The sequence below is a fragment of the Magallana gigas genome, chromosome 3, assembly GCF_963853765.1.
Source record: "Magallana gigas chromosome 3, xbMagGiga1.1, whole genome shotgun sequence".
Lineage (NCBI taxonomy): Eukaryota > Metazoa > Mollusca > Bivalvia > Ostreida > Ostreidae > Magallana > Magallana gigas.
In genome coordinates, this window is record NC_088855.1 from 7,008,515 (window position 1) to 7,287,500 (window position 278,986).

General features: G+C 34.0%; 18 protein-coding genes and 2 long non-coding RNA genes across 38 annotated transcripts; 9 read left to right on the plus strand and 11 right to left on the minus strand.

The window, feature by feature from the left end:
* Positions 1–7,377: 7,377 nt before the first annotated feature.
* LOC105319319 (Y+L amino acid transporter 2) lies at positions 7,378–20,276 on the minus strand. The gene is made up of 10 exons (XM_011416820.4): positions 19,548–20,276; positions 18,733–18,858; positions 14,375–14,474; positions 14,102–14,146; positions 13,838–13,961; positions 11,661–11,764; positions 10,546–10,642; positions 8,980–9,129; positions 8,682–8,859; positions 7,378–8,408 (listed from the first exon to the last, which is right to left on the minus strand). The coding sequence occupies exons 1-10, from the start codon at positions 20,026–20,028 to the stop codon at positions 8,344–8,346; spliced, it is 1,470 nt and encodes a 489-aa protein (XP_011415122.3). The 5' UTR covers positions 20,029–20,276; the 3' UTR covers positions 7,378–8,343.
* Positions 20,277–23,026: 2,750 nt separating this feature from the next.
* LOC105319318 (large neutral amino acids transporter small subunit 1) lies at positions 23,027–33,643 on the plus strand. Its single transcript, XM_011416819.4, has 12 exons — positions 23,027–23,239; positions 26,463–26,621; positions 26,966–27,101; positions 27,677–27,802; positions 28,356–28,455; positions 28,591–28,635; positions 28,802–28,925; positions 29,465–29,568; positions 29,731–29,827; positions 30,030–30,179; positions 30,389–30,566; positions 30,866–33,643. Exons 1-12 carry the CDS (start codon positions 23,078–23,080, stop codon positions 30,922–30,924), a joined length of 1,440 nt encoding a protein of 479 aa, XP_011415121.3. The 5' UTR covers positions 23,027–23,077; the 3' UTR covers positions 30,925–33,643.
* Positions 33,644–34,041: 398 nt separating this feature from the next.
* Positions 34,042–69,679, minus strand: LOC105319316 (uncharacterized). 3 transcript variants are annotated; one of them, XM_034483396.2, is made up of 7 exons: positions 69,650–69,679; positions 60,521–60,605; positions 58,795–58,861; positions 58,373–58,516; positions 36,248–36,423; positions 36,079–36,142; positions 34,042–34,210 (listed from the first exon to the last, which is right to left on the minus strand). In XM_034483396.2, exons 2-7 carry the CDS (start codon positions 60,572–60,574, stop codon positions 34,182–34,184), a joined length of 534 nt encoding a protein of 177 aa, XP_034339287.1. In that variant the 5' UTR covers positions 60,575–60,605; positions 69,650–69,679; the 3' UTR covers positions 34,042–34,181. The 3 variants fall into 3 exon arrangements, with proteins under 3 accessions (XP_034339287.1, XP_065934381.1, XP_034339285.1); XM_066078309.1 differs by lacking the exon at positions 69,650–69,679 and adding an exon at positions 62,437–62,497; XM_034483394.2 differs by lacking the exon at positions 69,650–69,679 and adding an exon at positions 62,310–62,489.
* Positions 38,134–50,015, minus strand: LOC136273262 (uncharacterized). Its single transcript, XM_066077655.1, has 6 exons — positions 50,009–50,015; positions 48,061–48,955; positions 46,248–46,388; positions 43,688–45,504; positions 41,420–41,518; positions 38,134–39,779 (listed from the first exon to the last, which is right to left on the minus strand). Exons 1-6 carry the CDS (start codon positions 50,013–50,015, stop codon positions 39,517–39,519), a joined length of 3,222 nt encoding a protein of 1,073 aa, XP_065933727.1. The 3' UTR covers positions 38,134–39,516.
* LOC105342441 (uncharacterized) lies at positions 50,050–54,201 on the minus strand. The gene is made up of 3 exons (XR_010711748.1): positions 53,766–54,201; positions 52,150–52,345; positions 50,050–51,300 (listed from the first exon to the last, which is right to left on the minus strand). It is a non-coding gene; the product is annotated as an uncharacterized lncRNA (long non-coding RNA).
* LOC105319317 (endosome-associated-trafficking regulator 1) lies at positions 63,649–68,616 on the plus strand. Its single transcript, XM_034483393.2, has 7 exons — positions 63,649–63,806; positions 65,049–65,665; positions 65,789–65,862; positions 66,040–66,151; positions 66,771–66,812; positions 67,431–67,567; positions 67,924–68,616. The coding sequence occupies exons 1-7, from the start codon at positions 63,674–63,676 to the stop codon at positions 68,051–68,053; spliced, it is 1,245 nt and encodes a 414-aa protein (XP_034339284.2). The 5' UTR covers positions 63,649–63,673; the 3' UTR covers positions 68,054–68,616.
* A 1,832-nt stretch (positions 69,680–71,511) lies between the features above and the next one.
* Positions 71,512–75,576, minus strand: LOC105319314 (orexin receptor type 2). The gene is given in 4 exon segments (XM_011416810.4): positions 71,512–72,698; positions 72,701–72,856; positions 73,351–73,489; positions 75,214–75,576. Coding segments are annotated over 3 exon segments (1,212 nt in total). The 5' UTR covers positions 73,370–73,489; positions 75,214–75,576; the 3' UTR covers positions 71,512–71,661.
* A 302-nt stretch (positions 75,577–75,878) lies between these two features.
* On the minus strand, positions 75,879–80,047 carry LOC105319313 (synaptosomal-associated protein 29). Its single transcript, XM_011416809.4, has 3 exons — positions 79,721–80,047; positions 77,717–78,083; positions 75,879–77,175 (listed from the first exon to the last, which is right to left on the minus strand). Exons 1-3 carry the CDS (start codon positions 79,901–79,903, stop codon positions 77,009–77,011), a joined length of 717 nt encoding a protein of 238 aa, XP_011415111.3. The 5' UTR covers positions 79,904–80,047; the 3' UTR covers positions 75,879–77,008.
* A 186-nt stretch (positions 80,048–80,233) lies between these two features.
* LOC105319312 (NADH dehydrogenase [ubiquinone] iron-sulfur protein 3, mitochondrial) lies at positions 80,234–85,766 on the plus strand. Its single transcript, XM_011416807.4, has 6 exons — positions 80,234–80,390; positions 83,523–83,603; positions 84,077–84,327; positions 84,704–84,829; positions 85,036–85,155; positions 85,522–85,766. Exons 1-6 carry the CDS (start codon positions 80,333–80,335, stop codon positions 85,693–85,695), a joined length of 810 nt encoding a protein of 269 aa, XP_011415109.3. The 5' UTR covers positions 80,234–80,332; the 3' UTR covers positions 85,696–85,766.
* Positions 85,767–86,874: 1,108 nt separating this feature from the next.
* On the minus strand, positions 86,875–109,279 carry LOC105319311 (protein unc-13 homolog D). Of its 5 annotated transcripts, none has more exons than XM_066078284.1 (27): positions 108,736–109,279; positions 102,826–102,933; positions 100,519–100,642; positions 100,165–100,390; positions 99,724–99,831; positions 98,640–98,721; positions 98,439–98,552; positions 98,232–98,321; positions 98,038–98,138; positions 97,625–97,784; positions 97,399–97,520; positions 97,218–97,308; positions 96,684–96,893; positions 96,252–96,412; positions 95,979–96,105; positions 95,821–95,889; positions 95,653–95,727; positions 95,012–95,116; positions 94,530–94,811; positions 94,115–94,255; positions 93,753–93,785; positions 93,456–93,620; positions 93,205–93,292; positions 92,914–93,076; positions 92,578–92,794; positions 92,291–92,323; positions 86,875–87,207 (listed from the first exon to the last, which is right to left on the minus strand). In XM_066078284.1, the coding sequence occupies exons 1-27, from the start codon at positions 108,793–108,795 to the stop codon at positions 87,094–87,096; spliced, it is 3,369 nt and encodes a 1,122-aa protein (XP_065934356.1). In that variant the 5' UTR covers positions 108,796–109,279; the 3' UTR covers positions 86,875–87,093. The 5 variants fall into 5 exon arrangements, with proteins under 5 accessions (XP_065934356.1, XP_065934353.1, XP_065934355.1 ...); XM_066078281.1 differs by lacking the exon at positions 108,736–109,279 and adding an exon at positions 106,362–107,399; XM_066078283.1 differs by lacking the exon at positions 108,736–109,279 and adding an exon at positions 103,115–104,402.
* LOC136273583 (uncharacterized) lies at positions 93,746–98,192 on the plus strand. Its single transcript, XR_010711753.1, has 3 exons — positions 93,746–93,989; positions 94,084–97,865; positions 98,023–98,192. It is a non-coding gene; the product is annotated as an uncharacterized lncRNA (long non-coding RNA).
* Positions 109,280–114,827: 5,548 nt separating the features above from the next.
* LOC105319309 (vacuolar protein sorting-associated protein 33A) lies at positions 114,828–131,906 on the minus strand. 2 transcript variants are annotated; one of them, XM_034483391.2, is made up of 17 exons: positions 131,748–131,906; positions 130,958–131,023; positions 130,055–130,182; positions 128,427–128,511; positions 128,191–128,295; positions 127,711–127,827; positions 125,983–126,157; positions 123,932–124,119; positions 123,620–123,710; positions 122,099–122,173; positions 121,466–121,545; positions 121,150–121,236; positions 120,244–120,375; positions 118,542–118,710; positions 118,038–118,160; positions 116,737–116,850; positions 114,828–115,139 (listed from the first exon to the last, which is right to left on the minus strand). In XM_034483391.2, exons 1-16 carry the CDS (start codon positions 131,853–131,855, stop codon positions 116,768–116,770), a joined length of 1,812 nt encoding a protein of 603 aa, XP_034339282.2. In that variant the 5' UTR covers positions 131,856–131,906; the 3' UTR covers positions 114,828–115,139; positions 116,737–116,767. The 2 variants fall into 2 exon arrangements, with proteins under 2 accessions (XP_034339282.2, XP_034339281.2); XM_034483390.2 differs by lacking the exon at positions 116,737–116,850 and having other exon boundaries at positions 131,748–131,905.
* Positions 131,907–132,033: 127 nt separating this feature from the next.
* LOC105319307 (small G protein signaling modulator 1) lies at positions 132,034–185,487 on the plus strand. 4 transcript variants are annotated; one of them, XM_066078287.1, is made up of 24 exons: positions 132,034–132,172; positions 132,277–132,320; positions 139,991–140,066; positions 141,810–141,975; positions 144,770–144,907; positions 169,754–169,821; positions 170,026–170,177; positions 170,291–170,443; positions 170,757–170,887; positions 171,726–171,793; positions 172,260–172,418; positions 173,443–173,601; positions 173,864–174,041; positions 175,366–175,430; positions 175,707–175,852; positions 179,012–179,080; positions 179,805–180,552; positions 180,641–180,720; positions 181,037–181,161; positions 181,475–181,557; positions 181,916–182,025; positions 182,361–182,457; positions 182,804–182,971; positions 183,123–185,487. In XM_066078287.1, exons 1-24 carry the CDS (start codon positions 132,160–132,162, stop codon positions 183,209–183,211), a joined length of 3,285 nt encoding a protein of 1,094 aa, XP_065934359.1. In that variant the 5' UTR covers positions 132,034–132,159; the 3' UTR covers positions 183,212–185,487. The 4 variants fall into 4 exon arrangements, with proteins under 4 accessions (XP_065934359.1, XP_065934361.1, XP_065934358.1 ...); XM_066078289.1 differs by having other exon boundaries at positions 170,309–170,443; positions 172,260–172,424; XM_066078286.1 differs by having other exon boundaries at positions 132,035–132,172; positions 172,260–172,424.
* LOC136273578 (uncharacterized) lies at positions 147,415–150,593 on the plus strand. The gene is made up of 4 exons (XM_066078305.1): positions 147,415–147,850; positions 148,551–148,786; positions 149,161–149,345; positions 149,509–150,593. The coding sequence occupies exons 1-4, from the start codon at positions 147,571–147,573 to the stop codon at positions 150,248–150,250; spliced, it is 1,443 nt and encodes a 480-aa protein (XP_065934377.1). The 5' UTR covers positions 147,415–147,570; the 3' UTR covers positions 150,251–150,593.
* On the minus strand, positions 151,671–165,100 carry LOC117689682 (uncharacterized). Its single transcript, XM_066078300.1, has 19 exons — positions 164,812–165,100; positions 163,953–164,084; positions 163,340–163,423; positions 160,393–160,544; positions 160,239–160,283; positions 160,070–160,141; positions 159,911–159,982; positions 159,743–159,814; positions 159,574–159,645; positions 158,582–158,632; positions 157,871–157,960; positions 157,213–157,278; positions 156,981–157,018; positions 154,710–154,820; positions 154,372–154,593; positions 153,880–154,135; positions 153,515–153,669; positions 152,863–153,101; positions 151,671–152,685 (listed from the first exon to the last, which is right to left on the minus strand). Exons 1-19 carry the CDS (start codon positions 164,972–164,974, stop codon positions 152,435–152,437), a joined length of 2,343 nt encoding a protein of 780 aa, XP_065934372.1. The 5' UTR covers positions 164,975–165,100; the 3' UTR covers positions 151,671–152,434.
* A 2,931-nt stretch (positions 185,488–188,418) lies between the features above and the next one.
* LOC105319306 (uncharacterized) lies at positions 188,419–195,773 on the minus strand. Of its 4 annotated transcripts, none has more exons than XM_011416790.4 (4): positions 195,614–195,773; positions 191,095–191,195; positions 189,398–190,049; positions 188,419–189,190 (listed from the first exon to the last, which is right to left on the minus strand). In XM_011416790.4, exons 2-4 carry the CDS (start codon positions 191,174–191,176, stop codon positions 188,950–188,952), a joined length of 975 nt encoding a protein of 324 aa, XP_011415092.3. In that variant the 5' UTR covers positions 191,177–191,195; positions 195,614–195,773; the 3' UTR covers positions 188,419–188,949. The 4 variants fall into 4 exon arrangements, with proteins under 4 accessions (XP_011415092.3, XP_011415090.3, XP_011415093.3 ...); XM_011416788.4 differs by lacking the exon at positions 195,614–195,773 and adding an exon at positions 194,613–194,661; XM_011416791.4 differs by lacking the exon at positions 195,614–195,773 and adding an exon at positions 192,366–192,519.
* Positions 195,774–196,267: 494 nt separating this feature from the next.
* Positions 196,268–226,000, minus strand: LOC105319304 (G protein-coupled receptor kinase 3). Of its 4 annotated transcripts, none has more exons than XM_011416787.4 (19): positions 225,654–226,000; positions 225,419–225,495; positions 223,234–223,307; positions 213,937–214,038; positions 213,060–213,146; positions 212,533–212,594; positions 210,951–211,002; positions 208,764–208,855; positions 206,762–206,861; positions 205,785–205,997; positions 204,060–204,154; positions 203,040–203,147; positions 202,689–202,755; positions 201,594–201,694; positions 200,837–200,999; positions 200,304–200,466; positions 199,963–200,114; positions 199,185–199,301; positions 196,268–198,926 (listed from the first exon to the last, which is right to left on the minus strand). In XM_011416787.4, the coding sequence occupies exons 1-19, from the start codon at positions 225,764–225,766 to the stop codon at positions 198,747–198,749; spliced, it is 2,118 nt and encodes a 705-aa protein (XP_011415089.1). In that variant the 5' UTR covers positions 225,767–226,000; the 3' UTR covers positions 196,268–198,746. The 4 variants fall into 4 exon arrangements, with proteins under 4 accessions (XP_011415089.1, XP_011415087.1, XP_011415088.1 ...); XM_011416785.4 differs by having other exon boundaries at positions 202,674–202,755; XM_011416786.4 differs by having other exon boundaries at positions 213,060–213,158.
* Positions 226,001–230,457: 4,457 nt separating this feature from the next.
* LOC105319302 (uncharacterized) lies at positions 230,458–242,452 on the plus strand. 3 transcript variants are annotated; one of them, XM_066078304.1, is made up of 13 exons: positions 230,458–230,595; positions 231,425–231,683; positions 232,177–232,233; positions 232,693–232,775; positions 233,224–233,375; positions 233,716–233,838; positions 234,289–234,448; positions 235,295–235,639; positions 236,211–236,317; positions 236,761–236,879; positions 237,312–237,385; positions 237,589–237,753; positions 238,690–242,452. In XM_066078304.1, exons 2-13 carry the CDS (start codon positions 231,450–231,452, stop codon positions 238,865–238,867), a joined length of 1,797 nt encoding a protein of 598 aa, XP_065934376.1. In that variant the 5' UTR covers positions 230,458–230,595; positions 231,425–231,449; the 3' UTR covers positions 238,868–242,452. The 3 variants fall into 3 exon arrangements, with proteins under 3 accessions (XP_065934376.1, XP_011415085.4, XP_034339283.2); XM_011416783.4 differs by having other exon boundaries at positions 230,507–230,659; XM_034483392.2 differs by having other exon boundaries at positions 230,539–230,675.
* Positions 242,453–253,307: 10,855 nt separating this feature from the next.
* LOC105319301 (monocarboxylate transporter 6) lies at positions 253,308–261,569 on the plus strand. Its single transcript, XM_011416782.4, has 7 exons — positions 253,308–253,461; positions 256,305–256,495; positions 257,335–257,478; positions 260,198–260,554; positions 260,649–260,790; positions 260,875–261,131; positions 261,267–261,569. Exons 1-7 carry the CDS (start codon positions 253,424–253,426, stop codon positions 261,437–261,439), a joined length of 1,302 nt encoding a protein of 433 aa, XP_011415084.3. The 5' UTR covers positions 253,308–253,423; the 3' UTR covers positions 261,440–261,569.
* A 7,381-nt stretch (positions 261,570–268,950) lies between these two features.
* LOC136273579 (monocarboxylate transporter 2-like) lies at positions 268,951–277,127 on the plus strand. Its single transcript, XM_066078306.1, has 6 exons — positions 268,951–269,229; positions 269,685–269,828; positions 269,932–270,291; positions 270,376–270,517; positions 272,154–272,410; positions 276,691–277,127. The coding sequence occupies exons 1-6, from the start codon at positions 269,115–269,117 to the stop codon at positions 276,864–276,866; spliced, it is 1,194 nt and encodes a 397-aa protein (XP_065934378.1). The 5' UTR covers positions 268,951–269,114; the 3' UTR covers positions 276,867–277,127.
* Positions 277,128–278,986: the final 1,859 nt, after the last annotated feature.

The window sequence follows — 278,986 nt, forward strand, 5'->3', positions numbered from 1 at the left end:
TGTCTAGAAAAGTAAAAACAATTTTTAAACATCTTTTTTTTTAAAGCACAAATTAAATCAATTCAATGGTTTATTGACATCGCCATGTTGGCATACAGTCAAAATGAAATCAAATGACATACACAAGAATATTATAACATAAAGACTATAGCGTGCAAGACAATTTTGTACAATACTTCTTGTTATACTTTCATGTTAAATACTGAAATCTGATTGGTTAAGACGCAGTTAATAATATTTACTATTACCCTCAGCGTTAGCAACGCACTTGGCAACGGGTAACATTAAAAAATGTTACATGCGCGAAAATTATGCGCGTACGGTTCGCTGTAGAATTCACGCTATTCCTATATAAAAGCAGTAAAATTTTCTTAACAATTTTAAAAAAGACATTCAGTATAACAAAATAAATAGTGCCTGTTTGGGAGGATAACAGTTGAAATTGACTACCTCCGAAAACCATTGTCAACCTCCGCTTCGCGTCGGTTGACAATGGTTTTCTCGGGGTGTCAATTTCAACTGTTACCCTCCCAAACAGGCACTATTTATATAATAGTCCCTGGAACTGTTTCCTCTACATTAAACATTTATCTAAGTAGATACATTATTTAAAGATTAAAAAGAAATATTGCCCGCGCTTATTATGAGTCGAATTTAACACTCTCTTTCAGTCGAGAGGGAGTGTTTAACTATCAATGAAGTTACACGTTTTTTGTTTAAAAAAAAAAAAAATAAGTCTAGCCTCCATTTCTAACAAAAATATCAAATAATAAGTTGATTGAAAACTCCTCTCATACAGAAAAGTATTTTAGGGCGAGGAGTAAACTCATTTAGCATTTTATTAAATGCTGTGTTGCCTTGTTTGAAATCTATGGTGGCATATCTCTGCCCCTTGTGTGCAAGTTATTTTTCTATCAAATATGTCGACATGCAAGATAAATATGTTGACATGCAAGATAATTATGTCGACATGCAACATAACTATGTTGACATGCAAGAAAATTGCAATTAGATGAGAATTATACAAAATCTCAAAAAATCTCAAATATCGCCCACCTGTGACATCCAAGATGCTAGATGCCACCTTTTAATGTCAACATGCAACTTATTTATATCGACATGCAACTTATTTATGTCGACATGCAACTTAGTTATGTTAACATGCAACTTACTTATGTTGACATGCGAGATAAATATGTTGACATGCAACTTAGTTATGTTTACATGCAAGATAAATAACTTATAAGTTGTATGTCAACATAACTTAGTTGCATGTCGACATAAATATGTTGCATGTCAACATATTTATCTTGCATGTTAACATAACTAAGTTGCATGTTGACAAAAATAAGTTGCATGTCGACATAAAGAAGTTGCATGTTAACATAAAGAAGTTGCATTTTAACATAAATAAGTTGCATGTTGACATCAATAGGTAGCGTATCTAGCATTTTGGATGTCACATGTTGGCGATATTTGAGTTTTTTTATAACTCTTATTTGATTGCAGTTTTCTTGCATGTCAACATAGTTATGTTGCATGTTGACATAACTATCTTGCATGTCAACATATTTATCTTGCATGTCGACATAATTATATAGTAGAAAAATAACTTGCACACAAGGGGCAGAGATATGCCACCATAGAAATCATATACTAGTATACATCTACCTGTATATCTGTCAAGTTAACAAAATGAAAGTATGCTATTGATTTGTATCATTAAATCTATATTATATAAACCAAACCGATATCTTAATTGAAATTGTTTATCTTCATTACACCAAGTGGGAATATCTAAAGAATTATACGCCCCTTCTCTTTCGGTATTTGTTGATTCCAGAAAAAAAAAATCCACAAGAATTTATGCGGAGCAAACAGGGTCAAGGCTGATATCAATCTGATTAAAATCAGATCTTTGATCCGCTGCGACAAATTCTGATGTAAGCGACTATCAGAATTTCGGAGCGTTACAAAGATCTGATTTTAATCAGATTGGGCTGATATACAGGTCCCTGCTGTAGAGGTTTGCAAATCGAAGTTACAGCTCTTGGGGTGTGCATTACGCTGTCAAAGAATGACAAATTTCAGTGGAGGTGCTTATAGCGCATCCGAAAAAATATATCGTAGTCACTAACAAATCTTTACAAGTTGATCAATATTTGAAAAGAAGAGTTGTGAAAGCATTGACTCGAGAAATGAGCTCATTTGCTCTCGTAAAGCAATTACACTGTCTATAAATTGACGATTTTATTTATCTTTAATCCTTTTCCAACTAAGAAATCTTCTTATGATTTTTTGGGTACGTAATAAAATTTTTTTAAGAGAGTGGGGGTGGGGTGGGGGCGGGGGAAATGGGCTATTTCACGTTTATTATTCTAAAGGTGGATATTTTGAAAAATCATTCTATTGAGAAAAAAAAAACAATACATGTAATGTGATTTCATATTTGACGGGCTCCATACAGAAGAAACCCTTGACGACAGCCCTGTAATATTGAAATATTCCTGAAAACAACTTAAAAGCGGCATGCAATGTACAGAATGTACACTGAGATGTGAACTATGTACAAACTGCTCACTCGTGAACGAAATGTACAATAAAGTAAATTGATTTAATATCATATCTGCGATCCACAATAAAGATTTGTTAATCTAATAAGTGTTTTTGGTATGCCATACGAAGTTTGGGATTTATTTTATATTGTCCCAGAGATGTGAACACCCAATCAATATCAGCATAACAACGAAAAGAAATAATTAATCAGGCACGTAGCATCGTTTTTGAAAGGGGGCAGTCCCATCCAATAAAATCTTGACAAGTTCTAAAAATCATCAAAAACCTAATCCGTGGGTTGGGGCCAGTGTTTTAGTATTCCTTCAGCTTGAATTTTTTTCAATTACAATGTTTATTCCCTTTTTTTCACTTGCTCCTCAAAAATGGGGGGGGGGGGTATGAACTGATCATTCAATTTTTTATACGTAAATTTAAGAAAAAGGTCTGCTGCGAGAAAAAGAGGGGGACCCCCCCCCCCCCCGGATACTGCGTTCCTGCCAATGTAGCAGCATCTGGCTCACATAGCTGGAAATTATTTCAATGGGGTAACTTGTTTTTGCACCCTTAGTGATTTGGAAAAATATGATCCTCCTCCAAAATGTAATAATAAATGTAACCACTTTGTATTTACTTCTATTAAATTAAATTTTTATGGAAGTGATTTAAGCTTAGATGCTCCAGTTTCGATTTTGTTGCTCTTTCAAATTCCATAGCTGTCGTTTGAAGTCAATATTCATACATTTTCCGTTTACATCACAACACACCATCACAATACAGACTGTCTTTATTCATTTCAATATAACAGCAAATAAATACAATAATACAGATTGCAACTTCCAAGAATAAACCTCAACAAACATTCGGTCATTGACAAAAGAATTGAATATAAAATGGCATAATGCAGTAAAAATAAGACCATTGGTAATGATTTTGTATAGAATCTGACAAGATTTAGTTCAAAATCACCTTTTAATTAAAGCTTAAACACTAATTTAAAAGCAAGAATAATATTATGCTATGCTATTTGTACAATGCATTCAGATCTATTTTAAGACTTGGAAAAAGAAACACAAAAGTCGTAGATATAAAAACTAAATGACTACAATACTATAAAACTAGTAAAAGTCCTAAATCATTAACAGAATTTGTACACCCTTCCCCAGGTTTTTAGACCTTTCTACAATCTACCTGTAGTATAAATTCAGTTTTCTCTTGCTCCCTGAAACTTGGTTTAAACAAAACCTGGGGTTTGAAATATACAGTATACATGGATGTCCAACTTGCAATTTTGACACCTAACCTATCCATCTGCTAATAGGACTACTAAGTAACATCTGAACGGTCATTTATTCTACAAGACGCTTTTGAATTTTGAATGAGGGTAATGTATGTAGTACTACATGTATAACATCTGAGAGATAGACACTCATCTATAAATTAATCATGGTGTTAATTATCAGTATGCAAAATTTCAATCACACTTAATAATAAAATAATGCATGCCATAAACATTCATGAGCAAGGTCATGAATGTACTGGAAAAGATTTAAATTGATCATTCACCAAAAAAATATAAAAATATATATATTATATGCATACCATACTTGATCTAGAGTATAAGTATGATACTCTAACCCCCACCCCCCCCCCCCCCCCCCAAAAAAAATATGCTTCTATGCTTCCGCCATGATTTTGTAGTCATGTTAAGTCATGTATATTCAGACATGGCAGTGCAGCTTAGTGATTTAGTGATATGTACAACTGCATCAAGAAATGTTGTATACATGAAATCCCATCATCAAAACTTTACAATATCGTATATTGATCTCATAACTAGAAAAATAAGACTGTTACAACCTCTTAAAGATTGTCACACTATTAGAGTTCAAAATCTGCAATATTGTAAGTTATTCCATTGTGTCAAATTTCCATAATTTCTTGTAAATTTAAAGTAAATGCCCATATAGACATATCTCACACCAACAATATGAAGAATAGCACACAGTCAGATGCATTACTTCAAAACTAGCAGTACTGAACAGTTCACAGAAACTACATAGCAAAATTAAGACCATAGGAATATTTTCAAAATCTACAGCTTAAGAAAAGTTCAGATATTGGACCTGAAAAATGGCTGATGGCATCAAACTGTGAGTAAATAAGATAGGTAACTAGAGTAAAGTAAATGTATACAGAGTACAAGACAAAATTGATTTCCTGACAGTGAAGAACTTCATATCAACTACACTACAGTTCCAAAATATCAATCATCAATAAACATAGATCAACAATCAATCAATCAACGATCAATACACAATCAACCCCCAATACACAGTCATAAACAACTATAATGACCAGATATTGAATTACTACAGGAAGTAATTTCTTGGAAATTAATTTGCACACACTCCCAATCCTAACTGATTACTGGCAGTGAAATACAGTGCTAATTTGAAAGCGGGATTTGAGCAATATCAAATAGGAATATTCATATCCTAATCGTAATATCATTTTGTGACCAGTGATGGCATAATCATTCTGCATGATGACTATTGTTATGTTAATTTTGAATGAGGACAAACAGTGGACAGATGTCAAATCATAATTTCTGACATTTCACGAATCCAATCATTCTATATTATGCACAATGTCACTTTAACAAATATCCCATTCAAGCCAATATTTACTCAATTAAAAGATACACAGGCAATTATGCAAATTTCACCAAAAATTTCTAACATGACATGAACACACAAAAACCTCACTTGCAAATCTTTCTAATTGAAACAATGTTTCAAAATAGATTTCATATCAATTTCACATGAACATTCATCTGTATTTCAACTTAGTCTTTATATAGGTACATGCAAGTTCTTTCCAAGTAAATGTTGAATGTCATTGAAAGCATATTGAAGAATGAAAACTTTACGGAGTGAAAAATAAATTAATACACATACATGTATTGTTCATAAGATTTCAAAACTGTTTCCAACCTTTCATAATAATAGATCAGATCAGAAAATGATAATGCGTATACAATGTAACTGTTTCAAACAAGATATCTGTGAGCCATTGTTCACTAGTGATACCCCCGCTCTGATGTGAATATGCAAAATAAGCAAAGTCGACATTTAACAGAAAGCTGGCATCCGATTGGTACAGAAATATATCCAACAATATGGCATGCCTAAACAAATAGTGTGTTAAAATTTCAAGCATCTGAGATAAACAGCTGCTGAGAAATCTTAGAGGAAAATTTGTTTGAAAATTTTGGCTAAAATAAACAAAGTACTCATTTAACAGGAAGATGACGTCCAATTGGTACAAAAATATATCCCACGATATGGCATGCCTTAACAAACACTGTGTAAAAATTTCAAGCATCTCCGATAAATAGCTGCTGAGAAATCTTTGACGAAAATTTGTTTGAAAATTTTGGCAAAAAATAAACAAAGTCATTATTTAACAGGATGTTGACGTCCAATAGATACAAAAATATATCCCACGATATGGCTTGCCAAAACAAATAGTGTGTTAAAATTTCAAGCATCTGCGAAAAATAGCTGCTGAGAAATCTTTGAAAAAAATTTGTTTGAAAATTTTGGCTAAAAATAAACAAAGTCGTCATTTAACAGGAAGTTGACACCCGATTGGTACAGAAATATATCCCACGATATGGCATGCCTATACAAATATTGTGTAAAAATTTCAAGCATCTGCGATAAATAGTTGCTGAGAAATCTTTGACGAAAATTTGTTTGAAAATTTTGGTTAAAAAATAAGCAAAGTCGTCATTTAACAGGAAGTTGACATCCGGTTGATACAAAAATATATCCCACAATATGGCATGCCTAAACAAATAGTGTGTTAAAATTTCAAGCATCTGCGATAAATAGCTGCTGAGAAATCTTTGACGGAAATTTGTTTGAAAATTTTGGCAAAAAATAAACGAAGTCGTCATTTAACAGGAAGTTGACGTTTGATTGGTACAAAAATACATCCCACGATATAGCATGCCTATACAAATACTGTGTAAAAATTTCAAGCATCTGCGATAAACAGTTGCTGAGAAATCTTTGAAAAAAATTTGTTTGAAAATTTTGGCTAAAAATAAACAAAGTCGTCATTTAACAGGAAGTTGACACCCGATTGGTACAGAAATATATCCCACGATATGGCATGCCTATACAAATATTGTGTAAAAATTTCAAGCATCTGCGATAAATAGTTGCCGAGAAATCTTTGACGAAAATTTGTTTGAAAATTTTGGTTAAAAAATAAGCAAAGTCGTCATTTAACAGGAAGTTGACGTCCGGTTGATACAAAAATATATCCCACAATATGGCATGCCTAAACAAATAGTGTGTTAAAATTTCAAGCATCTGCGATAAATAGCTGCTGAGAAATCTTTGACGGAAATTTGTTTGAAAATTTTGGCAAAAAATAAACGAAGTCGTCATTTAACAGGAAGTTGACGTTTGATTGGTACAAAAATACATCCCACGATATAGCATGCCTATACAAATACTGTGTAAAAATTTCAAGCATCTGCGATAAACAGTTGCTGAGAAATCTTTGAAAAAAATTTGTTTGAAAATTTTGGCTAAAAATAAACAAAGTCGTCATTTAACAGGAAGTTGACACCCGATTGGTACAGAAATATATCCCACGATATGGCATGCCTATACAAATATTGTGTAAAAATTTCAAGCATCTGCGATAAATAGTTGCCGAGAAATCTTTGACGAAAATTTGTTTGAAAATTTTGGTTAAAAAATAAGCAAAGTCGTCATTTAACAGGAAGTTGACGTCCGGTTGATACAAAAATATATCCCACAATATGGCATGCCTAAACAAATAGTGTGTTAAAATTTCAAGCATCTGCGATAAATAGCTGCTGAGAATTCTTTGACGGAAATTTGTTTGAAAATTTTGGCAAAAAATAAACGAAGTCGTCATTTAACAGGAAGTTGACGTTTGATTGGTACAAAAATACATCCCACGATATAGCATGCCTATACAAATACTGTGTAAAAATTTCAAGCATCTGCGATAAACAGTTGCTGAGAAATCTTTGACGAAAATTTGTTTGAAAATATTGGTTAAAAAATAAGCAAAGTCGTCATTTAACAGGAAGTTGATGTCTGATTCGTACAAAAATATATCCCACGATATGGCATGCCTTAACAAACACTGTGTTAAAATTTCAAGCATCTGCGATAAATAGTTGCTGAGATAAATGCGACAGAAATTTTTGTTACGGACGGACAGACAGACGGACAGACAGACGGACGGACGGACAGACAGACACACAAGGGTAAAACAGTATACCCCCTCTCCTTCGGAGCGGGGGTATAATTAACAAAATATAAACATCAATATTGCTTGCAACCTTTAACATGGACATCTGCAAATTGGTTGATAAGATTCTGAAGGAACAGTCATGATTTTGATATAAACATTGACGTTCTAATTATTCTGTATCCTGAAAATAGGGAACACTCCATACAAAATAAAATGGGTGCATCCACATGGAATGTTGCTGCAGGTATTGAACACATACTACTTGTGAACATTAGTATGCAACAGTTAAAACATAGTTGTATATTGTCATTGTATATCAGGTAAACTTAATATCCACACTGTGGAAAGGCAGTAAACGAGTTTAAATTAAAGCAACAATTAACAGATGCATAGAAACAATAAGGCTTTCGAGACAGCTGGCTTGTTGGGAGTCCCCTGTTTGGGAATCCCCTCCTCTTCTATTGCTGGATCCTCTTCCCTTGTTCAATCTTCCTTCATCTCCTCGCGGACCGTCAATAGCACCTTCTGAGACAGCACCGTGAAGGAGTCTGTAAGGAAACGAACAACTTATATTTACAGATATCTACAGATAGAGATACATGTAACAAACAATAAATTGTAATCTTCCCATTTCCATCATCCTAGCACTATCCAGTGAATATAGATAGCATATAAGCCTTGCTGCAGTCCATCATCCTTTATGCAGCCTTACATTACAAGAAGTAGACAATGAAATATGTCTATTCACTGTACAAGTGCAGCCATCATTTGTCTTCTCTTTACATAGGAAAGAAAGAAGTCCTGATGGACTGAAGACTTGCCTACGAGGCCAGTGAAGGCCCGGGGTTTGTTTCTCCACGCAACCCCCAGCAGGTAGACTGGGACCCCAGACAAGATCATGATGATGCCCCATAACACCTCGTTAGCATCAATTGTCAGAGGCATCAACAGCAGGAATACACAGATGAAGATGAAGAAAATGGGCAGTAGTATAGCCACCTGTTAAAACAAAACAAAAAATGAAAACACTTGTAGCCGTTATTACACAATTGCACAACATTTTTTTTTCTAGACATTCATACAATCTGTCAACTAATGTGCTATCGTTTTTATAAATACCTTGATGGGTCGTTCCCGTTTAGGAAATTTATATCGCATGTAGATGAGGCCGGCAATACTGATTGTGACAAACAAGGTCTCCACGAACGCTGCGTAGTTAATGAGGACCTGGACATCTCGACTACACAACATGACCAAGGACATCAGACACTGCAACAAGCAACCACAACCAGATAAATATATAAGTTAATGGTTTTATCTCCCTTTATCACAACTGGTACATAATTTACATATTTCTCTCGTTTTATCAGTTTATTATGTTTTACAAGACTGTTACATGTATTAGGAGATATTAGGTTTTTACTTACTATCTACAGAAATGCCTTTCACAATTTTAACAACTTGATACATATCAATTTTGAATACTGTCAATATCAAATAAACTAAATAGGTGATTTTAAAGTCCCAGACAAAAATTTTGGTATTTATATTTAGGCATTAAAAATAATTTAAAGAAAAAGAATTTTTAACTAATGTCAATTTTATACTCATTGTTAGAGAATTAAAGTCAGCAATAATTATCATCAATGCATTATTTCACTTTCAAGTTGTACTGCGAAACAATAATGTTTACCATAATATTTTGCACAGCATAAGAACACTAAATTGTCATTATGTAGATACATCTGTATATATGTATCTCCCTTAAGTTTGATGAATAGACAAAGTACATATCTCAAAATTTGATTTAAAATGGAGAATTAATAGTGTACAAACATTGTTATTAGATTGATCTGTCTCTGTGTCTGGAAATAGTCTCATGTGCATAAACCAACACATTTTAACCAGCCTGTGACAAATTCACCGTTACAGTGTACTGGTGTTTATTACTGTACATGGCACAAGGTAATGGAGTGAATGATCTACACATGGATCAGATAAAAATCAACAGGTTGTGGGCACACCTCAGCAGACACAAGAATAATACTGAGAAATCAAAGTTTACAAAGTTCAACTCCCAAAAGTATTAAGCAATTGAAGGATTTGTGCATCAAGGTAAAATGTAAAATGTATTCAGATGAATGTCCAGCAATGACAAATGTTTACTTAAAATCTGAATGAAATTGGTGTACTGTTTGGTCGCTATAAAGTTTTAATAGGTGTAAGTTAATGTCATTGGTTAACACATCTAAATGTAAAAATCATATTGATTCAATGCACTAAATGACATCTTGCTAAACGGACATACTGCTATAGAAGTAGAAGCAAATGAATGTAAATAATTTACGAAGAGAAAATATCAGATGAACATAATAAAAGGTCAGATTCTTGATGCATAAATAGAAGATTTTTAGAATCTAGAAATATAATTTTGTTCCTGAGCAACAAAATAAAAATGTAAAGCAATACAACAGCCATTTTTCCCTGGTACCTGTACATGTATGTTCTAATACACGCATCTGTTAATTCTACAATCAACATGTAAATACCTAAAACTATACCAATCATACTCTAATATTGTTCCTTGTGTACTAACAAGTAAAACATGTATGTACATAAATGTTTCATACAACAGTGACTTGCAGACAGGTGAATGAAACAAACACAAAAAATAAAACTACTCACCCCAAACAACAGGGATGGAAGAGGCGTGAAGAGATTAATGTTCAGGGTGGCTAGGAAATCGGGAAGATGTCCTTGTCTGGCCCCAACAAAGTACAATCTACAATGTCAAAGTACACTTATAAGTAATGTAAGATTACCCTCATTCAATTAAATTTAAAAAATCTTTCACTTACATTACATGCAATCTATGCTGCAATGATGTAGGAGTTTAGTAACGACTTTGAAATTATCCATGTTGATATTCAATTGAAATAAAACTCTATCTTAGATCAATATTTATACAGTTATAAGGCAACTGTGTTAGCATGTTAACCAATGTGTCCTACTTGTGAAGGTCAATACACTTTAAGTCAAGGATTTATTCACCTATCAGGACCCCCAATAAGGTTAAAGTTCTGAGATGACAGCCATAAAAGGATAACCCCTGGTCAAATCCACTTTACCTTGAAAAGCCAAAAAACTCTTATATCTTTTCGACTGGACATAAGATCCCAATTCAAATCTGCATATTGAAACTAAACCCAGATATATTCTTTGGCTTATTGAGTAGCCTTAGAAAGTGTATTTATGTAAACTAGAAAGATCTACAGTTTTCTATAAGATGCCACATGTCAGATAAAGAAATTAAACTCCACATGACACTTAATTTAATATTTGACAAGGCTCTCACCTGAATCATCTATCCATGCAAATAAGGCAAGTCATATATACATGTAGTGAAAAAATTAATTACCAGTAAACCTTTCAGTAACAAGTAACCATATAGAACATTTTGATACCAAATTCTGGATTTTGGGAGGGTTGATAATTAGAAAAAGGGGGGGGGGGGTTGGAGTTCTTCTTCAAATCTAATCCTTAGTGTTTTTCTGAATCTCTATAAATTCTGTAAGTTATGAAATAAAAAAAAACAGGATTTTGCATCTCTATGAATCGCTATAAATGCTCTAGGTTATGAAATACAAAAACAGGACTTTACGTAATCAAGAGATAGCAGAGTTCCTCTGGTGACAAGTGAATAGGAGACATGTTTTGATAATAAATGAGGTCTTCTTGGCCGAGAAAACAGCAGACTGTTTGCTGTTTGATACAAGAACACCAGAAAGAATCACGGTTACCTAGAAGATGTAAATATGGCCCCATTTACACTGCCGAATGTTGAGCATGCCACAAAAACAGGCATAATCCACGCCATCACTCCCAGAGTTCTGCCAGCGAAGGTCTGAAAAAAACAAAGCCAAGGAGATTGTCAGCAACAAGGCTTCTGGTATTCCATTAAGGTGGTATGGGACACCTTAATATATTAATGTGGATGAAAGTGCATCATGTTAATTAATTTAATATAATCATGATTCTAAGAATTTTCAAACCGTATTTAACAATAAACAGCATTTTAAAAATTCTTAGAAAGTTAAAAACTGTAAAAGGTCCAGATGAGTTCAAAATTATGACTAAAATATTCAAATTGTACAATATTTAACAATAAAAAACATTTTTAAAAAATTCATAGAAATTAAAAACTGTAAAATCTGTGGATGGTTTTTATATTATGACTTGCAAGATCAGTAGCTGACGCTTCAATTTTCTGCACTATGCTGTTTAGCATTATAAATGTATAAGATTATACATGTAGTTGATTTTCTTGTTCAATTTAAAAGAAATTTTGATTGGATGGAGGTGTCTCATACCTCCTTAAATTGACACATTCAAACAAAGAGAATAAATATCATTAATTATATTATAGGGATAACATATAACCTTCAAGGAGATATCAGAGCGAGCCTATCTACGTACATGCACCATATTTCTACACTACATGCGTACATAACAATGGCAGTAACATTTATTGCAATTCTCTTCTTTCATTCCGACTGCCACTGTCAAGTTCAATTAAAGTCTACCATAGAATCAAGTGAACAGATAGACTGATGCATGGTAAAGTTTCAAGGTAAAGTTCTGATCATAGCCCATATTAAGTTTAGGATATATAAAATATGACTGTATGTATCAAAATGACATGTGTTCACAATCATTCAACACTTGACATGTTCTCTGCAGGGGAAGGGGGGGGGGGGGGGGGGGGAGGGGTGTCCATTTCTGTTTGTCTTCATTAACACCAGGTTCCTCCTCTCAGTGCACTGTCCTATCCCACTGATCGACCCCTGCTGGGAGACGGGGACTCAATGAATGGAGCTACCAGTAAACCTAATTCATCCACAAACACATGTCAAACCCCAGTAACATCTGGACACATGCCAGGATAGACCTGCCGGATTCTGTTTATGGCTTATAATTATATTTTACGTTGGAATGGTATTTAGTACATACATAAATAGAACACTACATACAGATTAATTAAACAGTGTTATTTGGCATCATGTGGGTCCTATTCAGTGTATGCATTTTAAAAATTATCCAACCAATTCTAGGATGGACCCATTGCAGGATCTTACACTGGCCGAATTCCTCAACCTAATAAACCTACATGAGCACTACATTTATTGTAATCAGCCAATTCCACTGATAAAAGTATTGAAAAAAAATTATTATATATAAACTTTTTAATTCCTATTCATTGTTCCTCAAGTCCTTATGAACTTGTATTCTATGTAGGGCTCACTATCAGCCAGTTATCAATTCAAGGTCATCCTTGCAACAGGCATCTCTGAGTGATGCATACATGTAGTACCAGGTAAGGGTTTTTGTCTTTTACCTTGTACTTGTTCTGAGTTGGTTCTATTTAGATATGAAATGTGCATCTGTCCAAGGCAAGTGTGGTAATTTTTTCAAGGCCTTGAACTGCTGTGTGTATCATGGCCCTCACCTGAGGTCATTGACCTAGGTCAAGGTCACATGCAAATCATTATCAATTCTACACTTAATTCACAAGAAGTTTTACTCCTTCTTTGACATTCTATTCTAGATTTAAAATCAACTAAACCTTTGAAGCACAGTGCAAACTTCAAATGTTGAGAAACCTTTTTGAACCTAATACATTGTACTTGCAAAATTAATATTAAACATACATATACTTAGTCAGATCTCTCATCATTTTTTTTCAGGAATTTATTTGAGAAATGTAATGAGTTTTTCTACATTGGGAAAATATTGTCAATTTTGGGACAATGAGACTACCAGCATTTTCAATTGGAAATGTACAACCCCACTGTTTAAGTCCTGGTATAAAAGCCAAGTTATTAGAGAAGTCATATTGTGTATTGGGTCTAATCTTATCTATCTGAGAATGGGGTTCAGAGAATTCTGCCACAGACTTTAAGTCTTTTGTCTCACTTACCACAGCAGTAGCTTTAGAGGCCAACATCTCAGCCGGAGTAAGGACAGCAAAATACGCTATATTAGCCAGCACATATATAACTGTCACTAATGGTATAGATATACCAATGGCTCGAGGTAGATTCCTGCAAAATGATTGACAGGTAATTGAACAAGGGATAACACTTGTTTCACTGTGATCAGTTATAACACAATTCAGTATTATTAAAAATATATTAAGATAAAATTTTTAAGAGGATTACAATGAGGAATGTGAAGAACATACTTGTATGGATTTTTCAATTCTTCTGTCACAAAATTTAAATAATTCCTGTGAAATAAAAAATAAACATGATGAATAAATGCTGTCCAATTCTCACTGCGTAATTCATAACCACTCATATCTCAATGTATATTATACATGTTAACATGGTTTCACGGAGATTTATTACAAGAATTTGGACATAACTGTAAACATAAAAACTTTGACTCCAAAATGTCATAAACAAATCTTCGAAAAGTGGAAGAAGGCGTATTTAGATGAGAGAATAAGTATTACCATCCTGCATAGGAGAAAAGCCCAGAGTAAAAGGACAGGGCTATCTTTCCTAAAGATGTTTCTGAGTTCTCAAATGGCTCCTCAAAACTCTCCCTATCACCTGTAGAGAATACATGGCATTGGTTTGGTAATCAAAAAACATCAGGTGTTTGTGTATATAATATTTGAAGTATTAAACAATGTACCAGTTGATATAATTACTGGTACAGAAAAAAAAGATTAACTTAATAAATGCTATACAGAGTGAAACAACTAAAAAAAAACCATTTCAACAGTGACAATTTAATGACGACTACATCAGTTTACATAAATTTACCGATATTACCCACTAAAAACAAAAGTTTGGAGAAGAAAAGGTGAATGTTCTATTTGGTCTATGGAATCACACACATAAAAAAAACCAACCCAGACACATTCTAAAATGGGGTTGTTAGTGGCATTTTAAGGGAATTTGCAGTCAATTATACAAGGATAACTGGCCCAATTTTCAGCAAACACAAACACCTGTGTGAGATTTGACATCAGAAGGTAAATTAGATAAATATGGCAAGTCCACCCCCTGAGCTATAGTGGAGGGCCTCTTTCATCAAAGCACCTCCAGTCAACACGTGACTTGAAGGAGGCTGGTGTCACTTAATACCCTGTTTCCTCCCCCAAACAAAGCTGTTTACTTTGTGTAACAACCAGTGGGTGAAGGATCAATGCAGATTAAACAGGTAGCAGTTTTTGTCCGGCAAATAAAAAATGTTGATTCGTATCTTTACAACTAAATGGTCAATGCGCAGTATCAATAAAGAGGTATTTTCTTTAAAAAGAAGGTGAAAACCATGGGTTTTTTAATTGGTTTTTAAAGGGTCCACTGTTAATAATTTCACAAGCAGACTTATGGCATGTTACACACCCACCAATAAGAAAAATTTATTTTGTATCAATTATCTCAAACAGTAAATTATGTTGGTTTTGGAAAATATGTTAGCCTTGAACATTCACTTAAACAATGAAACAGTAAACCAGGAATTCTTAAAAATAGGAAAGAGATTTAATGCAATATAGTTCACAATTTGACAACAAAACTGCAAAAATAGCTGGAATAAAATGGACAAGTTCTGTACTTCTCTTGTTTTTCTGCAAGGTCCATTAAGGTACCTCACTACACCCAGACTTATACTTTTTAAGACACTACGTCAGAAGATGGCGATTTAAATGTTTTATTAAACTGTTTATATCGTTCCATTCCGTTGTATATCGGCGAAGTTCAGTGGTTAAAGTATTGGGCTTCTGGACCGCAGATCATGAGTTTGAATCTGCCTGGAGCTTTTGTTCATGTTTACTGAATGAAATTTTCAAAAATGTAATTTTTCACCCAAAATTGCACGTTTTGCTTATTTGACTTAAATACTTCTTATCCATTATGATGTCTATCATAATCAATTAAGTTTCTGCTAATTTGAGAAAATATTTCAGAAGTAGTGAGCCACCTTAAATTTCTTCCATTTCTCTGATCATGGAAGAAGGAGGCATCTGATTAAATTATTTACTTTTTTTTAAAATTTGTTTTGTGCTTTACAGTGTTTGATGTTATATTGTTAATGATGCAGACAGAAACAGCTGGTGTGTTACTTGTGGCTATTGCTTCTGTTTTTTTTATCAATATTCACAGCCATCACACATAATTGTAACTTGTTCCCACACCTTGTCAACCCACAGCATTGTGATCTCAACTCAGTGCTTCAAATTATAGTTTTGCTGAGTTTAGTTGATATATAAATCCAAAAAGGGAAGTCAGTCTTTAAAACAGTAAAACTTAAATCAGATGTATTAGATATAAACAGCTTCATTGCCAAAAATATAATACCTGTAGAAAATATGATACCTGTAGAAAATCCCCATGTTTTAATGAATTGATTTTTTTTTCACCTATAAATTAAGGTAAAAACAGGTGCCTGGTGACATTTGAAGTGTCCATTTTAATATCATAAGTATCGTTAATCAAATACAGTTTTCCTCCTTTTACGGTAATATATCAAACATATTTATACCATCATACTTGAAAATGTTAATTTGATATCTAAATAGTTCATTAACATTATTAATCTAAATTTTAAGGAGATGATATACATGAATGTGATGTAACACAGCAAGAATAAATGAAATCACCAATTATTCTTGTACACTTAAATCAAAGGGATGATACAAAAATTATGCAATAATTGACTATAAGTTATTATTCTAAAGAAGTTAAATTAAGTACATTACTGCAACGTAGACCATACTTTCCTTAACTATTTTTCTTTTAGATAAGAACAAAAGTTAAAATAGAATATCAGGCTAACCTATAAGGTATACTGTAAAACGAGAAAATTTGGCGCATACGTATTTTAGCGCAAACGCAAGTGCCAGTACATTTAATAACGCAATTATATTTTAGCGCATGTATCTTTTCTTTAAAAAAGAATACAAAAAATACTGTTGTTTGATAAACGATCACGCCCAAAATTTAGTTCTGTGTTCACTCAAGCATGTGAACACAACGACTTTGATTTCTATCTCGCATGCACGGTAAACTGTCGTTGAGAACAATACACTTACTTTTGTGTAAATCGTCAGTATATAGATATGAAAATTTCATTTATTGGCGATGATGTGTAATTTTTGTTGGTAAACAAATTTGAGTTATCGGACTTTGCATTAAACGTGTCGACTTGGATAACACTAGAAGAGTCCCGAAACTAAAAGTGAAATCGAATGCTACATTTACCATGAGTTTCGATGACCATGAGAGAATCTTTTTCACGGTAATTTTACATTTAAAAAACACAAAATAGGTATCGTCTTGTTATCTTTATATCCACTAATCAGAGATCAAAGAAATTATGATCAATCATATATTGTCAGCGTTAACAACCGCCACGCTTAATTACATTTTCACCTCAAGGCGCTAAATAGAAGTGGCATGGGGAGAAGCCCAATCCTCAAGGTGCTAATGAGAGATATTAAAACGTAATTAAAACTGAATTAATTAATCCATGTTTAGGCACTTATAGCCGATAACCCATACCGTTTACCTGTGTAATTGTTTAAACAAACAGAACCGACAGCATCTGACATTTAAATGAACACTTCTATATAGCCTCAAAAATGGACTGACGTTATTGTTTTGCAACTTGAAGAAATTCAATATATATGGTAAATTGTTGGCGCACTATTAATTTTAGCGCTCAGAGGCAGTTGCGCCAAAGGCGCTAAAATTTGTAGTGCGCCATATTTTCTCGGTTTACAGTATTTGTTGGACATTGCTGCTCAGCTCACTTTGAAATAATTTCTGAATGATCATATGCTAAATCATTGCTCAATTATTAAATTGATAACCAATTTCAGTGGGTTTACATTATGTTTGAAAAATTAAACTAAACTTGACAAGTTGATGTACTTACCGGTACTTAAATTTGTCATTGACATGGAAAAACCCTTCTTAACATTATTCCTGGAAGCAAAGGCTTTACGTATTATCACTAGCATTCTTAATCATTCTAGATTTTTTTTAAGGCAATTGTAAATAAGTTTATATTTTAAATTCTTTAGATTCGGATTTGTTTTTACATTAACTGATTTGTTTTTACTGGTATATCTAATTTATAAAGTTGTTTTTGTTTTCTGTTTTTTTTTTTTGGTTTTTTTTTTGGGGGGGGGGGGGGGGGGGGTTGTTTTGTTGGTTTTTTTTGGGGGGGGGGGAGTACATTATGTTTACAATACATTTTTAAAGGTTTAAACACTGGTAATGAAAATTTTATATTTAAAACTCCAAATTAATTACTATTAGCATCTAAAAAATAAGTTATCATTTCTTATATACTAAGTATTGAAAACAAGACAGTCTTGAGCTCTTCAGAGAATTCGTAAAATGATCTCACAGGTTGTTGAACTTTTAGATAACAGACTGGTTAAGTTTATTTCCCAACAGATGACCTTAATCAAGAATAACATGTCCTTATTCCTGGATATCGGTGCAAGCTTACCAAAAAAAGATAGACTATTCCAATGATGATAGTGACTACCAACGCTAGGATATTGGTGCTAGCTTACCAATGAAGAGGTAAATTATTATAGTGATGGTAGTCTCTACCAATGCTAGGATATTGGTGCTGGCTTACCCATGAAGAGGTAGACTATTCAAATGATGATAGTGACTACTAATGCTAGGATATTGGTGCTGGCTTACCAATAAAGAGGTAGACTGTTCCAGTGATGTAAGTGACTACTAATGCTAGGATATTGGTGCTATCTTATCAATGAAGAGGTAGACTATTCCAATGATGATTATAGTGACTACCAATGCTAGGATATTGGTGCTATCTTACCAATGAAGAGGTAGACTATTCCAGTGATAATGATGACCACTAATGCTAGAACTTTTGTGATGGTGAACACATCTTGGACCCGGGCTGCCATTTTTACATTCCACGCATTCACAAATGTCAGGAGAGCTGAAAATAGTACATCAAAATGAAAGAATAAGTATAAACCAAATCTCCATGTTCAAGATTTTAACACATTTATTTAATTTATTTTGTATAACCCCTTTAGATTAATAATTTTAAATATCTATTGAAGTTCATTTCTGTTGATGCAACAAACAAAATTTGTCAAAATATTTCTGAATAACTGAAAATTGTTCATGGTTAGATCCGATATCATAATAACTTAACAAATTCATTGTAAATTACTGAAAATGAATCCCCAGTGCCACTGCATCAACATTCATTTTAATGCATAAAATTTTATTTTTGCATTGTTAAATTAGGTTCAAAATGTGTGCTATAATGTTGCTGATTTATTTAACTAAAGAAACAGTATATATTAGGCAGTCACTTAAATGACAACTTTACTTGTATTCATGCATAAAATATATATATAGTTACATGTATTTACAATCATATTACAATATTCATTTCTTGTAAATACTTATAAATATGATGTAAAGAGTGTATTCTACTTATCAAATTTATCTATTTATTCATAAATATGCAGGTTACTAATGATATTAACCATATTAACACAAACAGTCAGCGAGTGCTATGTATTGCATCATCACAAAACCGGCGTGTAAAATGTTGCATCATCTCCGCTACACGGAACGATCGCCGGCTAAAAATGTTTATTTACGTGTACTTACTGATACAAACAGCTGCTAGAAGAGTGACCGCCTCCCCCGGGGCTTCACAATCGGGGAACAGTGGTTCTAACACATAATACGCAAAAGTCTGGGCAGTAATTGCATTTCCAGTGGGAATGATAATCATGATAGCTACCCATAGGTAGAGAAAAGCCGGGAAATGACCAAACGACTCCATAATGTAAGCATAGTCCGCACCCGATTTTAGAATCATTGTCCCCAGCTCGGCATAGCACATGGCCCCCACGAGAGAAATGACCCCACAGAGCACCCACACGATGAGGGAAAGTCCTACACTTCCTGACTCCGTCAAAACGCCTTTCGGAGATATGAAGATCCCGCTCCCAACTATAACCCCCACAATAATGGCTACCCCATTGTGAAGCTGAAGTTCTCTCTTCAGTTTGACTGTGGTATCTTCTTCTATCACAACCTCCTTGTCGTCCGGATGAACTTTTACGGTACCGTTATTTCCCGACATGTTTTGTTTATAGATCGCAGAGTGCACCACGTGGAATTGAACAGAATCAGAAAGATGAATCAAAATGTGTCTTCTTAGGCAAAATTTCAAAGACACAGTGATTGAAATGTTCGAATAATCTCTTACACGTGCTAGGACTAGTGAAAACCGATGTAACACTCACGAACTTTCACTCAACATGTCTCTCCCGGGGTTGTTGTCATATTTGACTACGACGATGAACATGCTTCCGTTTTTGTTTTGTCGGAAAATCACGTGATCTGAATTGAAAAATTCATTGGTTGATTCATTGGCGGGTAAATTGTAATGAGACCCAAAGTGAGGAGGTACTTAAAACGCGCGGGATAGTTACACCAGGTTACATAGATCAATGTCGAGCTGACCAGGGATGGATATACTGTTATATCTCTTTAAAATGGTTTACAACTGAATAACAATCAAACAATAAAGAAGAGAAAAGTTTATATATGATATCACGGTAGGATACGATTGATTCATTTTAAGCAGTAAAATAAAATCTATCAAACCTTTAGATATCAAGATATTGATCTGGTATTTGATTTCTTCTTTATATACGGATATTTCGTTCTGAAATGTTGAATTTTTATCCATTTATTTATTTTTGTCTGCCCTCCCCCACCCCCACGATGATGAGCACTATACGTATCTTGACATTTGATCGTATGAATCTCCAGATCCAGATTTAGAACACTCACTTTATTTAAGAGTTGGGATCAAACTTGTTACATATTCATAAATCATCGTAAGTCCCCTTCTCTGGCAAGCCAGGTAAGGATCGAAATATTTGTTATGTACATGTATTTTAATTAGAATATTTTTCCGGTCAAGTGACTGTCAGTTTCTCTTTGTTCAAAACTGATTGAACAGTTTTTTAAACCAAAGTACATGTATAAGTGAATGTTAAATGTACGTATACAGTTGTCTTTATTCAGGGAAAAAATGTCAAGTATTTTTTTAAATAATTGAAAAACTACAACATGCGTGGTGCCTACACTGACGTAAAAATTAAAACCACTGACCTGAATAAGGAATGGATATGACACTCATTGTTTATTGATAATAAACCTTTTAACCAAGTGTTGATGAATGCGTAAATTGTGAGAAGTTTTGTGAGATATTTAGCACTATTAATCGAAATACTAGTCTGACTAAACAAGTATCACATTGACACTATTACGGTTGTCCTTTGATAATTCGAGAAGCGTGTAGGAGTTACTTTCCTTATCGTGAACAAATTAAGGCTCCTTCTTTTTTTTTACTGTTACCCAAACATTTTAAAAGGTGTTACATTTGCATCAGTATAATTACATGTATTGTCATAATAAACTGTAAATGATGGGTACTTTCTGATGGGAAAAAAACCTACAAGTACATGATGCATATTGATTATATTTTTAGAAAAGGTAAAATGGTCGCCCTACCTTTTCATTTTGATATAACTTAATTTTTTATTGAAGCGGTAAGTTAATATAAGTATTGATGGTTCGTCAACTGTGCGTGTGTATGATTGTATGATTGATATTTCAAACATCAGTGTGCATAAAATGCTATATTTTTAATTAATCTGTTTTTATTATGATCTGTTGATCTATATACCACCTTCTTTTTATTCAGAGATTGTCGTCACAATATAATTGCACTGATGAAAGCAAACTTATAATCCCTCGCAACCCACAAACTCTTTAGTCGTCAAGATCATGGCGTCAGGAAATCCGGAAATCGTTGTGAATCTGGTGAAGATTAAAACTTTCCTTTTGAATTATCTATCTTTGCCGAGAAAATGATGCAACATCATAACAGTGGTGCATGCATGTGTGAATACACACCCGGCAACTCTTAACGACACTTACTGATTGGTTGGTTTTAGACTCAGATAGAGGCTGGTTAATTGTATACGATATTAAAAAAAAAATAAACACCTTTCAAGTTTTTTTATGGTCGGATGAAGCAAAAAGTGAGCTAGCTAGCTATTATCATTAAATGAAATTATTTCAGACAAGAAGCTTTAGAATTAATACCATCTGTGATATTTCACTGCGGGTCAGTGTTGACACTGCCAAATATATACTCGCAGCATGGGCAGATTTATCTTGTCTTATTTATGTATGAATTTTATGTCTATGACACCAGAATAAATTTATCATAAACAGATTACTTTACATAAGACCAGATGTGTGACAGTCTCGGCGGGACAAGAAAATTAACAGAATTTGAAGCATGGAATGTTTCAAAGAACATGCACAGTTTTTAAGTTTATATGCTAATATGTACATACAATATATATTATACATACATATGAAGTTTATATACATTAATTTACTTGTAAATGCATGCATGCTGGTCATCAGGTTATAACAGCAAAGTTTGATTGGGCAGGGGGGGGGGGGGGGGTTGAAAGAGAATATTGTTACTGAGGTCGGATTGAGTCCCTCTCAAAATTGATATTTGATTTGATAGTAAAATCTGAGTCACAAAAATTGGAGACCCTTGCGAAAAATGAGGAGGAATAGATCGAATTCTCATAAATAAATATAACGTTTTGATGATTAAATCAATAACGAATACATGTAGGCCTATATGAGTATATTTCTTTTGCATCAATAGGCCTAGATTTATGAATTAATTTTTAGCAAATCTATTAATTTTTTTTATATCATTACTTGTTCGATGTGGTTAATCAGTGGTATTTCCTTTAAAAATTAATAGGCCATTTGAGAATGATGCAACTCTCATTGGATGATGCAACCTTTACCAAATGACTTTTATGGGGGAGTTCTAACAAATGCCGTCCCTATTCAAGTTTAAAATAGCACTTTTTGATGAATGTTATGATAATTTTCAAGATATAATTAAAGTCGGTCATTCAATTTACACAGAATAACAGTTATTCGTGAAATATCTATTATCTTTGTAAATCGTTCAAACGCAAGCAACCCTTTTCTTGAAATGGTATAGTCCATGTTATTTACTTCCGGTGGTAAGGAGAAAGCCTGCTCACTCGTACACATTGTATACTGTGAGAGGAGCGATGGCGAAGGAGGAGACGTCGTCGAACGAGAGGGATTCCGATGATGGAATTCAACTGAAGCGAAGAATCACCCTTTTCAATGGAGTTGCCATTATTGTGGGGTCGATTGTTGGTTCGGGAATCTTTGTGACTCCGAAAGGTGTTTTGGAGAGTTCTGGCTCAGTAAGTTAACTCATCCTCAGCAAAAACACGTGTGCAAAATCATCGAACATTATAAAACCATAATCTCAATGTGATTTTCAAGTGCTTTGTGTCTTGAATATTTAGAGTAAAGGAACTGTCATGTTTGACTATTTTTTCTTTCTGTTCTAGGTAAATATATGCAATCCATATGGTTTAAAGTAATAAGTAAATCAATTAACTAAATAAAACGCATGTCACTAAAACCCATGCCTAAATGCTTATTTTAGAGGCAGAGGACACCATGCTCATGTGACAGTTTTGTAGGTTTATTTTTAAATGAAAATTTGACAGTACATATATTATGTTGCGCGTATGTGGCCTTGGAAGTAAAATTAAATACCAATGGATGCCAGGTTTTAAGCATTTAAATTACTGGTCAGTATCCTACCCTAATGTTTGTGTTTCATCACCTTCGATGTTGTGACAGCTTTGTTGTATTCATGGTATGAAGACTACACAATGAAACTCACTCATGGGTTTAGAATTCATCATTGTTCGATCATAATGCTATATTTCAGATAAGCCTTTTTATAATCTTGTGCTTCCTGCACTTAGCTTTATAATGTGGAATAATAAAAGCCCAGGGGGAAAGGGCTGTATTTATCCAGCGACCTATGGTGAGCATGTAGTGAGGGGACAGTCCCATTATATCTGTCACAGGCCGCTGGGGGTAGTGATTATGTCAGAGATACAGAAAGGCACAGTGAAGTCTTTATCAACCTCAAAGCAGCTCTTTATATAGAATTTTTAATCTTAATTTTTTCCCCAGCTAAAACCAGTTATTTATTAATCAAGTGTGTCTCTTAGTATCAGATTGTAAGAAGTGTAGCATGTTGGTGATTTTTGATCATCGCTGATACCTTTGATGAATGCCTTTCTATACCCTTATTGACTTTCTTTTGATCTTTTATTATCAATGCATTGAATTTACTGATTTCGGCTTTATTGAATCATCAGTTCTAATGTGGCTATCTAAATCTGCATGACTATACAATTAAAATAATCAGTAAACACATATTGCTTCAGACATGTGAGAAAACAGTATAGATCAGGGATTAAAGATGAAAAGCTGGATTAAGTATACCATTGTTCTGGGGTATTAGGGCAAGGGAATGGAAAATTGTTTGGGTAGCGAAATACACAAAAATTTCTTTGAAAATGCCAGTAAAATATTTTGAAAAATGATATCATATGTTTTGCTGCAGACAGACAAATATAAATGTGGGACTTTAATTAATTGAATTCTGTCTCAAAGACACCTTAATTTTTTAAAGTGCAGAGATTTGCATATTGACTGCATTATCTATGTAAGGAGTGTAGTTAGGAGGCTTCCATTTTGTGGTGACTGTCTACCTCCCATCTCATTAATCTTGTCAGTTTCCTAAACTGGCCACTTACCTCTTGAGCTGATGGCCTTGTTATTCATGCATTCGTTCATTCCAAAATGTATATGGCATTGATTTGGGCTTACTTCGTTGTCATTTGCATGTTTACATAGCCTTGATGTAAATGCAGCCCCTTTGTACAATATAATGATCTAGACAAACAAGATGTAGGGAATTACATTCCTGAGAGGAATAAGGCTCAGCTTGGAAAATAGGAATTTCTAATTGATTGGGATCAGAAAGGAAATCACAGAATGATATCTGAACAAATTTGACCCCATCAAAGCCTGTTTATCAGTGATGTTTTTGATTTCCCTTTTGTGGTGGTCAGTGATTACTTTTTACCTTCCATGTTATCAAAGTTGACTAGGTTAAATTGAATTGAAAATAGGCCAATAAATGCTGCTTCCATTGACCAGGGCTTTGTTCATGAAAAAAACCCCACACAGTTGAATTAATTCTAAACTGTGTGGCATATGTTGCAGTATATAAGTGAATAATGCTCTGTATGAAATGTCTGAACATGCTGAAACATTGTCCACAGAAACATAGCTAGGCTGAGGTATATTACCTGTGGCTGTGCACATTGTTGTAAGATTACCTTCTTAGCCATGATCTTTTGACACACAAATTGTGTTTCCATGTTTTCTGCAAGTTTTAATGCCTTTTATAATCAGTCCTGTTTTCTTAAGTTAATTTGGAAAAGATAACACATCTGCCAAGATTTTTGATAATATCGCAAGCTTATCATGACTTAATCATTTTCTGCATGGTAATGAATGCTAAATTATATATTGTTAATTAGCTGACATCAGGAGCTCATATTTTTACAGAAGTATTTTATGATGACAGGTCTACCATTTTAAGAAACTTAATATGAACAAATGAAAGGATGAATATACTTCTTATTAATTAATTTTATTGCCATAAAATAAGGACCTATTTAAATAGCATAATATGAGAAAAAAGTCTAAGAGTTAATTATTATTGGAAGTCTAGAACATTTCAGGATTATGCATGGACATATCCTAATTTTAAAAAAAGGTCACAAATTGAAATGAAATTAAACTACCGGTATTTCTGAGTTTAGATGTGGGAATCTGTTATGTTTAGAACACCTCTCCCTTACATACAACACATTGCTCTGACACGGTATTGTTACGCTGTAGATTGTTATTTTATCCTCCCTCTCGGTGTCACTCATGTTTAACACAGCTCAGTGGCTGAATGGAATGTAGCTCGGGGAAAATTAACCATGGAATATGACGTGATACATTGCATGTATGCTGTAGTAGTTAAATTACCTTTTCTGGTGGTCATTTTCTCAACAGATGATCAATAATCAATCAATTGAATAGCCAATCAATCAGTCAATCAATCAATCAATCAGTCAGTCAGTCAGTCAGTCAATCAATCAGTCAGTCAGTCAGTCAGTCAGTCAGTCAGTCAATTTATTGACTTGACCATAATGTAAGTACAGTACATAATACATACTGTATAGTTATACATTGTTTTAAAGCCAGTATCTCAACAGACTTATAACAATCAAATCAATTAGTTTACTGACAAGACCATTCATTGTAGTACGTATTTAGTAGGAAAATGAAAGAGACATATCCTAAAATTTGAATTTGACTTTATCTGCGAGCAAATAGTCATTCATACAATTTTGAATAAGATGGTCCAAATATTTTCAATTTGTGGACCACAAGTGTAAAATTCTTGCTATATCCCTGTGTGTTTGTGGGTGGTCTCTGGGTGTGGTTTCCTGTCATTAGTCTGAGCTCTTGTTAATGTTTTATGTCTTTGATTTGTAGGTGGGAATGTCCCTTGTGGTGTGGACGGGCTGTGGTTTTCTGTCGCTAGTGGGGGCTCTGTGTTATGCAGAACTGGGAACAACCATCACTCGCTCTGGAGGGGACTATGCTTACATTCTGGAGGCATTTGGGCCATGTCTGGCTTTTCTTCAACTGTGGGTAAGATCTTTGATTAAAATTCAGATAATATAAGCTCATTATCATTCGGGCTATGAGCATTCTAGAATTTTCGGTACTAGTATTTAGATTTTATCTAAAGTGCCATTTTCTTTGTGTAAACATAAAAATACAACTCAATTGCAGTAATACTTTATATGCAAATTTTTAGATGCAAATTTTAAAATTTATGTTTTCAGTGACAAATACTATAATTTATGAGTTATGCATTCATGGTGTATGTCCAACTATGAATAAAAGATTTAAAAAGATGAATTACTGTGTACATTAAGTTTTAGGAGTAGATGTTAATGAGTTTGTGGTGACATGTCAAGTGTCCCTTGTAGGGTAACTTGATTATCATCCGACCTACTGCTCAGGCTGTAGTTGCCTTCACCTTCGCTAACTACGTCCTTCAGCCCTTCTTTCCTGATTGTGAGTCACCGATTTTGGCCAAGAAGCTGTTTGCTGCCCTTTGTATAAGTAAGCGTTTACTTTTGCTCTGAATGTGGACATTAGAGACAAAAGCCTGCTTGTTTTACAGGGGTTCTAGTCACTTCTGTTTGTACTGAGTGCAATAGAGGATGTACTGGATCACTGGCATTCTTAACATGTAGTATAATAGCAAGCCTGTATAGGAATAATATGCAAGCTATGCATTGTTATGATAAGAGTTTTCTAGACATGCATTTTAAACTTCTATTCAAAGAATTAAAAGACAAAGAATTCAGGGACAAAAGTATCCAGTGTGTGCTAAACTAATGTTCAACTTAGTTTTGCTAAATACTGGAACATGTATATAGTCAGGCTTTTCTGTTGCTAGGCAATTTGACATTTCAGTCACATTGCTAGACAGTCTATTGCTAGGTATATTGGCCTTTCTAGCTATTTAAAATAAGTATTTTGAACTTTTCTGTTGCTAGGTATTTTGATCTTTGTGAACTTTTCTGTTGCTAGGTATTTTGACATTTGTGAACTTTTCTGTTGCTAGGTATTTTGACATTTGTGAATCTTTTTGTTGCAAGGTATATTGAACTTTATGACCTTTCTGTTGCTAGGTATATTGACCTTTGTGAACCTGGTTAGTGTGAGAGCTGCCACTAGAATCCAAGATGTGTTCACTGTGGCCAAGATCCTGGCCCTGATCATCATCACCATCACCGGCTTCGTTCTCATTGGACAAGGTGAGTGTTACATTGACGTAGTTCCTTCATTTTAAGATCAAACGTTGTTGCTGTACCTACAGGATTTTTTCCACTTCAGTTTGCACTTTAGAAGGAAATGGTGGGTAAGATAAGCTGTGATGTCACTAGAGGCGCGATAAAGAGTACTATGTTTACATAGAGAAACTTGGGCTCTCAGACTCTTTACTTACTAAGACACCCAATTCAGTCTTTATTAAAGTCTTTTAAATGATGCTGCTTTGTTTGCTATGAGCCAAAAATGTGATTTCTTTTAGGAATTAGACATTATTTTTGGGTTGTTTTAATTTGAAAGATTTATTCATATCCAACACAGTATTAAAATCACCATTGAAATCATGTTGGTCCTCTTTTAAATCATTTTGTTGAGGAGGAACAACAAACTTTTATACTTTTTTTGGCTTCATCATTTATTATTCATTACAATATTATGTTAAAATTCTCAAAGGAAGAAAAATAAACATGAGAAATTAGATCTTTTAAATACTGATTTTAAATTAGATTTGATATTTTTTATAAATAAATTTCATTACAGGGGAAATAGAATATTTTCAAAATTCTTTTGAAAACACGAGTACAGATGTTGGACAGATTTCTCTGGCCTTCTATTCTGGATTGTTTGCCTATGCAGGCTGGTGAGTACAGTTTTTTCTTGTGAAAGATATCAGAATAAATTATATGATGATGATTGTAGAAGCGACGTGTTTTTTTCTTTTTAGATGGATATTATCCAATGACTCTTTACATTATGTATTCTAATTTTTTGACAGGAATTTCTTGAACTTTGTGACAGAAGAGATGATTGATCCCTTTAAGTAAGTTTGTGCCAGCTTTATAACATTTATCACTTCATTGTAAAGGTTTCCAATATGCCACAACCTCTTTGTTCATGGTTTAATATGTTTTAAAGAGACATACTCAAAATCTTAGATCCACACATACATGTGATGTCCCTGGCTGATATTGTGTCTTTTTCTTTAGGAACCTGCCACGCGCTATCTACATCTCCATTCCCATTGTGACCGTAGTGTATGTGTTTGCCAATGTGGCCTATATGACCATCATATCTCCAGCTGAAATGCTCGCCTCTGATGCTGTTGCAGTGGTAAGATCATTTATCTGTTGATTAAGAAACTCCAATTTTGCTACTGCACACTAATTAGTATTATTCAGAGCAATCAAAAAACCAAATTTAAAGCATTTACTGTTCATCAAAAGTAATTAAGTAATTCATGTAAATTTGAAAAAGAAATTTATGGCCAAATTCTCACAACGTAAACACTTTTAAAATGAGTATACTGTTCGGACTATTGAGCAAGTACTGTGTTCTGTATACAGGGAAATATTCGCCCCCGTTTTATTTTTGCCCCTTTCGCCCTCGTTGTCAGAGGGCGAATTTAAGACTGGGTGAATTCTACGTTGCAAGTTATATCTCTGTTAACACAACTGCATCTGGGCGAAAAAGCTTGCAAGTGTAATAGGGCGAAAATTACATGGGGCAAAAATAACCCTGTATACAGTGTTTTCTTGTACCACAGAGTGTGGGGATGTACCACAGAGTGTGGTGATGCATTACATCCCCAAGTTGTTTTTTTGGTCATGTTTGCAGTGTTGTTAACAAAGAGTTCCATTTGATTTGTGCAGACTTTCGGAGACAAGGTGTTTGGAGTGATGAACTGGATCGTGCCAGTGTTCGTGTCCCTGTCTACCTTTGGGGGTGTCAATGGACTACTGTTCACCTCTGGGAGGTATGTACAAGCTATAAAGGGTCATCTAAATTATGAATGACATGAATGCTAGTGTGTTAATTATGACTAAAGTCAGTACTTCTTTGTTTGATTCTTGACATTTACTTTTATTTAGATCTTTGACAAATGCACATTAAAGATGATAACTGTTGAATTTTTCAGATTGTTTTTTGTTGGAGCTAGAGAGGGGCACCTGCCAGAGTTTTTCTCCATGATTCACACCAAGAAATACACGCCCCTCCCCGCCATGTTGTTCACTGTAAGTTTTCAGGGGTATACACAAAATTGATTTTCCCATATATTTTTGACCATTTAGAAAAAGAGAGACTAACTGGGAGAACACAATTTATGCTATTGCTTATATACTGAAAGTTTATTGAAAAGTAAGATGGGTTTTCCTGAAAGTGTTTTATCACAGGACCAGTGTACCAGATAAATGACAGATTTCATCGTGTTTTTAGGGAGGAATGTCACTGGTGTACTTGATATCCGATGATATTTTCATTCTCATCAACTACATGAGCTTTGTGCAGTGGTGGTCTGTAGGGATGTCCATTCTGGCACTCATCTACTTAAGAATCACGCGCCCGGAAATGCCGAGACCTATTACCGTAAGTCTTTTGATTTTGGAGGTTTTTAAAGAATTTAGGACTGTCATATCTATGTCCGTTTGCGTGCCGTAGGGTTTTAACTTTTAAGGGTTTTTTTTTTTAAGGAAAAAAGTATGAAGCCTACAGTAAAATAAACGTTGATAGATTAATGAAATACTGCAGTATTTTGAAGAAATGCCTGTATTATGATTTATTTGTGAATTTTTCAGTTCCCCCTCATCATTCCTATCTTCTTCCTGCTTTGTGTTCTATTCCTATTGATCCTGCCTCTGACCGTTGAACCAGAGTCGACGGGGATGGCACTAGTCATGATCCTGGTTGGAGTACCAGTTTATCTGATCTTCGTCAAGTGGAAAAATAAACCCAAGTCCTGGAATAACTTCTTTGGTGAGTTTTAGAAAAGAAAGTTTGGTCAGGGAAATCTTTTTAGATTATGATTATTTGATATTTTTAGATTTGAACACAAATATTTTATATTAATTGGAATCTTGGGTTCTACTGTATCATATTATCTAATGGGATTGATGCTGTAACAATGAGAAACATTTTATAAACTTACTTTGACTTACTACAATATTGAATTTAATCTTAAACAATAGCTTACATTGAGTAATTTCAGTTATAAAAGGTAACTTCTTTTGCATTTGTGAACTTTATTGTTTGACATTTGCATATTTTTTTTACAGCAAAGTTGACAGTTCTAGGACAGAAAACATGCAATGTTGTCGGAGAAAAAGATTCATGATTCTGTAAATCGAGAAGAAATTTAGCGTTGTGTTCGGTATGCCTGTCTGTGTGTGTGAATCGACTTGTGACTGCAGCCATCGTTTTCCTTGTTATTTATTGATGTGAAAACCTCTACGATGACTCACATCAGATATTGTGCTTTTCATGCATTTACAATTGTTCACTTAACAGTTTTTGCAAGCTGTGTCCACCCACTGAACTGTAGTTTTGAAGAGTATACTGAAAGTATACAAGAATTTATAGGTATATAAGGTCTGCATTTTGTCCAAGATCTCAGACAAATTTAATGACACAAACACTTTTGCCATCAGTATTTTACATATTTGCTGGTACAGATTGTTTATATTTTTTCTGCTTTATGTGCTTTTGCTATAGAACTTTTTTTATTATTGAACTGCTGTGAAGGGAATACTCACTTAATGTCATTTTTTGGTTTGGATTTTATCATATCGTCCCTATTTACATGTATTGATAATACTGTTCATTAGTCGTTGGGGGATCTGAATTCAGACTTACCAATCACTTAAAGACATTCTTCCACTATATTGATTTGATTCCTGGTAGATCAGATATTACGTAAGGCTAAGACTACCTCTTTCAAAGTCATACAAAATTTACAATGTACCGGTACTTGTAAATTTTATGGTTTCAGATTTTTGTTATCAGTTTTCATTTGTCTATGCTTCATCAAGTACTGGGTAGTCATTATTATTTTCAACTTCTTCTCAGAAACTACTTGGCCTACAATTATATTGAACCAAAAAAAAAAAAACGTGAGGGATTTAAAAATTGATTTGTGAATTCCTTCCCAGGTAGTCAATTTTTTTTTTAACTTTTTCTCAGAAACTACTAAGCTGACATGTCTATGAAACCAAAAAAAAAAAACCATGAGGGAATTAAAAATTGATTTTTGAATTCCTATCTTCATCTCCCCGGCTGACACCTTTCCTTCCCTATCATGAATTTTTAAAAAAATTGAATATTCATATATATTTTTTATTTAATGATTTGTATTAATTTGCATTATGACTAATTAAAAAATAATTGGTTAGTGGAAAGCTGTCATAACAAAACCCAGACCCCCCTCAACTCCTCTGCCAACTCTCCCCTTCTACCCATAAAATGTACTTTAATCTGCTTACATTTCTAAACTTACACATTTTCTTTTATCCATTTTGAAAATGCACAAAACTGGGCTTCTTTGGTTTTTATAACACCCGTACCCCAATATTCAATGTCTTGAATGCTTTTAGATTTGCCTTCTTATGCATATATTTCACAGTATGACATTGCTATTATTTAATGCCTGTCTATGGATCTGACTCAGGTGATCCTAAGGGCCTATGGGCCTCTTGTAAAGGTTGTGTAAGTATTATATAGAACATCAGATTTCTTCCTTTCAAATGTATTAATAATGTTTATTATAAGATATATATTTACAAATTACCAGTAGTCATTATTGTAAAACCCACAGTAAGTCTCTACAGGGCATTAGATACCAGTAAAGATATTAAATTTAAAAAAAGAAAAGAAACAACCATCATAGGCAGCAGAGGGACTGAGATTAGGTTGGATCTCTAGTGTAGCACAGATACAGGGCATTTTGTAGGCTAGGAATAACTGTGTCTGTGTGTCTGTTCTACTCCACTAACAGTCCGCTATCAGCTGCCGAGAGGTTAACTTGGCATAGAGGTTATAGAAGACTTGATTGTGTGGCTAGTACTTTCCTTACTGCCAGTCCCAAATGGACCAATCAAATTCTCAGTAACATTTACTGTTGGATGTACATTTATTGTCCAAGCAATTTTCATATATGTATGACTTTTAATTCCATTTCAAGTATTTTTAATTTAGAGATTTTTATATTATATATTTTATCTTGTAAAAATAAACCACATATGATATACATGTACTGTAGTAGCATATACCATGTATACTTCTGTCTGAACAATGTGTTTATCAAAGACATGATATTGTGTGTTACTGTGTAACAAACTTGTCTTCCAGGTTGTTGAACACACAAATTTCGCCGACGAACAATATGTCCTGAACAACTTCACACAGTCTCTTGTTCAATTCTTTGGTTCTGGCCATGCAGGGCAGCTTATTACAAGTGTTCAAATTACCTGATTTCAAATCATTTGACAAATAAATTTTTTTTGGAAAGATTTTTTAAAGTATTTTTCTTGCTTTTTCCTGGTATGGATTTGAAGATTGTATGCTTTATGTGTATTGCTTTATAACGCAATTTTAAATTGCAGCATCTATGATACGGATGTTTGTCCGTCTGTCTGTCTGTCTGACTGTGGTTTGTTGAGCTGTTGAGACCTGCTGTTGTTATTTTTGTTGTAATGACTGTTTAAGCTTATAGTGTTGGGTAATGGATTCTTCATAAAAAGTCAGTCTGTATTAATTATGTAAATATCTAGGTTTTTTTACAGTTATCAATTCTGGATATACATGTAGATATGAATTAAGTTTTGTAAGATAAAATTTTGATAGAGAAAGATAAAAATACATTTAGAATATGTACATTTGAACTGCGTTAACCTGTAAATTGTGTACTGAATTATACACTGTATTCCTATATATGTCACAGTGAAGGTTTTGTGTTATCCATTGTGTCAGGGTAATTTATTTTCTAACAAAGACATGTGACCACAGTGAACGCTTATAAACTGTGCCTCATGGAATCTCAATAAAATACAACTATTTCAGCTCTGTGTATGTTTTGTTAATGACAAACCTTTCTCAACGATCAAGTCTACTGAAGATGCAATGTGTATTGGGTGGTAAATAATGATCTGGTGGGTTTTACAACTGTTTTGACTTTCAATTGAATTGTCGATGTCAATATCAAGAGACTCCTCATCCCAATGTACAATTAAATGCGATATTTAACATAAATAGTATACTAGTATTTGACTACCTTCGTAATAGTCCGAAATATATGACGTTTTCTAGGTACGTCAAATATCAAATTCATTGTCAAACTGAAAACGTCATATTTTGGACTACCTTTGATACAGGGAAATGACAGGATTGTACCAGTATATGTCCAGAGCCATGTTTGACAATTCCATGTCAGCATTACAATCATATATAGATCTTTACCGTCAATAAAAATTGTTTTTTATTTGCTCACAGCTGTTAATTTGTACAACATACATATACAGATAAATAAATATACAATGAGTGCGATTGAAATATAAAGATATACAAATATAAGCATAGCCTAGGATATGTGTTCCCCACTTAGCGGAAATTCAGGATGGCCTTGAACTCTGGAAGGTAAAGAAAATACAGTGATATGTATTTTTATTATACTTTCATGTTAAATACTAAAATCTGATTGGTTAAGATACAGTTGATAATCCGTTCCATTACCCTCAGCGTTAGCAACACACTTAGCAACGGGTAACACAACGAATTGTTATATGCGCGTAAATTATGCGCGTACGGTTCGCCGTAGAATTCACGTCATTTCTAAATAAAAGCAGTAAAAAAATTACATCTTCGCTAGCCAAGGGTTTTCGGTCCACTTTGCTCCCCATAAACCCTTGGCGGATTTCATTACGAAAACTCGGTGATGTGGTGGCGCTATCTAGCGAGCAATTTGAGTTGCGCCCCTTGCTTATTTACATTTTAATCGAATTAAACAACAGGTTATATACACTCTACGGCATTAATACAACTTGAAAACATGTTGACTACCAAATATCGGAACATAATTAACGAATTAAGTTATAAACTAGGGAAAGCACGGAATGTTTTATTCATAGTGTTTTGTAAGGACCTGTACCAGGAATGAAAAAGTCGACGATTTACCGGTATATGAAAGCTTTCATGCCATAACACCAGGAATCGTTGTCGTGAATATTGCGGACCAAAGAAATTAAATAAAACAGAGCTCACTGAACCTTTAAAAGCAATAACCATTAATACAACTTGAAAACATGTTGACTACCAAATATCGGAACATAAATACGAATTAAGTTATAAACTAGGGAAAGCACGGAATGTTTTATTCATAGTGTTTTGTAAGGACCTGTACCAGGAATGAAAAAGTCGACGATTTATATGAAAGCTTTCATGCCATAACACCAGGAATCGTTGTCGTGAATATTGCGGACCAAAGAAATTAAATAAAACAGAGCTCACTGAACCTTTAAAAGCAATAACCATAAGCAGGAACGTATATACTAACGGGATAGGCAACTTCTACATTCGCCATGTTTACTTCCCATGCTATCACGCGAGCCTTGACAAGTTTGTAGAACTATGGTCAATCCCAGTAAAATATATAGGTTTTGAAAACGATCTGGTTAGATCATCGTTGGGGAGGCACTGTACTCGAGAACTTGTGTCTCAATTTGTTAAAAGCACCGAATGTTTTACCAAAGATCACACATGTGTTTTCTTTTAAAGTTTATATTTACAAGCACTGCGATTGGATCAGCTACTCGCAGCTGCAGCCAATCAAAAAACAGATCTTGTCACCGAGTTCCGCCAAGGGTTTATGGGGAGCAAAGTGGACCGAAAACCCTTGGCTAGCGAAGATGAAAAATTATAAAATAAAGACATTCAGTATAATAAAATAAATAGTGCCTGTTTGGAAGGATAACAGTTGAAATTGACACCCCTCGAAAACCATTGTCAACCTCCGCTTCGCGTCGGTTGACAATGGTTTTCTCGGGGTGTCAATATCAATTGTTACCCTCCCAAACATGCACTATTTATATAATGTTAGATTAATGAAAGTAATGTTATAACTTCGTCGGATTTTATAACATGCCAAACCACAATTTCCTAGACCGTTTTGGCAAAAATGGGGCTAAGATCGTATACTAGTAATAGATAATAAATGAATATAAAATTTTGCTAACATTTTTGCATAGGTAGAAAAATATATTCGCGTCGTTCACGAGTACGTTTAGATCGCGATTATTTGTAGTCGCGAACATCTGAGTGTCAATATAATTTATGAGTACGTCGCCCTTTGTTTATTAAGCCATATAATGTATTCATGAACGATAGAAACAAGTTATGAAGGAACAATCGCAAGCACGTAGATTCTAATTGCTGTGCACGAAACGATCCGACATCGGAGATCAGCAAAAAAGATCTAAAAAAGTCTTTAGAAAAGTCTTACCTTTGTAGTCAACCCGCCCATCTCCGTTTAGATCTGCCTCACGAATCATCGCCTGCGCTTCTTCCTGTACGATAGAGAGAAGAAACAGTTTTCATTCGTCAAATATCTCTCTCTCTCTCATTCTCTCTCTCTCTCTCTCTCTCTCTCTCTCTCTCTCTCTCTCTCTCACCTTTGTTACGGGTTCCCCGAGTCTGGAGAGAATGGTGAATAACTCGTCAGGGGAGATAAACCCGTCCTTGTTCCCGTCAAACACCTGGAACACCTCGTGAAGCTCCTTCTCCGGATCTATCGACATCTTGCGGGCAAAGATTTCAAGAAACTCATCAAAGTCGATGGCTCCACTCTCTATAGGTACAATGTAATTTAAAAGTACAATACATTTTTATCTTTCCAAATCATACTTGAAAGTTTCCCAATGGTCAATAACCACCCCCCCCCCCCCATACACACACACACACACACATACGTGTATCAACCCCTTTTTGGGGACCTTGTCAAAATATCTCAAATTGGGGACCAAGAGATTTCACAGCATAGTTGACATTGTTCAACTCATTTTATTCTGTTTGTATCCTGATTTGAGTAGATAAAGTGAATCGTTGTGTTTAAACGAAATATCAATGGATTTTGAAAACGGGGACCCGGAAGTGCCAATCTGAGGACTTGAGTGTAAAGTATGGGGACCCTGCTCCTTATAATCAAACAAAACTGAGGACCTTATCTAGATAAGACTAAATTCTTAAAAAAAATAATGGAAACGTTCATTGCAGAAAAAACTTTCACTACCAACGTTAGCGTTTTATGTATTTTTTCTGCAATGGCGCCATCTTAATATCCCACATGGATCCCCATTTTCTGAGGATTCATACAATGATATATGATTAATTGATAATTGATCATTTCAACATTCAACAAATGAGATTTAAAACGTTTGAAAAATGTTATGTGATTAAAATCTTAAATCGCGAGGAATACTTGTACCGACAACATAAAATCCTAATCCTCACATAACTACGTGTATAGTTTGGGAACTTAGGCATGATAAATTTATTTATTTATTTTTTAAATATATTTAACTGAGAGCCAATAACACACACAGTACACCTTTTGATATTGACATATGAATCCAATTTAAATTAAACTGATGACAAAACACACACGGTACAACTTTGGGGAATTACACATGAATAAAGTATACACTAAACTGAGGACCTAATACACACGGTACAACTTTGGGGACTTACACATGAATAAAGTATACACTAAACTGAGGACCTAATACACACGGTACAACTTTGGGGACTTACACATGAATAAAGTATACACTAAACTGAGGACCTAATACACACAGTACAACTCTGGGGACTTACACATGAATAAAGTATACACACTAGACTGAGGACCTTATACACACGGTACAACTTTGGGGACTTACGCATGAATATAGTATACACACTAGACTGAGGACCTAATACACACGGTACAACTTTGGGGACTTACACATGAATATAGTATACACTAAATTGAGGACCCAATACACACGGTACAACTTTGGGGACTTACACATGAATAAAGTAAACACTAAACTGAGGACCCAATACACACGGTACACGTTTGGGGACTTGCACATGAATATAGAATACACAAAGTAAACATTGCAGACTTTAACAAATATTAAGCTTTATATTGAAATTATCAAATATAGACGATTAAAGTCACAATTTACTGAACTTTCAAACGTTTCCAGGGCAATTTTGCACCTTTTTTTCGCCGATCCTACATTCACCACTAAATTATAATTTATAAACTTTTGTTCAGAGTATGAGCTAAAGGCTATTCAAGGTATAAGCTGAAAGTTGCATTATTCTTCTTCCGTAGTTATTATAACAAAAATAAGTATTTTTATGTCATTCAAATCAAAATTTTAATTGTACGCAGCATGATCACAATACCACGTTTTTGCAGCACAATAAATTTCTGAACATTACAGCTCCTGTGAGCCTCGTATTAACATATTTACATTTTGATATAATAAATAAATTTCTTACTGCTCTACAACAAATTAACACTAATATAAGTAATCAAAATTTATTGGCAAATATTTTCATACAATTGATAAAATTGCAATTAAAGTTGCAATTATAGTTATCATTTATCATACACTTTCAATCCATTCATGTCAGTTTAAAACTCCACTTAAACATAGGATTTAATGCTGTAAGAAGTTTAAAAAACATCTCCATCCAAATTAATTAACAAATTCTATGTAAAACAATATACTATTTGATCATACACAAATCATTGATAAAATTGTCGTACTTAACAGTTAATTAACATTCTCTGCATATTGATTACAATACTTAAAATCAGCCAATTATTTATTTCCAAATCTCCAAATCATCCCAAACAATCAAATACCTCGTATGTATAGTGCATGTGCATACTAGCTGTAAACGATGCATCATTCATATCATTGTCAACTCTCAACATCCACAATGAAGTAATTCATTTCAACAGTATGAAATATGTCAATATCTACTTCTCCAACATTTCATCAGTGCAATTTGTAAATTTACAAATTCAAATTATTCAGAGTTTTCTAATGCTGTCAGTTCACTCCAAAACCGAATTGTAAAACACTATATATATATACATGCACATACAACATATTCTCTACATTTTGATTAAAATAACCAATTCTTATATCTATCATTAAAACATTTCAACAAATCTACAATTCTTGTGAATACAGTACACATTCTGTTGTTCATACAACTATCATCAATGCACATCAACAGTACAATTAATTTTTATATAGCAAATCTAGCTCATTAATATAATTTGCAGTATGCAAAGTTACTAAATATTTTCTTAATTTCTAGTACATTATATATTTGTCAAAATCTATTTCCAAACATCAAATCAAATCAATTACCAATTATTGTATAATTCATACAAATACTAACTGTAACCATAGTCATTCATACAACCAACAATGAAGGTAGATATACCAGTACACAATTTGCTCATTAAAACTACATGTCCAGTCACTGTAATATTTATTCCAATCCCTCTGTATTTCAATGTCAATGCTAAAATTAATCAAGGTCTATACCCAAAATATCTGAAAAAATTTTTTTTGTCATTTCAAGTTAATGTCAACTAAAAACACAAAACCATATTAGTTTTACAGTTGTATTAATCAATTCCAGCTAAAGTTATCATGGCCCTTATTCCTTAGTTATTTTACAAAGGTGAATGCTCATCACAGCAGCAAACATGACAACAGTATGTATTGGTAAAGCTATACATGGAGTATTTTCTACAAATTCGCTAATCCTCACACTTCTGTGCTTTATACAATATATGAAAATTGATGTCCACAAGCTATAATGAACTTGTAATTACTTCATTAACAAAGCAAATAAAGACAAAAAATCAGCATTTTCTTTGTTTTTTTATAAGGTTGTACACTTGATCTTTCACATTTCTCCAAGTTCTTTTGGAAAGGATTTTATCCTTTTTTAAAACATTCTCGATATCGTTCTTGCCAGGAACTTTGGACATTGCAATAAAATGGGAAAAATGCTTGTTGACTGAATTCATTTCAGATGGATTCCATGGTTTTTTCTGTGTTTTGTGACGTTTGCCTGCAGAATTTTCATCGGTAGATCTGCCATCAGAGGGTGCTTTCCTTTTCCCTAAAATTACGAGTTTTACAATATAAATTGGTTGATGATATGGTTGGAATGTGAAAAATGCAAATAACTAAGAAGACATACAGTACCGCAACATTTTTTTTCACAAGATAAATGATAGAATTTACGCACGATAGGACAGGCTTAATGCATGATAGAACAGGATACATGCATGATACAATAGGATTTATACACCATAGGAAAGGATATACTATGCATGTTCATAATTAACGAATAATCACGATATATGATCTTCACGATTTACCCGAAAATGGCATAATTTGATAAAGAAAATGTAGGAAATAAGAAATATTATGCAGAATTTCATTTTATTAAAAAAGTCAAATTATTACGAGCTGCGTCGTTAGAATAAATTCATTGGAAAAATAAACTAAAATGATGTATGAATTATCTTTATCAATAATCAAAATACAATGCGTGTTCTTTAATAATATATAATCTATCTAAATATTATCATTTTTTTTATTGAATTAAATAAACAAATTAGATGACATGCAAGTTAATGTTTACACAGTAATTCAAAACACTCTCTGCGTACGATTTAATATGTCAGACATACAGTTACATATGTTATCTTGTTCCAAAGAATTTTCGATTGTACACATTATCCTATCATCTCCAAATGTTACTTATGTCTTCTTTTTAAAAATATCTTTCGACTTAAGAACTTCAATACATATAGCTTAATATTGTTAATTTGATGGAATGTTTGATAAAGATTTGCATTATTTGTTCCAATATTATTGTTAACGGAGCGATGAACGACTTATAACTTTAAAATAAAATAGCTTGCTTACGAAAAGGCAGGATACAGCTAACACGATAGGATAAATGGAGAAACTGATAAAATATAACGATAAACCTGATAAGATTACTGTACGTTAGGATAGGAATAATGCACGATAGAACAGTTTACACGCGCGATACAATAGTATTCATACATTGATAAAGGATTGTAAAATAAATAACTTTGCAGGTGCCATAATTTCATATCTCATTCTGGCTAAATATTTTTAGAGAAGTAAAAAGGAATTTGTCATCTGCATCTATCATACATGTATATGTAATATGAAAGATACTAAGTATATAAAAACTTTCTGTATAAATTACATGGTCTTGACATGTACTTGATTTTTGACTGAAAATTCTTCACATTATGAGCAGACAGAAAATATGGTAATGCCAGTGATGAAGTTTATCAACTATATTCATGAGTCGTATTTAAGCTTTGTTTTTGTCTTGTTTTAAGAAAACAAATTAACTAAGAAAATTGTTTTTTTTTTGTAAATCAGAATTTGAAATCTTTCCACTCAATTAGAAACATATTTTCTAACAAATATATTCTTGGGAAAAATGTCAGTATGATAATTAAAATACATCTGTTGGGAACTGTTTTGTTATGGATGGGGGAGATGTAAGAAGTTTTTCAAAGATGCATATTGTTCAGGAAACATTTAGTTTAAAAGTATGACCCTGTGTGGACTGAAGCTTGACTGTTAATGTACCCAACATTTAATCTTGAGAACTGCTCTTTTTTTTTTCATGCATCTAGTTTAAAGTAGAATATACCAGAAAAGGAGAATATACCAATAATAAATGTGTACTGAAATAAGGGTACAGACCTTCAGCGCTTTTATTATGAAGACTGTCTTTATCAGTCTGGTAATCCATTTCTCCATCACTCTCATCAGCACAGGACCCGTCAATTTCCTTTACCTCCTCTGGAAAAAATAATCAAAAAACGATAAGAGTAAGTTATGAACATTAATTCTTATACCATATATACAAGAAATTAGAATTCTTACCTTCATTAACTAATAAGAGGCCTACAGGCCTTGACAGTCACCTGAGTACCATATCATTTAGATTAACCTGGCTGAGGGTCTCGTTTTTGCATTTAAGCTTCATTTTGGAGTCTAAACCCTAATCCAAATTTTAATTTTGGTTAAAGGTCATATGAAACGATTTTTAACACTATGATTTTCTTTCATGAATATAAAGCTTGGTATAAACAAATGTTAAAATACATGATGCAAGATTTTTTTGCCTTTGCATTACTGAGAAATAACCGTGAAAATTGAGCACCTGAAAAAATTCTTGCCCGCTTATCGTTTTTAATTTTGTGGATTTATGACGTCACAAAGACCCACCGATGTAAACAATGCATTAAAACTGGTGTAATTTTACAGTAGTTTATCGATTAAATTTTAGTAATTTTTGCATATATGAACGTGTCTTTCTTTTCAAATGAGATCATTTGATTTCGTAGTAGCCTACAGATGACTTAGTTTTAATTGGTCGTTAATGAATAAATCTAATATCAGCTTCTCACAAAAGTAAAATCATGATGAAGATCCCGTTCTGGAGTGGAAATTTAACGAAAGAAATGCTCAAACATTTACAGCTGATTAATGAATTATCCTTATCCTTTTGAAATAGAAACATCATTTTCTTCTTCGGTACGTATAATGATTGAGCTACATTTAAAGGGAATTAAAGCATTTAAATTGATTTGATTTATTTTGTCACATAGAAAAGTATATAAGGCAGGCCAATGAAAATGTTTGAGGCATTGTGTACATAGTTTGTATTTAAGAGCTGCTATAAAATGCCGCAAAATTATTCTTAAATTTTATTTCGAAATAATATAAATTTCTGACTTATTGATATATATACATGTAGCAATATCTTTAGAAAATACTTTGTGTACACGTGTATTAACGTTTATTAAATTAGATCGCGGAAATATGGCATTTAAGGATTTAGAAATGTATCGGTAAAATAAATCGGTTGTTTGATAAAAATAGTTGTGAACGAATGTGAAGATAATCAACAGATTTTATTAAGAACAAGCATCAATAATGATAAAAAAAAAAAAAAAACGAAAGAAAACATTGCGGAAGAAAGTGAGATAAAAGGGATCTGTGAGTAAACACCGCACATACACGTTTTAAAATCAAAACACCGCACATTCAAGTACACGTTTCAAAAACAAAACATTTGAAGAAATTTCTCTTAGACTAAAAATAATTAAATGGTAACATATTTGTGAATTATTATTATTATAGCGTACACGCTATTACATGTAAATAAAAACGCACACGATTTCATTTCTTGAGAGAAAAAATACTGACGTGGTTGATTATTGTATAATTATACAAGTTTTTATATAAAATAGTATTTTTTTTCTTTTAAAATGCTGCAAAATGACATGGATATTTGTATTCACAACATAGCTTTATAAGGCGATTGGGTCTTACTGACGTCATAAGCAAGGGAGGTAAGCCGCGTAAGTCAATGTTCCTTTTCCCGATTAAGTAATTTTGATCGACTGTGGCGCTCACATTTTGCATAAAATATCCAAAAAACAATGTCAGTTTTATTAAATAGGCACTTATGAACTCATTCCCGTATATAACTCAATATGGTCAGGATATCGTTTCATATGACCTTTAAAAGAAACTTGCAGACTTTAACGGTAAACTTTTATAACATTCAGTTTCGCTAATAATGCACACGTGCAGTTAATTCTTAAATTATGGCAGCAATATGTTACATGTACCCATGTGAATTAATTGACCTAAAAAAAAGTCATTCACTATACGGCCAAATTTATCCCCCCCCCCCCCCCCCCCCCCCGAAAAAGCCCCAACCCCTGCCCCACTCCCAGTGAATTTCACAATTTTACAGTACAACAGTCCACAATAAACATACTATACTAAACCAAATCTAAAATCAAATGTTATCAAAAGTCTATAGATCAAACTTGCACAGGAGGAATAAATAATCACCATTGAAATATAACAAATGAGTTCATTTTAATAATCTATTCACAACACTGAATCCTTCCCTGTCTATATGCCTATCATCATTTAAAGAAAACAACTCACCCTGATTATTAAAGAGCATCTCTGTGACATTTTTCCCCTCGTTAATTAGCATCAACATCTTGGAGATCTTTGTTTTTTGAATGATATCCAATGGTTGCCGATAAATTTCTCTGTGGACTCTTATGTCATGGCCAAGGAATTTGGCTAACTGATCCTGACCGTTTTCACTAAGCTCATGGATTTGTGCCATTGTGGCAATGTGTTTTCTGAGGTTTGTATGGGTTATAATGTTTCCATAGCGCAATTCTATTTTCCCACATATTTCATTCAATACGTCACTTGCCTTTAGTGTTCGTGTGGAGGGTGATGGTCTAGCAAATAAATATTTTCCACATACATTTGCATCACTTCTTTTCTGCATTAAGAGATCAATGCATTTAATCATCTCTGGAGTAAGTAATATTGCAACTTTTCTTTCCTGTTTGCCTTTGAGTTCAATTCGAGTCAAAGAACGACAAAGCTCAATTTCCACGTCTGACAAACTTGATTTAAGTTCGTCATCGTAGGGAACACTGTTTTGTGCTTCAATAGCTTGCTTGTAATTGTCTACAGTAATACGCTGCACATCGCCTCCACGCTTCCTGTTAAAGAGAGTTATGTGACATAGCGTCATCTTTGCCAGCTCAATGTAGAAAGCTGAATCATTCGACAATTTCATCAAAAGTTCTTTGATTTTTTCTTTTAGGTAGGAATTAAGCTTGTACACATCCTCGCATAGAGGTAACATTTTTGGCGCATTATACTTTTTCTCACTCAAAGTTTGTCGCGCGCGGGAAGAGATGAGATCGTTCCAATCAGACTCGTACAACTGAATAAAGGCTGATCCATTCTCTTGTTTTGTTATATCTGACTCAATAATTCCATCTGATCTATAAATCCTTGCACATCGTTGAAGACTATACCCTATTTTCAGTGCAAGTGAAGGAGTTGCATACATATGTGTATCTTCACTAAATCCAGCAAGGGACTTCACACATGACACAACATTGTTAAATTTCTCAGGACTAAAACAATCCTCAATCTTCTGGATACCCCATTCAGGTGTCTTTTTGGCTTCTCCAATTAGTCTGCCTAGTTCTCTCATTCTGCAGCTGATGTGGTTAGATGTATGTTCCTGGATGTCCTTATTTTCATACAGGCGCTTTCCAAATTTCAGTATGAGTGGATCGCGATATATATACATATAAATGTCATCTTGAGACATGGATAATAAAACATCTTTGTAAAATCCTCCATTAATATGTTCTGGAATAGGTAGTAAAAAACGACCTTCTTTCACTCCTTGATTTTTTTTATCAGTCTGCTTACTAACACATGTCTTAAAATGATCACTCAATGAAGTTTTGGAGTACAAACCCTTGCAACCACTACGTGGTATAAATTCACTATGTGCTCTGGTCTTCTGCTCTCTATACTTCGGTATTAATGTTCCAGTTCCATTTTTCAGAACGTTGAAGTTGTGATCCCAGTCTCCTTCATTTCTTATTGTTTTCCAAATTTCTTTTCTTTCGGCACTGTTTTTGGGTAAGGAAAGAGCCTTAGCTACAATAACTTCATTTTTGTGCATTGTTTCCAAGTGTCTAGCCAGTTTTGGGTACAATTTTCCACAAAATTTGCATGCATGTTTTTTGTCCCATTTCTGCTTTCCTTTCTCTGTGTTGGTTTTCTGTACAGTGATAGTTTCCAAAGGGATAAATATTGGCACAACAATACTTCTCTCAGAATCATTACTGTCACTGACATAATCGGGAGGATTGGATGAATCTTTCAAATGTAGCAAGGAATGAACTGCATTGTCATCTGTATCACTAGAACCCCTATGAAAAGGAATTGTATTAATTCAATCTGACAAATAGCAAAACTCATGTTTCTATAAAGTTCACTACTGATGTACTTAAATTTAGCAAATTCATTAAAATATAAGAAATACTAGACATGATCTCATTGCGAGCAACAAATAGGTTTTCTGTTTGATTATGAAGTAATGACAGGGTTCAACTAATATGTTGACATTATTTCATTTCTAAAATTTAATAAATCCACCTTAATTGGGCAAAATCATAACAAATACAATAACTTTATTAAAATCCAAAAATCTTAAGAAGGGCTTAACTAAAAGCCCGAATGATTTTATGCATTACTTAACAAAAACTGGAAATTAAAAGGCTTAATATAAAACAATTCATTTTACTAGGTACAAATTAACAATTCTTCTGAATCAGATTTGGTACGAGTTACTATATTAATTTTCTCAGACTAATTTTTGGCCCAACACTGCAGAATTAAGATTTCCAAAAAAGGTCATTTTTAAGAGGCAATATCTCTGCAATGTGTTGGAATCACTTCCAGTGACATTCAGAAGTGACGGACAACCTGCCCATAATCAAATTTGGTAAGTTTAAAACATATTTTGATGAAGAAAAAAAATCCAAATTTTTAATTTAAAATTTTTTTAAAACAGTTTTCCAAAAATGCCATTTTAGCAGACCAGAAGTGACGGATGATCAGGGTATTAGCTGAAAATAAGGAATCTACAGTATATTCTTGTTTTTGTACATACCTAGTTTCAAAAGGGATAGATATTGGAACATCAATACTTTTCTCAGAATCATTACTGTCACTGACATAATCGGAAGGATTGGATGAATCTTTTAAATGTAGCAAGGAACAAACTGCATTGTCATCTGTATCACTAGAACCCCTATAAAAAGGAATTGCATTAATTCCATCTGACAAATAGCAAAACTCTGTTTCTAAAAAGTTAAGTACTGGTGTACCGTATTTTCCCGACGATAAGTCGGTATTTTTTTCTCTGAAGCAGAGCACTCGACTTATCGTCTTGATCGACTTGTCAAAGGCTTGAGGTCAGAAAATTGTGAAAATAGTATTAAAAACCTTGGTTTTAATCATCTTGAGCAGGCTGTGTTATAGAAAATTACGCTGTTGAATTCAATGTTCATCTTTAATTATTATCATTTTCACTCATCTGTTAACACTAGAGTACATATTAATAACAGTTATTGAACAATGGTGCATTGTCTTTAATCAATTAAAAGTTTTACCGTTCCGTTTTTATAAACACATTGTCACATGATTCCATATATCACTATAGTGGGAAGATAATATTGCGCAGTAAAATTGAAACCAAACTTGGATGGAAAAAAATATTGCAGTAGGTCCGGGGAGTGTTTCAAAGTTTTATTATTTTATTAGTAAAGAGTTGTTAGTGGAAAGTATAAATAAGAAATATTTTATGGTCAAAATCAATTTTAAAATACGTAATCGGCAATTATCAACTCTACTGTTTATACGGTAGACTGATCCCGGTTGTGTTAATAATCTTGCTAAGGCTGACATCTATAGGCCTACGGCAATTTCACTCCCTGTGTACATAAAGAGTACCGTTATAAGAGTGATTATAGTTCATTAATTAATTATTGTCCAATTCTTTATAAAAAATTTAGGAAACGTATGTATGTCGTATATAGTCATTATCAAGTCGTACAAATGATCGATCTATTCTAACAGTGTCTCTGTAAAACAATAGCGTGTAACTGTATTACTGGATACAAAGTAAACAAGTTTCATCAAATCATAGTAATTGCTAAGCTTTCTGCACTTGAAATCCCCCTTTGAAGTCCGACACGAGACAGGTGCATGCCTCTGACACCGGAAATTGTTAAACAAACATTGACCATGCGCGGAGTCAACAGGTGGCTGGTTACGTAATGGCGAATACACTGGCGATGGTCATAGTGGATAATTATTTTAATGCATGGGAATAAAATATTTCTGTCAAAGTATGTTTAGTTTTGCATAACACGCGATATCGGGAATTGTTTACAATGCAAGCGACTTTGTAGATGTTGTCGGTATTTGAAAATATGATGCATAAGTATAAAGAGTAATTGTCTAAATGTTAATCATTAATAATAATTGGTAGCAATATCGGGGACATAGTGGTATTATACACTGATAATGTTACTGCAGTTTTATACACCATTTTGAAGCGATAAGTTCGACGTGTCGTGTGAATCGACGTATCGCAGGATTTTGTTAAAATTTTGGCTAAAAATGAGCAATTCGACGAGTCGTCCACATCGACAATTCGTCAGGAAAATACGGTACTTTAACCAATAAATTTATAAATATAAATAATATTGAATTTGCTAGAGGTATGTTAATTTTTATAGTGATTACTAAACAACAAATTAAGACTGATGAACCCAATTCTGTATAAAATTCAAATCATTAATTATACTCTTATTTTTATACAATCCTTTATAGACTTTACAGAACCTATTCTTGTAAATAATGATCAGGTAGAAAAAAAAAGAATCTGCAAAATTCCATTTTTTAAAGTGTCTACTTACTGATCAGTATCTTCTGAAGGTGAATAATCAGAATCATTGGAATCCGAAAAAGAAAACTCATCATCATCACCAACAAAATCATGGTGTATAAAGCTGTCAAGTTTCTCTGGAAAATCTGTGGCATTCCCAGGTACACGGCTGTCAAGTTCCTCTGGAGGATCAGTGGCATTCCCGGGTACACAGCTGTCAGGTTTCTCTGGAGAATCCGTGGCATTCCAAGGTTCACTGCTGTCAGGTTTCTCTGGAAAATCCTTTGCATTCCCAGGTACACAGCTGTCAAGTTTCTCTGGAGAATCTGTGGCATTCACAGGTACATTGCTGTTAAGTTTCTCTGGAGAATATATGGCATTCCAAGGTACACTGCTGTCAGGTTTCTCTGAAGAATCCGTGGCATTCCAAGGTACACTGCTGTCAACTTTTTCTGGAGAATCTTTGGCATTCCCAGGTACACTGCTGTCAAGTTTCTCTGGAGGATCTTTGGCATTCCCAGGTACACTGCTGTCAAGTTTCTCTGGAGGATCAGTGTCATTCTCAGGTACACTGCTGTCAAGTTTCTCTGGAGAATATGTGGCATTCTCAGGTACACTGCTGTCAGGTTTCTCTGGAGAATCTTTGGCATTCCCAGGAACACTGCTGTCAGGTTTCTCTGGAGAATCTGTGGCATTCTCAGGTACACTGCTGTCAAGTTTCTCTGGAGAATATGTGGCATTCTCAGGTACACTGCTGTCAAGTTTCTCTGGAGAATATGTGGCATTCCCGGGTACACTGCTGTCAGGTTTCTCTGAAGAATCTGTAGCACTTCCAGGTACACAGCTGTCAGGTTTTTCTAGAGAATCTGTGGCATTCCTAGGTACACTGCTGTTAAGTTTTTCTGGTGATTCCGTAGCATTCCGAACTAAAAAAAAAAAAAATATGTATGTCACTTTTGGACAAAAATAAAATTAATTAAGGTTGTCTAACCAATCACGATAAACAGTTTTATAAAAAAGAATGCAACATAATTATAAGATGAGGGCTTTATTTATTTAACTGGCATGGTAAGAAAAAATCAAATTTAATAGCTACATTTTTGTAATTTAAATATGTAAATTAATAAAGAGGACTTATCTAAAATTGACAGGGGTCTTTTTGAGTATCCGAATATCTAAAATCGACAGGGGTCTTTTTGAGTAACCGATTGCAAAGTTGTATAGTGAAAATTTATTTTGAAGCTGACAAAATATATTTTATTAATATTTCTATTTAAATTTTCACTTAACCAATTGGTCAATGAAGTTCCTAGTTTCACTTGCTTCTAATAAGATTTTACGTGCCCCAAGCAATCGAATAGTTGTGAATATACCGGTAAATCCCTGAAGTCTTTATTCTTCATTACTTTTTCCATTTTTTTCAATGTTACACAATTTATTGTAAATGGACATGTATGTATGACTTCTAATAGCAGCTGTATGCTTGCAATACAACAAAGTGGACAACTGAATCTTTTTTACATGTCTTAATGGTAACTGATTAAACTGACAAAACTTAAAATGAACTGGAGGGATTTATATCAAGGGTGATAATTGGTAACTAGTTAATTACCTGGTACATAACACAGCTTATTCAAGTGCAAGTCCCCATAGCTGTACCGTGTGTATCAGGTCCTCAGTTTAGTGTATACTATATTTATGTGTAAGTCCCCAAAGTTGTACCGTGTGTATTAGGTCCTCAGTTAAGTGTATATTATATTTATGTGTAAGTCCCAAAGTTGTACCGTGTGTATTAGGTCCTCAGTTTAGTGTATACTATATTTATGTGTAAGTCCCCAAAGTTGTACCATGTGTATTAGGTCCTCAGTTTAGTGTATACTATATTTATGTGCCAATCCTCAAGTTTTACCGTGTGTATTAAGTCCTCAGTTTAGTGTATTCTATATTCATTGTGCAAGTCCCCAAAGTTGTAATGTTACTCAACATGATGGAAACAATTCAAAATTGAGATATTGGTTAATCAGATGAAATAAATAAACTCATGCAAATATAATCAAAAGAAAAAAAAAACTCTTCACAATGCTTAAAAACTTTAAATTCAGCAGGATTTAGACTGCTACTGCATATATAGCTTTCAAATTGTCATATACAGTCTAGACTGCCATAGCAACTCTCTGTCTTATGCGACCATATCAAGACCCACATAACATATTTTTCATTGATAAATTATGTCTTGAAACAAGTTATATCTTATTCTATACCAATATCAAAGACAACAAAAATGCTAAACTGGCTAATCTTATAATTGCATGGTTAATCTGATAATTTTTCTCGGGCAAATTGACTATAAAATTAAGTGGAACCCTCGGTATCTAGATTCTCATCTTGATTTGGATTAAATAATGGGGCGGGTGGGTGGATTTATTTTATATTATCTTTTAAAAACTATTATTTTCACCATTCATGTCCTAGAAATTACAACTGCTCTATTCCTGAAATATTTAAATTGTTAATGCTAATATGAGTATACAAACCCATTTGTAATCTTTTAATTTCAACTTAACTGCACATGCAGAAAGACATTTGTATCTTTATTATAAAAACATGACTGGAATCGAACGTTTATCCATGTTAAGCAGCCATTGCAATGTTTGTATGTGCCGAGCTTGATATTTTTCCCCTGAAATACACTGGAGCGGGTCATTTTCAGAGAGGTGGGCGGGGATGAGAATCTAAAAAGTAATTTTATGTGGCCTAATGGCCATGAATTTTAAAATACAGCTAATAATTAAATCCTACTTTTAAGATAAAAGATACCGTACATAATATTTTATCTATTTGAAACAATGTACTAAGTTAATAATGATTAATGTTGGATTGTCACATAAGACAGTCTAGATTGTATATAGATTGACTTTACTCCAAAGGACAAGTACTGTGAAATCATTAGAATTTGTGGTGGCTAAATATTTGTAGTATTTGTGTGTAGCACTCCCCCACAAATTTACACTCTTGACGAAAACACATTTTGAAAGAGTACCTGGGTAAGTCATCATACTAAAACTGAAAACCGATGCATCTATGAAATTTCATCCCCACAAATGAGCAATAACCCATAGTTCATGAAAATTGGCCCTCACAAATTCAAATAATACCACAGTAGTCTAATGATAACGAGTTACAACCTGTAACAAAACAAATAACAGAATATAATGCACAAAAAATGAAAAACGTTTTAAGGATGTGTATTACATGCACCTCTTTTGGACATCTACAGAAAAAAAATATATGTTGTCATTGGACAGCAAAAAAAGAAGGCCACATGCTATATCTGGTAGTTTTTAGGGCTGGGACGATACTGTACTGAGCCTATTCTGTACATATCACGATACATGAGGTGCAATACGATACATATCACGATACATTGCAATTAAATGAAAACATGAATAAAATTTATTCAACCTGCCGATGTATTACCGCATGTCCAAAGTTATTTTGTTATATTCATAATGAGCGTTGCACAATTTACAAATTACTTTAGTCTCGTGTACACTAGTTTTTCCTAAACAAGTACTCCAAAAGTTTTCCACACTCCATATTTAGCTTCCTAACAGTTTTGACAACTTTACGAGATTTTCCGCCATCTTTGTACTTTCATATTAGGCGCGCGGACTAAAAATAGCCGATATATGAAACTCGGATATTTTTGAAAAATTAAAAAAAGTTCGGTAAGGTATCGTTGTATTAATGGTAAATGTATCGATCCAAATATCGTCAAAATAAATACCGCGATGCACCGGTGCATCGGTGGATCGTCCCATCCCTAGTAGTTTTTGCCTGACTTTATGACGTCAGGCATATCAAAGGTTTAAAAGTTGCCTTCTCAGAAACAGTGCAGACAGTAAGAGCAAGCAATATCAAGATTTTCAAAAAAAGATTGACAGACAGACTAACAGGGGTAACAACAATAACATTCTTTACAAAGTGTGGGTATAATTATGATTACTTAAAGTGTAAAATACATACAAATTTAAACATCAACATGTGAAAATCTTTCATTAAATCACTTTCATTAAATCACAAAAACTTCCACAATCAACATATGCAATGTAGTAATTACCTTTCCTCTCCAAGGATAGATGTTGCCTGGGCCATAGTCATATACCAGTTCTGTATTAGAGGATAATGGCCTTAGAGAGAAAAAACAAATGACTGGCTTTTCATCAATCTCCATCACTTTTGGTCTACAATTTGGATGGATATGATCATCATTTAACAGACGTCCAAATGATCCATCTTCTTTTGAAGCATCAACCCTTGATGAAAATAAAATAAGCAACATAAATTTGAACCTTGCATAACTGGTATTGTCACAGTGAAAGATATGAAGACAAAATATCTAAAATTGCAAATCACTTCATAAGTTCTACATATATATGTGTATGTAATAAAATATAAAAACAAGGCTTTATATACGTAAAAGGGTATACTGAAACATTTTTAGAGCTAGATAATCACAGTTCACTAGGGCTGTGTATTGGTAAAGATTTTCTGATACATTACGATACTCGCTAGTCTTATTGAAAGCAACGGAGGTTGATGCAAACTATCCATGTAAACACTGAGGAGATCCAAAAAAATACAATAAACCAAGTGGTTTCTCACACAGCCCTCAGATTTTTGCTCTCTCTGGATTTATCATACGTTTTCAGAACATCTCAGTGATTATATGGAGAATTTACGTCACTCAAAAGTAACCTTCCTATTGCTTTCGACAAGTTTGGCAAGTATCTAGTACATTTTGGAACGATGTGTTTATTATGCGACAGACAGATGTAGTTAGACGATAGGGATAATTCATTTGATCATTTTCCCACCTAGATCTCATCAGAAATCGTTGGAGATATTAATATAGAACTTGTTTAAAAACATATGTTGAAGTAGTGATGTTCTAATCATTGATTATAATCTAAAATTAGTAGATTATTACCGCATTCTAAGTGCTCGATTATAAAAAGTTTCATTACAATTAATTGGTTGGGTTTTTATTTCCCTCTCGACAAGCGCATATCATATAGCAGAATATTTGAGACCCGAACTATCAATACACCAAAAAGGAGCTGCGGTTTAAAAATGGCTGATATGTCAGACGTGCGCTATCACTACCCGTGAAATAAAGCACAATCTCTTGTTTGGACATTTTTTTGTTTCAAGAAATTGAGTGTTGAACCATCTAGCTACTTAAGAACATCTTTTGAATACAGCATTTTTATGGCAAGAAATATTAAATAAATTGAAATATCAAAGGCCTATTAACAAGTCAGTTAATTGTATCTTGTTTCTTTACATTTTTTTAACACTTAACTAAGAAATATGACAAATTTTGATTATTATCGATAATAAGTTAGTTGCAGAGAGTCGATTATTGATTATGAAAATCTCACCGATTCCTATCACTAGCTTGAAGTGAGGACCTCATATAAATCCAAGACGGCGGGTGTCGTCCTTTTACTTTTCTAATTTACATTGAATATACTTTTTAACATGATTGAGACTGGGGTTTTCAGTGAATTTATCTATTGCAATACATACACCTTAGATTACCAATTTTAATCAATTTTTCCTTCAACAAATATCTAGAAACTCATTCTCCAACAACCAAGCCCTTGTATTCTTAACATAAACAATTAAACATGGTGAACATGATGTACAAATTAAGCAGCAAAAATTTCTTACCAAAAAGGCTTTCCTTTGAATGTAAATTCAAAAATATATGTGTCATCTACATCTGGTTCTTTCTCTAATAACTCTCCTTCATACGGTAATAGGAATTCATTTTGTCCAAATTCTTTCTTTGTAAATACACCTCTTCCTGAAAATAAATAAAGAACTTCCATTAGGGGTTGAAATTTACAAGATATACTTGCTGTATGCAAATTAAAAAATGAAATTGTGCGCTAAAAGAGACATGTGGTTGCCAACTTTTGCGAGTTACAAAATAATGGTCTAGCTTTTTCGGATTTTGAGGTTTATGATTATCCATTCAGATTTTAATTCAGAAGCTTACACTCAAGAAACTGTAGATGTAGAAACATTAGTTAGGGTGTTTTGAATTATCCCAGAATTAACCCTGTTAAACACAATCAGTTTTTTTCTTCTATCTTTATCCTAAAACAAGTCTCAATACAAACCCTAAAATCATTGAATTTCACAATTACAAACAAGTTCAAACTATACTCAGAAATACTAAATAGAATTCAAATGTTGGAATATTGACAGACTGTTTCCATGTACAAATTGTTAGGTTAAGAAATTATTTATACCTTCACAAATTAACAGAATCATGATATCACTGCATTTTAACAGCCCCTTAGGCATCTGACAAACACTGCATTTTAACAGCCCCTTAGGCATCTGACAAACATTTTATTATTTTATGTAGTAAAATGATCAATTTTAAAATTATATACAAGAATGGGTTCCTCAAATTATACAAAAAAAAAGATTTTATTCCAATGCAACCTAGTTCAAAATCACTTTATTGTATCTAATTGTTAATGATATAAACAATTTTTAGGATTGGTCTAATGTAGGGAAAACATTTTTTCCTTAAATTTAAATTATTTTGCAGAATATTTTTGTTGTACTTAATCATTAGGGCCTATATATTTTTACAAAGTTCCCAAGATAATTTCATTGTTTCCTGACTTTTTTCTAAACATTTTTAGGGTTTCTAGACCCTTGAGATCAACATGGGACCTATCAATATGTAAACCATCAAATTGAATTAAAATATTTTATCCTGCAACTACTTCTTGCATTGACAAAATAAAGGTAACCCAATAAACCAAAGCTATATTCGGTAAATGCCCCAATATAGCCTCATGCATTTAACTAACGTTCAAATACACTATGACATCATTTTTCTTGCTTGGTTTACGCCATGGTGTCATGGTTTCAACTGCAGATAGGCAGCAAAATCTGACGAATTAAGCTTATTTGAGATGCAAAATGTGATATTATGTTACAGGATAAACAAAATACATGATAACGTCTTAAAATATGGGCGATATTTGGGCTCGGTCCAAAAACATGAAGAACGCCTGGCAAGCTTTCTTTCCCTTGCCCAAATTCCATAGATTACTAATTAAATGGAGGAATTAATATCCGCGTAAAATCGCAAGAAGCCCCCTCCGCAGAATTTATACCGAGCGCAGCGAGAGGCGGGGGCCCCGCCTCGCGAAGCGAGGATTAATGGTAACACGTATATATGAAAAAATCAGTGAAAAATGAAAGTTGAATCAGGGGTACTAAGGCCAAAAAAAATTTCTTCCAGCTCTGGGCGCCGCCATCTTGGCAGCCATTGTGTTTTTAAAAAGTTAGTTCGATCATTGATTGAATGGTACTTATCGATGTTTATTGCCCCATAACTCGATTAAATAAGCCCAGTGCTTCAATAGAAGGTAATTTGAATTAAAAGAAATTAAAAAGGATACCAGAAAAGTTCCAATAGTGCTTCAATCAAGAAACACGACTTGTTCTATGTATGTCTTATCAAATTATCAGATGGAAAATTAAAACATTAAACGTCAAGAAACGGATCTTTTAGATTCTGAATAAAGTATTAAATTTTATTACATTGGCATTCATATGAATTAAATTGATGAACAATGAAAGAAGAAATTTAAAAAAATTCGGAATCACGTAACTCTCTTCGGCTATTTCCGAAGACAAAACTCGAACGTTTTACGTCTGAAATATGACGTCATAATGTAGACTGAGCACGCGACGTTTAAGTTTAACTTTGACGAATGATTTGAGTAGGCAACCATGCTGGCGGATCCTACTTTGTGCGTTTTAAATAGATTTTATTATACAAAAATCAAACTGCACTGTGTTAAATCTGCGCTCGGTCCAACGGTCACACCGTTTACATATTAGTCTCGTCATTATTTTCTGAGAGTTGAGAACCATAAAAAATATATATTTATTCGTGCAATTTGATTCAAACCAGCGGGATTGCATGGTCATGATCCATCACTTCTAGTGTTGTCAAATTGGTTGGAAATGATAATTGATTAATCGTTCAATCAGTTGTCTCTTACAAACTGATGATCGGCAAATAATTGAATCCATTACAAATTGTGTTCAATTCATTTAAATGAAACACTAAATAAAAGCTAATAAATAGGATGTATGCTGTATTGTTATCAATGAAAGTGTTACATATCTTATGAGATTAAAAAAACTAGTTTGCAACGGTTTTTATTTCACTAAATATTTAATTATTTTATTTATCTCAATAGGAACTCAAAAATATTGTTAACAATGAGATTTTTAAATACAATTGAAGGTCAAAGGTGATCAGTGCATGCTTTTAACATTAGATTTGTTATCTCTGTCTAAAGATATCCTTGATTCACATTTTGCTTATTTACTTGATATTTGTTAAAACCTCTTGGTTCAAAACTAATGACATTCATTCAACAGTATGAAAAATTTCCAAGTTTTCTCCTTTGAAACACCCCCACTAGCTTATCAGGTTTCAACACACAGCTAAAAAATATGATGTCTATGGGGATTTTGTACTGCAAAGTGACCCGCATGATAATGTTGAAAATTCTGTGAGGTATTTAAAGTGACTTCCGAATGGATGTCAACATTCCCCATTTGGCCCTATAATTATCTTGTTTACCATAACTGACCTTCTTTATATTTCATGCAAGAAGTAACTGGGAGGCCATTATACAATTGCCCCAAAACTTTTAGAAGTTTGAATGCAAAGTCTATGAAAGAAACACAAATTGATGAGTACCCGTAATCTTTACATTGCATTGTTTACAGACACAGTTCAAAGTTGAAAACTATCACTGCTCTAAAAAGTGATTTTGTTTACATGCTGAAAAAAATACACATATATGAAAATTGTATGTCAAAATAACTAAACCAAGCTATTCTGAATAGCTTTATTATCTACATAAGTTTTAAAAGCTATACTGGCGTGCGACCAATTCTCGCCAAGTACCATTTCTCGCCAGTACATTGCGACATCATTTTTCATATACCGGTATTATTTTTTGTTTTGATAAAATGACTTCACAATGTACTTGCGAGAAAAAGTACTCAGCGACAACTGTTCGCACGCCAGTATAGCTAAATCAGGAGATTGTGTTGGAGCTGTATAAGCCATAAGAAATAAGTTTTGTTCCTGTGAATTTTTCTGAGTGACAAATGATATTGTTTCAATTAAATTATCTTGACTATTTTCCCTTTCATCTATTTTAATTGCACCTTTATCACAGGTATGTGTATTTCTATTAAAAACTGTCCAAATGTACTGCATCAATATATTTGGACAAACTATAGATAGATGTGGTATGTTCACAATTTTTATACGTTTTAAATAAATTTCTAAGGCCTATTCCCCCCCCTGGAAAATTAAAATTTCTTAAATTTACACAGTAAGATGACCAAATGTATGCCTTGGAACCCTCCGCCCCAACCCCAGGGAAAACTAGGCCTAGCATACAACCGAGAAAAAATCCTGGATCGCACTTGAGCGTTATGCACAAAGATATTTCTTTCATGATTTGCAAGGGGATTTTAAAAAGTATACATTGTGCATTTCTCGGAAAGTTCACTATACAACCCGTCTTAATAAGATTTTCATTTTTAATGTTAAGCAAATCGTTATGGAAGAAAATCACCGAGTGCGAGTACCCCCCCCCCCCCCTTCCACAGCACATCGTATTTCAAGTTTACATCACAAATGTCATCGAAACATGTAATCAACATACCTTTATTCGGAGTTTCTTTAATATAAAAGGCATTCCGGTCAATGATTCTTTGACCATGTTGACCTGGCCTTCCCCGTTCCCTCCGACTTTACTTTTCCCCCGCTTCAACAAAATGGCATTTCCGTTTTCTATACACACGCGCATGCGCATTTCGAACATGTGTATCGTCAGAGGTGCGTAAGTGAAGATGGCAACTACAATCCGCACGGTATCTGTGTAATCACATGTCTGATGAAAACCCGAAAATGGGACTAGATACTTTTCGATATTTTTTAGGTTTAGAACATGCTATTTTTTTTATTTAAGCAATAAAAAAATATGGGGACTTAAATCAAGTCCCCAGACTATTTGAGGTCCCCATTTTACGACTTGCGTATCTGAGGCAGGCCCCCAGTTTGGCAGAACCACACACACACAAACACTAGCATACAGTAGATGACAAGATACTAAAACTGAATTCAGGTCACCGTTTTATCGTAAAATGCGTTGTTCATTTTTCATTGCCCCTCGAGAAAAAAATGGAGAGAAATGGGCGTTGTTACTTACTGTCTGCGTCCACCGAGCGGACGAAAGACTGGAGTTCTCTGAGGGTCGGGCGTTTCCCCATCTGAAACAGGACCCTGCCCAGCTCGTCCGCCGATATCATGCCGTCCCCATTCTTGTCGAACATGGTAAACGCATCAAAGAGCTCTATATATAGTAACAGCAGAAAAACACTCACTAGTTACCGATTTAGTTTGAATTTTGTAAAGTGTCGATTCTGATGTCTTTCTGTTAAATTTTAATATTTTTTAGAAAATTATTTGGCTTTCATTCGAAGTTATAAATACATGTATTGCCTGTATTCTTTCACTGGTGAAACATATTTTGAATTCCTTAAAACTTGCACTGTGGTTGTTGCTATCGTCAAAATGACATTTGATTATTTTTTTTTCGCAAGTTCACATTTTGTTTCAGTATACCGGTACCTTGAACTTTTTCTTTACTAAGCTGGTGTTTGGTAGCTTTCCTCTTGGCGATTTCTCCATACAGGACCTATAAAAAGACAAACAATAATGAACCATGAATGCTCAAAGATTTAACATGCTTAGCTGACCAAAATATTCTTGCTGTGAATTAAAATCAACTTTAGATCAACGGGATATATTTACATCTGCCGAGTATGATTCCGTCTATTTCTTACGGAAACTTATAGTTAATTCATAAGTGGTAGAAACTGACAGGACTGAAATCTACACGCCCCATTTATTGATCAGTCGAAACCTACAGTGACCTAGGAAAAATCACGGACTGCACGAAATAATCATGAGTATTTCAGACTCAAGTTCCCAAAGGATACGATTTAGCTGTTTCTTTTAGCTAACATATTACTAATATACATTAAACAGTAATTTAGTGAATTTTACTTACTGTTTACAATTATTTCATTAATTTGTTGAAAGAAAGATGTAAATATAAACAATAAAATGCTTTCTTTGATGATTTATGCGGGTTATAAAGGTAGCGATCATTGCAGAAATGATTTTTTGATATTACATGTATCTGTAATCGAGGATGGTGGGCGTTTTCTTTATGCTGCTGTCGTTTTTTTTCACGAGAATTGACACAAGGTCCTCACAGGAAATTACAGCATAAACGACGCGATTTTCGGTGGTTCGGTGAATTGGTTTCTGACAATGGTTGTTATTTTGAGCAAATCTTCGCCCTTTCAAATGATGCGCATGTTTATATTTAGAGTCTTTGATCGAGAAATCAGTTTAACAAACAGAGACAGTAATGCACAAGGAAACGTGCATCCTTGATCAGTGAAGTTACATGCATGATTTCTCAAATAGGAGAGGGCCTTCTAATTTGGCTGGGGCTAGTGAACACGTTTTTCGAGTCCTGCAATCAACATTAATTTAAAATAACATACTTCACTACTGTTACACCAAAGGAAATGTCAAGCGTGGTCAAATTAGATTGCGAATGAGAATTGACCCACTAGTTTCCACCTGCACAGAAAACTTACTACATGTATTTTTGCCTGCAGTGTTGGTTTTGCCTGCTGGCGTTTCCCGCAGATATTAGCTATTGTTAAAAAGAAGTGTGATTTTTTTTTTTCAAAGCTAGTGCAGATGGTTCTCGGGTTGGGAATGGGAGGGTCTGATCGGGGTTTGTAACCCATTTTCTGATTTTGTTGTGCAGGTATAATTTTATGGAACAGAGTAGATTTCTTGTCTATCTCATCATGTAATAATTATACACATTAGTAACAATTTTTTAAAGGTTACCCTCCTGCTGATCTGATAAAATACACCCTTTAAAGATGACAAATGAATACGTCGATCAAAATGTGCAAATAGCCATGACATCATTCCTGCACAAACAAAAAACCCTTTTTAAGTGTGTGTGTGTGAGTGGGGGGGGGGGGGGGGGGGGGTTAAAGTAACCTTTGGTACCTTAGTGCGAAATATCTGACGTTTTCATGAGATAGTTCGTGCTAAAGATGACTGTGAGTGTGATTAACACTTTTCGTAAAATCATAACCAATCTGACCGACAGAATAGAAAATCACGAAAACCGTGTTGACTTAGCATTAATGTACAAGAGCATGTTAAATAACATGAAATTTGATTTCGCGCGAGAGTCTTCAAAACGAATCTCGTGAAATACGAGGTATCTCCCGTAAATAACTTTATTCCATGAACTTACCGGCGCCCGTCTTGGCCTGGGCTCCAGCGTCTTCCCGCACGCTCCTCTCTCCATTATCACTCACTTCATCGCAAATATACTGAACCTGAAACAAAGACCTGAATTAGAAATCTATTTTAATGTATCAGTCATTTAAAGATACCCCCTCTATCACCTCAAATGGAATTTAAGTTAACTGAATGTGATTTTCCGAATCGTTGTCTAAAAGTTAAATAAAGAATGTTCATAGATCACATGTTGGTTAGAATTAGCATCACGTGCAAAGATATCAATGTACGTTCGTATTGTAGAAATATCAACGTGCATTATTAGCGTGCATTTAGAGACATCAATATGCACGATGAAATTAAAGTCATCTGTGCATGCATTATCGTAAAGATATCGGGATGAATTCACGGTATCGATGACTTTAGCGATTTCAATATTTTCAGTGACTATTCATATATTGATATCAAACCTGTCAATGTTGTATAGCTGTACAAACATTTACAAGATTAAAGAGATGTTAAAATATGCATTAAAAATAAAAGGAATGGCGTATTTCCTGATGCATGCATCTAAGTATACAATACATTAACCATTTAAAGACGCCCGTTTTGCCGAGGTGTATTTAACGGTTCGGCAATCTGCAGAATTATGATTGAGTTGTAGAGGTGAATGCTAACAGTATAAAGATGTCTGCCAACATAATGGAGATGTTAAGACGTTCGATGATATCCGCATTCCATACTGCACAATGTGTACAGATTGACGGGGAACAGAATGAAAGATGGAAGTAGATAATCTCCGTTTACACGTGCTACACAGAATGTATAAGAGATTGTACATTGGGGTCCATAATAATTCTATCAATGGTTTTACAAAACCTACAATTTGACAACATTTTACAAAAGAATACATTTTTATGTGTATTGTGTATAGCACGACATTCAGTACAGTGTAACTGAGATGGCCATGAACCTTAATAAAGCGAATAAAAAATCGTGAATTAAATCATGGTTCCCTATGAGAACATTCATCAGATATAGATAAGGATCCTGGAAAAAAGTAAGATTCACGCAATCTTGAAAGTTCCTCCCCAGCTATACTCCTGTTGATTTGGTAGCGCTAAGTGTCTTATCTGCAATGTGTCATGCAGGGTTGCGTAAGGAGATTATCGCATCGTAACACGATGCACGTGCATTTCCTCCCCTCGTCAATTGATTCTCAGTGCGTTCAGCCTTGTTGGGGTTTGTTAGAACTTGTAATAAGCTTTTGCTGAAGGATAATTCTTTATGTTGGTGATTACAATGTGTTCTTAGTTTCCTCTTTGTGAAGAACCAAGTTCCTTCCTTTTGGCTTAATGAATACAGACATCAAAAAGAGGAACGTCTAATTTGCTATCATTCCTAAAACAAGGAGTGTTTATGCAGAACAAAAACCACCACAAATGAAAAAGGCTAAACACATTCCTAAACTAATGAAGAACAACAAAAACTGGTCAGCCGATCGTTCGCTGATTTCCCTTGAAGCTGTACAGTTGGAATTAATACATATGAATGCATTTAACTTCAGTCAAATTCCAGAGTTCCTATAGGTGGGTTTGTAAATAAAAGTATTCACCGTGCACCCATAGAAAAACAGCAATCAAAGTACGTCACAAACTGAAGCATTAGTTCTAGTTATTAGTCTTTATTTCTCGCGTCTGTAACCCATGTACTCCAAAGTTCAAAATCGTCATGCAAATGGGTCATTTTTTTGCTACATGACCTAGATAAGTATTTTAAAGTAAAACCCGAAAAGTACTCACAAATAAGCATCCTATAGATCCATTGGTATATTTATACGTGGATTCTCAACAACATACGCAATCTTATGGTATATCACGAGTCAGGGACCTATCACAGATTAAATTGGGGTTGGGATAAAATTCAGACCTTGCGTTCCCTTTGAGACTTCCCTGTGCCAGTTTCAGCAATGTCATTATCTGATGCTGGGGCAAGAGTTTGTTTACCTTCATCTGAACATATACAGGGTGTTGCAAAATTTAGATGCGGAACTGTCTGTAAAAAAGATTGGCCTTTTGAAGAATTTTTAATATTTTTTAATTTTGAACAGTTTTATTTATTTATTTATTTTTTGCCTTGCTAATTTGTTTTGTTTTTGTTTTTTTGTTTATGGTTTTTTTTTTGGTGTTTTTTTTTCTTATATAAAGCGTCAAATGATTGTAATGATATCTTTTCTTTCTTTTTTAAACATGATTATGAACATTTTTTAAACACGTAAAGAAACACAATTTAGATGCGTGTATGGCATGCCAAAACAGGGATGTATGTACCATAGATCGTTTGTTGATGTGAGTTGGGGAGAGGGGAGGAGCTATAGAATTATCCGTGACAAGCCAAAAAAAAACCATGTTTTTGCTAAGAATCCTTTTCCTAACTTCTGTTGTGAGATTTATTTTTGTCAATTTTTTTATAATTTTTACCCTCCACCCCCCCCCCCCCCCCCCGATGCTCCGTGCCTGCAAATTGACTAACTGAAATAGCATAAACGTTTAATATGATTGTAAACGATCTGTTGGACTTAAATCAACTATAGTTTTCGCTATATATAGTTTACGAATGCACTTGCGATGCATGGTTATTGCTGGTGTAAGTGGGTGTGTGTGTGTGTGGGGGGGGGGGAACAACCATTGTCAGAAACCAACTCAAAAAACAAAAATACCGAATTAAAACACTTTAAAAATTTTATTGATTGATTGATTCAGTCATTCATTATGATATGATAATTGTCTATATTTACTAAATCGTGTGGCGGTGGGGTGGAGCTAAACCCCTGGCTCCCAGTTCCGACGCCAATCGTAGTTTTACGATTTGCATTTATCAGATAAAATGTCTTTTACTTTCGTTATTTATAGATTTTGTTCCGCGTAGACTTTGTTTTAATTCGAAGCCTTGCTGATTAAAAATGTCTGATAACTATAATTTACTGACCATAAACTATCATTAAAATTCGATAATTATCAACTCATCAAATATTAACAGTTGTTTTTTTGAACCGTTGTTTACAAATAACATTTTTTTAGATAAATTATACATTTCGAATTCGAAAATGTAATTAAAAAAATAGAACAAATCCGTCGGGATCGACTTACAGAAAATTATTATCCCAATGGCAGAAGGCGGAGAAGAGGAAAACAATCCTTTTTCATTTAAAAAGTTTGTGAAATCTAAAGATAGAAATGTTGAAAAGGGAGAAGAAGAGAATACAGCACCGAATAAGGAAACTGTAACACAAACGAAAGGTATGAAATTACTAAAGAATTCTTGTAAACAAGATGGATGATTAGAGCACAACAGTGGATAATGTGTTGACAATACGTTCAGCTGGTGTTGGATTAGACAATTATACGGTCATGATATTCCTTTTCCCTCTGTGTTGACATCAATTCTCTACAAATGCTCATAACATATAAAATTAGTACTTCTGTTTTGACATAACCTTGAAATGGTTCTTAGTTTAACCGTTTAGTGCTTCTCCATACAGCAACTTAACTCACCACACTGTCTTAGGGGCTACCAATTGAATAAACTTAAATCAGTGTAGCTTAAGACATTTTATACACTGATATAATATTTTAGGGTTACTACGGTATTGCTCTTTTACAATGCAAATTAATACTGAGTGCAGCCAGAGGCGGGTAAAGCCATTTCCGAAAACACAACTTTTACATTTTCCATAAGAAACAAGACGTCATAATGTAGACTGAGCTCCCAAATTTAGTTTAACTTTGGGTTATGGAATGAGTAGGGAGGTGGATCCAACTGCCTGAGTTTCAAACCATAAAAATCTGCGCTCAGCCAAATGGTTACACCATTTGCATATTTACATATTTTTATGAAATATGATGTAAGAACAATCTATTCATATAGGTACATCATTTACTTTTCTACCAACTTTAACATCAATTTGCCATGAAAAAGAGCAGTGACACAATTATATTCAAAGGGTTGATTGTTTAAATCTATCTTCTACTCTCCTTTCTTTCTTCAGACATCAGGGCTTTCACAGCAGATATTCATAAAAAAAACTGCATGGTCCCTCTCAATTTGGAAAGTAAAGTTTTACTAACTGGTATATTATCAATGAAAATAGATTTTCTTTAAGCATCATGATATTACTTATTTCCTGTTTAAAACCCAAGTTTTACAGCACAAATTGTGTTGACAAACAATTTCTATTTCATCAATTTTAATATACCGGTATGTAGTTCTACAATATTATCTCTAATATTACATGTATTGCATTTGGGAATTTGTTAGTGATAGAATTGGGATGATCTGTTGTCTTTTTTTTCATTGAAAATGGGTCTGATACATGTACATGTATTAGGTTCTTGTTTGAGAGGAGTGGCAGTCCTGGACATAAACCTTTGTGCATTTCCAAATGTGTTTGTAACTGCCTTTGATTCATACATAGACAGAATATAGAGTTTTGTACACGTCATGTCAAATTAGAAAATCTTACATTTCTCATTTATTCATAGATACTTCAAGTAACACAAAGAAAAAGAAGAAACCCGATGAAAATCCTTTTTCATTTAAAAAATTCTTAGAATCATCAGGATCTGGTTCCAATTCTAGAGACAGAAATAACAAAATTCACCACTCTCAGCGTAACTCACAGAATACTCCAGACTTTGCCACTGATCTCCCGGATTTTGTCCAAGATCATTTCCAGGAGAGTCCTGTTGAGCCGTCACTCCCAACCAGTTTAGATCTTCCCCTCCCAGATCTTGGATTTCCCAAGGAATCAATTCCAAGAAGACATACTAATTCATTCAATGAACCGTTTTCGGCTGCTGGTAATGAGATTAGAAATTTTTCCACCGATAGCCTTAGGGCTAAAGGCGTTTTCACTCCTAACAATAGTGAAAGTGACTTAGTTTCTGGGATAGGGGAGGTAACTCAAAATAAGAGTGAGGAACAAGACTTTATGCCAAATCGCCCTCATGTTCCTACAAGACTCCCAGATTTTATTACTGATGGAATATTAAGAAACACGGATAGTCTCCCGGATAATGAGATTAGCTTGCCAAAGCCAGAGGGTTATTTACCCAATGGTCCACAGAGAACAAGGAGTAAAGATGAGGAAAATGAAAGAGTACATATTTTTTATTTTTTTGAAATTTTGATACATTTTTTATGATTTATTTGATTTAGCAAATTGTTCGTTGTAAGAGTCACTGACAGTAAAAAACATTTTTTCTTAAAATTTTGGATATAGCTGAAAGCAGAAAATGAAATTCTGAAACAACAACTCGAAGAAGCCAGAAGTAGAAATGTGATAGAAACAAAAAGGTAAAAAGATGATGCGTAGATTAAAATGTAAATTATTCTTTATGAAACATTGTTCATTATGATAATTGATATAGGGTTTGATATGAATGCATATGAAAGTAATAAATTGTTGACATGTACCGGTATAAGATATACCTCTATATATTACGAAATATCTGATCATTTGGTAAAACACAGGTGCAATAAATTAAAAAAAGAGATGGAAGCTGCCCAGAAAAAGGAAGCAGAAGACACAGCTGCAATGGAGAAAATGCTTGGAGAAGTTGAGGCCAATTTACTGACAACAACGGTAAGTAAACAAATCAAAGAGTACTATAAACGAAAAACTGAACAAACATGTTATAAATAACACAGTTAGTGAATAAACTTACTGAACATCACAGTTCATGTACTTAAAAGGCCAGTCAATAAACTATGGAATCCAGATAGGGCCATGTAGTTCACTTTTGCATCATTGCACCATTTACGTTTGGGTTGATAGTGTGATAATGTGATGAAGATGAAGCCATGGTGCAATAGCGCAATGATGATGATGCAATGACATTACAATACGATGATTATGCTATGATGAAGAGATGGTTCGATAGAGATAATTTGATGGTGTGATAGCGATGATGTGATGCTCTTTCGGATCATCGTTAGGTCTTTATCATGCTATTGTCATCATTTCATCGCATCATCGAGCTATCAGCGCATTTACAAAGAGAAGTAGTGACAAGCAGTGAAGGAATGAACGGATTAAATATCGGAAATCTATTTTACTCGGTTGATTAACGTTTTTAAAAAAAAGTATGATTGCTTCAAACTTTGCATATATAAAAGTTAATGTGATATTACAAAAGACAGTAAAGATATCAATTATTGATCAGTAATGTTAGACTGTGTGAATGCATTTTTTATTGTTTCAGAAAAGGGCGGTAGCAGCAGAGAACCAGTCAACTGTTTTACAGGTAAGGTATTCTTCCATACAGGTATTTGCCTGTCCATCAACTGAGATAGAAATAAAACGTCTCATGATTTGTAATGGAATATAAATTTTAATCAAAAAGTTGTCAGTTTTCTATCCCCAAGACTTGACAAAGGGACAGAATATACATACTGTAGATTCCTTATTTTACACAAGTACTTAATTCCGCTATTCAATGGTTTTGCATCAAATCGCAGGAATGAAAAATTGGGAACAGGGAATTTTTTTATCGTAATTTCAAATAGTTTACATCTGCCTGATATATAAAAGTGAGATTGTAAAATTTGTGAGATGTGCTTTAATTCTTCGCGTTTAATTAGGAATTTACAATAATGAGTTGGATAAAAATCATATACTAACTCAAAACGTCTAAGATTCTTTTCATAACATATCTTAAGCACATTTATATCTATAAATCCATTTTACTTAGCCTTTTTTATGCAAAATTGCTAACATTATTGTAAGAGTACTGCGTAAACATCCATTGTCATGTCAGTGCAGTGTAATACACTGAATAAATAAATCATAACATAGGTTAATACATCGATTGTGTATTGGTGCAAGCAAGTGAAAATTGAATGATGATGAAATATGGTTGTAGAATCGAGTCACATATCTGGAAAATGAGAACAGACTATTAAAGTCTGGGGACAAGGGATTAGCTGATCTGAAGGAGAGGACTTCCTATGTGTCTCAGCAGTTATCTTCAGTTGTCTCAGCAGCGGAACAAAATCTGAAGTAAGTGTAATCTGTACCGAGGAGGGCATATAAATGATATGAAGTTTTTAAATTCCAGTGTCTTGAACATTGATATCTGGAATACCATGGATATGTCAAAGTGATCTGAATTCCCCAACCACTTTTCCTTTAAGTATTTTAAACTTAATATCTTCATACCTTAATGTCATTAGATATTTAAAGATTGTTCTCAGTCCCATGGAGTTTGGTGTAATGGGGTTTAACTGTACAATACTTCCATTTGTGTTATGTGTGATATAGCATCCCATTATTATGGATGCATACTAGTGGTTAAAAGAATTCTTATAATTCATGGTTGACATAGATTTCAGTAAGTAATGTTTTCTTTTTTATAGACAAATGTTGTCCGGAGTAGAGAACTTGAGAGTCATGTCTCAGGTCTTGAAATCAATAGACAAAGTCACAGAGACTGAAGAAAACACAAACCCGAGTCAAAAGCCAGATCCTAAGAATAATAACAGCTGACCTGAAGGGACAAAGGTTAAGTTCAGATTGAGGAAGGTTGTAAAATGATGACACAAAGTACATAACCATTATTGTGAATGTAAATGAACAAGTGGCATTCAGTATTGAGGGATGTGCTAGATGTTTACAACACATTTTGTAATTTTCTTTCTCAAAAAAGAAATACATGTACATTTTTTTTTAAATATGTTGATATCATTTTATCATGCGACAAGATTTAAAGTGAATTTTGAATATATGTCATCTATATCAGAGGAACAGCCATGTCATTGTCTACCAAAATGATCTCTTGGTTGATTTTTCTTGTCAGTAATAAAAGGAGATTGTTTTTTATGATATAGGTCTAGACTTTTAAGTGTCATACAATTCCTGTATTGTACATGTAATCTTGAGTTGATAGCATTATGTAAAATCTTTTACACAGACAATATATTTATATAAATGACAAGTGTTTTGTTCATTGAGTAACCACTACTTATGATATTGTTGATAAAGAGTCTGTGGAGGCTATAAGGAGTCAAATATGAACATGTACTAGATCAATACATAGAGTACTTTCCTGATTCCTGTTTCCTCTTTAGACTTGTGATAGGTATGGTCTTGTATGGGCATGGGGCAGTGGGGTGTGTCCCCTACACTGGCCCCACTTCATATTGATACTGGATATAAATATCAAATGATGCTAAAATTGCTCATTGATTTATTGTTTTTATTTAGGTAATTGCTTGTCATGCAAATTGCCTCATTTTTTTTTTAATTTGAGTATGCCTTCTCCACCATCTGTAATTATAGGCAATTGACTTTGACACCAAAGTTGAAAAAGTGTAGCAATGTTACTGCTGAATTCAAATTCTCTCGACCACTTGGATTTAAAGAATACCTTTAGGTTGACTATAAATACTACATTTTTATTTAGAATTTTTTTTAAGCGTGGTTGAATTGGATGATTTATGAAGATTGTATGGTATAGGAAGTTATGGGCTCCATTCTTCACGGGAGTTATCGCTCTTTGGTACGAAACGTAATTTGGCCTTCCATTTTGAGCGAATAATAAATAACCTAATGTAGAAATTTTCATGTTACCACAAATCAGTATGAAGGATAAATGTTTCAATATTTCGAGTATATTCAATAATACGAGAAGGATCTCATGAGAACTTGGTCTAGCCACAAAGTACACAATCGTAAGTGTTTATGAACTGCATGCGTATTAAAACAAACCGTTAATTTTGGAGGGTGGGAATATCATTCACCTTATTAGCCTAAACCAAAAGACATTGATCATCGCATTAGATGCTAAAAAAAATCGTACAAGAGCCATAGACAACAACTCTCAAACCGCCAAACCGCCCCCAAATCCCGGTGATTGATTAGCAGTATAGATTGTATGGTATACATCTGTATCTAGCAAAAAAAAAGGGTAACCGTTATTTTTGTTTACTGTGGAGACTTCACTAGGGAGCAAGAATGAAGATGGTTCCCTGGTCCGTGTACATAAGCTATTCTATCGTTATTTTGATAATGTTCTACGGAGCCAAGCAGGGTCTGTCCGTGACAAAAATTACTCTCTCTCTCTCTCTCTCGTCCGCAGCTCACCTTGTGATGAAATGACTTGTCTCTTGTTTGCTATAAAAGCCAACTCGCAAAAATCTGAACTCTTGAAAGAGTGCATCAGTACAAGTACATGTATAATATAGAACTGCATTTTCCGACAAATAAATATTATACACTTATACATGCACTTGGTACTTATCTCCTTTGTTTTATATGTTTGCTTTCTAAACATTACAGCATTATATCAAATCTGTGCTAGCGCTATTTTTATCCGACATTGTGTGTACAGAAAATGAACATTACATAATAGCGTCATTATATAAATGGTATAAGATATTTCATCATAATAATTCAATAAAAAGGCAAAAAATGTTTTAAAAGCAAATGAATTAAGAATAAAACGCCGTCTATACGATTCGAACACCCTCTTAACCGAGAAGGATGGACTACGAGCCTCCGCCTATAATAGTGAGATACGGTAACACAATAGATAACGGGTGAATAAATCTAACTGGTTGGCAATAATTAATAAGATAAAACGTTTAAGGCGAGAACCACGAATTTGACCCATGATGGGTCTAGACTCCAATTTAATAAATCAATTATGAAAATAAATAAAAAATTATTCTTTACAAAAGGTACTTTAAGATGGAGTCAGGACCCATTCATACCTAAATTTTGCAATTTAGAAAAGTGAATGATCCAAGATTTTGGCATAAAACGCTGTGTAGCTTACCGGTAATTTTGAAACCTTTACCTGTCGTGTTTATCAAACGAAAGCACAATATCGTGAAAATTTAACTTAAAACAATGCATACAAACCAAAAATAAATATTCAAATTTAATTGAAATTCGTTCGTCTTCATTGCTCCGAGTGGGGGATATACAACGCCTTGTATGCCCCTGTTCTTTTCTTTGAATTTAGTTCTTTTACAGTTCTAGGGGAACGTTTTAAATTCGTGAACAATTGTCGTTCTAAGTGGGAATGAAAATGTGTTTTATGTTTATTACCTAATTCAACGAACATTTGAATTCATGGATAGAATATACGAAAAATTATGAGCATCGAAAAATAACGAAACCACAATTCATCTATAAAACTACGGAAAAAGTCCCAAAACAAATATCGGTTGAAGTTTAAGATATCGTTTGACGTGCACACATGAGGGAAAATCATTGCAAGTTCGATCTGTACGTTTACGTGTGGATACATAATGTGTGCAAGAATTCTGACAGCTTCGTGCCTAGGTTTAAAATAATCAACATGGATTCTTCTTATGATCGGACTGAATATTTTTTTTTTTAATATGAAAGCGGATGGTTTCAATAATTAATCAAAATTAGGAAAAGGGGAAATATGAACCTTTCATACTCAGTAGCAGTGTTAATTAAAAAATAATGACAGGGAAACAAAAAATACAAAACATAACTCATGAACACCGGCCTGCCTTCAGTCCAAAATTGTCTTTTTCATGCATTTGAATCATGATTAATCCCGCATCAGTATGTGTTTTATAATCGCATTAAATACGGTAATATTTTTACATTTAAAGTGTAGTGTCTTTTAGGATTAAACTTGGAAGTTCAAAATTTTCTGAATGTTCATGACTTCTCTACAGGAATTGGTTCTTTTGTATATTTCTATATTTACAGCTCCGTTATCGTTTAGAATTAAATTTGTAGTTTTCTGAATTTTCATGACTAATAAAAAGGAATTGCATCTTTTGTTCACATCAAACCGGTGATGTGTTGAAGTAATTGCCGGGAAGTATTAGGTATCATAGCCATACGGCTACCTTTGTAATGAAATCCAAATCAAATCAAAGTGGTTACAGTGTGTGAAAAACCAATTGAGACATAAAATCCTTTATTGCCTGTTTCATTTCCCCATCAATTACCAATAGTTCGCTTCTTTCAGTAATTTTATTAAGTTTTCAACAACAAATGTATTATGCCTTTTCTTAAACAAGTATGTACAAGTGATGGGGAAAAACCCTTTTGTAGAAATGGATAACGTGCAAAACACTGTTAATGAAACACGATTGTCACGGAATTCAATTCCGACAACCACAGCATGCGGAACAGCACTTTCTGAAAATGGTTTTAATGTCTTTCCGGAAGTTAATGTTAAGAAAACTGTAAATGACGGGGTTAATGGCGTTGTTGATAAAGTAAGACTTGGAGCAAAATTTGTAGGCCACCTCGGCCTCGGGGCTGAGGTTTTCCTCGAAGTTCTTTACCACGCTCCTCACCACCATCACAATGAGGAACGGCAGAAAACTGATGACGTAAGCAACCGTCACGGCAAACAGCACGACGGTTGTCCTGGTAACGCGCACGCTGTTCCGGGACGGCCTCTTGCCCAACGCTTGTTTAGAGTCACTGGACGCTCGCTTGTCGTTGTAGCCATCTTGTTCAGACGACATTTCCGTGCTGATTGGATCAGTGGAAATCTGGTCTGATGGAGTGTTCGAATTGTTCAAAGCACGGCCATTTGGAGAGCTTGGAATTGTTTCGCCGATTTTGGCCTTTTTACGTTTCCAAATCACTGCACCGATTTTTGCATAGATAACGGTGAAAAACACTAAACACAATATAAACAAAAGAAAAAGAAAACCATAATAAAGTGTAGGGTATATGGTGTGTCTGACGGAATCGTCCGTCGAGCAGTCGACTCCTTTGACGCCTGGAATCCCGAGTTCGATCGTCTTTTCACCAAAGAGAAGACAGGCGGGCCATGAAGAGAGAACTCCTACAACAACAGCGACCACACAAATTATCTTGGACTTTCTCACTGATATCTGGCGACCGAGTTTGCAGATCCTGTAATACCGATCGAACGCCACTGCGATGAGCGTGATAGATGATCCAATGATCGAGATGGATTCAACAAACCGGAGAAGTTTGCAGGCTGCGGGGGCGTAAAACATGTAGGGGTATCGCAGGTCCGTGACCTCGGTGGGCATTCCGATAATACAGGTCAGTAGGTCAAGGACAGCAAGGTTCAAAATGAAGAAATGGGAGGAGGTTTTGGTTGGTTTACTGCAATAAACGCAGCACACCAAAATGTTTCCGAAAATCCCAATCAACATAGGTACCGCATCGCCAACTCGTCGTTCAACTTGTGAAGCAACATCTGGGCCTCAATCTCTTCTATTCCCGCAGTCGTCGTTTCCATGGTAACAGTACTGAAGTTCGAAAACTGCTCGGTCGTATTTTCCGTGCTATTCGCCATCTCGACTACAAGTTCTATAAAACAGAAGAATCACGATAGTTTGTAAAGATACATATCCCATGTAAGATTTATTGTTATCAAGTAAAAAAAGTAAAGCTGGATAATAACATGTAAAATCGTATTTCAACATGCTAAAGCAATTAAACTTGGTTGAGTGTTTAAAAAGTTTGGAGAAATTGTTTTTTTTCTATACAATGAAGTTGTGAAATGCGATATCAGTACTCCATCATCGTACCCCCGGGACTATACTGAGTCTCACCTCACACCTCAGTATATGTGTACGGGACAAGAATTATGCAAACAAACAACACGAACCGAAGATATCAATTTGATTGCGTTACTTTATCTTGATTTGTCGACAAGCTATTTTTAAATTCTCCTGATTTCGTTTGAATTTGATAATGCCAGTAAACTATTAAAAAATCTATCTCTGTAGTTACTTTTGACTATAATGATCCAAAGTAAATACAAATTTTGTATTTTTTTTTTTATAAAAGTAAAATTTTACCAGTAATTGCCAGTGACATGGAAGTCGTCCTTTGGAATCTCCACACCTAACAAGTTAACTATTCCGTGCAAAGGCTGGGTCAGTTCTTTGTTTCTTCATGCTTCCACATCCTTCCCAGAATAACGATCTACGCGAAAGTCTGTATAAAAGAAAACCTCTAACGTTTTAAATTGTTCGATAATTTCCTGTATGTTTGACTTTTAAGTGCATGGTTGATGAATTTAAGTGTGAAACCCAATCGGTCGCACAAACTTCTAACAAATCTTGAAACAGTTGACTCGCTTGAAGTGGATTTATACCTATTCCAATCATTATTTCCGTTAATTACGCTTAAGATTTGTTGCTTATATACATGTACTTATATAAAAAGTAAATAGTCTTAAATAGGTTATCACAAAATGTATAGGGGTCAACAAGTTACTTCGACTAGTGCCCCTCAAGATCTCACCGCCTGACCCCCGGGACAGTGGTCTGCTCCCTGAGAAATCAGGTAATCCCACCGATACAAGTGCTGCGGTGTCAGCGAGCACGGAGTTCGGCTCACATGTACTTGTGTTGGGAATAGAAGTTTTATTCTAACAAAAAAGTGCAGAAGTTTTTATGAACTTATTACCTTGACGGGTAAAATTGGAACGAAAGGTGCATAATTTTCAAAGCGTATTACGTTGAAGGGTAAAGCATGAACAAAAAAGTGCACTAGTTTGAAGGCTTGTTATAGCTTGACGGGAAAACATGAAGTAAAAAGTGCTTCTTTTTCTATGGCTTGTCGGTTTGGCAGTTAAAACATGAACATGTAAATATTTATTCACTACGAGCGATGAAATTAGATGACTTATTTAAAAACTTATGCTTTCCTCTATCTGTCTTTTACTGAACGTTTGTAATGGAAAATTGGACTCCGAAATACAGCCGAACAAAAAGAAAAAAATAAAGTTTCGCCTAAATATTGAAATCATTCAATACCATCTATCATACCTGTTTTGAATTTCCTGTATATCAAATATATTGTGATTCAGATTTCGGCAAAAATGTTGACAATCCTGTGGGGAATTGGAGTGTCTAAATTCATTGCATAAACAAACACGTGTACAGGTTTTAATAACACTAAGTGTGCTAGGTAAAGAAATCAGAACGGTCCCGGTTTACAGAACTTAGCGCTCCTTTCACAGAAATAATTATCATATACCTTAGGTAGACATTTGATGTTTAAATGTCAATTCCCACAAAGAGAAGAGTTTAAAACGTTTATTCCAAACTTTGATTATTTGTATACAAGTGAACTTGGTTGCTACCGCGTCTCGAATTAAAATGTTGATTTTAAAGATAAAATCTCGGATCTTTAGTTGAGCGAGTTTGTTCACGCTATTAAGTTAGTGGGATTCTTCTGATCACATTTTATTGGAAAGTCAACATTCATTCAAGCAACGAAAGGTTTTGGCCAAAATTTGAATATAGTATTAATTAATCACGTAAATGATTCACTCCGTACTCCATAAACTACAAGAGGTTCACAATTGGTGTTGTTTTTTTGCTCATAAAAGGGAAAAGGTGTGCGGGAAGGGGGGATTGGAGCCTGGGATTACTTTCTCCCCAAAATTATATACATGATCCAAGACCCACGGTATACTTGTATAATTATTCTTATAATACACAATATGATTTGAAAAAATCCAAGTTTTATGCTAAACAACAATTCAGAAAAAAATACGTCGTAAATCATTTAGAATGTGCGATATTCATAGGTGAAGTAGTTCACAGGTGAAGAAAAGAGGAAGACAAGCTACCTACTAAAACATACAAACTTACAAACCTCACCGCCAACAAACGATATATATATAAACTTATAAATATACATGTACTTACCGATTTATATTTTGTGTAAAGTCGTTAAAAATCAACAAGTTGTCCGACACAGATCTCGTTGTTAAATTCCCAGCACCAGTGACATTAAAAACTTCCTCGGCGCAGCGGTCGCCGTGCGGTGACGGACCAGTGTGTAATGTGACGGAGATCCCTTACCCGTGAGTCAACCAACAGGTGCCCCCGGGCCACGCTCACGCCGTAACATGACGTATGAATGCATACCCACAGAATGAAGGCCGGCGGTAAACCTATAATTTTCTGTTTATCGTAACATTTCATCAGTACACTTCCAATACACGGATAGAGATTTGATATCCCCGATACACCAACACTGCAATGACCGTGGTCTATGCTAACTCTGTAAATGTCAGACCTTCAATTATACCGCGCCGGGGTTGCATTTCATGTAATGATATGTTTATGGCGGTTGTCACAAAACAGAAAATGAGTTGTAAGAGAAAAGGTTATTATCTAATGATTAAAATTGTTTATAATTACTCGTACATGTTGCCGCCTCGTCCCCTATACTGAGATACATTTACTATAGATCTTGTATTACGTGGAATGACATGTAGTCCTCCATATAAGATACACACGATTTTCCGACAATCTACAACATCTACTACCTTAAATTCTACTTTAACAACAAATTAGCCAACAACTGGTCTTGATTCATAAATGATTTTTATTTTAAATATACATTTGATGAAGTTACATGAAATTGCATTTTTAAAAAAATTCTTTTTGTCATATTATGAAATAAAATAACATTGGAATGAAGCCTCTGATTGCACAATGAATTTAAAACATAAATGGTATAACACACAGAGAAAACAGTACAAATACATACATGTCTTTCAGGGCACCATCACAGTGCTATAACCTAAGGCTTTTAAGTCCACATTTTTGAATTTCCAATGAACATGGGCCTAAAAACTAAGTATTTTTGGAGCACATAGGTTTCTATTTCAGTTGCCACACTTAAAACTAAGAAGTTCAAGGACAAAAAAAGTGACAACTGTAAAACATAAAAACAAACATACATGTCATCAAACAAGTGAACATAATTATTACAACAAAATCCCCCAGACTTCATTTGCTTGGAAGTAGAAGGTATAAAAATAAACTTAAAATGAACTGAAACGTAAACAAGATGTACACAATGTACACAATAAGACAGTCGTTTCTTCACAAGTATACTTATTTAATAAACTTGTACCTAACTTAAGCACTTCAAAACACACTCACAAATCAATCACTCCAATGAGGACACATCTTCCATCACCAAAAACAACATTTACACAACTACCAGAAAACAACATCTATGTCAAGCTGTGAACAAATTGGAGCAACAGTACATGTACCAGTATGTTTGGCAGATCTGATAAATGTAGAAGGCCTGCAAGTTCTCTTGCAGATATATCTACTCTGGTTATACAATCTATCTTTATATTGAAGTACCATATTCATGCATGTACATTTTCAATACCCGTATGTTCACCAATTAAATGCTATCTGAAATGCCAAAGCAATGGACATCTCTACAATTTTACAACTTTTATCAACGAAAATAAAATCCATTTCTCAGACACAGTCAAAGTGAATAAAAAGTCATAATGATAAAAATCAGGATGATCTGGATGATAACTTAAACCATACTCTTGGATTTCATTTCACTTCTCAGATAATGACACAGTAAAAGAGGTTGGCACTGTTTTGTGGATGAGAAACTCCTTATCCTGCATTATGACTTGGTAGTCCACTTCCAGTGGACAGTTCAGATCCCCCTCCCAGATCACTTTCTGAGGATGGTTTTCATCTGTTTGTTCTGGTGCTCCAGATGGTCGTTGGCTTTTCCCACTTTGGGGCCGAGACGATCCAGTTGGTTATTCTGTCGCTCTATTTCATCCCCCAGCCCCAGGGCCAGACCTTTTAATGTTGTTAAACCATTTGATATCTCACCTAAAAAAAAAAAATCCAAATAATCATAAATAAATTCTGCATATTTCTTACAAATATCAATAACTAATACTCTTTTACCATTCAGATTCAATACTGCTGATCAGACTTTTTGTTATGATTACCACTCATGATTTACCCAGAAGCCATTATTAAAATGGCTCTCTTCTAAACACCAGCAGGAAAACTGAGAGACTAGTCACTTGGTAGCAGACAAAGGAAATAAAAGAAAAGAAGAGAAGTTTAGGCACCCACTAGAAACTAGCCAGTGACAGAAAAAGAAGGACTGCTTCCTCATACGTCAAAGGCATAACACTTACACTTTAACCAACTTTTATTCACGTGAGAGAAATTTTTGCAATGTTTGCGATAAACTCATAGTTGTGAATATTTCTCACCGCGAACAAGATATTGTCGTTTAGTTGTAATATCCAAATGGATATTGAAATGGCTTGCTCATGAAAAAAGTTCAACTCTCAGACTGGTGAATTGTGAAACAAAGTTGTCAAGAATAAAAGTTGGTTTACAATTTATAATTATGTACCTAGGTTTTCATTCAGCTGTTCCTCCCTAGCACTGTGTGTGACAGGTTTGAAGTACTGCTGAGTCCTCGCCCCCTTCATAAAGTCTTCGTCAAGGTCATCGTCCTCCTGGTAAAACCCGCGTGTGTCAGGGTTCCTCCGGACTGGCTGGTCTGATCTATGTTTCTCTAGCGTCTCCTGTAACCGGTTTGGTTTGGTTTCTGGTTCTTTGGCTGCTGTTGATGTCTTTTTAGCACCCCACCAGTTTTTGATGCCACCAAAGACACTTTTGATGTTATTTAAGTGTTTCTGGGTGACTGTCATTGTTTGGTTGATTTCATCTGTTTTTCTTTCAATGTTGTTCAGTTGTTCTCCTTGTCTTAGAAGTTCCTACAATTATTCAATGAGAATTTTCAATCTGGGACAAAAATTTCTGAAATGTCCTATCTGTAGCTCTAGGTATGAAAAAATTCGGATAGACGACCTGGTCGGGAGCTACAGTGCCTCCTATGGCACATTAAAAAACAACGATTTATTGGGCACAAAAAATTGTGCTAGTTTTCAACTAATTGACCTTGTTTACACAAAAATTCTGTGCAAATGAAATAGAACCATTAAATTCTTCAGGCAAATGACTACTGATATCATCTCTTTACTTGCCTCAGACTTTCTCCAAAACATGGTAACCAACCTCGGAAAATGAAGTATGTTTAATTCATATCAGGATCAAGAGTAGCCATTTTTACACATGAACAAACTGCACCACTACACTTTATTGGGCTAGTGATGGTTTTTATAATAAAAGAATATCAGAGGCAAGAAAAGTAACTGTAGTAAAATGTCAGAGGAGTTTTTTGGAATCAAATATTTATACAGAATGTGTACAGAACTACGATTAATCAGACAGTCCAAAAGTATAGAGCTCAACTTTTTGTGCACCATTAATTGCAGATTTTTACTGAGGGCAGCACTGTAGCTCCCAGGTTGTCCATCCAAATTTTTTTCAGACTGAGAGCTAAAGACTGCAGCTATTCTATCTGATGATCCAACATTTACTTCAAACTCCTATCAATTATGTTTTTGTTTGGCTTATTTTAATTTAGACTATTAATAAGTATGTTTTCAAATACATGGCATACAGGAAAATAATACCTCATATGATAGCCTCTTTTATCTTATCTTACTATCCTCATCCTACACCAACTAAAGACCATTTATGAACACAATAGCTCATCATTAACACATATGATTAATGCAATAGAACCTGATATATGCATATCAGCAGTCTTTATTATATATGCTAAACCATTTAGATAGGACAGTCTCTGTTGTGTACACTTTGCTATGAATCATTTCCTGGCTTTAATGACTTCCATTTTTCTCTTTCATTTCAAATGTTTTTATACACAACACAGTGCCATGGTTAACACAATGTCATACCAGTATATTACATATTAAAGTAATTGCTGTATTTAGGTGGATTTACATGACCTAATCGATAAAAACTGTTTATAAATTAGATAATCATATTGTGCAATACCGGTATATGCAGTACATAAATACATTTAAATACATATATGCTCAAATGGCATACAATTAAAAGATAAAAATATGTTGTGAAAAAATATTTACTAAATATACTAATGTAGGCTTTGGTGTACATGTAAAGGAGCCTCCGAGGGAAGATTTTTTTTTTAGATAAACATACAAAGATCTTAAGTGTTTTAACCTAACTAGTTGACATAATTTCATGAAATATATTATAATAACATTTAAAAGGTCTAATGAACTACCTAGTGTGCAGGGTTTTTTTTCCTAACATTTAAAAGCATCACATTCTAATATAAAATGATATTCTTCTGCAACCTCTCTCCCTTTCTCTCTCTCTGGTTCTATTGCATTATTGATATATATATATATCTCTCTCTACCCCTCTCTTTCTCTCCTCTCTCTTTCTCAGGTTTTATTACATGCATGATCTCTGGATCTTTCTCTCTCTCAATCTGTGGATACCAACAATAATTTACCTCGGCTGTTGCAACCCCCATGCTCTCTGATTCCTGAATACTGCGCAGGGCTCTCATTGTTGAATCAAGCTGCCTATCCTCTGAAGCAAATATTTGTTCCTGGATTTTCTCCTTCTTTTCAAAACTCCAGTCTTCCTCATCTTCTTCAGCAAAAAACGGGTTCGAATTTTTAGAAACAGCCATCTCCACCTAAACTTAGTTTGTATATAACTAATACTACTAAACTTTCACTAAAATATATTTAAAAAGATATGCGTCAGATATGTATGAATATGAAACTAAAACTGACGGTCTCAGTGTCTGACAGCTTTTCTGAAAATAAATATGATCCATGTCAGCAAAAAATTACTATATGCTGTGTATTTTTGCCAAGGGAAAAACAGTTAGGTGACTAAACTAATGTAAAACATGTTAGTTTGTACACTAGTTGAAATCAAATATATGAAATAGAATGTATTTGGAACAGATTCAAGTCGTGAAATTATTAAATTTATTCCCTTTCATGTTGGTCTTGTTTTATATTCGTTCAAGATATTGATACAGTGTATACTGTGTTTACCTCATGCATTTTCAATGAACGACTTGACAAATTTCTGACATTGAAAAACGAAAATGGCTCTCCGATTGGGCCGACTTTTTCGGCCAATTTCGCAGATTGCAAAGGGTGCAGGTAAGTCAAGCAAAAATTAATCAAGTAAAAAAACTTTCCTAAATAGATTTAAAATTCGGAATTAAATGAAGAACTGCTCAGACGACTACAGTATTATGAGAAAATTCGGATTTGTGAGCTAGGCCTAATTCAGTATTATTCTGTTATTAGCACCGTGGTGCTAATAATTCTTGACGTTATTGTACTTTATGAATGATGATTTTTTTTTACTTTTTCAACGCTTTTGTCGTGACATAAAATAACTTCAAAAATTGTTAGCACCACGGTGCTAACAACAGGATTATGCCTGTTAGTCAATCTGTTCTCAAATTTGAACACACTCTGCCCCAACATTTCCAAAAGAATTTTAGGATTTTTTTAATCTACAACATACACACTTTAGATCGTCAATCTGTCACAAAACTTCGATTTAACTGTCACTTATAGTATTATGATAAATTCTGTGTCCCCTTATAATAGTGCGTGTCTGTCAGCCATGTTGCTCCCAGCAGGGACGTATATACAGAGTATATACGTCCCTGATCCCAGTCTGAGAAAATTTGGATGGACGACCAGGGAGCTCCATTCTATACAAGTTAAAAAGTTGCAATTTATGGCGTACAAAACCTTGTGCTAGTTTTGGTCTCCTTACAAATTCTTTACTTGCCTTAGCTGCAGGTCTGTAGCTCCTGGTCCAAAAAAATTCAGATGGACGACCTGGGAGTTACAGTGCCTCCCATAGTAAAAAACTGCAATTTACGGCGCACAAAAAATGCGCTCGTTTTGGATCTATTAACCTTTTTTTTCACACAAACTCTATGAAAACAATTAGTACCATTAATTCTTCAGGCAATTTACTACTGATATCGTCACTTTACTTGCCTCACACTTTCTCTTAAGGTTCCTCGACACACCAAAATTTTATTTTATGGATCGATAGAGAATCTTTTTTGAAACATGATTCCACAAAACAGAGATCAATATCGGCTTTCAGTTATTTTATACGAATTTTTTTGTATTTTTTCAGTGAAATAGGAAAAACTGTTCTGCAGACAAACAGAATATATCAGAGCTTAAAACTTGTTGTCAATTAATGTGTAATATAATTATAAATAAATTCATGCCAAAGATCGTTTGTTCAAGTGTTGAATTTTTTAATTAAAATTTTTTTTCTGAAAATCAAAATTGTAATTCTTTAATATCTTTTTAACCTATGGATAAAATTTTAAAAATAACATATAGTCACATAAACTATTTACTAAACAATGATATTTTACAAAGAAATTGAAATGAAAATGCCAAATTTTGGAAAAATTGCTATTTATCAAATTTGAACCAAAAAAAACTGATCCCGATCAGAATTATTTTAAAATTGAAGTTTTACAAATAAACTGCAGTTTTTTTCTAAGTAATTGATATAAATTATAAAGTTAGTAAATGACGAAACCATTTTACAGCTAAACAACCTGAATTTTTTGCAAAATTCTGATTCATTCTAACTTTATGTGATTTCGTTCGGGATCAGTTTAATTACAATCGGGATCGGTTCGATTTTAAAATTTTCCATTTATACTTTAATTTCACTATTTGGTTTCAATTTCTTGTTGAAATATGATTGTACAGCAATTGTTAAATGCGAGTAGCAGTTTATCAGCAGTTTTTATCCATAGATTTAAAAAATATCTACAATCCTTTTTTTCATTTTCATAAATATTTTTTTACAAAAATATTTCAAAGTTTATCTGGCCGTTTTTGATATGTATTTATAGATAATTGTATTGTGCATTAATTGATAACAAATTTTTAGCTCTAATATATCTTGTTCGCAGCTAAAACGATGTTTCCGGTTTCTATGAAAAAATACAAAAAAATTCATATAAAATAATCAGAGGCCGATATAGGTGTCATTTTTGAATAATCATTTCTCAAAGAGAATTCTTCATCGATCCATCAAATAATGCATTGGTGTGTCGAGCCACCTTAAACATGATAACCGACCTCAGAAAATGAAGTATATTAATTCACACCTAGATCGAGAGTCGCCATTTTTAAATGTAAACTTCAATTTACAGTGCTGGTGATGGTGTTTAAAACACTATCAGAGGCCAGTGAAGTGATGAAATCTGTAGTAAAATGTCCGAGGATTTTTTGGGATTAAATATTTGTACAGAATGTGTTCATAAATGAGATTAATCAGTCCAAAACTAGCGCATTTAAATTGCAGATTTTTATTATGGGAGGCACTGTAGCTCCCAGGTCATCCATCAGATTTTTTTCGGACTGGGAGCTACAGACCTGCAGCTCCCAGGTCATCCATCAGAATTTTTTCGGACCCGGAGCTACAGATCAGGGCTGCATTCAAGATCATAGCAGCTAGCCTAGCCGCTAGGTCATAGATATCTAGGTCTATTGAACGGACCGCTAGGTTAGCCGCTAGGTCTCAGATTTGAAGTTGGAAATATTCAACTATAAAGACTAATTACATCGACCTAATTTGTTAATTTCAAGCAAAAATATACATGTTAAAATTCATTATAACTTAAAGGTGAACAAAATATCAATAAGCATGATAAGTAAATGGATCTCATGTTTGTTACAAAGTGGTATCTAAGGTGGCCATCTTGAATTTGATGCTTAGCATAAAATATTTAGGCTATGAATATCTACACAGCGGCTAGGCTAGCTTTCCGTTCAACTACGTAGCCCTATGTAGCAGCTACGATCTTGAATGCAGCCCTGCGGCTATACTTGCCTCAGACTTTTTCTTAAACAAGCTAACCAACCTCGGATTGGTAATACATGTAGTGTCTTAAAGAATATCAGAGGCAAGTAAAGTTGGGATATCTGTAGTAAAATGTTCGAGGATTTTTGGAGAATCAAATATATGTACAGAATATGTGTTAATAAGTTTTTGTGCACCATAAATTGCAACTGTTTAACATGTATGGAACTGTAGCTCCCATGTCGACATTCATCTGAATTTTGTACAGACTGGGAACCAGAAACCTGCAGCTAGCCAGTAAGGAATCTATGGCAACTCATCTTAAAATATCTCTGTTACTTATGGAAACTTTTCATCCAAGACATTCACAACCCACGAAAACATCATATTAATAATCCTGTATATGTGCTAACCTGATTTGTTGTTTCCAGTCTTGAAACAAGCCAAATCTGCACCAATTGCTGCCACTCAATGTTTGAGATTTGAATCAACAACTTCCCAAGAGAAAAACCGTAAGTAGTTAATAATGAGTGTTAACTATTGTTGAAGAAGCATTCAAGTGTTGCATAGGCCAACAGCATATGTTTGTAGAGAAAATTTCTTTAGTCAGCTGATTGACTCAGAAATATATTTTTGTTTTAATTAATTGCATGTTCATATTATCTGGTAAATAGTATTTCCTTTTAAATGGATAAGAAAGCCCACAAGCTACATAGTAAATAAGTAGATATACTCATGGTACATGGACTTCATTTTGTAGTTTAATTACCCTTAAATATCATTTTTTGTGTTGAAAAATGTTGAAACATTTTGTTTATTGTTAAATCTGAAAATAATTGTCAAATCTCAAAATAATTGGGGTAACAGTTTATTGATTTGATATTCTCTCTATATATATAAGGTTGTCAACCTTTGGGATATATGTTTAGATAGATTTCCTTTAAAATACCGGTACATGTGATTTCACTTAGCTTCTGTTTTCCAGCTATGGCCAGACCCTCAGTGTCCCCTGAACGAAAGAAACAGCTGGAGGATTTTGGTCAGTATGTTGGTCAGTGCCTGCCCAGGTATGTTCAGAAGGTGCGTCTAATGTCTGGAGAGGAGTTGGAGATTCTGATCCATCCAGAAGGAGTCCTTCCGGTGATGGCCTTTCTGAAGGACCACCACAATGCGCAGTTTACCAACATTGTCGACATAGCTTGTGTAGACGTTCCAACCAGAGTCTTTAGATTTGAGGTACCGTAACAAACTTTATCAAAGTAACTGGATTTTTCTGCTAGTGATAATTTTTTTGCAAAGTTTTTAGTTTCTTATCAATCCTGAAAAGTTGTTTGATATGGTTTTAACAATCATCAATTGAATAATTGCAACAACAAAAATTACAAAAAATCTAATTAGAAGTGAAAATAATTGCAAATTTCGAATGAAAAAAATATACAGTATTTGTATTTCTTACCAGTAGTCCCTGCTTTTAAAACTTTATGATACACTCTGTTATATCAGGGGTTGGACTGTGGTCAGTATAGTTTTACTAAAAAAATTCTTGACTACCTGGTATTTGAAGAATAAATTTATATTTGTAATGGAACGCTGTTCATATTTTTCCTTGTAGGTAATATACAACTTGTTATCAATAAGATATAATTCTCGTATTCGGGTCCTTACCTACACGGATGAGCTGACTGGCCTGGACAGTACCTGCAAGCTATTCCCTGGATCTAATTGGTATGAAAGGGAGGTAGGTAACATAACTGGCATACTGATCACCATTGATCACATACCAAATAATTTTCATAATATCAATGATCCCCATTTATTGTACAATTTGAACATGTACAGAATTTTACATTGATATCCATCTTTCTTACCATTTAATCATCCCAGTCCATCTCAGCATTTATTAACAAACTGGATAAATCGTTTTACACTGTGCTTCTTTACCAGATTTGGGACATGTTTGGCGTATATTTCCATAATCATCCTGACTTAAGAAGAATTCTGACAGATTATGGATTTGAGGGTCATCCATTCAGGAAAGACTTTCCTCTGTCAGGCTACACAGAGGTCAGTGCCACACATCAGATTAATTGTTAGATTTGGCTTGTTCCCAGTTTAAATACAGTTTGTTTTTTGAAACACTTTAATTATGAAAAGATAACAACATTCATAATATCATTCCACTTTTTCTTGAATCAATCAAATGATCTATCCATTAAAAACAAAAATAAATGGGGCTAAGATTTTTTGGCACCCCATAGGACAAATGCTGCCACAGTTATAAACTTTATTGCCATATTGATAGCTCAGATTTATAGCTCTTGAGTTATAAAAATGAAAATTTAGTTATTCCCCTTTTCAAATATTGCAATCATGCACCTGTCTGTTGCATGATATTTTTGGCCTGAAAAAACAAAATATTTTCTTCTCTAGCTCCGTTACGATGAAGAGGTTCGGCGTGTGGTGATCGAGCCGCTCGAGATGACTCAGGAGTTTCGACGATTTGAGTACAGTACTCCATGGGAAAGCTTCCCCAACTTCCGCCCTAAAGATGAGACGGAGGCCGAAGCTCCTGTCCCTCAGGTGGAGTCTGGCGAGAAGAAGTGATGGACGATAAAATTAACTTTATAACTAAACACATTGCCGTTACATGTAAATAAAACTATCTTGACAATGATGCTTGTATTGTTATTTCCAATGCCAGCCCAGGCTATCATTCTGCAGAATAATTTGGATCAGATGAATTTTATTTGCATCTCCTCGTGTGTTTTATTGAATGATCAGGATTTTTTATTGACCAGTATGATCTTTCAACTCAGTGAGTTTACTGTTTTTACTCTGGGAGTTTTTTTGGTTTTTTTTGGATTTTCTCATTACGTACTGTCAGTTTTGTTAGCAGTTTTATCTATCAATAAAACTTCTACCCATAGTCTTTAAGCATGTATTGTTGACACATGAAGTGATAGACAACTCTGAATGTGTTGTTCTTGGGATTTTATCATGGGTTTCTTCTTCTTAATATATTTTATGATGCATCTTTATACAGGTAGTTTTTAATGAAATTCAGTGCAAAAAAAAGTACAAAAATAGGAATTTTCTTATTTGGTAATTACTTTTAAATAGTACCATTAAAACATTGCTTTTTGCAATCTTGCCCTCTCGTGATGTCAATGAGATATTATGATTAAATTGAAATGGCAATTACACAAGAAATCTGTGTCAGTTTTGCAAGGGTTTTCAAACTTGAACCTCTGTGTGTTGTGAATTTTATATCACATATACACTTATTTACACATTTAAAACTCTAAAATTATGATATGGCTACATTTGTATTAAGGTACTTCACTACACCGAGTCTTATACTTTTTAAGACACTACGTCACAAGATGGCGATTTAAATGTTTTGTTAAACTGTTTGTATCAATCGATTCAGATGTATATCGTCATAGCTCAGTGGTTAAAGTATCAGGCTTGTGAACCGCAGGTCATGAGTTCGAATCCACCTGGGGCTTTTGTTCATGTTTACCGAATGGAATTTTTGAAAACATCATTTTTTATCTAAAATTGCACATTTTTCGCCTATTTGACATACGTACTTCTTATCCATCATGCTTTCTATCATAATCAGTTAATTTCCTGCTGATTTGAGAAACTATTTCACGGTGTAGTGAGGTACCTTAACTTCAGCTGTTTTATTTCTTCAATAGAGTAGATTTAATCAACCATATATGTATCAAAAACATCTTTTTGTATTCTGATTTGAATGAATGACACATAAAAAAGAACTTTGCCTCACATTTTATTAACTTCAAACTTAACAATATAAACATGATGATAAAAAGATATTCAGTTGTAAAAACATTAACATGTACATGTATTAACATTAAAAACAAATCAATTGGCACATTATTAGAATGAACTTGAGTTCAGTCCTTTTGTAAAAGTCAGTATGAGATAAACACACACTCAGTGTCTATATATATATATATATATATAGTCCATTAATTAAGATTTTCTTCCTCTGAAAAATGACAAGAACCCAGCCATTCTTGAGTTGAGATCTGTTCGTTTTCGCTGTTTTTCAATGAAACGCCTTCGATCTGTGATGAATAACTTGGCCATTCTTTTCATCCAGCCTTCGGCATATCGGAGTATCAAGTAGCATTATTTCCTGGCTATTATGCTCGGGATCGCCCTTCAAAAAAAGCTAAAAACCTACCTGGAAGTGACATCACATACCGTATAAATAGTGCTTCCATTGTGATAAACACTCATATTTTTTCTGGCGACATCGGGACATGAGCCCTTGTCGGTTATATGGTTATTGCGGTGTTAATAAATTTTCTAAGACGTGGTCTTAGTTGCAAGGTTTGTAAAGCCTTTGAAAACGAATTAAATCTACCAATGACGAAGTCTTGGTTTGAAAGGATTGATAATCCGTGCATTTCGTTTTACACATGGTTCATGTGGTTTTACAACTCAAGTTGTACAATACACGTTGTGTATTTGTTGAATGCACGATAAGAACACGCTGTGTTCAGAATTTTGTCGTGAATATATTTTACCGCAAGTTTTACAGTACACGTTGTGTATTGGTTGATGGTAAGTTTATAAAACACGTTGTGTTCAGAACTTGGACTATATAAAAGATTTTACACCGCAAGTTGAATAATATACACGCTGTGTATATATTAAATAGTACAGTACAATTAGAACACGCTGTGTTCAGATTTTTCTTATGGTTTTATTGATCTCAATATCAGGGATATAAATGAGACAAGAGATTGAATTTCTCTTAACTGCTGACTGATACTGGAGATAATTGGTTTACGACCCACAATTTACAAAATGTAATGCTCATAGTAAAATGACCAAAGGTCTGAAGTTTGAACAAAATAACAGTCAGGTTAATAATACAACTGTACTAAATCATGTAGGTGAAAGAAGATGTCAATTTAGAACATCGGAACAGGCTGATGCAATACATTACATGAAATTAATGTTGGTTTATTGATCATGATAAAAAAAAGAAGTGTTTAAGGCATCAGTTTGCACATGGTTGAAATAAGTACAGATGATGATATCAGTAATATTATTTGGTGTCATAGAAGACCAAACAAGAAATTTCACTAATGAACAGGAATTTATTTTGCTTCTCAGAGCAATACATTGGCTGTGAAATGTTTTAATTCTGGGATGAGAAGCTTACGTATACGTATGTTTTCTATAACACATAATATATGGTGTTTTCAAGTTATTGTCACAGAAAAGATGATTGTCTACATTACATTTATTTATATTACATTGTACAGTCGAAGTTGTGCATGTTGTGAAGTTTGGAAGAAAGAAGCTTAAAATCTTGGAGAATCATGAATTTTTTGAAAGACGAACTGATTCATAAAATATTAGAGAATTAAATTGATAACTGTTTGTAATGGGTGCAAAAGACAATCCATGCAGTGTTTTGAATTGTATCAATTGTTTGTGCAGTTTTATTCAGATATAAAATTTAAAAGTGACAGTGAATGTTGAAAACATGAGTACCAGTATTGATTAAAAAATTTGAATGAAAGCCATATATATGTCTAAGTTAGTAATAGAGAGAAATCAAACAAACATTAGGATACTTGACTTGAAAAGTACTTTTAAAATAAGTACATGTACCGGTAATTAATGTACATGTATTCAGTCAAATAATTAATATGGTTTTACTATTTAATTGTTTTTTGCATCCATAATTATTACAAAAGTCATAAACCTGCACATCATTATTATGATTAATGAGGATGATATGAGGAACAAAGAACCAAACATTTATTGACTTAGATGATTTGATTTCAGACACCATACATGAATTTATTTTAAGCTAATTTAAATGAAGACTTCATGGAAACTAAGGCTTGATAAGTATTGTTATGACACTGTATGATATAAAGAAATGAAGTTGTTTGATACATTGCTGAAATCCTGAGATATAATACCAAAAGAAAAGGTTCAGAGTGAAAGAGGATCAATGTGGTCAGAATGAAAATCCAGAAATAATACAATGTTCACTATAACCCTCTTTGTTATAAAAATAAACATCAAAACTTATTACCAAAGTATGGTACATGCTCAATTAGATTGAAATGAAAGAGTACAGTATATATTAAAGAAAGAGACTATATGTGACCATCTTTTATTTCTATCTTAAGAATTTGGTGAATTAAACTTTTACCATATGTCAAGCAATTTTATACCAAGACAAATTGTCAATGGAGATCAGTTGTTTTACAACCTTCCTCTTTAAGGAAAAATCCAGTGATAAGGATTTTAAATGTAAAAATACGTACATTTGTAATAGAATATTGCAATGGAAGAGATATAATTGAATGGTAAATTGGCAATATACAGTTATAAGTTATTGAATAGAGTATTGAATATACGATATGAAACATGAGATTATGTTTGATTATATATTTAGAGACACTGAAATTTTATTTTTTGAGATTCTCTTTATACAAGATGGGTTACATGAGTAACTCTAATATGGAATTACGATACACTAGCTAGCACCATGTTTACAATGTTCATATTGAGAAAAAGCAAAGAACAAACTGATTTTCATACATTTATTATATACTTACCATATATGTATTAGTTGATGCATTGGAATGGTTTCCAGTATATGTGAATAATTATTGATTATCTCTTCAGAACTTATCATCAGAACTGAAGTCTTCATGAAAAGACAAATGTTGCATGTATTTACTTGCTAATGGTGTTTAGTATATATGATACTACAAATTTAAAACAGATTTTAGAACGTTTCTGGTACATATTATTCAGAATTTGAATCAGAATAGATTAGAAAATATTAACTTTACAGATATATGTGTTAAGACATTGTGTGAACACAAGGCTATGTAGTAGCTGCAACAGAAAATTAAAATGATGGGAAAAACTTTTTAATATTAAAGATGATTGAATTTCTTTTGCAAAAGATTGAGAAAGTTCTTTTTCTGTATTTTCTAATTGTGTCATATTGATTGAATATATGAATTAACAGGATTTATACTTTCGCTTATTTCATTTAATATGAAATTTGATAATAATAAGTTATTTCAAGATAGTGATTGTGTTTAATCATATCACTCGATCATATGGACAAAGATATTATAGTACAATATTTAATATTGAAGAAATGTTTACTCATATTTAGCTGCTGGCATATATGTAAATAATGTTACCATAGATATAACATATCTGATCATTCATAAATTCCAAGAACGATTACAGGGAACACATTTGTTCCTGTTTTATTTTTTGTCTCTTTGCCAGTGGGTGTATTGATGAAGACTAGGCGAATTACAATCCCCTACCTTGTCTCTCTATAAACAAAGCTTTGTCTGGGCAGGTTTTAATTGGGACAAAAATGTTTACAATCTAAGAAAATAACATGGGGCAAAAATAGTCCTGTTTACAGTTCTCAATTGTTGGTCTTATTGTGATTACATAAATATAGATATATTGACGACCAAAAAATGACATTACAAAGAACTTAATATTAGATTTCATATCTTGTCATAAATTGTTAATACACAAAAAATTAATGTCATACAATGTTCCCACTTTATAGGGAAAAGTTATATATACTCCATGAATATACATGTATATGTAAATAATAGATTGTTTATAATGATACATATATTAGATTTATGGAAAATGAAATATGAATTCCATATTCTTTAAGAGAAAACAGTACCTAGCTAGAGGTTAAAATCTTAACATAGGTCATTTATATTAACCTATTTCAAATTGAAGATATAATTATCAAATTTAGAAAAGATAGCAAGTTTTGAAATTAGTTTTCTTAAAACTAATTAATTCATGCAGAGTTTGGTTGTACAGTGTATTAATATATCAAAATGGATGTGTTATGAAAGATTAGCATTTTGATTTTTGAATAAATACCACATACCAGGAAAGTCATAGATATTGATTTAAGAATTTTCAATTAAGGTTCAAAGACATCAGACAAGATTATACCTGACATCCTTCTGTACACAAGTGAATACTATTGCTTTTACTGATAATATCTAAGTTTCAAAGAAAACTTAACTGATCCTAATATATAGCTATACAAGCTAGACAAAATAGGATATACATGTATATATAAATATGATTTTAGTTTATAAAAGAATGAGTGACATATAAGTAATAATGAAGAGTAAATATTTTTCTGATCAGAGGGTCATTGTACCTTAGTTATGTTGCAAAACTTAATCATGCATGAATATAATACCGGTACTTTATATTCAAGGAAGAAAACATTTGTTTTCTACATTACATTGGAAGCTAGAAGATCATACATTTAATTACATTATAGCTGTATTATATGTGTATTATAATGTACCCTATATATCAGACAGTAAAATCTGACATTTCAATGAATGCAATTCATTCTTCTTTCTATTAACATCTTACAGACAGAAAATTAGATAGTTTGGATTTTACAAACAATGTATTTTATTACGGTATATCACAGAGAAATGAAGCAGAATGGTTTTAAAACATTATTTTCTGAGAAAACATTAATCATGCAGCCACAATATGGACAATTATTATAGAAATTGGTGAGGAAAATAATGGGTACATTTGATGTGTTTTGTGGCTAAGATGATAAAGCAATTTTGTGTTTCCACATGATGAAACCAAAGTTGATTTATTAAAATGTAGTGATGTTTATTTAAATCATTGATTGAGAATCTTCTCTACTTGGAAGGATTTTTATTTATTGTCAAATACTTTGAAGATGCTACTTGATACTCCGATATGCCGAAGGCTGGATGAAAAGAATGTCCCCCTCATCCAAGCATTCCCCCGGATGTGATGGATGAGGGGCATTCTTGGAAGACAGCCTGAGGCTGAGGAGTATCAAGGTTCCCTCCCTGTATGGGTTTTGAGAATTGTTTATCCCACCTCAAATAAAAATACATATTTGACAATAAATCTGCTTTAAAATTATGAGTGTTTATCACAATGGAAGCACTATTTATACGGTATGTGATGTCACTTCCAGGTAGGTTTTTAGCTTTTTTTGAAGGGCGATCCCGAGCATAATAGCCAGGAAATAATGCTACTTGATACTCCTCAGCCTCAGGCTGTCTTCCAAGAATGCCCCTCATCCATCACATCCGGGGGAATGCTTGGATGAGGGGGACATTTTATCCCAGCTACTTCTCTCCACCAATACCTATTCAATGTAAGGATATTAATGATTAGTTAAAGCTCCTTATTCTAGAAACAGTGAATCTACTGTAAATGCACATATATTTGTTGGGTTTAAACTTCGTTGCTTTTTAATCCAAATAAAATTGAGTTGGGATTGAATTTCACCATATCTTGTTCTTTAAAATGTATCACGTATCAAGTCTGTATTTATGAATAACAGGTACATCAATTAAAAATTCGATTAAAAAGGATATTATATTAGAGTATATTCCATACTTTGTAAGGCCCCTCAGTTTGAGAAGTGGGGCGTTTAACCGGTAGCATGACAGCAGGCTTGGAGTCCACAGTGGCTGACATTTCCATTGGAGTAATAGATGACAGGTGTATGGAAACTTCTCCAGCAAAGTCGTCCGAGCCGATCTTGTCATGGTCCAAAACACTCAGCAATAAAACCGCTCCTCTCACAGACAAATACTCACGGGGGACGTTTGGGCTGAAAATGAAGCGATACAATCTACATTCAAAATTTTTGTTCTCCTTGATTTGGCTTTTGTATAAGTGTACAAGATCAAAATTGACTAAGTGAAGTATCGAGTGCAGTGAATGGCTTACAACTGGAAGGTGGTATTGAACACAGGGTTGAGGGTCTGTTCTATAATCTTAGTCTTCTGTGGCTTATTGTGGCCAAACATTGTCTTGGGATAAAGGGAGACGACCACATAAGGATCGCTCAGTCCGGAGTGGTCTAACCCAGGCAAGTCAGAGCCACGAATCACTGAAACAAGAAACATAACTTGTACCATCTCAACCAGCAAATTTAGCCTTGTATATTTCAAATTTCATTTACTTATTGAATACTTGAGTACTCTTTCTACACTTACTAACAGACAGTAATAGTTTTACCTTTGACAAATATTGTAACATTTCCTCTGGTTTCCTCAATATATGACAGTTTAACAGCAAGGTTTCCTAAAAACTCTGAGGGAGTCTCCTAGATAAAAAAGTAATTGAAATTAATACACATGTAAAACAAAACACAAGACAGAAGCAATGCATTCCTCTCTATTCTCTTAAGAAGTCATTCTTTTATTGACTATTTCATCAGCCAAGAAGCATACAATTTTCTTTCTCTATTAGGAATCACCGATTCTTACATTGACTATTTCGTCAGCCAGGCTGTGGAAGTACTCTAGCATCAGTTCCTCAGTACTTAGGGAGTTCATCTCTAGTCTGTCCTTTAATTTCTTGTACTCTTCTATTTGTATTTTATCTTCCTCCAAGCCATCTTTGGCAAAGAAGGAGGTCAGGGCTCTTAAAAACTGTTTAGAAGATAATGAGTTTTACAAACTTGTTTCAATCATTTTACCATAGTTAAAATACTTGTAGATATAAGATTTATACTGTCAGTGAGTATATTAGTCTAAGAGTATTTTTAATCTTTAAAAACTTACCTGTTTCATTTGACAATAATATTCTGGTCTTTCCTACAATACATGAAATAAGATTAAAATCGAATTTTTTTCCCAATATAATGCCATGTTTAAATAAATTTGTGTATATATCTACAGGACAGGTGAAAAACAAAGATAAATTATTGAAAGTTGATGGAAAATCATTATCGAAAGACCAACCAGAATCAAATAACTGGGAAACAAAAATGCTTTTTCCCATTAGAAAAAAATTATAAGGTATTTTTTAAGTTTGGTGTTTTATATGATATCAGAATAACCAAAATATCATTTAAGTAACTATTATATTAAGTGAAATCTACATATACTTCAGTGTACTTTGGGACTGACAATTAGATCCTCACCCCTACGAAGACTTGTTCCTCCATCAGATTACTGATGGTCTTCCACAGCTGGGCTGTGATGTGGGGATACATGCTGTCAAACAGCCTCTCCCTCAGGGTCCGCAGGTTGGTGGACAGGTACTGGAACAACTGGTCAATGGACTGCAAGAAGTAGGTCACATATACAGGTATTTTTCTTAACAAAGTCATGATTCCCTCAACCGGCCTTTATTGCTTCTAGAACTTTAGAATTCAAATTAGGTTACTAAATTTATAATAGTAGGTATTTCTCATAGCTTGCTTTAACTGGATTAATTACATTGCATGCATATAAATTATACATGTGAATTACGTAAGGATGGAAAGATAATTTGTTGTTAATTTCTGTCAAAGTCTTAGGATATGCATTATTGTCAAATGAACTTCATTGGCTTACAGAGGCTTTCTCTGGGGTTTTCTGGGTAAACAACTCCATGAATCGAGCCATGTCTATTTTCATCTTTTCCCCTATTTGAGTGATAAGTTGGGCACACTTCATCAATATTTCTTGCTGCGAGGACTGGATGAGGCGGGAGAGGGTGGAGATGGCCTTGTTTCCAATGTCGTCGTTCTCGTGTTTTGTGGACAGAAGCATACAAACGGATTCCCAGTCAAGCAGAACTGGAAGTTCCTTCAAATACTGTCTCACATGCTCAATGTTGTTTAGAGTTATGCAGAGCTGAAAATTGCAAGAAGTTCCACAATTCACTCATAGCTATAGATATTTTCATATAATAATTTGTACAATACCAAGTTTATATTTTTGTGTTTCATTTTATGATTCTAATTTTTCTAACCAGATAAACAATGTACTACCAGTAATAATAATTTAGAAAGAGATATGAAGGCTATGATAAATCTAAATCATTCAGTTCCTACCCTTTCCGTTATATCAAACTGTTTCTCTCCATTATCATAAAAGTTACTCTTTTCCATCATAGCATGAATTTTCTCTGTGTATATTCTGGTTCCATCACATATGAGCTAAAAAGAACAAAAACATATTATCTTTCATAGATATAATTGTGAATACAAAACTTTAAGGTGCCTCACTACACCTTGAAATATTTTCTCAAATCAGTAGAAAATTGCTTGATTTTGATAGAATGCATGATGGATAAGAAGTATATATGTCAAATAGGTGAAAAAATGTGCAATTTTAGATAAAAAATGAATTTTTCAAAAATTTCATTCAGTAAACATGAACAAAAGCCCCAGGTGGATTCGAACTCATGACCTGCAGTTCACAAGCCTGATACTTTAACCACTGAGCTATGACGGTATACATCTGAATCGATTAAACAAACAGTTTAACAAAACATGTAAATCACCATCTTGTGACGTAGTGTCTTAAAAAGTATAAGTCTCGGTGTAGTGAAGTACCTTAAATACAATGCACGTACTAGCTAGTGCCGAGGACTGAGCAGTTAAAACAAGATACACCAAGATAAATACTGATGTGCTCTGGTAGTCCAGATAAACAGTTTCCTGTTGCTATAGACAACAACTGGCATACTTACATCAGTAATTTTAATGATCCCCATCACCGCTGCATCAGGATCATGGTAGTCTATCTGTCTCCATTCTTCTGTTATCTGAAATGTCACAAAACATGCAGTTTATTTATATGAAATAGAATACACAAACTAATGGGAAGAAATGCACTGGGTTGTCTCCCTTTTGATTACCTGTGCAAAACAAGCTTTGACGTCCACAGAGGAGTTGGAGAATTTGACCAGACTGTGAGTCACAACAACCTGTCAGAAAAATATTTGTAAAAAATTAGTATCAACCTAGAAATTGAGGTAAACTCAAGAAATTGAAGGTACTAAGTGCAGGTGCTTACATCTTTGTCAATTTCCAGGGCCCTTTCTATGCGATTCAAGCACTCGGATCTAAACGTCTGTAACCAGAAAGCCAGCGCATCCAGAAACCAGTCCTGGTACTGCTGAATGGTCAGTCGAAACACATCTCTGAAACATTGACAAAAGCACTGATGAATTAGAAAGAATTGTCAGTTGAAACTCATCTCTGAACTGTTGACAAAGACAATAACCAATATAAGATAGAACTTGATGAGTAATGCCATCAGATGTACAGACACCAGTTAATAACAGACCTCCTACTGACATTATCCCTCACTATGCTGTAGAACTTCTTGGCAGCGAAGTACATCCTGAGAGCGAGTCGACTACTGTACGTGATGTTGACATTGTACTGGTGATATTTACGCTGGTACGCATCCAGTTCCTGACACAGCCCCCTCATCACTGAACTAATCTGTCACAGAGGAATGCGTACATCATTACAACAGTTGTAACTTGTGTGTTATTGATATTGGGACACCATTGTCTTTCATGGATGACATATATGGGATGAATTCTATTCTCAGATAACATCAGGTGCAGGTGCAATAAAACTTAGAAAAGCTCACTTTTGATCTCAGTGTAACTTTTCCAATCAAAAATCCTCTTGTAAATCTAAGAGACTGAGATTAAAAGTGAGCTTGTCTAAGTGTCATGGCCCCAAGGCCAGTTTTATAAAGACCTACCTTTTTCTCCACACAGAAGGAGACAATGCGGAAGTATCCTATGCCCAACGTGTTGTACAGGTTACTGACCACGCCCATAGGAAGGCAGTGGGAGGAGGCCAGGTTAGTCAGCTCCACCAGGGCGGTCATCCGTGGAATGACCGGGTCCTGGACCGCGTCGTGGTTAAAAATCAGCGATACCTTCTCACTGATCCAACGATCCGTGTCTTCCTACAGGTACATGCAGAAGAATTGTAATTAGAGTTTTTCCCCTTGGACTGTACAATCTTATATCAATTGTACATGGTACATGAAGAAGAATTGTAACGAGAGTTGTTCTCCTTTGACAGGTGAATTTTATGATTGTTGTGATATGTACCATATGAAATTTATTATTATGTGGGTTATTGTCTTATATACATGGACAAGTATATTACCAGTAATTGTTGTGACAAGTATGTACTGTATTGAAAGGAGAGTTATTCCCCTTGGACAGCAATTTTCATCTTGGACAGTAGAATTTTATATCAATATTTGTGATATATAAGAAAGTACCTGTAGCTTCAAGAGGATTTTCTGGCTGAGAGGACTGTGGGGAGAGGACTTGGGGTCCCAGAGATCCAGCTCCAGTAACAGAATACTGACACTGTAGAGAGACAAAGCACACACTTAGTGAAAAAAACCAATCTGTGCTGATAAATCAAATTGATTTATAGTTACATGCATAAGAGGTTACCTAAACTTTTGTTTTAAGGCATTTATATTGTCCAGGTATGGAGGAAATAGCTCCAGGTTGCTGTCCAGGTGCTTAGACAATGTGCATATGTAACCACTCGCAGCTCGTCTGTACATCATTATCTGTAATAGCAACAGTCTCCCATCAACTCCAGCTTAAGATTTTGTGTAAAAATTGAAAGTATATGTACAGCTTATTGAATTTGATGCAAGATGTGACAGCCTACCTCGGCGTCTGTGAGAGGCATCTTCTGGGAGCAATGGGACAGGTCAAACTGTTTGGAGGCCCAGATCATCTGGAGTTCCTGTATCGCAGCCTGCAGGGCCTGGTCCACTGTCGTGATGTCATCATGGCTGTTGCACCATTCAAGTAGCACCACAATATGTCTGAAAGAAGCAACATACCACAAGGTCTCAGAGTAGCCATTGATTATATTTAAACTTTACAGTCAAAAATGAAGAAACAAAGTAAGTTACTTTTTATAGTAATAATATTAACCTTCAAAGAATAAAACTTTCACTTTTTTAAATTTCATAAAAATATTTTGATCTAGAAATAATTGTAATTGTAAATACATTTTGACAATTGAAAAGAAATTGTGTTTCTAAATCATATAATTAACAGACTTGGGATACTTACATCAAAATTTGGGATAACTTTGAGATTCCAAAGGACTGGGCGAACAAATCCAGAATCCTGATGTCCTGTACGCTGAGATGTGGGTCTAGTGAACTGTTGGGCTTTTGAATCAAATATAATAACATAATGTATTCATTGCTTTACAAGCAAGCATTTTGAACTGCTGTTAAAAATTTATTACAGCTTAAGCCTACCTCTCGAACCTTCACCGCTTGTTTGTAAAACTGTTCGGCTGCCTGATAATAATCCTCCACAGAGAAGAGCTGACCCCCGGTCACTGAACTCTACACATACACAAAAATATATCTACATGCAGATGATTCAAAAATACTATTAAATTTGATTGATAAATTACCATGGCTTTGGGCATGTTGTTTTCAACAAGAATCAATAGTAAATACCTGTTGATGAGACAAGTGAAGTTTGATGCGACATTTTCCACATGGAAGTTTGCTTCCCTTTGAGGAGGGGCTAGAAATATCCCACCACCAATCACAGCCCTGGGCAGGAATTTCCTGTAAAAGATATGCACCAATCAATGAGTATCTTTCAATTTGAATATCAACCATCTGAGAGCTCCATTGTTTAATGGTGATACTTACTCTGACTGGAATGACAACCTTGCCAAATAAGTGATGGTCCCATTTCTCATGGTCATGCACATGAAGAACATTTCTCAACAAGCTGAAAAGGTAAAAAATAGCCAGTTAAGAGTACTGTAGATTCCTTATTTTATGCGAGTACTAAACTCCGCAATTCAACGGTTTTGCATTAAATAGCTAGAGTATAAAATCGTGAACGCTGAATTATTTTTATAGTTCAAAATAGTTTACATCTGTCAAAAATATAAAAGCAAGATTTTACAATCAGCGAGATGTGCTTCTCGTGATTTTACGCAGATATTACTTCCTTGCCTTTAATTAGGAATTTACAGTCCTGTTAGATTGATGTATGGAAGGTATTTGATCAATAGGTCTGGGGTTAACAAGTAAAGGTCAATGTGGTTTAACAGAGAGAACCAATTGAGGTTCTTGGGATCAGTGAAGAAATCCTGGTTTATACATGTATCATTACTGAACTTTTGAAGTCACAAGAAGGTTAAAACCAGGAAGTTATTCTGATATGAGAATTGCTGTTGACTCTTTGATTAATCTTATCTGGTTTCTCTCAAATTGTTTACAATCAAATAGATATTTATCTGGAAAGTCTAGATTTGTTCATAGATGCTAAACACTAGTCTGCTTAAATGATGTATGCTGATGCCATATCTTTCTCAAATTTTGTTTGTTCACATGTTTTTTCCGGTATTTACAGTGTAGTCATTTTTTTAAGGAATATTGATGCTAGTGTACATTAAAGAGAGCCTCTACATTAAAGAGAGATCATCATGTATTTGAGCATAGAAATTCAAGTAGTCCATATAAGTTACATGTATATTTAACTGAGACCAAAAGGCAATGAAAAAAACCAAGTCTCTCCTTCTATTCTCCTTATATCGAAGTCTTGCCATATACATTATACAATTGTACTTATTGAAGGTACATGCCTTCAGATGGAGAGGAGTACCAAAAGCTAGGAGATAGTCATTGATACATCCTTGATGATGGAGGGAGAAAGTTTTTTTCTTGTCATTCTCCATATTTAAGATTATTTAACATTGATGGATTGATACAAGCAGACACTGACCTGGGCAGGAGATGATGTTTGTCTGGCTGGGGTTTCTCGGCTCCATTTTCTTGCTCTTGGTTAAAAATGTACAATTGGATCTCATCTGTCAGAAAGTCTTCTACTGGCCTATATGATAAAAAGGAACTTAAAAAGTTTCAAATTCAGGATTATTAAAATATTTACTTGACTTGACAATTAGATTTGATTCTATGATATCAAGAGTAAATTTGTTCAGATGGTATACTACTTGGTAGATTGGCAAAATAATATCCTTGAAGTTGCTTATAAAATTTTATTTACAGTATCTTAATAGATTTTTTATATCAAAGTTTCTTGTCTGTTCTTAAATATGTACATTATCAACAATCTTCGTTAAAACCTTTACAAATTATTTATTAATTATAGCATGCAGCATTTACAATTATCTTTAAGCTGTAAATTTAAGGTACATGTACTTACAGCTCAAACTCCTCATTCCACTGAGGTTCTGAGGTGTGCTTGGCTGTGTTTGTCCTCAGTACCTCCTCTGTATCAGTCGTGTGTATCACAGGGAGGGTGGAGGAAGAGTTCTTCTTCAGTTTAGGCGATGATCTCGGTGATGTTTTGGGTGATGACTTTGGTGAATATGAGGAGTGTCTTTTCAATGGGTGGTAGATGTCCAAGAGACAATATGGATTACAGTTTTCTGCCAAATAATATATTATAGATGTAACCAATTACCAGTAGTAAGTTAGTATATTACACTTTAATACTGGTACATGTATGTTTATGGTTTGTTTAGATTTTTCAATAAATCCCATGTTCTGGAGGTACCTTCTGAGTCGGTCTTGAGCCCTTTGGCCTCTAGAACGGTAATGTTTGCTTGTAAAGCCAGGGGTCTGTGAAACATTTCTTGCCTTATGTAAAACTCTTGCTCCTCTTGGTTCACTTCAAATACCTGAAAATTCATGCATTGGATTTGTAGTTGAACCTGTATTCTCAAAATGATCTCAAGTCAAACTGGTTCAAATGACATACTTAAGGTCTTCTCAAAACACGGAGATACAGTAGTCCAACAAGCGACCCAATTAAACGCTACAAAAGCATTTGCCTTTTAACTTTAAATAGGAGTTCTAGAGAGGAGGGGAAATCTCTAAAGATTTTAAACTGTGAAGAATTAAGGCAATCTAATTAAAATTAGAACTTCCATCCGCTCCCCGGTTTTCGATATGTTGCGACATATCCAAAACCGAGGGGCGGATGGAAGTTCTAATTTTAATTAGATTGGAATAAGGGTAGATATATTAAACTCTCTTGGTAAATTCTTACAAAAGGCATTGCCTTAATTTGTATTTAATTTCCTAGTCAAATATTGGTTTTTAACTTTTCAATCATATGATAAACTATTTCAGATTTGTATGTACATTTGTATTTTGTCATATTTATGTATGGTATTTAACATAAATATTTATGCAGAAGACATTGTATTGAGTATATAGAAACATACATATAGTCATATACATGTATATACTAATTAAATGTTCATGTCTGTCCTAGCTCTTTCAGTCATCCAACTCTTTCCCTCTTGTATACCGTGGTTTCATTAATATTCAAGGGTATCAATTTTCGTGGATAAAGTGAAAATCACAATTTCAAGGATACGTTAATTCGTGGTCAATGACCCTATCAATACAAAATGTTAATAGAAATTGCACTTCAATGAACTCAATAACGAAATCCACGAAAATTGGTATTCAACGAATATTGATGAAACCACAGTATATGTTTATTGAATGTTTTATGTACATTGGATGTTGTATGTACAATCTTCATGTTGCCCCTTGAGGGCCCGGAATTGGTAAATAAAGAAATTGAAATTGAATTGCTCTGTCTTTGCATACAGATGTGCCAGACAGTGATAATGATGCAACAATTTGCTGACGTCTGAAAAGAGCAGCTGCCATGAATTCACTTATTCATAACCCAAATTTCAATAATGAATACATATGGTTTAAAACCGACCATTCATAAACTACGTGACATGCGTGCAATGCATCAAACAAAACAAAAATTAGAAGTTGCGAAATACATGTACCCTTACAGATTTCACAATTCAATCCATTGAATCGTCACATGCTCGAGACTTTGGTGAACTTTCATTTAAAAACTTACAACAACATGACAGCCTCATGCAATTAACAGTTTACATTAAGATATTAATTTCTAAAATAGAACCTGAATCATCACCTATTAAGAGTGTACGAACTAAACTATAAATGTCAACACTAAGTTCAAAGTCTGTAAACTTTCATCTAAAAATGCCAAGTCTACCCTCTAATTACACATAATCTCAGGCTTACTACATAATCACAAACCATGAGAAACTTTAAATTCAAACAGAAACTCGACACTGATGAGAAATCAGAAACTTGTGTTTGTTTTCAATTTTCTTTAAATTTCAGCTATGTTAGAAAAATAACCTAGTGCATCATATCAGCAAAATACTAATGTCTTATGGTCTGTTACTCTTATATAAATGAGAACTTGCCAACATGCCATTGATCATACAATTTTACGTACATGAATTTGCAGTTGAATAGAGACATAAACAACAGCACTAGACCAAATCATTTCCTGATTTTTATTTTTAATATTTAGCCAATCGGAAAATCTCCATTTTGGATATCACAACAAATAAACACATTCAGTCATCATTTATTTATATGGTTATGACGTCAGGCATTTATGTATAAGACATTTTTTTAATTTTTATCATCTTTAGATTTGATATGATCTTAATATTTTGAATGTCAAAGTTGTAAACATATGGCAACAATTCTCCAATCATGACACATCATAAAAACAAAGAAAACATTTAAAGCAAATAATAAAAACACCAAAGCAGCCATGGGCAAAACTCAGTAATCTGACACTAGGTCATTTAAGAGTAACAATTATGTTTATCTTTAAAATTGATGGTCTGATCAAGAGGCAATCATGATGCTAAAACTCACACATCTCTGAAAAGTAGATGAGACTAAGAAATCAAGTTCACTACCATGACTTCGAATTGAGTTGGACTCAATGTTTTAAGTCTATCAAGTTGGCATTGCTGTTATAAGTTTATCAAGTTGAACTTACTGTTTTGAGCCTATCAATCAGGTCGCCAGGGCGGAGTCCAGTAGTAACATCTGGATTTCCCAGTGGATGAAGCAGGCAGCGGAGTATTCCACAGTACACATTTTCATTCTACAAATAAAGCTAAAATATTAGAAACCAAAAATCACAGAGACTCACTCAAACCTTAATATTTTTTCAAATGCTGATAAATCCATCATTGTAGCTTCATTTTCAAAAAACTTGTCCAAGATGGCTCATTCAAATAAAATCGGATTGCATCATTCAGAAGTGAGCCTTATTGGATGTGAACCTCTATGTCAGCCGGAGATAAACTCCCCGCTGAGGAGCTTCTGTCCCTCTCAAAGTCAAAATCCACACTCGACTCGTCTGAAGCTCGCCGGCTGTGGTGCTTTTTCCAACGTTTCTTCGAGAACCTTCTCTTTAGTCTAGATAAGAGTCCTGTTTGTGAGGCAGTGGTCAGAGAATTCCCTGGGGAGGGGGGCAGACTGTAACATTGGGGGAGGGTCAGGGAGTCTGTCCTTAAATACTCCAGGGAGTCCGTGGGCAAGCTGTTGGATTTCTTCATTCTGTCCTACTCTTTAATACTCATTGTACAATATTTAGTGTTTTCCCCTCAACACATTCCTTTTCAAGTACTCAGGGCGTATGCATGTATCTCTGTCAAATGGATATACAGGTGCTGGTACGTGGAACACTAAATCATTGCAATAAATCTACCCAGCATTCCTCTCTGATTAAGAAGTGTTTGTTTAAGGATCTGCAAGATTTCCGATCATACCTCAGTATCTATACCTTTAGAGGGGTTTCACCTGTAAGCCAGTAAAATCCAAGGTGTTCCTCATGAATTACACATTAATTCAAAAATATGGGGTATTTAGGTATGTGAGGAGGATATCCTCTCAGAAGTGCCTTTTAACAGTTACGGAAATAAAACATACATTACATCAAAACAAATACATAATGGAACTTAATATTGCTGTGTTTGATAACCGATTTATTGAAGCCCATGTTATTTAATGCCATATTAATTATTTCCACTTATTTTTTTCAAAGTGATTTTCTTTATCACTTCAATTAACTTAAAATTAAAATGCACTTAGAGTTATGGAGGAGCAAATTCTGCTAAAAATTAAGACCTTTTTGATTTTATATTGAAGTAAGATAGCTAGTTTGAAGAAATTTCAAGTTTGTCTCTGCCATATCACTACCTTGTGTTCAGAGAGGGACCACAATGAGGGAGGGGGTTAATACTTCATTGAACATATAGAAAACAATCTTCTAATATTGTAGAAATTATTTCTTGTATGAAGAAATTTTAAGTTTTAATATATAACACAACATCTGTAAGAGAAAGGTCCAGCAGAGTGTGTGTGTGTGTGTGTGTGTGTGTGTATGTGTGTGTTCATGGGTTACAGATAGTTGACGTAAAAAGTTCATTAAATTAGAATATAAATATCAAGTTAACTCATATCAACATTTAAAAAATCGATCATATTTTGAATTTGAAGTATTCATCACATTAAAGCTCAGCGTATTCCCTACCATTTTAATGTATGTGTATCTCCATCTTTCGCTTACGAGTACATAGCATTGAACAAAAGGGACTCCAGACACGTAGCATCGGGAGGGGGGGGGGGGGGAGGGGGCCTGCCCCCCTTACCTTTCTTCGGAGCAACCATTTTTCTTCAATTTACATATTTAAAAAATTTGAATTATCATGGAGTCGCCCCCCCCCCTTTTTTTGGGGTCAAGATTTTTTGGATGAGTCTGCCCCCCCCCCCCACTTTCAAAAACGATGCTACGTGCCTGGGTGGGTTGGAGGGGGGGGGGAGAAAGACGTGTTTATGGCCTCTCCACCCTTAAAAAATATCAACCATTTCCCGATAATGGCGAAAGAATAATAAACGTGCAAGCCAAATGACCCCTCGACATAGAAAGAAAACAAAACGATGCGACCTGCCTGGCTTAAACTACACGGGTGCAGTTGAACTCATTTTTCATATCTGATTTGTCATCCGTAACTGTAAGTGTTTCATTCAGTGTGGGCGTTTTCATTTATTTAATTCCTAAAATGGTGTTTTTCTTTTCGTCAGTATTAAGTGCACTTTTTATGTTCCGTTTATATGAATCCAGAAATATCTTTCCATCTCTACGCACCCCAAAAATGGTTTGATGGCATCTTCGAGTTTCTGTATTTCGGTTAATCAATTCATTCTTTTTATTGAAATCCAATTTGAAACAAACATTGTTCATCGTACACTCTTTACAATATCTTATATTTCTTATGGGAAAAAAAACCGCGCAGTTGTGGGTGGGGGTTGTTTGGGTTTTTCAACAGTGACTAAGATACCGATTCTGTCAACATCTGACCATAATCTACAATACTGTCCTTTCTGATATATTTCATTTTATCAAATAAAATATACAACATGACTACTTTGTATCAAATAAAATATACAACATGACTACTTTGTATCAAATAAAATATACAACATGACTACTTTGTGGTCATGTTGTATATTTTATTTGATAAAATGAAAAAAAATACCGTTAAAAAGAGAACAAATAATATACCTCTTCTCTATTTCTGTTGACTTTTCTTAAAGAAGTCAGTTAGGTAATTAACTAATTGTATTATCATTATCTTCTGCAGAAGCCAGGTCAATCTCCTTTAGTTTATTCCAAGAGTCTTAAAATGAGTACACCTATAAACATAAAATCTGGTTGGCCTAACAATCAAGTTGGGATCGTCCCAAAACAGGTACATTTCTGTCAAATGTTTTTTTTTTATTTGTGAACTACAACCTAAAACTTTCAAACTGAAATGTTTTCACTGCTTTGACGGCAAACTAATTTTTGATTCAATCCAAGACAGCCACTATGTATACGTTTATTGAATTACAAAATAACAGTATGTCTACAGGTCTATTCTGTAACGTTATAGAAGTGAGGTTCAAAACGTGCTCACTCAGTCGTTCAGTAATCCATCCATCCCATCAAATAAGTAACACACTGTCTCAGTGGTTTGATGTTGGCCGTAGTACCGCCCTTTACAAAATTTTAGATTCGTCAGAGTCCAAATTTGTATTCATGCTGTATATCTTATTTGATAGAATATATTGTATCGGATAGGACAGTGCAACTGCACGTGCACATAGTCCAAAGCAAAATATCGCAATGTTAAAAAAGGACAATATAGTATACTGGTAATTATAGTATAATCAAAATATATTGTAATTTATCGACATGAGCAAATTAATTTTGCTGAACAATTTCCTTGTGATACGCTTGTATGAACGCTACTGTCTGGTGTTTAACATATAAATAAATGCAGAGATAGATCTTATAAATAGATAGACTGCTTATCCAATATGTGATGTTGTAAAATTTAAAAATGGCACTGGGGACTTGATCAACATAAATCATTTGCGTTTAGTCATATCCTATATATATTCAGCTAAAAATGCGATAAACGAAAATATGAGAGAGAGAGAGAGAGAGAGAGAGAGAGAGAGAGAGAGAGAGAGAGAGATTACCACTGGATGCTGTGGGTAGCATACATCGCCGCTGGGTTTCGGGACATGGATTATGAAGTTATCACGTTTTGCCGAATGGGTGTTGGTACAAGAGACGGAACATCGTCGCCCACCGATTTTCTTTCGACCAAAGAATGCTGCTGCAATGTTCTTCTTTCTACTTCGACTACTTGTCGTCTGCGGTTCCACGTCTATGACGTCACTATCACTTTGAGAACGTAATTTGCTGTTACGCGTACAGTCTTTCTCGGAGGGTACTTTTAAGAACACGCTTGAATCTAGACTGATGCTGTTTGAAACAAATGGGTGTCCTTCCTTATCGGTGCCCCTGTATACCGAGCTCCCCATTTCAACGCTGCGCGTGCCTCTCAGGCGTTGCATGTTCGAATCGTGTACTCGTTCATCGTCTGTCTTGGAGACTGTGAACTTTCCTGGGACACTCAGAAATCGCGTCCTAGTACACATACCGCTGCGATATTTTGTGGTGTTTTTCATTATGATTTTACCAATTCGTTCCAGATTTTTAAAGGTTGCCTTTAATTTTATTCATGGCCCAGAAAACACATTTTGAAAAATAATAAAATCTTTTCTGACTCAAAAGAACGTTGAAACATAGACGCAACACTACCTGTGTTTGCTTTCCAAGCTTTTAATAAAGTGTAGTATTTAAATGTGAGAATGAATCCTTATTTATTAGATCTGTGCATATGTACGCTAAATGCGATAGTGACGTAGAAAAGAGAGGTGTGTCTGAGATCACTAACTAAATTAGCAATATTGTCATATGTTCGTTCTGCGTCCTATATCACTGTTTTTGAATATTTAAATGCAAAATAGATTTTATTCTTATGTATCGGAGGTGATCTATGGTTATCCTTGGTTTCAAAACTTTCTTTTAACCTAAATAACACTTTGATGTGCAGAAATTTAATTGCTGTTTACACAGTTATAGTACACAAACATCGTCTATTAAAATTTTAAAAGTACATATATATGAAAACAACCGGAGATGAATTGTCATCGTAGGAAGCATACACTGTGGTCTTTATTCTTTGAGATGAATTGTCATCGTAGGAAGCATAAACTGTGGTCTTTATTCTTTGAGATGAATTGTCATCGTAGGAAGCATAAACTGTGGTCTTTATTCTTTGAGATGAATTGTCATCGTAGGAAGCATAAACTGTGGTCTTTATTCTTTGAGATGAATTGTCATCGTAGGAAGCATAAACTGTGGTCTTTATTCTTTGAGATGAATTGTCATCGTAGGAAGCATAAACTGTGGTCTTTATTCTTTGAGATGAATTGTCATCGTAGGAAGCATAAACTGTGGTCTTTATTCTTTGAGATGAATTGTCATCGTAGGAAGCATAAACTGTGGTCTTTATTCTTTGAGATGAATTGTCATCGTAGGAAGCATAGACTGTGGTCTTTATTCTTTGAGATGAATTGTCATCGTAGGAAGCATAAACTGTGGTCTTTATTCTTTGAGATGAATTGTCATCTTAGGAAGCATAAACTGTGGTCTTTATTCTTGGAGCAGCAATTTTTCGTGGGTTTCATTTTTGAGCGCATCCATGAAATCAAATGGTCAAACGCAGTTAGAAACTTAGCAGTATTTTTAATGGGCAGGGCCACTGTCCTGGTATTTACGTTTTGCATTTTCATAATATCGGTACACTTTATTCAATTTACATGAGAGAGAGAGAGAGAGAGAGAGAGAGAGAGAGAGAGAGAGAGAGAGAGAGAGAAAGAGAGTGTGTGTGTGTGTGTGTGTTTGTTGCAGGAGGCCGTCAATGTATTTTGAATAGAGAGTCTAGGTCAGCATAGTTTGAGAAAGGTGTTTTTTTGGTCAAATTAGGAAACTTTTGGTGAACATTTTAATCATCAACCACCCCCACACACACACACGTTAGCGAAAATGAGACTAAAATCAAAATAAAATATCAAGTTCAAAACCATGACCCTACTATAGCTTCTAAACTGGGATTCAGTAAATGTAAATTGGGAGCGTTTGCTCAATTTCCAGTTGTAAATTAAATTCAGGGATATTGACACACAGCTTTGTTAGGTATGCGTGATACTTAAATGTCTGAAATTGGGTTACAAAAGCATATGTAATAAGAATGTAACCTTTGTTTTTCCTTTTAAATAAATAGTACCAAAAGTACACTTCCTTATAAATAAACAAAAATAAAGTTAAAGAAGCAAGCACTCTTTTAACATAGCTCATTATGCAACATCAAACAGAAATTTTGTAATGCACATTTTTTAGTTACTTTTATGCACCCATGCAGCCAAGGACGTTTTATATTGCACAATACTGCATTGCCAATACGTGCACTAATACGACGACACAAAGCTATCTGAGACTCACCCCCGCGGCGTATAAGGCCCTGAGTCGGGGCCCAGGGAGGAACAGACCCTCACAGGTCATGATCTCAACACGCAGAACTCCGCCGGCTTGCCAAGGGCAACAGTCGATTGGTGTATGGAATTGCCGCGCAGTAATCGCTCGTTTCGTTATTAATGCCACAAAATGATGATGTGACCGGCTACAGTAAAATTGTTATAAATGAGAGCTTTGTGTACCTGACCTATACGTTTATTTGATATGTTCAACCAACCGAATTTTATATGGGTTTTGTATAACCAACGTTTTTTTTACCCTACAAATTGAACCCTTTAAAACATGCATATATGTAGGGAGCCAACTTGCAATCAAAGGTTGTATAATACTAAGGGTGTAACTGCGTTTCCACAGAGTTCTACTTGACGATTTACTGCGCTCTCGCTGCATGAGTATCCGCCAAGCGTTCATGACGTACTAATAATTTTTGCCTCGCGTTCTCGGCGTGCTATGCGCGCTGACTGCACAAGACGTTCTTTACAAACAAGAATTCTGAACTTTATTACTATTAAATAAATGATAAATACATTGTATTTGTTTGTTTTAATGAAATAAGGTACATTGCAACTGTAAACGCTATTAATGGACGCCAAAGAAACGCCAAGAAAGTGCGACGAACGCAGCAACGTACAGCTCTTTAGGTCGCTGTGTGGATTTAGAACAACGAAAAACAAAACGTTCAAATGCTGTGGTGCGCAGTGAGAGCGCGATAGAGACGCAATGACATCACAATTGACTCCGAGAGGTCTCTACATGCAAGAGCGATCTACTTACCACTGCGTCTATCCTGCGATTATGTGTGCGCCAATGGAGCTCTCGCTCTTGGTTACATAAGGTTTATTTTTATTCAGATCTAGACCAACTAGAAGAATAACAAAAACAAAGTCCAGATTTTTATGTAAATTGCAGGCGTTTAATAATTAGTACTAAAAGGTCATATATATATATATATATATATATATATATATATATATATATATATATATATATATATATATATATATATATATATATATATATCGATCTATGCTATAATTGCATACTTTTACGCCTGAAACACGTAAGTCTGGACTCCAATATTACATCATTTGCTGATAAGCTTATAAACAAATGCAGACTAATTGCCAGGACATACGCATGTGAATACTACGGAAGCGAATCAGTTCAATGATTGGGTCAGCGAACAAATGAAAATAAAAAAATCAAACTTATTATCTACTTGGGACATATAAATAACATTGTAATATTTTTACTCGGTTTGTCACGCAGTAATCTTCTTTTCCATAAAAGCAGCGTGTTTTAATTAGAGGAAAGATCAACCACTCTATGACGTAGATTCCTATAAATAAACAGAACACCTGAAATGTCGTCTAACATTATCCCTTGTCTCTATCGTCGTCTGTCTACATGACACATCTGGGGTTGTGAACATTCTAAAAACTCCCCTATATCACAGTTTGTCTTCTTAACTTCCGGACGGGCGAAACATTTACCCACTTAAATTCGCGGCTATCAGCGAGCCAATTAACAGGTATCAACTTATGGGACACCTTCGTTCTGTGACTTCTATCTGTTGAAAATAAACAATGAAATTATAATAATGATTTGGTATTTGTTTTCTCCCACGTTTTGAGTTGCGCAGTCAATTAAACAGGTGTTGATATAAATGGGCTGCTTTTGGTATCAACTCATAGATCCGAAACCAGATGGGGTACTATATAAGAAATTTTAAGATGCATTTCATTTGTCAAAAAGTATACAGCTGGAGTTAAAAAAAACAGATGATTGGTAAAAACTACTCTAATTTACACTGAAATCTCGAAATACCCCCATACCACCTTCAAGCTTATTACACGATACTGAGTAGGTCTTTTTTTACAGCACCATCTATATACATGCTGAGTATCCATACCCCTTTCTACTAATAGAAAAATAAGAAAATAAATATTATCAATTGGTCGTTTTATCAATACATATATCAGAAATAAATATCAAATAATACGAAATCAGCAACCAAGTCCTAACTTTACAGGACACAAATACAAATAGATAACATTCTTTTTAATCATTTTCGAGGGCTGATTATATAATCCTGAAAACTACCCTACGCGGGGAAATTTCCGAGAGCTGTAAACTACATGACATCAAAACAAAACTTCGGCACTTGTGATGAGTATTCGCTTGTAAAAAAGGAATCTACTGTAGTTGGTGCTAACATTATCAGTAAATGTACCAATTTCTCTTCCCATGGACACCGATCTACGTTAGCTAGGTAAAGGAACAGAATTGTCTTTAATCTCTTCTATTTTTGTACATAACGAGAGCTGATTTGTATTGTTTCACAAACCTTCATCATTTGTCCCAATTAAAGTTCACACCTGTACGAAAGGTCGGCGCACCCGAGATATAATTACATGTACAATAAGTTAATAGTGTTTAAAGTAAAAGTTTAGTCATTGAGAGTGTTTGTAACCATTTTTTGAGGATTAGGGTGAGAACCTAGTAAGTTGCAAGAACTTATGTTCGAACCCTTTGTATATTATATATACAGACTGTCCCATAATATCTGATACCATTTACTCCTTGAATAACTTTTGATTAAATTTATCTAAATCAAATGCATTTTTATAAAAGTATATGATGTAAATTTTCACTCTACAAATTTTACAAGCATTCATAAGTTTTTGACAAATTATGCGTTGTTTATATAAACACAAGAGAATACTCCAAATGCCGTCTTTTTTAATCAATGAGGACGTTATGTCGATGAGTAAGATTAATTTATTCTTCACAACAGTTACGGTCCCATTTCTTCAAATCTACTCATAATCTTAAGAATGTATTGCTTGTTGAGTCGCTCTTACCCAGGGTATTCTGTTTTAAAACTTGTACAGTTATATATGGAGTCTCTGTTTTATAACACATTTTTAAAACGAAAGATGCCTGCTCTATTGTCCGATTTATCTTGATTAAAATTCAATTCAACCTCAGAAATATGATGCAACTTTGTGAAATCATAATTCAAATAAAAGCACGTATTTTTTCCAACCTTTTTTGAAGAAAATATTTAAATATTTAACTTTTTATTCAAGTCATAATTTACAAGTGTTGGCCAAATATTATTTTATTTATACGAATTTTATATGGTATCAGATAACCTGGGACATCCTGTACAATAAAATATGTTCAAACCAACCATTTATTTTTGAAAATACAATTAAAATTGACGTTCTGGGTTTCATAATGAATTTCAATTTTTCATTTCAAAATCAAAATATTTAATAACAAAAAATACATGTATAAAATATTCAAGCCCCTTGTGCTAAATCGTGATTTTAAATTTATTTATAACGTATTATTTTCGTTTAAGAATTGCTTTTTAGTTTTCTTATTTTAGCCAAAACTTCCACGTTTTCACTTTTTAAGTAAATGTCTGTTTAAATGCAAAGAAGACGGGCTTATAAAATGGCGAAATTGCCAATCGTTTAATTGTAAAATAAAATTTCAAACTAATATTTTTCTGTTATATCTATTTCTCAATAGATTATTCAATTTTGCATATGCATAGTTTCTGACTTTAGTCAGTATTTACATAGACCAATTCAGCTCATTTTCGTAGCTATTTAAAAACTATAAATTTTTCGCGACTTATTGCGAAACTTTCGCCCAACTTACCCGAATAAATGCAAATATCTCGCGAATAAAAACAAAACGTTTGCGAATAAACGCGCGACTTCAGCGATTTAACGCAAAACATTCGTTTTATTATGCAATACTTTTAATGTGCTCTTTGTGTACAGTACAGGTTACAAATGTGCATTTCCTAAATCTACACGTGCTTCCAAATAAAGAAAAATCTTTCCTTATATAAAATCGTATACGACCTTGACTAATCATTTAACAAATAAGTAAATGTAGTGCATATATGGAAAATGGTTTTTAAAAAATTTATTTAAATAGCCCTAAATCCGCTATATCCGTGTTCGTTATAATCAAATTTTGCTGTAACTGCTGAGTATTACACCCTTTTGTTTTAGATTATTTTTTTTTACTCCACCTGCTTTTTTTTTTGTCTTCTTTCCTTTTTATAACAAATTTACAGTTTCAGTAAAGATTTTTAATTAGTCCCTGAATCATTGCTTTGTTTTTAAGGACGTTGTTTACTCAGGGTTTGAGTTCTCAAATCTGGATGTGAAAAAGTTAAATTTCATGAGTAAAACTTGTTTTAAATACAGAAAGTATTTATGTAATTAATACTTTATTGACATAACAATAGATAGTTTTACTAAATTATGGAATTAGGCTCTGACAAAGTTTGTGCTTTTAGCGAAACAGAGGAAATTCGGACTAAATTTTTCAGATTTTGTTATCCACTGAAATATTTTTGGTAGTACTATAATATTTAAAGTTAAGATTTTATTTGTTAGTCAACATAATTTTGCATATTTTCTGTTGGTTTTACTTTGCTTTTTCGTTTAGATAAGCGCATGGCACACGCTACAAAAATATTGAAAAATGCTTAAAAATGATTAAAGACACCATATCTCAAAATTTTGATCATTGACCTCATATAAATTTCATGCCAGCAGAGAAAGGTCAATATACTTAGTTTAATACTATAAATGTTTTAGCATTATCATCATTCAGTTTTGTGTTATATTGAATCAAAAATGGGTAGTTATTTGAAAACTGATAGAGGAAATTCTATAAAAATTGTGAATGAAAACTTAATGCTTTGTATCTATTTAATGTCACTACCATTCATAAACTGTATTTCATTTGTTAAAGAGTTAAGCAATTTGTATTATTTTCACAATTAAGAAAATCTCAATCATAGTGTAAAATTCTTATTGATTTTTCTTAAATTTTCAAAAAATATTCAATGGCCATTAACTTAAAAAGTAGGTCATTCACATTGACCTACTTTTTGGAAGGTGAAGAATGACATTACCATGTAAGGTCTATAACACACAATAGTTGGTATTTCATTATCATCAGTGGAATTTTTTTTCATTCTGAGTAAACATCATCCTTAAGATTTTGAAAATTTTAGTAATTTCTGAGACAAAGGGGAATTTTATGAATCCAACAATGAATGATTAAAGATATGAAATAAGTCATTGTGAAAGATGTACATTTGAAACCAGGAAATTATCTTTTAAAATCATTTCAATTATTACTTTTTAAATTCTTATAGTCAATACAGGATTTTATATACGAGCAATAGAAATTCTCGATACCAGAATTAATTGAGACATATTAAGAAATCAACTTTTTAATATCCATGAGTGTGTTCATCATATATCTACTGGTATAATATTATTATATAAATAGTGCCTGTTTGGGAGGGTAACAGTTGAAATTAAATTTCAACTGTTATCCTCCCAAACAGGCACTATTTATTTTGTTATACTGAATGTCTTAATTTTTAAGTAAATTACTGCTTTTATATAGGAATAACGTGAATTCTACAGCGAACCGTACGCGCATAATTTTCGCGCATGTAACAATTTTTATTGTTATACTTTCATGTTAAATACTGAAATCTGATTGGTTAAGACGCAGTTAATAATATTTTCTATTACCCTCAGCGGTAGCAACGCACTTAGCAACGGGTAACATTAAAAAATGTTACATGCGCGAAAATTATGCGCGTACGGTTCGCTGTAGAATTCACGTTATTCCTATATAAAAGCAGTAAAATTTCTTAAAAATTAAGACATTCAGTATAACAAAATAAATAGTGCCTGTTTGGAAGGATAACAGTTGAAATTGACACCCCGAGAAAACCATTGTCAACCTCCGCTTCGCGTCGGTTGACAATGGTTTTCTCGGGGTGTCAATTTCAACTGTTACCCTCCCAAACAGGCACTATTTATATAATGTTACCCGTTGCTAAGTGCGTTGCTAACGCTGAGGGTAATAGAAAGGATTATGAACTGCGTCTCAACCAATCAGATTTCAGTATTTAACATGAAAGTATAACAAACTATAATATCAAATATCTAAAGCAAGAATATTAAATCACTGATAAAAAAAATAGGTTAATATAGCAGAACCTTTTTGTTATTGATTTCTTTTATTTCTGAAAAGAATACTTGATATCAAATTTGATATCAAAAAATATCTTTCAGATATAATACATAACTGACATCCCATTGTAATACAGCAGCTATTAACTTATTAAACAATTTGTTCTACAACGCAATATAAACACACTGTCTTAACACATATTGCACTTTTGGTCCCTTTCACAAGGCAGTGGATTTAGAATGGGTTCAAATGAACTGGTGATAGTTTTTCCATCACAGAATCCAGTAAGGTTGAGCCACTGATAATCTTTGTTGTAGCTATCACATAATCTGTTCCCCCTGTAATCAGATTAAGATACTAGAGGTTAATCCTACATATGCCCACCAGCTTCTATCCAATCTAAACACTTGATACCTACTACCTATACCTATATAACTTAATTATTGTAACTTCCCAAAGCATATGATTGGTCAATTGATGTAAAATGATCCTCTTTTAAACTATAATAGTTAAAATAGAAAATTCATAAACTTCCAAACACAAATACTAAAAATAAAGATTTTGGCATGTATGTCTCAACAGCTCCACGCCTATACATCACAAACCAAATATTTGACCATTATTCTCAGATTTATCCTCGGTCGATATACTCTCATTAAGTCTATAAAACATTTCATTGACCTCATCAAAAGGCTATAATTTTATAATGGATACAAATGAGTACACTAGAGTGTTAATGATGTTGCATAGTTTTGTTGGATAATCTCCATTCAAAGACTCATTGAGCTGAACATTACTAGTTACTGATTACTAGTAAAAAAATGCAGACTGAAAATGTAAAGAGTCAAATATTAATAGGTTCGATCCACATTACATTAGGATTTAACTTGAACCTATATCTCTTATAAAAATCAGTTAAAGAAATATAAATGTCTGCTACATGTAGATACTGTCTAATAAATGCGATGAATTAATATCCGCGCAAAATCTTGCTATTATTTTCTAAGAGTTAAAAACTATAAGAAATAAGGATGGAAATTCCGTGATTGCAATTTTATATTCTCGCTATTTGATTCGAAACCGCGGGATCGCGAAATTCAGTACTCGAGTAATATAAGGAATTTACAGTAATACAAATGTTTGTTAGATCGATGTAGATAATAAAAACGAATGTCTGTTGCTTGCAGAAAGTACCGGGTATAGACAAATGTCCGTTATAAAGATAGTACAGACAAATGTCTGTGTTTGTTCCACTCTGTCCAGTAAACCTCTTATTGTTCTAAAACTGGTCCAACAAGTTAAGGTTATGGAGATACATATTATGTAAAAGGATCACACATGTGTTTGATATATAGATAATTATATTAAACAAACATTAATACGATAATTGTTATATAGAAATAGTTAATGAACACTAGGCACTGTTATCTGTATATATTTAAGATAAATATAACCTAGATCATAATGTGACCTACACAAAGTAACATTGAACATAATTTTGATTACAAAATGATTGTCTCTGCTTGTCTCTGACCAAAAAACTTCTCTAGCAGGTGGGAAACAAAGGAAATACACAAAACAGACAGTCAGACAGATGGATGGATGGCTTGGAAGAGAGTTCTAACTCCACGAATCAAGTGAAAAAGTGGAAGGGTGGGTGGATGTGTGTGTTACGTGCATTAGTGCTTGGACCTGCTTCTGTGGACAAGGCGTGCTTAGTGAACTGGACATGCTGCAGTGATATGGAACCCTTTTTTTTTATACAACACTTTAGGTAATAGACATGCATTGCTTTAGTGCACCAGGTAGTCAAACAGGCATGCTTTGCTTTGGTTTACCAAACATGCATTATTTTAGTGCTACATGTATGCTTTGCTTTGTTTTACCAGACATGCAGTTGCTTTAGTGCAGCAGGCATGCTATGCATTAGTTTACCAAACATGCGAAGTGTTAGTAAGACGGACTGCTAAGTATTGACTCCTGTCAAAGAGTTCACTAGTGATTGTCCCGTTATAACTTTTGTAGCAAATACAACATATTCAGCACCAGCTAAAATCAAAGAAATGCAACAAAATGTTTAGGTTCCATTGAAGAAAAGAGATGAAATTATCATGAATATTAATTCACGATAATTTCTTTACAGAATTTGAACCTTTGATGAAGGAAACTGTAATGAGATTAGAAATGAAACGTGAAAACAAGCATGTTTCTTTGTATCTTATGCAATTAACACCTAATTCATGATAGTGCAGTTCCTTGTATTAACAACTCCTTAACTTTAATGGATGTTATTTACAAAGTGTACCATGAACAGATATTGTTAAATATTATTGGTTGAAAGAGGACTCATAATAACCCCCTGAAAGACTAGTGGGCAGGGGAAATTCCTACAGTGGTACAGTTAAAAATGATTAGTAATCCCTATTAAATCTAATGTCATCTAAGCGTACTGATAAAGTGGCTATTTGATCCATCGAGAAAAAGACTATATGTTAAGAGAGCTGGTTGGATGCAGTCATTTTTTTAGACTTTATGTATCTCCTGAAGAAGGAGAGGTCTGAATAAATATATAGGAAAACATTAAATTCTAAAGCTTAAATACATGGAATTTTTCTTTACTAAATAATAGTTATTAGATAAACAAATCATATTGGGCAAAAAATATACATTTTTTTAATGGATGGAACTGTAGCTATAATGGTCATTCAACCATAATTTCTCTTAGAGCTACAGTTCTGCAGCTAATGTCTTTAGTAATAAGAGATGAATTGAAAAGATGAAACTCATTTTATATTTGTGGATTATTTGATCAAGGAAGTTTTAGCTTGTTCCAACTTGGGGGTAATTTGGGGGTAACCACTTGGGGGTAACCACACTAATTAGCACATCGCGAAGGGCTTGGACACTTAATGCAAATGTGAAGTCACTGGTATGTAAGATTAACAAAGATTGAGAAATAGTGTTAAATGCGTTAATTATTTTCAGTATATCATCCAACTGTGTACATGTTCCTCCAGTGTTATTTAACGATCACTAATGCATACATAAATACCAGTGTTATTAATCCAACTGTCCAGTATTGTTTTGATCTCTTTTAGAACACATAGGTCACAAAGTCAGGGTCATAAATATACGGTCATACAATACATTTTAAATATCGTACAGAATAAAGCTGTGTCTAAAATCTGCTTGTTACACAAACAATCCGAGCAATATAAGTTCTAGACGTTTATTACCATCATCCTGCTGAGCTAAAAACCGGAGAGCTGCGATTTCTGCGAAGGTCACCCCACCCAGGAACACGACCAAGGTCACCTTCTGGTCCATGACGCTGGAATGTGAGGAAGTGATGGAGGACCCTGCAAGTATACGTTGGCACACCAATTTACATGACAAGTGTGTGATTTAAATACCTGGTATGTTAACTGGTATATGTCAAGGGTTCAGAACTAAGAAATTCAAGTATGAATTCTTAAAATGGTACATGTAATAAATAACTGTTGTCATTATCAGAGGTGCTGGCTTTACAAAAACGGAGATGATCTATTACTGTGGAATCATTAGTACATGTATTCAAGGTGGCTCAATTTTCATGGTAAGCTTTCTCACTGAAAGTAAAACGGAAGCATCCATAAAAATACATCCCCACAAAAAAACCAGAAAACCCACAATCCATGAAAATTGACCCTCATGAATTAAAATGATTCCACAATATATAATAAATCTGTAGATTTACTAACGTCTTTTTCTGAGAGCAACAGGAATCTGTTGGATTTCTTCGATGGTGGGCCCAGGCAACAGGTTGAGGACCTCTGAGATGCTTCTCCAGCCCGGGCGGGCATGGTACTGGGCCAGCCTTATAGACAGGGGAGCGTAGCCACTGTACACATACGATATGTCATTGGGGTTCTGTAAATGTACAGTAAAACATACAGACATACAATAGAGGAAACTATCGTACACGTATGATATATCATTGGGGTTCAGTAAATATATGGTAAAACATACAGACATACAATAGAGGAAACTATCGTACATGTATGATATATCATTGGGGTTCAGTAAATATATGGTAAAACATACAGACATACAATAGAGGAAACTATTGTACACGTATGATATATTATTGGGGTTCAGTAAATGTACGGTAAAACATACAGACTTAGAATAGAGGAAACCATCATACACACGCGTTCATTACATCAGAACAATAATATATCAAATTATAAGTGTGTTTGCTATAACTGTGTTTAACTGTAGTAAAATACTTGGATGATATTTACTAGGTTTGTTCATTAATGATGCAAAGACAATGCATGGGAATAAACTCTGCTAATGAGACTCATTTTTCCAACAAATATCAGTGCTGTATAAGACAGTCATTATCATTGTCTCTCATATATCTAGTGATGACTTTACTTAACCTTTCTCTCAGTTTTATTTTATATGTCTTTAACTCTTCATGAATTATGTAACATACCTAATTCATATCTTCAAATTAAGCATTGAATGCTTATTTTTGGATGTTGTCGGTCCTATGACACATCAAGCGGTGCAGACAAATTGAATAACACGCATTAGCGCGGTATGATAATTTGTCAGCACTGCTTGGTTTGTCATAGGACCATCGACATCCAAAAATAAGCATTCAATGCTTATAATTATATTTTCATACTGCATGCATGATGTCTATTTGAACGAAATATTTTTTATTGCCGCTATAAAGCCATTTTTACATTCTTAGTCAGGGATATGACACATTCATGGAACAGCCATATTAACATGTTATTCAATTACCGGGTAGCTTCCACGACAAAAAACATAGTGCCAGAAACTTTTTGGAGAAAAATCTTTTTTTATTAAGGAGTATATATAACATAAATGATTGTTTTTAAAAGTACATATGAAGTTGGTTAAGTAAGTTTGAAGATTTTATTTAATCTTCAAAAATTACATACTCAAAGCATGTGCTGACATTTATATTTGTGCTCATGGCCCATAAATTAGCAAAGTGTATTCATAGAAAATTTAACAAATGAAATATCAATACATGCATGTCATTGTATATGGTATTAAAAATGTGTGAAATCTAGAATGGAATTGATCCATCTAGTAAAGGTTCAACCAGTCATACATTATTTCAATCTTATGAGATCACATTAACTATCACTCTTCTCTCCCTCATTAACCTGACATGAAACATACCAAGTAATAAATCAACAGTATATGGCAACTTGAAATTTTGGTGAAGTTTGGGAGTTCTGAAAAAATTACCAGAACCATCTAAGAGTCACATGTGAAATGCCACATTTCTCTGTTGATGACTTACAATCACAGATGGATTCTACCATCTATGGCTTCCTAATGAACATGGAGACTAATGCTTTCAGTTAAAGAAGCTTCCTAGACCAGACTTATGACTGTGACTAATGCCTGACTAACCTGTTCATTGACCTCATCCACGATCAGCTTCAGAGATTTACGGATGGTCGGATAATGTCTTTGTCCGGATTGTCGAAGCAGGCCAGCCTTCTCAAGATTCATCAGAGTGACTAGGTGCTCATATCCATATGTCTACAAATAAAAATAATATAGTCAAGATTCCTCAGAGTGACTAGGTGTTCATATCCATATGTCTACAGACAAATAGAGTATATGTAGTCAAGATTCACCAGAGTGACTAGGTGTTCATATCCATATGTCTACAGACAAATAGAGTATATGTAGTCAAGATTCATCAGAGTGACTAGGTGTTCATATCCATATGTCTACAGACAAATAGAGTATATGTAGTCAAGATTCATCAGAGTGACTAGGTGTTCATATCCATATGTCTACAAATAAAATTTTGTAGTCAAGATTCATCAGAGTGACTAGGTGTTCATATCCATAAGTCTACCAAAAAAAATTATGTAGTCAAGATTCATCAGAGTGACTAGGTGTTCATATCCTTAAGTCTACTAAAAAAATTATGAAGTAAAGATTCAGCAGATTCACTAGGTGTTCATATCCATAAATCTACACACATAAAAAATTGCTAGGATGCTAAATTAGCTATGAAAAAATCAAAATAGTTTATCACCTAGCAAATAAACTCATGTACAAATGTAAATGTTTGTTTAAATACATTAGTATATCTTAATTTTGAATATCCCTTATTTCCATGTTGGTATTCATAGCAAAGTACCTGGCCCCTTGTTAAAAGTGTGAACATTTCCAGTATGTTATTAAAAGTCTGTAGGTTTACTATATTATACATGTTATTACATAGATAGATCATAAATAGATTTGTATCAACTTTTGATGATCAATGCTTTATCAAAGGTATTGATATTAAATCACACACACCTGTATAATTTCTCTTTTATAATAACCCAGAACTTTGGTTTTGAGTCCATTGTTGCAATAAGACTGAATGCATATCAGCCTCAAGACCTACAAAAATATTTCCACACAACATTCACATTCAGCAGGAAAGAGACATCTGAGAGGAATTCTCCATTTCTTGGATAAAAAATCTTTTTTTTTAAATACACAAAGGAGCTCATGAGCATCAATAATCTGTTGTGATATATTTATTTTTATCACACTATTTGGCGAATGAATAGTTTTTATCAGGGGGGGAGAGGAAACAGAAATGGTGTGTACAATTTGGGGATCCCACCTTTTCAAGAGGCTCCATTTTGCCGATACAATCCTCCACATATGTGTTCACTTTGTCTGTGTCTAGTCCATTGATAAACTCTACAAAAAACCCACATAATTAATCTACATAAATGCACGGTTTTAAACACAATTGTCTAAGCCATTGATAAATTCTACATTTAAACACACAGACATTTAAATCCACTTTAATGCACATTACAGTTTAAAAATACAATAAATACAAGCATATTGTATAACCACTCTTGAGAATCTGGTCTACTCCAACTTTGTGTTGTATGCAGTCAATATTTTGTGTTTACTGTAGATTTCTTACTAAATGTGAGGAATTATTTTCTGCATAAAATCACAAGGAGAACCCCTCACAGGTTTTAAAACTGCAAGAAGTACCCACTGTCTGACAATTGTGAACTCTATGAAATTATTACATATGTTTGACTTTCGCAATTTTTATCATTTTGCGATTTGATACAAAACAGTGGAATAGCTGCATTAAAGTACATGTATTTGCATAAAATAGGAATCTACAGTCAGTAAATTTATAATAAAAAATCACTTTTATAGCTTACTTAGACTTACTGGTTCTTGATACTTAGATGAAAATGAAAACAAAATTCACAATATGAAGTTGTACCTTGTTGACAGCGAAGGGAGTCTAAAAACTCCTCAGAATCAGTGTGTTCCTTAATCAACTCAGCAATGGATGTATCTGAAAATAGTCAATCACTTTGGGCATCCTATTGGATAATTCACAAAAAATTAGTTGGTGACAAGCCGACATGTGATTTTGAAATGCCTCACAAGATGTTAATCAGATACTGACTGGGTATGAGGGCAAAATAATTTGTTGAAACCAATGATAAAACTATTGCCCTAGAGGAAAGTTTAGGTAAAGTTAAGCTAATGCTGTGAATTAACTTTTATTCAGGTGCAAGAAATTGTTCACCAGATTCACCAGAGCAGAGAAAGGGGTCACACCATAATTAATACAATGTTTTCTTCAGTGTAATATAAACTCAGAGTGTATTGTAACTCTTATGAGTAGATATTAAATTACCATCTCTATAACTGGTGTTTTCTTGAGAAAAATAAATGCATACCCTTGTATGTCAAGCTTATGAATAAGAAATTATTACATTTTATAATGAACACAGTTACACAATCCCTTTTGTGAGTTATTCAATGTGTACAGTATTTTTCCGACTATTAGTCTGTATTTTTTTTCTCTGAAGCAGAGCACCCGACTTATCGTCTTGTTCAACTTGTCGTAGGCTTGAGGTCAGAAAATTGTTAAAAATAGCATTAAAAATCTTGGTTTTAATGATCTTGAGTTGGCTGTGTGATTGAAAATTACGTTGTTGAATTCACTGTTCATCTTTAATAATTATCATTTTCACTCATCTGTTAACACTAAAATACATAATTATAACAGTTATCAAAAAATGGTACATTGTCTTTAATCAATTAAAAGTTTTACCGTTCCATCTTTATAAACACATCGTCACATGGTTCCGTACATCACTAGTGGGAAGATAACATTGCGCAGTAAAATTGAAACCAAATTTGAATGGAAAATAATATTGCAGTAGGTCCGCGGTTTTTTAAGTTTTATTATTTTATTACTAAAGAGTTGTTAGTGGAAAGTATAAATAAGAAATATTTTATGGTCAAATTCAATCTTAAAATACGTAATCGGCAATTATCAATACTACTGTTTATACAATAGGCTGACACCGGTTGTGTTAATAATCTTGCCCTAAGGTTGAGATCTTTACGGCAATTTCACTCCCTGTGTATATAAAGAGTACAGTTATAAGAGTGATTATAGTTCATTGTTTAATTACTGTCCAATTCTTTGATTATTTTTAAATAAAAATTTTAGGAAACGTATGCATGTTGTATATCGTCATTTTCAAGTCATATAAATGATCGATCTATTTCTAACAGTGTATATGTAAAACAATAGCCTGTAACTGCATTACTGGATACAAAATAAACAAGTTTCATCAAATCATAGTAATTGCTAAGCTTTCTGCACTTGAGTTCCCCCTTTGAAGTCCGACACGAGACAGGTGCATGCCTCTGACACCAGAAATTGTTAAACAAACATTGACCACGTATTGATTTCAATACATGTTCCCTGGGTAACACTTACGAATAGATAAGGACTGTCTCATTTGCTGTAAATGAGGAAGTTTGGACACAAAATGTTTCATCTCACTCACTGTTTTGGCAGCATGTCTTTCCTTAAAAAAAAAAGATTTAGAACTTTACTTTTGTAGTATGAATCTGAATACCGGTACATTTGTTCTCAACACAAATGGAAATTTGAAAATGGCACACTATTTAATAAATCTTAGTTTTTCATTTAAAATCTGAATACATTTTTTCATTGCACAAAAATAAGTTTGACAGCGGCAAAATATGTAATCAATCTTATTTCACAGAATAAAATTTTCAATATTACATCAAACTCTGCGGTAATCGTCTTGGCTTTCTTGCTGACCAGGCTTCCGACAGCATTGAAGTTTTTGTCACGTAGCTCTCCGTACAACTCATCCGAGGAATTGAGGATGATTTTTTTCTTCTCTGTCGGGGCATCCTCTGGAGACTGGCTACTGGAAACAAACTTCTCCGGGGGAAGCTTCACACTGGCTACAAGGCAACATACAGCTACCATTAACCAAATACTATTTCTGGCGACTTTACTGTAAACGTATTGTATTTGGCGTGTGCGATATTTGGCGGAAATTCGTTTTTTAACAAATTGGCGTGAATTTGAATTAGCCTATTTCTAAATGTGACTATTCTTATACATATATGCATAGCAATTAGCAATGTACTTGATTTAGCGGAAGCTGCATTCCGCCAAAAGCTCTAAATAGAATAAACAGCCAAATGTAATATCGGGTATGTTTACAGTATTTCATGATTAACCAATGACAGACAGGTTCACTGTGACCATCAAAAAAAGTGACTTCCCAAATCAATGGTAACGGGTTTATAATATTTCATGTTGTAATCTTTAATGAAAAATTGTCTTATCTTTAGGATATATCAATCTACAGATTTTTCTCTCTTTAAGATATATCTAAATTAGAATAAACAAAATTCTTCTTGAAATCCTTCATACTTAAATCCTTTCTAATTAAATATAGCTATTAATAATTAAGATTCTACATCCCAGGTAGAATCTAAATATATCAATTATTAGAATTAACATATAATTTAATATTAGATACTAAATAAAGTTACAGTAAAACACGGTTATAGCAAACATGCTTATAATAAATTGATGCTTACAACGAAGTGATTTTCATTTTCCCAAGACTTTATCACATGTTTAAACTTGACGGATATAAAGAATTACACTTATTACAAAGCAAATTCGCCTGTCCCTGTCACTTTGTTATAAACATGTTTCACTGTATTGTTAAGATTATGATTTTATACATTTTCTGACTAGATGAACACAAATATTGCTAAGGTTTCCAACAAGGATTGCATGGCAAAAGACCAACACCACTGAATATAAAGACACTGAATATACCGTAATTACAGTATCTTAAATGAAATCATTTTTTTGGGGGGGGGATTAAAATGTGAACTATGTAGATATTTATTATTTTGTCATTTCACTGGGGGTCATGTTGCACATCCTCTTATAATTAAGTCTTAACAGCTGATTGCTAATAATCAAGTTAAAGGAAGCTAATAAGTCATGTAGGCACTAATTGATCAACCAACGTAACTTTTGACTTTAAGTGTTTCAGAGAAGTGTCCTGATAATAGACAGGATGTCCAGCCCCTCTCTTGAGTTGAATTGTCAGACTCCATTCAATTGTTGAATCAGTAATGTCTTTTAACAAACAACAGATCTTTAATTCTGTATACATATACATACGAATATGATTAGTGTACTATTTAACATTTTTTTACAAACCAAAAGCAAAATACTTGTACACGTAAATATCCAGTTTAGTGAGTTTGACTAAAATGTGTTTATATTAGTATTTCTTGAAAATCATCTTAAAGCATTGAGTTTTACTTATTATCAGACAGAAATGTCTTCATAAAAAGGGCATAAATTATAGAGTTACCGAATTGAGGTCACACATCTGGCAACACCATTTCATATATTTAATGAGACACTTTGGCTTATAATTATTGCTTTACTTTACGTAACTGTCTAGACTCAGTATTGCATCCATCAAAATCATGGATTGTAGTCTATATAGTAAAACACCCTAGTGTTTACATGAAGTGCCATGTACATGTAAATTTGGCTTCGTTATAAACATAATTCATTATATCTGTTATCTTACAATATGTTTACAACCCATGAGAAATGAAAATCAATTCACAATTAACATCAATTCATTATAAGCATGTTTGCTATATAAGTGTGTTTTACAGTATTTGCAAATCAGTTGCTTATGCGTATGATGACAATTTGTATATTTTTACAGGGGATGCCAACACATCAGTTTACTGATTGGCTCCGAACTGTAAGCTTACTGTTATTTATTCCAAATATTTCGTCAATCAGCCCATCATAGGTCAGCTGAGAAAGCAGAGGGGTCAAGAGGTCGACATTCCTGTCCAGGATGAGGAGGTTGTCTATCTGGGGGGTAATCTGGGGCTCCCTCCCTCCCAGTTCTCTTCTCATCCGTAACATCATGTCTACCACGTTCTACAACAAATTCATAAACACTGTATTCATCTGAATGCATGCATCCCCTTTCTTACACTAAGAGTTCATAATGTACCATAACGTTTTGAAACATGCCTAAAAATATCAATGCAATCTTATGTTCTCATATATTTCACTCTGAAATGCGAAAAAAAACCCGCATAATTAAACTGGCATATATCCTATTATACAATGTACTAAAGACACACAACAGTTAACGCATTCTCTTCTTAATGAAAGTCAAGGCTTGTGTATAAATACCATATATGGTTATGTTTTGAAGATTGAATGGAGTTCTCTCTACACAATCCTAAAGCATATGTGACCAAATATAGGCTTCTGACTGTTGTATCTATTTTAGGAAATTTATCCATTAATTCTCTAAAAAAAGTGGGGGGCTAATTTCAACTCAATAAATGAGAAAAAAGCTGTTTGCGTAGATATTCACCCCCAAACTAACCTCAAACTAAACTAAAGTCATTTGTAGAGGAAAGTGATGTCAGAGGAATATTCGCTTATTGATTTGATCATGGATTTAATTAACAGTATGTCATGTTTGGTGTATTCTGACTCATGATTCTAGGGCAGTAAGAATGTCATTTGTTGTTGTTTTGGAGAAAGACTGTCATTATAAGTATACAAAACCTTAAATTAAAATCCAATAATAAAACAAACTTCTGTCTCCATAGAAGCTAGATAAAAAAAATTCCTTTTAAAAGTCTTGAAAAATAATCAAGAAGGAGTGATTTTGGTGGGATGTTAAAATTACAATAAACATAATATTCTTGATTGTTAGTTCTGTGCAAAAGGAGACTGAAGCTCAGGTAAATAACATTCACAAATAATAAACATACTAATTAATCTTCCAAGTGCTATTAACAAAATTTCTGGAATTAAATACCAACAAATCACATGGAAATTGAAATAATTAACAAAACATGCCTTTCTTGAAACATTATTCTCCTTAATTAATGACAAAAACACCAGAAATTAAAACTTTATTTTGAAAAATTAACTCCTAGTGTTATCACACAAGAAATATTTCATTTTCAATTGTAGACTTCAACTTTAATATCATAATACTGATAATATGCAGTGATTTATTTAAAAAATGAAATCCATTCTTAAATCTATACTAAGGTCTAAAAACTGATTGTTTTTGTAGCATCCCTTTACTGCTCCTAAAAAAGTTTATTAATTTCAAGTACCCAAAAAAGGTTTCCTTTCAATCTTGCCCAGAATTTTTTGTAAACTAATAAACACACGCACATACATAGTTAATGAAGCCATGTCCCCTCTCCAATAGGTTGTCCAAGGGTATGATAAATTCACTTATTTATAGCAAACATTATGTTGAAATTCTAGTTTACTGCACTCGATCAACTTGTAATCAGTTAAAACAGTAAATTCACAATAATATTTATTTACAATTGAATTACTTTGTAAAATTAAGTAATCAAATGCTGACTCATCATTGAGAAAAACAACATATTTCCTTGGTAGCTGATCTAGGTGTTTGTTATTAGATAGAGGGGAACTCTGGTATTGCTTACTTTAGCACAGTCGCCTTTGCCTTGAATGTTGGGAATGATTCCGTACAAGAACTGTAGCGTCATCAAAGACTGGGCCACATAAAACATGGTGGTGTAGTCATTCTCTAAATAGCACTCCTAAAAAATATATATGTACAAAATTACAAATAAATTATGTATAAACATAAATTTATCTATCTGGCTATTATACATGTATGTTAAGCCCCCCTCCCCCCCCCCCCCCCCAATAGAAAATATAAATGTAAATAAATGTCAGGCACAGCCATATTAGGTCAAATTCTGCAACCTTGTTTAATATTATTGCATACTAAAGAAAAGAGAAAACTCAGATTTCTAAGATACAATATGGAAATTGTGATTCCCCTTTGCAAACGTTGCAATCAAAATAAAATACCTGCCTATTGCTTTATTTTTTAAAAAGTTTTAGCCTGAGATCCAAAACATTAATTTTATGGGTCTAATTTGTGACCTATGGCTTACCTTAAAAGCACCTTCCATTTCCATAGACATGAGGTCCGAATCAAATGGGATCATGGACAAATTGAATTCCTCTATGTAATGTAGGGTTCCATAGACCCCCGATTCCTGAAACACAGTAAGAAAAGTTACTTACAAAATCAGATTAACATCCACTGAGCTATTTCATAAAAAATCTGATTGCGTTCACACAGGTACATGTACTAATTTTCAAACTAAATCATAAAATCTCAATGTACCTTTAGTTTTTTCTCACAAAGTAGGCTCTTCCTTGGAACAAAGATGATGTGGTATTCCTTCCTGAATCCCCCTTTATGTTCTTCTCTGTAAGAAATGAAAAATCACATCATTAAACACAAATTACAATGAAAAATAAAATCAATTAAAGTAAGATATTGAATTAAAATTTTTGTAACATCAGTTTAGATTAAAAGCAAAATATAAAAAGAAAGGATTAAAATGATATTCCATCCACACATTTCTGGTATGTGCTTTGTTTGTTGAGTCTGAGTACTGTAAATTCAAATAATCAAACCTGAGGAAATAATATCCACGTAAAATTGCGAGAAGCACATCTCATGGATTTTAAAATCTTGCTTTTAATTTTTGGACAGGTGTAAACTTAATGAAACTACGATGAAATTTAGGCATTTGTAATTTTATATTGTTGTGATTGATGCAAAATAATCACAGAATTAAGTACTCTCGTAATATTAAGAATCTAGAGTAACAATTAAAATGGCACTATTAATGCAAATATCTTGAAAATAATATAAGTTTGAAAATACAAATATTAATACATAAAGCATATCATACAATTAATGCAACATTGTGTCATCAACTACTGCACATGTATTTGGTCCACTAAACTAACTTTCTTATATTTAACTTTTTTTACAACTTAATAAAGTGTGTGTCAGAGTGGGAAATGGGTGAACTAAATTTCAGATTTATCAAGCGCTTAATCATAAAAGTTTCTATACTTATGTGCAAATTACATATACTTCTCCACATGCAAGAGACATAATTCAATCAAAACGTGATTTTTTTCCCCCAACAGCTACCTTTTGACAGAAAAGGAGAAGTAACTCAGAATGTGTACTGAAGAGCTACAAACTACTAAAATCAACTTCATAAACAATGTTTATTGTCAAAACTGTATACTCATTTTAATGGATCAGAATAAAAAAATAACAACTGACTATACACATTATTATTTTTTGATGCAAGTTTCCTGAATCTATGACAAATCAGTGGTTACAGACACCATTATAAAATCAGTTCCCAGGTTTTGAAAATCATATTGGAACAAGTACCTATATCTATTTTTCATAAGAGGTACTTTCTGTTCAAACAAGGGTGTAGGCAAAATAATGGTAAAAGGTGCTAGCTATACCTGTTTCTCGCTATAACATGATAAAAAATATGTACCGGTAATGGAAAATACAATCAATAATAATCAAAAGATACAAGGAGCATCATAAACTAAATATAAGTATAACAAATACTCTTTACAAATGCATGCCCTCACAAATGCATGCCATCACATATGCTTGCCCCTACGAATGCATGCCTTCACATATGCATGGTCTCAAAAATCCATGTTCCCCAAATGCATGCCCTAATAAATGCAAGTTTGCACAGAAATATTTTCTGATGCTTAAAAGATGGAAAACGTGACATAAAAATCATGGAAACATAAACTTCCATATCAGTGGAGGTTAATACCATCATTTACCACTTTTGCATGCAAAATTAAATTTGCAAGAACCACATTGTAACGAAAAAAAAAAATTTATCCAAAGAAAAATGTTTGAGAACTATATATAACATTGCATGTTATATGCTAAGAACAAAGACTACTTACTGTAACAGATTCTGGGCGATCTGTTCCATCAGGTGTAACTTCGGTCTTGTGACAAAGATAATGTTCTGTACGTTACTGGGTGGGAGTCCTTTGTCGGACAGAGGGAACATTTTCTCAACCTCATGCTCCTGTTGAAAAATAACAAAAGAAAAATTCACATGTGATGGTGGACTTACTGTACCATTTGTCACACAATCCTGGAAAATAATACTTTGACTGTGTATAACAATAATCAACCTGCATTGGGGGGTCTGTGAGCTAATTTGGTCACCGAAGTACATGTAACAGTTCTCAATTTAGTTTAAGTATCACTTTCTAAATTTTCTTAGATAAATTCTGAACTTCCATGGCATTCACACCCTGGCTAAATGATGTTATGGTCCAACAAACTCATCTCTTTCAAATCATTTCTATGTTTAACTTATTATATGATTTAGGCTTATCTATTAAATGTATATCAGGATGCTTGTACTGTGGTCATCACAAAATAACATAGCATTTTTAATATATGAAAATAACTCATTTGAGAGACTTGTTTTAATTTCATCTAGATATATAGATAACTTAACAGATTTGAGCCAAATTTGGTTGGAATGGGCCAAGTGTTTCTAGAGAAGACATACAAAATACATGCATCAAAATTTAACATACATAATATTTAGAGATTAACAGAACTTCATCGACAGGTGATCAGAAAAGCTTACTCAATCTTACAGCTCCTGAGAGCTAAAAAATAGACAAGCCAAAAAAAAAAAAAAATAATATTTACAATAAAATTTTGGATCCCTTTCTTTTTCTTTCTACTCTCAAGGGCCATGGTTAGTATGAACTTGAGAATACTTCACACTATTACTGGCCTCATTTGATGCTGACAACTTACCAGGGGGTGTTATGTTACATTACCTTCAAAAGGGAGTATTCAGCAATTAACCCAAAGGGTCCAGTAAGTGCATCATCCCAAACAAGTGCCTGAAATGACGAGATTACAACAATGGATGATAATGGTGGGGATTTGTCAATAGCAAGACCATTTAGTGTAGAACTATTCATATGGTTTCTGATGTATCTTATCCATACAATATCATTGATTCTTAATTCATTAATTATAAAGACGTTGAATAATTAAGGAAAACATTATTTTAAAAAAAATGCTACTAAGTATTCATATTGACATGCAACTTAGTTATGATGCAAGAGAAATATGTCGACATACAACTTAATTATATCAGCAAGATGCACATGGGCATACTAATCTCACATGTCAATGTTATGGATATATAGCAACATTGTACATTTAAGTTGCATGTCAACATAAACAAGTTGCACGTCAACATACTTATCTTTCATGTCACCATGAATAAGTAGCATCTAAACTGTTGTAAGTCACATATGGGCATTATCCGATAAATGATTTTGATTTGATTGCAAATTTCTTGCTTGCATCATAGATTGCATATTCATTATTGTTGACATAATAATCTTGCATGTCAAAATATTTATCTTGCATGTCGACATATTTGATAGAAACATAACTTGCACTTAAAGGGCAGAAGTATGCCACCAAAAAAGGGAAACTAAGTGATGCGATTTATTGTAAATTATAATAAACGAGAAAATTCGAGCTGAATTAAAACGCCCACCCTGTTCTTAAGATATGCAGTAAAATTACACTGCATGGAATAGATAGTAATACCTTTGATCCTAGACATTTGTCTAGACATTCCAAGAGTTCTCGGCGATAATAATCACGTAGTAAATTGAGATTTAGTTTCCCGTTTGACAAATGTCCCGTGCTCCCCATTGTTTACAAAGTAAGTCAATGTCTGTTAATTCGATATCATCATAAACGTATATATTTCCGCTGTCATATCTTTAAAGAACAGTTTAGTCATGGTAAGAGAATTTGTATCTTGTCTTTTCATATTTTTGCGGGTTGAATTCAAGATTATACTTTTCAAAGAATAACATCCGAAGTAACTAGGATAAAAATACCAAGCACCTGTCACGCCACTAATTTCATTTTGTCAACATGATTATCATATGCGCATGACGCTGAGTCCAGAATCAATCGATTGAGCCTCAGATGAAGAGGAGTATTGGTAAAGATGACGGCACCGGGTAAGCGCTTTTCCTTTATTTTGAAATTTTCCGAAGAATTAAAAAAAATCGACTATAGATACATTAAACGCGCTAAAGTAAAATGTTCATATCCTTATTTTCAGAGGCAGAAAATCGCCAAAAACTGCTTCGGGCAGTGAAAAAAGAGGTAAGAATTTTCTACATAAAATCAATATTATGATGGAAATGGGGATGTTATTTACAAATAAACCATGGATTTTTTTATCGATGGTTAGTTGATTTACTCCCTGTATGAAATTAGAATCTTTTAACAAATTTGATTTGCATGCGGCATATTGATTTAACGGAATTAAGTTTTTGTAAGACATAGAAATGTTAAATCATTGAATAAAAATACTGTACGCCAAACATAAATGGTTCAAACGTGTTTTGGTTTGTTTCTTGAATTATTTTTTTCATTCAACACAGTAGTTTTCGATACCAGAGATAGTACTTAGGGAGGTCACAATTAATTCATTTTACTTTAAAGCTATGGAACAGAGATGCAATTATAAGTCAGTGGTTCGGATCATTGAACATGTATTTGAGATACAATTCAAGAGCAACATACATTTTGAATTAAGGCTGAATACGTTGAAACTTTCAGTGTAAGGGATCCATATGCCTTATCAAATGTCACATTAGACATTTTTATTTGTTAAAAGATAAGGGTTCATTTTCATCAATATTCTATGATAAAGTACATTTCAGAATACACAAATATGAAGACTTGTCTTATTGTCTCAGTATTCTGTAGATGTATATGTACATGTGTTCATTTTTTTTCTATTTGAAAAAAAAATTGAATTCCAAGTAATTTCTTCTCCTTTTTGGCATTTTCTAAGCACCAGTGACACTAAATAGAGTGATTATAGAATGTTTGTTTGACAAAAACAAATGAATTGAAATGATTTGAGCATTAAAAAGAACTAATAATAATTAGTTCCATGTTTTAGGTTAAGTCTGGAAAAGTACTGTAATGGTACCATGTCACATGTTACAAAATGATTTAACTGATAGTCTGATGTCTATCAATTAGATAGTGAAAGCTTTAAAATTTATTAAGATTATAGCTCCCAATAACAATATAAACAGCTTGGAGTTAGTATGGGCATGCTGTATATTCATCTTTCATTTAGTATCATTATGAATATGGATTTTTAAATCTTAATTTTTATTCATATTTAGGTATGTGTATATATATATATATCTAACAAAGATGAACACCTAAATATCGATTTAAAATATTATTCATCGTAAAATCAATACATGTTCACGTACCTTAGTAATAAATGCTGATAGAAGATCTGGAAGAAATAACTCCATGTATATAAATACAGTTCAAATTTTGATTACTCAATTTAACATTATGACTACCTGTAGAATATTTTCAAGGTATTAGATTAGATTTTTCTTTACTTATGGTGTAACAAATCAGGGATTTCAAATTCAAAGAAATATAGATGCCAGTACATGTTTATTGGCATAATGGTATGAATCTATTTTGAGGAACAATGTTTTTTATTTTGGTTGAGAGGACTGTGTTTTGTCTCTAATTTTATTTCAACTTTTAAATCTAACAGACCTCCAATTCTTGATTTTTTGTGTGTAACTTTAAGTGCATAACTGTACCTCTATAAAATGGGACCTTTGATTATAATAACAGGTGCCATATCTTTAAAGTTTTACTTTAATTAATATAAAACTCCATTGTGTTTTAGGATGTTACAGTGAGAGTCAAATAATTTGTTTAGTTTATTGAAATGATGTTGACATACACATTCAGCAGATTTTGCTTCTGTCCTCTGTCTTTGATAAAGCAACCAAATAGATGTACATGTATTATATTTATTTCTGCTAAAATAAAAATAAAACCTCTATATCCACATGAGTGATTATGAGGGTAAAAATAAGGGATCGATACTACTGATAAAAGTGAAAAGTGTCAGGTTTGAGGTGTGTCTGCAATGGCATCGTGGTTTTGTGGCTGCAAGAATTGCTATAATTGGGTGTGTTTTAAGCATGAGATCATGTTAACCTTCTAGTACAGAGGTACTGAAGTGCTCCATTTGTTTTGAAGCTGAGGACATGTTTAAGTTATAATGGCTGCAGTTAAGGAGACAGTAATAATTCTTAAGCAAAAATTCTTTTAATTCATTTTTATGTCTAAGATATGAAATGGCACTTCTTAGGAATAAGAATGTATTTGTACATATCAATAGTGTAAAGTGCTTGTACATATAAATACAACTTTCATTGTGTAAAAAAGTGAATTGCTATATTTTCTAGACATTGTCTAAATTCTTTGGTATTTATTTTTTTATCAATTTTCATTTTGGTAATTAAAATGAATGAAAAATAATTTTATCTCATCCCCTACCCCACCCATATATTTGATCATAAGGTCTCTTTTTGGAATTTTATTTAGTATTTATGCAATTTTACTGTTTTTTACTGCACTTTATTTACTGTAGATTCCTTATTTTACGCGAGTACTTAATTCCGCGATTCAACGCTTTACCATAAAATCGCGAGAACATAAAACCGCGAATGGCGAAATTTCATCATAGTTTCATGTAGTTTACATGTCTCCCAAAATTAAAAGCGAGATTTTAGAATTCGCGAGACGGGCTTCTCGCGATTTTACGCGGATATTAATTCCTCGCGTTTAATTAGGAATTTACAGTAGTTAATTGAGACATGATGGACTTGGGTGCATTTTTTCCTTGATGTTTCACAATTCATTCCTTTATTATGCTAGCTGGCATCTGATTGGAATGACATTTTCCTAATACACAAAATTTTTGTTCTCCAAAAGTTAACCTCTAGTATTGTAGATCTAATGGCCCATTTAAGATATTGAAAAGCCTATCGACTTTCAAATCTAGATACATGAACCTTATAGATACATTTATATAAGCTACCGGATTATCCAGTAACAGCCATGAGAAGTCTAATGTTTCTGAGATGGGAAACATGAGTCACGTAAAGAAAATTTAGGGAATCGTTTTTATGCATTTATAGACAAATTTACCATTTCTTCTACCACTAACACAGTCGGTTCAGTAATCAATCTCGTGTTATGACCTTTGATGTGAAATCTAAGCCGTGTAAACCACTGGACATTATGCCGGAGTGTTGCCTTATGGTGCCTTGTTGTCTTGCTCCATTGAAACACTTTCAAAATGAGTCAGTGACTATTTTTCTTTTTTTTCCCTACTTAAAAGGTGATTGATTTTTTTTAAACATGTGTTAGTTAAGATTACATTTCAGATTATTTTTGATCTGTTGTCTGACTTTAATCCAAAGTAGAGAATCAATGTCGAGGCCTGCAATGAAACAGAGGCTATATATCACCCACGCACATTGATCGCCACAATACTCATAGAGCCCCCCAGAAGCAAACCGCAGAAACATACATAACCATTTCCTTGAGAATTTCTAGTGCTGCTGCTACTAATGTGTATTGATGGAGCAATGTGAGCTATTTGACTGACATCGATTTCTCACTGTATTGCGCTATAAAACATTGATTGTACAAAAAACCCACTAGTTAAATGTCAAGGTAATGATTTGATGTGGATTACTTCGGTCATGTCAAATTATGTGTCTGAAAAACAATAAAAAGAACTGTCACAGTATAGTATTAGGGAAAAGATAAAAACCCGAAGAAAATGGTTTCATAACAAGGTAGACAGCATAATGTTTTCCTCAAGTTAGATTTAGGGTCTCAAGTTAATAGATTCAGAGTCTCAAGTTAGATTTTATTTACTTGTAGAGGAATTTTTTGAATGATTTTTAAATTAAATTCATATGTGTATGTCTTCCTCCATTTTTTTGGGAGTTGATTTTAATCAACTCTCCTATGCAGTTACTCTGGCAAACCGAAAGTGAAACAGTGTTTGGACCTAGGCACAAATCATCACCGCTGACAAGACTTAGTTCTTGAACATAATAGAAAAATTCAAAGTAATGTATGCTGAAGCATTGTTTTTCAAGGAAACTTATCAATAAACACTTTGAAAATAGTCAGATTTTATATAATACGAGCAACTAAGATATTTTTATAGTCTCATGTATTCCTACGCCAGAGTTTAATATAGCCTCGTTCAACTAAACGCTCGGCTGTCTCCGTAAATCTCCGACAAGCAGAAAGGCTCTCTTGTCTCGGAGATTAACTGAGACAGCCGAGCGTCTGGTTGAACAAGACTAGAGTTCGATATCAATAGTGCTTGGATCCATTAAATTTTTTGAATTGCTTCGATTACTTATACATAGTTTGAAATCTATCTTTAAATATTACACAACATGATTCATTTGGGTTTCTCGAAATTCTTGTCGGAAAAGTCTAAGATTCATACAATAAAAAAGTGCGTAATTCAAATACAGACTAGAAACTAATTGCCATGCAAGATAAGTTGATTTTAAAATAAATGATAATCGATAAAATCAACTCCTGTCAGTACTTCAGTACTTTGTTTTTATTTGCAATGATGAACAAATAGCTGTTACAGCAACATTGCACCTGAACATTTATATATCAACAGTAATTATTGTTATCTGATATCAGTGATGCAAGTAAAAAATACACAAAATGAGCACTTTTGTTTATAAATCGTGAAATGTTGTGATAAGAGTATCTTCACAATATGGCAATCCAATATACTGAATCCTGCTGTAGCTCTGAGTTTTGCTGCATGCACCTTAAGATTTTTAAAGTGCAGTCATTGGCTTTAACAATCAGACACAGACAGGTATCATTATTCCATTCTGTCATCCTGATCATTCTTGTCAGTTTAGTATTGCATAAAAAAGGATAAAATAGAAAAAAAATTACAGAGAGTTCCTATTTTGGAATAGCTTATATATTATGTTGTTGAATACTATAAGAAAGCCGCAATAACCCGTTAGAGAGTGGGCATGCAAAATGAGGTGATGTAACATTTTATGGCATATTGAAGTCTATATATGACTTACAAGACACTAACATTTTCATCATTTTGTAAATCAAACAGAAAAATGTCTGTTTGTTCACAAAACATTAGTGAATGTTTGTAAAATGAAATAGTGATGTTGACTGATAGGGAAAGGAAATGGCTGCCGCCATTAGCATGATTAGTACGGGGCCAAGGTCCTCACTGACATCAGCAGGCCGTCTCTCTCGCTCCAACAAAACATATATTGCATGTGCCATCTGATATAAAAATTAGCTCAATAGCTTGATATGTTGTATTGCCATTGTCAAATATGGCTAATCAGCAACAGGTCATTGACAATGTTCTATAATCAGGATAGAACATTCACACCTGGATGTTTTTTTATCACTTTTTGTCGTGATGGTTTAAATTCTGACAATTACTGTATGACAGAACCCGACTGGACATTTGTCCCTGTGCAGTGACATCTCAAGCACTGACCCAATGTTTGATTGTTCATATCTTATCGAAGGAACCAACACAGGGCATCAAGTGTCCACAGAGGCGTTTGAACCAGCAACCTTTGGGGTAATGGTGTAACACCTATTACCACTGAGCCGTGTGTTCCACACGGTAAAAGTTGCTGGATTATTTTTCAATTAATATGGCACCATAAAGTCAGGAAAGTCAAGTCGGTACCGTTATATAGAACTTTGGAAAGCATTTCTGATACATGATATTTTAATGGTGTGTTGTCCTTTCTCTAATAGTAATTTACACTATTGTCAGACACACTATTTGTCAGCTTTTAGGTCTAAAGGAAAAGGAGGGTATCATTACGTAGTGTACTTTAAATGTTTTAAAATGTATTGAGCCATTATAACCCAATTTTGTCTCTATAGTTCAGAACAAGTGAAATGGGATTATTAATTCAATACCCTTTTGTTCTCTGCTGCAGGGTAGTGAAAATTAGGGATCTGCAATATAAAACACTTGAATATTAAATAAAATAAATTTCCCTTAGAAATATATTGTTTAAGTTTTCAATATTGCACCTATAATCAATCATTAATTCAATATTTCTGTAGATGCCAGCATCAGGCTTTTAACATGTGGACAGTAATAATGAGATATCTGTAGTAATTTGATTCTTATTACAAAACACACTATGAAAAAATATCAGACAAATCATTAATCAGTCTATTGCATTTCCCTGCACAGAGTCTTTAACTATTACTTGTATGGCATCCATCTTGGAGAACTTCTGAAAACTTATACTGTGGAATCATTAGAATTCGTGGTTGCCCAATTTTCGTGGTTTTCGTGGGTAGCCCCCCCGCCACGAATTTACGTCCTCCACAAAAACAAGTTTTGAAAGAGTTATTAAAACTGAAAACTAACACATCCATGAAATTACATCCCCATGAATAAACATAAAAATGAACAATCCACGAAAATTGGCCCCCACGAATTTAAATGATTCCACAGTAGCTGTTTACAACCCTCATGAAAGAAATTTCCTGAAAATTTCCTTAAATTCACTGAAATATATCTGAATCATATCTGAAAAATTGCTTACTACCATTTTGTGCCTCTGAACCAGTTCTGAACACATTTCAGCAATATTGCTGAACTGTCTGAAAAATCTGAATTGTTCTGAATTTGTCTGAAAAATCTGAACTGCTTTGAAAATTGCTGAAACAGTCTGAACTCTATCTGTATTAAGACAACTTGTTATCAGCTTTGAGGACAGATAATTTACCTGGTACTTTAAATGAGTAATATTGAACATAATTGAATTTAACATACTGGTAGGCAATAATTTAGTTCAAAGAAAGTGAGAAAAAAATAGACTAAGGATTCACTATTACTTTACATTGATACATATAATTCAACACATGTGGAATAAGTAAGCTGATAATTATAGAAGCCGGGCCATTAATAGAACCTATTTCAGAATAGTTTAAATAAGATAAAACAGATTCTCAAATTGGTGAAAAAAAATGTTATTTTCTGATAGTAAATTTAATCAGTTAAAACATGATGAATCCATGAAAAAGTGCTGGTAGAAAAGGCAAGAACATTACTTGATAATGTTGTTAGTGACGCCACACCAAATGAAGTGCGTTTAAGTTTTGATTAATTTTGTACAACTAATCTCTGTATCTGCAGATTTACATAAAAGTTTGAACCTGATGTAAAGTTTAAAATGTCATGCATTTCAAATTGGGACCAAATTGGACATCAAGTGAAACTTATTTTTGTTAATATTAAGACAAACAAAAGCCAAGATATGGCCACAGTTACAGTTCAGTTTATCATTTGATAGAAAAAGAGACAGACTAAAAAACTATTATCCTGCTGAGCAATGTGGCCCATGGGCCTCTTGTTAGTATCTTGAAACAATGAGTTACAACTTCCAAATTCTTAAATGCTCACTGAGGGTCTGAAATTGGTAATACATGTATCATCTTGTAAGGCATTGGAAAAAAGAGCTTGATTTTATGAGATGCCAGGGGTTTAATTCTGTGGTGAGACCAAGAGAGAAGTTAGAATTTGTTTTTGCCCATTAGACATGGCTATCATGTCAGCAGTAAATTTCTACACTGAACCACAGATTTGCATTTAGATAGAAATCCTGCAACAGGAGATCTGAACGAAAATAAACAAAATGGATTCACTTTCTTTAATAGTTTCTCTATTAGGAATAGATCATTTTTTACTGTGTTTGTCTTGTATGTGCGAAAAAAAAGATAACTGCAAAGTTAAATAATAAAATTGATCAGGCAATTACAAAAATAAGAACAGTTTATCTTTTATGGTAACTCCATTTTTAAATTTAAAGATGAACTATGGAAATAAATAAATTTATGTTAATGTTTTCTCTGTTTACGTATTCAAGGTGAAGCAGATAATGGAGGAAGCTGTCACCAGGAAGTTTGTCCATGAAGAGAGTAGCAGCATTACCTCCCTTTGTGGTGAGTTTTACCTCCCATTATACCCTCACCCCCTGTGATTAGTCAGTGATAATTTTGTGCTGACCAGTTCTACTTATCATTAACCTCCCTTTGTGGTGAGTTTGTAATACCTCCCTGTGTGGTGAGTTTGTAATACATCACTTTGTTGTGAGTTTGTATAACATCACATTGTGGTGAGTTTGTAATACATTCCTATGTGGTGAGTTTGTATATTACATCACTTTGTGGTGGGTTTGCATTACATCATTTTATGGTGAGTTTGTAATATCTCCCTTTGTGGTGAGTTTGTATTGCATCACTTTGTGTTACATCACTGTGGTGGGTTTGTATTACATCATTTTGTAGTGAGTTTGTAATACATCCCTTTGTGGTGAGTGGCAGCTCTCTGTTGTGGTGTTTTTATATCATCTATTTTGTGGTGATTTTTTTTTTCTATGGTACATTCCATTCTGGTGAGATTTTATTATTTCCCCTTGTTATTTATAATTTATGATTTTGACAGATCTCAAATGATATTTGCCTCCATTTTATTTAAAGATACTGACCATTTACTTAATCTTTCTGGTAATGTTCCTGGCCCCAGAGTCACTGTCCCCCAAAAATCAACCATCCATATTTCTGTGATAAAAACCTATTAATTTTCTGTCGTAAAGGCAACAATTTTTGTGTTTTGCCGCAGCAATGACTTCCGCTCCAAACAGAAGAGGTTAGCTCTCTGTCACATGGAGGAAATGCTTCTGACATTCAAGTACCAATTAAGATGTTGGCCATAAGATGCCCTGTAATGATAAAGAAGCTTCTAATGGCGGCATACATTTATTAAATGTCCTATTTGTTTAACAGATTTCCTTATCTGACAGAATTATAGATTTTTGGTAAGATGTCCTCTTTCCTGATATTTAAATGAAAATGGACTATCAATGTTCTTGTCAGTTTCTTTTTCATTTTTGGAACACTCAACTAATGTCATATTTTTGCTGAACAGATATTTCACATAGCCTCCAAAATGAAAGAAATTTGCACAATTATAAACTTAATTTGACAATAATATGTGTAATATATAAAATATATATTTATAAATGTACTATCAAATTAATCAAAAAGTGTCTTTCTTTTTTGCAAGTACATTGCATTTGTCATTAGGAATTACTCAAGAAATATATATACATGTAATAAATGTTTGTAACCAAGACGACTAAACCACTTAGCATTGATAGCCACCATTTAAAGATCTGTGGGAAATAATGGAACATTGTGAACAGGGTACAGATGTACATAGGTTCATCCAAAGACTTAAGAGGGCTCATGGCCATTTTTAGACTCTATTGATCTCCTTTCGAAAGGAGAGCACTGTATAAAAATATTGGAAAACACCCAAATTTAAGAGATAAAATAATTCAATCTTTCCTTTTGTAAATAATAGTTTATAGCTTAACAAATTATATCCTAACATTTTAGGTTCGGATGGTTATTTAATTTGTTGACCATCCAGCCTCCTTATAAAGAGAGCTGGATCATGTGTTTGGCCGTTTCTACACTATATTTATCTCCTTTAAAAGAAGAGCTCTGTAAATAGTGCATATAGTGGGAAATTATTTGTATTTCAATGTTTAATTATTTGGAATTTTCTTACTTAAAGAAAAAGTTGATGGTGAAAAAAATCATATCTGTATATTCTAAGGTAGATCTGTAATTTGTTGACTGTCCAGCCTCGTTAAGCTCTGTGTCCTCTCTCCCCTACAGGAGCAGTAGAAGCTTGTCTCCTTCATGGCCTGAGGAAGCGAGCTCTTGGTCTCTTCAAGCTCAGTTCAACCACTGCCCTGCTACAGAAGGTGTCCAAAAGTTGTGAAGCAGCCTCCATCGTCCTCCGATCCCTCAACAATGTGGAGAACAACTTCGAAGCCAACAGGTATTAAACTTTTGTCAGCCTCTGTACATGTCCATGTAAGTGTATCTGACAGCTACAGACAGAAAGGGAAATTCGTTTGATCTGATTAGTTAAACATTGGTTAAATGATGCTCTTTTGTTGACCATTGTGACTGGCTGTGGTGTATTGTTATCTTGCTTTAAAAGTACTTATGCTAGAAATCCAGACTATTCAGTTTATTAACAGTTTGAAGTGAAATGAATTTAAGATACTCAAAGGACACATTTATGTGAAAGAAGAAGAAATAGAATTAATCACTGCATCTTTTGTTGTAAACAAGGAATTCCCCTGGCACTTCAGCAATAGAATATAAAACAAATTGCAAATCTTGTATCATCTGGAGAAATCCAGTTCTTATTGTACCTAAATGAGGCATTGTGTATATTAAACATCAAATGATTATTTGAAATGGGAAATCAGAATGTGTTGTTTGTAATACATGTATATGGAGTGTTGATTGAGATTCTTTGGTGACTCAACAGTCTTTGAAGCGATTCATGTTCAGCATTAGCTGGAACTGACACATCAATTTTCTGTCAGGGTTTTTCTCCTTGCAAAAAATATCAATCAATTAATGTGCAGGAAATTTTCAGGCAAATTTCACATGATAATTTGTGAATGTTCTTACGATCGAAACTGGATGAAAAATAAGACCTGTACATCAATATTACCATGGTCGTGTTGATTCAGTCAACGGGAGTCAAGTTATTCCAATTAATTACTACTATATCAAACAGGAAAAGTTTGGGGGGAATGTGAGTTAAGGAGTCTTCTGGCTTTGCATTCTATTATGTTTAACAATAAAAATTTGGGATATTTCTTGAATGAAATTTTTTAGTTTTTACCTCACATATTTTTTTCAACATAGTTACAGCTGAAATTTAACATGTACCATTAATATATTCATATACAGGAAGATTTGATGAAAGTACGTGTCTGATTTTAAATTTACAAATATTGACTGGGGTTGAGTGCAACATTGATTATATTAGCCCACGTGGAACGAAATATTGCCCAACGCGAAGCAGAGGGAAATATTTTCGTTCCAAGGGGGCTAATATAATCAATGTTGCCCAAAAACACAGTCAACATTTGTTTTGTTATATGAAGAAAACCAGAATTTAAGAAAGTAATTGAAAACAGATTGCCGTAATTTTCTCAGCTCAACAAAGAATTCACAAATTTAATTTTGTGCAAAGTTCATTTCCAAAATATCCTCGGCATCAAACAGTCACTGGTGATATACCACCGCCCGTAAGAATTAAGTTACAGATGTTCTATCTGATTTTACTTCGCAGTAAATCGTAATTCCTTATAATCTGTTCCGTCACATTGTGCGTCCGTAGTTTACTTGCCTTGACTGATTGCCTATTAATCGACACCTTGTTTTGGAGCGCAAAGAATTATTTATGTTACTGTTTACGAATCAACAATTCAAAAGCAATGAATTGAAATAAAGGAAATATTGTTCCTAGCCAGTCAATATTAAAAAAAATAATGACCGGGCAATATTTTGATGAGCTAATATTACAATTTTTGACTATTCATCTATATAGAGTTATAAAGTGAGAATTTACTACTGAATATAACAAATAAATTTATTGACCCATCCCATTTGAACTTCATTAATTATAAATACATACACATTAAGATATTATTAATATGATTAAATTACCGGTATGTATAAACATCTAATCCAATAATTATAATAAACTGAATTGATATTTAATTCAACATCAAATGAAACATCAAATGAGACACAGATCTGTGTCTTCATTTACAAGTTTGAACATTAATTTCCTTTTTTTTTAACCAGACTAGAAAAATCTTCACTAAGATAGTTAATGTTTTTTTTCGCAGGCACTGTTACATTAGGAAATTTAATGCGACTGACAGTCATCGCACATTTTCCCTTTTGTTTCGATCATGACAGTAAACAAATTCAGCTTTATCATATGATGATTGTATTCCAAAAGATTTGATGCTTTAAGAACAAATTCGGATTTTTATTTTTTTATTTTATTAACTTAATAACGAGTAGGTGACAAAGAAAATTAATCGGTGATGGGTATGATTCACTGATAGTCAAGTACTCGAGTACTCGTTGACATTCCTAGATAAAAGACAACATTTGTATGGATTGATTGCAGAGTATGAAAGTGTAAGGAAAAAAACCCCCGTTGTACTCTTCACTTTGAATGTATTCAAAACTAGATTGCAGTAGCCTCACAGACAGTAGCAAAGTCTTGTTGACTGTACCAGGTGTGTTCTTTGAAAATTGTTCTTGACCCTTACATAGGGTTCTATTCATAACTGAGCCATTTGTCGAACATCATGGAGAGTGTCAAAAGTAGATACCGAGGCAGTCACCTTTATTTTTTAAATGTGTAGGTTCTTTATATGATTTTGAAGTTTTTGAAGACTTATGATGTTGAAATGAAGCTCAAGATACTTTTATTAGATTCCTAATCAATTGCAAGGAATTACTTTTTGCTTAAAACTGCCAAATCATCCCTTAGCAGAATTTCAAGTTTTGTTAATATTTAACAGGCAATTACAAACTAAATAAATAATAACAAAGTTTCAGCACACACCATTATGTTTTCTCTGGATTTGATGCAAAATGGTCGCATTTAGGACTTAAAAAATAAAATAAAGAATCTTTATTATACAAATTAAAAAATACAATTACAAAAATGATTTTGGTCTCAAAGAATCGGTGACAGACTGACTCTCAGTGTAGGTGTAAATTGTAAATATCGCTTATCATTACAGGAAGAGTGTGGATAGCAACAAGAACCAGACCAAGCAGAAGTCAGGCAAGGCCGGTCTGCCCCGGTACCTGTGGATCCGTCTGGCCATCTTTGAGAAGCAGCTCCACCGTATTCTGGACTACCTAGTGCAAAACTACAGGTAAATTCCTAGTGCAAAACTACAGGTAAATTCCTAGTGCAAAACTACAGGTAAATTCCTAGTGCAAAACTACAGGTAAATTCCTAGTGCAAAACTACAGGTTAAATCCTAGTGTAAAACTGCAGGTATAGTACCAGTGTATAACTACAAGTTTAGTACTAGGGTACATGTATAACTACAGTTGAACTTCAATATCTCGAACACTGATATCTCAAATACAATGGATATATCGAAGTGATTTGTAAGTCCCAACCACTTATTTTTTAAGTATTTTACCCTCGATATCCCAAATACCTGGTACTTGGATATTTTGTAGTTTTTAAATAGTCCCATCTAGTTCAAGATAACAAACTTTGACTGTACTAATAAAGTACTAATGCAGTAAAGTCCTACTGCAGAGCTTCAGTAAGGTTCTAATTCAGGATAACCTAAAGGGTATCATACTGTCTGGTAAATTCTTTAAGCGAGGAAACAAAGTATAAATGTACTGAGCATTTGGTGATATGTAACACATATTTCACTAAAACAGAATTAAAGTGAAGTGTCAAAATGAGTGATTTGATATGTTAAAATGGTAATTCATTATATCCAAGTTAATAATACAGTTTTAAGATCAGGGGAATGAAACCGTCTTGGCTCTAAGTTTGAGTTTGTTATATATGCATGTTTCCGGTAAATGTGTTTTACTGTAGTATTCAACATGGACAAGATACTAAATGTATTGATAAAATTGATTTGTGCATCAACGTATAACTTCAGATAAAGCACCCAAATTCCAACAAAAGATTAGATTGATAGTATTGGTTAATAAACATTATTTTTATTAGTTTACATTTAATTCAATAAATGCTTTCACTTGAATCTGGGCTTTTAAAAATGCATGATTTGAAATTAAGATTACATAACATTCCCTGATATTCAACACTTTGCTCTGCTTTGATTTGAGATTACACTCACTGCCTCCCCAGAATTGTAAACATAAATATCTATTTACATCCCAAACCCTCCCTGGAATACCCCCGCATGTACTCTGCCTTATTCCAATTGTTTATACCCTGAAACTTAATTAGCACTGAATAGCCCCATTTACACTCAAATAGCTCTTCTATTCTATGCAAATTTGGTGTGAAAATGGCTTTGGCTCATGAAATGTCAGAACAATGTGAAATGATGAATTCAGCTTATTTCCAGCTATTTAGAATGGCCAGGATTGAATTAATACACAGATATTGCTGACAAACTAATTCATCCCACCATTTTAGAAACTTGAACATAGTCTTGTCATTATTAATATGGTACATGATAAGTTGAAGGAACAGCTGAGTCCCTTGGGAGAGTACTTTTACCTCCCCACTTCCTGTTCATTTTGGCACCACTCCCTTTTATGACAGTTGTGATGTCTATAACGATTCCAGCTGATGAGTTGATTGCCGATCAATCAAACTCTTGACGTCATGAAAGGGAAGCCAATATAAGTAGGTCATCAATAATATTTAATAATGTGGTAGGGATTTCATTGGGTTGATGTAGGAATCAATGGGAAACAGACATAATGAGGAATATAGGTATTGATGAGAGTGGAACATTAACTAGAGCCGTCTGCTGTTGAATGATGGGTTCTGTGGGAGATATAATCTCATCCTTAACCTTTTAATCTGTATTTAGACAGTGGTCACTCTGTTGACAGCCCCATTACACATGCTCTCACCCTATCTACATTTACTGGTGTAAATCTACCAAGTATATTCAGACCTCAGTTGGATACTGATTACATAAGTTTTTTGACCTGGATTTGCTGCTTTATGGGGCGCCGTTTTAATATTTTTGAGGTATTTTCTGATATCAGATAATGATTTTTTGATATCAAGAATTCGAATTTCTGATATCAGAAAATGATTTTTTGATATCAAAAAATCGATTTTGTGATATCAGAAAATACGATCTATTTTTGATATCAAGAAATCGAATTTGTGATATCATAAAATCATTTTCTGATATCAAAAATTCGATTTCTTGATATCAAGAATTCATTTTTTGATATCAAAAATACTTGTTATTTTCTGATATCAAAAATTCGATTTTCTGATATCAAAAATTCGATTTTTTGATATCAAAAAATAGGTCGTAATTTCTGATATCACAAAATCGATTTTTTGATATCAATAACTGAATTTGTGATATCAAAAAATCTAATTTTTGATATCACAAAATGATTTTATGATATCAGAAATTCAATCTATTTCTTGATATCAAAAAATGCATTTTCTGATATCAAAAATTAAAAAAAATGGCGGTAAAACTTCACATGAAATAATAACTACTCCCTTGACCCGTAAAAAATTGCTGATTTAAAATATCTGAATTGCTTTACGTAAAAAAGATTGTTGGTCATGCATGATTTTTCCTTTTAAAAAAAATTAATGGGTGCTTATTTTGTCATTTTCATTGAAAACACTAACTGTATGCATTGTTTATTGACCGCGTCTTCAGGTAATATGACGTAGCCGTTTCGTCACTGCTTTTAATTTACCTCCTCCAGATGAACCTCGAGTGTTAAAGTGATGAAAGAGGTGCAATAAAGAAATTCAATTTAACATTTACATCGTGTGTATCTTCACGGACTTCGTGGTATATGTAGGCTATAGGCTAAGTTTCTTTGAAAAATGGCGGAGAGGCCTAATGGGGAGCAGGACATGTTGATGAATATTCAACAAGTCATCCTTACTGCTAACCGTTGCTTCGAAAATGGCGATGTTGATTGCACCATCATACTGGCAGAGCTGCGACAATCACAACGTTCTTTAAATCTTGTGTCTACTATAGGAGAAAACAACAAGCGTCAAATAGAAGCGACTATCGCCGCTTTGATTGATCAAATAGAACTAAAGATGGCAAATCATCGACAGGAGAATGCATTTTTTGCGCCTCGTGAAAACGTTTCAGGTACGTATAATATTAATTTAAAAAATGATGAGGCTTTTCTTCATTTTATCATTATTTGCATGTTAATAACCTATAGGCCATGATTGTATTAAATTTAGACAATAGCACCGCCAAGTGGGGCATCCCCTCGCGGCATGAAATAGGCCTACAGTCGGTCTTCCCATAAACTAGAGTTATCGTTACTGAAAGAGTTATCTTCCCCTTATAGCAGGTATGCAGTACTTCGTTATTCTAAGATGAGTAAGCAGTGCGGGAGTTCACATATACGCAATAATTAATGACGACTTTTCTTACAGCAAAAACATTTTCATAATATTTACATTACCAAACAGAAAACATTCAATGGAGAGATAACTCGTGTTACGAACGATAACTCCAGGTTATGAAAACCCCGATAAGTCTTGCACGGCATGCGCGGATTCAGAAAAAATTTCAGAGAGGGGAATGGGGTTAGAGTGATAACTCTCAATGCCAGTGGGGTCCGAAGCCTAATTCAGTAGATTACATTGTAATTTCAATAAACTTTATTTGAATTTTCGCTTGGGGGGGGGGGGGTGAATTCCATACCCGCATCCCCTCTGATCCGCACATGCTTAGGGATAAAAAGTATACACTCTATTAACATGGGGTAGGCTAAATTGGCAAGATAAGTTTATTACAATTTATTTGTTTTTAATCTCATACTTAATATTTATTACAGGTGGAAGTGGAAGATATAAAGTAATTATTCCAAATGAGCAGCTACAAACGCTGTACGATTTAAAATTTACTGCACCACAAATGGCAGAAAAATTTGGTTGCTCGGAACCCCTTATTTATAAAAGACTACAAGAAGCAGGCTTAAAACTCAGGGATCGTTATAGCAACATTCGCGATGCAGATTTAGACGCAAAAGTTAGCGGACTTCAGTCAAAATTTCCAAACGCTGGATCTGTTGTAAGTTACAATACATTTTCATTCCAATACTAAAAAATATTTATGGTTTGCTTGGGATTTAGTAAAGTAACACCCACTCTCCCACTTTAAAAAAATTGTTGTGAAAATTTGTTAAAAACTATGCATTTCCATGTCAAGCCAAATTCAATTCTGACTCTACAAGCATTAATTTTAATTATTGAAATCATTTGAAAATCGAGTTAATTAAGATGAATAACACAGAGGGGAACAAATTTAACAGATAACTTATCAAATTTCACGGGTTTTCCATATTTAAACTGCTCTAGCCCTTAATGCTCACCATTCAAGTAGGAATCAATACTATTAAATTTTGCAATGTTAACCAGTTTTAATTCAATTTAAATTCTTCTCAGATGATGAGTGGTATATTACAATCAAGTGGTGAAAATGTTCAGAGGAAAAGAGTAAGGGAAAGCATAAACAGAACGAGTCCATTTCCTGTTGTACAGAGATTGGCAAAGACTGTGAAACGCAGGAGATATTCCGTTCCAATGAGCAATTCATACTGGCATATAGATGGCCATATGAAGCTGATCAGGTATGTCCATCTGTTTTTCAGCTGCTTTACTTACCATGTAAACTTTAATTAATTGTCCAGTCAAAATGTGTCAAAACTTTGCATGTGGCACATGGATATAAAAATTCTGACAAGTGACAAATACTCCATTTAATAGTAATAGACTTGTTCATTTTATAATCAGATGGGGGATTTCAACACATGGTGGAATCGATGGTTTCAGTCGTCTTGTAGTATTTTTAAAAGCAGACACAGATAACAGAGCATCAACTGTATTGCAACATTTCATCAAAGCCTGTCTTCAGTATGGTGTTCCATCTCGAGTGAGATCAGATCATGGGGGAGAAAATATCATGGTAGCCCTCTTTATGAACCTCATTAATGGGGACCAAAGGCATAGTCATGTCACTGGCAGGTCTGTACACAATATACGAATAGAGAGGTTGTGGAGAGATGTATATATACAGGTTTGCCAGAAGTACCACAACCTCTTCTATGGCATGGAAGATGAAGGACTATTAGATGCGGAAAATGTCTATCACATATTTGCACTTCATAAGATTTATCTACCAGTTATAAATGAGGAGTTGGAAATATTTAGACAAGGGTACAACAAACATAAGCTGTCAACAGAAAATGGTAGAAGTCCAGAACAGCTGTGGACAAGTGGCATTTTGTCTCATATAAATTCAGATGCCACACCAGTACAAAATCTCTTTGGAAGACCTTTGGAAGAAACCTTGGAGGTACAGCTAAGGTATTACGGGCTAAATCCAGAAGATTTTTCAATTTCAGAAGATACTAGTCCATCTCTTTTGTCTGATGAACAATCAAGACTCCTTGATTTGCGTCTTTACGAGGATCTGACACCAAAACAAGCTTATACAAAATGCTTGGATTATTTAACAGAAATAGGGCTTCTGTAAAATTGATGTCTTGCATCAAACAGTTGATCACCCACTTTTTCATGTTTTTAATATCACATAGTTGGCAACATTCTGTATCTTAAAACTTTTTTCTGTGGTTGTACATACACAGTTTAAGGTTTTGCGTCATAGCCAATGAACAAATAGATTCATTAAACTTGAATATGATTTTAAAATTGTCTCTGTATTAATGTATCATTTGATTGGCCTTAAGAGTCAATGCTACAGGGTGATTAAAACAACAGGGATTTAATTTCAAATTAATAGAAGAGAAGAAATTGACCTTTAAAGCATTGAAAAAAAAGAGGCAGCAAATCCTTGGAAATGGGAAAAAACACTTGTTAGATGCATAATTATTTACTAAATACATAATGCAAAAGGAGGAAAAATATCCTTTTATGTGAATTCTGGTTTTAAAAATGATTAAAATGCAAAGAAAACAATTACTTTTCATTTCAATAAAATTTTTACTTTTTTATCTTATTTAAGTAATAGTTACATTATATTAAGTTAATTTTACGTGATTAAGAGGGCAGAGGGAGCAAAGCGACCGAGCACCTTCTTAATCGCGTAAATTTTACTTAATATGATCAAACTTACTTAGAACATATCCCACTTTTTCATTGGCTGATCAAAAGTTTTGTACCAATCAAATATCACCTCCCTTAAGTTTTCAAAGTTGTCAGTTAAAATGTGACGTCCCTGCGAACTTTGAGAAATTCTTGACAATTAATAGAATAATTAACGATTGCTGATTGGGTGAAAAAGTGGGTTATGTTCTAAAAGAGGTTATTATGATGGGCATTTTGTTCATAAAGTAATGATTATCATATTTAAAAGGGGTTATTATAATGAGCATTTGTTCATAAAGTAATGATTTAATTAATTCAATACACTATAGTATCATCTACATTTGAGGGGTATGCATGGGTCCAGGTAATATTTCTGTAATATTACAATAACTGTAGTGAATTTGAAATTTGAAGTTCATCCCCTCCTCGCTAGATCTACTTATGGGCTATGAATAAGGTATTTGACAGCCTTGAAAAACTATTCTCACCTTAAAAAAATCAAATTCCTGTTTGAAAGTATTTTAATAGTTTAACAAATCACAAGCAAATGAGGTAAAAATAAAAACAACTTATATCCTACAAACCATGATTACCATTGTAATAAACAACAAACAAAATGCTTGCAAGAATGACCACAGGTGCTTGAGGACAGTTTACAAATGGATAGACAGATGGATGGACAACAGGTGATCAGAAATAACAAACTACTAACAAATCACTTCTAGAAAATTGTTTTGCTAACAATCACCAGGAACAAACTATTATTACATCACCATTGCATCAGCCAACGGTTAAATACATATATACACAAAAAAATATGTGCAAAATGTGACAAGTTTTTTCTCTCATAAATTTTACCCGTATACAATAATTGTAATCAATATAACTAAATCGTTAAGATTACACTACTTAACATTATGTACAGTTCATAGGTTTGCAAGTCTTTATGATACAACTCTGTGATATTAAGAAAAGCTGAGTGAGAAGAACATGTATGCTACTACATGTACCATTTACAAATACAGTAAACTTCGTTATCTCGAACTAGATGGGGCTGTTGAAAAACTTCGAGATATCCGAGTATTCGAGATATGGAGGGTAAAATACTTAAAAAATAAGTGGTTGGGACTCAAAAATCACTTCGACATATCCATTGTAATCGAGATATCGGTGTTCGAGATATCAAAGTTCAACTGTACATGTAATATATTAGTTTAAGATCAAAACCACCCATGATGTTTTTCAATACTCTTAAGAATTTATAGATAAAATACTTATCAAATAAAGAAAATATACATTTGGATGTAGTTATATTTTTAAAAAAAAAATCAAGGAGGTTTGATGATCAACAAATTAACCATAGATCAACTAAATATCTTAAGATAAATTGTTTAACTATATTATAGATAAGAAAAAATCCATAAATTTTACCATTTAAATTTGGTTATATTCCTGTATTTTCAAATAAAGCTCCTCTTTTAAAGGAGACCATAACAGCCTATAAATAACCCATATATATGGCATAAATACAATATGGTTGTAAAGGTAAAGAAAAGTAAATGGAGGTTAACAAACAATTAGAATTAATTTTTATAATAAACAAACAGTGAAATTAACATTTGTCAAAACCTGATGATTCTTTTATAGCTCTAACCATCAGAGCAGAAAAACTCTCAGGATTACTAATCCCTCTTGGTAATGATAGGGACAAAGCACATGTAGAGGAGAACGGTAATCGAGTTTCCCCTTCCTCATTTGTAAAAAACTCAATACAGATTTTGGATGAAAATCCACAAATTGGAATTTCATCAGCCCCTGTGATGAAAATAAGTAATTCCTCAAAGGTAACTGGGGCTCTTTGATCTGAAAATGAATAAAAATCATGCAAGAATTAAAATTTGAAAACAAGCAATGCATTTTCAGAGACAAAGCTGAATATGTTACTCCAAAATGAATTATTGAAGTTGGGAAACTTTTAAACACATTCTTTTGATTTATTAACCATATCAAAACCAAAATATGTTTACTGTATTTACTTACTGTGTATATCCTGCAGAAAAATTTCCCAGGAATAGATTGTATCCTCTTCTTGGATTTTTTTGTTGCTTCCGTCTGGACTTCTAATAAATTCTATCATTTCGGAAAACTGTTCCCGAGACAAAGGTTCTTTTTTATGGCAAAATAATGGCATCCAGGTCAGGGGACTCCTTTTTATTTCCTGCCACAATCCACATACGATGTTGAGACCCTCCTGAAACTGGGCAATTTCAGCCGATGTTCTGAAAGGTACGATAAATACAAAGTGCAGCCAAGAAGTAATTCATTTAACAGCCCTGTGAACAAAGCTTTTGAACTATAAAATAAAAGTTATGTGATTAATTTTAACCGTGCATGTAAATTAATAAATGATAAGCATGTATGTTTCATGTGTATCCTGATCGAAGCTTGTTCAATAGAGCGGGTGTTGGAAACGCTTGCCAAAATACTCTATACTACAATACAAATTTTGTTGAGCACTCACAAGCATCCGCATCATTAAAAAATAAATGAAAAACTTGTGTTTAGCTATTTATTTGCATACCAGCTAGTATTATAGTTAATGCATTTGTCTGCATAAATTAACACTACCAAAGAAAGCATCTTATTGTTTAAGTGATACTTTATCTAAATTCAATGTGATGGATATTCTTACCTGTAAAAGACAATTTGTTTCATCAATGATGAAATTAGATGATTACGATTTTCTGGCTTGAATTGCCATGCTGACAGAAAACCCTGAGTAAGCAGCCATTCCCCATGCTTCTCTAGAAATTGGTCCCTCTTTTGAAAATTGTCAACATTTCTCAACTATTAAAAAATAAAAAGTGTGAATAAGATCTCGGTAATACTCACTGTATAGAAATCTGTTCAAACAAATTTTGTTTGAAATCAGTGTCAGTTTTAACTTTTTATGATGCAGGAAGTAGATAGCTACAATTTTTGGAAAATGCAATGTCTTGTTAATAATGTGGAGTGAGAGAGAGAGAGAGAGAGGGAGAGAGAGAGAGAGAGACCCACCTGCTCCAAAATCTCTAACGAGTCTCCACTCAAAATCTCTAAGCAATTTAGATATACAGGCAAACCAGTCATAAGTTTATATACATTTTCATGTAAACATTTCAATCCGGGTCCATCATGCAAGATGCTCATCCCCACAAGGATTCCAGCACATCTGTAATCTCCATCCTCTAATTTTTCCAAATTGTGGGAGAACATCTTTCCCTGATCATTTCCCTCAAACAGAGATGACATTGACAAATTCTTCATTGCCAATCTAAAATGAAAGAAATATATGTATATAAGTATTTATTTCAAGTATAATTTATTTTAAAACCCTTTCTTCAACTGCATGCATGCAAACAAAAGCATCGTTTATGCCAAATGGATATGTTAACTAATTATTCATTAATAAGAAGTTGTGATAAAATAGAGATTTTTTTGCAAATTTGTGGTCATTTGAAAGGAGTTTTTTTTTACTTCCCTTACTGTAAATGGCCCATCCTGACTTACCGAAAAAATTCTCTTTTGGGACCTCCATGGTCCAGGCCCATTTCACCACTAAACTTTACATACAAATTGCAGGTTGGATCTAATTTGTGTCTAATGGCACGAAAGGCACTATTTATGATGCATCTCCTAGAAATGATTATTTCCTGAGTCTTGTCATCAACTATCTGTCTCCTATAGTTTTTTAAAGCTTCTTCCAGAGACTCTTCTTTTAGTTCAGTAGACCTAAAACAAATACATTTTCATAATTCGTTATCAAATCAGGGAAATATATTGGTATGACAGAAAAGAATAGCTTTTTCAACAGGTTAAGTAAATATTGAATGCAAATTTAACCATACCCAATATTAGTTGCAGCAGATGAAGTTAGACTTTCTTGCAAAGCTCTTTGAAGATCTTCATCTTCACTGTCTACTACTTCTATAAAACTGAAATCCTCTTCAGACTGTTGACTGAAAACAAACAAGAATACTAAAACTAGAGCCGAGCTCGTTACAGCTTCAAGTCATCTTATAAAGGATGACTGCACTTAAGGACATTTATATTCTCCCTCACTACGTGCGTTCGAATATACGAATATAAAACAATAAAGTGAATAAAACCAACAAGTACTACATAGGTACGCTGCTCGCTAGCATTATTTTATTTATACACAAAAACACATATTAATTAAACAACCATCTGTCAGCCAAAAATCAACACTTTCCATATCATCTGCAGCCATTTTAACTTAAATCGCTACTAGCGAGCGAGCTTAAGAGTGCCATGCCACCGCATGGTCCTACTATTTATATTACCTGACCACGTGACCGGAAACCCATTCGAGTACGTATGAAAACCCATCACGCACATAATTTTAATTAAAAATTGTGACAAAATAAATATTAAAAATGGGCATATTTCTTTCCGGTTTCCCGAACGACCCCATTTTCTATGCGCCGACCCTAACACTTTTTATTCCAAATCCAGAATGCCAACCGTAATTGGTTTAAACAATAGAGTCTTTACAAATCAGTTTAAAAAACGCTTGAAACAATTCAATAGAAAACATCCCTTATCAAAGTGTTTTAAAGATTTCTAAGTGCAGATTGACAGTATGGATGAAAGTTATCCTTGGTTATTTTAGCTAAATTATCAATGCAATAAATAGTTTCTTAGGGCAGTGATGTGTTATGAAATTAATATAAAGATGTACATGAAAAAAGCAGAGGCAAGTTTTTTTTTATTTCTGTTGGTGTGGAGAGTGGAGACTGCAGACATCAAAAGTCTTTGAATAGGCTTATAGCAACAATCTGACATTCACATTATAAATATGATTTTAAAATGCTGCATTTCAATTGCAAATGAAATTTTCAAATTGGTCTTAAACCATTAATTATGTATTCATTTTTTTTTTTAATTATTGAAAAGATTTAATTCTGAGGCTCTCATCTGATCAACCAGAATTTCCTCTGTTTCTGAATTCAACACCTACATGTACAGTTACGAAATTAATGTCTACTTTATGTCAGTTGACCAGGAAAATAGAACTTATAACTACTATATACCGGTAATATATTTGTGGTAATGAGTATTATACTCTGTTAAGTGGCTGTCATATTTATGTTTTATATTTACATAAAAAATAAAATCTTCGTATACATTAATTTCAAATTAATCTTAGATTTAAGAAAGCTTTAATTCTGTAACAGTTGTCACTATCCACAGTTGCTCCACCTGTAAAATACATTTTCTTAATGTATGGAAAAATCAAATGCTAGGAAAGGGGAAAACTTAACAGCTCATTTAAAAAAAAAGAAAAAAGCCGACCTACCTACCCTATTTTAAAATTTTATGTCAGAAATAGAAAGCACACATACCGGTATATTTTTTTTTTGGCCTTAGCCTAATTGTAGGATTTGCCAATGTCTTAACTGCAACTTTTTGTAATAACATTCTTATGAAGTTCAAAGAATGAAGTCGTTCCATAGTTAGAGGTCATTACATTTTCTTATCTCCATTGGATAATGAAGCCGCCCACTTTTTTACAGACTTAATACATAGTCAGCGCATGTGTGTCTAATGTTCTCCATTTAATGGTAATTGCATAGTTATACATATACTGTAAGCTTATGTAAAAAGGAGATCAATAGACATGTGCTCATGGTAAAACAAACAAAAAACTTTTCTTTTCACCTTTGCTTTTTTGTTGTAAACGGTATACTTTGACCTGTTGAATATTATAATTTACCATGTGATTTTTAACCCTAGGTAACTGACGTGTTAGGTAGCACGCATTCTGCTAAGCGATATTATTTTGTCCATACCTATTTCAATTTAATTCATTCCAATCCAGTGATGGTTTCTTCATTTCAGAGAGAGAGAGAGAGAGAGAGAGAGAGAGAGAGAGAGGGTATGTTCAATTATAGTACAGCTATTTTAACTTTAGACCACTCAATACAATATTAGCTCAACCCTCAATGTATATCTATGAGTCTTATCTTTAATCAAGGGCAGACAAGTCAAATTCAAGATATTTGCAGAGCAGTAAGGGTAAGAAAACCACGACACAAAAGATTAATTGCAACAGGTCACATACATGTGTAAGTTACTCAGGTGTCCGAAAAAATTACCTCATGGATTGGATTCCTGCTGTAGAATGACTGTGCATCTGAAACATAAAATTATTGTGTTAAAACTTCTACTCTACCCAAAAGGTGTTTGTATATTCTCAGATAAAGCTGCACTCATACATCTGTTTAAAAATACATGTAGTTTGTTATTTAATTCAATCAAATCCAACATACATTTGCTGTTCTTCAGAGAAAGTGTTTATATGATGAATTTTTACATATATTTAAATACCTCTGATTGGACAATTGGTGAATGTGCATCTGGTAATTCTGATATACTTGGTGACAAAGGACTATTCTGAAATAAAGAAGATATTTAAGATCCAATGCTACTAGTAATAACACAATCTGATGTGAATATACAAAATAAGCAGTCAACATTTAACTGGAAGTTTTCTTTCAATTAATATAAAAATAGATCCAACCAAATTAACATAGTACCTAAACAAAGAGTGTGTTAAAATTTCAAAAATCGATATCTGCAATATCTAGTTACTGAGAAATCTTTGACGAAAATTTGTTTGAAAATTTAGATGAAAAATAAGCAATTTGTCATTAAAAAGGAAGCATCAAGCATCTGCGATGAACAGTTGCTGAAAAAAATGCGACAAATGTTTGTTACAAATACACAGACAGGTAAGGACAGAGTCTGACACACAATGGTAAAACAGCTACATGTAGTATATACCACCTTCTCCTTCGGGTGTAAATATATTCAAAAATTATCATGACTTACATGTATTAGTAAAATTTGACAATTTCTACTTTACACATTTCACATTTTTAGTTTTTCACATACCGATATATTTTAAACTTGCATATATCGATCAGCAGGGACATTTGTGACTCACTAACACATCCAACTTACAATTCATTATATTTATTCTTACCCTGTTGCACCACTCTCTTATGTTTCTCCTAGCCAATCTCGAGGCATTTCTTCTCAACCTTTGCCTAGGCTGCATTGATGGTAATATTTCCTAGGGTACATTAACAATATAAATTATCTTTTATATGCTACGTACGTACCATATGATCTAAATTTTTGTTTTAAAACTTCAGGGTATAAATGTATACAAAGTACTTTAAAAGGAAATATGAACAGGGGTTGGTTGTGGATCAACACTTACAGTCTACAAATTTTTTTTTCACAGAAACATATACATACATTAAAACATTATTTTTGTATATTTACATCATCTAGTGTCATTGCCTGTGATAAAACTACCTATCGAATTTGTACTATAAAACCCATAGCATCAAATTGGGGCGACAGCGGGGTTTGCTTATTTATATTTAAATATTTAATCGTTCAATGGCTTAAAATTATATAAATATAAGTAATAAGAAATCATTCTTTGAATATTATGAGGTGATAATTTCGGTCGGGGCGTGATCAAATCTACCATAAAGCCCTTCGGGCTTTATTGGATTTGATAACGCCCCGACCGAAATTATCACCTCATAATACTTAAAGAATGATTCCTTATTCCTTATTTAAATGCATATTTATAAATATATTTGACAAGAGATATTAAACCAACAATGATTTGAAGCAACATACTGTAAGTCTGTTACAACAATAATATTAAATAGCTTACATCAGCTTGGTTTCCATTGACAGTGCTTGCAGCTGGCCTTGGGTCTACAGTCTACAAATTTATATTCATAGGAACATGTTAATATCTGGTCCAAGAGAATTCAAAATTTCCTGGTTCCAATAAAATTCACTTATGAAAAATAACTAACTATTCTTTCATCACTAGCAGACAGTGTTTGGTTTCCATTGACAGTGCTTGCAGCTGGCCTTGGGTCTACAGTCTACAAATTTATATTCATAGGAACATGTTAATATCTGGTCCAAGAGAATTCAAAATTTCCTGGTTCCAATAAAATTCACTTATGAAAAATAACTAACTATTCTTTCATCACTAGCAGACAGTGTTTGGTTTCCATTGACAGTGCTTGCAGCTGGCCTTGGGTCTACAGTCTACAAATTTATATTCATAGGAACATGTTAATATCTGGTCCAAGAGAATTCAAAATTTCCTGGTTCCAATAAAATTCACTTATGAAAAATAACTAACTATTCTTTCATCACTAGCAGACAGTGTTTGGTTTCCATTGACAGTGCTTGCAGCTGGCCTTGGGTCTACAGTCTACAAATTTATATTCATAGGAACATGTTAATATCTGGTCCAAGAGAATTCAAAATTTCCTGGTTCCAATAAAATTCACTTATGAAAAATAACTAACTATTCTTTCATCACTAGCAGACAGTGTTTGGTTTCCATTGACAGTGCTTGCAGCTGGCCTTGGGTCTACAGTCTACAAATTTATATTCATAGGAACATGTTAATATCTGGTCCAAGAGAATTCAAAATTTCCTGGTTCCAATAAAATTCACTTATGAAAAATAACTAACTATTCTTTCATCACTAGCAGACAGTGTTTGGTTTCCATTGACAGTGCTTGCAGCTGGCCTTGGGTCTACAGTCTACAAATTTATATTCATAGGAACATGTAAATATCTGGTCCAAGTGAATTCAAAATTTCCTGGTTCCAATAAAATTCATTATGAAAAATAACTAACCATTCTTTCATCACTAGCAGATAGTGATTGGTTTCTGTTGACAGTGCTTGCAGCTGACCTTGGGTCTACAGTCTACAAATTTATATTTATAGGAACATGTAAATATCTGGTCCAAGTGAATTCAAAATTTCCTGGTTTCAAAATAAATTCACTATGAAAAATAACTAACCATTCTTTCATCACTTGTAAACAGAGTTTGGTTTCCATTGACAGTGCTTGCAGCTGGCCTTGGGTCTACAGTCTACAAATTTATATTCATACGAACATTTAAATATCTGGTACAAGTGAATTCAAAATTTCCTGGTTCCAATAAAATTCATTATGAAAAATAACTAACCATTCTTTCATTACTAGCAGACAGTGTTTGGTTTTCGTTGGCAGTGCTTGCAGTTGGCCTTGGGTCTACAGTCTACAAATTCATAATTCATAGGAACATTTAAAGAATTCAAAATTTCCTGGTTCCAATAAAATTCACTTATGAAAAATAACTATTAACCATTCTTTCATCACTAGCAGACAGTGTTTGGTTTCTGTTCACAGTGCTTGCAGCTGGCCTTGGGTCTGTAGTCTACAAATTCATATTCATAGGAACATGTTAATATCTGGTACAAGTGAATTCAAAATTTCCTGGTTCAAGTGAAATTCATTTACTAAATATAACTTACCATTCTCTCATCATTCGTAGGCAGCGGTAGTATTGAATCTACAGTCTACAAATTAATATTTATGCATACATAATTATACTTGCATTTCATTAGTGGATCATATTATTCAACATTTACTATTTTTAACGAATAATGTCTTTGCCTTTTAACTTACCTCTTTAGTGATGTCCCTTTTGGGAATTATATAAAGACGTCCTCGTCCTACATCTTTCTTTAGCTGACTTACATTCGAAAACTCAAGCTGGCTCAATTTTTTTCTCTTTGAAGATTTTGCAAGGGTAAATCCGACCAGTTCAAGTGGAACATCTAAAATTATAAGTTTGGATCAGTAAACTGCTTTCATTTATACAATATGCTTGTGCATTTCTGTTCTTAATAATTTTCCATAAAACTGGATCTTCAATTTTTTTTGTAGCTTTAATAATATTCCTTTTTGAATAATATGCAAGAAACAACTTAAGTTTGTAGTTCTGATTATGATTTTGAAGATTTGGGAATTAGCCTTTTTTCTTTATTCTGATTCCGCCCCCTCTCCCTTTAAATGAAAAGCATTATATCTTTTTCATATATAAATGTAGATTAGCGACTTTAAAATCACATTGATATAAATGCAGGATTGGACAGCAGGTAAATTTTAGAATAGTGAAGTATGAATGGTAGCTTGACGAGTTACTGATTGTCAGTCAATATCTGACATATACATCAAGGGCAGAGGCGGATCCAGCGATTTGGAAAAGGGGGGGTTCCAACTGATGAAAATCAATACGTGCAAAATTCATTATTTGTCAATAAACAAGGCCTTTTGAACGTTTTCCGTGCGTAAATTTAATAAACATTTATCTCGCCAATATCTATTTCATATCTATTTTAATATCAGAGTGCACTACATTATTGAGCGTTTTGGTAAATGTAAGGAAGTTTTGCATAATTTCTAGCCTTAAAAAAACCAAGTCTCCAGCGATGAGAACTTGCGTCTATGCTTCATAGAAATAAACACTAAGAAACAAAAGATAATTTAGACTAATTACGACAAACTTTTTTAAAATGGTTTTTTTTTTATGTCTTTGATGTTTAAATTCTGAACTATTTACCAATTTTAATTTCTATCAATTGCCCTCTTAAAAAGGGTCTAAATGAAAGGATTTGACAAAAATGGGGATAGTTTATCTGCTGAATAGATGGAACATGTGTAATACAATTGTACAAGCAATAGTCGTCCCAGGGAACTTGATGTGACAACTGTAATGGGTGCGCCACATCATCCGGTAGTAGTACAGATGCGATCATATTCAGGAAAGTTTTGAAAAGTTGTGCATTTTCGTAATGGTTAACATATTAACCCCTTACACGGTATCTTTGTAAAATAATTTCCGATTTTTTGAAAAAAAGGCTTTCTTTTGTGTTTCATGTGGGTATGAAGGTAGCTAGCATTTCAGAAAAATAGCATAACCCGCATAAGCGAGTGTAACCAGATAGCCGTATATATATGAAATATAATTTTATGATTGTATTCTGCTTTACGTTAATTAGTCATTAGCTTGTTGTGCACTCGATACGAAATAAGTGTATAGTGAACAATGTTAAAGGTCATTGACCGAAAGGGACAACTGCGTAGTTAGAACTCGTGGTGTGAGCGGAATGACCAGGAAGAATAAAACTCTCGATGATGATTGGACTTTGGAAAGTGGTCAACGGATGCAAGACTCTTAATTGTAATTAACATTTAACAATGGACTTCGATATAAGTCACTTATGAACTGTGACCCGAAAGGATGTTCTAACAATTGATTATTTTATTTCACTGATTTATATACTTATGATTTGATTAATAATTGGTAGATGGATTTTGGATTGATAGCAGATTGATTATATATTGCTTTTATACCACTATACGATTACAGTGCTTAATAAATATCATAAAACTCCAACTGACTTATGATTTCAAAAGTCTAAAGAATAACAACAGAAGGATCACACGAGTCATGTTTTTTTCTTTGTATTTTTCGTATGAAACGATGTAAAACTTTTATATCATAATTACTTAAGTTAATTAAATAAACAATACATTTGAAAGCATGTACTCGTACTTGAAGGTCGTTTTACTCGATTGCTTGTCAGTTCCAAACTGTATGAACTATAATAGAAATTCAGCAAAAAATACATTTTATTTAGATGTTATTATAAATCAGTATAAATTTAGCGATACTGCTTAAGTTTACATAATTATTTTTTTTTTATTTTCCACATGTTTACTCATGGCAGTGAACACCGGATGCTGAAGGGGAGTACTTTTTTCGATAAAAAGATCGTTAGGGTTTTTTCATGCAAGAAATAACGTTACATGTAAATTACGGTACATCGTAAGAAATTCTTTAAATAAGCAATTTTAAAAGCATTTATTTGAGATAATTACAGTAATTATATTATAAATGGGAAAAATCGCCTTTAAAAGGGCATTACAAGTTTTAAAAAAAATCCATATGTCCCAGAGAAAGGGGGGGTTCCGACCCCCGGAACCCCCCCTCTGGATCCGCCAATGAAGGGGGTCAATACCTAATTCCTAATTGGCCAGGGATCCTACGATGTAGGCTTGGCGGTAGCTAATCATTTTGACGATAAGTATATAAAAAAATAAACAATAGGAAGAAACATATAATTATATGCTATAGGTTTTCTCTTATAAAGTTCTTTTTTTCTTATAATATTTTGGTTCTATGTTGTAAATAGGTTATAACTGGTGTGTTAGAAAAGTAGAAACTAACAAGTAAAAGATTTGTTCAAAATGAATATATCAGTTTTTAGAATTCCAATGGATAGCTGATAAAAGTGCTTCATATAAAATCTTTACTGGCATGTATTTATGACCATTTCAGGAAATAAATTATTAACTAAAAAAAAAAAAAAAGTTGTAGTGTGGGAGTATATCATCTTTGGCTTCAGGTTGTATGGAAATACAACCCGTGACAAATCACCTTACATCCTTGATTAAACCTGGATAACAAATTTATTTAAAAAGTAAACCAAATAAATCTGTTTCCCCATGTCCAAATCAAGGGTGCATAACATTTTCAAGATATACCATGTCTACAAAATAAACTTACTTGGATATTGCTGGCATATGTAATTTTTAAGCTGGGATAGATTTAGTGATCTCAATATATATTTTGCTGGATTTTTTGGATTTCCTGGAAAAAGATAAATAATGTTTTCAATTTGACATAGAAATTACAACTGACTTTTAACATATTTTTAAGGCAAGATATGGCATTACTGCATATTCATGACCAACATTAAATTAACTTTATGAGGTTAATATGCTTAATTATTCAAGTTCACCCTTTTATGAGTTTTCAAATCATCTTTGCTTTTAGTTTGAGTCATTCATCTGTAATTGCAATATCTTAGCTCAGTTTTTCCATGCATATTTGGGGAATTTAGGGGATTATGATATTTAACTGCAACCCCTTTTTGGCAGCATATATCACAGTTAAGTATATCACAGTAAGGCAAACAACAGTAAATCTTAATTGACCCAAGAAATTCAAAACTATTATCACATTGTTTCCAAAGATCAATTAGTAATCCATTATGACCATACTTTGATACAAAATCCAGAATAAAGCCAGAATTTACTCTGGAATTTTATTTTGAGTAAATTATGAAGAACCTGTAATCCCAAAATAAATATTTTACTGTATTTAAAAAAGTACTCACCAAGGCCAATTCTCTCAAGTTCTTTTTGTTCTGCTGTGGTAGGCAAAACATCAACAAGGGCATTTAATAGGTATAACTCTATTTGAACCCTTCTTGAGGGCCTTCCTCTTGATCGTTTTGAACTTGTGTTACCTATAATTTCAATGAAACATATATGAGGACAATAAACAATTGATAGTAAACATGGTAAACAACCTGAACGACATGTAAAATGTATTTTTGATTTTATTTACAATATATTATAATTAAAAAACTGCATGTACATAATATACAGTTATTTGATCAACTCTACAAGGAAATTCCACAAAATGTGCAGCAAAATTGAAATGAACATTGATGATTAAACCTTTTACCACTGTTTAAAAAGGGTAAATGCATTATTCTCAGTCAATACTGCATGTATATACCAATACTATACATATAGTACATGTTTGTATAGTTAATAAATCTGTTGTTATTTCTGTGCTGAGTATATACATAATTATATTGAACATATCAGCTAAAACAGAGAGTGCTAAGTACTGTGTATAGGTTGAAAACAATCAAATTCAATATTAGATCTATATACCATTTCTCTCTCTCTCTCTCTCTCTCTCTCTCTCTCTCTCTCTCTGTGTTAGTTGTGCTTAATAACTATAAGGTGGGTTTTTTTTGTGTGTGTTGCTGTGAACCGATTCAAAAAGATCACCGAAAACATGCGACACAGCTATAGGCCTATGGCGGCCTACACAACAATGGCGACACTTGACCCCGATTCCTGATTGGTTGGTCACTACAAGTATACTGATTCAATAGGCCGTAAATACCGAATACATGTGCTAAATGTTAAATCTGCATCACTAGTCTTTAGTTTATTTACCTGGTTGGCGTGGACTAAATGCACTAACTGTTCTCCTGTACAGAATACTGTGCCCATCATTTCCCTCAAAATCTTGCGCCTCTTCGCGTTCAACACCATTCAATTCACACCTAATAGTGGATAAAGCGGTGCTCACCATTGACGATAAGGAATAATTTGACATTTTGTAGTTAACAAATTAGCATCATGATACACAACCATCACGAAATGCAATATAACAGATCCGCAACAAATTACTGGCGGTAAAAATTAACACTGGCGGGAAGATGAGGGTTGCATCACAGGGAGCAGCAATTAAGTTGTTCGTTAGTTTATTTAGATTTATTTTCTGATATCAGAAAAAGATTTTCTGATATCAGAAAATACAAATCATTTTCTGATATCAGAAAATGATTTTCTGATATCAAAAATTCTAATTTTTGATATCAGAAAATGAATTTTTGATAACAGAAATTTGATTTTTTGATATCAGAAAATACACGTCATTTTCTGATATCAATAATTTGAATTGTTGATATCAAAAAATCGAATATTTGATATCAAGAATTAGGAGCTATTTTTGATATCAGAAAATGATTTTTTGATATCAACAATTCGAATTCTTGATATCAGAAAATAATTTTTTGATATCAAGAATTCGATTTTCTGATATCAAAAATTCAACGTTATTTTTTGATATCAGAAAATCGATTTTCTGATATCAAAAAATGATTTTCTGATATCAAGAATTCCAATTATTGATATCAAAAAATCATTTTTTGATATCAGAAAATCGATTTTTTGATATCAATAATTATTTTTTGATATCAATATTTATTTTTTGATATCAATAATTCGAATTCTTGATATCAAATATTTATTTTTTGATATCAGAAAATACCTCAAAAATATAAAAACGGCGCCTCATACTGCTTGCAAAAATAAACCAAATCATGTTCATTGCAACAATTGATTCTTATATCATTTTATAATGAAATTGTGATAAAAATGAATCAATAACTTGGTGGTGAAATGAAACCTGTCTCAGTTCTATACGAGTCATGGACATCAGGTGGCTAGAGAGAAAGCTTACTGATGAGAAGGCATATTTGATCTCATATTGCTGGGTGCTCTGTGGCCTCATGTAGCTGGGTGCTGTGTGGCCTCATATAGCTGGGTGCTGTGTGGCCTCATATAGCTGGGTGCGTTGTGGCTTGTGGTATAGATTGGGTGGTGGGAGTTTCTAGGTCAGAAAACCACAGAATCTGATGTCCACAAAAAAAACCCTGACACCTCAAACAAATAAAAATCCTCGCCTGCTCTGTCTGTTATGAAAACCTTTTTATCCGTGATCTTGCTGTCATAATATCAAAGGAACTTGATCATCACCATGTTCACCCACTGTCATTGTTTGAGTCAGAGACTAGGGCAGTAAGTTTCCATTAGCTTGAGATGTTTAGACTTGGGGAGTGAGTTTGAGATGTTGAGACTGGGGGAGTAAGTTTGAGATGTTGAGACGTTGGGAGTAAGTTTGAGATGTTGAGACTGGGGGAGTTAGTTTGAGATTTTGAGACTGGGGGAGTAAGTTCGAGATGTTGAGACTGGGGGAGTTACCGTTAGTTTGAAATGTTGAGACTAGGGGAGTTACCGTTAGTTTGAGATGTTGAGACTAGGGGAGTTACCGTTAGTTTGAGATGTTGAGACTGGGGGAGTTCCCATTAGTTTGAGATGTTGAGACTGGGGGAGTAAGATTGAGATGTTGAGACTGGGGGAGTTACCATTAGTTTGAGATGTTGAGACTGGGGGAGTAAGATTGAGATGTTGAGACTGGGGGAGTTCCCATTAGTTTGAGATGTTGAGACTGGGGGAGTAAGATTGAGATGTTGAGACTGGGGGAGTTACCATTAGTTTGAGATGTTGAGACTGGGGGAGTAAGATTGAGATGTTGAGACTGGGGGAGTTACCATTAGTTTGAGATGTTGAGACTGCACTGACCCTCTGCTATTTTTTGGATGTGAATGAAATTCAAATCATGTGTTTAAATTTTTGTTTCTTTGAATTATGTCTCCCTTTAAATCACAGAACATAGAATTAACTTATGGCAGCCTTAAGGTGGAATGGGACATCTGTCTATATTAATGTGGATTAAAGTACTGTACATTATAATTGAAATACTATCATCGGTTTAGAATTTTCAAATTTTACAATACTTAACCAAAAAAGTAGCTTTTAAAAATATTTTGAGAAGTAAAATTTGTAAAACCCCCATTGGGATTCAAACTCATGACTCTCAGATTCATAGTAAACCCTCTAACCCACTGCGCTACGCTGTTAGGTGACAATATTGGGAAGAAACTACTTATATAATTACACTTGGTTTTATTGTTTATTTAGATAAACAATACATTGCAACATGGAAATGTTCCATACCACCTCAAGTGTTAGATCTGGAGACTACATAGCCCTTTATTATTGGTGGAGAAGTTGAAACTATAGTGCTAGTTCATTATTTGGATGTTTATGAGTATTACTTGGCTCATGTGACAACAATTCTCTGGGTAGAGATCAGATGTTTACAACCAGAGATTTGTTGGTTTGGGGCAATCTCGTGACTAAACTATTGACAGCTAGCACCCTGACATAATTGTTATTCAGTGCTCGAAGGATTCGGAGAATCTGCATGGTTCTCTGATGGAATATTTCCCCTCCAAGGCAGCTTCTGCAAGTGTTTACACGGAATCAAATATTGTCGTAAAATAAGGCAATTAGATGAGAGTTTGTCATGTGCAGGCTTTAATTGACCGAAACCTGTTTTGTTGGCTTCCTCACTTTAATGGAACAGATTAATTAAATTTCTTTAAAGTTCAAGGCTGCTGTTGACATGGGATTTATTGACACTAAAGTTTCAAGGAATGAGGAGAAATGATTAAACGCAGCTCTGTGGAAATAACCGATGTCTCCGAGAACCAGTAGAGTCATCCTATTGAGCTCTCCCTGCTCGGTCGAATAGATTTCTTTCAATCTCTACTGCAGCATATTGATATCAAAAACTCATTAGAAACTAATTACAAGGGGAATATGGTATTCTCTCGTATATTGTTGGCTTGAGGAATCATTGCCCAATGAAATTCATGCATTAAATGGAATCATTAATCAGATCAGAAAACATTGGTTATATAGTCATCTGCTAACGACTTTTTAATCAACTTTTTTAGAGCAAAACAAAAAACTCTTTTTATAAGGAAGGGGAGGAGGCACATATTTCTGACAGCAATTACTTTGATAACTATTAATTTGTTAACAGAAACTTGTAAAATTAAAAAGAGATTAAAGCTTTATTCAAAAAGATAAGTAATTCTGAAAAAAATCCAGATACACAATTAGGTGAGAATTAAGTGAGGTAGGACTAACGTTAGTCATAGAATCAGTGGTTACAGTAATGGAAGATATTCGTCACATAATCAGTTATTGGATATAATATTCGTTTCATCAGCAATGTATAAGAATCACATGTTCAAGGATGAGGTAAAATTCATCAGTAAAATAATCACATGATCAATGATGGGTTAAATTTCATCAGTAAAATAATCACATGATCAATGATGGGTTAAGTTTCATCAGTAAAATAATCACATGATCAAGGATGAGGTCAATTTCATCAGTAAAATAATAACATGATCAATGATGGGTTAAATTTCATCAGTAAAACCCAAATCAGCCTCCTCAAGGACCTTACATCTGAATCTTATTAACATTAACATGACCATTACTATTTACCTCATCATCGATTATGTGAATAATCGATGATGAGGTAAATAGTAATGGTCATGTTAATGTTAATAAGATTCAGATGTAAGGTCCTTAAGGAGGCCGATTTGGGTTGTTTTGCGGAAAAACTACAATACCATAACTCTTTATTTTTTAACCATATGTAATTTAAACCAACTCTAGTTTATTTCCGAAGGTTCCTGAAAATTGACCGTCTGGTTCTTTTTAGGGACCATCTCAAAATAGAGGTACATTTACTATAGGAATATATAGGAAACTGTCATTTTCCGCACATCAAAGCAGTTTAAAAAAAATACTACAACAGTATTTTTTCTCAAATTGTTATATATGATTAGTAATATCATTTCCTACCTTATATGTAAAAAACACAAAATTCTACCGTCCGTTTTTTAGTGGGGGCCATCTCAAAATATTAAAATGCACCAAATTTTGCTATATATTTGGATCACCACGAATGGTGATTGGTATAATGGATTCATTCCAAAAATGAGGAAAATGTCCTCGAGGATAGCATCATTCTGTATATCAAATTTCAACAGCTAGCGTACAATGTTTACTTTTTCTTTTATGTTATTTCTTATAACGTACTCCTACAAAGCTTTTTCTTTCATGTTATTTCTTATAACGTACTCCTACAAAGCTTCATTTTATCATAACGCCATTAAAGTGCAATGGCAATGCTTCCCTACTGCACAACATAAAAATTGTGTTAAAAATAAAAATTTCCTTTAAAAATCTAAATATTTTTATCTGTATTTTGTTTATTGTGTTCAATTTTATAAATGATATCGAAAAAAATTCATAAGAAGTATAAATCAACTGTATTATATTAGAATGCGCAAAAACATGCGCAATGCAAACTGAAGTCGGCCTCCTTAGATATTATTATCATGCAGTGATGAGGAATATTTCAACTGTCAATGATTCAGTAAAAGAGTTTATCATCAACAAGGTATATTGTTAATAAAAAATCAGTTGGGTTTAATTGAGAAGAGGCAATTGATCAATGATGAGATTCACTTTAATTAGTAGAAGCATCTTATGGTACAGTAAAATTGCAAAAGTCAAGATTCAGTGGCAATATTTCTTTTTTTTTTCAGGAAAAGAAATGCAGATATTTTTTAGATCAGTATTTCAAGCTAAGTTTCATCTTGTAATGTTTTTCTGTTTTCAGCCGATACTATGAAACAGATGCGCTAATTGCAGACCCTGTGGATGGTCCAATATTTGCTTCTCTTCTGGGTATGTATTAGAAGACATGAGTATCACTTGCTTGTACAAATGATCTTCTATTGAAACATGTATTCAATATAATGATGTTAAGGTCAATAGGTGTTGGGAGTATAAGGAATTTATTTTTTTAATGTTCTTTGGAGATAATAAAACACCTGACCTTGTATTCTTATAGACTTTTTTGGATTGTAATATTTGTATTCTGATTTGAAGTTGGTCCGTGTGCTCTGGACTATACCAAGATGAAGACCACGGATCACTTTTGGACAGATCCCCCCGCTGATGAATTGGTGCAGCGCCACAGGATACATTCCAGCACAAACCACCTGACCGGTCCAGGCTCCCCCAAACGCCCCGGCCTACAGGTAAAACTCAGTGTCAACAAAATGTCATGCGAATTGAAAATGATACTGTTAATAAGGTTCCTAAAAACTGACCAAGTTTTACTCTGGAATCTATGCCATGCTTTATGTTTTAGCCGATGACAAATTTTCAGATACGCAACACAAGCTCGAGCAGCGAGGAGAGTTCTAAGAGTTTCCATCAGTCTGCCCGGGATTACGTGGAGTCGCTCCATCAGAACTCTAAGACAACTCTTCTTTACGGCAAAAATAATGTCCTAGTTCAGCCGGTAAGTATGAAGAACATAGGAAGGAACGGAATTACTGTAAATGTTTTACATTTGGCTGCATCTTCTATTTAGAAATATTGCCAGAAAGCCGATTCATCTTATTCAAGTAGATAGTGAAATATGTCCTGAATAAGTTGAAAATTCAATTTCTGCAAAATGTCGTACAGACTATATAGGAAATTTTTACAGTATATGATGATACTATATCCAATAATTTTTATTTAATTTTTTAATTGAAAAAGTGGATATTTGATAAAAGCAAATACATGAATAACAATACTCTTAAACTCACTGTTGACAATCTTCATTTTAGAGAGAGGACACAGAGCCATTGGCGGGGTACCTGTCTCTTCATCAGTCCGCAGAGGGTCTGACCATCATGTGGACACCCAATCAGCTGATGAACGGCTGTTGTGAGGACACAGATGATGAAATCGATCGCAGGTAAACAATGAAATCAGCAAGTAACTTTTCTCCTTCTTGTTGTGAATATTAATGCAATTTATGTGTGCAAATTGTCTTGTAAATTATATTTTGTCTAAACAAAATTTTCTTCAGCATGATCAAGGTAATTTTATTTTTATTCAATGTTGGATATAATTATGGTAGAATTGTGTGTTTGGGTATGTTGTAGATGATCTGGTATAAGGGTTAGTATATGCATATAAATATGATTCTAATATCCTTCACATCACTACAACTAACTCTGCAACAATCATCACACTCTCACTGTGTCAAAAATTCAGCAACAAGCAGCATCTCCTGTGTTATACATATATTATCAGCTTAATTAATCCTCCTTAAATGGAAGTTTCTGCGATATCCCTGTCATATGTAATTTCTCTGTCTTAACTTCCTTTACAGCCCATTTTAGTCTTCCCTTGAAGTAATTCATTTAGTGAAGTATGTTTTTGAAGCATTGATTTCAATTAATTCTCATCCTCTGGAATCTTGTAGCATTTTAACCTAGAATTTGCCTTTAAACTGTGAACAATGGGAGATTTCTCACAAAGGCATGGAGCTGTTTTAGTTCTTTTAAGTAGCGTGTACATATACTGGTAGTTGGAACAGTGGTAACAAAATCTTCAAATCAGTGAATACTTGTATTAGTTGATGAACATTTTGATTTTCATTATGTTTGGTGTCACTCTCTAGGGCATCGTAAGCGCTTTGTCATTTATACATTACCAGAAAATTTCAGAAACCAATTTGTCAGAGTAGAAGGCTTTTTACCGTTCAAGGATACATCGTTAATGACTCTGAACTTCCTGCTTTGTTACAGCATGTACTGGGACTTTGCCTTGACCGTGTACTTAGATGAAATCGTATACATCCATTGTCATCAGCAGCGTAAGTCAATCTCCATCTAATTATGAGTGTTTTCATTTCTGTTGTTGTTTATTTTGGTGTTTTTTTTAAATATCCCTGATTTTTAAGTCAATCTCCATTTAATTATGAATGTTCTCATTTCTGTTTTCGTTGTTTTTTGGGTTTTGATTTTTGTTTTGTTTTCATAAATTTCAAATTTACTTATTTCTGTTTTCATTGTTTTTAACATTTTTGTTAATTTCCTCTTTTGATGTTGTTGTTGTGTTATTTGGTTTATGTTTCTAGATTTTTCTTTTTTTAACATTTCCAGATTCTTTATTTCGTAAGTACATCTAGTATTAAAGAGAGGGTTTACGTTGGCTTTGCCTGTTACCTAATCCATTTGATTTATCAATAAAAAATGTTTTAATTACATCTTGTCTTCCTTCAATCTTATGATATATTCAAGTTTATTGGTAACTTTTGAGATGCTCCCCTTGTCTTACAGCTGACTGCGGAGGCACCATTGTGTTGGTGGGACAGGATGGGGTACAGAGGCCCCCCATCCACTTCCCTAAGGGAGGGCACCTGCTCGCATTCCTCTCCTGCCTGGAGAACGGCCTACTCCCTCACGGACAGCTGGACCCCCCTCTCTGGTCACAAAGGGGTAAAGGTACACGGCTTATTTCTGATAGTAGTGCCTTCATGCTTGTCTGAACCAAATCCGCCATTGGAGTTAAGACAGTCTGTAACACAGGAAATTTAATGGAACCTGATCTTATTACTCTTTTTTCTTACTTATATATGACATATATTTATTGTTTTTGCTTTATGCTTCCTAAAACCATGTAGCTTTTCCTTGTATAAAGCACAGGTATAGAAGTATACCTTTCACATTTGCTTTGCTTTGAATTGAACTTGTCTTTATGACCAAATATTGAGGCACTAATGGAGAAATAAGTTAATGTTTCCTCTTTCTAATTTTCAATGAATTTAGCATGTTTAAATATCTATCCTCTTCGCAGTTTAAAATAGGTGATCATGTGTAACACTAAAGCAAATCAATATTGAAAATATCGTGGTTTCATTAATATTCTTCATGGATTTAGTTAATCTTTTCTGCTTTGAGGTTACAACAATTTGTGCATAGTTGTTCCACTTATAGAAATTGTTATGAATATGTTTCTTCCATAACATATACTGAACATAAAATTTTCTTGCATGACTCAACTATGAAATCCATTAAAAAAAAATAGTGTTTGATGAACGACATTGAAACCACAATATTTTAGATTGACTTGAATAGACATACATGTACATGTAACCATATGATTGTTTAAATCTATCAAATTTTGAATGTTTACTCCTCTGCAATAATTTACCTTTTTTTGTTAATTTGAGGAAAATATCAATCTAATTAAAATTAGATGTTAGATCCGTGTAGCGAGTAAGCGAGTGGATCTAACATCTAATTTTAATTAGATTGAGGAAAATATGTATGTGTAATCACAGCTTTTCTTAAACCCTGAATGATTGCATCGCTGCACGTGCATTGCACTCAACATAATAATCCTTTTGTTTGATGAAAAATCAAACAATTTCTTATATTTATATTATATAAAAATAAATATGTTGTATGAACTTTAACAAATATTGTATTCTATAAGCTGATAACCAGGGTCTTTATTCAGGAAAAGTCTTCCCAAAGCTGAGAAAGAAGGGAAGCCGCCTCTCTCTACTGTCGGGCAGCACCAGTTCTACAGGAAGCAGCACGAGTTCCAGTGCTGACGAGGAGGAGGCGACCGATTACGTGTTCCGCATCATCACCACATTCCGACCAGACAGCATTCGTACGTAAACCTTGTGACAGTGCCTGATGTTTACTCTTCTACATCATAATCGCATTACATTTTGCTCACTTAATATTTAAGAAATAAGATGTCATTTTTTTATGTTTATCAGGATATAAAAACGGGTTGGTCACATGATCAAATCCCATAAATCCCGAATAATAGCGAATTGCACAAACAGTTTTATATAAGGGAATACATTTGCAAATGTAAATATTTAATGATAACAGTGTGATATTATTTATTTTCTTGTCATCATCAGCTCCTGAGATGTTGGATCCCAAGGCCAACATGAAGAGAGAACACTTTTCCTGGGCCTCAAAGATTCCTCCGGCTCCGGTCCTCATTGACTCCTCCTCTGTACGAAGCTATGCCAAAATCCAGGAGAAACAGAACAGTTCATGCATCAACAAGTCCGCCTCAGATCACAGGTATCAAATGTGCGTACATCAGGCCCTTCTCCATTGGTGTCCGTCTCTCTGTTGTTCATTTTTTCTGTGTCGCAGTTCTTTGTGGAATGTTTTTTAATCAACAGTCTCTATTGTTCAACTTTCTGGCCTGCAGTGCAATGGCATTGAAGGTTTTTTATGCAATCTATTTCTGTGTTGTTCTCTTCGACTCTTATTATCTTTTTGTCATTGTTGTGCCCTGGTGTTAAGGGTATTCATCAGCCTTCTCTTTGAATGTTTTTTTGCAACTTTTTTACTAAGTCAAGGTTCTTTCAAGATATTTCTTTTTCATTTCATGGGACAATGTATGCATCTTGTTCTGTTCCTGTTCTCTGACTATTTCAATACATGTATTGTCATGCATCTGTATCAGACATGGAATGTTGACATTTATCTTCTCTCATTTGTTACTTGAATGTTCATTAGGTCATTAATAGTAAAGTATCAAAACAATATTCATAAGTAATATTTTCATGTAGATTTTTTTCTGTTCAAAAAATTGTAATACATTTTGATTTCGGTCATGTTTGTTCATGGTTTTCAACTAAAGCTATGGATATAGGACATAGTATTCTCTGAATTTTTTATAGACTTGTCTTTATGATCAAAATTGATAAGTATTACATCATGTTGATTATGATTGATTTATGTCTTGCTAAAAACAATAACAAGAGCAATTAATGGATATTAAACAACCTACAACAATTCCATTCTGAAAATTTAGTTTGACTGAATGATATAAAGGAATGTTTTAAAACTCCACTACATTTATCATCATTCATATCTCAGCAACAGGGAATCGTAGAGACATTCAATGAACAATTGTTATTAAACTATCTGTAGGACAGACAACGGAGGTTTTCTAATAGTTTCCATGGTTGTTTCTATATTGGAAGAGAAGATGGTGTCTTACTTTGTAACGTAAAGCATTGACCAATCTTTCAGGTCTTCCATCTCTCTCTTTCCTGTCAGTTGTCACATGTACTAGTATGCAACTGTGTTGTTTGAATAATCTTAAACAATATTCATCTGTATGTTGTTAATATTATGGTAGAGAATTGTGGAATAAAGAATTATTTGATTCAAGAATGAGACTTAGTTTATACCTATCCACAAGATTGTCTTGTAAATGTGTTTTGTATTATTTGAATTTTACATATTGCATAATCATTAACTTTTTATTTCAAAAATTAAAGCTTGTGTTATAAAATTTAACTGTAATGCTGCATTGCCTTTATATTTAACTTTTGCTTGATTGTCTGTACAAGATAAGTGGCGTTTGTGTAGTGTGTTTAGATCTTTGTTTGTGTTACAGGGCAACTCTGAAGCATCTTTGTGACACCATGAAGACTCAGATCATCTCCAGGGCCTTCTATGGATGTAAGTCATCAGTTCAAGAAACAGAAAAGTAAAACACAATCATAACAAAATGTTAATATACAATTGAAGATAAGGGAAATAAAACTAACTTCACTGTGAGGGTAAATTCGTTATAAGCATTCTCCCTGTAACCTTGTTTTCACTGTAGTCATCCAAAACCATGATAAACGTTGCTTCCTTATGTAGAAACAACTACATGTACCAGTAATAAGTGTCCTGTCTTGGGTCTCTGATTGTGAAAGTGTTAATAATTGCAATGCTTGTTCCAATGATTAGGGCTAGCCCACTGTCGTCATCTGAAGACCGTTCGTACGCACCTGTCTGAGCTGGTTCTACACCGCATCGTTCCTGCCGACATTCCATATGACGCTTCCTGCGGACTCGTGGAGAGAACATGGAGGGAACTAAATCAGAACGGACAGGTCAGGAAATGGACCTCCAAGGGTCAAAGAGATGAATGCAATGCTTCCATGTGTACATTTGACAAGTGTCAAAGATATGCAGTACCTCATCGATCAATCTGACAATTATTAGAAATGCATTTAATTCTGAAAGAATAACAAATGTTGATATACAAAATTTATTGAATACCCATGCTTTAAATTAGGTAGTCTTTAAATGGTTCAGTAAGTGTTTAAAGTCAGTAAGTTTTCAATGATTTAATTTATTTTTTTTAATTTATGATTGCAATTAAAACCCAACAGTTGATGAATATTTAACCGAGATAAATGCTTGAAATACCGGTAGTTTAGTTCCTGAATAAAATCATGTGATCAGTTTTTAGCTCACCGAGCTGAAAGCTCAAGTGAGCTATTCTGATCACATTTTGTCTGTCGTCCGTCCGTCCGTCTGTCTGTAAACTTTTCACATTTTCAACATCTTCTCAAGAACCACTGGGCCAATTTTAACCAAACTTGGCACAAAGCATCCTTAGCCTAAGGGGATTCAAAGTTGTGAAAATTAAGGACCACGCCCTTTTGCAAAGGGAGATAATTAGGAATTTATGAAAATTTTCGAGATATTTTCAAAAATCTTCTTCTCATGAACCATAAGACCAGGAAAGCTGAAACTTATGTGAAAGCATCCTCAGGTAGTGTAGATTCAAATTTGTGAAAATCATGACCCCCGGAGGTAGTGTGGGGCCACAATGGGGGGTCGAAGTTTAACATAGGAATATATAAAGTAAATCTTTAAAAATCTTCTTCTCAGAAACTAATCACCCAGGAAGCTGAAACTTGTGTGGAAGCATCCTCAGGTAATGTAGATTCAAATTTGTGAAAATCATGACCCCCGGGGGTAGGGTGGGGCTACAATGGGGGGGTTGAAGTTTAACGTAGGAATATATAGAGTAAATCTTTAAAAATCTTCTTCTCAGAAACTAATCAGCCAGGAAAGCTGAAACTTGTGTGGAAGCATCCTCAGGTAATGTAGATTCAAAGTTGTGAAAATCATGACCCCCGGGGGTAGGGTGGGGCCACAATGGGGGGGTTGAAGTTTAACATAGGAATATATAGAGTTAATCTTTAAAAATCTTCTTCTCAGAAACTAATCAGCCAAGAAAACTGACACTTGTGTGAAAGCATCCTCTGGTAGTGTAGATTCAAAGTTGTGAAAATGATGACCCCCAGGGATAGGGTGGGGCCACAATGGGGGGTCAAACTTTTACATAGGAATATACAGAGTAAATCTTTAAAAATCTTCTTCTCATGAACCATAAGATCAGGAAAGCTGAAACTTGTGTGGAAGCATCCTCAGGTAGTGTAGATACAATGTTGTGAAAATCATGACCCCCGGGTGTAGGATGGGGCCACAATGGGGGGGTCAAACTTTTACATAGGAATATATAGAGTAAATCTTTAAAAATCTTCTTCTCAGAAACTAATCAGCCAGGAAAGCTGAAACTTGTGTGGAAGCATCCTCAGGTAATGTAGATTCAAATTTGTGAAAATCATGACCCCTGGGGGTAGGGTGGGGCCACAATGGGGGGGTTGAAGTTTAACATAGGAATATATAGAGTAAATATTTAAAAATCTTCTTCTCAGAAACTAATCAGCTAGGAAAGCTGAAACTTGTGTGGAAGCATCCTCAGGTAATGTAGATTCAAAGTTGTGAAAATCATGACCCCCGGGGGTAGTATGGGGCTACAAAGGGGGGTTGAAGTTTAACATAGGAATATATAGAGTAAATCTTTAAAAATCTTCTTCTCAGAAACTAATCAGCCAGGAAGCTGAAACTTGTGTGGAAGCATCCTCAGGTAGTGTAGATTCAAAGTTGTGAAAATCATGACCCCTGGGTGTAGGGTGGGGCCACAATGGGGGGTCGAAGTTTAACATAGGAATATATAGAGTTAATCTTTAAAAATCTTCTTCTCAGAAACTAATCAGCCAGGAAAGCTGACACTTGTGTGAAAGCATCCTCTGGTAGTGTAGATTCAAAGTTGTGAAAATCATGACCCCCGGGGATAGGGTGGGGCCACAATGGGGGGTCGAACTTTTACATAGGAATATACAGAGTAAATCTTTAAAAATCTTCTTCTCATGAACCATAAGATCAGGAAAGCTGAAACTTGTGTGGAAGCATCCTCAGGTAGTGTAGATACAATGTTGTGAAAATCATGACCCCCGGGTGTAGGATGGGGCCACAATGGGGGGGGGTCAAACTTTTACATAGGAATATATAGAGTAAATCTTTAAAAATCTTCTTCTCAGAAACTAAATGCATCTTCAGGTAGTGTAGATACAAAGTTGTGAAAACTATGTCCCCCGGGGATAGGATGGGGCGACAATGGGGGGTTGAAGTTTAACATAGGAATATATAGAGTAAATATTTAAAAATCTTCTTCTCAGAAACTAATCAGCCAGGAAAGCTGAAACTTGTGTGGAAGGTAGTGTAGATACAAAGCTGTGAAAATCATGACCCCTGGGGGTAGGGTGGGGCCACAATGGGGGGTCGAAGTTTAACACATGAATACATGTATATAGAGTAAATTTTTAAAAATCTTCTTCTCAGAAACTAATCAGCCAGGAAAGCTGAAACTTGTGTGGAAGCATCCTCAGGTAGTGTAGATTCAAAGTTGTGAAAATCATGACCCCTGGGGGTAGGGTGGAGCCACAATGGGGGGTTGAAATTAAACATAGGAATATATAGAGTAAATCTTAAAAAATCTTCTTCTCAGAAACTAATCAGCCAGATGATTCTTTATAATTGTTAAGACTTTGGCCCCAGGACAATTCTTTGGCTTTACAAGAAGGTTCAGAGTTTGATGTAGGTTTATATCCCATATATAAACTATTGTAAAGGATCTTTTTGAGAACTGCAATACTCAACATATGATATGACTATAAAATCATCCTGTTAGAAAAGGGACTAATGATTATAAACATAAGAATATCCAGGGGAAAAATGAATTTTATTTATACAGGATCTACATGTATTATTGTCCAGATAGTTTGTATTAATTATGACTCCATTAAGCTGATTTTATTATACCTATTGTTCCTCAGGTGAGCGATGTGGCCCATGGGCCTCTTGTTACTTGAGTTTACAAGTAACTCTCTAAACCCAATGTTTGTTACTTCCAGGTGTCAAATCCAGAGGAAGTGTACAGACTGGTGTATTATGGGGGAATAGAACATAGCATCAGGAAAGAGGTAAGGGCTAACACAATTACTGTAGGCCTGTTTATTGTTGTTTTGAGCAAATTCCGTTATTTTTGTTCTGGAGAAACTCAATGAAATCTAATCCACCATAAATTATTTTGCTTAAATGGAGGATACAGGGATCCACTGCTATATCCTCTTTGATTATGAGATTACTCATGTATACTGTCAAAAGAAATTAAGGTCCTCTTTTTATTCTACCGTGAAACCTTGCTTAACACTATCCCAAACATTCTGACATCATGCGCAATCTATGTTTTGGTTTGGTCATAGACTTTCATGATAACTCCCACGTGTAACATGTACTGCCAATTATATCAAAGACAAGAGGGCTTATTATTGGTTTAATACCATCCTTTGATAATTTGTTTTTAACGCATACACATATAGGTGCATTTGTCAACCGGGTGATAATGACTACACATGCGGCAATGATTAGCAAGTCAACAGTTTAAATTATATGTAGTGTGTACGATTCTTGGCTGAAATAGATTTTTCAACTGTTAGTGTAGATTTGATTTAATTAGTGCATTTCCAATGTTCTTATTACTTCACATACGTATACAAGTATATGAATGCCATTTCGTGATATATTTAAGTTGAATCCATTTTCTGCCAAAATCACTAGATAGAATACATAGCCAAACATCTACATTATATCTACTTGTATTACTAATTAATATAATGTTTTTATTTTGTTTTTTGTCTGATTTAGGTGTGGCCTTACCTGCTGGGTCATTACCGCTTCAAGAGCACGCCAGAGGAACGCCAGCGAATGGACCAACACGTAAAGACTCTGTATGAGAAAACAATGTCAGAATGGCTGGCAGTGGAGGCCATAGTGAAACAGAGGGAGAAGGAGACAATGGCCGCCAACATCATGAAGAACTTGTCCTCAGAGAGCACAGACATGGCCATGCCAGGGCCGTTCACTCGAGGAGACTCGAGTCTGAGTAACGAAGTGTTCGAGTCCCTGGATGAGTGGGACAACATTATGACTCAGGAGACGGTCATTGAGGAGAGCTCAACCACAGGGACCACTTGTACCCCCACCACAGACAGGAAGCAGAGCCTGGAGCTCCACCTTCAAGGGGAGATCACCTGTGTGGAGGAACAGATCTCGCACAACATTATACTGAGTAAGAGGGAGTTTGTCTGTAAGTCTTTCTCCGAGAGCCCTGATGATGGGCTGGGAGACTCGATCGCACCTCACGGTTCTCAGGACAGGTCCAAACTTGACTCTGCCGGAGACTCGGAAGGGACGGACATTTCTAAGTTTGACAGGGACGGAAGTCTGGAAAGAGTGATGCACTTAACTAAACACTCGTGTTCTATAGACAGTGCTGAGGCTGATGTTGAGGAAGTGAGCGATGACAGCAGCGATGATGAGGACAGCGATGTATCGTCTGATCATGAGATGACCGATGACACGGCCAAATCAACACTAGATCCAGCAACTGCAGGTAAGAAAATAAGTTGTTTCATCATAAAATTGCCCAGATTACATTAAACATTTCAGTAATCAGCTAATGCTAGAGTTATGTTTCATAGAACAAACAAAAGGATTGTCTGCTTCAAAGGAAAGCTTGATTTCTCCAGCGTCGCCGGCATCTCATGGGGGTGTGTACTCGGTGAGTAGAGTCTGAAACTTTGCATTCAGGGGGTGGGATGAATACACAAATATGAGGCTTGTTAGCCATTTCTTACATATTTAAACATGTATGTGTTCATAAAAGCATGGAGTGGTTTCAAAAATTTCTCTGTGATCATACATGTAGATCATGTAACTATTCAACTATAAGATTATTTTTGAGAAGGTTGTGTATTGTCTATGCAATGTTTGTATAATGGTTTGATGTACACAAATATGGTTTTAGGAGAAGGTTGTGCATTATTCGTGGTACGTATCAATTATTTGTGGTATTAATTTGTGGTGGTTTGTGGTAGGCGGAGATGTTGGATGCGGTGGGGCTGAACTTACACCGCATTGACAAGGACGTTCAGCGCTGTGACAGGAACTACTGGTATTTCACCCCAGCCAACCTGGAGAAGCTGCGCAACATCATGTGCACGTAAGTTCCCTACCCATGCGTAATGTTCTCCCCCCCCCCCCCCCCCCCCCCCCCCCCCCCCCAGCTTTTATACTGTTGTTAGTTCTCTGGCTCAGGGGCAATAAAACGTAGACAAGTTCAATTCTAATCCTAGTCTTGCTTCTCCACTTTATGTTCCATTCAAAAAAGTGAGATTGAGATCAAAAGTGAGCTTATTTAAGTTTAATGACCCTGGAGCCAGATCTTATAACTGCTGATCCAATTGTACCTAGGACAGCAGTATAGATACCTGTATATTTACCGGTATGTGATTGACACCTGATGTTGATTACAGGTATGTGTGGGAGCACCTGGATGTAGGTTATGTGCAGGGAATGTGTGACCTCGTGGCACCACTTCTAGTCATATTTGATGATGGTAAGAGATCTGGGCTGTGTGTTACCATAGAACTTATGATTTATGACCAGATTAATGAATGTTTATTCATCACAAACTAATTAGTTTTTATTGTAATACCGGTACATGTATCTGTGAAATATAATTAATCAAAATAGTTGTATATAAATGGTTTGATATAAATTTTGTTCATTAAAGACCATTCCATGAGACTAAAAATAATTATGACTTTGTCATAAGTTCTTTTGTAAAATGCAGTCCAGTATTAGATGTGGAATGACATGATTGGGGGTGTTTTGTGGTCTTTATGTGTTGTAGAATTAGATGTTTGGGGATGATTCTAGGTCTTTGTATGAATGCTGTCGTTCTGTTTGTATAGAATCACTGACCTACAGCTGTTTCTGTGAGCTGATGAAGAGGATGTCGGCAAACTTCCCCCATGGAGGAGCCATGGACACCCACTTTGCTAACATGAGATCTCTTATTCAAGTAAATCACTAAATAAAGCTGTCACAATCACTTTATTACAGATGTCTTGCAGTCTCACTAGATAAAGCAGTATCCCTCATTCAAGTTAATAACCAAATAATGCTGGCAAAATGACATAATGTTGATTCAATCTCTCTTTAAATAAGCCTCTAAATAATGCATTCTTTCAATCTTAAAATCAATTGAATTACTTCATTTACCATTAGTAATGCAGATTTTGTAAAAATTTTGTTTAAGATTTCCAGTAATTAGGAATAAGATCATTTGAAGTATGACCTACATCCCATCTCCCATTATTTTTATCGAGTTCCCTTTTAATAAAAACTCTATTTCAGATTCTAGATGCTGAACTCTTTGAACACATGCATCACCATGGAGACTACACACATTTCTACTTCTGCTATCGATGGTTCCTGTTAGACTTCAAAAGAGGTCAGAATTGATCTTTATGCTCTGTTCATCTATCAATCCCACTTTGTGTTTTGTTCATTGTTTAGCTGTGCAGTTTCAAAGAAGCTGTTCAATATTTTTCACCAAACTTCAAAACCAAGATAACTGTAGGGAAGAACAATGTATCTGTGTCATTATTGTTTGCCTTTGGCCTTGCCTACTTACAGGAAGGTCTAATTTAGGAGTTTTTCTTCATGTCAATATAATCTTAATGGTATAATGTTGCTTGACTTTATGTAACTTTCTCTTTGTCCCTCTGTACGATGACATATTCTCAGTGTATAATATTGTTTGACTTTATGTAACTTTCTCTTTTTCCTTTCTCCAGAGCTTCTGTACGATGACGTATTCTCAGTGTGGGAGACGATATGGGCGGCCAAGTACATCAGCTCTCCCCATTTTGTGCTATTTATAGCCCTGGCCTTGGTGGAGGTTTACCGCGATATCATTCTAGATAACAACATGGACTTCACAGACATCATCAAGTTCTTCAATGGTTTGTACTTTCTGTTAGAGTCAATTACGACAACTCACCATGTTAAATTTTGAATGAAGGGAATCGATATAAATATCATTCTCATATTATAGTGTACATAATTGATATTCATTTATTGCTCAACTTTACTAACAACATTTCTTTGTTCCAGAAATGGCAGAGAGACACAAATCTAAACAGGTGTTAAAGATTGCCCAGGACTTGATTCACAAGCTACAGACGCTTATAGAAAACAAATGATTTAGATTTATTGATCACAGTTGCTGTTCAAAGGGAGGTAAAGCCGAGAGGATGTGCGATATAGATCTGTCTCTATGAAATGTTTGAATCCTCTCTCTTAAAATCCAGGACCACTAAATAAACAATGCATTACATACAGTAAACGATAATCTAAGTCCTGTTTCGTGATTAACATAATGTATAAAGAAAAAAAAATCACTAATTATGTGCAATTATTAGTTGATGTGATTTGGTGTCATTGTTGATAATGTATCCTTGTGAGAAAAAACTGTCAGTTATCTTTGTTATTAATCCAGATCATTTTTAGAGATATGATTTGTGATCATCCGAGTTATTGCTCATCATCAGTTCATTCCATTTAAACACAATTCTATGAAGCTCCAGAAATGTTGTTTTTATTTTATTTTATTTTTAATAGTTTATCACTGTTGACTTTGATTATTTTTGTTAAATTGTTACTACATATCTTATGACTCGATTCTAGTGTAGGAGAGTTCCAGCATGTGTTAGTTTTAAATGGAGTTTGGAGATTTTCAAGCAGAATATATGTTCTGAGATTGTCTTCAGAGATGTTAGATCAATGAGACTTTTAAATGTTCTGGTAACCAATGGAAAAACTGATGAAATACGACCCTAAACAAAATTTTTCTGGAGAGAAGATTTTGCATCATTATCATCTCAAGTGCAATAACTTAGATAACAGAGAACTGCTTAACATTACTCTAAAAGCCAGATAATTTAGAAATCACAAAATATGTACCGGTACAATGTAATTGATTACCGGGTAAAATAAATTAACCTATTTTGGATAATAGTGCAAACATTTACACCTGCAGAAAAAAACCTGTTGTACGGTGAGTATTATACTCATGGAAGTTATTTTAATGGAGGAAAATTAGGTAGTTAGTGATCATGTTTTGTGTTCAATTAATGCTTTTGTTTTGTTGCTAGCTTATGACATGTTTTAAACATAATGAACAAAAAAGACTAGTCTCATGTACAGGAAAATTCCACAGTTTTGCCTGGGACCCTTCATAGATTTGAAAGAAAAAGAACATGCAATGAAATCCTTTGTGTCATTCAAACATGTTTTTTACTTGCCTTCAATGTCATAATTATGTATTAAGTTGATTACTAGAACATTGTAAGATGCCAAAATTTTATTAAGAGATAGGCATTAGTGTAAAGACACCTGACTTCACATTCCTCCTCAAACATACCTTATGTAATGATGGGACTTTCCAGGTTAGGATTACAACAATGTTGAAGTACATCAAGGAGAGTGGGCAGTCGCTGACAACAAGCTGGCATAGTGTGAGCATATGTTGAAATAGTGTGCAGATATTGGCATAGTGTGTGCAGAGAGGCCCTAGAGGTTGGCATAGTGTGGGTAAGTGTCCGCAAATTTTGGCATAGTGTCAGCAGATGTTGGCATGGTTTGGACAGATGTTGGCATAGTGTGGGTAAGTGTTGAAAGGATGGACAGATGTTGGCAGAGTGTGGTCAGATGTGGTCATAAGTTGACATAATGTAGGAAGATGAAATGTTGGGTAGATTTTGGCATAATATGGGGGGGGGGGGGGTGTTGATAGTGTTGCAGATGTTTGGCAGTGTAAGCAGATATTTGCTAGTGTGGGCAGATGTTGGTAGAGTGTGAGCTGATTTTGGCACAAGATGGGTTATTTTGGCATAGTGTATTAAGTTATTCAAAGGGTGGGCAGATGTTGTCAAGGTGAGGAAAGATATTGATAGTGTTGGCAGATATTGGCGTAGTGTGAGCTGACAATCCACACTCTATGTAGGCAAAGCCATTAGTGGGTGGACATTTGCAAAACGTGGAAAGGCGATGGCAAGAAGTGGGCATTGTGTTTTGTTCAGTGAGTTTTGGTGTACTTCGCTGTCCACTCTCTTTGCAGTTTATGTAAAATAGCTGTAGTCCTGACTATGGACTCTATAGTCACCCTGAAAAATGTGAAAGACGTTTTTTAATGACATTTTCTGTTTTGCATTCCTCATTAGAAATGCATTTGTTGCAGTTTTATTTGGATTTTTTTATACCGGTTTTAATGGCAGTAACTATATTGATCAGTGAGAACAATTCATTTTCATGCAGGTCGTTCTTTCCCACCGTCATGAACTTGTTAACAGAACTTTCGTTGTATATTGTCCTCCATGTTAGATTCGTGATTTGTATAAATTGTTACTATTATTATTATTCATTGACAGTGTTATCGTTAATGATTCAAAGATGTATGTAATAAATACTGGAAATTTCATCAGTTTTACACGATTTTGTCGCAAACTTTTATCTCACCGTCTCAAATGTCGAGCGCTTGACGGAGCAACAGTGGTCACTAACCATCTGTATGTATTGTATTGATAATCCTCTATTGACCGTTTTACAATCGTGTATGGTGTATTGTAGGGGTGCGATTGTTCATGTCTGATTAAACTTAAAACTGAGCTCTTGGCGCATACAGTAAAACCTGTTTATAGGAATTTGTTGATAACGAACAAGCCTTTAAAGTGTGTATTTCAAATACTTCGAACACGAAGAAGAAGACATCGCAAAATATAAATGCATTATGCTATTATTCCTAATGAGAAAGATATGCCGTATTTAATCGTGATTGAAAAGTTTAAGATTGAATTTTCATAATTTATATAAGTTTAATATCAATGAAGTTCAAAAGGAATATTATGTTTCAATAGGACAGATCGCTTAATGAGACAGTCTTTAGAGGTCATCGAAGTATAAAATGAATTAAGAGAGTTGTAGTAATCTTGTCAACAATCCCAAAGGACCCCAAAGGATCCCTCTTTCTCTGAAGCCAACTCTCATCCGATACAAGAATGCCGATGTACGAATTCTAGTTTAGATAAATAAAAAAAATCGGTCAGCTCGATTGTGAATGTTACAATGTAGTATGGGACTGGAGATATACAACATTATATAGATGTATGGGTAAGGTTATTTTCTCTCCCAAATTATAGTTGTTTAGTGACATTAATCTACTTTTATCCTATGTTGAAAACCACAGGGAAATGATTCTAACGGCAAATCCGCTATTTTTTACGTGGCAAAACCAAACTTCTGTCCCAAACTACGCAGTTGTTTCAGGCTCTGAACTGATGTAAATTGACAACGCTTCAAAAGTGGGAAACCTAGTAACATTTCGGCCAATATGATAACAGAAAGAACCAATTAGAACTACGAGAAAGTGCATAAAACCCGTTTGGTGGTCGGTCTGAAAAAAAATTAAACCATGCAAATTTTATATAAATATATCCAATGTGTTTGTACATGTAAACTTTTTCATTTAAACTAATACTAAATCAAAGTACTGAAGTACTGACGGGAGTCGATTTTATCGATTATTATTTATCTTAAAATCAACGATATGTTATTTTGCTTGGCAAGTAGTTTATAATCTCTATTTAAATTACGCACATTTTTATAATATGGAATCTCGGACTTTTCCGACAAGAATTTCGAGAAAACCTCTTATGAATCATGTTGTGTAATATTTAAAAATAGAATTGATTTCATCAAACTATGTATCGGTATTCAAAAAGTGTATAATGAACTCTAGTCTCGTTCAACCAGATGCTCGGCTGTCTCCGTTGATACCAGGTCACGTGATAGCTTGATGATGCGACCTCTAAATATAGACTGACTCTCTGCTTGTCGGAGATGTACGGAGACAGCCGATGGTTGAACGAGACTATCTTGAACTCTGGCGTAGGAATACATACAACTGCAAAAAAAAAAGAAACTTCTAAATTGTTCGTACTATTTAAAATCTGACTATTTCTTAGGTATTTATAAATAAGTTTCCTTTAAAAAAAAATGCTTCAGCGTACATATTACATCGAATTTATCGATTATTTTCAATAATTAACTCTTGTCAGCGGTGATGATTTTTGCTTAGGTCCAAACACTGTTTCAGTTTCGGTTTGCCAGAGTAACTGCATAGGAGAGTTGATTAAATCAACTCCCAAAAACTGGTCTCTGAATATAGTAAAGTACCGGATATCATCGTATTCTAGACAGAAACAAGACACTTCCAAAGACTTTTATTTATAAAACAGATTTTATTGTTAAATTGTATTTACCCCATAAACAAATTAAACAGGTAATATCCAAATCCAAGAGCATTGCAGGACTGTAAGATTTGGCTTTTGAAAAATAAATGATGAATTGATTATCATTAAAAACCCAATTATCAAACAAATATGTTGTTATTTCTGATATGATTTATTTTAACAAATAAAATATAGAAAATTAAATTATAGCCACGTTGTATATGTTATTTGTTAAAATAAATTATATCAGAAACTACAAATATACTCAAAGTTTTATTACCCAACAAAGCAAACAAATAACATTAATCAACAGGTGGTCACGAGTATGATCGATTCAAATAATCATTTCAAGGCTTTCAATTTTATCATTGTATATAAATAATCAAAATGGTCCGTTGTATTTCATAATAAAACTAAGGTTTACGCCAATGCTTGCAAAAAGTCCAAGAAGCTTGTTGGCAGCATCGCAAACCGTTCCATCTTGTTTCTACACATCGTTCTATCTCCAATTTCTATATACTGGTCATAGACCCTCCCCCGACTACGTGGCGTGTTAGAGAACCTCCAGAAAATGTCGGTTAATACCAGCAGCCCACATTCACTGACCTCTTTCTTTGTGTACTTCAGACGGACAGACTTACGACAGGGATTTTCTATCTATCCCAGCAGCGTGTGATTTTTTAAAGAACGTTGTTTTTCCAACATCGCAGCTTGATTTTGACATTAAGACAGAAAGCGTGCAAGATCTTATACGAAATAAAGACTTGTTTCCCAAAAAATCGAATACCAATTGGACACTCATTCATTATGTATGGAAACAAAATTGCTTGAAACCAACTTTTTTCTCGATAAAAATTGAAGACAAGTTGTCCGCCATTCATGCACTGTGCATCTATTATATGTAGCGATGTAAACACTAAAGCCGACTTTCGCGTCTTTTATTCTTATCATTGACTCAGTTGAGATAATTGAAATTCATTCGTTTACATCATAAGCTGCTATTCATACCCCCAGAGAGAACGTTATAATGTTAACATGTTATTGTTCTTCAACACCCCCGACACACGATTAGGTTCTTCTCAGACTATTGTATATCTGTTCATGCGAATGAAAGAAAAGCAGAAATTGATAACGATTTTATTTTGTATACATATTTCAAAAATAGAAAAAATACCTATGACATAAACAGAAAAAAACATGTATACCCATTCATGAAAAATCAGGATATTTTTTTATTTGAAAATAAAAATATATGTACATAACAACAAAATTTATAATATTGGTAACTTCCAGAGTATAGATTGGATGGAGCTGTATGAAAGACATCGCTGATTTATATAGTATACTACACATGGTGTAGCGGATCACAGTGGTAATGGGAAACGATGCAAGGCAGTGAGTTCGAATCCCGGCATGCGCATTCCTGTGTTAACATCTAACGGCCAACAGCAGAGGGTCTAGGAAACAGGACCAGACCGGAAACCCCCGACAGACCTATATATATATGATCTACGTCACAAAACCTGACTATAATCCTTAGAATTCTCTCTCTTTGCTAGGAATCGACAAATGTGTACCTATTCCGTTGAATGATTTTGGTCTAAGCAGCTGAGGTATATATAAAGGAGATTAAAGCAAGGGAAGAAAAAGAGTTAATAGACGAAAGCGAAATTCTTCCACCGATGCTTGATCCCCTCCCGTTTCTGGAGTTCCATTCTCTTGGCATGGATTGTTTCGGACACCCACTCTTTGTGTATGGTAAAGGTGGCGGGCCTGCGCGGAATGGTGTTCAGGAAGAAGGTCTCCAGATTCTCCATGTGTACTCGGGGACCTTCGGGCTCTATCTCCGGTTCGTCACACCGTACGTAATACGGAAGCCGCTTGGTGGTCGGTCTGAAAAGTACAAAAAAAACGTGTCCGGTACGTTTTATAACCGTGACATTTCGTCACATTTGTTTATCTTTTGTTTTTATAAACCCTTTTTCATAAAAAATACGATATGAAATATATGAATAATTGCTGATGATATTAATTGATTTAAATCAGATGCAAAACAACTTTCACCGGGCCTATAACCAACGGATGTATTGTTGTACTCACTTGAGTCGGTACGGATCGCCGTGTACCTCCATCCTCCATCCAAACTTCTTCAGATTTTCGTCATAGAGTTCTTCTGTCGGCACTGTCTCCTCTGGGACCATGTCCTCCAGCTCTATTGGGGACGGGGTCTTTGGTCTGAGGGCCTTCATGGGGGACCCCGATCTGTGGGTTGTCTCCCGTGAGGGACCGGCGGATTTGACGGGACGTGTGGGGGCCGCTGGTCTATCGCGCCTGATGACGGCGCTTTTGATTCTGTCGCTGCGGATATCGTATTTACTCAGCTGGTCCGACTGGAAGGAGGGTGCGGGGGAGGCTGGCTGTGGGGTGGGCCAGGAGTAAGGTACGGGGGAGGGGCCCGGCTGGTCCGAGGGGATTGTGTAGTTCGTTTCTTCGGTAGCCATTGCCCAGCACTGCTGAGGGGTGGGGATCTGAAGGCGTTGTACAGGTTTGAAGTCGTATATAGGGGCGCTCTTGGCCCTCACCTGTAAAGAGGAGCTGGACTTCTTTGTCCCCCTGGACTGAGAGGACACGGTGGACATCGGTCGCTTTGGCGGCGAGGGTGAGGGTCGGAATGCCCCTGGGGTGCGAGGGGACGGTGGTTTGGGTGCTGTATAGTACTGACTGTCCCGGTATTTGTACATGGCCTCCAGCTCTGTAATGAACAATTCAATACATTTGTTTGTGTATTTAATCAAGTATTATTTCTCGCTCACTTCAAAGGAAGTGTTCGTGTTAGTATACATAAAGCAAAATGATAAAAATATTGATCCCCATGTTAGTGCTATGTGCTTTATAAATTATACAACAAACAGGGGCATGGCACGCCGTTAACCCTCGATAAAGAATACTTTCAGACGGCATTGCATGCCAACACTCACTATCTCATATTCAAAATAAAAGTTTTCTGGCAGAAAATGACAGAATAGTGCATATCTATCAAAAACCATTGATTCCCATGCCGGGAATCCGCTTTCCGTCTGGAGATTCCGTGACTATTACGCTAGCTTATTATAAAAATCCCTATCTGGCCCTTTTCCCTCAATAGTGTAAGTAATTATAATAGTTTGAAAAGATTTAGAGTAGAGGAAGACAATGAATATATATTAGAGATAATGGTTTTTTTTTTGGGGGGGGGAGGTTATTGGTGGGTTTTTTTTGGCACTAAATGATGGATGTATTTGTAAAACCCTGTAAAAAGCTCCAGATGGTCAAAAACTGCATATCAAAGCGGGACATGAGAAATGATTTCAGACGTCCTTTTTCCTTTTTCTTATTTTACAAAATATAGGATCAGAATGCACATTAATATCAACTATAGATAGATAAGGGTATTATCTATCCGTGATAATAAGGGCCAGTATTACATGTATACTTAAGTGTGAAAACACCTTCTAATATATACTTATTTTCTAAAGATAATAAAGCTTGGACGAAACGCTATAGGAATATAGTAACAATATTCATTTGTAATATATATATATTGTATTATATTACATGTATAAAACGTACTATTAACAGTAATCACCTAATAGGGAGCTATAAATACTTCGACATAGAGTAGGTATATACAAGTATATTAGGAGCTCCTTCACTAGATCTTTGAATACTTTTTACACAAACATGCTTAGTAGTGACAATAAGCAAGGATTAATATTGTTAAATCTACATAGATACTTCAGTAAGTAAAAAGTACTGACGGTAGGCATTAGGAGCGCCCATCCTGCGGTCCTTGTACACATCCTTCTGTGAAGGATACCAGCCGTAGGTCTGCTCCTTCATAATGGCTGGTAGAGAAAATCTGAAAGAAACCAAAAATTATAAAAATAAAAACGATCAGACCATGCATCTCCATGTGTACCGATTGTTCCAAGTTCTCAAAGATTGGTCTATTACCGATGGACAAAAAGGCTGCTTTGAGTTTTTTAACCGTTGAACGTTATAAATAACGTTTATAACATTTCATTCATACTAAAGCGAGTTCATTCGGTTTAATACAATTGGAATCATACATACACCTGTTCCCACATTTCTCAGTGGTACAAATTACAGCTACGATATCCTATGGTGAACACGACAACATTTGATATCCGTGAAATATCTCCGTGTGAACCAAGCTTGGATATCGGGTGGTTCCACAATATTCACAACCTTAACCTCTGAACTGTCCTCAAATCGTCACCATTAATACAATACTTCTTGTTACATCAAACATAAAATAGCCAACAAATTAATTTGGCATTACATAGTCATTCGACTCCAATATGAATTCCAAATAACGAATCCCCCTTTGTATTGCTTTAATTAACTTATCAGCAATCTTTTAATAAACAGTCGGTGGGTAATAGGATATCAGATCGATTGTCAGCTAAAGCTGTCCCATATCAACCCAATAAACACAAAACCCTCTCAACAGACCCCAGGGGAGAGAGAGAGAGAGAGAGAGAGAGAGAGAGAGAGAGAGAGAGAGATTTATTTCTAGTTCTACCTTTGTAAGAACTATTTGAAGAGATTCTGTAATACCTGTAAAACCACACCTAGAAAAAGTACGCCAACAACTGGGCTGAACTTGAGAAACAAAAGGACAGAAATATTGATCAAATTAGACATTAAAATCCACGAATTTTACGGCTTACAAAGCACGGATTTCCGATAACAATTTGTTCGTTGGTTTTTTGTGTCGTTTTATCTCGACCAATTTTAATATTTTTCTGGACCATTAACCAGGCACTAATTGTACACGAGATACCATTTTTACTGCTAAAAGATGACCACTCTAACCTTTCTCGCTTCCATATCGGTACTATATTTGAGATCAAAGTACTTGCAAAAGAACAGTTATCAGTAATTGAAATACCAATAAGGAATTGATATATTTATAATTCTTTCATATTTCTTTGTTCTAATCAATTCATTATATTATTTCAAATACAAGTAAAGAATAGTTTACCTTTCGTGCAGTTTGTCTTACCTGACAAATCACGCATGCGTAAATGTATTAAAATGAAACAGAAGCCTTTCTCTTAGCAATCAGTTTCTAATCTGCTGAAAACGAGAAAATGATGGCAGGAGCAACCGCCGTATCGACAGATGATGGAGAAAAGGGCGGTAATAAAGCAGACGATAGTATAAAATGGCTGGAAATCCTCCAACGTGAGGACGGTTCAGTTATTAGACCTAAAGGGATATTGATAAATCAATTGATTATTCTATTTGTCCTGTCACTATGTATCCACACCATGATAGAACCGTCGTGATTAATTCTACAAAAACTGTAGCCCATTTTGCCGATTTCTTTGAAAGGTTTGTCTAAACTTTTATTTCAAATGACAACTACGTTATTCAGCGCCTCATAGCGGGGACAATATTCTTTTCTCATTAAGTCCCTACTAAACTAAAGGATCTATAACTTCTCAACAGTTGGAGACTCAGCATGTCTTAATTATATTTTTCTCTTATTATAAAACCCTTTTAAACTTTTTGTGATCGATTGAAGTCAATGTTGAAACATTTGAAATTGGTATTTGCTTTTCATCGAGTCTATTTCATTACACTGTCGCGTTTTTCTAAATTGAAGCAAACGATTTTATGTCTCTAAAGGAATTGAACACGTTTTGTACATTACCGTGGAACTTTTATAGGAAAGTCCGGGTTACAAAGTTATTCAAAGTTTAATCTGGGACTGAATACAGCAGTATATAATGTAAAAAGACCTTGATAAAAGCATTAAGCAGATAAAATAACACATCGTTATGATAAACTCGGCAAACTAACGCAGCCATGAAAAATCCAGACGATATAAAAATCTCCAGTTTACATACGTTGCTAGAGACGAACGTCAAGATTTATGGATTGTAAAGATTTATCAAAACACTTTTATATATAAGAATAACACACGGTTCCTTTTGAAAACTATAGCAGACAACATATTAGGCAAAGCTCTTTAGTACAACCATCCATATAGCCTTAACAACCGCAATATCACATATCAAGTCATTTTTTTCCCCTGTTTTTATTATTCTTTAAATTTACATTTAATGAATAAAGAATGACATGCCCGTCTATGAAATTGTCGAAATCATTTTTTTAAAGATCTTATACCGTTTTAAGTGTGGGCGAAGAGAGATGGGGGTGTTAAAGGAAACAGCTGATTGACTACTCTTTGTTTTTTTGTTGTTGTTTTTTTTTACTAATTTTGTTTAACCAAGAAGCCTAATTTTTCTTTTGTGCAATTATATTTTTTTAAAATCACATTTACAACACGGCCACCGCCGGAATCACTGTCCTTCTACATACGGGTTCTTCGTATTAGTGTATTGATCTACCCTCACACTTGTCCAATGACAATCAGCTGTACCCGGGATACAGAGAACACTGGTGATATAATCCATATTTCATGATGTTATTATCTATTGAAATTCAATTAATTAGCTATAACAATACACTGGACCTCTTTATTCGTCGATAGTCAGTTGTCAATGGAAACAAGCCAAATAAAAGTGATAGCCTATTCAATTCCCACTTAATGGGGGAACATTAACCGTTGCCCTTTCTTTTTAATTTTCAAATCGAAGTTTAAAGTCATTTGTACGGGGGGTTTAAACTTCAAGGCTACAAAAATGTTAGCTTATGTCCTCGTCATATACAGTAGGCGACCGTTGTCTCTCCCTGTTCCCATATAGGGTCAAAGTACCCCGATATAGAGAGCAAATAGAGAGCTGGGGGAGTCAACTCGGGTATTTTCTCTTCATATTTAGTTATGCAAGCAACGTCCATATTCCCTTCCTAGTCCTAACTGTTTACTTACATCGCTAAATGTTAATATAGGACAAACAGACGGCATTATCAGGTACCCCTTAACTAATTACGGTCACCCCGCGAGTGGACCCTCAGTGTAATCCGAAGAAGTCCCCCCAAAACCACTCGAGCCAAATGGCTTATCTGGACCCGGTTTGGAATAATATTTATGAAGAATATGTACACAACGTTGTTACTTTTGTTGAGTTGCTGATATCTAGGTACGATAGGACACCATCGTCTACGCCGGTTTTGAAATATCGCGTCCAAAAAGCGCCAACACTGAGTGTTTCCCCGTGCAACGTCTGTTAGAGAAAAGTTTGCGAATAGGCCAGCCGCTTGAATGTATACGATGTGCATGTATCTAAATAAAGGTTGCACATTTCAGATGAATATAAGTAAAGTATACGTATACTGTTACCTCACTGTTTTCCCTGGCATGGCTTTTGGGGCCCACTACCCTGGTCATCAAATAAAACTCTAAATGTGCTCCTCTCGACTTAACTGTCAAACAATCTGCATACTTTTAATAAATTCGGGCTAACTATCTATATAAATATTAAAACTCCAGTGTAAATTAATGAAATTTATTTCACAATAAAAAGTTTGACATGTGGCTAAATAAATAATGTGTTTATCGACAAGATAATCCACCAGGATTAACGAACTTTCACAGGACAAAGCGATTGTTCGGAGACCTAAATCTCCGCTTCCATTTGAACTTTTCTCATTTAATGTTTGTCCCACTTGTGTGTTGATTTTTAAAAAAAAAGAATTGTCAATACTTTTCCAGAGTTGTTTGTTTTTAATTTGAATGGCATTGTGTAAAGTTCATCTATAGCCCCGCTGTTACAGTTTCTTCTTGATTTGGTTTATTTTGGGGGGAATTTCGGATTAAAGAAAAAAAAGTATTTTTAAAGTACGATAGGCCAGCATTTAGTGCACATAGCACCGGCAAGCAGATCACGAGACGTCTCGATGTCTCCACTCAACAAACGGCTGAGCGGCCTCCGAGTCGTTTGACATTTCAGATTTGCCGCGGATTAAAAAGGGAAAGACTTCTCAACCGTAAATCCCACCGAAGGATTTTCTCCTGTACAGGTCGGTTTTAGAACCTTCGTAATAATGCGGCAACGTAAACACACTACAGCGTGTATTGCTGAATCAACCGCTTGTACAGCCTCTTGTAAAAACGATCCAAGGAATGAAAGGCCAATAAATCAACCATTGACAGTAGGAGACACTTAAATCATTGTCCCCAAATTTTCATTTCGAGTGTGAAACGACTAAGTTTTATCACCCTTATCAGCACGGGATTTAAACACGCTACAGGTTTAGACAAATATGTTCAAGAACTTACCATAACATATATTCATATCATCGATAAATGAAATAAAACTAAAAATTATTTTAAAAATTTACCTGGAAAAGGCAGGAATAAAGTAAAAGATCCTCTATATCATTTTCCCGTGAAACTCAGTGATGGTACGATTAATCCATGATTTTAAAAGAAAGGACTGACTTGATATAGCGGCTAAGTAGAGCCTCGTTCTGCGAGTTTCTATGGACGCGCTGCGGGCACATGGGCCGTTTGTTTTGATTCCGGTTACTGTGTAGTGGACCGTGCTAGTATATTTAACACTGCTATTGACAAACCACAAGTCGGGAGCTAACAGCGGGCCGTGTCGCGAATTAAAAATTCAGTCAAGTGATCTGCAGTGAAATATTAAATAGGATTAAAATTCAGATCACATTTTCTGATTGATCCTCTACGGTTTTTCGGGTACTTATCGTCCTAATTAAAATTCACTGTTTAAATATTAAGTCTGGCACAGAGAACATGCGAGAACGCTTCAAACATGTGCACGAACGACTTCATTGTCATGTTAAAAGGCAGATCAAACAATCACAAATATAGAAAGAAAATCAATTATTTATTCCTTCTTCGTGTCATTTTTGAAAAGGGTTTAAAGATTTTTATAGATCTTTATCACCTGTGTTGTCAATATACATTGAGAGAGAGAGAGAGCGCAACTGACCTCTTGTACACGAGAAAACAAAACCATAAACAACAAGGACATTTTTGTAGATTTTATTTGAATAAATAATAAATACACATCTTCACATGGAAAATGTTGAATAACTTCTTTTTCATTATAATGACTGGATTTCATGAAAATGCATCAATGTTCAGCCAGATATGTCATATCTATTGCACATCTAGGGTCTCGATACTCCAGGACCTGGCCTAACAGGTGAGTCCCGGCCCGGTGCGACGACACAAGCACACAATGCACAGTCCTTTCGGTACCAAGCCTAGCAGTCTAAAGGAAATAATCTGGCCGCTCTATCTCCCTTGATAACACAGAATGAGGAAAAAAGTCGTTCACTTGTTACATGATTTACAAATACATGATGTAAAAAAAAATATCCCAGTTGATGGACACTTATAGTTTTGACCAGTCTTCACTATGGGGCACCTGTACCTCCTGGCCAAAGGCTCGGGGGAGGAGACAGTAGACACGAGGGACAGACATCACAGTTCACCACATCTACAGTGTGTCTAGGTACACAGACAGAGCAGGTGCTCTGCTCTATTGACTTAAACTGATCCAGGGAGTTCTAATCTTAAGCAAGTGTCAGTTAATTTGTAATGAAAATTTGAAGAAAAAAAAAATATAACATTTAAGCAGAATCTTGAGAGATATTATAAAATTCCTCCACATTTTCATTATAAAATACAGCATTTTTTTTGTACACATCATATAAATGATTTTGCACAGTAAGTTAGGCTAAAAAAAATCACTTGAAGTAGTGTATACATCAACAGATCCCAGACAACATCACTGCAGTTTTTTAAAATCTATTCATCACATTTAAATATTTCATTGATTTTTTTCATATTTTTTCAACACAGTCACAAAATGGAAAATAGGAACACAATTTTCTTTTACAAGAAAGAGTTTTCCCAGATTGGAAATCATAAGACCACATTACACAGTAGAAAAGTCAAACCAGCTGACAGCGCCATCTGTAAAAAATAGTCCACACTTCATATTCATGTATTTCTTTCTCCAATACATACACTGTGAACAGTGCTGAGATTAATATTACATAAAACATGACTCGTACAGTAGATTCAAGAATTAAACCTAGCTTATACAGTAACAAGTAATGCAGAAGTTTTACAACACACTAATAGTAAGTCCATTTCTTGTTAAAACTAAATCTTGAGATTCACACAGTGATGGAGATCTAATCAAAATAATGTAACAAATAAAACTTTGGTAAAACTCTCTACGTGACTTGTATACATTGTTCATACACACATACTTCTCCACGCAGTAACATACTCAACATAAAAAAAGAATTGGAGCAATGATTTGGTTCAATAAAAAACAAATCTCGCACGCCACTCTTGTACACCTCCAGAAACAAGATAGGTTACACTAACTCTCTAAATCGTGGATCGTAACGACCGAAGATTGACACTGGCAAGCTTGAGGTCCTCGGATGTAAAGCGATTGGTTAAGAAGTGTCATGTGACCCGACAGAGGTAGACGTAAATTAATTTGTGTCATAATAATGCTACACGTGCTTTCTCCACAGATTAAACGCATGACGAGGAATGCCTTGTTCGGTACCCTGTTGGACACATGAGAGCCATCTGTTGGACAGTTGTAACTACAGCAGGAGGGGAGAAAACTCACAAGGACTAGAGATCGGTTCACGAGACTACAGCTAACAGTACAAGAGTAGAAACATAACAATTTATTTCATATAATAAGAGTTCTGAGTTAGAATCTTGCTCTTCCTAAAATTTGGTAAAGATATATTGTATAAAAGTCCGAGTTGTAAAAAAAGAGATTAGTTGATCGCAGATCACAGACTACTGAAATCTATTCATCAGAATCAATTTAAAGCCGTGTTTTGGTACAGCACTAAGAATAAATCTTGGCAACAAGTACAATAATAAAAAATATAAACACAATTTCTGAGAGCATGTAAAAACAAGAAATAGTTAAAGCTCAAGAACAATCTAATAGCTCTACGAGGCCCTAGGAGATCGCAGATAAATAAGTTGCTTGCACGAGTGATGGTCATCTAAGAGAAGATTGCGTACATGGAAGCTGAGTATTGTTATAAGAGAAAACTCTTTGTTGGACACTGCCGATACACTACGATGGTCCTGAGTCTCCTTGTCACACTAATGATGCAGCATTCTAACAGACAGACGGACACTCTTACACACTGGTTGATATCACACGTGCCTACTGACACATTGACAACACTGAGCCATTCATCTGGCTGAAACAAGTAAAAACGACAACATGTGGTAGTAGTAGTAGTAGTAGAAAACAATGTCTTGCCAAGTTGGATAAAAATTTGATGACTAGTTTGAAAAATGTGCCGGATCCCACCAAGAATAACCCCGGAGGAAGTTGGATCCATTCCTGTGTGTTCCGACCTCCCTCCGATATGGTTCCAGATTGAGTATCAAGGAGAGGGGCGTGTCACTGATCACAAGAAAGCTATGTCAGTAGGAGGGGCCTGTCTAGCTCCCGTTACTATTCCTATGTTCTAGCGGAGGTTTGAAATTCTCCGAGCTGGGACTGTTACTAATGGCAGCACCATACATTTTGCTAGCTTTTGTTGTCATATTAGCCACTATCTGTGCTGATAATTTGTGTCCATTAATAATCTCATCCTTCCACTGAGAAATAAGCACTTTATCCTGAAATTTCAAAGAAAAAGAAATACAATTTCTGTGTATCATTGTACAAGAATTATCAAGTGGGTTATATAAGGAATAATAAAATTATGAACTTATTTAGAAACATGTATTGAGATTTAAAAAAAAATTAATTTGATGATAATGCCTTATAGAAATGTATAGATGACGAAATATATAATTTTTATTACAATTCAATATGCATTAATTTCCTACAAAAAATGGATGCAACAACCCTGACCCTAACACCCAAGTACTTACTGGAGAAGTTATGGCAATTTTGTTTTCGGTTTTTAAAACTATCACAATACAATTGTCTGTTTTTTGTAATTTTTGGAATTCAGGATAAACTTCTTTTATGTCCAGCATCAGAATACACTGTCAGAATAAAAAGTAAATAGGGAATTAGTATACAAATATTGTAAATAAATAAATCAGAATAAATAAGGTATTACAGTGAGCATCACTTTATAACGGTACACAGGGTTAAATTCACCCAAGTTACTTTTGCCAAACGGCACAGTCAAACCATTTTTCCATTCCTTAAAAGTGGAATTATTTCAGGAATTGCAATGTATTGATATGATTCCAGAAAAGGAATGAACTATAATTATCTAAATAAATACAGTTAAAATTAATAAGAAATTAAAATGATTCGTGATCATATTATTCATGAATTTGTTTATATCCATAAGTTATATTGCATACAAGAACATGAAAAAAGTTATATTGCATACAAGAACATGAAAAAATTCAGATCACATATATTTCTAAATTGTAATCATTATACATTAAATACTGCAAATGGTAGAAAACATGCAATCAAAAATCTTACAATTTAATTCTAAAATACAAGTAAATGTACAAAAGTAAGTTGCTTTAAATTTTTATGAACATTTAGATAAAAGTGAGAATTCAGAATATGGATGAAGTATTGGCTATATCTTTAACATGAAACTATACGCTTTTTACTCTGCTAACAGTAAAACAGAATCTATAGTAACAGTAAGGCAATGAATAGTGAAGTAAGAAGGAGCACCTCTACTTTGGCCCTGGTTATCTGCCCATCGCGGTTTTTGTGGTAGAACTCTAACCGATTTGGATATAGCTTTAGGTGTTTTTTCTGCCATGTTTGTAGAAATGGACCCCCTAATTTTAAAACTTCACCCTCCACGATGCAATCAGTTTGATCTGAAAAAAAAAAAGATTTAATAAAATATGTATAAATCCAGTTAACTGGAAAATTAAGAACATAAAATAACTAAGATTTAAAGTTTTTGACACAAAAAATTTGTGGATTAAAAAAAAAACCCTACAGAAAAGTGTAATGTACCCTGTGAATGTGCTAAAATGTTTGTTTATAATTTCTTGAACTGTTACCTAGATCTACATCATCTATGCGAGGTTTCTGCTTGCGCTTCTGTTCTAGTTTATCCGTGTCTTGATTAATGGCTTCGAATACAGTCTCCGCTACCTCCTGCTGCCAGCGCTCCGAAATCGTCATGGTGAAATTACGGTACAAATCCTGGTCCTGCTCAGCAAGCTGTCAACAAAGGGATATTGTTAACCTTACAACACAGAATATACTGTATGACACGGTTTTACTGTAGAGTAATTTTGTGTGAAGTAAGTAGATAATGCTTTAAGGGTTATCTATGAATTCAGAGCTATTCTTATTTGGATTTTAAATAATTGTAAAAATATTAAATTGGAAAGCAAAATACAGAAATTTACACCCATATAAAACTGTTTGATACGCGGTGGTTTTGAGAGAAGATGAATAAACATTTTATGTCATTTTGAAAAAGAAAAAACAGTATTCAAATTTAAAAATTCTGGTCCAACCACATCACAAGAGGAATAGAATTTCACGATATTTTCTTATGCAGTACAACATCATACTGAAGTGATACCTTAATGCCCTTAGTGTCTTCCTCATCAAATGACCCAATGTCAAATGCATCGGCGGCGTTGACCTCTCCCCGCGGGGGAATGAGGGGAGGGGTGTACTTCTGAAGAAACACCTGGGTCCAGTCGATTCCCCGAAAAAACGCATGCTCCTTAACCTCGTTTGCCCTGTAAATAAAATAATCATTGATTAAGGTCTTGTAATTAATACATGTGTAATAATTATAAGTTTTATACTATAGCAAAAAAGACACATACATTATTATGAAGATTATTTATTTATATTTACATCTACTGAGTATGATTTCCTCTATTTCTTACAGAAACTTACAGTTGTTTCTTAGCTCTATAGAAACAGCCAGACTGAAATCTACAAGCCTCGTTTATCGATTGCGCTAAATAATTGTCAGACTCAAATTCTCATAAGAGACGATTTGGCCATTTCTTCAGTAATTTAGTGTATTTTGCTAATCTATTAATTTGTTAAAAGAAAGATGAAAATGTAGACAATCATTGCAGACAAAATTTACATAACCCACTAATGCGGGTTATGTAAATTTTTTCTGCAAAGTCACCACCTTCATATCCCACATGAATCACCAAAGAAAGCATTTTATTGTTTTAGTACACGTATTACAGACATTGCTAGCATTGATGGACGTCAGTGCTCTGGCCATTCTAAGAGTTTATATCTATATCTACATGTATTACACCCCCAGCTAGTATTGATGGACGTCAGTGCTCGGTCACCTCTACACTTACCCCCGGCCTTTACAGCCCAGACGATCCTCCACATTTCTCTGTAATAATCCCTCCAACAAAGACTTCATCTCCTGGGACATTGATTCTGGAATTTCAACATTCTAAAAACAGCAATAAGACTCCTGATCAGATTTTCCTCATACAATCACAAATCAATGCAGCGGGGAGTTTAACCGGAAATCATTATCCTGATGATCCCTGTATCTTGTTTTGTTAAAGGAGAAAATTCCCCACCAAACAAAGGTCAACTACCCACAAAATCAATTCTTACCCAATGTAAAACCCTCTTTATTCTGTGATAACTTGAAATTCTATGCAGTTTATGACACTCTCTTTCTTTCATGAAGGCTGTCATATCACTGCTATACAAGTACAAGTACATCATCCATACATTTCTTTCTTCCTTAGAGAGTGAACATATACATCACACTTCAGGCTTCAAGGACAACCACAGTTCTACACCATCTCCTCTTCCCCCCTTCACTATGTTCAGTGGAAGTTGTCTGACTGTACTTCTTATTTCTGACCATTCCCCTATTTTACTATATACCACTGACAATTTTAGCTATAGACACTTTAAATTTAAAATTTTTGACACTGACAATTTTAGACAATTGTATTTCAAATCACTGACAATACTAACCACTGACAATCGTATTTTCAGTTATTGACATTTCTTGCCACTTCTGGATGCCTGTATTTCAAATCACTGACAAATATACTTCTTACCACTGACGCTGACAATTGTATCTCCTATCACTAACAGTTGTACTATTGACAACTGACATTTCTATCACTTATGATTGTACTTCTTACCACTGAGAATTCTATCACTGATGATTACACTTCTTAAAACTGACAATTCTGAACAATGACAATTGCATTTCCTATCATCAACAATTATACTTCTTACAACCGACAATTGTACCTCTTACAATTACCAACTGTAATTCTTTACCTCTGACAATATTATTTCTTGCACTGACAATTCTGATTACAGACAATTGCTTTGTACTACCAGTAATGTAAATTCTTCTAATACATTGACAACAATTTCCACTGATAAGTCGGAATATTTACCAAAGTACTAATTACCATTGTCATGGTCATTCGATCTATCTCGTGCTTGTCTTTTGTTCGGTGTTGTCGGAATGGACTGTGTCTAAAAAGTAAACAATAACATTTTTCAATTTGAATTCTTTGGTGATGGAATAATCAGCACAAACAAGATGAAGCGAATCACTGAATCTATATGAAAGCTGTGATGCTGCTAACTTTTCACATCTTTTAATTTCTCAAATGAAATGGATTTCTACAAGCATTATGAAGATAATTTAAAACCTTGATTTATTTGTATAACTTAAATACAAAAACAACATCATGAATTCAGTGGAAGTTTACAGTCAGGTGATTAAAATTTAGCATGTAAATTGTTTGGTTCCTTACCCTCTTAGTAACTTGTACAACATACAGCCAAAGGAGAACCAGTCTGCACTGGAATCGTACTGCATCTGTTTGTTTAGCACCTCTGGGGCCATGTACCCATGTGTTCCACTAAAATCATAAAGTAAAACCATCATATATGACTATGTTCACTATTGTAGATTATTTATTAAACAAAAAATTAATAAATACTTGTGTAAAATCTTAAGAAATTCCCCTTGCTGATTTAAAATTTTTGCAATAATTTTTCTGACAGTTGTTAACTATTTGTAATCATATAACAAAAGTTTGGTGCTCTTAATTTTATATTTTAACTATATTGCAAATATTTGATGCAAGATGAGAATCGCAGAGTCAAATACTCATATAAAATAAGGAATCTACAGTATTCTATAACATAAAACATATTTGAACTCTTAAAATTTATAGGGGTAAGTTTTGCTTAGTCAGCCACAAACAAAGCTATATTAAAGAAAATGGATGCCACTGACATCACATATATATATTACTGATCTGACTTTGTGAATATTGTCAAGATTACACAATCGATGATGTTGGAAATGTCTACATTTCAGATGAGGCTTTCAGACTAATAACCTATGCTCTTAAATGAAGCTTATGCTCAGGGCTACAATCAATATTCCCCAGACAAATAATCTATGGAAGAGAAAAATTTCTCCTTGAAAACGTGTAGCATCTTGACTCCTATGGTCTAAATCAATGACAAATCAGATGATCTACACAGTTCTATTTTGGCTGTTTTTTCGTGACTGTAAGATTAAAAATAACTTGTATCAAGAAAAGAAATTGTCAGATAATACATCAGCACTTGGTTCTATTTCAAGTCATACAGAATATCCAATTTCTAATTTTTTCGGTCATACTTGCTTGTACTTTTATGGTCTATTTCCAATTTCCCCTGTTAATCACAGGCATATTACAAAATCTGCCCAGACAATTGGGAAAAGCTTAAGGCTACGTTGAGAAAGAGTACAAGTGATGAGGATTTTGTGTACTACTCACACACTAGCATGGGGTTTCTTCCTGGAGAAGTCACAGGCCAGGCCGAGATCGGAGATTCTTACGTGACCATTCTCATCCAGTAAGATATTGGCTGGCTGTCAATTAAAGCAAAGCATGGCATCAATTCAGGTGTGAAAAAACACCTACACACCTACAATAAGAGGTGCTGAGTTTGACATTTTCAGGGATTATCACCTGAAAACTGACTCAGAGATAGGTGAATTATTGAGACAGGTCTATCTTAGAGAACTAGAATTTGGACAGGTGCAGCTCCCTAACACCAAGCAATAATTAATGTAATAAATAATATCCCTAATGAGCACTGGAAATGTTCCTCTTGTATCATACTATAGCAGTGTCACTCAAGTGGAAACCCTATCCCCATGCATTCATAGCACAGTACGTGTAAATGGTGAGATTTAGCGATCAGAGGATTCTAAAGACACACTTGACTGAGACACTGGGGTTTGAGGACAGGAGTGGGGGTGAAAGGTCATGGGGGCAGGACCCCTGTCTCTGACTGACTTTGGGTGACCACACCTACAAAGGAGCCTCTCCAGAGAGTTCTAACAGGGATATCCAACCTCACCTGCTCATGCCTATCAAATCAAAGGCCACATTCAACCCCTTAAATTTGTCATACAGATATAATTATATGTACACATGTTCAACACCAATTTGTTTCCCAGAAAAAAAAATGACAATGAATCTTTACAAATCATTTTTTTGCATTTCCTTGTACAGATAAGTGACAATACACTCATCTATGTCGGACATGTAGGATAAACACTTTAAAAATCCATAACATTATTTAACGGTAGATTGTTTCACATTTACAATGGCTGTTACGTTCATACAAACATCTTGTCTGAAACAAACAATGCAACGAATTCTACCACTGAATGTTCTACACAGAGAAAAGCAGCAGAAATATGAGCTATGCTTACTAGGCCTAATGCAAACCTCGTCCCAGATTTAATCAAAAGATCGTTGTAGGATTCAAGTATTCAGTCTGTCACACATAATCAAAACAAATCTATACAACTTAAACTACTAGGACAATGTACTGATAATAAAGTCCTGATTGTTGAAAAGGTTATAAAACGCTTGGATTTCAACTTTTGCATGCATAAATTATAAGACAACACTGGCAATAATGAGGCTATCCGATGCCTCTGTACCAACAGCTGTCAGTCGACGATAATCCGACCAGGAAATCATTGCCAGTGTTCAATACAAAAAACGCAACTGCTGACAAAAAACCTCCTATATAAAACATCCAAACAGCTACCATGTACATTGCACAGACTCAGATCAAATAGGTACACCTCTTATTGTTATCTCAAATAGCTACATATCAATTAGCTATACATGTACTTATCATAGCTATACCTACAATAGTCAAATCTGAACAGAGCTTAACAAATATAGAAAGAAGGATGTGTTAGATGTCTAGTTTACAAATAAAGGAGTTTATGCTGAAATATTTATCTCATATGTTCATGAATTAAATGGGAGAATTTGACACTTCTAAATATAAATACAGAGCATAAAATGTGAGCGACAGTTGTGTTAGAGAATTAAAACAATCTCCAAAAGGAAAAATACAATAACAACCCTTTTATTCAAAAAGGCATGAAAACATTAACACAAAACCCCCACAATAAAACACAATTCATCGAAAAGGGAGACAACAAGTTTACATACAAGAGTAGCCTCCCTTACCTTTAAATCTCTGTAAACAACATATCGATTGTGCATATGCTCAAGTCCGAGTATGACCTCTGAAGCATAGAAGCGAACCTCGCGCTCGTTGAACACGCCATGCTGAGATAAGTGATAATGAAGGTCCCCACCATTCATCAGGTCTAAAATAAAACACAGTTTTTCTGGAGTCTGGAAAGCGTAGGTCATGTTCACAATGAAAGGACTTCCTTCCTGTAAAACAAAAATAACCACTGTAAAAATTAAGCTCTCAACAGTTGTACAATTTAAATTAATTTATGAAATATGTCAGGAAATTATACAGGATGTTCTTGGCAAGCAAACACTCTAATCACCTGTCTTTTTTTCAAACCAAAATTTCAAAAGATCTTTATTTTCGTCATTAAAAAATGTTTTGACATTATAGCATTGAATCATGATTTTTTGAAGTATAAACTCTCATAACTGCAGCGGTGTGTGCATACAAATTTGTATGCACACACCGCTGCAGTTATGAGAGTGTATACTTCAAAAAATCATGATTTAATGCTTATATTTACATTTTTTTAACTTCTTGCCTTTTCTGCAAATGTGATTCATACCTTAAAATTCCTATCTTATCCTAAGGGTAAGTTAATATTAATGGAAAAGCCACAGTAACAGCCACAAGCGTGAACTTTGATTTTCGCTTGTGACGTTGCAGTTTACAGCGTTCAACGTTTGTGACGTCATAATAAAACTCGTCAATTTGACCTTTGACTTCTTGTTGCATTTAGAGGCATTTAAACATCACGGAATTTAATGGAAAAACACAGTAGAATGTAAATATAAAGTATTGGTTTTTGAATTTTTTTATTGTTTCAGGAGGATATCATTTTAAAGATGCAAATGCCTCATTTTATTTGTACCCTACAACACAATTTTTATTGCAATCTTTTTGTATGTTTTCATATATGTGTTTGGAAAGGGAACCAGATGAGTGGGTTTGCGCTACATACCCCCGTACTGACGAGTGACAGCATTATTCGCTCATTGATGGCCAATGTCTCTCCTTGTTTCATTTTTATTCTCTTTTTATCTAAACACTTCATTGCATACCTAAAAACAACATGAAAACAGTGATTTTACTTTTTATCAGTTTGTATAATAACCACACATTTATTGACTATGTGACATTCATAAACAATTCAATACAAGTTAAATACTCAGCATACAAAGACTTGCATAAAGACTGATCAGTTCAACAGAAAAAGAGAATTTATGGCTGTCTGCAGCTAATAATGCTCTTCCAATATTTGCATTTTTCTCAAGACAAAGTAAAATTCTAATAAGAACTTCAGTCTAGTAAGATGACTCGGTACCAAGAAGTCTCGGTCTCCGTCTTGTAATATTTAGCAACATAAACTACGTAATCAATATTTCTCATTAATATCCTATTTCATATTGCAAACTCATTTCAATCAAGAGCACTTCAGTTCCCAGGAGTCTGAGCCGTATTTCTACAGGCCTGATACCAGCCAGCAAGCCTAGCGGATCTGGATATATTTTTAGATATATCTGTATATCCCTGGATCTGGAGCAACAATCTAGGGCTGGAGGCTGCACATCTTTACACAGCAAATCACCTCCATAAACATTATCACATCAACATATTGTCATTTGCATTAGCATCATATTCATAGGTTATCTTCTTGATTATATCTTTATCTTTATTTAGTTTATCAAACGAGAATGCATTCAAATTAATGATAAAGAAGATATGGGCGAGTAAAGACTGCTCTCTCATTTTTCATTCTGTAAATTACAGATTAATTCAGTGGAAAAGGCAATTTCTGTCTGAACAAAAGAAGCCAGAAACTTTACATGTTCTGCCTTATCTGGTGACAATTGAAGAAGAAAGCTGGGGATGACAAAACATACAGAGAATCAATATATCGCAGCAGAAGGCCACACGCTAGTGATTGAGACCTCAGGCGAGAGCTCAGGAACATCGCCGATCATTTATACCACAGCCGCGGCGGCGAGAGCTTCTCTGTCCAAATTACCACATGTAGGAATCAGTCAGCATCATTCTTATGGTGCCTCATCAATAACAGTGAGGACCTAGTGTTATATGGAAATAGATTGGTCAATCTTTTCAGAACTGAGCAATGACTACCTGATTACAATATTAGATTAGGAAGAAAGGAGGGGAAAAAATTCATTTGGTTTCCTCCTAAGTGAAAAAACGCTAGCAACGGCAATTTCATTAATAGGTTCAGAGCTGGTAATGAGATGATATAGTTTCCTATCACAGTCCATAGATAAGGGCTGTCGTTTGTCCCCAGGGGGAGCCAGCTATAATGTAGCACTGCACTATGGGTAAAAACACCACACGTCAGCCAATCAAATCAAACACCAGAGGGGAGAGTTCCTGCTTTGATGATGAAGCAATGATACACCAAATAATTCATTAGTTCAAACTTGTCAACTCGCAATGGAACAAGTAGCAAACAGTCTTTGACATCTTATGAATAAATCACAAGACTTTTCACTCATTCAGTTTTCATTGATTTTCTCAACGCTCAATGCTTACAATCATTACCATTTTTAGGTCATAGTAATACAACTATTGAATTTCTAGAATTTTTTTTGATTTTTCGAAACACGTTTGCTATTTATTAATATTTTACTGGATATTTCTGTTGGAACTGGCTTTCTTGTCATGTTTATCTAGTTCCAAGTTCAAGGTCCATCCATCATGTATTTTGAAGACCAGTTTTTGGTTTCTTTATATCTCGAGTAAAAAGGACATCCTTTTCATTCACCATTGGAACATTTATACAATTATATAACCCCCTCACACCAATATACATGTAATTCTACATTAACATTTATACCAGCGTGAGCTTTACTACACACTTCTCCAAGTAACCCCTGTCAATTATTTCATTTACTTTATATTTTCTCCTCGTCCCTATATGTATCTATAATTCCAAATAAACATGTCTTGATACTTACATTTTACCAGTGTCCGCTTTTCGACAACCATACACTTCTCCAAATCCCCCCCTGCCGATTATTCTATGTACACTGAAATCATTCATTGTTAACTGCAAAAAAAAAGAAGAAAAAAATAAATATATCTTGTCGCGTTGGGTTTTTTCATACCTCTTGCATGTTTTACTATTTCAGTCAAAGAATTTAGTTGGTGAACACAACTGATAAATTGCAAGAAACAGTAGTCTTGAATGTACATATGTGTCTAACATTACATGTACAATCATACCAATCAAATGACCTTGAACTTGAAGGAGCACCTTGACCTCCACTTTTGAACATATTTATAAGAAGTCTTTATTTTCTATTGTAAAATCTCTGGGACAAGAAACTCCAATCAAGATAACCCAGTCTATGACGTAATGGACATATAAATGGGCTTTTCCATTCCTCATCAGTTTTTTCAATGCCCTTCATAGGTTAATGTTGAAACCCTAAAAAAATATCACTAATGTTCCAATGTGCTCTCTGTGCTTTACAGGTTAACTGTTGTAAAACCCTAGCACACTGAAGCCTACCAAACAGCTTTACAAATTACACAACTGTAACATGCAATTGCTTCATGGTATTCATGGTTTGAGGCGCCAAGTCAAGATTGTCGAGGCATCAATTCCATTTGTTTTTAAGACTATTCAGGGACTGCAGTACTGTGTAATCTGTTACAGAGCCTCTATAATTGTCAAATTTGTACCACACAAATCAGTGGAACGGCAACTGATGAGGAACAGAGAGGCTACTGCACTTATTGATTTCTGGATCAACACTGGGAAACTCCGTGATTACGCTTCTAATCTAATATGCATTACAGAAAAACTACACCTACTGAAAGAAAAAGCAGACTCAAACATTCCAACTTCAGTCCAAAAGTTTAATACCTTGTAAATTTTTAAAGCCCAAAAATAAAAAATCCTGAAGAAGGAAACTATTTCTGTTACATCTCTACATAACATTTGGTAAAGTACACCATTCTTGGTAAAGAAGGAGCTGTTTATGAGTATCATCCCCTCGTATGTGCAATTAATGCCTCTGCAATATTAACAATCCATATTAACAATTTACATCTTTCTCACTAAAAGAGACCACGTTTATTTCTGTAAGTATATTTTATTCTGTTTCACTATTGCACCCAGAACATTTCCCTATCCAATATAATATATCAAGCATGTGATATTTGTATAATGATTTTTGGTTAACTGTGATTCCTGTTTGAATTTGTAGACATTTAAACTGGTTAACAATCATGATCACCATCATCATAGACAATAATAGCACAATAAATTATAGAACAGCGTTCCAAGAGACCTCACAACACTTTGTTATGTTTCCTGCAGATCAATACTCAGCCTCCGGGGGAATCAAACATTGGACAATATGACAGAACAAACAAAATTGTGTATGAAATGAAATGCAATTTGGGTAAAGTTATCATGCCTGATTCAGTGCTTAGAACTATAAATATATCAAGCTTCAGTTCAAAGTTCAGCCTGGAATGAGGATTAAAACAATTTGGTAACATTTGTTTTAAGGGCTTTAGGGTAAATACCAATACTAGATTAATAAATGGGTTGCGTTTTGACCAACAGCCTAGCACTTTCACCACTGGGCTGGGCTTTGTCTGCATAAAAACTCTATACTGAACATTCATTAGTTGGCTGGACCTTTAGAGCTAGGGACTTGAACATTCACATTTATATTGGGCTCTGAACTACATGTATGTTACATTCATGCACAATCTATGACAATGTAAATTGTAAATCAACTGCAAAATTTTCTCTATTGTACCAAAACTGTAGCACATACAATAAAATATCCTCAAGTCAAACCAATTGGCTAAGATCTCATAAAACATACCCATATACCAAATATATGTTGAGTTCATGGTTTAAAATGTTAAATTTTAATAGTTTTAAAACTAAGAACAGAATACATTAAACATTTTGCCGAGGTTTGTTTCAGATCTTAAGATGGAACGCTTTTAGCAATGGGCTGTGGAAAAGCAAGTTCATAGGCAAGACGGAAAACATTTCATGACTTGGAAAAGACATCTTCATCATGGGAAAAGTTTGAGAGCAGAACACAGATAGGCTGGATTCAGAATGGACATCACTGAGTACTGGTCCTTATAAAAGTTTAAAAATAAACACCTACCTCTATATTCAACTCTAGGTTCTTCCACTGACAAAATCGAGTATATTTTTCACTGAAATGAACAAAGAAACAATTCATTATAGCAACATTAACTTTTGAAATAGTCATCAGAATTGTATTAATATAAAGGCTGTATAAATAATATTAAGAGATTTCGTCATGTGTGGCTAATCTTGAAGACTATTATTGACATAGGCCAGCATAAAATGAGAAAGAAAAATTCTAAGAAAAGGTAGGGAGCATTCCTGAGGAGCCAATGCCAAATGTTTCATATCATCACTCATATGTGGCCTCATAAGAAATAAATAGTAACAGTCTACACTCTATACAGAGCAGATATAATATAATAGCTGTTGGATTTCAAAAATCTGTATGGCTACCCCAAAGTCATGTTCTTCTAGCAATTAAAAACAATCTACTAGGCTAGGGAATTATGTAAAATAATTGTCTCCAAGTGAAATCTTTTTCCTAGAGATTAATGTGAATCCAGCAGTAAACATCATCTACATGCAGTCCTTAGTCTTGCTTATTCATGTACAGTTATCTTCAATATCTATCACAACTGTCTTAACCATACTAGCTTCTTGCACTTTACATAAATTTTTTTATTATTTTGAATCCTTAAATACAAACACAATATAATTTTTTTCTTAAGAAAAAGTTATTTTCACAGCAATTACACGTGTCTCACATTTCTAATAATCTACTATTATCATCGACTAGGATTTCATAAAATGCAAAATGTCTACAATGATAAAATCAGAATTATTGACTCGTACCAATTTTCAGAGGATGAAAGTACTGACAATTGAGTGTAGATGAAAAGGAAAATGAATTACATGATATCGAATAACTGAATATCATTATATATTATTAAGTTAATTCCGAGAGTAATACACAGGACACATGGTAATATTACAGAATACTAATGTGTAACCCCCCCCCCCCAATTTCCATCCTTTGTGAATGAGAATTCATTGCAGTGCCTTTTTCCCCCAATTCTCCCTCTCTATTAGCCTTTTAAGCCTCTCATCATCAGTTGTTTATATCCCATCCACTCAATGTTACATTTTACAGCCCTAATGTGCTAGACTGCCCCCTGAGGTCTCAATCAATGGCCATTCATCTCTACCTTGAATTAGACGTTTCTTTTTTGCAAGCTAACGGTGAAATGTGCAGATGGTTACAGAAGATTCATCACCCACAAGATAGAGGGCTTGTTAATTAGCCTTATAGGAGAAATCTGACATTATCATTAAACAGACTCATACTCACCTCTACCACTAATTTCTGATTAATTTCTCCCCCTTACATATCATCGATAAATAAACCATTATCAGATGATTTAGACTGGATACATCACAGCTCGGAATGAATACGAACATGCAGAACTCTTATCTCAACTAATTAAGTGACTAGATTGTTTGTTTTATTCTATCAGTAATACAGGCACTCAAATATCTTTTTTTGTGATCTGTTCATATAATCATGTATTATTTATACCTTGCTAACATGATAGGGAATATTTTCTGAACATTTTACTTATCCTCTGAGGAAGTGGAAAGAAAATATTCATACAAACCTTTCTAAAAATTTGTCAAATATATCGCCTCTAATTGAATTACATATTTCTTCTATGTAGGGCTGAAAAGAAAAAAGATGTTAGCACCTTACACACCGAAACACAATTTTTTTCATTTTATTTTGTGTGTGTGCATATATGTCCCTTTTGATATAACAATTTATCAGAACTCAAGGACTGCATTTACTACAGAATTTAAAAAGATTTAACTAAAGAATGCTTATTAATCAATCACTAACTGACCAATGTTTTAACAGTTATAGAAATCAAGATAGTTGTGAATAAATGGTTTATAAAAACGTTATTAAAGATCATCCTATGAAACTGAAATTATTTACTATGTCATACTGTTGTTTCATCCATTTTTGTTGGCATTTATTTTAATGGATTCCGAGAAAAATCATACGTAAATTTGTGGACAATGATCTTATCAATACAAAATATTAAGAGATACTGCACTTCAACATTTAATTCTGTGAATCAACAAAACACCACCAGAATTTTTATAGACTAGCTTCAAGAGTTACCTCAAAAATGTTTGGTGCGAGTTTTTTGGTTCTTTGGGCCACTGTGAGTGACTCTTGGACAGACTCGACAGCTGCCTTGGAGTATGTCTGCAGAAAAGTCTATACAAGTCAAAAGAAAAAAAAAAGACATCACAGCATCAGACAACACCAACACAGGGGTCAAAGGTTAGCAAGCAGGGGCAGTTAACTAGGCATGGCAACTAGACAGGGGAGGTAACTGTTAGTGGGTCTGGTCACCTAATATGTAAGCTTACTCCAAAGTCACCACTAGCAATCATGCAACCAGAACTACAGTATTGTTAATTCATGGCACATACTTGAGGATGTTATAGGGGGAGAAACAGCAAACATACATCCAATATTGAAATGTCAATTTTGAAAAACAATTCAACAATAATAATAATTTCTATTTTATTAGGATAAAACATTTTTACTAACACAAAATTTTAATCATAGCATGTTTCCATCACACTGATGGAAGCATGTTGTATCATATTTCTGTCATTTTTCTAGAATTAATGCTAAGAAGTATCATAGTAATCCTCTTTCTGGAAAAAACAGAATTTTCAGTGCACATCCCTGCCTTACGTAATCTGAGATTATATCTATATATATATTTAGTGGTGGCAATGATACATATTTGTATAGTTTTTAGTGAACATAACATCAGTGTTTCTAATAAAAAAGAAATAATAAATTTTTGCATCAATTTAAATCTATGTATATTGCTACTGGGAAATTTTTTCAAGTTTGCAATCAATTTTCTAACTTAGGCTACATCTAAAACTGACTTACAAGGAAATTATAATCAATCTGTTAAATAAGGACAATATTATATGTCCGATTTGTGTATGTACACAAGTTGAGCATAACTTACATGGGATTGGGACAGCAATTCTTTCATGATGAATTGGTCATAGATTTCTTTGCCTAGTTTTATTCTTTCCTCATCCGTTTCCAACTTCTCAAACTTCTTTATCTGTTAAAAAAAGAAAGAATAAAATTTTAACCCAACTCCAACATACATGTAAATAAGGAACTCTTAAAAATAAGGAGGTATTGTACACTTCATTTTGTTTAATTAATACAATAAAATTAACACAAACTTTAATGTATCTTGTCTTCTATACACATTGACACTTGCTATGTAGCAGTATAAGCCAATTGGTTAAACCATGAGGGAACATCATTTAAGGACATCCATAAAATTTGAAATGTCATCCAGGAAAAGAAAATTACAATATACCATTTCCAGAACACAGAACCAACAACCTTCATTTGCATTTTTAGTATTTTTAAAAAGTCTCTCTACTAGAGATTCTAATTGTTAAGAGATTCTTTATCATGACGGTGCTTGCTGAAAAAAACTTTGAGCAGATGCTAACAACTAGGTACCTCTACCTCACACAGAAATATTGAAGGTCTAAAAGACTAAAACAAAACACTAAAATATGTACATATATTAAACAAAGCACTGAACCTGTTATAGTGAGCTTTTCAATCTGAATATAAGGACCGGAATTTCATGTATTCTGTTATTAAACAGCTTGTTACAATGCCAAGTGTTCATAACTTCTGTTTGAGCAGATACAGAGCTGTTTGGTGCAAGAATTAAACATCCTTCCTACCCTGTATAGATTCAGTGTCAGCCGCATTATCTGACCTTTCTACACTTAGGCATTTGAATCGAGATATTGGAGATATTGGGCATACTTTCTGACAGGTAACACTGCTCAATATTACCACTGCCGGCTTCCCATCCAGTCACAACGTGTATCGCTATTACAGTCAGGGTTCTAGCATCCCACATTATCACAGAGCTTAACTCTCAATAAGTTTAATAGATCTTTTCGAATTCTGTGGAATCTGCAGGTTTGGAAATATCATACAGACTTCCTAAATCATGATGTGTATGACAGGATCATTCATCTACTTCTTCCCAAAATCAAACATCAGGTTCACACAGAAATATTAGCACCCTGTAATCTCACTGTTGCTCAACTAAAGAGGGAATCTCAAAACTTGTATTCTGGAAGCATTTAGATATATTCCCACATTCTATGAATATCAGAGTTCCTGTGTATTAAGACTTGGGTTAACAGAAGATTCCCTGAGATTCTCATAAACACAGCAAGTCTCTGATGAGACTGAGATTTCCCCACTAAACGGTGTGAAAGCTTCTGCATTAAATGCCTGTCTTTTTTTACATTTCAGGATTCAATCAAGCTGGAAGCTAAAAGAAGTTATAATGCACCTTTTAAAACCTACAACTTTCTCGTAACATCATCAACTGCCACTTCCTGACATGCTCGTTGTGGCGACCTATTTAATATGGTGTCACCTGACTGATGTAGTGACCGGATTCAGGTAAGAACTAGGACTCCAAAACAACCTGGCATGCAATCAATTCCCAACTCCACAAATCATTCCCACCGCTCACAAAGAAGTTTCAAGGATTCACTAATTACATTACATACCACTTTTCTCATGTCAATTGTAAACACCGAAGAGGAACAGCATTTTTATCTGTCTTTCCCTGTGAAACAATCATTTGAGCGCATGCATTAGCTATTCCAATATCTTGAGTACACACCGCACTTTTATCAGCTAGCTCTGAGATTAGAAGACAGTTTCAGTAATTTACTTGGTTCCAATACGGATATTGCACATAAATGAGATATGAAGGGTGTTTCCTTTTAGGATGAACTTAGTCCAAGCTTTGGCATCAGTCTAACTTTTGTAACTGTTTACAGCCAGATTACACCTTTAATACCAGAGTGGTACATTTGTGCAAAGTACAAGTCTATGTAAAATATTTTAACTGTAGTTCTCAGCCAAAAAATACATGTATAATAATAAGTTTAAACATGTAAATATTTCAACGGAAGAAAAACAATTGTACTGATAACGAAGGTAAGGATTTGAGCTTGTTTAACTAATATTCAAGCTACTTCTTTAGCAGGTCAATGTAAATAAGTCATAGAATTTTTTATATGATTATCTCATATCTTTCAGACTTCAAATGATTTGGGAACCAACCAAGTTTATTGCTGTGCGAATTTATAACATTGCTTTTTGTAAGTGGCTTCCTATAGGTTACCCCCCCCCCCCCCCCATTTGCATACAGTGTATAGGTGTCTTACTCCTACAGTCAATGTCTTATGAGGGATATTCTAGTTGAGGATGGACAATGAAGTCAATGAACCTCAAGTGCCTTTTTATTTCACATTAAGCCCATTGTACTTAAAAATGCATCCCAGAACGTCATAAAAATCATAAGGTGCTGTAATGTCAGAGGATTCAAATTTCTGTGACTTCATCACACTAGATACTTAGTGTCAATAATGCTTAATGATCACGATGAAAATAAACCCATAATGCTCTCATTTTCTGTCTCTTAGATTGTGCAAATATCTTTTTTACTACATTGCCAGCGTAGTGTGTAACTTGCCATCAATTACACCCCTTTTACCCTGCTCCTAGAATAAGCCCACTGCAGCCTCCAAAGCAAACAGCCAGCCTCTACACAAAATCAATATACGGTCCTCATCTCACAAAAAGAGGCGTTCACTTTTTTCATCTTGGCGTTCTCAATGCCAGCCAACACTAGATGCAAGTAACAAACTAATGGCTTAAAACGTTTATGGTTATTGACCCCTCTGCCCCTCATCATGATTAACGATCTGGATCTATCCGGAACCCCCAATATGTAGCTTATTCCACAAAATATATCCCTCATATATCAAAATATCTGAAAATATGCCTATATACATAATTGTAAATTCATGTCAGCATATGGTTTTCTAATTCACAAAAATATTTAATCTTCATCATTCAAACAGATTAGATATTTTTTATAAATTATACCAAAGATACATTTAATTTGCATACATTTAGACCCTAACATACCATATGTAGATAACTTTGATAAAACGCATTTGCCTCAGGGAATGATGTAGCCACCGTAACCTTCCAAATGTGGACAATATAGCCAAGTCTGAAGGTAACTTTAAGCCTTTATTGCCATAAAAGAGATATTCATTTCTAATGAGTGGTGTACATGTGAAAAAAAAAACACTCAGAGACTTCAGATGGTCTTCATTATCTGCATTGCTCTTGAAATTACTTATAGAACAACTTATCATGTATTGATTTACCCATTTGATACTACGAGCTAATCTAGCAATGTATGCAGCAGCTGTCCAGATATTGAGTCAGATAGGGCAATTCTTGTAAATACTCATTGTCAAACCCTGAGCATCCCAGCTTGACTGACGGCCCAACATCGGTCTGACGTGACCTGTACAATCCATCATGTCCACAGGATGACCTTCATCCATCTGATGCACAGTAAACATTTTGTGTGCATGCTAAACTGGATGAATCCATCATGAATAAAAAAGCTTGAAGACACTGAAAAGTTTGTTTAAAGATGGATTAAAATCCAGTTAATCCTGAAATTTATTTTGTATTGATTCAATTTGGCACTGAAAGAGAACATTAACAAATTGGCTGACACGTTTGATTATCTTTTCCAATGCTGTTATGAAAAATGTATAATAGCTGCAAGATTTAGCCCCACACGACACTTTTATTTTTAAAACTGCTTTATTGTTTAGAAAAATGTCTCAACACTTTTTCATATTTAAATTTGATGGCTGTCTTATTCACCCCTAAATTAAATCCAAACTAGTTAATATTATGGTTGATTTTCATTGAACCACTCCATCACATGGTGAAGGGCTTATCCACATCATAGGACCATTCCATCACACTGAGAGGGGCCTATCCACATTGGACCACTCCATCAAATTGAGAGGAGCCTATCCACATTATACATGACAGGCTCTTTGTTATTCCTAGCTATAGTAATATCACAATTTTCTCCCTGCAGTAATGGCTTTTTGTTCCTGTCGTATTCCCTGCAGATTTTCTATCTATTGATTGTCTCCATTTCTCTGACCAGTTCAGAGAAAAATAAGCATTTTCAGAAACCAGTTAGATAACATTGTTCCTGGCTTTAAGACTCAGTACATCATTTTAGGTTTTTACACTCCACCATCCCCCTTCCATCACATGTTTTGCATAAGTCTAAGATCATTCTTATCTATAGCAGAAGTGATATTCTCAAAGTCCTTCCTTTTCATATATTACACATAAACATGCACAGGAAAAATTGCTTGTAAACTGATATACATACTGACACAAGCTAGCATAATATACAAATGCATGCATCAAACTTTGAGGTAAAGTATAAGGTTTTAAGACTGTAAAACACAAGGATGACATAAGTGCTATTTTGCTTTAAGAACTTACAGGCCTTCATATGAACTTTTATCATAGCCTTACACTTAATAGAAACAAAATTTATTTTCCAGACTAAGACAAAGTCCAAAGGAAGTAAATTTGACTGTTATCCCATGTGCTGTTGAGTTATAAGAAATGCTCAAGGTTAAAGTTGCCATTAGACAGAGAGGCACATTGACAAACAGACAGATAGACCTAAACAAGTATGTCCCCCCCACTCAAGGTCACAAAAAATGAATTTGGAGAAATAATTAATGCATCTGTCATCTCCAATAAAGGAAACAACTGAGTGTGTACACAATAATAACTCATTACTAATATCACCATCTGACAATGTCACAACAGGGGGGAAGGAGAAATATACCATGTGCCTCAAGTAAGCTCTGTTACTGTAACACTGTTTTGGTGGCATTGAGACCTGCAAGGGTTTTAATGGTTGTGACCTTGACTTACTGATTCCAAAGAACCAGCAATCCAGACCTGGTTTTGACTTCCAACATCCACATTCATAAAACCAAAGAGATCAAGGTTACATACCAGCTACATTTAGTTCCACTTCACCCGAGAATTAAACAATATGTACTGTAAGTGCATCATATTTAGAGTGTACAATACTGTAGATTCCTTATTTTACGCGAGTACTAATTCCCCGATTCCCTAATTTTCCATTAAATTGCGAGAACATAAAATCGCATAGGCCGAAATTTTATCATAGTCTCATGTACTTTACATATGTCCGGAAATAAAAGCGAGATTTTAAAATTCGTGAGATGGTCTTCTTGCAATTTTGCGCGGATATCAATTCCTCACGTTTAATTAGGAATTTACAGCATTTGATGTAAAAAAGAAGCCAGATTTTGCTTTCTGCCTAAAACACTTCACAGAATCCACAGATGATAGTATTATATATAGACATAAATGTGATTTTGTAATTATCACCAATTATATCATGCTGCCCAAATTAGAAAGTCCTTTTGGGATTAATCATTAGATCTGATTGAAGGCAATGGCAAAAAAATTAATCTCCACCCAACGAAATCTAATCAAATGCCTTTGATGAAACCAAATCTCCTCCAGGAATCTCAATACATTTATAAAGCATCTAATAGGAAACAAGGCAACAATGACTCAGCATTTCCCAAACCATTGCATGGAGCATTCTTTCAAAACATTAATCTTCCCATTAAAATATTTTCATTGAGCTTCAAAATGATTAGCTTTTTCCTACCAAATCCATGCCAGGAATCTTTTTGGACAGACTCTACATAAGCACTTTGAGGTCTGTCGGCTAATAAATTTTTATCAGTTTACATAAAAAGAAATTGTCTGCCAACTCAAACACTGATCAAAAATTGGACCATCTGTTCCCAGTGTTTACTGGGAGATATCCCGGCTCCCACAGGAATTCCTATCTGGGAAACAGAGCCCTCACATCACACGTTCATTTACCAACATAAACAACGATTATCAGAGCAGACACTTTGATATCATGCACAAAGAATAAGCAACACATTCTCATATCCTTTACAGACAGGAATGGAGTACTTTTAAAAGTACAGACACAGCCCTTTATACTATCAGTGGTTAGTCTGAATGATGCCTTTTTCCCTTCACATCAAGCTCCATGAGCCATATAAATTGTTTACTCAATCATACCCCTAAAAAACGCCCAACATCAGACTCAGAGACACACCCTGGGACTAAGCCCCCTGACTTTAAACCCTCTCAAATCTGTTCTTTTCAGATCTAGCCCTTTTCTAATCCCTTAGACAGAAATTGTTCAATTTTTCTGCCAAGATATATTAGGTGACCACAATTCATAAAGGAGACCACACAAGACAATAAACATCAAATAATTCATTTCCTACTTTGATACATTTTGAAATTTCTTCCCCTTTAGAAGTGTGGATGGTCAATAAATTATTTATCAGCTCCCACTAATTTTAAATAATTTTTGTCATGAACTGCTATTTAACCAGGAAAACCCACAAGATATAGTAAGAAATCTCATTTTATCTAAATAGGACTCCTATTTTTCAGGAGGTTTGAACAGACTTAATAAATGGGCATGATCTACCATCCCTTTGATTTATTAGTATCCACCCAGTTAATATTAACCATCTGTAGTTTTTCAAAGGATCCATCCTTGATTTTCTTCACAAAATTAAGTCATTCACCTCTGCATACTGGACTCATCATTAGTTAATAGAATTACTGGGGCTATACACCTTGAGTCTACACACAGTAAAAACGCATATATTTATTTCAGCCTGTGTGCATTATCCTCTGTTATTCTGACAAGCTATTCAGCTTCAGTTTTGTTTTGACCCGGCTCTTAAATATCCATCATCTTCCAGAAGTAAATAGCCTTGTGTATACTACAATGTTTAACACCAAATAGCTCAGGAACAAATCTCCCCTGGCTCTCAATCTATCCACTGATCTTGGCAAACCATGAGCAAGACTTAATAATATGATCCAGGAATGGCTATCTCTTCCTTTCTCAACTCCTCCGAGCAGTTAAGTTGTATATATCTACCTCCCATAGGCCTTGTAGGGTGTTAAATCTAGCAGAACCATTAATAAGTCAAACGCCCTGCGGAGCTGTACTATAATTATGTACTAAGTAGAGTACACACACATGTGGTGGTCAATACAGGCCAATATTAGATTAGGGCCTACAGTACAATACCAGCTTTCCATCAATCGAACCACAGGTTTATCTCCAGGTTTTTACCTGAGCTTGACCATCAGGTTTACCTGAGATTATCCAGATGCTAGCTGCTGTCATAATACATGTATAGTCGGAGAATCACTTATGTATCTCCCAGGCATCTCTGAGCAGTCATGTGATAGCACCTAGCGTTCCAACAAATCAGCCCCCCTTGCAACAAATTGAACAAATTTCACACAAAAAGTGCCAACATTTTCATCATTTCTTGCAAAAATGCCTTAAGGATGCATCAGTGTATACACACAGAAATCATGCATACTTGATGTATCAAACTGCAGCCAGTTTAAAAATAATACCGATCTGCCGTTATAAACCATGCAAGATTTAATCTTGGGATTCTGTCTAATGCAGTATAACAAGGTGTACTGTCCTGTCTACCTTTGATCTCCCCTCTACACCATAGGGTACAAGTGCACTTTGTTTCTCTTCAGCATTTCTTGCCTGTTACAGCATGTGAGCATTTATTCACAAGTTAATTTACCGTGTTACTCTGGTAGAGTATACATTACATAGCACTTAAATGACTGCTACTCTTGCAAAGTGTCTGCATTATTTGTAAATGAGGGATGAAATCCACCAGGCAGCAGACGGCAGTGAAAGCTGGGAAGAGAGCAGTTGTCATTATTTAATGGAAGTCTCCTTTCTCCGGAGCTTGCCACCTCTTGTACCTGACAAAACCATTACAAATTGTTGGTAAAATGAGCACATGCTACTAATGTATCGATGGAGCTCGAGCTTGGGTGTGTGGCAGCAGTGTGTGGGAAGCAGCAGAATCAATAGTCAAAGCCTCTTCTGACCTGCCTGGGTTTATCATCCCAGCTTCTCTTGTCCTACAATCAATATTTATTTCTAATAACTGTGCAGGGGACACATCAGTAGGTTTCCGCAGCTAGTAGATACATTTCTCCATGTGTCTAATGATGATGGAGTTACTCAGCCAAGTCTATCTGCATTCTCTAATGAGTTAAGGGATTTAGTTTCAGACCCCGACAAGATTTACAAACCTTGTCTGATACTTTCAAAGAAAAATTCTGCATTGTGCATGTTGAAGTTTGTGCATCTGTTCAACAATTCCCCTTTCCTTTCTTCTTTCATGTCTTACCAAGGTTTCTGCTCTCAATTCCTCTCTCTCATTCAGTTTACTTTTAACAGAACATGTTTGTTTGTTTCTGTAACTAAATATAATCCTGTGTATCTAAACTACATGTTTGAGATGCCTTTTCAGGAAATCTCACGACTCAAAAAACAAACTCACATAGATCTCACTACTGAAGAATTTCTTCCTTTTGTTATGAAATCAAATGAAAGAGAAGATTCTGGTTCCCAGAACCCAGACAAAATACCATCATCATTTGGATTACAATAAATAACTCCCCCAACCTACACCCCCTCTTTCAATGAAAACACTATCATCTATAGCAAAATGATATCATTCTACAAGTGGTGAAGCCTACTTTTTCCTGAGTATATCACACAAAGCTGAGCCCAGCAGTTCCTGAAAGCAAATGACTTATGATCTAAAGTTTGTGATAGCACGTACGTATCCCTTGTTAAGGATGGAAGTAAAAGAAAACTATAAATCATAAAGAGCAGTTATAATATTATCTAACTTTCTCTGTATTTACTTATAACCATACTTCCTGTTCACAACACAATCTCTTCCAGGAAGAACCTATATCATAACTAAATTTGTTTATTTTTTTCCTTCATTTTTTCAAAATATTACATAACAAAGCTTCAGTTTGGAAACTTCAAAGATATTTCCTCGAGACACCAAAAGCTTGGTTCTGGTGCCCCACTTCAAACTTTGTGACATACATGTACAAAGTAAATTGCCATTGTTTATAACCTCTACTAACAGCCTATTTCCATCAGTTACAGTGTTAGCTTTTTCCTGATGATCTGACTGGGTTTCAAGATAACCCCCAAAAATATGTAAATTTTTGACATTCTAAAACATTGATTGCATTTAGAAACGTTCAACTTTAATGTTATACTGATTTATCAAACTGTCCCATACATCCCTGTGAACATCCTAAATATCTCCTCCCTCAGTTCCTCCCCCCCCCCCCCCGGCTCCACCCTTACACACACACACACAAGGACACAACATTCTACATTTAACACACTTACCTCCTCATAAAACTTGAGCTGAGGGACAGGCTCATCACAGACATTTTCACAGAAATCCTTAAAGAGCAAGTACCCTGCAAAATCAACGTACATAATCAATTATCATTGTTTAAAGATTTTACGTGAGAAAACTGGTTCAAGTATATACCAATTCATACCAAGGGGCAAGGCTGCATGTGTAAACAGTGTGCTTCCTGTCTGTCATGTACTTGTCAAAAATTCCTGATGATCATAAGTCTACCATTTTATTTTTTTTATTTTGATGTAAACATTAATTGAATTAGTGGATATGCCAATTCACTATAAATGTGAATTGAAAATTTTCCTATCATATTTTGCAACAAATAGGAAGAAACAAACTACTTATGTGATACAATTTTAATCTTAAGCCCCAATAAATTAGCAGTTATATTCTCATCCTGATTTGCGAAAAATATGGAGCGGATGGGCTGAATTTATTTTGTATTTTTAAAAAAACCCATCTTTTTCACCGTTCATGTTTTAGAAATAACAATTGCCCTGTTTTACTTAATTGTTAATGCTCATAAGAGTACACAAACAAATGTGATCTTTTCGTTCCATTTTAATTCAACTTAACTGTTAATACATGAAGACATTTGTATCCTTATGATAACAAACATGACTGGAATCAAACAATAATCCACATGTCAAGCAACCATTAAAGTGTTTTTAATTTTTTTGTATACCACGCTGATTTTTTTCCCCAGAAAATTGTTTTCACAGGTTTTTTTTTTCAAAATAAAATAAAAAACATCGGGACTGCCCACTTTTTGAGGGACAGGCAGGGATGAGAATCTAAAATTTAATTTTATGTAGCCTTAGCCCTTATCTAGCACTGTATCATTCACCTGAACAATCTATTTTTCAGATAGGGATAATCTTTCATTGCATTCAGTGTCAACATATTTCATAAATTTAAACGTTCAATTTAGATATATCTGATAATTCTAAACAAGTGTTTGTCATAAAGAGAAATGTAATATTACCCTTTAGACTAATTTTCCTTTCAACACCTATGCTAATTTCCCCCCTGCGGATTCAAAGTTACCAGCTTTCTAGGAACTTATTTAAAACAGTCATTTCTTCCTCTGGTAAGTCATAAGGAAGAAGAAAAGGGAGACAAAGTTGATTTATTACAAAACTACCTTGCCTTCCCCCTGCTGAGCATTGTTATACTTTTGTGTGTGTTTGATATGATACTTGACAAACCAAGGAACTGTCAACAACCACAAAATAACGGGTTCAACTTGAGATCTGCGAATGTGATGTTGAGTTATTGACCATTGCTTAAAATTACACAGATTCTTCACACAACAAAAACTAACTAGAAATACACAATGTTTCTCCCTGTAGGCCATTTATCTTATGTCTATCACAAACTTTAAACTGATTCCAGGAATAGATAGGAATGGAAATGCCGCTTTCTCAAGCAAATACAGAAATACAAGGGGTGGGGGTTGAAAGGCTGATGTAACAGGCATTAAAAACTGTAGAATGTGAAGTTCCCTTTCTACAAGCCACTGATTGATATAGTTTTCTTTCCTTCTAAGAATTTCATACATATCATGTAGTTAAAGTTTTGTTTTCTTTGAAACCACCTATTTTGTTTGGTTAACCAATACTCTTTTCTTTGATTAAAATCTAAAAATCACTTACATAAATGAATTTAATTAGCAGAACAATCAAATAAACTTAGATTTGCCTCTGCATATTCCCTCCCATTATCCATTATATTTTGCTGACTGCACACACACAAAAATCAATATGCAATGCAGAGTGCAGAGATTACAATTACTAGCATTTCTAAATGCAAGTGTTTATCAGTTTTAATCTTTGTCGTGTGTGACTAAGTGCATCACTGACAATGCTTAAACAAAGCAAATGCAGATTGGTGACACAATCCCCAGGGAAATGAGAAGTGGGGTTGGATCTAGGTTACGATCCACTTTATACAAGTCTGCATGTTTACGAGCATTTGAAAAAAATACATATATACTGTATATATGCATAAATATCCTTTAATAAGTGATATAAAATGAAGCACAGCTCTAGGGTCCCGGGTCTTTGTGTTATTAGTTTTGCCTGCTTCTGTCAGTTTGCGTACCATGTGATTTGTCTTACAAATTGAACACTTCCGTATTATTCAGTATGACCGCACACTCACCCAGCTTTTGTCCAAAGATTTTGTCGAATGTCACTTCTCCCATTTTAGTGAGATGTTTGTGCATCACGCTCCGAACGCTGAAATATAAATTATCATCTGAAATCATTTCTGTATTGAATATTATCATCGCGAGAGCCCCCTTCGGGAACCCACTTTGTCTGAGTTCGCGGAGACTGATCAATTGGGATGGATCTTATATCAACTATGCATACTAAGATCACCAAACAATTTATACCTGGGGTCGGGCAAAATAATTTTCTTGCTTGCACGGGCAGCTGGAGTGGATTTACTTTTCTCCATTGCCATCAAATAGCTGACATCGGCTAGGACAGCTTCTAAATCCGCCATTTTGTATGAATTCGATTCAACCTTCCCAAAACAAAATAGCCTTGACGGACTTGTTTGGCCTTCCTAGATTTTATTTAACGCACCAGACTCACAGAGTATACATCCCATGGATATAAACGGTCATTTTGTCTAAACAAATCACACATATCTCCCAAAATCACCCGATGAACCCGAGCTTTCCAGCGTGCATAGCAAATGAGTCCATACTCTGCAATGTAAATATTAATTAGTTCGGCAGCGCTGACTGGTTGAGGAGATGTGTATATTACGAGCCTTATCATTGGCTAAACGCGGTGAAGAACAATCGATAGGGCTATACAGCAAAGGGAAAAATTATAAATGACAAAATATATAGAATATATTGATGTCTGCATGCTATTTCATTAAAATTTGTCTATATAGTACTTCCAATATATATTATACCTTAGTCTTTTGGGGTTTTAAAACAAAATTCTGGGGGGGGGGGGGGGTTATAAACAAAAATTTTAAATTGTGTAAAAAAAAAATTTGCAATGAAGAATTTTTACCCTCATTTGCTACTTTTTCTTTCATTCAATAATATCAGGTAATGAATAAAAATATCTCTCTCTCTCTCTCTCTCTCTCTCTCTCTCTCTCTCTCTCTCTCTCTCTGACCATTGACCATATAGAAGGATTTTTTCCTTGAAAAAAAAAAAATCCAGGATTTGGATTTGTCGATATTATAAGTGTAACTGCATATTTCACGGATATGTTTGGGGGAATGGGGGTTAATCTATCCGTGGCATTATATTTACTATTATGTACAATTTATGCGTAAGGGTATTTTTAGGCTAATCGAAAAGAAAACGAATGATATTGATTCAATGATTGTGATTATCAAACTGCATTATGAATTCATTTTTTTATTTGTTCTTAACAACACCGTTTCTTGAAAAGTTTTTACAATTTTAGAAATACAAACACGTACGATGCGATTCTTTTATTAAATAAAATCATCTAGAAAGTTGTTCTTATCTGAAAAGTTCATGGGCGTGCATGGGCCAGAATTCGAACGCGATACTATACTCTGTCCCAAGATATTTTGGATTCACGTTTGGACGATTTTTAATAAAAATACACTTACCTGTGAAAGAAGTGCAATTGAAATTGTTGAAAGGGATATTTTCCAAGATAATTTCATTGACACATTATCATCTTTCACTCGGAAAAATTCACAGGAACGAAAACAGATTCCTTACGGAGATTTATAATGTGGAATGTTTACATCTTTTCTCCATTCGGAATACACTCGGAATACATCGCGCAATATTTCAACGTTATCATCCGGGCTTGCTGCAATGCAAAATCTCCGTAGACATCACATTTTTTAGCATTGTATTGAAACCTGATAAGCTAACAGGGGCGTTTTGACTGAGAAATCTTGGAAATTTTTCATACTTTTGAATGAACATCGTTTGGATCCTGTGGTATTTATAAATATCAAACAATTAAGCCAAACGTGAATCCAAAATATCTTGGGACAGAGTTTTTTAATAGAACAATATTATATATACGTGATTTCCCTCGGGTTTAATAAACTTGTTCAGTTAAATGTTATATTCTTTAACTAAAAGCTGTTATTTATTAAAACTTGAGAACTTTCATAAAAATGATTCCTTCTCCACATCTGATAAGAATTTAATTTGCTGCGTAAAGAATAAAAAGGGAGGGTGGGGTTAGTTTTTGCAATTCTTTATAATGTCAATGTCAAGGTATATTGTGTGTCATCGAAATATTGCTATCAAATACGATGAATGTCGAAATATGGTGCGTGTTTTCAATTTTTCACAAGACTCTGCACTATGACGTGAAAACAGTCACCTGTTAAAAAAAACATATCAGTTTACAATATATTATGTAGCATTAAGTTTTATCACGAAAGGGTGATACGTCATAGAAACACTGAGGCGTAATAAGGTACACGGAATGTGGAAACGTTGCATAAAAATGATTGAATATTAAACTATTCATAGAAATGATTTTCGGTTATTTTTCGAAAAATTGTCTTCGACAAAAGCCATTGACTACTTCCACTTGAGTTTTAATCGGATGCGATGAACATTCACATTGCATGGCAGTAACATTTAACCTTCCCTTTAAAGGAAAAGGCAAAATCACATCCTTAATTTTTTTTTAATTACAATTGAAAATATAATAAAACCAAGTATACTAGTACATGTATTTGAATGAATGAATTCCTAACAAAAAAATCGAAAAAAGGAACCCCACCCACCATCATCTTCCCGCATTGCCTAGCATTGATTGTCTGGGATTCTGAAGTGATTCAATGACTCCAAAAACAGAATAAACGAACGGCGGGTAATTCAATGATTAACCAACCAACAACGACATGGCAACATTATCTTGTCAGACGCCAGCTGACTCAATCGGTGGAACGCATGTCTGCGCGGGAGACTACAGTCATGGCTGACATCAGTCATAGTAGTACTCAAAGGAAGGATACCCACTCCATTCTCTGTCCAATATCAGTGTACATGTACTCCAAGCAAAGATTCACACTCCCTCCAATATCAATATACTCAAAGGAAGAATACCCACTCCATCCAATATCAGTGTAATTATAGAAAAGACACTCACTTCATTCTCTGTCCAATATCAGTGTACTCATTGAAAAGATATCAACTCCAATCTCTGTCCAATATCATTCTATGTCCAATAAATGTGTACTCATTGGAAAGATATCCACTCCATTCTCCGTCCAATATCAGTGTACTCATTGGAAAGATATTCACTCTATTCTCTGTCCAATATCAGTGTTATCATTGGAAAGATACCCACTCCATTCTCTGTCCAATATCAATGTACTCATTGGAAATATACTTACTCAACTCTCTGTCCAATAGCAGTGTACTCATTGGAAAAATGTCCACTCCATTCTCTGTCCAATATTAGTCCAAGCAAAGATTCCCACTCTATTGTCTGTCCAATATCAGAGTTAGGAAAGATACCCACTCCATTCTCTGTACAGATTCAGTGTTCTCATAAAAAAGATGCCTTTTCGATTCTCTGTCCAATATCAGTGTACTCATTGAAAAGATACCCACTCCATTCTCTGTCCAATAAATGTGTACCCATGGAAAAGATAACCACATCATAATTCATCCGAAATTAGTGTTATCTTGTTGGAAAGACACACTCTATTTTTTTGCAGCCAGAATGGACACATCCCTCCCTCCACAATGGTTGGACCAGGGGTTAATGAAGATAGGTAAGAGATATGACGGGGGGGGGGGGTGAAGGGGGGGGGGGGGGGGTGGTACCGTACCATCTCCTTAAATAGGAGCCCCACCATCACGACCCCATATCCCGTTTGTTTTTGTATTTCTTAATTTACATGTATTGTTCAAATGGATACGTTTAAAATTTCAACTTGACAGAGCTTTAATATAATGAACACTATCAAAGATTTCCTCAATTAATTACAGTTGTTTATGACGTACTCCAGAACTATCAATATGTTTCTTTCTTCTTATTTAAAATCTATAAGATTTGTCACTGTTGTAAATCTGGATGTCTGTGCGAGATCTCTACCTGATGTAAATTGTATTTAAGGACCACATGGTAACTGAAGGGATACAATGAATACATCGGTCTTCGTCATGCAGGATAACTTCCATCATAATTTCATCTTCGCTAGCCATGGGTCTTGACTTCGGAGGCACGTAGCATCAGGGAGGGGGATGGGGGGGGGAGCTCCCCCCTACCCCAACTTTTTCTAGTAGCAACAAATTTTCTTAAATTTACATATAAAAAAACTGAATCATCAAAAGAATGAAACGAAGAGTGAAATTAAAGTTATAGATACTACGCCACCCCCCCCCCCCCCTCCGATTAGGATTTTTAAGATTTTGAAAAGTTGTGTTTTTCGGGGGGGGGGGGGGTTTCTTATTCAAGATTTTTTGGATGAGTCTGCCCCCCCCCCCCCCCCCCCCCCCACACACACACACACTTTCAAAAACGATGCTACGTGCCTGCTTCGGTTCTTTTACCGCTCCCCTTGGCTAGCAAAGATGTGATATATTAAAACTTATCATATTAATTCTAGTAATCTCTAACACATAAGTGATCCTTAATTTCGGATAAAAGATTCTCTGTAGAAATAAGTATTGTGTAGGAATATCTGGAAACTATTGATTTTAAAATCCCGTCACGGTTCTGTTTCTCTTTTATATCCACGCATATAAACATACATGTACCATCTTTGCATTTTGCTACTTTTGAATTTTTAAAAATACAGTGCTAAGATATATTTCTGAATGTTTATAGATACGTTACAGTGTGAAATGTACGTACGTACAGTTCACGATGCTTTGAGCAAAATCAAGTTTTAAGGTGACATGCACTTGCTTTTCAATCAGTTCTGAGCGAAAAATCTACACCACAGGGGCTTGTGTCTGCACCCTGGTATAGTACAAAGGGTCTAACATTTATACAGAAACTGTAGAGCATTAAAACATTCGTGTATTATCATCTCCTCTGTTTCAACATTTGTATAACACTTTTCATCAAGAGTGACAACACTTTTTGTTGGGTAATTATTTCATCTGCATGCATGGTGGTTATATTGATCATAAACTGTTATTAAAAGTCCAGTATAAAGTTACATCCGTATACACAAAACTATTCTAGCGTAATCAGCTTATGTAACAACAACCGTCCCGATATCAAAAGTTCACAAATAAGTAGGATTAATCCGGAATCAATGCCCTGGGTTTTATTTTTAGTGACCTCCAATGTTTTCCTGTTTCCAAAACCCAGCTGATTTTTAGGACAATGCGCCGTATCACGGTATTGATGTCCTTTAATTATCACTTAATTTATTTGTCAACAGGACATGGCAAATTTAGTTCAGGTATATCATTTTACAGGTATCATATTTAAAAAAATGTTTTTTCTTATGTGAAATACTTGAACATGTTGATAAATAGTACATTTTCTAGAACAAGAGATTAACTTTTCGACCCTTTAGAAATAGGTCATGTAAATTCTAAAAAGTAACCGTATTTTTTAATATAAAAAATGAATTTTCATCTGTAAACAGCGATGTTGTCTTTAAAAGGCTAAAAATATTCGCAGTACTTGTTGGGATTTTTCTGTGTTACGTGTATTTTCACAAGAATATGCTTAAAACATGTAAAAGTCGAATTATTACTTTTTTCACATTTATTTCTTGGGATACTAATGCTTTAAGTTTATTTGATATGTATCTATGTACTTCAATTCACATAACTGTATGTGCGAGTTCTTTTGTGAGTTAAGCAATAATGAAATTCAAATATCGCCTATATTTTTTTTACTTCTGAAAGTAAAGTATTGTTCACATGTCTCTGACAACATTACATGCTAAAAGAGTAGGTATAATCCTGTATAGAAAGATGGCATAAATGAAGTAAAAAAATCTCAAGAATAGGGTGTCTGTAATTTTTAATATCTAGATGATGATATTTAGTACATGTATTGCATGCATCATAACCTTGGAATTGCATCATTATCATTGTCTATCAATTCTACAGTAATATATTGAGTAGAATCTCATCCACATATCCACCATTTCTTGTGCAGGATCATAAGGATTCAAACAAAAAGTACTGTAATCACAACATCTTATGAATTACAGGAGTGACTAAACACTAACAGCCTCTATGGGACCAAGAATCATGACATCAGAAGAAAAGGCTGCCAAAGAAACAGAGGAGATTCTTGCTGATGATCCTCCAGATTATAGTGATCAAGATATGTGTGTCAACCAAAATCAAGATGATAATCCAAAAAGGAAAGGCTCCATATGGCAGACAGCAAAAAACAAAATTAAAATAACGCCAAAAGATGCCACGCCCGTTGACTGGAAGCTGATTGGTCTGGTCTTCATATCAATGGTGAGACATGTTTTGTAAATTTGATTTTCAGCAACATGTATTCTTAGTGACATCGTCTCAAACTTGAATTACAGGTTGTGTCATCTAAGACAATACAGTATGATATGAATATAGTGAAGCGGTTTTGATTGGTTATAAATGTACTTTGTTATATCAGATAGGTTAAATACTGCATTTTTTAAAAATTGCAGAGTGGTCCTATGAACATAAATTTATAATACACCTGTTCATTGTGAATTTTTTTTTCTGTTGCAGGCACGTAGCATTGTTTTTGAAAGTGGGAGGGGGGGGGGAAACTCATCCAAAAGTGCGGGGGGGGGGGGGGGGGGGGGGGCAACTCCATGATAATTCAATTTTTTATATGTAAATCAAAGAAAATTAGCTGCTGTGGGCCTGGCCCCCCTTGATGCTACATGCCTGTGTTGTATTTGTATGCTGCACATAACAAATCTGAAATCAAATCTTAAAAAAGAAAAACAATTTTTTTTTTCAGTTCACCAGCTCATTCAGTCTTACATTCCTATTCCCATTCTTGCCAGAAATGATTCTGGTAAGTTGCCAACTACAGTACAAAATTTACAGTGCAATTTGTATTTACCAGCAGTAAATGTAACATATGTGTATATTCACTTGTACCAAGGAAGTTACAACATTTATAAACTTTTGTTTATTATTCAGTTTAATACAAATGTCATTTATGTTGCAGTTGGTGATGAAAATATAATTTTTTCAACAAATATTTCTTTCAATTGATTTTGAATAACAGGGAAGTAAAACAAATACATGTATATACATGTACTGACATAGATTAAATTTGTTGCTTCTCAATCCTCTTTCAAGGTCTTCTCGAATTCCAAACATTTTTGTTAAAGAGTTGTTAAAAAAGATTATTTACTCCAAATATGATACTGTATATGATACTACCGGTACTGAATATTACTATTTTAATAAATCCTGCGTTTACAACTAGACTCACATGAGTTACTTATAAACATATTTTCCCCTGTAGTTTTTTGGTTACCAAGAGACAGAGAAAGGTTACTATGCGGGGTTGGTAGCGTCCATGGTGTTTGCTGGCCGATCAGTCGGAAGGTAAATGATTATCTAATGGGGATTTAATCAGCTCTATATCAGGAAATCAATTGTTTGAACCATAAAAAATCTGTGCATAATCTTATCTTCATAGCTAACATCGTTATTTAAGAATACTTTAGATGAACATTTTTTCTTGATAAACAAAACTATTTCAAGTCTTAGCTCATATGTAGAATGGCTAAAAGAGAGAGAGAGAGAGAGAGAGAGAGAGAGAGAGAGAGAGAGAGAGAGAGAGAGAGAGAGAGAGAGAGAGAGAGAGAGAGAGAGAGAGAGAGAGAAAGAGAGAGAGAGAGAGAGAGAATTATTTACATTTATGATGTATCAGAAATTTTTTTCATTTTACTACAACCAAAGAAAATAAGTGTTATATGATAAGTGATCAGAGAAATCTTGGCAATGGAATTAAACAAAATATCAGAAGTCTGATTTCAATGTTTGCTTTCAGCTTTTTCTGGGGCTGGCTGTCGGACAGGATGGGGCGGAGACCGGTGATCCTGATGACCATATTTGGGAATGGCTTGTGTTGCTTGTTATTTGGACTGACAGTCAATCTACCTATGGCTCTTGTCACCAGATTTCTGGCTGGATTGGCAAATGGTGGGGGTTTAATATTCACAAACACGTACATGTGATCAATATAGGCTCACAAATTTGTTAATTAAAGAATGTTACTTTAGGAATATCACTTTTGAAAACTATATTTATCATTTCCTTGTGATTACTATAAAACTAGATGGATGTTTAGTGTAACGCCATGGCTCTAACAAATTTTCTGTACAAAAGAACAAATTTTACAAATGAATCAAGCATTATTTTTTTCAAAGTATGTCTTCAATGTATGAATGCCTTGCATACCGAAGCATGAAGATAGTTTAGCATTGAAAACCTGTATATAACTTGACAGGAAGCATAATGTTATTATTTTGTCTTTGGATAGGTACTGTTGGCATTGCTAAAACCATTCTGTACGAGATATCTGATGACTCAAATCAGGCCATTGGAATGTCAATCCTGTCGATGTCATGGGGAGCTGGGATTATTGTTGGACCGGCTGTAGGGGGTAGGTGTCTGACTTGATCCATGGACCAGAGACATTGAGACTGTAAACCAATGAGTACCACTACAAGAGACAATACTTTGAACCAATTTTTATCTGTGTGGGAATATGTTGCAGGTTTACTGTGTGATTCAAATATTGATACTGTAGATTCGTAATTAAATGTGAGGAATCAATTTCTGCATAAAATCGCAAGAAGCACATCACATGGATTTTATAATCCTGCTTTTATTTCTCTGACAGATGTAAACTAAATTAAACTATGATAAAAAAATCTGTGTTCGCGATTTCATATTTTGGCCATTTGTTGCCAAACGGATGACCCATTGAATTGAGTGCATAATATAAACATTATATACACTATGTCACCATAGTTACTAGTATTGAATTCTCTATTACTTGACTGGACATTGCGTAAATGACTAGATTATTTTAGTTTTTTTTTTGTTGCAGGTCTGTTGGCCACACCTGTGAAGAAGCACCCCTCTGTGTTTCTCCAGGGAGGGTTGTTTGATCAGTTTCCCTACCTCTTGCCCAGCCTACTTGTGGGAGGGGCCTGCTTTGTGGTTTTAGTGGTGGATTTTTTCCTTTTACCAGAGACAAGTCAAAGAAAGTGAGAACTTCTCCAAATTTCATTTATGATTTTACTTTAAAAAATCATTCTTATCAGCAAAAATAGAATTCTGTATTCACTTGTAAACATAATTAGGGTCCTGTTCAGTGCACTCCCTTCAATGATCAATCTGTCAGTCCATCCTTCTGTCCATCTGTCTGTTAGTGACCACTTGTCTGGAGCATATCTGCTCTCCCTTTTACCCAATCTGGCTCAAACTTCATCCACAGACTGTCTTTGGGTAAAGGGTATGCAGTGACCTTGTATCAAGTTTCTAGATCTAATGATAAGCTCATAGCAGAATTATGTGAAAAATCCAAATCTTATATTCTCTCCCCTCGTTCCAATCTGCTAATACATCACCACAGAGTGCCTTTGGTCAAAGGGTGTGCAGTGACCTTGTCAAGGTCATATCTGACCATACAAAATTTTTTTTTTCAAAGCAAATATACTCTCCTCTTCACACAAACAGAGTTTTGGATAAAGCATGTGCAGTGACTTTTAACCAAGTATGAAGATCTTCCAAGGTCAAATGAGAGGGTCATAGCAGATTTCTTTAAAATCTGTTTTAGGCTATATTTTATTCCCCAATAGCTTAATCTTGCTCAGATTAAACCAAAAGAATGCCTGCTTGAGCTTGAATTAAAGTTCTTTGCCAAATGGAAAATTTCAAAGTCATATGTTAAGGTAAAAGCAAAAACCATCTTAAGCTCTTTTCACTCTATTGTCAATTAATCAAACAGGGCCCTTTGAGGGTGTCTCAATTTCAGTGATGTCTAGTTGTCTAGCTAGATACATGTGAAAAGAGTAAAGAAATTTTGATAAGTTTTGCATCGTGTATTTTAGACAAAAAGAAGTGGATGTTGAGGTTGGGGAACAAAATGAGGAATTAGAGAAACTGGCTCCAGAATCTCAACAAGCCAAAACTACCTCGCCCAATGGGAAAATCTCCATGTCAGCAGAAGACCTGTACTGTCACACAGAAAGAGCAGTGTATGAGGTCAAACTGTACCAGTCCTGTCAGGAGCTACACAAGTCACATGGTACAAACATGGCCGCCATCAGACCAAGGTCAGTCTCTGAAAGTGGGGCTATGCTGACAGACGAGAAATTGACCATTGAAGTAGAAGTGAAAGAGAAGAAGAGCTTTCTAGATAAAATGAAGAACACCACTTTGTTTAGAATATTCAGGTATGATAAGGTATTGATTTGATGATAATAAATATCCAGACCCAGGAGGGAGGGTGGGAGGGGAATTTTTATTTTTCAGACTTGAAGTTTAACTGATTAAAAATTGGTAAAAAAAAAAAATATCTCTGTATAAAAAAACTTCTTTATTTTTCGCAAATAAAATTTTATTTTATTCGGGGGTATTTCAATGAGGCGGGAGGCAATTCCAAACAAACAATAATTTTATTTTGGCCTAATGATTCTTTATATTCAAAATTAATAAAATGCTAAAAGTCTGTTTATTCCCTGATAAATCAGGAACCAAATTGCAACAGGCTGTGCAAACTTATCTTCACAGTTGAATTTCAAAAACAACATCTTAACTTATCCACTTTTTGTTGGAAATGCTTTTCTTGACACTGTGAACAGTACATGTACCAGTATATACATTTCACATCAATATTGTAAATGCAAATGACTAAATCACAGTTATTTAAAATTCTTTTACATTTAATTTCTTAAGTAATCATGACATTTTTGTTAATTTTAGTACATATATTTGATTTCTTTATTTTTCAATTCTTCTATTCAGTATGCCAGATTGCACGAAGGCCATTTTCCTGTATACCATATTCTCTTTCTCTGCCATTGGTTTTGAAGAAATTTTTACAGTTTGGGCATCAACCAAACCACTTTATGGTATAAAGATATATAAATTTTTTGGCATGAAAACTTTAATAAAGAATCTTTGGTATGAGATAATCTTATTTACATGTAGTGCTACCTAAATTTATTACTGTGTACAGGGTTATTTTTGTGCCATGTTAATTTTTCCCTTCTTGACTTGCAAATGTATTGCCCCATTTCGAATTTGCCCAGACAGAGATGTGTTTAAAGAAAATTGATTTGAGACAATGGAATTCGCCCTGTCTTAAATTCACCCATCAACAACGAGGATTAAAAAGGCAAGAATAAAATGGGGCAAATATTTCCCTGTATACAGTACTGCTTCTATTATATATTTTTGCTTGTACAGTGACGTAAAAGTTGCATTAGTTATGGCATGTTAATGTTTACTTTAATTTTAAGCTTTAGTATCTGTTGATTTCAAAATACTGATTATCATGATCACTTCCATTTAGATGGACTGGGCTTCGAGTCTGATGAGATAGGCATGGTGCTTGGGATTGCCTCTGTCCCTATGCTGGTTCTAAATCTCTTCATCTATCCATTCCTCAACAGACTCTTTGGAACCAAAAAGGTATGCTTGCATCATGCATAGAGTGTTTATCACTCTAAGTTACAGGGAAATCAATAAAGATGTGGCGAGGAGAAAATTCATTTTGTAATTGCCTTCATTGTGCATATGCTGCAATGCACGTACGTTATCATCCCCCATAAATTAACTAAGGCTTTTCCTTAATAGACAATATTAAAATTGAGAAGAGCATATTTTTTATTAAATTAATGGAGTTGCAAAAAAAAGCCAAATTTTCAAAAAAACCACAAAAAACTCTCAGACGGGGGAAAAAAACTAAATGCAGAGTTATCGTGTCCTTTACCAATAAATTCATGGCCTCTGGGTCGGAGGTTCAGGGTGTACGGCAGGGCTAATGTGGCCTTATTAGAGAAAATCTTTCTCTTGACTTTCATTTGTATGAGAAAAACTAAAAAAAAAAAAATGTTATTTCAGACATTCATCATCTGTGGTTTTTTGAATGGAGTGATGATGACTGTAACTCCCATGTTACATCTCCTCCAGTCAAGGTATGATACTGTGTATAAAAATTCGTAAAATGCGTGGATAAGATCAAAATAATTTTAACTTTGGAATGTAATCATCTCAATGGAAAATACATGTAATAAAGAGTTAAGGTAACTGCATGAAGGATAAAGGTGTCAATGACCCAAAACTTTGACTTAAACTTTTTTTAAAAATTTCTTTATGATTTAAATGTTGTCAATTCCAGTTCCCCCTCCTTATTATGGACACTTCTGTTGGTGCTCATCATTCCCCAGAAGATTATGACCAGCTGTTCATTTACTGCAACATCGTTGTTTATAAACAATTCGTCTCCGGCTCACATGGCAGGGTCCGTTAACGGCATCGCCATGACAGCCACAGCTATAGCCAGGTAAGGAGGCATCAGTTGACATTTTGTACAGTTTATTGGCAGTGCTTCTCTGGAAAATATATTAGTTAAACTGTATTGTTAATAATAATAGATGATAATCACAAATCATATCTATTAGATTACTTTTCAGTTAAAAGAGTAGTATTTTCTGAAGTTATGTTGATTTGTACCAAAGTAAATGATCAGTGTTTTGTAAGCATGATGCATATTAAATAACTGTTACATATATACCAAAATTAGTTTCCTGATCACTCACTTCATATTCAGTTTTTTACCAAAATATATCTACATAAAACCTTATCTGGAGCATGTTGATAAACATGCTTAGTGGGTATCAGTACTTTCAGTACTTTGATCTTGTAAAAATAATAAGCTTTTATTGTTTAATTTTGAAATTACAAAAAAAAAAAAATTCAATATGTGTAGTGCATTTGAGCAGATATAAATGTCTACTACCCCAAAAATTGAGGCAAGTAGGATATCTCAATGCTCACTCTGAATTTGTTTTTCTTCACTGGATTACATCCCTTCCCAAAAGTAAATGATCAATGTTTTGTAAGCATGATTCATATTAAATGACTGTTACATATATATACCAAAATTAGTTTCCTGAACAATCGCTCCATATTCAGTTTTTTACCAAAATATATCTACATAAAACCTTATCTGGAGCATGTTGATAAACATGCTTAGTGGGTATCAGTACTTTCAGTACTTTGATCTTGTAAAAATAAGCTTTTATTGTTTAATTTTGAAATTACAAAAAAAAAAAAAATTCAGTATGTATAGTGCAATTGAGCAATTGAGCAGATATAAATGTCTACTATCCCAAAAATTGAGGCAAGTAGGATATCTCAATGCTCACTCTGAATTTGTTTTTCTTCACTGGATGACATCCCTTCCCCCTGTATTCCAGCTTTGTGTTTAATTTTTCAGGACTCTGGCTCCCACCATAGGAGGTAGTGTTTTTGCCTGGTCCATCAGTAGCAGTTTAGGACCACCATTTGATGTGAACATCGCCTTCTTTATGTTTGGTTTGATTCTGTGGGGTACTAGCGTGTACAGTATATTCATCCCTGAGTCTCTTAATAAAAAGAGAGTTGAATCAAAATGAATAACTGACAGTCTCAGTACAATGTACATCAAAACTGCAATAAGATATCAAACTTTGTGTGTAAAAATGAAAATTCCAGTCAAAACTTAGATGTGAATTTCATTACTGTGGAATCATTAGATTTCGTGGTGGCTCAATTTATCGTGGAATTCGTGGGTACCTCTCATCCACGAAATAACATCCTCCATGAATTGATAAATTATGGTAATAAAGTCTTATTTCCTTTTGTAGATATATAAGAATACACAAAATTAAGCCCCCAGGAACCTGTGAAATTTATGCCATCCACGAAAATTGGCTCTCATGAAATTTAATGATTCCACAGTATCACACAGATAAATATTTTATTTTAAATATGAAAATTTAACAAAATTTTTGTACATGACATATTTATTCTTTGCTTGTATTTAGAAACATGACACAAGGACAATCTTCTTTGATTACATTTTTTTTTTTGTAAATGTTGAAATTATAGTTATAACAAATCTGCAAATTAATCAGAACATGCACAACATTGCTAAACATTGCCAGTAAAAAGATTTCAGAACCATGATGGAAAGATTCATGGGTTGATCTGGTATTGATAGCTATGTTTTGTATAATAGGTATCTCTAACTGATATTTAGACATAAGCTACTCAATATTGATAACTATGCTATAGGATCTTCATGAGTATACTATGTAATATTGATAGCGGTGCTATATTATATTGATACCTATGGTATCCATTTTTGTTTTCTTTTTCTTTGAATTTGATGGTTAACATACACTGTAAAACATTCTTAAAATGTGCATTTTTTGGTTAAATTGTTTTTTTTTCATAAAACTACCAAATAATAGTATTTATATATTCATGCTGTATTGTTTAAAGGTCTAATGATACAACATAATTTATGTTTTTTTAAAAATCAGTATCGTTGTTTATAGCTACTGTAGATTCCTTATTATTTGTGAGGAATTAATATCCACGTAAAAATGTGAGAAGCACATCCTGCGAATTTTAAAATATCTCTTTTATTTTTTGGACATTCAGCATTCATGAATTTTTATGTTTTCCTGATTGGATGGAAATTATTGCTTTGCCCTATAGGAGAAAAAATGTTTTTTTTGGATTTGTTGCAACATATAATTAGTAGTACATGTACATGTACCAGTAATAATGATTTCCAGTTTTTCTTTCCAATTTGTTAATGAACTTCTTTTCATATAATGAAGTGCTAGTCAAAAATGAAAATGTATGGTATTTTGTATTTTGTATTTTAATCCAATGTCGATCACAGGTTCTCAACAACTGGTGAAGTATGCTTTTGATGACTGTTTATCACAATGTAGAGAATCAATTATCCTTGGAAGTTATTGACATCAGCATACAGTTGAATTTTGATACCTCAAACACTGATATTCCGAATACAATGAATATGTAAAATTGATTTGTAAGTCCCAAACACTTATTCTAGTATTAAACCCTTGATATCTCAATACAAAGATATCTTGGAAGTTTTTAAACAGTCCCATCTAGTTCAAGATAGCGAAGTTTGACTTTATTTATTTGTCTTAATTAGGTTGTAGCTCTAAGGATAAAGAAGCAGAATATGATAGGGAGTTTTATTTAAATTAATTGCAAAAAATATAGATGAATATCAATAGGATAATTCAGAATGTTAATTTTTTAAGTCTTTTGCAAATTTTATTCATTTTGCAAAAATTTATTGTCTTAAAAGAGTACAGACATACAAACTAATTTTAGAAAAAAATTCCCCAAGTTGTCATGGACCTATTAAACGTAAGTAAAAATTGTATCAGACATATTTTTGCCTTAAATGGTTCCATCCAGCGCTGTGTATTTTAAGACTTTGTTTACAGTTATTTGAAATTTACATATTAAGTAAATGAACTTTTATCAATAATCAGAGCATATCAACATTAAAAACTGACAATCTGCCACAATGTTTTTAAAATCCATATACATGTATTTAAAATGTTTTGTCATACTTTTATTGTAGTGATTTTTTAAATGATATTGTTAATATTTGTCATGGATTTTAGTTGGAAGGTTGATCATGACTTTTTATTTTTGATAAAGGTAATGTTTTTTCCCATGGCAACTGTTTTTAATGAAGTACTATTTATGATGGTATCATCGGTATCATTATTATCCTAACCTAGTCAGTATCTGGTGCTTTCATGTTGAATATGATATCATAACACTAGTATAGATTCCTTTCTTGTTACATAAAAAATATCAGTAATGGCCCATGCAGACCTGTAATCAATACTTGCCTTTATCCGTCTAACCTACTTTGTCTGCCCTTGTTTCCTTAACCCCAAGTTTTCCTTTTGGTCCAGTATCAAATATCATCTTTAAAAAAAAAAACTGCCAGCTGTCCATGTTTGGTCCATACACGACTCATGACCTGAGGGTAAATCATGACATTTGATTAATGATAATGTAATTACAGCATCAATACCATGACATTATTTGCTAGATACAATGTACATATAAGTAACATTTCAATATAGGTTCATGTTTGGCACAATGGTAGTGTACGTTATGACCCTGACCCAGGTAATTTGATCAAGGTCAAGGTCATGTCATCATCAACATGACATTTTTTTTCTAAAAGGCCTAATGAAATATGATTAGTATTTTTTGTTCAAATTTGATTTTACCTCTTATGGAGATATTATAATACAATGTACATGCACCCTCAGTAAAGCTTTGTTTGTCAACACAAATCCAATGTAAAAAAAAATGTCAACACAAAAAAATTCCCCTGAAATATACATTTATATTGTCTAGTCTGAGTATTTATTTTTCAAGGAGATGACACAACTTTCTATATCCAGAATATGAATGTTCTCAATGAGAAGTCGTTTCTTTCCCAACATACCCCATTGATTTTTACTAAGCCTCCTTTTTACACATGTTTCCATGATGTACAGCTGTCTCTTATATTATCTTATCAATTCAATCATGTACATTATTTTTTAAAAGATATTTTATGAGTAAGAAAATCCACAAAAAGGAATCCAGATTAAGGCTACTGCAAAAAAATAATAATTTGTCAACTCAAATGGTTTCTTTTGTGACAGAAATAAAACTTCTATTTCATTATTTTATTTTTATTTAGTGCTTGATATTTTGAACTGTTTGTTGTCTAGAATTAGATTTTAGACCATTTTCCAAAAGAAGGTAAATGCATATTTAAAAAAGCTAATTTGGATGGACGGAATGTCTCAAAGAATTTTTATGACCTGAAATTGAATTTATTGTTAGAACTTTTAATAAAAGGAATTTAGTAAGAAATGTTTTCCATAACAAAAAGTATAAGTTGTATATCATTGATATGATTGACATAGATATGCCCATGACCTTTATGGTAGGTTCAATGTGTATTAACCATGTCAACGTTTTCTTGTTTTTTTTTGTTTTTTTTATTTTGTTGAAATATTTTTGGTCACATGAAATAACATAATTAATTATGTGGAAAGGTTGTTTGTTAATGGTAACTGTAGTGCTAGTTTACATATTCTGGAATGTAGAGTTATACCGATTATTTTGAAATAAATATTATTTAGTTTAAATCAGCTTTTATCTTTCTTTTAACATGTTAATGTACATTTTTACCATAAGTAGCAAGAGTAAGGCACAAATGGATGTGTTTTACATACAACACTACTTGAACAGGCAATTCTGGAGATTAAATGTATAATCTAAAATCTTTAATATGGAAAAAAAAACCAGAGTTAATTATGTTGAAATATTTACATAGTACATCGTACATGTGTATCTTTTCAAGGTTTTGAATAATATACAAATAATATACAAATGCAGGGTTCTCTGACATACATGTAAATACTGTATACGCGGACAACTACCATAACGAATTCTTGATTGACATACTGAAGTTAATTTTTTTAAATAGTGCATTGAACAAACATAAGTTTTTATAAATTGCATAATTTTATATTACGATACAGTTATGCAACATGCTTCCAAATGATTTTACATGATATTGGGTGTTTTTGACCAACTTTCTTGAATCTAGCTCTATTAAATAAAGAAACTGCATCTTTATCAAATATGTGCCACATACTTCGATTTCAATTCAATCTCTTGATTGCAAAAACACAAAAAAATGAGGGGACATACAAGCTGTTGTTGGGCAGTTTCTGAGGTACATCGCATTATAAACCCTGACATATTTGTGAATGGAAACTATGTTATTGCTTTAACTGCCTTTTAACATGCACATGCGCAGAGGCAAAAACACACTTGGTTAAAAAGTAAGTAACATGCATATGATGTGTACTAGAAGTTAGAATGAAGCGCTTAGGAGCTGACATAACGCAGTTGGCAGCCGAGAGTAAACAGTTAGCAGCTGACAGTAAATAGTTGGTAGCCGAGAGTAAAAAGTTAGTTGCTGACAATAAACAGTTAGCATATGACAGTAAACATTAAGTAGCTGACAGTTAACAGTTGGCATCTGACAGTGAACAGTTAGCTGCAGACAGTAAACAAGTAGCAGCTGACAGTAAATAGTTGGTAGGCGAGAGTAAATAGTTAGTAGGTAACAGTAAACAGTTAGCAGATGACAGTAAAAATTTAGTAGCTGACAGTTAACAGTTGGCATCTGACAGTGAACAGTTAGCTGCAGACAGTAAACAGTTAGCAACTGACAGTAAATAGTTGGTTTCCGAGAGTAAATAGTTAGTAGGTAACAGTAGACAGTTAGCAGATGACAGTAAACATTTAGTAGCTGACAGTTAACAGTTGGCATCTGACAGACAGTGAACAGTTAGCTGCAGACAGTAAACAAGTAGCAACTGTCAGGAAACAGTTTGCAACTGACAGTTTTAAAAAGAAGATAATGGAAAAGGTAATCAAACCTTCACTGCTTATTTAGTCTCTCGGTTAATTCCTAATGCAAATGTTGAACCTTTTGTCCACTTTAATGACTGGCGATGCAGGTACAATCCTCGAAGTGAGCATATAAAATTAAAACAATCACGACCTCAGATTAAGTTAATTTTCATTTTGTTACAAAAAATTTCAATATGTTAAATAAATCTAATAATGTGTTAAACCATCATCGGATGCATTCTGTGATGCATCTTTTTACTACTATCTATTGTTGGTACATAATTAGGAACCAGGTAAAAAATTATTGCAAAGATGGGACCGGTGCAAATCGCTGTTGGACAACTATTTTAATGGGACTAACATTTTTTATATTAAGTACCCATGGAACTTTATACATTTGTACATCCTAATTATCTAGTATAGTCAGAACAAACAAAAATTAATATGTGTAAATTTAACTTACTGATATACTAATTCGAGAAACAAAAATTAAAGAGCGTTAAATGTCTGAAAGTTAAAAAACAGTTCTTTTAAAAAGATTCTTGTAGTATAAATGTGGTGAAGTTCTGATAAAAAAAGCATACTAAATATTGCCAATTACATTATGGTATAAGAAAAATACAGCAATTTAATGCATGGTCGCCATTCATACAATGTATATGCTTATGTTTTAAACATAAATTGGTTTGATAGTATTTGTATTTTTCTGAATTCATTCATTAGGTCTATCATAAAACAGATACTTATTCGTGTTTAGAACGCTAACATCAATTGAATAATGCAGTGATCTTGCATTATACTAGTATATACAAAACATATACCCATGAGTACAAGTATTAAAAGATGTGAAACGAATTGAACGCACCCATAAAATGGAATAACCTAACACCCCTTGAATAAACTGCCCCAAGGGTATATAAGTCAGCTCAGACGGCAACTGAGGCAGTCTGGCTGAGAAGCTCGAAGGCGACACATTGGAGAAGCCTGAGCAGATGGAGAAAAGTATAAGGAAGGCAATATCAGGAAAGTAGAGGCTAGGGTGGGAATTAGAAATTGTTTCACCAGCAGTATTGGTGTCTGGGGAATTAAGTTGGGAATCAGGGCGTAGAAGATCTGCATAAGATTGAGGCACCTGGTTCCCAATACTAATAGTAACCTAGTACCGGGAAGTCTGCGGTGACAGTATACCCAGTCTTTAGAATACCTGGTAAAGTCTCCGGTAAATCATTGTAATAGAAGCAAATCATGAAAACTCGGGAAGAGTAGAGGAAAATCTTCTTATAATCGGATCAATCAGAATACTTAGAGTATCTTAGGAAAATTATACATCCCTTAAAAAGAACCCTTATATTTTTTGTTGTTAGAGAAACACGTTACATTTTGGTGGCAGCTGGTTAAGGGATAGAATATTAATTTGATTTGAATCAGTAGTCCTATCATTTATTTGAATTATTCGTACTTTTATTTTACCTAGTGTTATTTTACCAAGTAGGTCCTGTGCTAATTTTACCAGATATATGTTTATGAAGTAGTATTAATTTGAGTCTGAGTCTTGGTATCGTGCGTTATCAAGTAAAGTTACCGAAAAAAGTTTACCAAGTATACACCTTCTGTAATTAATTGAAAATAGAAAACTTGGTAACAAATTAAATCAGAATGAGTAACATAGAAGATGATTTGATAGCTGACCTCAGTGCAATAGATGCCAGAAGGGAAAAACTCGGAGAACGTTAGAAAAATTAAAAACAACACCACAGAATACCAAGTCTTCATTAGTACCAGATTCCGGAGTAGGTTTTGGGCAAAAGATCTTTGACAATAGTTTTGATGAAATAGACTACAGAACGCCAAGAAATACAGGAGATAGACTTGGGCACATGAGATTTCCAGAGCCCGGTTACACATTGTACAAAGATAAACAGACCGACGGCCGAGATTTTCCAAAAGAAGAAGATAATAAATTTTCAAGTTTTGGAACATTAAGACAGCCAGTATTTACAGATATATATTTGACACCAACTTCTTCCTTAAATACTCGAAGCACTGTAACGTCAATACGAGGGTCAATCAAAAAATACGAAGACTTTTGTCATAGCTATGTTTCTTAACGTCATATCATTACTAAATTTGGTAGACATGATTTAGCAATAGTTTCAAACAATTTGCAAGAAAAAAGTTAATAAATTTCTTTATTTCTAAGAATTATTTAGAATTTAATCCTGCAAAAATGAGGTCACGGCGCACGGTCAAAATGTGCGTTATGTCAACAATAAACCGTATTATGTTGAAAGTAATATCTCCATAAATTGGGCTTAAAACCAAATAATATTGAAACTTCAAATTTAGTATAGTCAAAGTATTCTATGTACCAAATAATGACACGATATATTGTTTTGTCGAAAAGATATTAGTAACTAAAGTCAGATAGTCCTCTTTAGAATTGACTAAAAACATCGACGTCGCCGGACGTCACAGCGCAACGAGAAGTACAAATAAAATGGATTTAACTCAGGAAAAAGCCGATACAAGCTGTGAAAATGCTCAATGGTGCAAAAAATAAGTCAGCAATTATTTGCAAGTTTGCGTTTAACTGTTATTAATTTTGTGGGGGTGGTGGTCATTGTATTTTGAATATAAAACAGTCCGAAAGAGAGTAGACTATCTGTAAATATTTGGTCAAAAAAGAAGTAACGTCAACCGACGTTCAGGGTTATCCTTACTGTAAACTAAGAGATACACGGTTAGAAAATGAAAATTGTGAAGAACTAACTTATGATTCTCGTACAAATGTGTGCAAATAAGATGTTTAATGGTTCAGTGCCATTTTAAATTGTAAGGAGAAAGGCACAAGAGACTAAGCATGATATAAAGATGGGGTTTATCTACAAACTGTGCGTGTTTAATCTTGACGTCATGTTTTGAACGTTACCGTGCGCCGTGGTGACAAAACATGTTGTTTTTAAAAAGGGGTAACATAAATACCGTTTCATCAAATGGTCTAAAACTTCGCATATCAATAACATAAGTGTTGGTGCACAGATTAATCTGTTAACTATGACTTTCATGAAAAATATATGATAGACAGCCACATTGTCTTCGTATTTTTTGATTGACCCTCGTAGCTTCGTCCACTGTTACATGGTCAAGTAAACTTAACCCAGTTCATGAACTTCGTAGCCCTGGTATGTCTTTGAATGACAATGATCAAAATACAATGCCCAAAGAAAATCCTTACGGAAAAACGATAATGAAACCAGCAACGTACGATGGATCTGGGTCTTGGATAGACTAAAGCTCATTTTGAAGCATGCATTGACATCAACTCGTGGAATTCACGCCAGAAATGCCTGTACCTAGCAGCATCATTACGGGGACAGGCTCAAACTGTTCTTGGTAACATAACAGGTTCAAATAATACTTATTCAGAGTTATGTGATGCACTTGAGTCAAGATTTGCGCCAGCTAACCAGACTGAACTCTATCGGGCTATGCTGAGAGAAAAACGGCAAAAAGCAAATGAATCTTTGCCAGAACTTGGTGAAAGCATTCGGCGTTTAGCACATCTCACATACCCAACAGCTCCTAGGGAAGTTATCGAGATGATAGCTAAAGATTAGTTTGTCGATGCACTCACTGATTTTGACACGCGGCTTCGAATTCAGCAGTCCCGACCAAAATCCTTAAATGATGCAGTACGTTTTGCAGTGGAAATTGAAGCATTTTGTAGAGCAGAACGTCAAAGAAGAGGGGATGTGGGATTTGCAAGAAACACAAGCAATGACCAAGTGGCAGATGATGCTCAAACAGATCAAAGTGCCAGGGAAGAGCTAAGACAATTGAGAGACGAAATACAAACTTCTCTTAAAGATTTAGAAAAGAGAATTTCTAATGTATTTTCAGTAAAAAGAGCACACGTTTCAGCTATTTCCAGCAATTTTAACAGAAAGCACAACTTCCCATTCAAATGTCACTACTGTGGAAGAAAAGGCCATAAGATGAAGGACTGTTTCTTGAAAAACAGACAGGATGAATGTAAGAGGCAAAAGTCAGACTTAAAACATTCAAATTGTCTGAAGGGAAATAAAGAATCGCAACTGCAAACTAGTACGATTGTCTCCAGTACAACCTCAATTAAGGGTGAGCAGGAAATCAAAAAATCTGGCTTGTTCATAAATGCGATGGTAAATTGCGTTCAGTGTAACTTATTGTTAGACACCGGTGCTACCCTTACCATTCTATCAGATAGTTTGCATGCTGAAATAGTAAAAACTGGTGAAAATGAACTTGCGTCAGTTACACATGAAATTATGAATGCTGATGGTACACCTTTGATCGTGCAGGGAAGAGGAACTTGGTACTCAGAAATTATGTTGTAAGGCTGTGGTAGCGGATGTAAAAGTTGATGGGATCCTTGGCTTGGACTTCTTACAGAGCAATACATGCCTTATAGATGTTTGTGGCAAAAGGGTGTATATTAATGGATTAGAGCACAAACTACAACTATATGAGAGTGTGGGTTGTTGTCGTATTTGTCTCTGTAAAACCATACAAATTTCTCCCAAGAGGAAATTCAAATGTAATCTTTGTGATCAGGCTTTCAACAAGAAGACCGTACTAATGCGACATATAAAGAGATGCACCCTAGTCGAGAAATTAAAGGTAAATATAAAGTGCCAGTGGAGCAACCAGGAGAGAAATCTCTATCAAGGAAGGTTGATGTTGAAGAGAATTGGCATGAAGACATTGGTGAACTCCTGTTTGAAGAAGTGGATCTAGAAGCGGAGAAGAAAACTTTGCAAGTGTTAACAGGAGTAAAGAAAAGAAAGATCTCGGCAACCCTACACAAAGATGTGCAAAACTGGGAAGATGTATCGGGACCAGGCGATAGTGTTGCAAATGTTCAAGAGGCGACCTTCGATAAGACACAAAGAGTTGATGCTGAAACTCAAACTGACACGGTGGTTAAAGAAGTCAAGCCAGGAAAGAACCGTCGGAAAATAATCCGAGTCATTAAGAGATTTTGAAAGGATGGCGAGATAGTAGCGCATTTAGAGAAAGACATATGGAATGATTGACTCGGTTCCCAATATTAATTGGAACCTAGTACCGGGAAGTCTGCAGTGACAGTATACCCAGTCTTTAGAATACCTGGTAAAGTCTCTGGTAAATCATTGTAATAGAAGCAAATCATTAAAACTCGGGAAGAGTAGAGGAAAATCTTTTTATAATCGGATCAATCAAAATACTTAGAGTATCTTAGGAAAATTATATATCCCTTAAAAAGAACCCTTATATTTATTGTTGTTAGAGAAACACGTTACTTACAGATGCATATAATTTGAAAAAAAGGTAAATGATAACCTATCTTTTTCCTATACCGGTATCTAAAAATTAATAGGAACTGTTACAACTGTGAATGCTAAAATACTTACAATAATAATCAATTAAAAAAATAATTTTCCTTCGATTCAACGGTAGTTATTCACAACAAAACGAGCGCATTATTAGTATATATTTGCATAGATCAGTCTATTCGTTATGCACATTTTATTCCAGATTCCCAGGTCTTTAAAGTTCAAGGTTTTCTCTTTTAACGGTAGTTATACACAAAAAACCCAGAGTCCATTATTTCATTAAGTAGTAAAGATATGTAAATTAGTTTTGCAAATATTAAACCAGTTTCTCAAGTCTGAGAAAGTAAGCTGACCCCATGAAAATAACCATATGCAGACGCAGCAAAAATTAACAATATCAAACATAACTCATATCAGATTCAACTTGGTATAATATTCAAAAACTTTCATAGCTACTTCATTCTTGACACTGGGAAGACACTTCTTGGCTGCATTGAATATACTTTTTCAGGTAGGCCGGGTACTGTCCTTGGCGAAGGATTTGCGTTTAGTTTTCTTAACACAATTGCATTTCAAACCATGTTTTTGTGTCATCAAAAGCGCAGTATTTGCCAATTAAACTTTTTATGATAGTTTCAACTTCTAATGATAATTTTATTTAAATTAATTAATTTTGAAAAGGTCATGTATCATAGTTAAAGCAACGTGAGCTGCAATTTCATGTCGGAAATTTTTTATATTGAAATTGCAAATAACAATACTAAAATATTGGAAGCATATATGGTTTATAAACTACTTTTAATTCATATTTTGACTGAAAAGTGCCCCGATTGAAGCAAAATTACTGTTTTGTTAATCTGTACAAATAAAAAAAATAAATGAAAAAATTCTATAGAATACATCTCATTTTGCTTTAAAACCTGCATAATAGAAATGTTACTGCTACTAAAAATTACATCTCAAGGTGGAAACCCCCCCCCCCCCCCCCGGGAAAATGGAAATCCATATCAAAATATCTTTTTTGCTAGACAATTAGTGACGATGAAACTAATATATAATTTAAAGAATATCGTAATGTTAAAATGAAAGTAACATTGAACATTTTTGTCCCTATATGTCATGATTCTTGTTAAAATGTTTTGTAGGAAAAAGAAAAAGAGAAATGACTGGCGAGATATCAAACAACATTAGGAAAGTACAGAACTCTAAAGGTCATATACATGTATTTGCAGTTTTTTTATTGATATAATTATGGTCATGATAATCTGAAACATAAATTATATCCATATAGGTCTCTAGTTGAAATCAATGTAAGCCATTCGAAATGTTTAATATTTGTCAATATTAGAAAAAAGGCACAACACTAGTATTTAAATGGCTTTAAAACGTAAGGGAATACTTCTACACAAATCTTTTGTATTCCTACACACCTGTAAGAAAAACTGAAATCTTAATTATGTGGACCAGGCAGCCCTCTGCCACAATTGTAAATTCAATGTTCTCCTAGAAGGGGTTTTGACTCAATGGTGGTGCCAAAATAGTCATATAGTGATAAATGTATCCATATAATGGGTGTGGGTGGGCTGTATACCTATTAAAATTTTTAATTATTTTATTTTGCTCCTGAATTTTAATGAAACACTACAATATTTTTGGCTAGCTAGTTAATGGCGTTTATTCTCTTGCTTGTTCATATTCAATAATTAATCATTGTAAAATAATTATATCAAGAAGATAAACTATTATAAAGAGTTGAAAAAAATTATTTAAAACAAAAACAACCATAAAGTTTTTTTTAAAGCTTTTAGATAAACAATAAACTTATCGGTAGTAAAGTAAAAATTGGCTAGCCAAAAATACTGAAGTGTGCAATTATTTTTAATTCTACTACAGTTATTGCCGAGATCAAAGAGATGCCGCGGACATTATTCTCCAATATACCACGAACGTCATCAGTAAATTATCAGATCAGAAATACCTATTTGTCTCGCACTAATCATGGAAGTACCACTTCAAACCGTAAAAAGTTTTAAAACCATGTCAATTTCACGTGTTAGTTCCAGTCAAAACAATGTGTATTGCCTCAAATCTTTATTCTTAAGAAATCAATGCGGCTGTTCCTAGGACCTCCCAAGCACATTTTCACGGCGTGTTTTTACATAAAATATATAACGTGTTGTAGTAATAATCGTATTAAATTGTCTTTAAAATATTAGGAATGTGATTCAAAGATATTTTATAAATAAGTGAAGAGTATTAAAATCCTAAGAAAAAAGTATGTCGTCTGCATGTGATTCCTTTGATCGATACACATGTAAACATTACTAACAAAACCGTTGGGGTTACACGGAACAGCTGTCAAAATGACCTAGATCGTCTCTCTATAGGAGAAACGATCTGTAGAAATACTGGGCTGTTAGTAGAATAGAAATAAAGTTCTTGTTTTCATGAATGTTGCAGGATAACCTCCTCGGTCTCGAAATGTTGTTTGAAATATAAAAGCCTCGGCTAACGCCTCGGCTTTTATATTTCAAAACAACATTTCTCGACCTCGGAGGTTATTCTGCAACATTCACGAAAACTCGTACTTTATTTCTTAAATGAATGCAAGATGATGTCAGTGAATAAATTGTTGATAACTGAACAGGTAAAACATGAGATTTGATGTAACGAAATAACTTATCGTTGCATTTGGTTTTCGTATAAATGCCCTGAGTGGTAGAGTTTCTGTCTGGCCCCTGGGGTTAGGAAGGTAGGGGTTGTTGTTGTTCTAGAGCCAATATGTATACCAACCATCTTTAGTTTATCTATGAAAACATATAAACATAAAACCCATCTTGAAAGTTAACAAATATGGTACAATGTCGTTGTTGTAAGTTTTTAGGTAGGAAAGTGGTGTTTATTTATGTTTTATTTAACTCCAGAATGAAGCTTAATTAAATGCATACATGAGAATCCTCAAAAGGTCTGTGTACTCAGGTGACCGTTAAGGCCTGTTGGCCTCTTTTTGATCTATATCAAGGTTCATTGAGTTTTGTAACATTTTGTTTCCACCAGGTTTTGGATTCATGTTTCCGATGCTTCTGAGTTACAACAATGGAGCTTTCGCGGTTTTCACTCTTGAATATTTGAGGAGAAACTCGGTTGTATAGATTAAATCATCTTTAAACTCACTGGGGCATTGTTAGCAAAGTTTGGCCTGTTTTAAGTTTCTGGAACCAAAAGGCAAATTTCATCAACTCGGTAAGCAATATGTCTAGGAGAAAGGCTTGCCCTGTTGTTCAAACAGAGGACAAGACGCTCCTACGTAACAAGATGAAAAGGAAATTAGTTGGAATGTTGTAGACTTCTGTTCCTCGGGATCCAAATGAGAAGGATTCAATAAATAATAACTATAAATGACGAGTTCGACTGTAAACAGAACGTTGCATGACAAGATAATTGAATGCGCGCGCATCACATATGCTAGTATGTATATTAGTTGTGAATCAAATTCAACACTTACCAAATTCTGGTCGCAACTGCATGCATTTTCTACAATTTGCAGCTTGAGCGAAAGGTCGAGGCTGCAGTTGAGTTTACCATCGGCATCCATAAAAAATTGTTTCAGTGCATGAATGCTTTGCAAACCCCTTAACGACAAATGATCTAGATCTAGACACCAGATTTTACATATTTACGTCTAAAAACTATTCCCCTTCCTTTAGAGACGTTGCAATTATTGAATGGAGAATGAAAATCGCCAACAAAAATAATTATTATAACCTACCTACCTAGGACTTGCTATGCCCGGGGGCACATGGGGCAAGAAATAGACTCCTCCACTTGTCTCTGTCTTGAGCCACCTTCTCCAGTTCTCCCCACGTAAATTTTGTGTTCCTTCATTTCTTTTTCCACGGTCCTTCCCCAGGTGTTCTTGGGTCGACCGGGTTTCCTTTTCCCTTCTGGTATCCATCGCAAGGACCATTATTCTTTATTTTTTTTACGATACAACTTTATTAACTCTTGCTGCTCGATAAATTAAATAATAAATGTATATTCTTCCTTATGAAACTTACTTAACACATAAAAAGTATGAAAATGTTGAAATGCACGCAGTAAAGAGACTCTGATTTTGTTCTTTTAAAAGAGAATAATTTCGACAAATATAAGGAGCGGATCGAAGATCTGATTTTAATCAGATTGGCCCAAGTTGCAATGAAAGCTATTAATTGGCTTTCTTTATGCAAAATCACGGTTCGTCCTATTTATTGCTACCTTTTGTACAGGCATTTTGGATTCTTTCAAAATGAGCCTTACGTGTTTAAATATGAAAAATATTTAGTTTATTTCTTGAAAATGGTAAAAGGAAACGAACAAGCTTCAGAAATATTACGGTGAGTGTCTTCAAAATTGTCGTGATAAACGAACCAAGCTCGGTGATGTATAGAAATTCTTTTTAATGTCTTGATGTTATAAAGGATGTTATTCCTAAACATATGCTAATTTTAAACCAAGTAAACATAATAGTTATTTCATTAATTCGAGGGTTGGCTTTCACTGCATTGTGTGTTATCAACTTTGTTTGAATTTTTTAACGTGTAATTATTTCAGCCCCCTACCCCCCCCCCCCCCCCAAAAAAAAAATAACAATAAACCCCACCCCCCCCCCCCCAAAAAAAAAAACCAAGATCGGGATTTGAGGCAAATATAAATATGAACTTTATCTTTTACTTTTTTATATTTGCATCAAATCCTGATCTGTATCATATTAAACAGAGGTCATAATTAAAGTGAATATAGCAAAAAAGTTATGCATTATATATGTGGCATTTAGTCTTTAAAGGTGCATGGTCACGATTTTGGTCAAATTTTATCTTTCTGTTTTTATTATTTACAATGCTTTAGAAATGCATTTCTTATGATCAAATTAAATTTAGGTGCCAGTCGATGTGTTTTAAACAAGATACATGGCATACAATTCTTCGTCAAGTAAACAAGGCTCGTGCCCTGTTTTTGTTTACATAGGTTCAATATACCAGTAAAAAAACTTTTCAAGCTGATTTGTCTATCTTTTTATTCATTTTAAGCATAAATAAACAGTTCCTAACTATTAACACATTCGTGTGAGGTCTAAAACTGGAATTTTCACTTCAACATTCAAAATGTAAACAAAAGCTTTGTTTACATAGCGAAGAATTGTAAGCTCTGTAACTTGCTTATAACTCAACAAATGACGCTCAAATTTTGGTTGCCTATTAAAAATGCCCTACTGAAGCATTGTAAACATTAAAATCGAAAAAATAATTTTTGGCCAAAATCGTGACCATGCCCCTTTAAGTTATCAATGTAAGTTTTCTAAACATTAAACATTATTTCAATGCTTGCTTATATAAAATCAAAGTAAATGTATGCCTACATTATGAAACTTGTCTATTCCAGTAAGAGGTATTTCAATGCATGCTTAATATATTAATAATTATTTTCATACAATTGAAGTGGGCCACGCCCCCTTGACAACAATGAGCTGGAACTACTTTTATCATTACTTCCTGTTTACATTAGAGATCATATAATACATATTATATACAATCTTAAACCTTGAAAAATAAATATTTAAAAAAATTGTTTGTATTGTGCATTTAAACAATTAAGACAAAGTTTATACCAAATATATTATTGAGACAAAATTTAGATGGAACTATACTTGTTTGGTTTGTTGTCGTCTGCTAAACATGGCAGATTTTGAGATGCTGGGTGTTGGGGAGACTGTAGAGATTATAGATATTGATTGGAACATACTGCACCAATTACTGGATGGTGAATTTGATGTCTCAACATCAACAAATACAGCAGAGGAGGAGTTTGAGAGGGTTTTAAGCCCTATAAAAATAGAAGAAACAATGCTGCAAGAGCCATCCTATAGCAATATATTTAAATCTGCCAGTGATGCAGAAATTCAGGATCTTAAAGAAAGAAGACAGTCAAAAGCCACAAAATCTAACACTAAGTGGGGATTAAATTTGTTTCAAGGTAAATTTATGATTTAAATATTTAATGAAGTGCTCAAATTGAAAATATCAAGTCATCGTCACTTACATTTTGTATATCCAGATTGGGGCTTGAACCCAAATTCCCCACACAAAATGCATGGTTGCTTTAACATTAAGCTATCTGGATTTATTTACATGTAAATAAGCATGATAAATGATTTGATATGTTCAAAACAAAAAATTTCAAATTTCATTACAGAATGGAGTGTTGAGGTTCTTGGGCAACCAACCAACTTTCATTCAATTTTGGCTTAACTTATAAATTTTGAATTCATTGCTTAACGTTATAATTTAATTTTTTCACTCTTCATTGTAGATAAAAACGGTCATTTGACCTTTAAAAAGACTTAAAATTGTACAAAATTTAAATGCATAATACAAACAATTTTTTTGAATTTATTTTTCAAGGTTTAAGATTGTATATAATATGCATTATATGATTTCTAATGTAATGTGACGTCAAAGCTGACGTTGGTTAAGTGTCGTCTTACTCTTTAAAACTCCCCTGAGAAATAAAAGTATGCGAAGTATACTGTTTAATTACTTAAAAAGCATGATGTTCTTAAAATTACACATCTTATAAGCTTTTCAAAGGTTTTACTTTGATTCTCGGGAGAACGTGATGTTGGAACGTGAGGTTGGAAACCATTGGTACTTTGAATTGTGGGTCAAAATTTACTGACTCCGAAAAAATATATCGGATCAATGTGTAAACGTTTGTGACGTCACACGATTATTTTTGATTGAAAGTGTACTGAGGTGAACTTTAGAGGTAACATTGACTGTTTTTACTGTCTAAATTTGTCTTGCTGATTCTCGTGAGAGTGTGAAGTGATAAAAATTGCCATGATTACAGGGAACTACTGGGACGATTAAAACGATGCATTACTGGTCCGATTTACTGACGCCAAAAAAATCCGTTGAATGAATGTGCAACTAGTCCGAATTTTCTATTCACACACGCCTTGCCGGTAGAGCTCGCTTCGCGCCGGCGCTGCGCGCCGGCGAGCTGCGCTCGCTATAAAGCATTTTATATCGTATAAAACAAATAAATATTGAATTCATTCCTTAAATAAAAACAAAGTAAATGTATGCCTATATTGTGAAACTTGCCTATACCAGCAAGAGGTATTTTAATGCAAGCTTATAAATGTAAGCCTAAATTGTGATATAAAGCTTGCTTTCAGGAGGAGGTACTACAAGACAAAGCGGCGCTACGTGGTGTTCGCTGGCTCTGTGCTTATCCAGTTTATTGGTGTCGCCATGCCGTCCGCCATGCTGGGAATCGTCTACGTAGACATGACTAGAGAGTTCCGGGCCGAGGCCTCACAAGCCGCCTTAATGCTGTCACTGTTCAGGGGCATCGCCTTTGGAGGAGGTCTTTCTTTATCTAACAATTATACGTGTAGTATTACAATAAAAAAAATAGTTCAGAAATGAAAAATTAGGGAGGCTGGTTGTTAAAAATTTCATTGATGAAATTATGAAACTGTTTTTAACACATTTCATAAAAGATGAGAAATATTTCTTCCCTAAGACTCTGAGAGTTTTGTTTTTGTTTTTGGTAAAAATGGCAATGAGCTTGTGATTTCAACACACTCTTCAGGGTTGGTAATGGTATTTCAAAAATTTTCTTACGCAATTAAAATCTGTGTTATGATTTTTGTGCGTAGCGGTACTTTTTTGATTTACGTCCTTACTTTCCAAACTCCTTCGCGAAGGCGCTTCCCAGCTATATTTAGAGCAGTTTAATAAATTTGTATTCCTAAGTTATGAAATTAACGACGCATGAATTAATAACTTCCGCCGTTTTTGTTTTTGTATGTTAAATTTAGGTCGGTAATACATGAAGTTAAAGTTTAATTTAAGCAAATCAAACATATTTTTAGGATATATAACAGATCGGCTAATGTAAAATGGTTAAGAAAATATTAATCACCAATTCAAATAAGGATATTTTCAAACTTTAGTTATTTTTGTCAATATTAATGCTGTAATTTGAAGGCCTTGATGTTTAAAAAAATAGCAATGCAATTATTATAAACATACTGATTTGGATAAGGAGCACGTACGTTTCTCGGAAAACTGTTTTTTTTAAACAAGTGTCTGAGGTCATGATGTGAATTATAGCATTGCCAAAAGTTAGCTCTAGGTGTTTTACGTATACGCGGGGACTAAATACATGTACCTGAATTATCATCTCCTTTTCCTTTCAAGGTGTGCTTGGTGAGATGGTGATTCGACGAGTGGGGGATTTTCCCTGTATGATTGGGGGAGCTCTCGGGGGAAGCCTCACCCTCCTAGCCTCAGCCTTCGCTCCAAACATGGTCACCATTGTCGTTCTGATTGGTGTTGGTACAGGTTCGTGACGTCACCTTGTTTCCTACGATGTTGTCAATTAACGTAGCTCGCGGGTTTGCTGACGTCACAATAGGAATCGACGTAAAGAGTTGACCGTCATAGTAAACTGATAATTTTTTTTTTAAAATGACAAATGAGATATTTAGAAGTATAAAAGAAAATATTTTAAAAAGCTTATATGCGGTTTATGACTGTTTATACAGATTTATAATATCAAGTGCTGAAAATTTAAAGATTTATACATTGTCACATTTTGTTCTATAAAGATAAAGAATGAGTGTGCGTTAGAACTCTTCCATTTAAAGTCATGTTTTAAAATAGAATGTATGCATTAACTTCGCTTTTTTTTTTTTACAATTATAACTTCCGTAATCTGTACTACCGATTAAATTCTAATTCTTAAATTTCTTTTGGCTTGAGATAACTGTTTTATTCGATTACTTACTTATAATGTCAGTAGTTGCCTGGCATTTATTTTTGCATTGATTGACTCAGAGTTTCATAAAAACAAAAATAGTAATTTTCTGTATCTTTACAGCCTTACATTAATTGCATTTGATAACATTCACAATAATGTTTAATAAGCATTTACATGTTCTAAAATGTGTTAAACAGCTAGTCTTGTCAATAAATGCATTTCAATTTTGGTGTTCTAAGAAGTAATAAAATGATGACGTCAGGCTAACGTCGTAATGAAAATACAAGGTTTTGAGAAATCTTTTAAATCTTTAAAGTTTTTTTGCCAAAAATTGGCCGAGAACACATACTGATATTTTTTTATGAATTGATTCATAATTATCTCCTCTGTTTTTGTGTTGAGTATGATTAATTTCGTCTGAATCGTTTAAAAGTTTGGAGCATAGTTTTGTAAAGCGTTTCTCGGTTAAAATGTGCATTTTACTATATATTTCATTGAAATGGCGTTGCTTGATTTTATTAATGACACTGTATTTGAAACACAATAACATTATTACCGCGCAGACGAATCTTAAATAAATTTTAGAAATAAAACTATAAAACCTATGGATCACGTGGACAAATTTTCAAGGTAGGTTTTCTCACAAGCAGGTAAACCCGCGAGCTACCTTAAACTTGTCACATGTTCGGAAAAAACGTCACTTCTCGATAGTTTTATTTACCATATATATGTCTAGTTCCTATTCCCTTGGACAACCTTTAGATGCTAGTATTTGTCGATCGGATACACCTCTAGATTTATGTTTCATGGTAAGGAGGCAGGATGGTCATCCGATCTACTTAAAAGTTGTTTAGCTGTGAACTATTACTAAGTAAGGAAAAATTCCACATTATTTTGTCTTTGAATTTTAAATTTATTCCTTTATCCTTATATAAAGCTCGTCTTCCTAAACAGATTTATATAGTCTAAAAATGGCTTACACCATTTAGTCCTCTTTACAATGCAGCACAATAAACAACGAGTTATATTTCACTCAATATTTTGACGCTCAAAGGTACATGTATAGTCTGATGAAAGTTTGAAAATAATAGTTTGAAAATAATAATTGATCTATTTGTGCATTTTCAAAGTAAACATTCAAAGGTCATTCACAAGTGTTTCCGTTATTTCTCCGATTCAGTTATCAAAGGTATAGGTTTGTACGTGTATATCTATATCACAGGTCCCCTGACAAACAAACAGTTTTTTTTGTCAACCATATTTCATGAATCTACTTTTTACAATATCTCATAACTGATAACGGCCGTTTGATCTCGACAATTACGTTGAAATTATTTCCAATATACTGCTTAATTTTAAGTAAATTTGAGGTGTGATTTAATGGTCGTCGCCACTTTTAGACTTTATGATTCTTCTTTAGAAGAAGTGTTCTATATAAACATACAGTAAAACATACAAATTTCAAAGATATCAAATTTTTCAAACTTAATAATAGTTAAACGCTAAACAAATCATTTTTGAAAATTAAGGTACTATAGTCTATAGTAGATGTAACGGATAATTCATTGACCACCTAGCCTCCTTATTCATCCGGGCATTAGAAGGTAGGTGTCCATTCACCATTGGGCATACTCAATACTGTCGCTTGAACAAACTTTAAAGAGTTATTGATGACTTGTTTTGGAATAGGGTCGCAATATATTCTCTATCTTTCTTGGCGGTATTCTTTGCAATGAATTATTTAAAATGATAAATAGAAATTCATTAACTTCAATGAACTGGGTTGTTCTTCAATTAACGTGCACAGTTAAGTTTGAGTTGATAGTTCTTCAAAGTTCAATTTCCTTTCCATTAAAATCATCATACATTTATAAATTAGTCTGCAAGCTGCAGAAAAATGCAACATGCTCAGAATGCACAAACATGATTAACTGCAAAGTCCCCATAATTTTTTGATATTAAATGATAATTCTGTTTTACCTGTTGACTTCAAAACCGAATGATTATTCAGTCTTTATATCGGAATGAACCAATTATACATCATACTCCCGTAGCGGCTCGACTTCACTCTATGGAAGAGATTCCTATATATCCAAAACACAAAACTATTTTCTCAGTGTTGCTTTTTTCTTCTCTTTTTTTCATATATATATATATATATACACACACACACACACACACACACACACATATATATATATATATATATATATATATATATATATATATATATATATATATATATATATATATATATATATATATATATATATATATATATATATATATATATATATATAGGATGCGGCTGTGTGTTACCTACACTTCTTTCCTACGTGTACATCAGTCGGGCTTTTCCACCCAAAACCGCACCCAAATATCTGACCACGATGACGTTGGGGGCAGGGATAGGGTTCATGGTAGCTCCCTACATTACGGAGGTTTTGTTGTCTCATTTCGGCTGGAGGGGGACTCTAATGATGGCGAGCGGGATGTTCCTTCAGCTGGTTTTGATTGGATCCGTGATACAGGTCAATTTACCTCCACCGTCTGAGTTGCAGAAGTCCAGGGATTTCAAATGGACCGATGTAGTCGAAATCCTAAAGAACAGATCATACCTGACTTATATTACGACCATGTTATTTTTTGGATTGTTTGGTAACACTTTTTGCTTTCAAGTTATAATGATTGCAATTTTCCAAAAAAAAAAAAAAGAATTCTAGAACATTATATTGTTCAACTTTTTAAACAGGAGCTGTTGAAATATGGTTTTTGCCAGATTTTCTAGTTTCAAACAACTACACAATTCAAGATGCTGCTCTTGTGCTTACACTTAGTGGGTTCGCCAACGTCAGTGGTAGGCTAATCGCAGGAATTTTCGAATCGTGTTTTAGGTATTTATTGCGATTTAAATTTGAAATTTAAATGATTCATTTTGAATGAAACATACAGATAATCAATGTTGATGTCTGTTTAAGCCGGACAAAGATTTTATACCATTGGACCTACATCTTCATGACTCAAGCTCTGGGTCACGCAGTTTTCCCGACCTTTGTCCAGTTTTACCCCGTTCTCTGTGGGTCCTCTTTAATCTACGGAGTCTCTTTTGGTCTTATCGTGTCCCAGAGTGTTCCGGTGGTGGTCCAGGCCTTACCCCAGAGGCTAAACTCCATAGGAATAGCGATGGAGTTCACAGTCTACGGGTTATCTACAGTTCTTGGGGGCTTTGTCTGCGGTCAGCATTTTTTAAATTATCATGAAACTGCAACAGATATAAATTAATGGATTATTAAAAAATGATCCAATAGTAAATTTTAAATTTGAAGAATTTGAAAATATTTTTTGTAAACTGTGTTTTTTTCATCTGCAGGAGTGATCCGTGACGTCACAGGAGGATTTGAGGGGGTGTTTTACGTTGCTTCCTTTGCTACCATATTTTGTTCTTGTTTGTGTTTTACATTGTTCATCGCAGACAAAACATGCACGAGGAAGACCTTCAGAAAGGATCATATAAATAAAATTTCCGTTATTTCACATCTCTAAAACAAGGTGCTTTTTTGTAACCTCTGATTGTACGTGTCCATTTGTGGACAGAATAGTGGCAATCAACGAAGTTTTTTTAATTAACGAATACTCGGTCGTCCATTAATGATACAATTTCAAAATCATATCAGGAATGGTCCAAAATGACATCCACTAATGATATAAGATAAAAAACGCAGAACAAGTGCATCATTGATTATGAATAATGTAAGATTTTTATTGCATTCGTGGACACGGATTTCGGTCATCAATGATACAATTGTGTATGAAATAGTACAATTATAATATCATTCATTTTGCATGTCCCTTTGTCTTTTTCTCTGTTGGCTGAAAGTAGTATTCTAAGGAATATTCATCGATTTCTACTTTGCTTTTCCAATTACTTTGGTTTAATAAAGTATAATCATGCTTATAAGAACAATGAATTCTTAGGTATACGCGGCTACTACTATGTTAATTAGGTATAAATAATTTGGTGTTGTACAAAAAAGATACCCGAAAAATCGTAATATTTAATTAATAATGAATCATTTTCTGAACATTATGAGGTAATCAAATACTATAGGGCGTGATCAAATCCGATAGAGCCCTTCGGGTTTCATTGGATTTGATCACCCTCGACCATATTTCATATTCAAAGAGTGTTTCCGTATTTCTTAACAACAAAACATTCTTTGAGTATTATGAGGTGATCAAATACGATCGGAAGTGATCAAATCCATTGAAACCTTGGACTTTTTGAAAAATTTGATCACATTCGATCGTATTTGATTACCTCACAATTATCAAAGAATGATTCCTTGTTTCTTCTATTTTTATAATGTTCAGCAATTACACGATTAAATATTGAATAAGCCATTGATGAAATGTACTGGTCTATATATCACAAGATCAATTCGTACTGTTATCACGATTAGAATTTATATGATCAAAGTTTTATCACAGTATTGTGAATAATTTTGTAACGGTATTGTGAATAGATTTGTAGCATTTCCTTTCGTTAATTTAAAATAAGCATATAATATTATTTTATTACTTATATCATTAGTGGGTGTGAATCCTGGACCATTAATGATAAAAAAATTAGTTTGTATCGTTAATGGACAGCTAGATAGTAAGTAAATGACATATATCATTGATGGTCAGGACTCAAACCCCTAATGCAGTAGTACAGTATATCATTAGTTGATACTGTATCATTCGACTTGACTGTGGCGCTTGCATGTCCTCATTTTCAGATAATGATATGCATTTTATTTCGTACATGTATATGATTTACATATCCATAAGTCAAAATGTTACAGGTGGTGTGTACTAGATGCATTTAATATAGTAACTGTTAATTAGAAATGTAAATTATCAAAATTTTTATTGTCTATTACTTGTTCTTGGCCAAACATTGTGGATAATAATGATTAAAAACCATCTTAATTGAAAAAGACAATAAAAATTGGGCAAATGACACGATTTCAATAATGCCAAAGCATATAAATTTTGTATTTAGAATTCTAGTTGGAACCCCGAAAAATCTGCTGACTTGTTTATCTTTACAATGGATAAGTTTCTTAGTACCTAATCATAAGTAATTATTTTGATCATAAATTTTGGTTTGATAACTTCCAACTTAGTAAAGCTGGGATATATTTAACAGAAAAGACCAGTTTCAGATTAATTAAATCTACATTATTTAATAAAGCCTTTTATAAATTTCACGTTGGCTTGACGCTCCAGGGCAGGGGAATGTGACTTACTTAGTATATGTTGGATGGAATACTCGTTTCCTGTATGATGTTAAGGTTAATAGTAAGAAACTTACACAAACCATCCTAACGTGACTTCAATTTTTTATAGCTTTCATTAAATAGAAAACAACCCTGACCTCTCTTACCTTTATGTACCTAATTTATCTATCCATTAACATTCTACACGTAATTACATCAAGGTGTTTTTCTCGCTCGAATGTATCTAGAGTTTCCTTGACTTTTGAGCAACCTTCATATTTATTTCTAATATGAAGATCAAGTCATTTCAGAGATAGAAAATAAATCATCTAGTGATCTTTTTTTCTTAGTGAAAAGTGTCAGCTGTGGCAACGCACTTTTAAAAAATTACGCACGTCAACAGTGCGTCAAACGCACGTTGAACACTTACTTCCATTTACTTTAGAGATAGAGATAGAAAAAACACGTTTGAAGCAAAGGATTTAAACAGTGTTCCTGTTTATAATTTTCATTACACATAAACAATAAAAAAATTTAATGCAATTAAAACTTATGTCAACACAATAAGTGCAAAAAGGTATGAATTTTAAATTTAAAATTTACACTTCATATCATCTTATGTACTTTGCCAAATAAACTTTCTCTGATTCTCATAAAGATAATTTTGATGCGATTATAAAAGAGGTCTAGTTAAAAAGTTATTTAAGGTCAGACGACACGTTCCTCGATAATCTTTTTTGTATCTCCTCGTAATAAAGAGTTCCAATAAAAAATATTAATTTTATAATTACTTTAGAAATCATCAAAATTTACTTAGATATGGTTATATGTCGTGATGGTCGAGTGGTTAGAACAGTGACCGCTCACTGTCAGAAGCGTACAGGTTCTAGAGATCGTGAGTTCAAATCCCCGCCCCGACGGAGATATAGTTCTAATACAGTGAATTTCGCTCTGGTGTAGAGGTATTTATTCTTATATCAGCAATTCAAGTGTATTTTCAAGAAGATTATATAGGAAATTGCATACTCTTGTATTTTGCAGAAATGCCCGGTAAGGTACCCTAATTTTTTGCAAGAAAGCTTGTCAAAGTAGTAGTAAACCATTAACAAATTCCTGGAAAAAGTTATCTAAAATTGAGGAACGTGTCGTCTGACCTTAAAAAAACATGATGTTTGAACTCATGCAAATCAGATTCAGGCCGTCATCCTATCACAATTGAAGAATCTTTATTTTCAATAGATCTCAAACTTCTTATTTTGAATTTTGAACTTCTCCTTTCGTAAGAGTTCACCCAATTAGTGGGTCACTCGTAGACTTTATATGTATTGTATCAGAGCCCTCGCTCTCTTCTTTGAGAGAGTGAACACTAATTGGGCTGATGGCTGTCTCCAAGTCTGAGAAAACAGATGCAAGAAACACAAGTCGGTAGGTCTTGCAAGATTTATATTGATTTGGTATTTTTAACAAAATATCACAATTTTTCGCAATTTTTCAATTTCTTTACATGTGAAATATTTAGCTATAAAAATGTTGATAGATATAATTAATAATACTGTTCTTTCGCAAATATAATTAATAATACTGTTTTTTCGCAAATATCCAATATCTTTACAAGCGAAATATTTTATGGGTGCGTTATAGAAAAGGTGTATGGGTATTGCTAATACTGTTCTTTGCCGATTTACAATCTTAAGGCAGGAGTATTTTCTGGTTTTCGACTTGTCAAACGTAAATTTGATTAATTGTTCATTAAATCAAGATGAAAGGAAATTAGAATAGTATATTTTTTGCCCTTTTTCATTATTATACAACTTGGCATAGAAAAAGTAATCAATGTTTAGAATCTAACAAGGACTATATTTTTGGCGTAATATTGGCGTAGGAAAATATCACATGTTTCGCAATTCACAATTGCTGCAGATTAATGAGCCTGTTTTAGCATTTTAAAAACAATAACATTAATGTTGGATTTTTTTTTACTAATGTGAACTAATGATATGATCCTTGGGTTTCTGAATATGTTTTAAAAATATGATTTGCCTATCAAATTACAATTTATAAGCTTTTTAAAGCGCCCATTCTATACATTGATTTTTGTTAAAAATTCACTAAAATCAGTTTTTCTCTCTTACTAAATGGTCAATTTATTAGCTTTTCTGTCAATTTATAATCAGTTTTTCTCTCTTATTAAATGGTCAATTTATTAACTTTTCTGTTAATTTATATCTTTATATAAAGTCTTCATTATACATAAAAATCAGAAATATTTTATTATTGGAAGCATAAAAAAATAATCAAAATTTCTTCAAAATTAAAAAAATTAGAGGAAATGCGGGCTAAGTTATATCAGTTTTAGTGTTATTATTTATCCCAATTTTGTAGTATAAGCTGATAGACATTCTGAAAGTCTATTATTTCATTAAAGAATAGAACTTTCAAATCTTAAACAAATGACTACAGAACTACAAAGAGCTTCACTTATTTTTATCATCCTTAACGTTGAGGAAAAAGGTAATGACCTTGACCTGACCTTTATGCAAAAAAGGTCAAATTTGATTAAACTGATAGAATCATTTGGTTATATAATCCGTTTGACTGTGTCAAAATTCATGAATTTCTTATTATAAGAAGAATGTTTGACAACGAAAAGACTCCTTCCTGAAGTGAAGAATTATAATTTGTCATGTAATAATTTTTCAATTTTCATTGAAAATTAGTCAATGACAATATTGTAAACGCGCAAAAAAGTTAAAAAGGATATTCCTGATACAAATGTGGCTTCAGATCTGTATCCCTATTAAAAAAATTCAGGTTGTCGGTCGTAAATCTGTAGCTCTAGGAGAAAATTCGGATTGACCGGCCGAAATGTTACAGTTCCTCACATACAAAAAAAAGAAAGAACTAAAAGTGCTCTAGGTTTGGATTTATTAACTTAATTTTCCGAAACAGTTTGTACCGATATTCAATATAAAACAAATATTTGGACATTGCACTGATGATAATATCAATTTACTTGCCTTCGGGATTCTTATAAACACCATCATCAGGTCTGTAAAGAGAAGAAGGGTAGTTTCTTTCACTTGCATGTAAAAATGGTGAGGTTTGATCAGCATTCGTCCATAAGATTTTTCTCCAGAGCGATAGCCACAGAAATGCAGCAAATGATACCTGAACAAAATTAACAAAGATTTTATTAAGCTTTGGCAAGGTGCATCGTATTTCCGAACATGGTTTAATAAGAAAAATAATTTTGCTGGTTTTTTTTCAAAATTATTTGTTTTAGTCACCAAGAACACGATCTTTTGATATTGTTGTAATTTTGATGTTGAATTATCTTAATACAAAGCAATGATTCCGTTTAGTTTTGTTTTTTGTTTTGTTTTGATTTTTTGGAGGGTTTGGTTCAGAACAATGTAATGAAATTTTTGTTTCATATTTTTCTACACATCGTGTTACAAACATTGATCTTGCATGTCTTTTTTCTGTCTTAAGGACAGCACCTGTGATAATTCATCATACAAAAAAATAAAAAAAATATAAATAAACACAAACAAACAAAACAAAAAACAACTAAGTTAAGGAGGTCGTTGAAGTATAGACTTTGATATTGACAAGTACTGCTTTTTAGGAACACTTATCCTGTAAAGGAGACTTTTTTAAACAGCAAGGATTTATCAAAAAAAAATTTTTCGGATTTTGGTAAATGATATAAATCTCACGGATTACAAAATATAATTTTCAGAATGTTATTTCATATTTTCCCTGCTTTAGTATAGTCTGTCCTTAGTTACCGTATCGTTTACATTTTGCTTAATGTGTTCCGTATTCATGAATATCTTTTTGTCATTAATGAGAATGAAAAAAATTGGTTTGAAACTTTCTGTATACCTTCATGACATGTGAAGTAGGAAACTACATACCTGTATATGTAGTGTCCAATTTTGATATTATAGATTCGTCAAAAAATGACTCGTATTTGCGATTGAATTAAAAAAAAATTATTGTTCTGAACGGGATGCCCATTTCTAGTGCAAAAAGGGTCCCTCCCGCCTCCTCATTTTCCAGGATTTTCATGGTTTTTAAAAAATTTATGTGTCTACATTGCTGTGTGATCACATGTACTGAAATCAGTCACCGCTTTAACATCGGAAGGTATTTTGCATCCTGCGATTGAATAAGTTGTTAACAACTTTAACCTATTTTTTTTTTTAGATCTAACTTGAATTCCATTGGCGTTTTCAATAATACTGTCTTCATGTTTATAATTTTATCGCAAAAGTGACACTACTTTTGTATCAACTCAAGCATTAGTATGCAAACAAGGATACGTTCGACAACTACATTCTTATACAATACGTATGAATGTCGCCTACCTATGGATTAAATATGATTAAATTGCTCCATATTTGACACAACGTAAAAGAAATTTGATTTAATGCCTATGGGTTTTATGAACCGATTTATCAGATGTGTTTCAGATAAAAAAAACGTTAACCCAATTTAAAGTTCTCCGAAATCAATGTTCACCATCTGTTGTTACCAATCACCACATATTTGTTTCACACCCCCCCCCCCCCCCCCGTAAAATTAAGTTTCAAGATTATCTTTCATGGTGGTGGGCGGGGGCCACATATTCAGAACCCACATGATGCGATAAATACAGGTAGCACATCTTCGGGCCATTTAGTATAAGGTCTCTAAGATACACAAATCAAGCCTTATTTTGTCTTAAAAACGAAAAGAAACATCTAAAATACAGGTATATCAATCGCAGTGTACCAATAGGTAAAAAACCCAGAGTATAGACCTTTGCAAATTCCAAATCATTAACTCGTCATTCCAAAAAAGATTGTAAAAATAATAAATATAAAATATAAAGTGTGGAATAAATGATTTTTTTTGGGGGGGGGGGGGGGGGGTCAATGATCGTGGGTAGCCAATGTTTTTCTGGTTTGTAGGGACGTAATTTCGTTGGTAGTGTAATCGGGATGATTTTGGTAAATATTCTTAAAAATGCCTGTGTATATGTTCGTAAGGATAAAAATTCGTTGGAGCTACCCACGAAAGCCATGAACATTGGTTTCCTACGACTAATGATGATTCCAGAATATATACTGTAGCTTAATAAGACAAAGCAGAGAAAACTTTGCACTTTTTCAATAAAAAGCTGGGTTGATTTTTTTCTATCGGTAATGTGACCTGTCTATTTCGTTGCTGGCCACTCAGTCATGGCTCTTTGAAATCAACAAGATTTGTCTGGACTACGCAATCGGTGAATATTTCGCTTGAAACCAGCGTCATTTTTAACTTGTTTTTGACGCAAGAAATATTGATAGTTACATCCTACTGAAAGTTCAAGGCCTTGTTAAAATGGTTCCCTTGTTAAAATGGTTTTTCCCTTTTTTAGAGATTTTATGAGAGATTTTCTTTATCCGCCAAATTGAATTGCCATTTTGACAAAATTAACGCCATTTTCGTGACAACCAATACATTTTTTTTTCCAGACTTGACATAACTTATAAAAAAATAATTAAAATGATTGCTGATTTATGATGTTGTGTCGGTATTTATTTTATCGATTTTTAAATTTATTTTTTCGATTGAAGAGACTATGAAATTCGACCGTCTGTCATTTTGACCTATTTACCACCATTTTTTAATATTAGCATATTTTGCCGGCCTTTACACACCTTCGAAATGATAAAACACTATGTTGAACCAATTTATGATCGTTTGTTTCCTCCATTTTAATGGTTTAATTGATGTTATTTCATTGCCGTTTATGTTTAATCCCATTGTTGATTTAAGTGTTATTTCAATGTTGTTTAAGAGTTATTTCATTGTCGTTTCAGTGTTATTTCAGTTTTATTTATTTCCACAGAGATCACTACGACCGATCCTACAAGCCATATGTGGTGTTTGTGTGTTCCACTCTGATCATCTTCATCATAATCATGCCGTCTTCACTACTAGGGATTATCTACGTAGAAATCATGAGAGAATTCCAATCGAGTGCCTCCGAGGCGGCCCTGATGCAATCTCTGTTCCGGGGAATTTCTTTCGGAGGAGGTCAGGCCCTTCAATTTTAAAAGCAATACGAGTTGTTGTTGGGTTTTTTTGGTTTTTTTTTTAGAATTTGTTTTCCTGCTTTTATGATAAGTGTAAAAGTAACCTCTGTGATAAATAAAATTTAGACAAATCAATAAATGGTACCAGAAGAAAGATTTCTCTGCTATGGATTATACAGCCAACCCTTTTTACAGGACGGCAATGCATGTCATGTTTTTTTTTCAATCTGGGCCTCTAAACATGCAGCTTTTCCACAAAAATATAAATAACAGAAGCGTTTAAACCATATCTAAACCAATCTTTTTTACCATTCTAGTTGTAAATTATATGTTCACAATAAGAATTTCTGAAATAAAAATTGCAGCTGATTTTGTCTTAGGTTTTATTTCCACCAGTCTCAGAAAGCATCTTAAAATCTAATATGGAAATAAATAAATTTTGTTTGACTTTTACAGGTGCGTTTGGTGGAGTGGTGATCCGGTGGGCGGGGGAGTTTCCGTGCATGATGGTGGGCTCTATAGTTGGATGCCTTTGTTTTGGTGCTGCTGCTTTCGCTGAAAATTTGATCACAGTTGTTCTTTTGATTGGAGTCGGTGCAGGTAGGACCCCCCCCCCCCCGGCCCTAAACAATAAATAATCTATTATTTGGTTCATCCCCAATAGTAAATACTATAAAAAGTGTCTTTTTTATTCTAAACATAGGTAGCGCCTTTGTGTTCCCTTTACTGTTGAGTTTTACCAACATCGGACAGGCGTTCCCTGCATCAACCGCGTCAAAGTTCATGAGCTTTATAACGATGGGTGGAGGTCTGGCAATGATAGTGACCCCATATATAACCAATCTCCTGATCGGCCATTTTGGTTGGAGGGGGGCTTTCTTAATGTTCTCTGGATTTTTCTTTCATCTTATTCCTCTTGGGGTGGCGGTTAAGCTGAACTTTCCCCCGGCAGACGAGAAGCGGGATGAGTCAAAGAAGTTCCAGTGCAGCGATCAAACGGCAGTCTTCAAATACGGAGGCTTCGTCGTTATTTCGATGCAAATGGTACTCTACGGAATGTTTGGTGAGAATTTACGATTACAATAGAAATATGTCCATGTAATAATATTAATGAGCATACATTTACAGTTGAAATTTTTCGTCTTAGGTTACGTTGAGCCCTGGTTTCTCCCCGACTACTTGCTCAGCAAAGGCTACACTAAAGATGACGCCGCTCTCTTGCTGACCATCATAGGAGTTGCCAGTTTGGTTGGGCGAGTTCTCGCGGGATTGCTTGATCCTTTTTTTCGGTAAGCATGATATAGCCATACCTTTATATCAGTATCCAACTGTTTAAGGTGGTATGGTACACCTCCATGTTTGGACTACTATTTTTAAATAAACAATAAAAGCAAGTGTAATTTGATATCTAGTTTCTTTCATTAAATTGTCACCTAACAGGGTAGCGCATCGGTTAGAGGGTTCACTACGAATCTGTTAATCATGAGCTCGAATCCCGCTAGAGATTTTTAAACTTTTACCTTTCCAAAAACTTTGAAAACGTAATTTTTGGTTAAATGTTGTAAAAGTTAAGAATTCTAAACCAGTGAAAGTATTTTAATTGTGATGTACTTAATTATGTGAAACCCACGGTACTGGTAAGTAATACCAAATGAAAACGGAACAAAACAAACTGAAATCCAGACACATAAAAATCTGTAATCATTGTAGAACGTTTTGCTGTATCGCACTGTTATACCATCGCACGTCATGCGCTAATCACACTTTGTCGCAGAGCATGCAGTGACAGCATGGCCTTCAGAAAACGGAGTGTATTTTAAAGAAACTGATAAAACAATGTTGCTCTAGTCTTTCTTGGATGCACTTTGTATGAACGACACACCTGGTCGATGTGTACGCGAAGTAAGGCAGCACAACATATATATGTGCAAGATAATGCGGATACCTTGTGAATTCTTTCAAAACAATATACCCATTCTTATTTGTTATTGATTGTCTCGGTAGTTTTATTCATTTCTTTTTACAAGCATATTACTGTAATCCTTAGGTCATGCATTTAGCTGTTTCGAAACTCGTGCAATCTGAATGCCTCGATCGGAAAGCTTTTCGACCGGTATATATACCCCAGTGGCAGTTGAGGAGCGGTCGAAACTTTTAAGGCGAAAAAATACTTCTATGAATTCATGTCAGCTTTGATATCGACAAACAACTGTCCTACTAGTACAACCCTAAGTCATTTCACTTTCAAATTTTCCTCTCTCTTGTCGAACAAAACCGATTTTCGAACTATAATCTTTTTACTGTTTAATCAAACTAATGTTCATGCATTTTGAAAAATTAATTTCTTTTCCTCATCTTAAGTCGAACAGAAATAGTTTATTTGCTTTTAGGGGGGTGTACAGTCATCTTGTACATTTAAGGATAAAATGTAAACATTTGTTGAACTGACTTGTTTCTGCCAAAAACTGACCAAAACCGTCAAAAGATATTAAAAACACAGTACATATGTGGTTTTATCAGTTGGTTTGCATGTAATTTACACTTGTGACTGCGTAGTAAAGACTAAGATTGAAGATTTATTTGAAAAATCTTTAAAAATATTAAAGGTGTTCATTGGTGTCCATTCTACAACCGTTTGTTGAGAAAAAAGGTTGAATCTTGCACATTTATATTGTAGAATGGTATTAAAATACTTGTATGTGATTAGCAAAGGCCTTATTCTGTACTAGTATGCATAATTTTCACACGAAACAACACGTAAAACCTCATCTTAATTGCGTTAATTGTATCTTTTGACAGCAGTTTTGGTCAGTTTTTGGCATAAACAAGTCAGTTTAAAACGTTTACATTTTGGTCCACATATGTATACGATGACCGTAGGTCACCCTTAATAAACCGTTTTTAACTCTTTTTTCTTAACTTTAGCCGAACAAAGATAATATACCACTGGAGTTACATGTTTGTGGTGGTTGCCTTGGGTCACGCGGCCTTCCCCTTCTTCGTGTCTGTGTACCCCGTCCTGGTGGTAGCCTCGGTGGTGTTCGGTCTACAGTTTGGCCTGTTCATCTCCCAGATGAGCCCAATAACATACCAGACGCTACCCTGGAATCTCTACCCCACAGGAATCGCCACCGTGTTCACTCTGTATGGAGGATTCGCCGTAGTAGGCGGTTACATCTGTGGTAAGTATAAGGACTTGAAAACTCGTACACTATTACCGCAGTGTCTTTTTCTTGTATGATTTAAGTAAGTTGACGTTAATCTGAAAAAGTTCAGATTTAAAAAAAAATATTTATACATGTATTTGCAAATATGCTGCCTTATATGAACAAATAGAATAGCGAAAACGTTCAGTTCTGTATGAACTTTTTCATGACGTCAAATGATCATAGAACCTTTTTATCGCTTGCCGCTTAGATTATTGTAAACATAAATTCACGGTAATTAAAAAAATATTAACAATTTGACTTTTACAAATGTAAATACAAGCAATTAACAGCAATGTTAAAAAGTTCACCGGGATATGAACTCAGTTGGTAGGTGATCAAATCTTCTTAGAAGCCCTTCAGGCTTCCCAGGATTGATCACGCGACCAACCAAGTTCATTTAAGGATTTATTTGTTTTATACGATATAAAATGGTTTGGGACAGTTTACGCTTTATAAACCGCTAAGCGCTTTATAAAAAAGCGTAAACTGTTTCAAACTATTCTATATCGTAATAATTTAATTCTGGTTGTAACGCGGCATTTGATTTGATAGATAAAGAAAGTGAGCGCACAAGCTGGTAAGTTTGCAGGAATCCTCGACACGAATCAATTGGGATTTAAATGTCTATAACCTCGAAAGGCTATGTACAGGTTTCAAATAAAATATATTATGTTGAGAGTCGAAGTACATGGTTATTCTGGTTATTAAAAACTCACAAAGCTTTCAAAAAATGGCAATGAGAGGTAAACCAATAACTAGTTGGAAATGTTAATGCAAACATATTTTAATGAAGTTATAATTGTGTATATCCTAAAAAACTAGTAATAAGAAAAGATTTTTTTTATAGTGTTCATACAGCAGATCTAGAAATCAATAATAACAAATTAAAATATACCGGTATGTTATAATTCAACATCATGTTATAATAACAAACATTTAATAAGACAAAAAAGTTTAATTTAAAAAAAAAAAGACCACCAGTTGGATTTGAACCCAAAACACTGAAAGTATGTATTCACTAATCCAAGACGAAACCACTGAGCCATGCGAGACTTGTCAATATGTGCTCTATAAAGTACTGTTTGAAACAACACTGTCATATCAATGGACTTTGATTTTTATCCCTTAAAAAATAATTTGAAAAAGTACATAATTAGTCATCTCTGGGTCATCTCTCCATCTTTTTTTAAAAAGCGACATTTTAAATGTTGAAATATGTTATCTTTACACGTTTCAAATTTGTGGAGAGAAGACCCAGAGACAACAAAATCATTTTAAAACAGTTGTAAATAAGTAGGATTTTGCATGAATTGCATCCTGTTGCTATATTTAGACCCATATTATGATAAAACCTTTTGATTTTCAAATATTTTTCCACTCATTCCACATCCAACAGAAACCAAATAACGGTTATAATTCGAAAAATATTCATAATTAATTGATGAAATTTTCACTCTGCTTGTGCGCCCAGATTCCTGCCGAATCTACATCTTAAGCGCCCACATTCTTTAGTTAATTTGGATAACCTGATTTGCACCTCACAATGCACCAACGTCAAAAACGTACTAATCCGCTTGACGTTACGTTTGAATTTTGAACAGATTAATATAATTTTTTTAAGTAACCGCTCTCAATTTGTACAGTAAGTTACAGAAAATTAAATCTAAGGAATAAACTCAATGTCTACCCAAGTTATGCTCGTATAACCTGGGTTTGAGCAATTTACGCTTTTTTATAATCGCGGATTATAAAGCGTAAACTGCCCCAACTCAGGTTATACTTGGGTAGACATTGAGTTCATTTCTCAATCATTTAATTCTGAATGTAACACCTCATTTGATTGGCTAAACAAATTCATATATATCGTATAACATAACTTGCCTACGTCACAATACGACGCGCGTGCGAAACGTATTATTCCGCTTGACGTTACGTTTAAATTTTGTACAAATTAACATATTTTAACTAATTGATGGGCCTTATTATATAATTTAAATAGTAGAAAATTAAATAATTAAGGAATGAATTCAATATTTATTTGTTTTATACGATATAAAATGGTTTGGGGCAGTTTACGCTTTATAAACCGCGAAGCGGTTTATAAAAAAGCGTAAACTGTTTCAAACCATTTTATATCGTATAAAACTAATAAATATTGAATTCATTGCTTATAATTTAATTTTTTACTCTGCATTGTAGATGAAAACGGTCATTTGACCTTTAAAATGACGTAAAATTGTACAAAATTCAAACGTAACGTCAGGCGTATTGATACGTTTTTGACGTTATTCCTACTATGACGTAGGCAACATTCTTTATACGATATAAAATAATTTTTTAGCCAATCAGAAAGCGCGTTACAATCACAATTAAATTATTAAGGAATAAATTTAATTTCTACTTATGTTATACGAGTATAACATAACTTGGAACAGTTTACGCTTTTTTATAAACCGCTTCGCGGTTTATAAAGCGTAAACTGCCCCAAGTTATGTTATATTGTTTAACATAGGTAGAAATTATATTCATTCCTTAAATAAAACTAATAAATATTGAATTCATTGCTTATAATTTATTTTTTTTATTCCTCGTTTTAGATAAAAACGGTCATTTGACCTTTAAAATGACGTAAAATTGTACAAAATTCAAAAATAGCGTCAGGCGTATTGATACGTTTTTGACGTTAGTCTTACTATGACGTAGGCAGCTTTATACGATATTAATTATTTTTCAGCCAATCAGAAAGCGCGTTACGACCAGAATTAAATTATATACCGATGAACGTTTTTATTTGCTATTTATTTCTTAATGTATGGATACAGGTCTATTAAGCAAAATATGGGAACTATTTATTTTACTATTTCTAAATTAATAAGGTTTCCAAAAATTGATACATTGCAAAATATTCAATGGGGAAAATGATAATTAGCCGTTCACAGGATTTGTGACCAACCAAGTTCATATCCCGGTGGACTTATAACATGCTATGTTTTTTTTAATAAAGAGAGTATTGAAAACACAATAATTATAAAAGACATTTTTCAGTTAGGTCTAAATAAAGAAACAATAAACTACGTAGTTGTGCTTTTTATGCGCTATCTATTAAAAGAAAAGCTTGTGCCAAGTATTTACAATCCCCGCCACGTCAAAAAAAATCGTCAACTTGAACGTTAACTTTATCTTATATTCTTTTGTATGATATATTTGTGACGTCACAGGCAAATATGATTACGTGTTCTACGTATCATCTCTTGCGTCAATGGTTTGTGGGTTTGGGAGCATTCTACTCTACGCTGTGGATAAAGCGAGACACAAGGATGGCGATTCACCACTGGACAAGACCATAGAAATATCTGTGATTACTAAACCTTAACACGTTAGCGTCTAAATGATATGAATACAAGTACATATAACGTCATCTCATATACGTCACTGTTGATGACCTCGTTTTCATGGTACCACACCCTTTGTCGTAATCATTATTTTATGTGTCGTTTTTAGCTTTTTTATAATCCGCTTCGCGGATTATAAAGCGTAAACTGCCCCAACTCAGGTTATACTTGTATAACTTGGGTAGACATTGAGTAAGGTAGGAAATGATATTACTAATCATATAGAACAATTTGAGAAAAAAAGCTATTGTAGTATTTTTTTAAACAGCTTTGATGTGCGGAAAATGACAGTTTCCTCTATATTCCTATAGTAAATGTACCTCTATTTTGAGATGGTCCCTAAAAAGAACCAGACGGTCGATTTTCATGAACGTTCGCAAATAAACTAGAGTTGGTTTATATTACATATGGTTAAAAAATAAAGAGTTATGCTATTGTAGTTTTTCCGCAAAAAAACCCAAATCGGCCTCCTTAAATGTATGGATACAGGTCTATTAAGCAAAATATGGGAACTATTTATTTTACTATTTCTAAATTAATAAGGTTTCCAAAAATTGATACAATGCAAAATATTCAATGGGGAAAATGATAATTAGCCGTTCACAGGATTTGTGACCAACCAAGTTCATATCCCGGTGGACTTATAACATGCTATGTTTTTTTTTAATAAAGAGAGTATTGAAAACACAAGAATTATAAAAGAAATTTTTCAGTTAGGTCTAAATAAAGAAACAATAAACTACGTAGTTGTGCTTTTTATGAGCTATCTATTAAAAAACGCTTGTGCCAAGTATTTACAATCCCCGCCACGTCAAAAAAATCGTCAACTTGAACGTTAACTTTATCTTATATTCTTTGTAGGATATATTTGTGACGTCACAGGCAAATATGATTACGTGTTCTACGTATCATCTCTTGCGTCAATGGTTTGTGGGTTTGGAAGCATTCTACTCTACGCTGTGGATAAAGCGAGACACAAGGATGGCGATTCACCACTGGACAAGACCATAGAAATATCTGTGATTACTAAACCTTAACACGTTAGCGTCTAAATGATATGAATACAAGTACATATAACGTCATCTCATATACGTCACTGTTGATGACCTCGTTTTCATGGTACCACACCCTTTGTCGTAATCATTATTTTATGTGTCGTTTTTAGCTCACATGAGCACTTTTTGTTCGGCGTCAGTCCGTCCGTCTGTCTGTAAACTTTTTACATTTTCTTCTTCTTCTTCTTCAGAACCACTTGGCCAATTTCAACCAAACTTTGAACAAAGCATCTTCATTAGGTGAAGGGGTTCAATATAGCATTGAATCATGATTTTTTAAGTATACACTCTCATAACTGCAGCGGTGTGTGCATACAAATTGAGTAACGCGCGTTAGCGCGTTATGAAAATTTGTATGCACACACCGCTGCAGTTATGAGAGTGTATACTTAAAAAAATCATGATTTAATGCTTATATTTAAATTTTTTAACTTCTTGCCTTGTCTGCAAATGTGATTCATACCTTAAAATTCCTATCTTATCCTAAGGGTAAGTTAAAGCCACAAGCGTGAACTTTGATTTTCGCTTGTGACGTTGCAGTTTACAGCGTTCAACGTTTGTGACGTCATAATAAAACTCGTCAATTTGACCTTTGACTACTTGTTGCATTTAGAGGCATTTGAAGATCACAGAATTTAATGGAAAAACACAGTAGAATGTAAATGGAAATGAGTAGGAATTATTGAAAAGGGTGAAATTGGGAATTATTAAAAAAGGTGACTGCACATAAGCCGAATTTTGGATCTTTTTCGGTCACTACTGAAAATTTTGGCTATGATTTTATTACGCAAACCAATGTTTATATTTTCAACCACGTGTTGAGTGGTTGAATACGAACGATAACTCTGTTCTGAATATCCTTGTTTGATTAAGATAACCGCTAGACGATGAAATCGGACATACATTTTAAAAGATTTTCATGTTTTAACGTAAATCAAACTAGGATGTGATACGAAAAACGACCAGTACTTACGTATTTTGGGAATATTATCAGTACACTTATACTTCCGCTCAAAATTTCACAGGAACTGAACAAATCTCGGGGAAGTCTCGTGAACTTTCATTCCAGCACCTCTGGATTTATTGCATACTTAGCAACGATAAGGAAAACATTTCGAACACATTCGCAGGGTAGACAAAATTAACTGGTGTTAGAAATCACGTGAATTATATTATTAAACAGGAATATATACCGTTTACAACAGAGAACGCGAGCATGAGAAGAAACTGTTTTTCCCCTTTGTTTAACGATGAACGCATGTTTGTCTATTGATCTGCTTTTGACATCAATTTATACGCATAAATATACAATTACCATTAAATGAAGAACAAATCAAGACAAAATTACGCTGACTAAATATTAAATCTGTAAAAAGTAGGAGTCTTCATTACTCTATGGAGGATCAAGAAAGTGTAATGACCCCTATCTATGAAAACGACTTCGTACTTTGTAAATATGAACTTTATATCAATGTAATTACATAAAGTTGCAGTTAAGACGTCGACATTGGCAATCCTACATTTAAAAATTTTTGTCGCAATTTTTAACAAGAGGCCCATGGGCCACATCGCTCACCTGAACAGCAGTTCCTTGTAACATTACATTTCGTAGCATATGCTTTTTCTATTTTAAACATTGAACCCCTTTCTGGGGACCCAGTTATGGTCCGAGGTTTATGGTTGGCTTGAACAACATAAAAAGTAACATAGGAATGAAAATATGTAGCACTGCGGTGGGACCGCACGTACACAACCTGAAAAACTGAACGTAGAAGAGTTCCACTTCAAGAGGAATAACTCTCAGACTGTACAGAACATCAAGAAAGATAACTCTTGGTTCCACTACATTAGAGTTTACACAATTTGAGGATCCTTGCATAGTAATCTCACAAACTGTAGCATTATAGTTCTCGAGAAAAACTTTTTAAAAACATTTTCAATATATCTTTCTATGTTAAACTTTGAACCCCTCTTGGGGCCACAGTATTAGTCCAGTGCTAAAGTTTTTATTATTTGGAATCTACATTATTTAAGGATGCTTGCATAGTTATCTCACAAGCTGAAGCATTATAGTTCCCAAGAAAAAGATTTTTCAACATTTT

Excerpts from the sequence above, each read along its gene's own strand:
- LOC105319319 (XM_011416820.4), bottom strand. The coding sequence starts at position 20,028 with ATGTCGGGAAATAACGGTACCGTAAAAGTTCATCCGGACGACAAGGAG. Across the intron at positions 8,860-8,979 it reads AACGGGAACGACCCATCAAG|GTGGCTATACTACTGCCCAT; the intron begins GTATTTATAAAA and ends TTGTTTTAACAG. Across the intron at positions 8,409-8,681 it reads GGCCTTCACTGGCCTCGTAG|ACTCCTTCACGGTGCTGTCT; the intron begins GCAAGTCTTCAG and ends GTTTCCTTACAG.
- LOC105319318 (XM_011416819.4), top strand. The coding sequence starts at position 23,078 with ATGGCGAAGGAGGAGACGTCGTCGAACGAGAGGGATTCCGATGATGGA. Across the intron at positions 23,240-26,462 it reads TTTTGGAGAGTTCTGGCTCA|GTGGGAATGTCCCTTGTGGT; the intron begins GTAAGTTAACTC and ends TTTGATTTGTAG. Across the intron at positions 29,569-29,730 it reads CTACTGTTCACCTCTGGGAG|ATTGTTTTTTGTTGGAGCTA; the intron begins GTATGTACAAGC and ends TGAATTTTTCAG.
- LOC105319304 (XM_011416784.4), bottom strand. The coding sequence starts at position 225,766 with ATGGCGGATTTAGAAGCTGTCCTAGCCGATGTCAGCTATTTGATGGCA. Across the intron at positions 213,159-213,936 it reads AATTGCTGTCCCAATCCCAT|ACTTTTCTGCAGACATACTC; the intron begins GTAAGTTATGCT and ends TGACTTGTATAG. Across the intron at positions 201,695-202,673 it reads CAATGGTAATTAGTACTTTG|AATGTTGAAATTCCAGAATC; the intron begins GTAAATATTCCG and ends TGCTGTTTTTAG.
- LOC105319317 (XM_034483393.2), top strand. The coding sequence starts at position 63,674 with ATGGCAGAAGGCGGAGAAGAGGAAAACAATCCTTTTTCATTTAAAAAG. Across the intron at positions 66,152-66,770 it reads CCAATTTACTGACAACAACG|AAAAGGGCGGTAGCAGCAGA; the intron begins GTAAGTAAACAA and ends TTATTGTTTCAG. Across the intron at positions 67,568-67,923 it reads GCAGCGGAACAAAATCTGAA|ACAAATGTTGTCCGGAGTAG; the intron begins GTAAGTGTAATC and ends TCTTTTTTATAG.
- LOC105319309 (XM_034483390.2), bottom strand. The coding sequence starts at position 131,855 with ATGGGGAGCACGGGACATTTGTCAAACGGGAAACTAAATCTCAATTTA. Across the intron at positions 130,183-130,957 it reads CTGAATACTCCCTTTTGAAG|GAGCATGAGGTTGAGAAAAT; the intron begins GTAATGTAACAT and ends ATTTTTCAACAG. Across the intron at positions 121,546-122,098 it reads CTCCCTTCGCTGTCAACAAG|AGTTTATCAATGGACTAGAC; the intron begins GTACAACTTCAT and ends GGTTTTTTGTAG.
- LOC136273578 (XM_066078305.1), top strand. The coding sequence starts at position 147,571 with ATGGCGGAGAGGCCTAATGGGGAGCAGGACATGTTGATGAATATTCAA. Across the intron at positions 148,787-149,160 it reads TTCCAAACGCTGGATCTGTT|ATGATGAGTGGTATATTACA; the intron begins GTAAGTTACAAT and ends AATTCTTCTCAG. Across the intron at positions 149,346-149,508 it reads GGCCATATGAAGCTGATCAG|ATGGGGGATTTCAACACATG; the intron begins GTATGTCCATCT and ends TTTTATAATCAG.
- LOC136273579 (XM_066078306.1), top strand. The coding sequence starts at position 269,115 with ATGCCGTCTTCACTACTAGGGATTATCTACGTAGAAATCATGAGAGAA. Across the intron at positions 270,292-270,375 it reads GGTACTCTACGGAATGTTTG|GTTACGTTGAGCCCTGGTTT; the intron begins GTGAGAATTTAC and ends TTTTCGTCTTAG. Across the intron at positions 272,411-276,690 it reads AGTAGGCGGTTACATCTGTG|GATATATTTGTGACGTCACA; the intron begins GTAAGTATAAGG and ends TATTCTTTGTAG.
- LOC105319316 (XM_034483396.2), bottom strand. The coding sequence starts at position 60,574 with ATGGAGAGAGGAGCGTGCGGGAAGACGCTGGAGCCCAGGCCAAGACGG. Across the intron at positions 58,517-58,794 it reads TAGTAAAGAAAAAGTTCAAG|AGCTCTTTGATGCGTTTACC; the intron begins GTACCGGTATAC and ends TACTATATATAG. Across the intron at positions 36,424-58,372 it reads CCGCTCGGTGGACGCAGACA|AGAGTGGAGCCATCGACTTT; the intron begins GTAAGTAACAAC and ends TTGTACCTATAG.
- LOC117689682 (XM_066078300.1), bottom strand. The coding sequence starts at position 164,974 with ATGTCAAATTATTCCTTATCGTCAATGGTGAGCACCGCTTTATCCACT. Across the intron at positions 164,085-164,811 it reads ATTTAGTCCACGCCAACCAG|GTAACACAAGTTCAAAACGA; the intron begins GTAAATAAACTA and ends TTGAAATTATAG. Across the intron at positions 157,019-157,212 it reads CACCAATTGTCCAATCAGAG|ATGCACAGTCATTCTACAGC; the intron begins GTATTTAAATAT and ends TTTATGTTTCAG.
- LOC105319313 (XM_011416809.4), bottom strand. The coding sequence starts at position 79,903 with ATGGCTGTTTCTAAAAATTCGAACCCGTTTTTTGCTGAAGAAGATGAG. Across the intron at positions 78,084-79,720 it reads TGGGGGTTGCAACAGCCGAG|GAACTTCTAAGACAAGGAGA; the intron begins GTAAATTATTGT and ends GAATAATTGTAG. Across the intron at positions 77,176-77,716 it reads ACAGCTGAATGAAAACCTAG|GTGAGATATCAAATGGTTTA; the intron begins GTACATAATTAT and ends TTTTTTTTTTAG.
- LOC105319307 (XM_066078286.1), top strand. Across the intron at positions 170,444-170,756 it reads ATAATGTCCTAGTTCAGCCG|AGAGAGGACACAGAGCCATT; the intron begins GTAAGTATGAAG and ends TCTTCATTTTAG. Across the intron at positions 179,081-179,804 it reads AACATAGCATCAGGAAAGAG|GTGTGGCCTTACCTGCTGGG; the intron begins GTAAGGGCTAAC and ends TGTCTGATTTAG.
- LOC105319301 (XM_011416782.4), top strand. The coding sequence starts at position 253,424 with ATGGTAAAAGGAAACGAACAAGCTTCAGAAATATTACG. Across the intron at positions 253,462-256,304 it reads CAAGCTTCAGAAATATTACG|GAGGAGGTACTACAAGACAA; the intron begins GTGAGTGTCTTC and ends GCTTGCTTTCAG. Across the intron at positions 261,132-261,266 it reads TCTTGGGGGCTTTGTCTGCG|GAGTGATCCGTGACGTCACA; the intron begins GTCAGCATTTTT and ends TTTCATCTGCAG.
- LOC136273262 (XM_066077655.1), bottom strand. Across the intron at positions 45,505-46,247 it reads TCTATCCCTTTTGAAACTAG|GGGTTCTAGTGATACAGATG; the intron begins GTATGTACAAAA and ends TCCTTTTCATAG. Across the intron at positions 41,519-43,687 it reads GATGCTCTTTAATAATCAGG|AGGAGGTAAAGGAAATTGAC; the intron begins GTGAGTTGTTTT and ends TATTTTTTCCAG.
- LOC105319312 (XM_011416807.4), top strand. The coding sequence starts at position 80,333 with ATGGCTCTCCGATTGGGCCGACTTTTTCGGCCAATTTCGCAGATTGCA. Across the intron at positions 83,604-84,076 it reads AACTTCCCAAGAGAAAAACC|CTATGGCCAGACCCTCAGTG; the intron begins GTAAGTAGTTAA and ends TCTGTTTTCCAG. Across the intron at positions 84,830-85,035 it reads CTAATTGGTATGAAAGGGAG|ATTTGGGACATGTTTGGCGT; the intron begins GTAGGTAACATA and ends CTTCTTTACCAG.
- LOC105319311 (XM_066078281.1), bottom strand. The coding sequence starts at position 106,856 with ATGAAAAACACCACAAAATATCGCAGCGGTATGTGTACTAGGACGCGA. Across the intron at positions 98,553-98,639 it reads AGGTTGTCATTCCAGTCAGA|GAAATTCCTGCCCAGGGCTG; the intron begins GTAAGTATCACC and ends TATCTTTTACAG. Across the intron at positions 98,322-98,438 it reads TTCACTTGTCTCATCAACAG|AGTTCAGTGACCGGGGGTCA; the intron begins GTATTTACTATT and ends GTGTATGTGTAG.
- LOC105319306 (XM_011416788.4), bottom strand. The coding sequence starts at position 194,632 with ATGCCAGGGAAAACAGTGAG. Across the intron at positions 190,050-191,094 it reads GGGCGCTCCTAATGCCTACC|AGCTGGAGGCCATGTACAAA; the intron begins GTCAGTACTTTT and ends TGTTCATTACAG. Across the intron at positions 189,191-189,397 it reads GGCGATCCGTACCGACTCAA|ACCGACCACCAAGCGGCTTC; the intron begins GTGAGTACAACA and ends TGTACTTTTCAG.
- LOC105319302 (XM_066078304.1), top strand. The coding sequence starts at position 231,450 with ATGGGACCAAGAATCATGACATCAGAAGAAAAGGCTGCCAAAGAAACA. Across the intron at positions 233,376-233,715 it reads TCTGGCTGGATTGGCAAATG|GTACTGTTGGCATTGCTAAA; the intron begins GTGGGGGTTTAA and ends GTCTTTGGATAG. Across the intron at positions 236,880-237,311 it reads GACTCTTTGGAACCAAAAAG|ACATTCATCATCTGTGGTTT; the intron begins GTATGCTTGCAT and ends ATGTTATTTCAG.